Genomic DNA, 238,155 nt, shown 5'->3' with positions numbered 1-238,155 from the left:
GGGCGCGGGGACTTGCGGGGAGGCACGCGCTCATGCACGCACACACACTCTACTGTATATGTGCGGTATGATGTGACCGAGGGGACGATGATCCACGCAACTTTGTCATCTCAAACAAGAAACATGATCAACATAATAACAATCATCTCCACCAACACTGTTTTTTTACAGATAAATACGCACAAAATCCCAAAGATCCCAGGAGCTAATCCATTAAAAAAAACATTTTCCTTCCTAAAGTATCAGTTTGGAGTGGCTCCACAGCAGGCCGCTCCCTCTCCCCTCTAATGAAGTCCCCAGAAGCGGTCATAGTGGAGTTGCCTTGGTAATTATTAGCCATTAATTGGGTTCAGGACCTTGTGCGTCTATGGGAAATGGGAAATCTGACCGCTAATCCAAGACGTTTCTTTGGGGCCTTTTGGAGTGTTGTTAACATGCTGTCAGAGACAGACGGGCGCTGCGCCACAGCTACTGATAGCAGGAATATGAAGAGGTTAGAGGGCAGCGACTGTACAGATACAGACACACTGCAGGAGGCCTGCACTGGAGCGGTGGTTTTAACTGGCACTACACACCTGGAGAGCTGAATAAAATAATTTTAAAAATGCTACAGGCCCTGTATAAGTATGTGGGGTGGTGGTCGATCAGACAGATTGGTGGGTTTTGAAATTAGTCGATGAATTTTACAATTTGCAACAATGCACGCAAAATACAGATAAAGGTAAACCTGATTTCGACCAAAATATTTTGGCCATACATTTTTGGTAAATGTTATGCATAAGGCCTATTTTTTCAACTATTTAGCTCCTAAAGCCTATTAACAACATAAACAATTATCACATATGATTGTTTAATTGTGCGTCCGTTCAGAAATGCCTGAAACATGCATTCAGCTGTCAGTTCAGTTGAAACACTGCTGCATAATTGCCTGCTATCGACCCGACAAAACCAAACACAAACCAATACATGCATTTAATCACTGTCGTTGTTTTCTTCGAATATTAGAAAAATCCATATTTTATGATTTTGCCTGATTTATTTTTAATGACGACTGTTTGCAAAAAAAAAAATAGAAATCAGAGGCCTGGCCAATGGCATCAGTGAAACAAATGATATCAGTGAATATGTTTTATTACAGTCTCATGTAACGAATATATTTTAACACATCGTCATCAGGTTTAATTTAAAAGAAAGCTCATCATTATTCAACAAACAGTATACAATCAAAGTAAAAACGTTTGACCACAACTGACGATCAATTTGGAAAATTGTAAACAAGGAATATGCAAAGTCGGACTGAATCTAACTAGGATTTAGGTGTTCCTCCAAAAAAAAACAGCAAAGGATCCCGACCGCCTCCCGTCCCACCATCATTAATGTTGTTGCTTTTAATTAATCGCTCGTTAATGTCGCCATCCATTTCCCGCAGATCAGAGGAGCGAGGAGCCGACAACCCCGCCAAACAAATGCACATTAAAATATCGCCGGGAGGCTCGAGTGAAAATTACCCCGATGTAGAAATGACCTTAATATGATGTAATCAATCAAGCTGTCTGCGGGGACACTGGGAATCACAATGTTAATCTTTTAGTTTGGAGCGGCGGGGGAAAATAGTCTGTCATATTTTACAACTCAGCCAAAGAGCACACAGTTTATGCAAGTCCAGTGACACGTAGGGAGACAGTCTACTGCAACAATGCAGGCTTTCTACTACTGGAGAAAATGTAGCCTAACTACATAGGATGGTCCACACATTTTGTTGTTCCGGCCAAAAGGCCTTTGGGCCTATGGTGTTGTTGTTTTGTTTTGTATTTCTAATATGCCACTTCAGTGACACCATTTTGTAATAACGAAAACAAATGGTGCATTTGGGTAGGCTATTTATTTAAATATAAGATCACACGCCATTAGTGAAATTATGGAAATTGATTCTACAATTTGGAAAGTAATTCTCCAACTACAAACTTCCAAGAATATTGCTAACACAATCATTCCTCACTGAGATTGGCTACGAGTCCTGATGGACCATGATTCACTTTGGAGTCATCAAAAATAAAGAAATGAATAAAACCATGGATATTTTGGGAAAATAGATCCCAATCCCTGTCTCGTTTTTTTATTACTTAAAATGCATTTTAGTCAATAAAAAAAATTGAGGTTAAATGTAATGTAAAGCAAGCCTGAATGAGGTTTCAAGAGTCATTTGTTAAATTTTAGGTGAAATGGAACAATTAGGAAAAAAAAGACCAGACAGTGTGACAGGCTATTTGATGAATCTGTGATTATCACAGAAAGAAAGGCTGCTGTGGACGGTGATCCCCCTTTCTGAACTTGGTGAGAGTCATTATGCAGAATGAACCAGTACGTGCGGAAGTATTAGCACCAAGAACACACACGCAACTTGGCATGCAACAAGAGGCTAATGTGGGCAGCATGAAGTGTTGAGGCTGGTGCATGTTATCATTAACCACTGTGGACAGATAGAACAGGCCGAGCCCACAAGTGTCCATTTCACACCAGCCTGGCATGGCAGCAGGTTAGGACTCCAGAGAGCCGTCTGCCACCCCTCAGCAGCCCTTTGAAGCTCACCAGCTTCTGGGATCTCTGGTTCTCATCTTTGAAGCAAAGCCCCTTGAAGGTTTCCAACCTCAGACTTGTGTTCTCACCTCCAGTAAAGATCTGATCTGGAATATTGTTCTTATCACGCCAGCTTCACTGACCCCTTTTTCACTGCTACTGGGCTTTGATAACACAGTGAGGCTCGGGGAAATACGCAGTTACAAGGTGCAATGGACAAATGGAGGTGTCTGTTACTATATCATCAATAGTAATATGCATAATTAAAACAGGGCCAGATGTATTAATTATGATGAGGATGACGGCTGAACTATGTCACTGATTAAAATATAGAATATCACTTAAACACCATTTAAAAACTGTATAATTGAAAGTCACAAGTAAAAATAAAAAATAAAAAAACAAGCACAAGCACCATATGTAAAGCTGAAAGACATCAGTAAGCCAAATGACTAAAAATGATTCACAGCTTTAAATCCAATGAGAATGAAATACAATTATTTTCAGGAATATGGAGAATGTAGTAAGATTCCCAGACATCTCCTGATCCCAGTCTCCATATGACCACTTAAAACAGCCCTGATATATTATAGTACTGTACATGGGGCGTGACATCACTACAGCCAGCTACAGTGGGGCCCCACAACACAACACACACATACTCACAGTGGAGAAAATGCTTAGCAGGAGGGATATGAAAGGCTCAGTTTTGCAGAGCATTTTCTCCGCCCAGCCATGAAGCAAAATCATGTCCAGTGTGGACGCACTGGACAGGATTGTCGTGTAATGACAATGTTTGAATAGACAGTAAATTGACGAGAAACATTCCCGAGTGCATCCCTCTCAAATAGTCAGGTAAAGAAGCTGGCCAGTGTAGTGGAGTTATCATCTCTCACCCAAATCCACAAGTCTTGTTGACATTCTCCAGCTAAATGGATCGGCGTCTCAGTAATATGTTTTCCTCTGCCAAGGTACGCAGACCCACAGTCCAAGGGGCAATCAACCTGTTACACATCCACACACTTCTTCATGTGTACGCACACACTGAAACCACTCCGGTGCTGAGCTACTGAGTGCTGTGGTGTATTGTAATCTGAAGCAAACATTTTCAAGTTAGCCTTTTTTCCCCACAGGAGCGGATGACTTCCCAGCATGAGGAAAAAATAACTTAGGCCGAGCTGCACACTTACACTATAAGCCTGACATCACATAGGAAACAAACCATAAAACACCAAACACTCTACAACCCAACAAAGACCAATAAAGGTTTCAATGACTGAAGCACAAACACTGCAAGTAGCAAACAAACCCATTTCCATAGAGATTATTTTCTCACTCTCTCCTGACTCCTGTAGCCCACCAGTGACCACCTACATTATGTATTAGTTTGTTTTGTTGCACAGTGTATATGTGGTGGTGGTGGTGTGTCTGTGGCAACAAAGCAAGTGTGTGTTTCTGGACTGACAGGATGATTAATAGGAGATCCAGCCATGGGTGGGGTGGGTTGACAGCGGTGGTGAAGGTGGGGGCTGGGTGGGACTTCAGCAACACATCAAAAACAACAGCACTTCCTGGGGTTTGCCGCCACTTCCTCTGCAGGAACACCTCTCTCCCTGAAATCTTCTCCGACCGAGCACATGACCCTGGGGAGAAGGGTTAATTGAAGACACACATTTACAGAAACAGGGGGGATGTAGTGTATACCGGTTTTAATTATTTAAGTTTATTTTAAGTTTAATAATATTCTCTTCAATAGGCACAAACATATATAATATTGTGCACTGTAAAGAGCAATACGATAGGGACAAGCTATAAGTGTATTGAAGGAGACCCCTGTTAACTGCATATTATTCTTATTAACGTTTATAACTTTTAACAATTTATAGCCCACAACTAACTCTCTTCAAGGGCAAAACAGCATGGCATACAATTTGCGACACAATTTACGAGACTAATAATTTTATTTTAATAAAAAATGACACTGCCGAACAGCGTGTTTTTATATTCTAGGTACTCCTGACAGTAGAATAAGCCACTATAAACCTACAATAAGGCACAGTCAAAAAAAATATATATATACCGTGAAACTGCCAAAATCCTAAAATATACCATAATACTAATGTTTAGTCACACTGCCCAGCACTAGGTGCATTAACTGTGTAATTAGTCTTCTTACTTGCATGGAGAGTTTAGGAAGAAAAGGGCAGGGGGAAGAAACCCATGCAGAGGAATTCCACTGTGCATCAGAGCTGCGTGTTGTTTGTTGAAGGGGCACAGCAAGTGCCGAAATGGCAGATACCTTCACGCAGAACCTGGATAAATATTGACTCTGGATCTGTCTTTACTTATGACGGCTCATGCAGGAGTTGTAAGTGTTCTTGGCCAAAAACAGTGAGGGGGAGGGACAGGTGATATAGTGGCGGTGAAAGGAGGAGGCAGGGGATGGAAGTGACTTTTTGGACTCTGCTATTTAAATGGTAAAGAGAGCTAGAGAGCAAAGAATAGTCAAAATCAAGCTAAGCTAAAGGAGGTTTCTTCAAATTGAAGCAGACATAGTTTCCCTCTCGTGTTAAAGGGATAAAGGAATGAAGCATTACTCCAGTAGGCAAATTATCGTCGTTATAAGAGAAGATTTAGATTAATGACATTAGAATGGCAAAGGCGAGACCTGAGTACAGTGCAACAGAACAGTAAGCTGGTCTCCACAGACGGAGGCAAGCTTTGAAAGACTGCCCTCCTGTGTCAGATGCACAAACACATGTTGCACAGTAGACTTGTGCTCAGCCTCTCTGTCTGTCTTTTCACTTATTGAAAGTGGCCTCTTTTAAAAGACATTGCTTTTGTGACAGCAGACAGAGGCCAGTCAGAAAACAGAATACACCATCACCGAGGTTACTGGATCTGGATGTCAAATCAATTTTATTTATATAGCGCCAACGCACAACAGTGGTTTTCTCATGACGCTTTTCATATGGAGAAAATCTGGACCACACTCTTTAACAGTGGTGGAAGAAGTACTCAGAAATGACTTAAGTAAAAGTAGCAATATCACAATTAAAATACCATTACTATACTATACTCATTCAGGCATTCAAAGTTTTACTTTAGTAAAAGTGCAAAAGTATTATCATCAAATTACAAGATTATAAGTATTGATACATTAAAGTGTTCATCACTTCAGCTCATTGAATTACTTTATAAAGTTTGAGAATTTACTCCAGGTTTCAATAAAGTCTCATCCTCTTCTATAATAATAGATCATACTTTATTTGTTGATTATATTTAATATCACTCATCTGAATCTGCAAAGTAACTAAATGAATCAAATAAATGTATGAAACAGTGTATGTCTTCCATGTACCCCCAACTGTATAATTGTATGTGCTGTGTTTTTCATGTGCCACAAATGCCTGCCTTCCAGAAGAGCCTGTACTGTGAAAAAGAATTTCCCTAAGGGGACAAATAATGAACTCCCGAAACTAACTAACGAAACGCAGTGAAGTTAAAAGTACATCGCTTGAGTTAATATACTCAGTTACTTTCCACCACTGGTTTTTAAGACGCATCTTGAAGTTAAACACTGGTATATGAAAGGAGAACTTTGCCTTAATTTGTGTACAGTATATGTATTTATACAAAGCCTTCATGTGTCAAGGAAGAATTTCTTTGTATTTACTGTAAGCACCTAAAAGCATTTACATCACACAAACCCCCCATTTCATATGAACATGCATGTTTGTGTGCATTCCTAATCACGAGAGAGAAAGGGAGAAACAAACGCTGGAGTTTAACAGGTTGTCATCCTCCACTCCTGCTCTTTTCCGAAGGGAGTCGGCTGCCAAATCCCTGAGCATGCTTAACAATTCCATTACCGCCGTGCAGAACACCCACACTACTCTTTTGAAGCCAGAGCATTTTAGAGGAGAAGAGTTTATTGACTTCAAATTGTTACCACTTGGGCCTTCTCCTCTCATTTCTGAAAAATACCCACAATAAACCTGCATGTCAAAGTGCAGTGTGTGTAGCTCCGAGGTGCATTTTAAGTGTTGTTTGTCCAGACGGGGAGCGCAGAGTGACAGTTGCTCAGCGGGATGTCGGCGTGCAAATGTTAGCCCGCACACTAATGCTGATTGCTCATCATTGAAAGGATTTTATTCGCCAGTGTGGTTTCTGTTAACATCCAATGGCCTGTTTTACAACAGAGTGCATCTGTGGACCAAATGTGTCACATAGTAAGATGGGAAAGATTCAGTCTTTCTGGTTGTGCTAATAAAATGTGACAGACGATTGGATTTGGGATCGGCCCCGTCCTCGCTTGCCATTTTCATGAGCCCATATATGTCACACAATGATATTTGCCATATGGTAAAACTGGACAACTTGCCACTCTGTTTTGGGGATTTTTTTCCCCCCACTGTCATAAGTCACACATATGCTGAAAGTAATGTTTTGTTGTGACCCATGCAGTGTAACCTTTGAAGCTGTCAGTTGGAACAAGGCTACTGTGGGACACTTATAGCCTGTCAGCTGCAAAAGAATGTATGTGGAAGACTGGGCTTACAGACACCTGTAGGCCTGGGGTCATGGTGGCACCTCTCAACTTCCCTAGTCCTGTAGAGGGGTCTATGTGTTTGCTTCTGTAACTCTAAACTGCATGGAATTACCTGCATATAAGTAAACAAATCAGAATCTCTCTACAATAACATTTTATGATTTTATTTTTAAATGTAATGTTCACTGTTACCATCTGGACTCCATTCCCATATGAGCTTTTACTTAACCAAGGGTTATTGCAATGTAAAACAGAGTTTTATCATTCTATCACATGCTCCACTGTGTTCACACCATCAGTCACCACACCACTGTGTTGTGATTTCAAAGAGCGATTTGCAATAACTGGTTGCTAGCGTCGTCCTAATGTGTGATGTCATCTAACAGTTCAGCTACAGTCAACTTTCAAGTGCCAGCGCGGAGGAAATGAAGTGACCATGGTTAACACCAGCTGACGTCTTTGCGGTACTAAAAAATAAATGGATTTCTGGTTGCCTGCAGTGAACAACAACTCCTGATTGTCCAAAATCTGGCTGCTCTTTTAATGTTGTGTAGTGATTTTACAAGCAAACCCAAAACTCAATAATAGTGAATTTTCTTCATCATACTGCGTCTCGGTAAACAAACTACTGTGTACAAATAAAAAAATATAATAATAAAAAACAATTTTGTGAGTTTGTCTGAGGCAGTGTTTGTGGGATGGAAGAGAAGGGGTTGAGTTTGTTTGCAGAATGTTCTAAGTTTATTTTGAAAAGAACGATTGCCTGAGGGGGTGGAACGGTGGTGCACCATCGCCTCACAGCAAGAGGGTTCCTCGTTCAAATCCGGGCTGGGGGTTCTCTGGCTTGCTCCCACAGTCCAAAGATATGTATGTGTTAGATCAATTACCCGTGGGTGTGAATGGTTGTCGGTCTCTATGTGCCCTGTGATAGACAGGCGTCCTGTCCAGGGTGTACCCTGCCTCATGCCCGATGTCAGCAGGGATCGGCTCCAACCCCCGGACCCACACGCGGTTGAAGACAATGGATGATAACCTGAGGTTTATCATTCAATATCCTTGTGAGTATAATTGTTCAAACATCTTTTTCCCTCAGTTTAGAAGCCCAAATGGAAAATACTCAATGAAATGCAGGAAAACCAAAGAAATTGAAAAGAACGCACCATACCCGCCCAAAAAATGTTGGCATAGTAAGTTTCTGCTTACCAGTGATATGTTGAATCTCAATGTTTCTGTACCACTGCAAACGTTTGTCATTCCCTACATATCACATACCAATGCTTTATTAGGAGCCCTTGGCGTCACTCTTTGATGCACTGGATGATCACGTTCCATGGTCGCAGTTTTAAACACAACGTTGTGAATCCAAACAACAACTATTTGGTTAAGTTTAGACATCAATACTACATGGTTAATCAGGAAAAAATCATATTTTGTACATTTGTTACATAACTTAAGTTTCACATTCACTTAGAACACGAATGGGGCATGAACTGCTTCACCTGGGTGAAAGTCTGGTGTGTTTGTGTGTGTGTGTGTGTGTGTGTGTGTGTGACTCAACAATCCACCCTGACCTCCTTTCTACATAGAAGGTTTGTTGCTCATATACTACGACTTCCAGATCGTGTACGTGTATTATTGACGCCGGCGGATTTACATTGGAGTCAGTTGAATGCCAGTGCATCTCATACAAACACTAAAGGGTGTTGAATACGTTTCATATTAACATATCTGTGGTTTGCAGAACTTTTTTTTGGTGACCGGACTGATAATGCAATTTACTCTATGTTGCTCACACACACACACACACACACACACACACACACACACACACACACACACACACACACACACACACACACACACACACACACACACACACACACACACACACACACACACACACACACACACACACACACACACACACACACAACACATCTTGAGAGATGGGCGCCTATGCTGCTGTATCAGTCATCATTCACATTGGAAAATACCATGGAGGTGCTTGTGGACAGGCAGACTCTGTTTTGCCCCACATTCACAATCGGCTGCTGTCGGCTCCCAGCAGTTCAGTCCTGCTCTGCCTTGCCTGGCTGCCTGCCTGCACTGGGAAACTCAGGACCTTCATCTAAACTATACAAACTGAAAAGCCGCAATCAGAGAAAAGGAGGAAAATCACACTTGTCTTTGTTCCATTATGCACTGCGCATTAGATCAAGACAGGAGAGATGTTGGGAAGGAAGCAGGAGAGGCTTGTGATATAAGAATAAAGATGTGTGTGTGTGTGTGTGTATGGAGGAGGGTGTGGAGTGGGGGTTCTCTGCCACTGGGTGAGCCTATCCAGAGGATCTGTTCTGCTTCAAGAGAAGGAGAAAGAGGTCTGATAGGAACAGAGTGTGCCACACACTTGTACTGAGACACTGAGACACACACACACCCACACAAACACACACACACACACACACACACACACACACACACATTTATTCTTATATCACAAGCCTCTCCTGCTGACACAAGTCAGGACTTTGTCAGCCTTACCTACCTCCGAGTGTATGAGCACCCCTGGTCCAAAATCAGAGCTCCAATAACAAACTCTACTGGCTCTTCTGATTGGTCGTGACGAATGCTCTCTACTCACTGGACCCGGGTAATGTCCGCCACAAGGGGTTTGACGGACTGTCGACTTTATTTCATGCGATTCTGTGACTAGGTGAGATTATGTGTATACATTAAGGCAATCTTTTTCATGTCAATTTAGGTGCACATAGGGATATAAAGCAGCGGTACAATGAAGAGATTATACCGAAGTATAAAAAAGTGAAAAGAATAAAGCTTTCAGAAAATAAGGTCCATCTTTTTGTTCAAGTTGTTCTGTTTTGCCTTGGCTTTAATTAAAATGTACTTTGTCTTTTATCATAAAGGGGGCAGGGGTGAGTGGTAGACTTGCCCTTTATTCTGTCCTCACCCTTTTTCAGGGAGGGAAGCCAGTAGGTGCCAAACAGCAAAGCCTGCTGGATCATTATTTAAGTGCCAAAACGACGGGAGAGGAAAAGGCAGCAGAAAGCCGGTCATTAAAATTCCTACCACCTTGTTGACTGCATCTCCCCAACCGGCTTTCATTTCCCTCTCAGGACTTAGACACAAAGAATTGAAGATGAAGTGTGGCTTGGCTAAAGACAAGAGAGAAAAAACATAAAATTGGACATGGAAGGGATGTCCTGGAAAACGGCTTTAGACACTGAAATGTATCTAAGAGTAAAACACTCCTGATCTGACTTCAGATCTGAAGAAGTTTGTGAGCCCTATTTAGACAATCCATGGCGCATGGTCTAAAGTGCATGGTGCAAGTGCATTAAGGTGTGTCTAAATCTACTTTCGCTAGTTAAGCGGTGCATATACTGTGCGCAATGTAAAGCACAAGGGGCAAAGGGGTTGTATTTACTCCCTTCATTGGTCATGGCAGTGTTTTGGGCGTAACACACCAATCAGTGTTATCTCCCTTTCCCTTTAAAAGACAGGTGTGCCTGCAGCAGGTGCATTGTGATTTAAACAGAGGGTTTGGGAAATTGGAGAAGCCGATTCATGACCAATCCACAGGGCCGCGGATACAACAGCAGTCTGTGAATCACTAATCTTACTATGACTAATGCGCCCTGTAAATAGGAGGAAAACACTGCGCCTTTGACTTGAGACCAGGTTTTTGTTGGTCATTGGTGCAATTACTTTCTGCTACCTCAAGATAGCAATGCGCCTGACCACACCTCATTTTAAAACCAACATACCCATGGGTTCACAGGTGGGCACAAGTACATTTGCTACTTATACTTGTACAAAACATGGGCGCTGGGAGTGAAACTAACAATGACAGTTGCACTCTGCTTTGCGCCGGGTGCAAGATCGAGCCTTGTGAGACAGACAATGTTACATCCTCATTGAGTTTCTCTATTCACAAAAGAAGACAGAACCAGTTGGGAAAAGGGTAGCTTGTTATCTAATTTGCACCCCTAAGTCTCTGCCATAGATACAGGACAGGTAACAGCCAGAAAAAAGGCAGAGCATCTCAGACAGAGATGTCAGCTCCCTTTACCGTTTCCTGTTTCGGAGGAGGACCACACAGGGAGCTGAGGGCAGATAGCTGGTGTGTATTAACGAACTGGTTTCCGCAGAGGGGGATTTGTGCAGTGGACCTTGAAGGATCTCGGGGATCTAGTGGTGGCCCTTGGTATTGGAGACAGTGTCTGAGCCATAAGCTACTGAGAAGAAAGGCCTTATGCCTCCATGGTTCACTAAAGACCGGATTTACAGTACACACGGGCAACTGTGTCGTGACATTTAATTTCCAAAAGTATACACAACTCTACTACCTAATTAGCACTCATTTGACGAACTGAAGGTCAAAACATGTAGAAAAGTCAAAGATGTTTTTGAGTGACATATAAGAGTTAATTCAATGATACTGACTTTATTCCAAAGTGTACTTGGGGGCTGAAATTGAAATATTTAAGTGCTGAAAAAGGTTATATGTAAAACATTTAATCTGCACATCAGTATCATTCTGCAGCATTGTATTTTCGATCATTATTTAAAATGAAATGTAGAAAAATCACTGTTTAACAATATGTCAGACAACTGAAGACTTTTCAAATATCCTTGGCTATAGTTTTGCAAATAATATAAGACTGATTTTGGCCTATCACAGGCACCTCTCTATTTATCGGCATTGGCGTTGATGTTATCTGATATAAAAACCTTTTTCACAGAATATATAATGCAGAAAACGATGCTTGGGAGACAAGTACTGATGTTTATTTAGCTTTTTATTTAATTTTTATTCATTCTTTATTTTTTCAGTGTTAATTTTATGAAATAGTTAACAATGTAGTTGTACATATAATGTACAATAATGTAAAGTCAGTCATTTGTTTAAGAAAGCAGCCTTCGTTTGCATAGTTATATTGATGCAGATTTGGGGCACAATCCACATAGAAAAGGTACATTTTCATTCCAGCTCAAAAAATTACTATATCAATCGCCATTTTAAAACCGATATTGGTCTCAAAAATGCCAATTCGGTCAGGCTGTATTAGTATTTAGTATTTTGATGTCCCAAGCTTGCTTTTACTTTTTTAATTTTTTACACAAATTAAACAAAAATGAAAACATTTTCACATTCTCAAAGTAAAATTTAAAAAATGAAAATACTGCAAAAAGGAATCGAGTACTGATGGATAAACTTGCAATACATAGAATACTGGGCCCAGGTACTCATGCGTGTGTGTGCGTGTGTGTGCGTGTGCGTGTGCGTGTGCGTGTGTGTGTGTGTGTGTGTGTGTGTGTGTGTGTGTGTGTGTGTGTGTGTGTGTGTGTGTTGTGTAGACCCCCCTCTGGTCTAATTTACCTGCTGACAGACAGGCCAATGGCTGTTGGTGGGGATGTGCTGATGGGCAACCAGTCCCTCAGTCCTCCCCCGTTGCCACCAATCCCGTCCAATCAGCCGTTCCTTCCTCCCCTCTCACTGCAGCCTTCCTCTGTGCCCTGTGATGCACTGCGGTAGGTCAGGTAGGTAGAGACAGTGAGCAAAAAGAGAGAAGAGAGAGGCACACGGGGTGAAAGGGGAGACTTTTATTATCACCATTGTTTCAAGCTCACTGATTCCCCCCCATCTCTGACTGCTCAAATGTCCTGTCCTTTCAACACACCTGAGCTCACCCGTACTCTCCTCATCCCTCCGTCCCCACCACTACCCTCCTCTTTCTCTCCTGAATCTCAGTCCTGCAAAGCTCTCCTTACACCCCACACAACTCCTCCACTCCCCATTTGCTCCTCTCCTGTTTCTACCGTTCCTCTCAATGGGCTCACACTGCGTTTGGAGAGAGGGGGAGAAAAAGAGGGGGAGAGAGGTAGAAAGAGAGGCAGAGAAAGAGAAGGAGGGAGAGAGGCAAGCCTCTGGCTGTAAGGGAGAGTGCACCTGGATGGGCAGGCTTCCTGGACACGCTGTGAGGGGCTATTGTCCTGCATGTCAGCAGCCCCTCTCTTTTAATGGGGCCCGTATATCATCGTTCTGATTATGGCAGATGACTGGAACTCAGGGGAGGAGGGGAGGAGATGGTAGATCTTGGAGAAAGTGTGTGAGAGAGAGAAAGACATAGACAAGAGTGTATTACAGAAGGAGGTGAAGATGAAGGCGAGGTTTGGGGACAGAGGCTTAAAAACGCGGGGACCCCCAAATCCCCCATCGACTGAAATCCTAGCACTTAACCCCAGCTATGGCATTGTGTGCTGCCGTGGGTTTTTTTTTCCTCTCTTATTTTGCAGCAGTCATTCTTTTTAATGGACTCAATCTACCCCTCCCTCTCTCTATTCACCCAGTGGATTCTTTAGCTGAGAAAGTTTTTTTTTTTTTTTTTGGTTTATGACTTGTTTTCTTTTCAGAGGTAGGAGGAAGGGAGGTGAAGGCCAGTCACCTGTCCTCTCTGGCCCTGAACACCCTCTAAGACCAGAAACAGATTTCACAAAGAAAAGAACCGTGGAGACTGCTACAGTGAACCACCCCTTTACATACACTTTTATATTTTTTTGCAACCATGTAAACATAAGGCAGTGACAGGTAGAAGGAGTTCTACACATTAAACTTATAAAGTACGGCTTGATGAAAAAGATAGATAGATAGATAACATGCTTACCAAAATACATTTATCTTGCAATTATCGACCTATTAGTTTCCAAATTTACTTTGAAAACCAATCATTTACCTACAGGGATTTGCATACATGTATCAGGAAACATCTAGAACAGGAGTTGCTAGTTGTTCTACAGTCTAATGAGGAAATTACTTTGGCCGCAGTAGCACTGAGATTTCAGAATAGCTTGCGTGAAAATTTTAACGGGCAGGCTTTATATCAATTTTCATTAACTTGATTTTGTTGCTACTCAAATAAAAATAAATAACAATAGAGAAGAAAGATAAGATGATGAGAATAGATATGACAACATTTTCTTATGTGTTGTAAATGAAACAGCATAGTTGTACACTGACAGTACCTTTTACTGCAGAAATTCCCTGATTACCAATATTCAATTCAAATTCAAATTCAAATTCAAATTCAAAAAACTTTATTTGTCCCCGGGGGGCAATTCAGGGCAGCTGATATAGTGAATTATTGAGCTGAAAACAAACATTTTCTATGTGGATTGTGCATCAATTTCGCACCGAGGACAATGCAAAGGTACTACTGTATTGAACATTATTATATTATTTCATCACTAGTTTCTCACGATGCTCTGGTTTGATCTTTGTATATTCTTCTTGCAGTCTCTTTCACAGTTTGGTAACTGTAGTGGGTTTGTTAGCCATTACTTTGTTACTAAGGATTTTCCAGAGACTAGTCTAGTCTATGGGGACTGACTTCTTGAGACACTTTGGGTTCAGTCGTTCCCAGTCCGTTGGTGAACATGTTTCTCATCAGACCCAAATAAATTGAACTTTAGTAATGTCATGTCATGGGTTGGGGGACCTTTTCTGCAGCAGGAGTTAAATTGACTGTTACTAAACATCATGTTCAGTCAATCTAAATAAAGAATACAATTTCTAGATCACCCCAAGCATCATTACTTTTATATGTTCTGTAAAAAGGTTTTCATATGGGAAAACAAATATGCCAATACCGGTAGATACCGATATGAATAGGATTGGCCAGACCGAATCAGTAGGGCTCTAGTATATGGCCTCTGTAATGATATGATAACTCTGTAAATTACAACTAATCCATTAACAGCCTGCCATGCAACTATTCTTATTAAGTCTTTAAATAAAGAATCCTGAAAATATATATATTCCATGTATATAACGCATTTTGTATAACTTAGCGATTTAAATAACTTGCACACTATTTTGTGTTGCACTGCCTTACTTGTGGAAGATCTGATCTAACTGCAGATCAAAGACTGGAGTGTTCATGTTTTTGGGTGACTGAGAAGAGAGCAAGTCATTCAAGGGGACAAATAGCAGCTAATTGAGTAGGTGTTGTAAGAGCTTGTCTGGATACCTTTCAAATGAGCAAAGGGTCATTTCCACCCTAATTAGCTACCTATGTTGGATTCTGTACAACGTGTGTGTGTGTGTGTGTGTGTGTGTGTGTGTGTGTGTGTGTGTGTGTGTGTGTGTGTGTGTGTGTGTGTGTGTGTGTTGTGTAGTCCACATTATATTTGGTATTTAGTGGACCATAATTATCAATACTGAATGACAGTGAAAGAATAAGGTAGGTGTTCAAGGACACTGATTGGACATGTGGCTATTGATAGGCATGAGTGCAGGGGGGTGTTAAGTCGATATATATTTGGAAACATAATGTGTGTCTAATACAGAGGGGTAGGCTAATTTAAGCCATTCCTAAACTCTTCCACATCAATGCTGACAGCTTCATCTTTGTCGTTACTCGGTTGCTGCATTTGCTTTTTTCCGGTATGAAAACAACTTATTTACTAAGTTTCTTCACATTTATTGAATCATTACAACTTGTTTTTTGTGTCTAAATGTGTTCCTGGGCATCTGTGCTCATTTCCCAGAGCTGATTAGGTGACAGCGGCCATACATCACACTGTGACCTGTGGTGCTGAATCTGGAACAAATATTTACACAATTACACCTCACAGACTAAAGCAACAACCCCCTTGCTTTCATCATTTCAGGGACAAAAGGGGACATATTTTGCTCATTTTCAGGTACATACTTGTATTTTGGGTTTCTACTTGAAAATGTTTACATGCTGAATGTTTTTTCTCGCACAGTCTGTCTGAATAAACCTGTATTAACCCTCTGCGCCTGTCTCTTTAAGCCCCCTTCCTGAAAAAGCCCAGTTGGGAATGACTGTAATGGAACTGTAGCAGCACTTTCTACCTAAATATAGTATAGTTGTGACATCACAACCATACAGAAGTCCTGACGGCTCGTTAAAAGCACAGCTTCTGAATGCAGTCTGTATGCATTTATCTGTGGATTGATACTTTCACAGTATTTAAATAACACCAAGACCTGCTTTATCATTTTAAATAAAACATGGTATCTCACTTTTTTATAATGTGGGATATTTAAAAAATCTATGAAGTTCTTGCATCATAGTACTAAACGATTATAATGCCAAACTTCTATTTAATAATTACTTTAGATTCTATGAAAAGTTTTGTTCAAGGTGAAGTTGCAGACAGTATGACATTACAGAAGGTATGTTTTGCGTTTGAGGCTCATTACTTTTCTGCATAGATGGAATTTCTGAGCATTTCTGTAAATTCGGAATACTGAAAACCGATGAACAACTATAGCAGATCATACATTCCTTTTTATTTTCCCAAGAAAAAAACATGAGCTGGTGGATTTACAGAGTGTGAGTGCATGTCAGAGTACTTCCTATTTGGATGGAGGCAGCCATGTAGAGGGCAGAAGGAAACCTATAATCCCTCTATGGTGCTTGAATAGAGTCATTCTGAAAACAGTGAGTCAGTGTCTACTCGCCGCTTGGTGCGTCAGATGAGAAGCAGTTAATGTGTCAGTAATTGGACAAGCAGTATATTTTGGGGAAAAGCCCTTTATAAAAATATCCACCCACATACTCAGAGAGTGTGTGTGGTTCACAGGCAGCGCTCTTTACAGCCTGAAAAATAAACAAACAAACAAATAGAAAAGAGATGGAGCGAGGGTGAAGAAATACGGCAGAAAGAGCAGCTGTATTCTTCTGGTGTGTCTGGCTGGCAGCTCTCGAGGGATTGGCGGGATTAAGTGAGAGCTACGGATGACATCACTGGTAAGGACGGCCACTTTACTCGTAAAGTGCCCCTCGGTTGGTTTGTGCATCTACAGGCCGGGTGCCAGAGCCTGGGTGTGGGCGAGGAGGGTGAGGGGGATCATTAGTGAGGTTTTATTGGAGCACTGGGGAGGAACCGCTGGTACATGGGTGCAGACGCACAGGAAAACAGGATTCAGACGGGCTGTGTAGTGCAGCTTTTTTGATTGTTCCCAGACCCTCACTGCAGTGTGTGTGTGTGTGTGTGTGTGGGTGTGTGTGTGTGTATGAGAGAGAGAGACAGAGAGAGAAAGGAGTGATACACATTTGAGTCACGTTTGAGTCTAATACATTCAAGCAAGCGTGTGCGTGTGTGTGGGTGTTTGTGCGTGTGTGTGTGCTTGTGTGTGTGTATGTCTGTGTGTGTGTGTGTGTGTGTGTGTGTGTGTGTGTGTGTGTGTGTGTGTGCGTGTGTGTGTGTGTGTGTGTGTTTGCAAGGATGTGTTTGCATGTTTGTATAATTGTCTTTTTTATATATGCTCCTGCATGTCCATGCACATGCCCTCCCTTGTGATGGAAACCAGAGATATCCTATAGCCGTGAGGGCCCGATTTGCTAGTGGGCTGTCCAATGACGTTTGCTCTGAGTTGTCATAAAATGCACACGGTAAAAGCCAAGTCCTTTTCCTTTTCAGAGCCACACTGCCCCCCTTTGCACTCCTCCTCATTCGCCCTCTTTCTCCTTATGAACGAATAAAAGACGACAGCAAGGATATCCAGTGCTGGCTGATACAAATCCCACTCAGTCACCTCCAGATGGGATGGCTGCCTTTTACATTGAGAGCACAACAGTAGCCCGTCCTGACTCATTGTTTCACTCCATATAAAATGAAATCAACCACATCTTCTGGGGGTGGCAAAATGCTGGCTACCTTTTCCAGTTACGCTGGTAACATATCCCTTTTCAGTGCCACTGTGTCTTCTGTGGATATTTGTCGTACTGAAACTGCCCATAATGACACATGTGGTGTTCAGTACATGAAACGGGGCTAACAGACAGTGGTTTGACACACTCTTGAAGATTTTCTCCCTCCGTGTGTCTCGTCACTGAAAGACTAGAGGAAAGGCTGGGGGAAGTGTATCCTCTCCATAGTGCCACAGCTAGGAAATGAACCATTTATTGTGACCGCTGCTGTCGAGCCGTCTGACCTCTCAGGGCTGGAAGGCCCACTGTGGTCTCATAAAAATTGCCAGTCATAAAACAGCCGAGGGGGTAGGTCAGTCTTGAGCTATTAGCTGGTGATACTGGATGAGATTTCAGTAGGTGTCAGGGTGTAAGATTGGACGAGCAGAGGAAGTAGGCTTGTATCTGAGAAATGATATGTTGATCACAGAGAAAACATCAGATCACGCAGAGATGAATTAAAGTTATGAACTTGATCATAATAGTGCCTCTGTCAGACTTTTAGTTACAATATTAGTGGGGCAGCCTATTTAACAGGTAATATGTCAACTGTCCAAAAAAAACACAGTTGGCATTAAAACTAACCCTAATAGTACCATTAGTTCACTTACTCAAAGTTTGCATTCAAACGCTACCCGCCCACAGTCTCAAAGCACTAAATGCACTTGTTATCAATTGGGGGAAAGGCATTATTACCTATTAGCTGTTTTAATGGTGCAAACAGGGGCGCACAGAGTAAATACTGAGGTTTACAACTTCCCGTACTCGAGAACAGCATATGTTTGATTGTGGCTGCTAATGTTAAACTAATTAGGGGGGTCCGGGCTGAAATACTGTGAAGAACATTCATGTTCACTCATCTGTAACTAAACACTGGTTAACTGTGCGCAAAGTGGGAGCATCCATGCTTAATAATGGCCTAAAAACACATAATAATAGATTTTGTATTTGTATTTTACAGAAAAACACAATCAATCAGCTATTAGAGAGGAAGTAGGATGGGGTTTTCTGAGAAAATTGTTTTCTGTATTGTGGGTAAATGTGTTAAATAGAGGCTTATCTAAAGGAACACACCTGTTCAGCCAGTATTTTCCCTTTGGAGAAAAAGAAATAACATTACATTTATAAAACCAACAGTTCTCACCTGTTTTTTTTTTATTAGCTCTTCTGCACAGCAACACAAAACTGCTGTGGATAATATATGTTTAAGCACATTTCAGTTGTTTTACGAATTAATTCTTTTTCACTATTTGGAGAAAAATACAAAATAATTTGTCCCAGAAGACTAGGATATTTAAGGAGATTAAAATAGGAAGTTAATTTTAGTTTAAACATAAAGGTCTTCTAAAAAAAAAACATATATACAGTTTGGTGCAGTGGCATGTTAAAATAGGTCATCATGAAAAAAATATATGTCAATTCAAATTATTGTTGCTGTATGACTTTAATAATAATTATAATTATAATTATATATTTTATATATATATATATATTGGTTTTATTGGTTTTGTCTCTGTCAGGGATGTAAGGTTTACTGTGCATGGATAAAAATATTGATAAACAGTTTAGGTCCCTATAGGGCTTTTTTTTTTTACTGTAGATCATGTATTTTTGCTCATAAAAGGCCTGCCCAGAATAATGTTTCCATAAACAGATACAGTGTTCTAACACAAACAAGTGGTCTTACTTAGATCTCAAGTTATCAAAATATGGAAACATTCTTTTCTAACATGGCAGTGCTCTTAGGTCAGGTTGGAAAACTGGCGTTATCTTAAAAAGTTGTAGGGAGCCAATTCTTTAACTGTACTGGAGTTTCTCAAGGAGAGTGCATGCTGATGAAAAAGACAGGGCGGCGATGTCAGATACTATAAGAGTAGTGATGGTCATCAAATAAAATGAACTTTTATTTTGCTCTTTGTCAATGACATACTCCCCATAGATCTATTTAAAGGCACTCCACTGGAAACTCAGGACTTTACTGGAACTGACAGTGTGTCTATATAGTGTACAGTGTTACCCCAGCGCCCTGGAGGAGTGACAGAGAAACAGTGCTGGCATTTATTCATGGACTACTTTCCTCAAACAAGGAAAGAAAATAAGAAAAAAAGGACTCAACACCATTTCCAAGGCACTCCACTCAGCAGAAAAACTGCTTTGGTAGTATATCAGCTGACCCCTATCAAACACTCGTAAGCACACATAGACATCCAATTCATTCTTGACCCCCCACCATCCTCTTAATCCCGTAAATGTTTTTACAACTTGGTCTGTCACTGGGAGTGCTGGACACTGAGGTGTTTACATTAGGTAAGCCATGCTAGCTAGCGGCACTGAACGCTGCGTGGTCGTCTATCAAAATGAAAGTGCTCTCATAAACATACTAATTAGGCTGTGCTTTATTGTTGTTTAGTCCACAGATCGTTAAGTGAGTGTAAACCAACATATTAACCTCTGATTAGGTTGGCTGCGCTAATACTGTGTCATCACTGCGCCACATTTATCATAGCATTGAACATAACATTTGTCATAGGGTCGGTCACCTGTAGCAGTAATGAAGTGCTCATTAATCATGTTAATATCCCAAATTACAGTTTGGATGTATTATGGTGGAATAGCAGCTTTAAATATAGGATTTTTTTAAAACCTTGAGATAAAGCTAGTAACATTGTAAAGATGTTTATATGCATGTATGAGTATAGATGGTGCATGAATCCAGTAGTGACTGCCTTTCATACTGCAGGTCAGCGGCCCTCCAGGACTGGAATCGGGTAACCCTGTACTAAACAGTAAAAACTGTTGGATGCACTCATCTTACTGTCGGGCAGGCACCTCAACTTGCTTTATAATAAGAGGGAAAATCTCACTTTCCACAATATGGCCTTTAATGTGTTTATTTTTGCAGAGCACTAATTGTGTGAATTCTGGTCTAAATGATCCAAGAACTAGTGGGAACTGGAACAGCAGGAAAGAGGAAGAAAGAAAAAAAAAGGATGATGCACTGGGAACTTTAGGTAGATACTTGACAATAATAAATTAATGGGCCTTAAAAGTTCCCTGTGTAACTTTCAGAAAACTCTTCTTTCTGTGACACTGCAGCAAACATCTTGTTGATCGTGCTTGCATTCTCGCATGCTCATATCACTTTGAGCAAGTACCGGTCAATACAGTGAGACTGAACATAATTGACTGGCATCATGTTGGTATGATACTGTTAAATTAATTACAATCCTATTTAGAATGATAGTAGTTTGCTGTTTATAAATCACTCCATCGCCAGCACCACAAAGCAACCAATGGCAGATTCATGCCCCACAGCCAAGCGACAGCCCAGCTTAGGTTTCAGTGAGCTAACATTAGCAAGCAAGCTGACGTTGGCAAGCTATCTGTAACTTGCTACAATGCATCGAACAGGACAGCCGCCAACCTTAGGTCCATCTCTGGGCTGCCACTGCAGAATGTATAACAGAAGAACAGTATGTATGAACTGTTTTTTTTTTTTGTCGATGTTAGCGGACTCCACTTAGCTATCAATCTGGCTGTTGGTGAGCTGAAAAGACGCAAGGGACTTGGTTGCGCGCTAAATGTAACATCCTTTGGAGTTTCCTAGAAAATCCATTCTGAAACCTTTACGTAGAAGTTAGACCAGAGGCTGTAGATGTCACAACAACCCATTCAGGGCGGCACGGTGGAGTGGTGGTTAGCACTGTCGCCTCACATCAAGAGGGTTGCTGGTTCGAATCTGGGCCCTTCTGTGTGGAGTTTGCATGTTCTCCCGTGTCTGCGTAGGTTCTCTCCGGGTTCTCCGGCTTCCTCCCACAGTCCACAGACATGCACGTACGTGAATGGCCCGTAGTAATGTGAATGTGAGTGTGAATGGTTGTTTGTCTCTATGTGCCCTGCGATAGACTGGCGTCCTGTCCAGGGTGTACCCCGTCTCACGCCCAAAGTCAGCTGGGATTGGCTCCAGCCCCCGCGAACCCGATAGGGAATGAATGAATGAATGAACAACCCATTCACCCATTGACAATAAAAAAAATAGATTACATGCATGTAAAATGTTACAAACAAGACCTTTAAATCTGGAGTTAACGGAATGAGACGGTACACGAGATGGACAGGAAGCTGGTGGTACTGTAAGACTCCAGATGACACCTTTAAAACAGGAGGTAAGACAAGTCCTGAAGAGTTAACATATTTAGTTTTATAGTGAACTACTAAACTTGTAATGTATTATAGGCGAGATCATTTCTCTCTCTTAATGCTGTTCCACTTAAGAAGGCAAAAAAATAAATAATAAAATAAAATAAAGAAATTCTATTTTACCTTTGAAGACACTGAATGTGTTTACGTGTAACACTACAAGACACAGAAGGTAATGCATTTAAATGTAATCCTCATAACAAATGAATGACGAAGGATACATGATGGATAGATTATGAGTGGATAGATTTTTGGAAATACAGTATCTTCCTGACTTGGGAATTATTCTTGGGGAAAAATATGCTGTTTGGGACATTGCCCTGACATAAAAGGCTGTGCGAACGGAGAGGTCTGGATCTGATATAACACACAAAGACTTTTAAAAGTTTGATTTTAACTGCAAACAATGAAACTGAGTGAGAGCTTAAGTGCAGTGCTACCATGCCTGGTCTTCTGCATTTAGGTGACTTTAATCTGGCAACCATCTCTTTTTTAGAAAAAAAATCTATTTTCTCCTTAATGTGCACACAATTTATGCAGATAATATGGAATAAAGTCGACCCGCTGGCTAATGACATTTTATTGATATGAGGAGAGCGGCCTGCTGTTTGCCATTAAGATAGAGGAAACTTGAAATCTTCCATTTGCAAATATTTAGGAGTAAGTTGTGTTGGCTGCCTTTCTGTCAATTTCTGGGAACATTAACAAGCTCACATGTCGCATACATTTTCATTATCTGTTGTTCCCAATGCCTAAAGCCAATTGTGAACAACTTTGTCTACATCACATACAGTAAAAGAAAACTTCCCATCTGGATTTTTGACCCAAAAAATGTCAAGCTGTTTGTTTGAATGAAAGAAATGTATACGCATTTATTTAATCCATAATTCAAAAGTATAAAAGGACAACACTGAATTATGTTGTGCAGGATGTGGTATTCAGTAGTGGAGGAAGTATCCAGATCCTTTAGGGCTACTTAAAGAGATACTTACCCATTTCAAAACGCCAAACACCATTCATCTGAACACAATGTGTACATTGCCATGACACACACATGGATTTAAATGGGTACTAATATCACACAAGTAGAAGTCCTTCATTGAAAATATTGCTCATGTAAAAGGAAAATGTCCCCCTGTGACTGTTATTGCAAGTAATGATTATTTTCATTCATATTCTGGTTATTTTCTCCACTATTTGAGTGATTGTTCGCTCTGTGAATAAATAAATATATAACAACAGTTTTGTTCACCCAACAGTAGCTACAAACCTCAAAGTAGTTTGAAGAAAAAAACATCACATGCAAGTGAGACGTTTTAACTATGAAATGTTTCTGTATAAAAAATGATATCAACAGTTATAAAAAAAAAAGTTTCTTCGTCCCAATTATAGTCAAACTTTTCATGTTTTCTGTGCGAAAATCTTAACTAAATTAAAGTAACTAGTATCTAAAACTGTCAGAAAAATGTAGTGTAGTGAAAAGGACAATATTTCACTCTGAAAACAGGAAGAGTAGGAGTAAAAAGTGGCATGAAAAGAAAATAGTTAAAAACCCCTGTCCACCCATGGCTACACGTTATTCTATATTATCTGCAACGCAGTGTGATATGGCTGATTAGTGCCCCTGTTGCAACCACAACAATGTGCATTTGTTATTGGGAGTCATTTTGACCTAATTTGCATTATTTTTTCATATTGAAGGAATGCCCCGACTAACCTAGGTTATGAACTTCAATCAGAAAAGCCAGGCCGCAGCATTATGGAAAATTTAGGCAGGATTTTTTGTAAATTCAAATGCTTTGCACAGCCCATTTCACTTGTCAAAATAGTGTATAATGAATTACTGTTAGTAGCAAATATATTAATTATGTCGTACCTAAATGGAGCACACTGTCTGTCTGCTTTGTTTAAACTTCCTCCTTTCAGTGTTGCTAAGCCCTTTGGCTACAGGACAGTGAGGTCATTGTTTCTAATTTTTCACTCACACATATCTTATGAAAATGTTCACATTTGTACCTTTGCTTACTTTGTCTTTGGGTTTAAATGCTGATGTCAGAGCTTGAGAATGCAGTGTTGTCTGCTATGCAGCAATGAAACACCAACAACACAAACATACAGAGCATACTGTATACATTTGGTCTTTTGTTTTCCACCCTGACTCAGGCTGCAAGCATGACTTCTCAGACTTGGATTCCAGATTCTGAATTGACCCCAAGATCATGTTGACTATGTAAGTGGAAGGCTTTACTACTGCAAACTGTATTTTACTTTGTGCATGCTTGCTTGATGAATTAAACCAAAAGTTGTAAAATGGCTGTCTAGTTATAATTTATGAGCTGAGGTGCCAGAGCACAGAGAGGGTGCTGATCCAACAGGGGGGCAGGTTAAGAGAAAAAAAGTCACAGAACGGAACAAACACAGTGCCTTAAGCTGACTTAACACCTCGATGCAAACACTAAATAAGACAGCCCTGATGTGTACACCTGGTTTATATGCAGAGTATTGTTGCTTCTAATGTGATAATACAGTATAGAGTACAAATCAAGTTGCAACCCTGGGGCTCTGTACCAAAAACTGCAGATCCCCATGTCAAAATTCCCCACTTTACAGTTGAAATAAACATATTCATAGTCTGATAAAGAAAACTAAAAAAAACTGTTTTAAATTATATTTAGGCTTAAAGTTGTGCATCCTTAAGGGCTTTGAGTGACAGGTGGGTGCCATCACAGGTGGCTAGCTCAGCAGCCAGGCCTAATTCAGCCCGCCTTAGCTCTGTCCACGCTCCACCACTTTGCCTAGGAATGAGGCGTGGTAAAGCACTGCCAAGATGGCGACGGCCACAGCCACATAGAGCTTTAAAACCTATGGGTGGTGAGAGTGAAACAGAGACAATGTCCATGTTTTATAAAGATGCATCATGAACTGCTAAAATGTTCACCTGCCCCACTCCCACCTTCAGCAAAACCTTAACTAAACGTCTACGTGATTTCACATTCTCTTCTAGCCCCCTCTGTTGGTCATGTCTGCTAGCAGGTGTCAGTTTGCTAGCATTGCTGCTAACATTGTAAACAATAAGGCTGATTATTTTTTATTTTTTTTCTATTCAAATCTGATCTGGCTGCTCAATACCAAGATTCGACTATTCATTCATTTGTTCAAATACACAGTATGGCAATCAGAAAACCTATTGGCATGAGTTTCAGTGATGATTACAACACCATTAACACAGTCAAATGCGGCACGCCAGTTTCATAATGAACTGAAAATATTTTCACACTTCTCGACGGATGGCAAGCCGCGTAGTCTGTCTGGGAGGTTCAACTCAGCTGGACAGCTTCAGTGCGGCTCAATCCCTCCAACAGTGTTCTGTTGATATGTGCTCCCTATTGATGAGTAATAAATGTGCCCACATATTCTTCCCGTACATTTACCCATGTTTTTAAACGGCCGTGGACGTCTACGTCAACTCAAGCAGAGTATCCTCAGTACCTATTGGCAACCTACCAGACCCATCTTGAAACACAGAGACCATCTTGTTTACCATGCTTTATGGGTGTGACTTTTTTTGTCGCATCATCACCATTTATATCTATAGACCACCTGTGGGAAACCGTGTTGTTCAGCATACTCACCCTGCTGGAATATAATAATATAATGTAGCTTATGCACACTGACTGAAAAAAAAGCTACATTTACAAGAAGAGTCAGTGATTGATAACGGAAAAGAGATATAATTTAGTGTATCTAATTATAAATTGTAAATGGTGCAAGAGAATCCTGCACAATAGTTGTTAGTTTTAATGTTCAGGGTTCTGGCACAAACTAAACCCTGTTGCTGTCCATTTCTCTGTGTCATCCACAATGGCCTAAATTGTTTTTAATGTCTGCTTGACAGGTTTAAGGATCAGAACTTAAATTAAAGAGGATTTTTTTTTCTATGATTATGTGCACATACTGCACAAATGTTGGATACAATCACATTTCAATCATGTTCTCATTTATGCGGGTCATCATCAAGTTTACATCTTCCTTCATCTAAACAATGCAATCCAAAAATCTATAGGGAGATTATGCTAAATCCAGAGGACCGTTTGGTGATTACAGTAACGACTTGAAATAGCACATAATGACAGACGTAGTGGAACAACATGCAGCAGGAAAAAAGCTTGAGGGCAGAAATCTTTCCGGGGAGTATCATTGCTGACATCACACCACTAATGCTTTTTTATGGACATCTTTATTATCCGTCATTTGCATTAATTTACAGAGCTCATCTGGAAATAATCCAGGTGGGTGCATGGCCTTCATTTTCATCTTCGACAGAAAATGAAGACATTTTTATCAGATTAAAGGGTGTGTGCAGGCAGGCGTTCATGCTTATGGGAGTAAATGCATGCATAGGTATATAAACTGTTGCTCTGTAAATCTGTGTGTGTGTGTGTGTGTGTGTGTGTGTGTGTGTGTGTGTGTGTGTGTGTGTGTGTGTGTGTGTGTGTGTGTGTGTGTGTGTGTGTGCGTGTGCATAAGGAGGGAAACTCTGGGGCTGAGTGGATCTTGCGTGAGTGTCTATAATTGGCGGCAGAGGGAGAATCTGTGAGCGGACATCTGCAGTTGATTTTTGGTGATAATAAATCAGGTTTCTTTCTCCGCTGGTGTGCTTCCACACAGCTCTCACTCGCTCTCGTCTGTGTTTCTCTATGTATTACACACGCTCTCTCTCTTCCTCTTCTCCTTCTCATTTCCTCAAGCCTTTGGAAACCCAAGGACTAGCTGCACAGAGTTCCTGCAGAACTTTGGACTCAGCCTCACTTTTTGGGTGGCCACACAAGTTGAGTTGTGAAAGCTCTTTCCTGGCCAAAGCTGTAGTGCGAGAAAAGGGAAGGAGTGTAAAAAGGAGAGACCTGCTCTGTGATTATCAGTGAGTGGAGGTGGATGGAGACAACAAGGTGTGAACAGGCCGCACCTGAGGGGAGCAGAGTCTGGCAAAAACCTGTAACTGCTTGTGTGGAGACCGATTTTTGCTGACTGCACCTATCTCTACCATTATACATGACTGAGTTAATAGTAAAGGTTTGCCACTGAGCCATTTCTTTCCACATCAATTTCCTGTCTAGCCACAGCCTCGACACCAGATTATGGGCTGAATTACTGCTGTTTTGATTATCCTTCTTCTTGTTACATTAAACATGATCTGGAGTCAGACTGAGTGAAAAAAATAAGAGAAAATCCTTTTGGAGTGCAGTTGGTGAAGGTTTCTTTCAATACGTATTCCACTGACGATTACAGAATTTCTGCTCTGAAACATAATTAGTATGCCATAAAATTACAGAGGGTATATACTGTAAACAATGTTGGATGACAGTGTTTTTCATTTAATAAAGTCACTAAATGAAACAATTCAAGGTTATGTTTACTTAAAATCTTCAACTGCATTTTGTGCAGATGTGGGAACAAGGGAAAAGGGAACATCATGTTTGCTTTGGGGAAGTGCCCTATCCTAAAAATTGCCACTGACTGAATCAATATGGAATACAATGCCTCATTTAAAGCATACATAAATTTAAGTTATATCATTTACTTTTATTACACATGATGGCAAGAAAGAAGTGTGCAATACGTTAGGCTGACTAGCCTTCTCTTTCTCACTTTCTCAACATGCAATGATCATCAACCAAACAAACTCACAATGTATACCTCAATATTGGTTACAGAACAAAACCTCTGTTTATTTATTTTTTTTAATAATTGCTGTAGGAATGAGGGACTGGAGAACGAAATTAGATGTGTCTGTACGTGTGTTTGCATGCGTACAGTTTTGTGTGAATGTCAAAGCAGTTCTGAACTTAGGGGGTCAGGACAGACATGGATTGTCATCATTTCTTTTGATAAATGTCCTTGATAGTTCACGGAAACAACACAGAATCCCTGCAGCACACTAAGACTGGAAGTTTCCTTGGATCATATCCAAGGCAGCAGTTGTACACATGCAACTTCATTCCTCAGGGTTACCAAGGATAGACAGGTGAAATGATCAGGCTTTAAACCTGGCTGACCTCTGACTAGCAAGACAAAAAGTCAGTGGTTGGATCAACAGATGCCGGATGGAATTCAACTTCCCACCCTATCCGTCCAAACTCCAGATACAAAGGGAAGAGCATTTCTTAGAAATTGATATATTTACAGCTAAAACAAAATGGGGCAGGAATACTAGCCCTATACTCTATTAAGCGAATACTGTGTTTTAGAACAAAAAGAGAGCAATTGCTACGATTGTCTATACTATAATATTATTATACTACAACTATTTAATCTCTGATAAACACTCACAATAATAACAGCAAACAATATTTAGTTTTTCTCATAAGAACAGATACTAATCTCATTATAGCAATATAATAAAGTTGTTATCCTGGGATAACATAAACATTTAAAAATTGTATTGTATTGTATTGAATTGATTTCTTTCTTTATGATTTTAACAATAATGTACAATTAGAGATACATGCACAATCAGACCCGAGTTGATCTTAAGGAAGATCACTACATAAATAAACACTAATTAACAGAAGGTAGAGTCCCCGTTCAGAATCTGTGAAATGTGTCTATAATTGATGCCCTCAACCGGGAGTCTATCTGTAGAGGGTTTTTTTTTTTGTTTTTTTATTTTGCATCCAATCATCTTTTTTACACAACCAAAAAGCAGCATCCTTCCCTCAGGCAAATGTAAACAGCAGGCCTCAGCCTGTCAACGCTGTTGTGTTTTTAGACATCTGTTTCTACCACAACTTTGCACTGATCGTCAGTATCATGTGGCTGTAGTATAGAGTTACATCCGCACTCCCAAATACATGTCTATTACCACATTTGGATCTAATTCTAAGGATTGTTTAGTGGTCGCGGTGGTGAAAGACCTATCCTCTTATGAAATTTGTAAGAGATGGTTAGCATCCGAGCATGCATGCATGCGGTGCAGTGTTAGAGAATTAGTCCTGAGTGGTCTGAACAATAAAAGGATATAAACTTGAACTGACAAGAACACACAGAACAGAATGTATCTTCACATATGATATATTGCAGTTGAAAATTGTTGTGTGACAATACAGTTCAGTCCTGAAAAAAATTACAAGAATTTATTATGGTTTTAAGTAGAGGATATTATATTTAATATCTAAATTTCCGTAAATTCCGTTCTCAATCCACTTTAAAGTCCAATCCAGGTAAAGTGTGAACGCATGCTTTAGGACGGCTATTTATGACTGTGTCATTTAGCAATAAAGGGCAACATTTCAGTAGTTTAGTATACACAGAGATGACATAATCTTAATATGTAACTCTATATGAAAACTACAAACAGAAAACGCCTTCCTTTTTTCACAATTACTGGAGATGGTACTCATTAACATACCGTACATACAGTACATCAAACTCAGCAGCTGTATCACAAACCTCGTCCCCCTACCTTGGCTTTTTGAATCTCACATATAAGAGAAATATATGACCTGGTCCGGTGTACCATTAAAGTATATGGAGCATTACCCATACTGCACATAGGGGCCATGCCACAGTTTTATTGCAGGTTTACTGCTCGCTGGTGGAATAACAGCAGCTTGTTTCCTTAGGTGGAAGACTGGAAAAGAGAAAGGAGTGGAGCATGTGTATGTGTGCCTATTAGGACCAGGTGTACTGGTTAACAGAAGACCCTGGTAGCTAAAAGAAGCAGTCTAAAAGGCTGTCCACACCATGAACTATAACTATAATGATAACTATAACGATAACAATGTAAACGTCCACACTGATGACCAAAAATGCTCCATAAACGGTGGCGTCAAGCACGCGCTGCATGCTCCCGCAGAAACAACAGATACAACACTTAAAGCACTTGACTTAACTTTCATTTGTTATAATTCCTACTAATGAGATATATGGATAATATAAATAAGAAAACAGTTATAAAAGAGTCTCTGCTGTGCTGCCAAGCCCTACAATCTATATGCAAAAAGCTGCTGTATTTCAGTACCACGGAGAGAGAGTGAGAGAGAGAGAGAGAGAGAGAGAGAGAGAGAGAGAGAGAGAGAGAGAGAGAGAGAGAGAGAGAGAAAGAGAGAGAGAGAGAGAGAGAGAGAGAGAGAGAGAGAGAGAGAGAGAGAGAACTTAAGTTGATCCATCATTAGTCTGACTAACTGGATGGAGACTGTTGGGATGAAGCCTGCCATTGGCCGCCTATTTCAGCAGGCATTTTCCTCCCATCTTGCTATACTCAGCTATCTATCTATCTTGCATGGGCACCATTGCTGCATCCTGGGCTTAGTGCCGCTCAACGAATGTTGACTTGTAAAGCCAGACTTCTCTCTGGCGCTGACACAACGCTGTAGAGATCATACATAACAGACATCAGACATACACCGTGAGGCATACTACTTTGTTGAGGCAGATGCTTGCATAGAATATTCAAAATTAACTCCACAAGATTCTAGTTTGAATGACAAATAATTGAGAAAATTGGAATTAATATGGACAAATGTATTCTCTTTGTGTGAAACTGTTCCTTTAATACAAGAATAATTACTAGGTGATAAACTCTACTGTGTAGATGATAAATTCACTAAGACTAGGAAGGGAAGTTATTTTCATCCACTCTGTCAAGAATTAGCAACTTTTCAGAAGATTGCAACAACTGATAGTCAAGTAAGCTTGGTATTTTCAAGCTGTTCTTGTTTTTGAGAATTTCTGAGGCTTATATAGAATGCATTGGTGGATGTGTAATTAATATCAACCAGTTACCACAATAATGGAAAAGGCCAGACAGACAGATTCTAAGGTGACGCAGACATGTGAAAATGGACCCTGTGTATTGCCCAAGAGTGAATTTCACTGGTCATACAGAAAGCAATCACATTAATCTCTCTAATGGCAATAGATCTCAAATGACCTGAGTGACTTGAAAAACAATACCTGTTAAAAGACTTTTTATAACTATACAATGCAGGACGTGTAGCTTTAATCGCACAATTGAAGCTGATAATCTATATAGAACTAAATCAATACTGGGGGGGAAGTGTAAGGGATCAATTCCCTGAGGGGGAGGTTTGCCATTGAACACGACACCAAGGGACGAGCGTGCCTAATCCATGTTTGAACTTTAAGTGAGCGTGGGCCTCTCTCTTCTTAACATGACCACTCCATTCCAACCTACCCCTCATAAGCTGGCTAGAAGACATGGTTACTCAATGAACAAGAGTCAGTGCCCATGTGTGAGATGGTGACTGGACCAATCTCTGTTCAATATCCAATCATTCACCCAAATATCAACCAGCTCCCTGAGAAAAGCAAATTTCCCTTGCGCTCCCATAGTTCCAGGTGTTTTGGTCATTAGGGCCTCTGGCTATTAGAAGTGCTGTGGTGCTTGCTTAATGGCTATAAGACCAGCCGTCGTGCTCGGATCACACCTCCACAGCTGTAAAGCGCGGCAGGGAGGGGTGGCAGCCGGGGAGGCATGCGCATGGGGGGACCAGGCCAAAACACCCGCTTTGTTCTCTGGGGGCTCCGGTTACCCCTGCTCTCCCCACAGCCTGCGTGACATTCAATACTGCAACTGTAAATTTTACATTAAGCGTGTGAAATCACAGATGCACATGTCACAGCAGTGTCATAAAGTGAATTTACTTAGCTCGAATTCAGCACGCACCTCAAGTCTTTAAGTCTCTGTAGGGGGTGGTTGGGGGTGGGGATGGTTGACAAAATTACAGCAATTAATTCTTAAAAAATGGCTCCCAAAAAGTGCACTACATGTTGATGTGTTCAGCATACACACCTGGTCCTGTTCACCTTATTAACAATAGCCTTCCATCAATATATTTTCTTTGGTACTGCATATTAAATAATCATTTATATTAGGCTTGGCTTCCAACTTATTAAAAGTTTAATAGTCTGTGACTATGAATAATAACTATGGATGAAAACTAAGAGAGTGAGAATGACCTTTGCAGTGCACACAAATAGCACGGTAGTAGTGCAATGTGTATACGCACAAATAAACACATGAGAAGTACAATTCAGGAACAGGATATGAGACTGGAACATGCAACAGACTCTCAAGTTTATGTGCTATGGTAAAAATGTATCACTGGCAAATCCAAAAGTTACAGCACTTTATTTCAGTCTTATAGTATTTTAAACATTCACAGAGAACCAAGCTGCAAATCTGTGTGCTTACTGGTGACAGGGCACCGAGTCCACCTGTTCGCTCTCAGATCATCCCTCCACTAAAAATACAAAGAGAGGAATCCAGACAAGTCTCAGTCGTAAACAGCAACCAAGGGAGACCCATGCATAATGTGCCTTCATACTTGCGTTAAGCAGCCATGACTGTGCAAGTGCCAGAACTATGCTTTGATTATGTCACCCATTACAGAATTTGGTCTCTATTCTTCCACTTTTTAAATTTTGATTAATAAAGTATAGGGATGGTCGATATAATGGCATTGTCAAAATGATATAAAAATGTTTATTGGATTTAATTTTCTATATAGTTTACATTGCAATGTTAAAAACAGCAGCCAAACTGTGTTATGGTTATCTTTACGTCGTTCGATGCTTTGCGCTCTGATCTGAACAGGAGTAGACAAAAATAGGCTTTATGTGGATATTTCATAGAGACATATATATTTACTGAATACCAGAAAACATGCTATATTGTATCATTATCAAGATAGAATATGACATATATTGGGATAGAAGACTCTGGCAAAACCGCCCAGTACTAATGCAGTAATGACTCAGCAGCATTAAACACGTGGTCTACATTTTGTGTGACTAGAGACTTGAGATTTTTTATTTAATTAAAAACTCATGAGGGTCAATCCCATGCAAGTATCCCACTTCCTATGCATAAAATGCTGAATATGACTAATTCATGCATTCCCTTAAGCCCCACAGTTCATTTGGCAATGGCTCAATAAATTCTGCAGAGCAACCCATGCTGCCTACCCTGTAAGAGTATTCCCCTGCTCAAAGGGCGAGGGGGAGGCAACATTAAGACTGGTGGCTTGTAAAGTGAGCTGGGAAGTTTAATTGATCTAAAAGAATTTAATGTGGCGTAGTGAATTGCGGCAGACAGCATGGATTTATATCGCAACCCTGCAGGAACGAACATAATATTGCCGGGGTTTTACAGCAGAAGGGGGATTTTTTTAATTGTGGCCACAAAAATGATTTACTTTCTGTTGAGTAAAACTGCAGTTCAATAATAATAATAGCCCTGAATGCCCATTTTAATTCCCTATCTTGCATAAAAAGTTGGGGAAAGTGTAAGACAATGTATTTTACTTCAGACCTAAATAAGTTTTTTTTAGAACGATAGATTTGGAGTATTATTAAAGTCATCCCATTCGTAGAAGCCTATTTTTTTGGCACTGACCCATTTCACACATCACAAAGTGATATTCACGCCTGAGCTGTGTCATTTCAAACTAAGCTCTCGCTCTCTCAAGTGTTAAGTCCATCCTGCATGGACATCTATGAAAGCACAGAGAACTCTGCAATGTGTTAGAGATTTTGAATGTAAAACCAAGATTACCACATAGCCACAGGGAAAGGGATTCAGCACAATCCCCACAGGATGTGTAGTGGCCAAATCAAACAAGAGCGCAGATATTTACCAATATGTTCTGGAAACTGTGGACACAACAAATGACACATGGATGTTAGATAATTTATTTTTTTTCCTGACCTTAAATATACAGTATGTCCTATAATGCCGTAAGTGCCATAAAGAGTAATGAATACATACAGTTGCTGTACTCACGGAGCTGTACATATGCTCAAAACTTAGAACATCAGGAGGATAGGTGAGCAATGTTTTAAAATGAGCTTTACTTTTAAATAGTGATAGTCTTAAGTAACTATTTCATTAAAGACCCCTCTAAATAAAATCAAGATTTAAATCTTGTAAACATGCCAATATATCAGTTGTGCTTATTGTATATGCTACAAGACAAATCATGTGCAAACTAAGCAACGCCATTTTTGCCTTGGAACTGCAGAGTACAAATGAAAGCCTAAATTCTGAATTAATACCACCAGAATTCCATACGTCTCATACCTAAAGAACCAATCCTGTCAACTTGCAGGGTGGGGCTTTCCATATAAATAACCCATTGCTATGTCAAACAAGGGGTATCAAATGGGAAGCCAGGTGCAGCTACGTATTGGTATTTTGCAAGTGAATTTTCACTATTTTCAAAACATACATTACATAATACATAATAACAAAGTGACAATGTGAACACATTAACATCGTAGCTTCATAACCACCGACGCTGTCACCCACTGCCAGTTACAAGCCAACAACAAACAAATATGAGACGATAACTACACTTACCATGCATTCAATTACCATTCATTTCCGTCTGCTAGAAGCTGTTTTTGGTGCACAACAGATTTCTCATCTAAATCAAACATCTATGGCTGAATTTCTCCGATGTGTCCTTTAACAGAGAAAATTGTCCAGAAACTATTCAAACCGCGAGCCAGAACGACCACAGAGCAGATCATCCTGTCTGAACAGCCCAATGGTAAATTTGGTTGCCGAAAGGAAGCAAGACAACAATTTCTGGGACTTCCAGCTCCTGTCTACCTGGTGTAGGCTCAAATATGTACAGCTGAGTCTGTCCAATGTGTCCTCTAACAGATGAAAATAGACAAGACGCTGAGACTACTGCTGTAGACAGCAATCCTGCCGCAGAGCGCTTCATCAATTATATGGCTTAGTGTATGGTGTAGCGTATGGCGTAGTGTACGGCATAGTGTTCGGCATTATGTACAGCATAATCCACACTGTAGTTTTGCTGGCTGCCTGGTATCTAAAAACCCTGATTTTGTGGCAGGATGTCCCATGTCATACCCCTGGGTGTAATTTATTGTAGGGATGATGATGATATGTCCCTATGATTTGAATTGCATATGTGTTTAAATCAAATATAATTGAAAAACTAATTAGATATGCAAAACAATGCAGGTAGTATTCACAATTTTTGTTGAGTCAAGCCGTACCATGCAGTGGAAAAGCAGAATTAGTGATCGATAGTCATCTAAGTAAAATGGAAGAAGTCTCCATCTGTCTGTCTGTCCTTCGATTTACAACCAATAATCCACTCAGCTTCAGGTGAATTGATGAGGACCCAAAGAATCACAGTGTCAAGTATAAGCTCTTGAGATTTACGGGACACATAGTAGTGCAGTGTATGTACACACTGTGTCTCTTTGCTGTATCTCTTTGCCCTCAGTAGATGGTGTTTTTTCTCATTATTTTGTATAGTTATGCTCAACAAAAGCATGCCAAAAGACAAGACATTGGTTTGTTGATTTGCATTGGACTTTTTTAGATGTGAATCTACAGGCTACATGGAAACATCATGTTATGCAATAAGATGGGTTGTTGTCCTATTTTGAATAATTCTAATTCATTTTGACTACTTATGTATAGTTTGGACTGTGCACCTTTTTTTTTTACATTGCTAGTCATTAGTCCAAACTCCCAATTGGTTGGTAAAGTCATTTTAATGCAACTTTGTATTGGCTGCTTTTGGCAGTTTTTCAAGCAACTTAATCATATAGGACAGACAAGAAATGGGGTGAGAGAGAGCGGGGGTGACATGCAGCAAAGGGCCGCAGGTCGGAGGACCTTCAGCCTCTTTACATGGGGCGACTGCTCTAACCACTGTGCCACTGGCCACCCCGACTGGACCTATTCTGAGAGCAAAAATGAATAGGACTGAGAAGTGGCTGATGTGTGAACTTTTAACATGTAACTAAGCATAATCTAATGTTTGACTAATACTCTTTTATCACACTTGACTTTGCTTAGCCATCCTATCTGGGGAAAAACAGATAGACCACAGCTCAGCAAAACTTATTTACATTACAGTAGGGAACACCGGATGAGGACGATTGAGTCAGGGAAAATGTATGATGTATCGTAAAGAATGTGATTCTTCTCCAAGGAAAAAAATGTTCCACTGTGACTTCCTGTTGGAATGATTTTCAGACAGACACAAGCTCAAGGGAGGAAACCAAGCGCTCGTTAAATCTACCAGACCTGGCTCAGACCACACCTAGACCTGGCCATCCATCAGACTGACTGGACAGAATTTACAGTGTGACCTGATCGGTCATCATTTATTACTTTTACTGGTCCTAAGTGGAGGCAATCACCGGCTGGTGTTTGTGTAAGAGGAGACCTCCACCTGCGAGGGTCTCCCATTAACACAACCCTAACTTGGGGGGAGATATGTCATCTGTCGGCATTTGCTTGGACTGGGCCCTGAGTCTGCCCTGACAGAATTTTGTGGAGGATTTTTCCTCCCTAAATGAGCTGCTATGTACCTTTAATCCAAACAATGATTGACCAGTCTGGGTGTGTAATACCGTCTCTAAACAGTTCCTTGGAATCATGACTTTTCTCATGTTGAAACTGCTTTTTAACCAGTCGTCTGGAACACTATTTAAGAGAAAGATGTGCAACTGAATTACCACATCTTAGCATTTAAACAGCATGCAGCGAATAATGTGCATGAACTGAAGAACAGAAGATCAACCATGTGTGCAAGACACTACCTCCCTTCAAAGTTCTTGCTAAAGTCTTAACCTTTTCATTAGTTAAAGATCTAAGCGTGAGGTTGAACTGAAAGACCAAAGACTGGATGATAGTGTAACTACTGGAGCCAATAACGCAGCTCCCCTGAAGCTACTGTCACCTCAGGGGGACATAGGTAGCCTGTAGCTTTGAAGTGCCACTGATATTGGCTTCTGGTCAAACGCATAACATGTCCTTTGGATGCTCCATTGAACCTGATCAGTCAGGCAGCAAATAAATGTACAACCAAAGAGAGGGACAAGGAGGGAAGCAACCGTGAAATAACAAAACAGGGTGAGACACACAATGAAAAAAGTTCACAGAAGGTCATGACCTTCTGGGTACTTCCTTAAAGTTCATGTTAAAGGAATACTTCAACCTCAAAATGAGCTTTTGTATTTCAATTACTCACCCTTTGTTATGTTGAAAACATGTGAAGTGAAGTATTCCTTAAAGTATTCCTTTAAAAACAGATCATGTTTAAGTCAGGGAGTGGGGGAATGTTCCAAATAGGGGTAGGAAAGAAAGAGCAAACACAGAGAGTGAGACCCAGTGCCAGGGCATCTGATAAAAATGTGTTTGGCCATGCACCACATCCTTGTTTTGGATGCTCATCAATTAGCCAAATTTGATCAAATGCCACAGGTGAAGTGTTCCAGCGTGTGCACCCTGACACTCGACTTCACAACATGGAGATAATTCTGCATAATGGGCCTCAGTGGGATGTATGAGGGGCTCAGGGGGGGCTAACAATTTGGCGAGAGAAAGTGAGTACTAAAAAAAGAGAATAATAGACCACCTGTCCACCTGATGCTCACCTTCACTTCCCGGTCTAGTCCAAGCCCCCGCCACAGCAACTTTCTGGTTGATCTAATAAGGAAGTGCCAAAAATTGCAGTTCGTCGAATGTCCACTAGGGGCAATTTGCATAATAGAGCAATTTCTGATTGACCCCATGTTAAACAGGGCATTTTCACAGCATTTTTAAGGCCTGAAACAAAACAACATTCTAATCTGTATGTTTAGATCATAACTCAACTCTATGGCAACACTGAGGGGGGTGAATTTTTTTGGTAACAGGCTAGTTTTTATTTTATTGGAGGTTAAAGTTTATGAATAATTAGGGGTGCAGCCTCTTGAGTGACAGCTAACCGCTGGCCCTACCTTCTCCTCGGAGGCTAGTTGTCAGGATTAGCGTGCTAACTCCGTCATCTTGACCTGGACTGCTGTCATTTGTGTGGTGGTGTTACCATAAGTTACAACATACACATTCTCTCATTCACTTTACTCCCCAGGTTTTGATAAGTTTGGGATTTCCAAAAAAACATTTTTATGTTACTCAGTGTATGCACAGAGTATGCACACAGAGTTGTAGCTGTAGCTAACATCTAATTTCATAAGCTAACATTAACCAAACGCATAAAACAGAAATCAGAACAGGGAAATGTGACATTGAATTGGTATTCCTTATGATTGTATGGGAAGGAAATTCCTTTGACTATGTGGTGTCCTGGGCAGGTGTAAAACCACTAAAAGGAAGAAAAGCATCTCTTCCTGGCTCAGGCATAAAAGAAAGCATAACCAGAAGGAACCTTAACTGTCCCAGTGAAGGTGTGGGAACCCAAACCACAACCTGACATAACATATCTGACAAATAAATAGCATGCCCTACCTCAACTCTCATCTAATTAAAGGTATGGTTTACCATCTACGGCTTATTAGTGTTTCCTTAGCAAACTATAAAAACTAATTACACCATTTTGTTGCCTTGGTTTACTTGCACCTCCCTTTCTTTCCATGTTCTTGGACAGATTATTTTTAGCTCTGACTGGTGAGAGTTAAACGCTCACAGCCAAAGCTAGAACCTGTTTTCTCCCTGGGTCAGCATTTAACATCCTGCAGAGTATTGCTTTGAGTTTAAAGACACCACGGCTGCTTTGACATAAAACTAGATGAAGCATATTTGTAATAAAATAATACCTTTGTGGCAGTGTCTATTACATTTAGAAAAAATAATCAACTGCATGTTTTGATAGTGGTATGACGATACGTTTCAAAACAGATGATGTATTATATTTAAATTAATTCACCACAGAAGCCACCGCAAATTCATCGCCATCCCAATACTCTCAAAACACTACTCTGAAACAACAGTCTTTTGTAGTGAGTACTTCTAATAAACTTGCTCCCCCTAGTGCCAGGGGCTCTAACTTCATGCAGAGCTGTTCTAAATGTGCATGCATTGCGGTTCTTGCACTTTGCTTCTTTGTCACAAGGTCAGCATCTAACACTACACTGATTAACATATAGATTTGAGGCAAAGCTCTCCACTTTTTTATTTCACTTGGTCATTTGGCAGGCCTTCCTTCTTCCTAAATATGAACTTAAGATCATTACGAGCATTCAGTCATTGCTATGCACTGCCAAATGTATTTAAATACTGTGATACTTTGGCCAAACATAAAGTCAAGGACACCATGTGAGTGATCAGAGGCAACAGGCTTGTACTCAGTTTCACTGCCACAGGTCATACTTATGCTGTGTGTGAGTATCAGGGTGTCCAGACACTAAAACAAGCTTGAATGCCTTTAGTGCTGTCCTCAGGGCAACGAGAGCGCTCTGACCTTCCCGAAAGCTTTGCAGACAGTGCTGCTGAATACTTTGAGGGCATGTTTATTGAAGTTCAGTTCTGCTTGGGTAGGAATGGACACAACACAATGATAGAAAATAAGACCAAAGGTCATCGTAAAATGGAGTTAAAGATGAAATATGAATGATTGCGAGGAATTTTCTTTCAGGTGGTTATTATTAGAAATAATGTGTTTTAGCATTATTTGTGTATGCACCTCTGCCTTGAAAAATGCATGCATTTCTCATGCAATGTTCACAGATGAGCAAGCCTACCTGTGTGAGCGCTGAAAAGCGGGTTTCAAAACACATTAAGATTAGTGAAACATCATCACTAAAAAACACAGGCAAGCAAAACTGTCACAGTCCTTTTGTCTAGAAAAGCATGTGCAGGTAGTCTGAAATCCATTATCAAACATTCACCAGCATCCATTAAAACATCTTGTTTACTTGTTTGTTTACTTGTCTCTGTAGAAGCCCACTGGTTGTCACCACCTCGTATACATTCCACCCATTCAGTAGTGTTTCAATATTCACAATGATGTAAAACATGCACATCTAATATATTATTTAGTTATACTGCCCCGTAATAAAACACATTTTTGATTCTCTCTGGTGTGATCCCGACATTGTATTTCCATTATTTTCTCTTTAAACATTAACCATGGCTTTGTTGCGAATGCATTCCATCTTCTTCTTCTGCTTAAAGATTCAAATGGCCTGCTGGTCAGGACAGGCAGGCCATAATGTTTAAACAGAGCTGACAGAGGAAGCAGAAGAAGGAAGGTTTTTCCTAAAATCTGCTGAAAATTCACTTTTTCCAGGTCTCTCTCTCTCCCATTACAGTACAGTGCTATGACTGCAGTTTAAAGCTCAATAGGTGCTGAGTAGGGACTTCTTCCCCTCTCATGCTGATAATAACCACACACACACACACACACACAGACAGAGAGAGAGAGTACCGTATATTCATAATAATATATATGTTAATGTATAAATAACATAAATAACATTGAGAATTTCTAATTTCAATGAGGTTAAAGAAAAAACATAAACTACTGTATCTAGTATAAGGTAGATAATTACTGAACAATAAGCCTGGTTCCTAAACAGCCATTTTGACTGTGCTGCCTTTTATTGACCACTAAGATATATTATAAAAAAACAGGGCTCTTTATGTTTCTATTTCTATTCTAGAATTAATTCATTACAAAACTGGATATTACATATTTCTAAAACGCTAATATTAGTGGAGTAATACATTTCCTTGAGAGCCTAACCATTTAAAGCCACATACTGTACTTGATCTAATGCAGAAAATAATAGAAGTTCTACGGATGTGGCTTCTTGAATGAGTTATATATTTCTGAAGTACATTTTATAAGCTTAACAGTAGTGAAACATGTTGAATACTCACAACTTGAAATAGATAGAAATATACTATTGATACTGTATGAGTACAGTGATTTCAGGACATGTTTATCTGATAAGACCGTATGCAACAGTAAATTCAGAAATGCATTACCAAAAATATAGCATAAATTTTAATTGTTTTTTCTTCTAAATCACTTGACTGAGGTAGACCTTGAAAGTGTCAAGACCACCCTGCAGGTTGAGGAAAAGAGCCTTGTTATCCTACAAGTTCCCATTGGGTTTCAGTGATTACAGAAGCCATGGGTCTCCTCCAGACATGCTGGATGTCCCTTCTTGCTTCTAGTCGGCAAGAAGAGGGCAAGCTGCTCAAAGCCTTTCTCACATGGTGTTCTGACTGAATCTGAATCAGACTCTGATTAGATCAAATTGCAGAGAGAAATCTTGTACCCCTGTGTGCTGACCTCTGTATAATCTTAGTGCCAGTACCTAAATTGGGCTTTTGGAGGCAGGGAAGCCTGCGTCTGTGATTATACATTGACATATAGGATATTGAAGTTGATGGGGTTTGGTATCTGCCAGACAGGAAAAGAGGAGCTCAGACTTAAGGTGTCAGAGCTCGGTACCTGCTGGGTAGTCAACAATTTAATCCCAGCTTGCCACAAAGAAGAGTATGCAGGGATAAGATGCATGCACAAAGAAACTCAAAATAATAATCTTTCTCTAGGCCCCGACCTTTGCTCAATGACAAAGCAGTGGACACGGATTCCCGATTATGACATACATGCATCTTAAGGGGACAGACAAACTCATTTTACTAGTAGTACTGAGCAATAGGGGCAGCTGTCTGACTGCCTGGTTAACATTACAAATGAGAGATATGTGTCTCTGTCGCATCATTTATCTGTCAGGCACACTTTGACACAGCTCAGGCACAGAGACGACCAAACTGAGTTTAATGACCAGAAATGTTAATGTCTATCAGATAGGATGGAAAGAAAGGTGGCATGGGGGGAAAGGGGGCAGAGATGTATAAGTGAATCTGTCCTCATTATAAGTGCAGCTCATTACTAGCGAAAGGAGACAGGAGGGTAATGAATGACACAAAAAGACGTCCTCTATATGCCAGGATGAAGGAGCGTCTCCTTGGGACAGAGAGCGGAGGAGTGTGTGCACTTGTGTGTCTGTCTAGCACATATTGCTGGGTCATCAATTGTATTTGAATCACAGTATACTTTAAAACTGCAATCACAAAGCAGCTGTATTCTCAAATTATCCAGTGTTTGGTGTCATATGTATGCCTCATGGAAGGGGGTAAAGGTGGGGAAATGAGTATGTCCTGTCTCCATGTGTGCATATTTGCATAATGCGCATGTATATGAGAACGTGTGTGCATGTAGAGGCAAAAGAAAGAGAGCCATAGGGAGTAACTGAAAAATAGAGACAGGAGTGAAGGAAAAAAGATGATGATCATTAGCTTTTGATGGATCTAATGACCGGGTGGATTTATGTAAAAGCGGACCTGGAAAATGGGAAAGAGGCGAGAGGAAGGAGAAAATCATTTAGAACGAGGGGGGGGTATATCAATGGCATGCTCAGGGGCTAACGACAACAAGCTGAAAGGCATCATGACCAAAGATATAGATCAATAACTCCTCCATTATGTTATGAAGAACAGGGAGATGAGAAGAGGAGGGGTGGCAATGGAGGAATCATTTGCGTGATAAATACACAGGGGAGAAGAGCGTGTATGTGAAGCGGGGTACTGACAGGGTCACATAAACAAGTAGCAGCATCTCTCCCCAGAGGAACAGCAGTGATGATGAGGAGAGGAGGCGTCGCTGGAGTCTAGAGGGGTGAACGGAAGGACGCGCTCCGGCAGCATCTCTCTTTTGGCAGGTAAAAATAAAAGTCAACAGGAAAGGGCTGGCGTGCGGGTGCTGCCGTGATAGCTGCCATCAGTTACGGGTAAATTGAACTGTCAACCCCTTGGTGTCATTTCCATGGCTGGATGAGAGGGAGAGGCAGAGTCAGAGAGAATTATGGGGGTATTCACTAGGTGATCACAGTGTGCAACGGGAATGTTCCGGCAAATTAACTCCCGACCGAGAGGGGGAATGATGTTAGGACTGTCGGAGAGATATAAGGATGGGAGGATAAACTGGCAGAGGGGAGGAGCGAAAATGTGTGCCAGTATGTTTTCAAAAAGGTATCTACCCTGTTTCCTTTTGCCTAGTTATGGTGTTGACACATTTTGTCAGTGGATGCATTTAGTTAATGCTAGCACCCTCCATGCAGCTAATATACATAGCCATTGTTTATATTCTACCAGTATGAATGCCAAAGCCAGGCTTGCTGTGTTTACAGAAAGTGGTGTAGCTCCAAAGTTGATTGCCTGTGATTCGAGATATACACTTTGTGCAAACATTAAATCAGTTTCAGTTAAAGCTGGCCTTAAGCTATCACTTTTGACACTCACATGTGCACATCTATTATAAATTAACCTTCATGTGCACATACACACAGGAATCCACACATAGGTGCAAAAACACACATTCAAAAGTTACTTGCACAGGCAGGCTACACAAAAATGTGGACTTACTTCTGCCTTCTTGTTCTGCACGAGTGTAAATATGCACCAGTGTTACTTTGTGCACACAGCTCTTCTGACTTTTTACCCCCACCTCTGTACCCTCACACTTAATTATTTATAAAGATTCCTATTATTGAATTAACTATTTATTGATTTATAATTTAAAAGATTTATAGTGGGCTCCGAGAACTGTAGGGTAGAGAGTATTTCCCATATAAGAAGACGACATCTATGGACATTTTTTGTCTTTTAATGTTAAGCCTGTGCCTGTGTGCCTCTTGGCATTCAGAAACAGGAACAAATACACTCAGAGACAGTGAGGCACATACGGAGAAAGACAGCTACTGAGAAATTGAACAGGAAGGACAATCTGGCTTAATAATGGTCCTGGTTAGATGTTGTTGAGCTATGCTCTGTCTTCCTCTCGAGCAGGTCACACGCTGGCAGACCAGACAGAGCTTCAACAATGAAAATGTATTGCCTTTCTCCATCTCATAATGATTTATGCCTTGAAACTCTTGGTTGCAAAGTTTCTCCTCTATAAGGCTTCATCTCTGACAAACTACAGAGCAAAGGGTACGATGCATGTGCTTTGTGACCAGCCCACTGGCATTTGGCAAATTTCATCTAAAGATCAGGGGAAAATGATAATAAAGGCTTATTAAATGTCAGTTGTCACACTGAATCTAAATCGCTAAGATAAAGGTTCAACTCATATCTGCAGTTATAACAAAGCGAGTGTATCACTGGTATTACATCATCATTTGCCATGAGGATACTGTGAACTTGGATTTCATAAATGAGGGGGTGTTTCAGTCCATGTTTTCACCACTTGTGTTTTGAATTTGTGAGGTCAAATTTAAACAATTGCCAGGTGAAAACAACCTGTTTTTAGGTATACAAAACTGAACAGAAGCACAGAAATAACAAAAATCAGTTTTATAGTAGCAACGTATGTAGCAAGTAATTAATTTGTTCTCTTGTTTAGGGAGGGGTGGGAGAACCTCCTTAACCAGACAAGGGGCAGATTTATCATAATTCAAGGGCTCAATCAACAGACAAGGCAAGGTCTGTGGAGGAAGGATGCTTGGGTCTAGGAGTGGTGGGTTAGGGTATGAGGGACGGTGCAGAGAGAAAGAAAGGTGTTGGGAGTGAAAAGCAGAGCGTGCTTTTATGCAGCGCCCGGTGAGTGACAAGGAAGCCATTAATGGAGTAGCACTGGCCAAAGGGATTAAGTCCATACATGCATGGCTATTATTCAAGCTAATTAAAGGCTCTTTTTTCTGGGAGGCCAGGTTTACCACTACAACAAAGCCAGCAGAGAAAGAAGCAGGAAACAGCTCAGGCGATTTTGCTTAGCTGGCAAATCTTTAGCATACGTTGATTCAGGGCGGACAATGATTTGAACAATTTGGGGAACCTTGTCTGTGCCATGGTGGAAATCTAATAAATGACTAGCAGTTTTAAAGGCCCACTCCAGATAATTGATTGTTTTCTCTTTCATTCAATTCATTCTCATACAATATGTTCAGTTTTTCTTACCTCCCTCCATAAAAGGGTAGGTAATCAACTGAAACACCTCTCTTGCTTTGCTGGAAGGTTTAAACTAAAATAAAAAAATAAGTTACAGATTTAGCACAACACGGCATGTGATCATAATGTCTGCTGAATGTGAACATATTAAACATATTACAGAAAAAAATAGCACTATGGTTGATGACAGTATACTACATGGTGGTCCTTTAAATTTCAATATATTCTATAGTATAGTCCATGAAGATATTGCCAGAAGCAGACAATACCTAAAATATTTACAGTTTTTTAAATGCAGGAAATCAACCTAAACCGGCATTTTTATTATGGCCTGGCCAATCAGTCATCCGGGAAGATATATCTGATTGGATGTCAGACAATGAGTAACAAGAAACTATATTACAGAAATGCCAAAAATGTGTTTGAGGTAGCCTCAATACAGGGTTGCCACCACATAGTTTGCATACCTGAGAGCACTGACAAGTTCATTTTTCAACCATAAAATGTCCAAACAGAAGGACAGTTGGCTTTTACCTGGCCAAGAGAGCAGCGTAAACAACAAAACAACAATAAACAGAAACAATACAGCCACACACTACAAATCTGTGGGCACAATATTGAGTAAAAATGCAATTGAATACAACAGCTGTAATGCAGAACTAGGTATTAATTTAAAACAAAAACTTTAATTTTCTTTTTTCATTGAAGAGGCAGTCCATTGACGTCATAAAGAGTACTACTATGTGAAAACAGTTTAATGTCTTCTGTGGATCTGGAGGAGCTTCGTCAAGTTTGTTGTCATTTCTTGTTGCACTGCCACTGCCTCTGTCTGTGTCAGGGTTTTACACACTCACAGTCAGCGACAGTGAGAGCAAGTGTGACTGAAGTGTGAAGTAATTGAGAATTATTATGAAAAAAGTGGTAATGTTGTGAAGCAGAAAGTTGTTACATAGCAGAAGCACCTAACACCACAACAAGTGCAAGTTATACATTTTTTTCACAAAGTACCACTTTACTGTAGTTGGATAATGAGAAAACAAGCCAGCATATATTTTGGCAGGGGACAATAGGAGGTAGTAATGCTCCGACTGGTTGCAATTCACCATTAAAAAGAAGAAGAAGCTTGTCATTTCCGGCTGTTTGAGACAACACTCCCCTGATGAAATGTACACACTGTGCAAGTTAGTACATAGTGTACACAGTGTACTAACGGAAGTATCCAGATTGAGACACAATAAGGATACCTCAGGATACTGTTTCTATTTTTATCATTCTTTTTTTTTTTTAAATGTCAAATCTCCTAACTTTATAGGAGTGCAATTCTAAGTGGTGTGCTGTTAACGAGGCTACGTTTTTACAAAGAAAAAGTTTAAATATCTGTTTGAAATGGTAGGTATTCGGTCATTTTATTAACAAAATGTTGTGAATGTAATGTATTGTTTTCTTCTTATAACATTACAATCAGTACCATATACCATATTTGGTTTTGAAAGTAATCTTTCTGTCATTCAACACTAGCAACAATGAGCCCTGAATTAACAAGTCTTAACAAGTCACTTGAGCACCCCTATAGACTCGGCCTGTCAATCTGAGGCTGTAACCACTGAATGGACTGTGAGACACAGCCTGCTAGCCGACTCACCAACAGTGGTGGTACAACAGTAGGATCGGGAGAGGTTCTGTCCCCAGTGACTGTAAGTGGCTGCCAAGTATCTTTGCTGGGGTTATTTCACCCTAACAGCTCCTTGGAGACCGCCGAGGGCCTGCTGGCCTCTGAACAAGCAGAAGCTTTACCAGTGCAGACAGCTCCGGGGACAGAGAGATGTGGGAGAATGGGAGTGAGCGAGCGGGGCACATCACTTTAGTGGTTTTACACCTACGCACATGCCACAGCGGATCAGTCAGTCGGGATTGCACCTGACACTTGACATGCAGCCAACAAAGCAGACACGCGTGGAGGGAGGAGAGAGAAGGAGAAGGGCAAAGAGAGAGGGAGTAGATGTTAGGGGGCAGTGAATGACAGACAACAAGCTGATAGGAAGAGGCGGGTGTAATGGGTTGTGAAGTGGAAGACCTCGGGAGACAACGAGAGAGACCATCTGCCTGTCAGCACAGCAGAGACTCTCATCTTCACCCCCCCCCCGTCTTTTACTGTCTCATTTAATCATTCAGACACACACACACACACACACACACACACACACACACACACACACACACACACACACACACACACACACACACACACACACACACACACACACACACACACACACACACACACACACACACACACACACACACACACACACACACACACACACCACTCAGGTCAAGAGAGGTAAATCAACAAGAGAATCCACACTCATCTCCTTAACTAGCAGACACGTGTTGGAAATTTCAGCTTCCAGTCACTAAATTGCAACACCAGTGCATACAGTAATGCAAGATGAATGGCAGAAGGAATTGGAAAAAATTCTGGTAGAATACGGATCTGACTAGTTTTAAGTACATTATAAGATGAGACACTTTATCCATAGAATGATAAACTTGCTGAGGTTATCTGGAAACAGATTCTAGCATCACATTTTGGGTATAGCTGGTCAGTCCTAACTAATTTCCTCTTAGCATACAGTATGACTTTTTTCATTATTCCTTGAACTAATTTCTCAGAAATATTAATTTATGTGCACCATTGCATCCCATCATGCACTATGGGGTACAGGCCATTTCTGTACATAGCTGCTACAAAGGTTATATTTATTCTAGGGCTCGGCTGGATAATATATCATCTTTTAATAGAGTCGATATTGCGGAGGGAAAAAAATCACATAGATGTAGTGATACACAATTACGTTGTCTAAATTGAAAAACAAGCGCATTAATTCAAACTTCTCAAAAAATGTTATCAGAAGTACCTGAGGGAATGTTATTTGAAAATTGCTGTTTTGGTTTTATAATCAAATCGACGTTGTGATGCATTATTGTGATAAATTGAGATAAAGCCTGCCTGTCATATCCCATGGGGATTGGGCTGGATATGACAATACATATCGTCAAAGAATATGAAAATATCTATCTTATACATTTTTCTATTTCGTTTATATCGCAATGTCGAAAAACTTTAGTCAAATAATGTTATGGTAAAATTCCGATGATTTGGATGACGTCTTACGTTCTAATCGTTGCACCTATGTTGTTATTAAAATGAGAAAATACTTGTTTAATTCACACAAGAATATGCAACAATACAGTTTACCAGTTCAACCTTTTAAATGATCACTATATGTAATCCATACAAATGTTTACATTTTTAAAAACTAGATCCAGAGTTCAATTAATGGTTCTCTGTAATTAACTCAGATTAGTAGTATTATATATGTACGATAATTGAGACTGAGCTTTTATCAAAAACATATTCCATGCGCCAAATACCATTGTATTACTATGTATTGCTATGTTCTTATTATGCTGCACCGTGATATAATATATTTAAGTATAAAAAAGTGGCAAGCAAACAGGTAAAGACCCAGATAGTACTTAAAATATTATATATCAAATTCAATTTTACAACCATTACTACCTGAAGTCATATCATAACACACATTTTGATGAAGCATCATCAATAAGTCTTTCTTAATGACAAACAAATAAAATATCAGAACAGTCTTACTAGGATACCATTTCTTGTGTTGGTGTGAGAACAGTTGTGGTTTATTGCTGAGCCAGACACCCACATACAGAGGGGAGACGTGCAATAGTTTCCTCATCTGCCCTGTTCAACCATCCATCCATCCATCCATCCATCCATGGCTTCTTCTAAGAGGTCTGTTTTTGCTGCCTAATTACATCTCTCTACCTTCTGTTTGGTCTCTTCATCTGTCTATCTGTTGACTCTCTTTCTCTGGCCGTGATAAAAAACAGTAACACGTGAGGGGAACCAAACGGCTTCTTAATTTTCCCTGACAGCCTCCTTTAAACACACGGGCCCAAATCCACACTCTAATTGAAAGCACATTCCTATTCCAAACAAATTAAGCACAATTAAGGCCCCTGAGTTATGAGTATCTATCACTGTGCGATGTTTTTGTAAAAATCACTGCGCTCTAGATCAAAGTCTCTCGACCCCTCAGCTTAATTGCCTCATTAAGAGCTCCCTTCTTTGTGCTACGGGCTTCATAAATACAGGGTCTGCTCGTTTCATTTGGGAATTACACTAAAAGACGCCCCTTAAACTAATCGCTTCCACGTTTTCAATAAAAGTTCATCTGTTTTTAGGTAGAGAACAGAATGAGATTTTCTTCCATTTATAGAGCATAATTTGCAAGGCCCTTTTCGCTCAGAGTGTGATATATAATTTCATTGTGTCTGTGACAAGGCACAAACCTGTAACCATGTTAAGCTACTTTATAACACGTGTTAAAAAGGCTTCCATAACATTTCATAAGTATGGTTAAACTAAAAGAAACTGCAAGAGCTCATAACCCTGAATACATTTTCTTTAGGGTCTTAGGTGTGGCATTTGACACATCATAGCAGGTGACAGGAAGAAGGTGTCACCACCAGGAACCAGCAAATCACATGACAGGAAGATGATTGTGTGCAGCTGAAACAGTTCCCCACTCCCATAACCTCCCTCCTTTTCCTCATCATCACAAAATGCCATCCGAGCATGGCTGGCTTTTAATTTAATCTTATAAATGAGGTGCGCACTCCTAGACAACATGCTGTTCCAATTTGAAATGGCTGCTTTATTGGGGGACAGCGACACAGGGGAGAGAGAGGGGGAAAGCGGGAGAGAGCAGGGGAGATAGAGTGAGAGAGGAGGGGGGTTGTAAAGAAAAAAAAAAGAAAGCCAGGGGAAAGACGGTGGTATGGAACATTTGTTAGTAATCCAATTCCACATACCATATGGCTTCATTACCATTATGCGGGAGAGAAGACTTCAGTCAGTCTGAAAATAAAGACCTACTTAGCCCCATCCAAACTGACCCCAAATGAGACATGTTTGTCTCCGTGTGACAGTGTTAGTGTTATTGCCCTGCTCTTGCATTCTTTGTGGTCGGTTTAGATTGAGCCTGCAGCTGTGCATGGTTTCAATGCGTGTGTATGTGTGCACGCACGTGGCCGCCTATGTCTGGGTGTGTGTAAGATAGGGATCGGGCGGTTTCTCAGTGACTGATTATTACGGAAGAGAGTCCTTAGTCATTACTGCAGAGAAAAAGGGAGAGGGAGAGAGAAGAGAAGGCCCATAAGCCAGCTCCATTCAGATGTGAAGATGACTGATAATGCAGGAGCAGCAGGACCCCTCGCTGGGTTCATTGGCCCCTAAGTGCTCCTTTGCTGAATGTGTCCCTTATCTTGCCCTGACAGCAGTAATAGAATATGCATAGCTCTATTAGCATACAAGGTAATGGCACCCTTGAGGGAGGGCACTGACATAAAACTTTAAGTAGAAATCAAAACATTGGTGAAGGCAGAAGCTGAATAAAAAAGGGTTATTGTCACCCAGTGCAAACACGGCCCGAGGCCTCGACTGTGGCTGCGTGCAAGGTATGCTCCCTCTGCACTTCCAGGCACATCTGTCTGTACACACACACACACACTCGCTCACAAACGGATACACAGAAAACTTAATAAGCTTGGTACACCCATACATACAAATATGTGTAATTTTATCATACACAAAAAACACATTACATATTATGAACGTAGACATGCATAAACGCACGCTGAATCATCCTCCTCAGGGGATCAAAGTTAATAAAATCGGGTGCAAAAAATGTCACCGTACCATCTCACCTCAAAGTCGTCAAATAAAGGGGAATAACAGTGAATTTAAGGGGAAAGAAAGCCATTCTCATGAACATTCACACAATATAATAGACCTGAGAAACCTCAAAATGTCTGTGCCAAAATGAGTCGTAATAAATAAAAAAGCCCTCAAAGAAGTCTGTAGAGAAATTTGGCTGACACAAGAGGCTGACAAGAGGTCAGGTGGGGAGGTGATGGGTAAGGGATGGTGATGAGAGGAATGCACACATCACACATTATCTTTCCACTGAACCCAACGCTGCAACTATGAGATTTTGAATCAGAGCAGGTCAGACAAACAACACAAGGCTGTCTGTAGAACGAACATTCAGCATACGAAAGCAATTTACTACTCCTCACACGTCACCCAAAAAATTATACAGAGAGAGGCCACGTCCAGTGAGAAGTCTAATTTAGTCTGGTGGGGCAGACCAGGAGAGTGTTAGCTTTTCCACATATTAACTTTTATTAAAGATATTAACCTTGAGGAAGAGGCCAAGGAAGCGGTGTCAGTGGAGGTTAAGAATTAACGCCACCAGGGCAAGCAGTTAAAGAAGTATAATACTGCTCACGCACAGCACAACCTCTTCCTTTTCTTTTCTCTTGGTTCAGCTTTGGTAAGTGTGCAAAACAAAATCAACACTAATAAGGCAATAATATCAGTAATTGCATCCTCAATTGTAATTATGGTGATTATGCAGTCCTCTTTGATATCCAGTTCTGCTCCACTGTCGATACGAGCCACATGTGAACATGGGACAATTATGCTAATCATTCCACATCCAAGCATGTAATTCTAAAGTGAAATAAAGTTCACCACCTTGAGTAGGAAAGCCCAGTGAAGAATGCCCCCCTATGTTGAAACTTGGACCATTAAGAAATAAAAATGAACGTATGGTCAGTCATCAGTGTAGGTCTTTGAAGGGGGAAATTCAAGTGACTTCCCGGTTATTGACTGTTTTATGTTAATTATCATAAGCTAGACATCAACTACAAAGCAATGCTGACACATTCCAAAATACTTAATATTATAAGACTGGCACATAATTAGACTTGGTCCAGCTTTTATGGGCCATTCTGGCCCCTGCTAATGGCTCTGTGCTCGGACTCAAACAGACCAATAAAGCATAGTCTAGCGTTGTAGACTGGGCATTATTAAAAAGAGGCAGACACTATTAAGGGCCATCAAATCCATCTCAAACTGGGCAGCAGGATTTCTTTGCTGAGAGACCGGTAAAACAAAAAGACAGCCTTTTCTAATCTGTGGTTTATTTAATATGTTTATGGTATGGGTGGCCAGTTTAATGAGCAGTCTTCTGGGCTACATCTCTTCAGGAATATAATAGAGATCCATTCCAGCATGATCCATGAGGCAAATACAGCACAACAACTATGTGAGGTCAAAAATATTTTGTCTCATGGAAACCCCACAGCATTCATATCTGCGTTGAATGTTCACTGAAAGTGGATTTCTTCGTTCTTAAGGATTTCAACATTCAGTTCAGGCTGTGGGGTCACACTGGTAGGTTGGGCCCGCTGGTTGGTCGCTTTAGTTAAAGATGGATGTTAGTAGAGCAAATACTCTTCTGACTTTCCCTCTGGTCTATACAGATGGTTTGGCAGGGTGACAAGACAAACTGGGCCTGGCATCAAACCCTAACCTCTATTTCATGGTGGCTTAGCACTTTCTCACTCACAAGATTACACTTGCTGTGTTACGAGGGTCTAGAGCTTCAGACTGATTTACCAATCCAATGACCAAACCATTTTGCCAGATTTATTTGTTGAAGGCTTGTGAAAGGGGAGCCAATAAGATGGGATCATAGACCCCAACGCTCAAGTCAATCCACAACTTTCTTTATTCAATGCAACTGCAATTCATTTTGAAGGTGTGGCGTTTATGTCATGAACGGTCTGTTGATTTGATCCACAACTGCTACGAGTGTGAGCTTCAATTGACAGGGACTGTAAGCAGTGTAATTTGATATATGTTGTACAAATGACTGCTTAGAATATGAGCTTCTCTCTGCATGGCCCTTTCTACAGGTTCTAAAAGCCCCTAACACATAAAGTGCACAGTACACACTACACATGCAGAAAATACATATCTTTTTACGAAATGGGACCAGAGCCTAGGATTTCCCTGGATTTCTCTGCGGGCCTCTTTCTCCACCACATATACACATGTATGAGCGGGCGCACAAACCACATGCACACACACAGACACACACATAGACAGATTCAATCAGCAGAGGGACAGGCCGAGGAATGAGGTGACTCATACTGGTCTATTAACTGTAGTGGGAGAAATGTTTTGGTGCTTCAGGTTTACACTCACCACAAACCGACAGTGGCGGTTAATAATGAGACTAATAGGCATAACTAGCATTTTAAACACCATACCTGACGGCATGAGAATGATAACTTCTCTACGCCTGTCTACTGAGTTGTAATTTCTATAAACAGATATCTGCATATGTAGATATGCCGAAGTCTTGTCCTTCTGACACGTAGACAATAGGACAAGACTTTTTATCGCAAGTTCTGGCATAGTGACCAAAAAGTGGAATTACAACTTATGTCTCCATAATGTGATACCCTCTGGCCAAAAAAGACTTTCCCCATTGGCTTACAAGGGAAAAGAGACATCTGTAAATCAGTTGATACATACCAAATTACTTTTTTCACTATCAGAATTTGATCCATTCGATCTGATATTTGGGAAGTCTTGATGAGACACATGATTAACTCATTTAATCCCCATTCAAGTTAGCGGAACCACAAAACCGGACATTGCTGAATCGGCCGGCAGAAGTCTCTAGTGCACCTGCTCTATTGGCCCAACAGTGCGGAAGAAAGGCCGGTCATCCAGGCATTTTTAGACGTGGCAGTTGAACTTCTTTGAACTTTTTGGCCTCATGCACCACTGACCAACTTTCATAGGAATGAACGGGGTATCCAGTTCTCTTTATACATCCATGATGAGGTCCAGCACAATTCCTTATATTGATATGTGAGCCACTGAAGGATTACGCCTGAATGCCATCTTGGCTGCAGTTGAATGATATCATTACTACTCAGTGGTCAATGGATGTGTCTTTGTGTCATCACAATGTATGTTTTAGCCAGACTAGTTCTTCCCAGATCAAATGTCCCTTTTTGGAGCAGCAGCTTGCATTTAGTTACACGAAAAATAAAAATAGTAATAATTTCAGTAGAAAGAGAGACAGTAAAAGAAAAGTAAAAGACAGACAGTTTAAAAAAAACAACAGAAAGGAAATGAAACAACAGAAAATTGGAGAAACACGAGCACTGACCTTCAAATCAGCTTAGTTAAGCATTTCCCAACGCATTCTGTACATCCTCCACAAGTCTGAGTGTTTCAAAATCTTAGTATGTAAAGGACACAAAATATTGTGCAAGTTTTCATGAGTAGGGATGAGCATAAGCGTTTAACGACTGTGTTTCGTATCATGCATTTTATAAACTGGCATAACATTTAGTGAGACACAGTTAGAGACTTAGGACAGAATTATTTTGTACTGCTTTTTATCTTTGTGCGTGTCAGTGAGACATAAAGAGATCAACATTTTACTGACATTTCTGAACAATAATTTGTTAGCTAAAATCTTCATCAGATCAGATCTTTCCCTAAGATGTATTTTTCAAATAGGCTATATATTTTCCATTTAAACAACAATGTATGCATATTTTAAATGTTGTAGTACTGATTGCTAACAAATTACAAAAGAAAAAAGAGATATGAGAGGTGGCTAGCCATATTTCTATATGGCAATTATATCAACGGGGTATGCGAAAGTCACTAGTTGCTTGGCAAATACAATGCCTACACTACATACTATGATAAAACAAGGGAGGTACCAACCATCGATGCCCCTTTAACTTTGTGCCTCTCACATTCTACCTCTTTTCTGATTTATTCATCAAAACCACCAGGTGTCCAAAGGGGATTCTACCCAAGCACAGCTATGGCTCATTTAACCATGAGATTGAGTGGAGTATGCATACACACAGAAGGTACTATTTTGATTACTTATTACTTAACCTGTAATGCATTCTGCCCCCTTTTTTGTCTGCATGTCCTGCTCCCCCCCACTGCTCTCCTCCATCCCCCTCTAAATAAATGGAAAAATATTCACTGCCCTGGGCTACTGCTGAACTTCTCACTCTCTGCATCCAATTTGAAGCGGAGCTGCTGTGATGTCACCGGAGCGTCCAAACAGAGAGAAAGAGGAAAGGGGAGGATGCCGGGAGGGAGGGAACAAGAGAGAAGAGCTGGCAACCTTCAGACCTCCAAGGTCACACTTCTTAACCCCACTGCTAAAAATCCAATAACACTTTATGAATGTTTTAGTTAGAAGTCATTAATGCAGCTGAGCATCTGTTTCGAAAAGAATACAAATGAGGTGCTGTCTTGCTCTCCACTTTCCCAGCTTCCATCTCACACACACATAAATATACACACACATACACACTATGCCTCTGGGCACAACATCCTGATGTTCAGGGAAAAGGTGGCCCCTAGGACCTGGACTCCACAGTGCTAAGCCAGAACCATCTCTTTGGATTTGACTGGCCGCATATTTAAAATCACTAGTCAGGTTAAACATCTGGCCCTCTGAATTCAAAACTATGCAGCAACTCTGTTACAAACCAACGTGCTGTCTCGCATTACCCTTTACTGAAGTTGCAGTTCAAGAACAAAGGGTCTGCTATGTATTGACTGTTTAACAGCAAATATTAAAATGACACAGGCTCAAATTTTGCCATTATACCGTTACATATACCAAGTGTGAGCCAGGTAGCAGAGAGTAGAAGAAACTTAGCCTGAATGTCAAGGTCAGCTGAAATATTCTTTGGTGAAATCATCCCAGAGGTTTTAGTGGCACAGGCTTCCAGCAGAGGTCTGAGTGCTGCAGACCTCAGAGTGGATTAAGTGGGAGACCTATATTTCCAGATAGAACAGTCTCTCAAGCATGACTTAATACCAAACACTCCCCGACACACTCTGCAAGCTACATGCTCAATCCATTTGGTAAAAATAAATTCAATACAGCACTATAAGAAAGCCCACATTTAAAGGATGGTGCTGGTGTTTGTGTGCATGTGTGCATGTGTGCATGTGTGTGTGTGTGTGTGTGTGTGTGTGTGTGTGTGTGTGTGTGTGTGTGTGTGTGTGTGTGTGTGTGTGTGTGTGTGTATTTTGCACGTGAGTCTATCTGCAGCACAAAAGTGAGTAAGAAGGCTCGGCAGTTTAAATAAGCCAACAGGGTTGTGTACCCTCCTATTTACCCGTATGGGAGCTTGTGGTCACAGGAGAAAAGGCCATGGGGAAGAAGGGAATAGAGGTGTCGCAGTGGCCATGATGATGATGGAGTGTCTACAAATATGACTCCAAACAGGGTCATTTTGATTTGGCGGCAATACGCAAAGGTTGGCCCGTTAACTCCTGACCTTTTGAGTGTGACCTGTGGGGGAGGGGTCTATCCGAAAGGGAGAGAGAAAGAGAGAGAGAGTGCGAGAGAGAGAGAGAAGGGCTGTGCAGTGTCAGGCCCATTATGACCCGCTAAAAACTCGGGCCGCTCTCCAGCGAGGAGCCATCCATCATCTGGGCCTCTCTAATCAGCATGTTTGTCACTGTAACTAAACAGTGGGCTGAGCCACATCGCCACGCTATTGGCCCTGACAGGGAGAAATAAATCTGCTGCCGGCCAATGGGCTGCAGGCAGCCGAGCGTGACAGGAAAGGTGACAGACTCTTGAGGTCTCAACTAGTGCGAGATTAAGGGGAACTAGCCCAGACTCTTGGGCGGAGGAAACATTTGAACAGTTTTACTGGTCTTTAGGCAGCAGTCAGGACCGGAGCTGCAGTGGCGTGGGTGTTGAAAGTGAGAATGCCTTTGTCCCTCTCTTACACAAGACAGGTCCATTTGTTCAGTTAGGAGGAACTCTGGTTCTCTTTGTAAAAGGTAACAGATAGGTGTTCTGTTTGCTTTCCCAATGACTTCTCAGGAGTGGAAATCTTTCTGGTGGAGGTCAAACAGGATTAATCCTGGCACGTTGATCAGGGGAAAATGCTTCTCTGAAAAAACAAGGTGGAAAACAGTGAAATGTTTATGATATTACCACTAATTTATAATCATGACATCTTTACCTTCAGAATGTTTTAGACTACTGTACATCTTCGGAAAATAAATACTGATCATATATATTCTACAGCTATTAGGGTGGGGTTTTTCTCAGAATCCCATCCCTGTTTAACTGAAACAAAGGGCCCTTTGGTCATATCTCTTTTAGAACTAGATTGCAAAGGCAATCCAGTCTGTTCAGCCAGCGTACTGTTGTTTTGTTAGGATTTGTCTGGCCCCTTGCTTACATCTCAGCAGGCGGGCTGTACACAGAAGCTGAAAAAGCTGCAGTTATTTGACCACTTGGAGCAGGGATCTTTTTTCCACTCGAAACAGCTAACAGCCCGAAAAAGGGGGAAAAAATTTCCCTGACGATGCAATGCCGTTTACTACCAGCAACTTGAAAAAAATAATTCTGGGAAATCTCAGGAAATCACAACTGGCACTGTTATTTTGAAGGTTTGATGGCTTACATCATAACATTGTACTTCTTGCTTTCTCTGGACTTCAGCTAACTTGGCTGGTGGCTGTGCTGTACTGTACTCCATGGGTCCTGGATTTCTCCCAAGCACACATTTTACTTGCAGCCTTCTGCTTACCGGCTGAGAACACTAATGCACATCAGTCCTTTCACAGTCTGTCACATCCTTCTAGTCTGCAGCATTTCTACTCCAAAAATACTGCATGGAGAAGGCAAACAATTTCTGAAACATAAATGCTTGACAATAGGGAACTAAAGGTATAGCTGCACTGCTTACGTGCTGTGAATACAAGCCTAGTATGTGTAATTTTAAAGGTTGGATTTAAAGAAAATGTAAATCCCAAGAACTGAGCCCTAGTCCAAAGTCTTAATGGCTTCAGACAAATACAATTATACACAACTGAACACTGACATTGTCTACTGCTCCTAAAAAATACAGTATATGAGCAGAGGATTTATGTTTAAAGGGGAAAAAGGGACAAATGACTGATTTTTACCCAATTTTATCCTCTTTGATATTATAAGTTTTTTTAATCACCATAGACTTAAATAAGAAGCTTCAAATGGCTTTAATTCTTTGTAAAAGCAGCACTGACATACTAGTGTAGTGGTAGATTCTGGCTAAACTTGATAAATGTAGGAATTTCTTTCCAGTATTGTATTGTTGCGCTAAGGTGTCTATGAACACTCCTAGGGAAAAATCCATGGATAACATGCTTCTTTATGCACGCTTTATAAGACATACATTCTCTTATCAGGTACACAGTGACTGATTCTCAGAGTGAAAAAAATATCTTCAAGCTCCAAACTGTAATCGTCTAGTGGCAGTTTAATCATTTAATAAGAAGTGTGTTCTTTTTTTTTAACAGCACTGGTAGTAACCCTGGATCATATTTCACACTCCATGGGTTACAGTGGTGGCAGTGGCGGTTGCAGAAAGGGGGAGAACATGCATATACTCATTTCTGCAAAGTAAAATGACACTATATCAAATCAAGCATTTCCATATGTGGACTGTTGCTGCTGTTGTGGGTCTGGCAGCATAGGGGCAGGGCAACAGACCAAAGGATGGGCTGTGCTCTTGAGCTTAGTGAGAGAAGGGGGCATTCTGTGACCTCTGGCGCCTCCTACTGAGGAAAAATAGAAACTGCCTCTCATCCCATATTGAGCTGTCCTTAAACTAGTGTGTGTCATAGAGAAGGCAACAATCCATATCTGGTCCTGTAGTCTATGGGCTCAGGACTTATGGAATATTGACTAATACTGGAACACTGTATCATAAAACGTCATCAGCCACAAAAAAATTACTTTTTGTCCAAATCCCCCTGCCCTGTAGCGCAGCTGTAGCCATTGTTAATCAGGCAGTTATACTAAGCTTCTGCAGACAAAAAAATGAAGGGGGACATGGGTGCATGGGTAAGAAAGACAGACTTACTTTGAAAAGTTAATAACTCCTACTTTACCATTAGACATGGGAATTCAGGCTATAAATCTCAAGGGCACTCTAGACTTGTCTGGAGGCCAGCAAAGATAATTGGGCGGTGTTCTGCAGTGTTGGCCTTTCTACTATAAGAGGATGTGTTTTGTGTATCAGGCAGCCACATGTTGTCAACCGTTGCAGATTTGCAGCAAAGGTCAGCACGACCCTCTTGACTCGCAACACAAGTTGTCTGCATGTGGCAGAAAAAAAACACATCCAGGAGAACATCTGTGTAGCCCTGAATTCTCCAAGATTGCTGATTTTTTTTCTTTTTCGTGGTAATAGAGACATTACCGTTTCCTCCTCCCATCTAAAAGAAATTAAATTAGCCACTTTGCCGCAGTGTGGGTCAGTGGCTTAGGTAGTGGCCTTTTACTGGAAGCTCCCCTTTGCCAAGCTTGTCTTTACAGACATAAATTAGGCCAGGAGTGCTTGGCTAAAACATGTCAGGGGGTAAACGAAGATTGAGTGATGAGGTCGAACAGGGGAGACCGAGGACCAGGAGGACTGGCAGAATGGAGAAAGTCTTGTCCTTCACCCCTCTCTCACTGATCTCCCCCCCTCACACCCACCCACCCAAAATAAAGGAGGAGGAGACCTCCAGCTCCCCAGTACATGAGTTGGCACAAGTTAGAGCTCAGGAAGTCCAGGAGACGCCTCTGCCTTCCCTGAGAGTGAAACCTAAAACCAGTGACATAGCCAATGCATGTCATATTCTTTCAGTCAAGAATGGTTTATTTTTCAAGGAATTTCAAACTAAAACCTGTTCTTCATAATTATCCTGATTTGTTTGAAAAACCAAGGCGGATAGGTCTGGCCCAATTGCCAACAAGAGACCTCTGTTATGTTTGGTAGCTAAAAAAAAAGAGATATGCTTTTCAGCTACACAGAATTTTTCACATTTCCAAAACAATGACAACATTTCTTCTGCTGCAGTGAAAGCAGTACATATCTTATCGGCAGTTGTCTTCACTGAGTTATGTTCAAAAATAGGGAATATTGGGGCATTAACATGCGTGCTGCAAAGCCAGCCAGAGTCACATACATTCAGTCTGAGGGCCTACGGGTGCTTGGAGCTACACCAGGTGCTGTTCTCCATCTAAATAACCCAAGTCATTGAAAAAGGCCAGGGAGAGTCTGATCCAACTGCTCCCTGCTTTTGGCGGCATTTCACTACAGGACTCAAGGAGACATTTTTATGTAAAGGAACAACACGAGTTACTGGATATTCTCCCAGAGCTGTGCTGAAACAGATTGTAGGAAACATATTTAAACTTGTGCACCTGAAAGGTTTAAATTGTCTATAAAATCTGATTCTTCTCATTTTCAATAACAAATACAAGTATATTTGACTGCCAATGTACTGCTGCTTTGTCAAACTACAAATATTTACTTCCTATGGTGTAAACGGAATATTTAAGTGCAATAATGTCAAAATGTAATTCCTCTAAATGGCTTGCCTTGACATTATGGATGGAAGGACAGTCTTTATTCCATGACAGAAACTTTGCATGCTTTTTGAGTTTCAGATTTTATCAGCCATAAACTAACCACAGATTGGCCAGGTGTAATTACAGTGCATACCTATTATAAGACAGGAAATAATCTTACACTTTTAAGCCAATCATAAAATTCTGCACATTTTTATGTTATTCAGTGTCTGGCTCAGGTTCACAGATCAGGGACAGTGCACTGTGTCTGTTTCTTGATTCTAATTAAATAATTGTTTTGACATTTCAACCATCACAAGTTTGGGAAGGAAAATGTAACTCGTCCAGAAGGGAAAATCACACAAGGCATGAGACAATCTCCAGTTTTATCATTTTCTAAACGACATATTGTTAAATAAAAACAAATGTGAATATTAATACTATTACCCATCTGTCTCTTGTGAAATTAAGATGCTGTGAAGCTGCTCAGTGCTTCAACATCTTCAGAAATTAATTAAATGATTTAATAAATGATATTAACCGGATTAAACTAGAGCTCTGTTTACAATTTGCTTATGTAGACTAACTCTTCAATGAGGGGTGACTAATAATCTTAAGAGATAACAATAATGGATAAAGATGAGAAAATATGAGTAATGTTATTTTAAAAAAATTCATGACACGCAACATACGGCTTTGCATGGACCAGGACCATAACCAACTAAATTATATTTCTACCTGTGCTGCATCTTAAGCCACTGTGTTGACAGGACACCACAAGCTTATTATCATTTAAAAAAATGAAAGAATGTAAATTAACATTGATGTAAAAATCGTTAAAAGGTCAAGTGTAATGACAATCCTAGCCAATCATTGTTTATAGTCAGTGAAAATTTACGCCTGTGCCTTTAAAAGTTCTCGTTCCACTATTAACACCAAGTTGGTGAGGCTTGGCATGGGATGGGGGGGGGGGGGGGGGGGCTGCAGTGGCTCCGCTCTTCTGTTTAAAAAACCCTGAGGTATTAGGGTGGACTAATCTTTAAAAGGTTAATTTATTCATAGAGATTTTGACAGAGATGTATGGCCAAACCAACATCTCAGGCACCTCTTCCCAGAGGGAGACGACTTGTGCAAAGAACAGAGAGGGAGAAAGGGAGAGGACAGAGGAGGGGGTGGGGGAGTTAGGCAGAAAGATGGAGTGCAGAAGAGAGACAGAGTGGGAAGTCAACATGCTATAAACACAAACACATAATTACTTTATAGGGGCAGACAATGACTCTGGCCTTTAACCTAGTACACTTAAGTCTCCAGTGCTCAGTGTAATCTATACTCTGCACATAATGTTTAAATAATAAAAACAGCCCACATATGTTTGGATTGTGTGATAATTTTGGTTATTCGCAGATTGTTTTTTGTTTTTTTTGTCATTGTCTCTATTGGCAGTTTGTATATACAGAACAAGACACAAGGATTTAGGTGGAGCTATACCCAACTCAAAATTTTCCAATGATTATGATGATTATTTGTGTGCGGAGGGGTTGTGGGTGGATGGCCAACATTAACAAGTCAAACAAGGCAAGGTTCAGGCTTTTAGACTAATAAATGATTTTTCCTCACTTTTCTACAAGCAAGGAGAACCATTCACATCCCTATTCGACTATTCGACTGCGCACAACACTAACTAAACTGACTTATTAAAAGAAGACATGCTTTTCACTGTGGTTTTCCTGCTGTCCTAGCATGAACAGATATCAAGGCCTTAAAGGCCGGAATATTTCAGGAAAATGTTAATTGATTTATCAATCTCCATACTACAATTGGTCAGTATTAAGTTAAGGTTCCTGGTTCAAGCTGGAGCCAGATACCTGTGAAAACAACCCGGACTCCCTAAATTACAGTAGACATTTCTCCCTGATGTCAAAGGAGGCCAGGACACACCTATAATTATTTGTGTTCCATTAATACAAAGCAAACAAAAGTTGTTATTTGAAAATTAGCCCCTCTCTGGACTTTTTGTAATTTTGGTGAAAGCCAACTGCACAAACTCACCATTGCAACAAATGCAATGGGAAAATTATATGACATGGTTCTGAAAAACACATATGTGAATGGGCTTCTTGCAATTATTCACTCATAAGGTGCTTTTCCATTGGGGTAAAATGTGGCCGTTCGGGTAGTTTCAGGCAACGCCCTCTTAAATAACTGTTCACTCGCCGTGTTTCCATTACAAAAAAAGGCCCAAGGGGGATTTACGAGACTCCGGAGGTGACGTACCACTCTGAATGGGATTCAATTGCTGGTGATCAGCTGATCGGAGCAACGCACCCTTCTTTCTCCAAGTGAGGAATACAGAATAGTTAGAGTTTGATTTAAGGTGGCCCGTATGATTCACAACGTCAACATATGTATAAGTCACATGAAAGAAAACACTCCACCTTAAAAATTCTGGGAGCTGTAAAAGTGTGTGTTGACAGACAGGCTGTCACCCCGCTTGCAGTACGGTGTGTGTGTGTGTGTGTGTGTGTGTGTGTGTGTGTGTGTGTGTGTGTGTGTGTGTGTGTGTGTGTGTGTGTGTGTGTGTGTGTGTGTGTGTGTGTGTGTGTGTGTGTGTGTGTGTGTGTGTGTGCATGCGTGTGTGAAAATGGGAGAAAGAGAGGGGGGGGGGGGACATGCAGCAAAGGGCCGCAGGTCAGAATCCAACCAGGCCGCTACAGCACTCATTTAACAAGCCGGTGCAAAGATGCCCGTGGACAGATCATTTTCTGCGCTACGTTTTACTACACCGCTGGATAAAAGTGTCTACTTCGGCGTGTTGTTGTGGCGTCTATACTACCACACGTCACATCCCGCATAGAGTTACATCCTATCATCAACCAGGCTTCTCTCAGGGGACTAAAACGGCCCTGCTCTGCGACAGGGCAAAACAAACGGCCTTTCAAAAAGCCGCTGGAGAGGCTCACATGCATATTAGGGGGGTTTCAGCGAGATAGACCCGGCTCATTCCAGGTATTCGACCCTAATGGAAACGCACCTATACACACCCTCTCTAATGACTATAGGGCATTTCAGAATGTTGCAGACTGGGAACCAAACCTCAAACATCATGATATTTGTGAAGACCTTTTCTCATAGATAACAGATACGTGTCACAAGTCAGACATGTTTTGGCTAAATTCTATCAAACTTTCTGTTTAACCTACAAATATAAATGATGGTGTAATGTTTTGAGTTAATTTAATGGTGTTAAACTAAAGTCTAACTTCTTATCTTTGTAACCATGTATCACGTAAAAGGCCTAATTAAGCTTTGTGTTTACACTTTAAGGACGCAAACACCGGTGAATTAGCCGTGTGCTCCTCTCGGACCTTGTCGGACACCCCGATCTCCTTGCCGTAAACACTGGGAGCTGTTTTCCAAATTCACATCAATGCTGTCAAAAGATCCGGGACCATACTTCAGTCCTTCATAATAAAATGACATGCTCCAAAATATACCGTAAAGTCTTAAAGTCATTTTTAACATTCAGACTGCTTTCTCTCATCAAAGTCACTTTCATTTACTAATTTGACATGTGAATGACCATGTACAAATATAAAATTTCACTTCACCCAGTTATTCAAGCCATTTACTCTGGTTAAATGACACGGTAGGGCTTGTTTACTAGTGGTGCCAACGGAGAGCGCTTCGGCTTTTGCCACCTGGAAGAACGTATATTATTGTTGTGACATCATGGTGAATTGTCTTATATAATCTGTCGACGCCTATACTGCCTGTTTACCTACATTTAGCTATTTAAGTGTGTCATTAAAAACTGTTGTCATTTGCCTGCCTTCTACAATTGTACACACAGTCAGCACCATGGCAGGGCCTACCAATGCTTGAAATACATTTTGCAATTGTTGGTAGTCAAATTGACATACTTGGCCATGTATGAGGGCATGAATCAATATTATGTTACGGTATTTAGGAAACATATTTTAGTGTACTGTTTAGATGTAAAATGAGGGCTAGGTTGTGGTTCTTGCTTTTGGCTCAATTTAGTCACAAACTCTAATTTTACAGCTGCGCAGTACACTAAAATATATTTCTGAAAACACTTGCGCAATGGGATCTAGCAGATGCCTTTAGCAGCAGACAAAGGGGGCTCTGGGAACAGACAGAGAGCACAAGATGGAGGTAAAGCTACACGACTTTTTAAAGATTGTCTGTCTCATTGTGCTGTTAAGATATAGTGACAGTTAATAAGTAACATGTCATGGCCTAATGTGTTTTGTATGCCAGGTAAAAGTGGGGTGTGTGTTAAGAAAAGACCAGACTTGTAAAACTTTGAGATTCAGATTTAATTGTGTATTGTTCAGTGAAAAATAATAAAGGACACAGTCAGCTGTCACTAACATATTTTAAAGCAATAATAATAATAATAATAATGGTTAAATATCCAAGCCTCTTAATGTAGTAACACTTCGTCAGGCATAATGAGAGTTTATGACCTTTGGAAAATGATAAACAAATGCCCATAGGAGTCAGCTTTTAAAGTAGACAGGAGCAGACTGCAGGAATGAAACTCCATGCATATAAACCCTTCAGTTTAAGTTAAATGATGCTGAAAGCATAACATAGAGATTTCGGACTGTCAGTCTTTTACGGTGAGGGGTTTTCTCTAAAACATTTAGGGACTATGAAAATAAACAGCAAATTCTAAACAATCAGGGCTTTTGGATGACTGTGCCAACGAAAACCTAAACATAGGAGGGGCTGATGTGGCATTTCATACAAAAGGCCAGCACTGTGGATCGGCAAGACAGGGAATGAAGTGATGCCTTGTAAGACTCCATTTACAACATCTGTGGGGGTTTCAGTTAAATTTAGAGTGCTCATAATATCTGATTTCAAATGCATTTCTGCTGATGTATGTTGTTATATTTTCATCACAACATTTTGCAACATTTAAATATTTCATTTTAGTAGCAAAGTCACTTAGAAAATTTCAGCCAGGATACCCAGTTAAATAAAACCTAAAGAAAGGTAATCAGATATCTCTGAAAAAATACCTCATCAGAACAACACCTGATGTATTTCTGCAAGTCACTCACCATTTATTGAGACATAATTTATACTGTGAGGTTTTCCGCATCACAGCACATGGTCTCTCAAGTTCTCAACTTGAATTATCGTGTGTGGTGAACTGCTGAATTGTTCAAACTGCCTTAAATATTCAACATTTTAAATGGTTAACATGACCACTTTCTTTCACATTTTCCATGCCTGACATTTTTAATTTGACCTTCTTAGTTTGATAATACTTTGTGAAACTACCTAAATACTGAAACTGACATGTGTTGGGTTTGTAACACAGTCAGCAAGGGAACTGGGCAAACCACAGACGGACAGGATATGAACATTTTTACAGTGGACAATCAATTCTGCTGAATGACAGCTATGATGTTGGGGCCAGTTTAGGTCATCAGACAGACTCTGTCGTGGCTCTAGTCCACAGGAACAGTATAACAGGTATCTTGTACACAGTGTTCCCATCCACAAAAGCACTAGCACACCAAGCACAAATCTCCAAGTCCAATCTCCAATCTAAGTGCTGTAACAAGCATGCCAACCCAACATGTCGCGATACTACAATACAGTGATACTACTACAACACTAATCATTAAGTAGGGCTGCCCCCGACCAAGGATTTCCTTTGTAATTTTTTATATTTAGAGCGATTAGTCGACTAAACAACATATATATATATATATACCCCCACCCCCCATCCCCCAATTATAGCCTCAGTGAGTGAATAACACAAATCAAAATAATAACCCTTATTTTACAAGTGCGCACAGCCGCAAATCTGCTGTCTGTTAATGACACAAGCAAATTATTTCAGATTCTAATTCTGAATTTGTCGGAACATGGGCAGGTAGCTAGGCTTACGTTGCATGTTTAATTTGGTAGGTCATGTCCGTCGTGGACGAGTGAAAGTTTTCCTTGCAAAGTTTGCAAGTGACCTTCTTGAGCGTCATCATTGTTCTTTTCAAAGTGATCCCATATATAGATGTCTTTACGGACATGATTGGCTATTAATTGTTAACTGTCTAACCGCGATGTAGAAGGGACCTGGACCTGCCTTGTTAAAAAAAAAAACATTGACAGTGAGTGAGTGTCACAACCTCCTGTATCTGGCCCTTCAAAGGTCAGCCGCCAGTCACATAGATTCTCACTTAATTTTGACAAGACACGGCTCCAATTTTTTTTTTTTTCCTGCGACCAATGGACTAATTAAATTTTGGTCAGCAAATTATTTTTTAGTCAACCAGTGCTTGGTCGACTATTTGGGGGCAGCCCTACCATTAAGACATATTGGCCAATCAAGAGAAGAAGAAGATGTCGGCCATTGAGAAGCCTGAAAAAAAATATTACCCAAAGGCTATCTGGCTGCAATGGTGCACTGATGGCTCCATATTTCATTTGGACACCTCTTTTCCTTAATATAGTATAAGTCCTATAGCAAGATAAGAAAAAGCACTATTTAGTCCATGTGCAGCCGCTATTGTATGAACTGCTGCCTCATTTGAGACACCTCACAAAGGAGATAACTGTAGATAACTCTGACGTTACGAGCCAAAAACTCAGTTTTCTCAGATTAGTTTTTCAGTGACCTTAAACACCATTTGCAGGTGGGCAAAAGCCCAAAACTAGGGATACCGATATTATCGGCCGATATTGAGTTAAAAATGTAATATCGGGAATTATCGGTATCGGGTTTTTACAACCGATGTTAGTTCTGTAGGCGTCAGCATTTCCGAGTGTACCTGAATGCAACACGGGACGTTTACATGCGCGTGCTTGATGACGTATAACAACAACAACACGCTTCACTCGTAGGTTGCTAACCGTGTCTAACAAGCTTCAGCTCGCCCGGTGCATGAGATGTCCGTGGTTTGAAAGTATTTCCAAGTGTCACCTACTAACAGTATATGTGCGCTTTGCAATGACTGCAAGGCGTTGGTTATGAGAGGAGGAAACAAGGCGTCTTCCTTTAATACATCACATTTGATCACCCACCTCAAGAAGAATCATGCGGAGTTATGCGCTACATCTGTGCAGCAATGTGATGAAAAGAAGCAACAGCCGACAGCGAGAAACAAACTTTTTCTATAGTTCAAGATGCCAGATTCACCAAACGTGTGGAGTTCCTCGAGCCCCGTTATGTCTGTATAACGCCCAGTCGCAAGTATTTCTCAGACCAGTGTTTACCCGAATTGTACAGCATTGTTTACTGTCACATCGAGAAGGTAATTTCTGGTGCTGTATCCGTTAGATCCAATACAGGTTAGCATGTTGAGCTTGAATGCTAATTTATTGATTGTATTATTTGCCAAGTTACGGCCGGTTACTCAGTCTGGAAAAAGAGGACTATGTTTGTTTACTACTCTGGACTGAAGCTATGCATCTTCCTTGTTGTGATGTTGTCTGTAGTGTTGTTTGAGGCAAAATATTCTCTCTAAAAACACAAAAAAATAAATGAATGGCACTTTTTTCAATAACTTATTTTTTACAGACTGTGTTTACATTTGAAAAGCCGTGTTGCATTTATGTATGCATCCAGTGGGGCATCACAATAGAATTAGGCATAATGTGTTAATTCCATAATAGGTGATATGTGATGAATTTTGGTGTAAAAAGGCTGCATATATCGGTATCGGGTGATATCGGTATCGGAAATAAGGATTGGACAATATCGGAATATCGGATATCGGCAGAAAAGCCAATATCGAGCATCCCTACCCAAAACAGTTATGAGGTTCATTTTTTTGTGCGTATGCACTGAAACCAACTTCTTTGACCCCTATGGGCAAAGTACCCAGGAGGTTATAAAAATAAGTTTGTCTCCAAATGTTGTTGCTGTTTATGTGTCCTTGAGCAAGGCACTTTACACCCAATTGATCCAGTGGAGTTGTTCTCTTAATGTGTTTGTGTCCATGCCACCATGGCTCGGACAAATCACCGTTCTGTGAGGAGCTATTGGCAGCAGTGTGTGTGTGACAACACAGAGGCGACTGTTCGTCCAAAACAACAATGGCAGCTCCTTAAGAAGTTAGCATAGACGATGCACAAACTTTCTCCCGATTGGCTTCAGGAAAAGTTTGACAAGACTGATGGTTCATCCAATAACCTGCCAAGTATTGTTGAAGGTGCTTGTTCTTTTCCAAATAGTTTCCAATGATGGCTTCTCAGATGGTTCTGTGTAAAAAACCATCTGGTCAGGGACAACAGCAGAACAAGACAGACAGTGGTTGTCATGGTAAAGTCGTTTAAAGTGCCTAATGACATGGATCTGTTGTACTGTGACACACTGTCATGACCGGCCAGTTCAGACTTTGGCACTGACCTGCAGGAAGAGGAGGAGGTGGGAACATGACCCTAACTTCTCTTTCACCTTTCCTCCCTCCTTCGCCCAGACATTTTGGGCCACGGTGCTCTCTCACCCTCCCTGTCTCCCCAGTACCCTTGCTCTGGGCGCATCTAATTGAAAGCGATCTTGGGGCTGAGAGAGTTCCGTTTCTTCTCTAATCCCTCCACTGGGGGAGTCTCACATGGTCTCAATTACCCCCACCCCACCCCAGAACACTGGGTCCCCTCTCTCTGCTCTCTCTCTATCCGTCTCACCGGCCTGCTCCTCTGCCAATGCACCGGCCCGGGCCCTTTTTCAGCAGTTTATGTTATTAAGCACACACTGCCGAGTTCCTGTCCTTCACAGGGGCCTGGAGATGTTATCTTCCCTGCCGCTGTATACAGTTACCTCCAAAATATTCCATAAATTAGATTGGGATTGGCAATTCTGAATATAGAGGTGGAGGCTGAGGTGGTCAGGGATTGGCTGGGGATGGGAGGGTGTGGGGGTGGCGTTGGGGGTGAGGATAAGGAAAGCTTGGTGTAAGTAAGTAATAGCATGGGAGGATCTCCTTGTGTTTACACTGGATGGAGAACCACTGGTAGGTATGTCACTGGCAAAGTGAAGGTGAACAGAGGAGAAGTGGAGGGTGCTTAAGGGCTTGGGGAGGAGAGGAGACCCAAATCCAGTTCCTATTTGGATAGAGATTCCTTTGGAGGTGGAGTTGAATATCTAGTCTCAAAAGAGTTAGACTGGGCATTTATTGAGCTGGGGGAAGGGATGGGGGGGTTGTGTGCAGTGATACACATGCATCCCCCTCCTGTAATTAAACAAGGCTGTATTTGGACAAGTGACTTTTCAAGCCATGAACAGCTCTGTCAATCCCCAGAGCATGGAGAGAGGTCCTGAGCCACGACATCCATGGCCAATTAGATTAGGAGGAACCTGTGAGGTCTACAAACAATGGGCTCTCAGAGGATCTGCAATAACACAAACATGGCCCCTGACACACAGCTCCGGTACTTCAAAAGAAACCATTACCGGTCTTAGCTGAAGCAGTTAGAGACACATATTAACAATCACAAATTCATTACACTGACCTCGTTACGCCAAAAGTTCAAGGCTGTTTTTGACTTCAGAAATCATTTGCAGTGCAAGAGCTTGTCTTATAGACAGGAGTTGAATTCATAAATGTTAGTTGGTTATTAACCATTAAACTGCATTCACATTTATGTAAAAACATCTGTCATTCAATCACTATCCACTTCATGACCTTCATTTAACACAAATGATACACGGTCACAGCAACCTGAGCTAATGCTAAAAGAAAAAAAAACACAGAGAAACATCACTAAGTAATAATCTGAGCTACTCGGAGCTGAGAAGAAGTATTGTAGGTTTGAGAGAGAGGTGGAGACAAACATTGACAAATAAGAAATGAAATAGGGACTTGTTTGGTCCTTGTTCAAGTACGTGTGCAGGCATTCCGTAAAGAAGGTATGAGCAAGCTTTAGAATGAAGAGGGAAATGGGGGCACTGGGTCTGGGTCAAGGGTTCAGTCTTAACCTTGGGGGCTGACTGATCTAAATTGTGTTACCGGCTTGACTCCATGCATGGCTATTGTGGCACACTGTCCCTTAAATTAGAGTAGACTAGACTTCCTAGGGATGCAGCAGCAGTTTACAGCATTTCAAGATAGAGCCCCTAATGATGTGAGAAGGGTGTGGAATCAATTGAAAATGAACTCCTACCAACTTGCTAATTACCACAGTGCACATTGTGTAAGAGCTCTGAGAGGGAATTGTAAAACTTTATTGGACTGGGAGAAGAATGGAAACACAACGCTGAACAACAGAAGTGAATCAGCAGCTCCAGCCTGCTCATCAGTTTTATGAAGGAAAACACCACAATTGGCAAGTTTTCCAATAATTTAAGCAGCCACCATTAAGCAAACACAGTAGCTCTGGTAACAGTTATCCACTGAGGTTAGTGAGATAATAAAAGAAAAGCCTGAAGATGCAAAGAGGCTATGGAAAAAGGTTTGGGAGTTTTGTACGGATTCTTTTTACCAATGAAAAGTCCAAATGTAAATCTAAGCATGCTGTATACAATGTGTACACTGCATAATATCATACCTACCTACCTCATGTATGTAAAGCAACCTGTTACATTAATCTTCCCATATTTATTCCATTGTGTGTGGAGATTCTGAAATCTCCTTTGCTGTTTGGATTTTTTTCCCCCTTTGTTGAAACTACTATCAACATCTTTACTGTAGTTGCAGAGGAATAATACAATACTTCTTCAACTTGATCTTGTTCCAGTCACTTGGGATTTAAAACAGAAATGCTTAAAATGATAACGATTAATCCTGAAATATTTAATACATTTAAGGAGACTTGATGTGGTATGCTGTCAAGTTAAGTAAAGTGTTTCATGTTAGCTCAAAAATGGTGTCCTTGATGCAGTTATGGTTGGCATGTTCTGTAAGTGTCTTTGAGCCATGAGCTGCTGGCAAGAAGACGCATGTTAACATCTACACATGCAAGTGTATATAGGTAGATAACTGCAGGTAAGTAAGGTGTGAATTTATTTAAACATCTGCTGAAGAAATATATATATATACCTGTATCTACAGTATATATTCAGCAGCAAATCACATGTTCAGATGTACTTTAAATGTGTCATGCCAACCTTTGTTCTCTTCCCTTAAACACCTATGTGAATCATCCAACAGCCTTTTTGTTAGGGACAATCTGTTCTTGATTTGAGTTTCCTGATTCATATAAAATGCACAATGTTGAACGAGGGTGTTGCATTGGAGTCAAAAAGGAGCCCCTGAGCCCCTGATGATAGGGCACCAACTCCTGATGTGGAGCTGCAGAGGCTGGCTGTGTTTGTCTGTCCTCCACTCTGGAACATGTGGTTTCAGTTACAGAATGTTTTACTGCTCAACAATGTTTCTGCCTTGGAGCTCGGCACACTGCATAAAGACTACTTTGTCCCCTGATGCCCACACGGGAAGAGTCTGCCTCATTGTACACACACGCACAACGGGTGATGATGACATCAGCAAGGCCACTGAGCCCATGTCGATAAAGGTACTATTTTCTCCCTAGACAGTAACACTTTACCAGTGCATTGCCCCACTGTACTTAAAGTAAAAAACAATATTTTCAATACTTCCCATCTCCACATATAAGTTTAATTTTCCACTTGCCTCTATGTCTGCTATCCACTGCAGCACCAGTGCATGCTACAATAGAGCATGGCACTCAAATCTGTGGCTCATGACGGACGGATCATTAAATAAAAGCAAAAACAGACATGCCACCATGCCATGTGCCGCTGCTGAAACTAATAAAGATCAGACATACTGAGTAGCGCGTTTAATAAAAATAACAATGAAAAAAGAAAAGGGGGAACTACATATGGACACATGAAAGCAAATAAAACTTCAATATTGAACAGTGGATTACTGAATTGTAACAGGTCTCATAAGCCAATAATTCAGTTTGGAAAAGTATACAAAGTCAAGGAGGTGACAAGTGAACACATTTAATGTCACTAACATAACATCACACCTGCAGCTCTTTTCAATCACAGTGGTCCTTTACAACAAGAAAATGTGATCGTGATCTCATGGCCCTATTTGAAAGAGGTGATTAGCACACCCAGGAGAACGAAGTGAAAGGCTATGGGCAAGTTGGATGATGTCTGGCATGAAGTCACTGCGGTTGTCACTTGGCACACTTAAAACCATGTTCTTCAGAACCAAAGTGGTGCTAAACGCTGGTCATATGCATTGACAGAGCTGGTTCAGCGAGGCCACTTAACAGCTTCTGCCCTGTGCTATATTTAAATTAAATTTCCCAGCAGCAAACCCACCCTGGCCAGTAAGCCAATAATTCTGGGGTGGCATCGAGAAGCTCGAAATAAATTAAACTGCTTTTTTCTTCACTTTATTGAACTTAGATGTCACCTTTCACTTTATTAAAAACTGTTATTACACCAGGAACTGATAGATTAATTCAAATATACGAGCGAATTTTGAAAATGCGGTTGTAAATAGTGCAGCCTATGCAAGATGAAACCACTGCATCTGATACACTGCACGTTGGTTCAGCTATGTTTGAACTTGACAGGTCAATGCATAGGCCAAATATCTACGCTCACAGTTCATCACAGTATCCATCTCACTCCCCAAGCATTTTTGCCCACACCCTGAGGCCAACAACATGTGTAGCATTTGGTAGCCTTCTAACCCTGGACATGGTAACAGATGAGTGCAGGCCTAAGCTGAGTCAGAGAGAGCCATCCAGGAATTTTACAGAGAGCCAAAAACATCTCATCACAGCACAGGAAAGGCTGAAAGGTTACATTTGTTCGACATTACTGCTTGTTGGGTTCAGTGCGTGGACTGGAAACCTCACACCTGCTGGTGTCCGAAGCTCAGACAGACACGGTCTGTTTCATGTCAAACTAAATCTGTTCAACAACAATGCATATTTTTCTGTTTCTGTAGAATAACGCTTTTCTCTGAAATATCCATTCCATTTACATATTTACAGCATCCCACGCCCAGTGTCCATACACACTGCATTTGATTGGGGTAAGTCAAAAATTAATGTGATAAAAAAGCCCTATGTTGCCATTTCCGTGATCCAACAATCTAGATATGAAAGTATAACAGTAAAAAGAATATGGGAAATGTTACAGCATGTCATCAGTACAACCACTGCCAGAGATTATGATATCACATCTGATTTTAGCTAAAAAGAAGTAACTTGAGCTGTAGCGTTCAGAAAATCTAATCATCAGGGGTATTTTAACACGATGCTACCATATATGAATCCATAGTTTAAAAGAGCCATTTGGTTAAAGAATAAATACCCTCCATCATCCAGCTGCTACAACAGACCTACTCTAACATACCATGTTTGTTTTATTGTATGTATTTTAGCTTTATCTCATAGGGTTTTTTTTAAATGTTAAGTAATCCTTATTACGTAAAGGTATTTCTTCATTAATGACATGCTTGTCATCAATCCATTTAAATTCAGTATATATTATCATGGCTATTGTCATATTAAGTAATATGCAGTGATTTTACAATATACAATATCAATGATTAATCAATTTGTTACGTGCCATTGTGGTCCAATCTCGGCTTAGTCTTAAACGTAGTGCCCATTTATGAAGTAACTCTTATTTGGACAATGGAAAGTAATCTGTCGCCATCTTGTGGCAAAAGAAAACAGTTTTCATACACGCTGTTCAACTTACCATTAAACCCCTGCCATTTTTCAGTGAAGGGACTCATTTCAGGGGCCAAGGTGTCATCATTGATTTTCGTCATCTTGTGGAAAGAAACATGCAAATATTTACTGGGGAATGTTCTATGTAGAATAAATTATATACAATGTAACCTCTGTGAAATGTCAACAACACATGAATCAAAGTTTTACCTGTCTTGTAAAGCTCCTCTGGCAACCACTCAGCAGAGAGAAGTGTACCTTCATGAAATTCCACTCAATGTTACCTGGAAATGCAAAAAAAACAACTGATGACCTTCATTGTGAAGCTCATGTTTATCACAGTTTTATGAGAAACAGACATGTCACTCAAGTCATTTTGGTCCAAGCCTTATGTAAGTCCTGACTCATTTTTTCTTGGGCAAGTCAAGTCAAGTTACAGGTTATGTCAAGTCACGCCGAGTCCTTAGTCAAGGCAAGTCAAGTCACTTATGTGCAGTATCCGGTCTTATAAAGATAAAAATACAAGGTATAAGTTCTTGTCTAATAATATTATTGGCCAATTCAACTAACCAGATTAAAATGAACATATGAAATTGATTTGAATTTTTACTACAATTATTGATATTCCATTAAATAAATGTAATTCAACAAAAACAAATAAGTTTATAAAAGCATATTTATTTATAAATATATATACCCTCCTCAACCAAAAGGACATCCCCACATTAACATGTTTAAACAGTGAAATACTGAGAAGACTACAAAGTAATCAAACAAAAAACTTCTGCTGTATTTCATATTTAAACTGAAGACATACATGAACACAGACAAATCACTGAGTCATCATGTCTCAAGTTAAGTTACAAGTCTTTAACTCTCAAGTCCAAGTCAAGTCTTACTTGTTTTAATTTCTATCAAGTTGCAAGTCATTAAAACAGGAACTTGAGCCACTTCAAGTCTGAGTCACCAAGTCTCAAGTCCACATCTCTGATTAAAATAATACACTTTCTGTGATCAATGTTTGGCATTCCCTCTAATTAAAAAAAAAGAAGCATAATCTGACTGTGCGACTGTAGGTCAGAGCTTAATCATCTAACTAATATAACCTGTCTTTCTGGTAAAGTTTATAACTACAAATACATTATTTCAGAGTTAAAATCCTTTATATTACACATTTGCAGCACTCTCTCTTCCCCCTAAATACCAAAGAGTTACTTGTTCTAACAACAGTTGAGGTGGCTCTTTATAGCTTTGCTGAACAATGGATTGATAATGTTACTGACACAGACAACAGAGATGAAAGTCAAGTCATCTGAAAACATCTAAGGAAAAATGAAAGATAACGTTTCTTATTTAAGTGGCATGACTTATTTTCCTTTGTTGCTAATGATAATTAACATGCAAATGAGCCCCGGGAGCAAAATAGGGGCACCATGGTTCGTGGTTAATAATTACTCTGCAACACCATGGTTATAAATGAGATCTTTTCAGGTACAAGACAGGACAGTAATTGGGGTTGTGACTAAAGAACCTGTAACATGGAAAATTTGTATTGGAAAGTGGAAATTGTTTTGATACTGAGAAAATAAGTCTGAAAGGAACTGGTGAAAAACAAATGACCTTATGATGGATTTGTTATAGGTTGTTTTAAAGGACACAGAAAGCAGGCTGCATTCATTTTCCTTTTTCTGAAAAGCTCACTGCAATGCTCACTCAGGATGTGGAGGCTGTTTGTCCTACTAGAAAACCTTGGAGCAAAGACTAACTTTTTGACCAAACGTCTTTACCGCATTTAAACAGTTTGGCTGCTCTGCATGAACTACTACAATATTCCCACAATATACATGGATATGTCCACCTGTCACACACTGTCAAAATACGATTATGAAGATGTTAAGCAGGGCAATTAGAAAGGAGCATGTATCCCAAGTGCCCATTTGAATTATAATGTTTGTTTTACCTACGGAATAAAATACGTTTTGGGTCCTCATCTTGTCTGAATGCTGCAGCGGGGGCACAGTGTTTCTGCAATGCAAAGGTAAATGGATATGGCTTAACGTATTTAATCAGACTTGTTGGGACAAAGTGAAAAGAAGGAAATCCAACTCTAATAGCGTTTGTGTTAAACCGGACAAATTGTTGATGTTGGATTTAAGAAATACAAGTTACAAAAATGTTTTTAATTTGAATGAATGTCCTTTAATGAACTGCTCTATCTATGTCTAGTGTTTTTAAGGGAACTGCTGAGATGTGACTTAATTATTGTTTCTACTTTGTTGGCATTGTGCATGACTCTGGAAGATGTATGGAAATAAATGTTTATATTGAATCTTTTCAATAAATAAGTATTGTGCAATTTTAAAAAGATACCACCTCAAAGTTGAAATAAGTGAATTTTTTAAAAACTAAAAAAAGCATTCTGTTCAGTCTCATGAACGATAACAGCTAAAATAGTTATATTGTTAACATGCAAGGTTCTACAATGACATATAGTTAACATTAAGGCGATAATGACCGAGCATTACTGGACTAACGTTAAATAAACAAACCTACCGGAGGGCAGGTCAACTTCTCCGCGATAGTTTAGGAGAGGAAGACAGGTGTGTTACAAAAGTTACAAAAACAGAGCTGGCGATTCACACCAATGTAGGTAGCAATCCAAGATGGCGACCGGTTTCTTCCTCGCTAACTCGCTACCCTCAGAACAGAAGAGCTGTCCCTGGAACAGCGACATGCTCTAAAGCAATTCTGATATAGTGGACCTCGTCTTTTACTTCCGCAAACACTTACACAAAAAGTAAAACAAACAAAAGACAAATGCATACAATTGAATGAACCACACATGTTCAGGTTAGTAGGCCTAGTTCTCTTAACACCATGTGAGTGATGATATTGCCTTGTAATGAATGGAGTATTGTATTAAATATTTTCTACTGTACATCCATTATTAAAGTATGTTAGGCCTATTCCAGTTAACCTGTTAATTCAAACTTTGTATTTGCTTTAGGATAGCTACTTCCGTATTATAAAATATTTTAAATACGGCCTATAATTCCCATGTAGCCTTATACAGTAGACATTATTATATATTGTAGAAAAAAATGAAGGAATATTCACAGGAATACACAAGGAAAATATTCTTCTCTGGGCAGTAATGGACAAAATTAAACAAGTGTCTCTTAGCATAGAGCTGTATATTTGTCTGATTTGTATTTCACATGTCATGTTTTTTGCTCTTTGCCTTCTGTTTTTCAATATACTGTGCTTTCTTGTTATTCACCCAGCTTGCAAATGTTTTTGCACATTTCCGCTGAACTTCTAAGGACATAAAATGATGGATAATTTCAAATGATGCTGTAGAAATGATGTCAAATTTGAGCAGTAGTTTGGAACCAACACGAAAATACCATTTTGATCTGGTCTGAATAAGAAAACATAGAAAACACTGTATCAGCCACTGCATTCTTTATTTGATGACGTGAAACAATCAGCAATGACACAAACCAACCAAACATCTTAGTTCCTGGTCATCACCTGGAGAAAAAAGAAACAAAGAAGAATATTTGAATATAATCCACTAGAGGGCACTAGAGCACCTGTGCTGCTTAATCACTAATTTCAACTCTTCTATACTGAAGAGTGACTCAAATTCAAATTGAGATCATCATTACTGTATTTCATAATGTGTAATTTCTGGAATATAGATATAAATATGGCATAAATAAAAAATGCAACATTAGGGTTCTGCTCTTTTTAAATAAATAAATTGCCCAGGTTTTGTCTAATATCAAGAGCCACGTAATAAGCACAAGAAAGGCCTGGCCATCAGTAGTTTAAGGGTCTTTCTGCTTTTCTTATTTGTCTGTAATGCCAGTAAACAGTGAGTGGCTCAAAGCTAAGAAATAAATAAAACATTATCAAGTGCATCATGAGATCTTTTGGACAAATATTTTACTATTCAATGCTTATTCACTCACGTTGTTGATCCAGGAGATGTAGGCGCTGACCCTAGTGAAGACGGAGGGCTTCTTGGGGTAGTTGCAGCCCATGCTAGAGCCAAAGCTCACCACACCGTGGACGTCCCAGGTGCCATCAGGGTTCTGACAGTTCAGGGGACCGCCGGAGTCTCCCTGAATGGGAACAGAAACAATAGGATATCGGGCAAAAAACTTTCACAGAACACAGCATATGCTTTTATAAAATGAAAAGTAAAGATATGGTTGAGTGTTTTCGAATCAGGCTCACATTGCAGCTAGCCAGCTGTCCGTCTCCTCCAGCGCAGACCATGTTGCTGGTGACCAGGCTGCCCCACCAGTCAGACCTTGTGCAGGTGGACTGGCCGACCACAGGAAGAAGGGCCTGCTGCAGGATGTCAGCAATAGGACCTCCAGCTTTAGGAAAGAACGGGGCATTTAGATGCAGGGCTGCAGTCAAGACCACCTTATTCAAGACTGAAGTGGGTGAAAGTTTCTTAAAGATCAGAACGTTTCGTAAGGATTAACAGATTATATACCCTATCTATTTGTCTGAGCTTGTATCAAATATTCATGTAATCAGCATAGACAACTTTGACTTCTTCCAGGTTAATAAGTAAGACATGTAATTCTTAAAGGTCCCATTGGGCTCACTTTTAGGTTCATACTTGTATTTTGTGTCTCTACTAGAAGATGTTTACATAATTAAATGTTCAAAGGAGAAGGTGGAATAGAGTGTCTTGTTCACACAACTTTGACAGGAAGATGTTTATAACATTAAATATATGAGGGGGACATTAATGTTGCCGGTGTACCGTATGTTGACAGTTTCCTTTTTTCTTTTATTTTTTAGTTGTTAGGACTTACTCCAGAGACGACCCCAGCCGGTGACGTAGCAGGGAGCATCGTGAGGCAGAATTTCACCAGAGTTGGGAAGGCAGGCGGCCTCAACGGTGTCAGTGAAAAGGACAGGAGTTGACAGTTTGATCAGGGCGATGTCGTTACTAGAGCATAAATACAAAACGAACGTTAATGAGCATTAATAACATGGGCAGAGCACTTATAACAAAATAGTCGGAGCAGCATAATATACAGTCTACAAGATGGAAGGGAAATGACTGAGCCCACCGGATTCTGTAAGAGTCCCAGTTCTCGTGGACGACAATCTTGGCGGGGCTGATGGCGATGGAACCAGGCTCATTGTTAGTCCTCAGATTGTGTTTTCCCAGATAGACTCTGTAGGTGCGACTGCTGCTTGGCCACAAAAAAACAGCAACAGTGGTCAGAGTTGCTTTCATCTGGGATGTATTCAAGAACAGCAAAGTTACTTATAACAGGTACCAATACAATTACCAATATAATAAAATACTTTATTATCATTATTTCCCATCACTACTGTTGCTGCCAATATACAGGGTTCATGTAGCTCTGAGTGTGATTAAGTTAATGCGTTTAAAGTGTTTAAATTAATACGGCCTGTGTTCACAAAAGTGAACTCATTAATATTCTGATTCCTATTAAAAAAAAAGCTTTTTCTCAAATTATTTCATAGAACAAAAATAATAATACTAACAATCAGTTACCACAGCTCATCAAGGCCTTTTTCTTGTGCCCAAGGACTATATTTAGTATAAGGAAAAGTGCCACAATATTTGTTTTGATTGGTCTAAAGCCTTGAAATCTGGTACAAACATACTTTGGGAAAGTATCCAAAAAGTAAAATGTTAAATGTTTTCCATATGACACTGTTTTTACACTGCATATATGTGCATGTCTTTGACCTGATTGTGCTCCTTTCACATCATATTCTTATTATACTATATGTTGTCTTTGGGCATAACGGACTACAGTTTTTTTCCTAAAGTATAATGGAGTATATGGAGAGAACAGTACCCAAAAACTTAATATAGAAAAATAATTTGATTGATTTTTTAAATTTCTTCAGATATCTGCTCAGAGCCCAGAGAACACCCTCAAAGGAAATTCATGGTTTCAGCTGCAGGCAAAGACTAAACTGAATTGCCCTATCACCCTGCTGGCCTGGATCTCGTTGTCCACTGTGCTTCATATACCTACTTGACTTCAGATTGCTTTAATTTTTTTTCAAGCCACACCTGATGCAGTGAGCAGCAGTGAGGACCCACTGGTTGGAGATCAGGGTGCCACCACAAGTGTGGTAGTAGTTGCTGCCACTTTTGTACTGCAGAGACACCTAAACAACCACAGCACACAAATGTTGTTTGACTTGAGGAAATGGACAGAAGACAGAATTTAAAGGAGAAGTCTTAAAGGAGCATACCTGCCAGGGCCAGCTGTTCTCACGGACATCATCTCCACCAACCACCTTGGTCAAGGTGGGAGGGAAGGTGGGCATGCCACACCCATAGGCTAAGAAACAGCACAGATTATAGTGAATATGACAGTGTCTTAACACCAGCAGCAATTTAACTGCTGTGTTTGCAGAGGGATAAAATGTGAATCTCTCAATACTTCATATCAGATGTATAGGCCACTTCATATAAAAAGAATGCAGGGTTGTGTGTGGCAACATATTTAATTGTTTGGTCAGAATAGTATCAGAGCTTACCACCAGCGACAAACAAAGCCAAGATTACGAACTTCATTGTGACTGTCTTCAGTAGAGGTTCAGGGGGACGTGCTCCTCCTTATATAATGCTTGAACAGACCTGTTTAATGACCTGAAATGTGTTGCTTAACATTTGCCTCCGAGTAGCCAGGTCAAGTTGGTGGGAAAAATAAATCAACCTTGGAGATAAGTAACCACAAATATCCCAAAATACACCTTATCTCCCTAACTCAACGTCTGCGTGTGAACCTCACAGATGTCTTACTGTGACCCGAGCTGGCCAGATCATTTAACTTTAAATAACAGGTGATGTTCGCACACTATGGCTATAAACTTATTTTTAAAAGTACTGTCTATCTCAATTTTACGGAAAAAAAATAAAATGTGTGGTCCTATTTTATATGTGAATATACACAAGGTATGAAATTAAAATTCATGTTGCCAGGCTTTTACTACAGAAATTAGTGGACAACAATGTATCTTACTGTATGTTTGTATATGGACATACACCATCAAATGCTGATATTTATAGTCAAATCACAGAACTGCTGCAATATTTTTGCTGTGATATAAAAGTTATTGGATCAGTGCCGTTTAATATATTATTATACACTATGTTTAAGAGCAGATATTGCAATCCAACCTTATAAACAGACTTGATTTTGTGTAGATATTTGCACAGCCACAAGAAACATTTAGTTATTTCATGAGTAATGGAGACTTCAGGTGCTGGAGGAAGCACTCTGTTTCTTTGGAAGGAAATTGGAAGGAAAGGAAATTATAGAGTAGAGAGGCTACATTTGATATGGATTATGGCTCTTTGCGTCAACTTCAGCGCTTCATCATCAAAGCTAAATAACACTTTTTTCCACTGACTTGTTCAACAAACAAGTCCAAATGTATACATAAACTCAGGACACTTTGGCCTTGGCCAAGTAATCCCCGTCATTTCTGGCCGTTTTGAAGTCCACTTAGCTCCACCTCAATATTAAGATTTCTCAAAGGGAAAAAAGGTTGCATAACACGATGAAAGGTATAAATATGTCAGATGTTTCAGTGCAAACTGTAGAGATACAGACAGGATGAAGGTTGTCATTTTTGCTCTCTTTGTTGCTGGTGGTAAGGAACGCGCGCGCACACACACACACACACACACACACACACACACACACACACACACACACACACACACACACACACACACACACACACACACACACACACACACACACACACACACACACACACACACACACACACACACACACACACACACACACACACACACACACACACACACACACACACACACACACACACACACACACACACACACACACACACACACACACACACACACACACACACACACACACACACACACACACACACACACACTCCAACGTAGGTAATTCAGCTTTCTCTACAAACAAATAACCAGTTGTGTCTCTGTCTGTCCCTTCAGCCTATGGGTGTGGCCTGCCTACCTTCCCCCCTGTGGTGAGCAGGGTGGTTGGAGGAGAGGATGTCAAGCCTCACAGCTGGCCCTGGCAGGTAAAATGTTAAAAAAATATACATCAATGTGTATGAAAATGACATATTATAGACTGCAGACTAAATGAGAGTGAAGTAAATAGTAAACTGATAAAGATATGCACTACAGCATATGACAAGGAGACAAAATCTCTCACAATTTTAAGCAACGTATTTCGAAAGAGGCAAGGTTTAGCATATTTCAAACACAGAGGAAATTCAAAGTTACATAGGTGCAGGAATACATTAGAACAATGTTTAAAATACAACAGAGAAGAAAATAGAATAAATGTAGATAAATAAAATGAGAAAAGACAGACAAAAAAGAGACCAGAAATACAGTCATAGGGTGGTTTCCGGTGCAGTAAGTTGCCCCCAAAAAGTGCAGTACAGAAAATAATCAAAGGTACAGAAAAAGTCAGGGTGTATTTAATATTGGAAAGAGAGACAACTTAATGTGTGCCTGTAAACAGTAGGTCTTTGAGAGCAGATTGACAAAAAAATACCGTGTTCACGTGTATGTTTTCAGATTTCCCTGCAGTACAACAGGCAGGGCGAGTGGAGACACACCTGTGGAGGTACTCTGATCTCTAACCAGTGGGTCCTCACTGCTGCTCACTGCATCAGGTACGAAACAGTGGAGCCCATGACAGTTCATGACAATGACTTATCATAACTCATTGCAGCACTGACACAATATTAGCAACCAGTGACATGCAGTTAGGAAATCTTAAATGTGCCAACTGTAAGGTGATTTAATTAGTCTCCAATAGATGTTTACTTAATTGAGTCATTATCTTCACCCACTAGCACATTCCTCCACTTTTTTCACTTGTAGGACTTTTAGTTTTTACTTTTTAAGCTTATTACAGAAAAGCATAAAGACATGTAATATCTTAGCTAATAAATCACTGCTTCATATTCTTCTCTCTGTCAAATTTCAGTAAAGGCAGGGATTACAGAGTGGCCATGGGAAAGCACAACCTGATACAGACAGAGGAGGGTGTTGTGTTCATGGGCACCGCTAACATTGTTGTGCATGAGAAGTGGAACCCCTTGTTCATCCGGTAAAAAAAAGAAAAAAAACTTGAACTGAGAATCAAAGAGATCATTTCAGTAAATATTACAGTTGCAGATGTAATGATGAATCTAAATGTGCGTTTCCTCTCCAGTAATGACATTGCTCTGATCAAGCTGGAGTCCCCCGTCACCTTCTCTGACAGCATCATGGCTGCTTGTCTCCCTGCTGCTGGCTTCATCCTCCCCCATGACGAGCCCTGCTACGTCACTGGATGGGGTCGCCTCTATAGTGAGTGCCCTGCCTCTCTTTGAGACAAAATCTGTTTAATTTAATTGATCACCTAAAACTCAAATATTTTCCATGTATTTTTGATTATAATGCAGGTCTAGGTGCTATGTAAATATTGTGAAAGTATTAAAATGCTTAATCTACAGAGAAATGCACACAGCCCATATTCAGAAACTATGCTTTTAAACAAACCATCAGGACCTCAGTACCATTGTGATGTCACAACTGTACTACATATAGGTAGAAAGTGCCGCTACACTGTTGCTACAGTCATTCTCCGGGTGCATTGACGGTGCAGAGACCCAGAAACGCTGACCAATCAGAGCAGGCTTTTTCGGGAGGGGGACTTAAAGAGGTAATCGCTAAAACGGAGCGCTTCAGACATAGGGTGAATACAGGTGGTGTCCAATAGTCCAGTGTGCATTATATCTCAAAAAAGACAAAACTAGCTGGTAAGAATAATTTCCTGCGGTTTTAATATGTGAGTGCGTGTGTGTAACATGATAACATTAAACACATTAATAAATTAATGCTTTCTTGCTTTACAGGTTGGATGAGAAATATTTTTTTGACTAATCCTTCCTAAACAGAATTTTTTCCCTCAAACCTGCGGTCTGATGACATTTGTCTCGTTAAGGTTGTTTTTCTCACTAGTCTTTTACCTGAGCTGAAGTTGAGCTAGTGTACATCTCTCCTCCTGACAGCTGGAGGTCCCATTGCTGACATCCTGCAGCAGGCCCTCCTGCCCGTGGTGGACCACGCCACCTGCAAGAAGCCTGACTGGTGGGGTTTCCAGGTGAAGGATACCATGGTCTGTGCAGGTGGTGATGGAGTGGTGTCTGGTTGCAACGTGAGTCTAAAATGACACAAAAAGACGAATCGCACTGTCGCACCAATGCTTTTGGACACTGGACATTAATTTTTCCTCATATGTTCTTTTGTTTTATTTGTTTGTTTTTTTGTGTTCTGTACTTAATGTATTGTACTGTTTTATACTATTTTCATCTCCTGTGATATTAAACTAAATATCTTTTGGTCTTGGACTGTGTTGATCAGACAAAACAATTTGAATAGGTCAATTTAGGCTTGATGGTGTCATGAAATTGTGACTTTTCTGACAAATTATAGACCAAAGATCAAACAATTAATGAAGAGAGTAAATATCTACGGATTGATCAGTAATTACAATAACTGTTACACAAATAAACAGTAACTGCTCTGTTACTTTACACTTTAGTCTTTTGACTTTAACACTTCCTCTGATACTGTATGAGATTCCCTAAAAAATCTGAAAAATCTCTTTTATCTTATTTCGTGAATAACATTCAGTATTTCTGAGGAAGTGTGTTAGTTAAAAGGTCTAAAGACAAATGTATCAGTAATGTTTGATGTGAACACTAAGTGCAGTCACTAAGTGTCTTTCAGCAGTTATTTTTAAATGTGGAATTTACACACTGATCATGTTTTCCCTCACATGACTCAGGGTGACTCTGGCGGCCCTCTGAATTGCCAGAAGTCTGATGGAGCCTGGGAGGTTCATGGCATCGTGAGCTTTGGCTCCGGGCTGAGCTGTAATTACGCCAAGAAGCCCACTGTTTTCACCCAAGTCAGCTCCTATATCGACTGGATCAGCTCTGTAAGCTCTCGAACCTCTCACTACATCAATATTTGGGCTATTTTGTTTAAGTTTTAAGGATTAAAATAGTAAAGAAATGACTGCAGCATTAAATCTAACATGTCTCTATTATCTCTTCCACAGAAAATGGTGGCCTATTGAGAGGACAGGCTTTTGAGATCATAGCCATAATGTGCACATATAAAATAAAGTGAAACTATAAATGAAATAAAATGTCAAGATTGTGTTCTTTTATGTTTTGTACCACACATTGTCTGTTTCAGTTTCCCCGAAACATGAAAGCAATAAAACATAACTTAATCGTAATCAGCCAGAATATAACTTTTATTTTGACGAATATATAATTTATTAAGTTTGATGAATAATACTTAGCAGAACAGGAGCCAATGTTCCCCATGGGGAGTAGTGATGGGAAAATCCTGTCACCAACCACATGCTGTGTTTTCAGTCTCCACCATTTGTTTGACTTCTGTATGCGTCAGCCAGGTTTCCCAGGACAGTCTATACACTGCAGAAGTTGCTAACATGCAGTATAAATACAAGCCTGCTCTTGACACAAAGTTTAGGCACGGACTACATACTCTACGGTCATGAGGAGACTGGTGATCCTTGCTTTTGTGGTAGCTAGCGGTAAGACTTCAATTTTCTCACAGAAATTACTAAAAACTAATTTCCTGTAGTATCATCCAGATGAATAGTCCCTTATTAGTTATATCTAAAATTGTATCTGAAAATAAAATATTAATTGTTCAAGCATCACTGAACTTGTTTATTCGTGCCTCATTAATAATTAATCAGAAACTCAAAAAATGTTTAGTGTGGTGCAAAAATCACAGTATACATTATTAACCTTTTCCCAGCCTATGGATGTGGGCTCCCGAGTTTCCCTCCTGTGCTGAGCAGGGTGGTGGCAGGAGAGGACGCCAGGCCTCACAGCTGGCCCTGGCAGGTAAGCTCTGGTCTAAATGTGTAAAACATGTTCACTCTGACAATCACACAACAATGGCCAATTGCCAACCTTCTACCCCATACGTCCTTGCTCGGATCACACCCATCTTTGAACTCTCCTTCATTTTGATCTAAACTTCACATTTAACATTTTGGGGCTGTATCTTGCACATACAGACAGGCATATAAACACCTAGCAAAATACTCAAAACTGCCTCTGTGGTAATTCTCGCTACAAGGTGTCTCCAGGACTGGATTTTATTATGCTGACACACGCACACACACAAGCACACGCACACCCACACCCACACGCACACGCACACGCACACACACACACACACAAACAAGATGAATACAATACCAGCAACTCTGTTGTGGATGGTAATCATCAGTAATGTGGATATAATGAATGGCAAGTAATAGAACAGGCTGGTAAGTTTAGAAAAGGACATCACTTACTGTAATGCAGTTCTTTACACCAGGAAAGACAACACTCAAAATCTTAGACAATATCTAGTCTTATATTAATATAATATCTTTATATAGCCTAGCCCTATGTTGGAGTGAAATTGTAATGTGTAGTAATACACACTGTGCTCTCTCCGCTCTGCTCAGATCTCACTCCAGTCAGACAGCAGTGGGCGCTGGAGGCACGTCTGTGGAGGCACCCTCATCTCTGCTGACTGGGTCCTCACTGCTGCACACTGCATCAGGTATGTTTAACTCCACCCGAGGGAAAGGTTGTCAATATAATCACAGTAACAATACAGCATGTTCTTTTTGAAAGGCTCATAATATAAAAGGAAATACTCATCTACCCAACAGGAAATGCTTTGTTTTGCTTTTTGTGTGACTGTTACGAGCTGTGGGTTTTGGGAGTGAACAGAAGCACACAGTAGTTCTTCTCCAATAAGTAGCAATGGCTACCATGCCTGAACAGAGAAAGAAAAGAGTGGTGTGTACAGTAAAGAAGTTCAAGAAGTGTTTCTCTACAGTAAAGACAGCTTATAATCAGAAAAAATCCTAAAAAAAAAAGTAGGAGATATCAAAGGTTACAACTTAAAAAAACAGCTTGGTCTCCTAGGCAACCCTGCAATACCTCAACAGGACTACGAAGCGTTTGCAATCCTACTATCAGCTTGATCACAGTTTTGTAAACACAGGCTGAAAAGTCAATACTACTGTCTAAACCCTGTGTCATCTGCCATGCCGCAGTGACCGCTACAACTACAGAGTGGAGCTGGGTAAACACAGCCTGAAGGCGAGCGAGGAGGGCTCGATAGCTCGGAGGGCAGCCACAATCATCACTCACGACGACTACAACACCCTGCTCAGCCGGTAACAGCTGCTCACACAGCTCAGCATCCCCTCACAAGTCCAAGTGAAGAACATAGTCAGCGGGGCACCATGTGTGCAGAGTATCAGTTAACTGGTATTCTATGAAATGAGGAAGTTGATGCAGCAAAACATACCTTTCTATATGTTTTCTATATCTATATATCATATCTTTTGCAGCAATGACATTGCCTTGATCAAGCTGTCATCCCCCGTCACCTTCTCTGACACAATCATGCCCGCCTGCATCCCAGACCGGGGCGTCGTCCTGCCACACGGTGCTCCCTGCTATGTCACCGGCTGGGGTCGACTCTCCAGTGAGTGACTCCACCTCTGCCGAATGGATCACTGTGAATCTGCATTACAAATTTCCACCTGAGACTTAATATATGCCTGCTCAGGCAGGTCTATGCCCCCTGTCAGTCAATTTAGGCCAAATATTGAAGTCAAACCAAGAATATTTCATAAGCGCCATCCATCAGCTTAGGCTAAATCACACATATGGTAGGGATTCACGTCTTAGTGCAGCTTCCAGTTTTCTACGATCATCTTTTAACATTAATGGTACATCAAAAAGAGAAAAGAAAGTTTTTCGTAAGAGACAAAAATGCACAAGAGCTGGGGTACAACAATGAATTCATAGTTCTACAAAGCAGTTGGGATGAAATTATCCATGTAAACACACACAAAACTGATTTTTATTAGGTCTAATTTTACATTTAACTGATTTGATTTTTCTATGCTTATTTCCTTTGGTACAGATGTAGTCTGATAGAAAGCATGGTTTGCAGGCCTCAAACATGTGCCGACACGTATAACGGTCTTGTGAGCGTTTGGTATTTAAGTAGATTTTGAGAGCATAAACACTCTGGTACCATTTGACTGTGTTTAAGCTCAGAAGTTGAAACAGAGGGGAGATTTTGTTAGAACTAAAAGCTATCTGTGTAGTTGTGGTATCCACAATTATAAATCGGTAGTGGGTATAATCCAGTATAATCAAGGTAGCACTGTTGCAGCTGAATGGCTCAAGAGGCATCCCATTTACAGCTTTTGGGATACCATTAGTTTTGGTATTAAATGCAATCCTGTAACTCTCTAGCCTGGGTGCCATCTGTAACAGCAAAAATGATCTCCCTCCAGCACTTCACCTGTTCCCCGAGTGAATCTCCCTCAAAGAAAAATCTTGTTTCTTACTCAATTTAAGCCTGTTTCTTCACTACAGCCAGCGGTCCTCCAGCTGACATCCTGCAGCAGGCTCTCCTGCCAGTGGTTGGCCACGATACCTGCTCACAGCCCGACTGGTGGAGTGTCCTGGCAACAGACAAGATGGTCTGTGCCGGAGGTGACGGCATCACTGCTGGCTGCAATGTGAGTTCATACCGTAGATGAAAGGGTCATTATCAAGATGCAACAGTAATTTAAATCAGTGATTAATTCATTAATTAAAGCAATGAGTCTTGTCATCTGTAAAATTTCCATCTAGTACAGCATAAAAGTCGAAAAGGAAATGACTTTCACTTTGAAATGGTGTAAAAATTCTGCATGATAGTCTTAGTTTCTTTACATAAGCCGCTACCCAACAATGTGTGTGCTGACCTGCAGGGAGACTCTGGTGGCCCCCTGAATTGCAGGAACCCTGATGGCTCCTGGGACGTCCACGGCGTGGTGAGCTTTGGTTCTGGTCAGGGCTGTAACGTCCTTCAGAAGCCCACTGTCTTTACACAAGTCAGCTCCTACATCAACTGGATCAACACAGTGAGGAACATTTTCATTTTATTACCTTGCCAGCATAAACAATGAAACTTGTAGCCGACAAAAGCCTCCGCTTTCAAAAGCAGGAAGTGTATTTTAATTGTGTTTTCTATTGTTTACTCTGCAGGCCATGACCAGCTACTGAAGAAGCTGTTCAAGTGCTTGTGTCAGCAATAAGAACAACAACTATGATTTATAATGTGTTGTCTTGTTTTGTTTTACAACTGCAAAGTAAAAGAAAATACGGTTTATCAGTGCAAACACATCAAGGTCACATATTATTTTTATATTATATATATATTACAGCAGGTTGAGGTGCTATTTAAGTACTGTGAAAGTATCAAAATGCTCAATGTATATATACAGATATATATATATATATATATATATATATATATACACACACACACACACACACACACACACAGACATATATATAAATATACACATACATACACATATATATAGATATATATATATATATATATCTATATATACAGATATACACATACATATATGTAGAAAGTGCTGCTATAGTGCTCTTAGAGGTATTCCCGGCTACAATGAAAGGAAAGGAAAGGCTCCAGGAGCAAAGATGTGGAGGACCTTGAAGAAACACTGAACAGTCTGGGCTTTTTTCAGGTGGTGGGACTTCGAAACAGACCTTTAAAGTGTTCCAGACAGAGGGTGAACACAGGTATATTCTGACTTAATAATGCCTTTTTGAATATTTTAGTAAGTAAATATATTATAGTAGAAACCCCAAATAAAAGTATGAACCTAAAAATTAGGATAAAAATGGGACCTTTAATGTAAAACTAACTTACTGTCAATATCCTGGACCCTTAAAAACAAAAATCCCTCTTAAAACTTGGCCACACCATGACTATTTAGCACCTAGATGTTTCTGTCACCTTCAGCTTTCAATACAGTAACTAAATGTTAACTAAGCATTGGTGAACACTAACAAATTTAGAATATATTGGTGTTAAAATGTTATTGTGATTACGGCATACAAGTCAACAGGGAACTATACACACAATTGTTCAGCAATTACAGGAAATATACACATTAAACACAGGGTCAATTCACAAATACTTCCTTTAATTTCCCATAAAAAACTCATGAGATAAATTTGTTTTTACTCTTCAGAAATACTAAATGTCCACAAACAAATAAGAATTATCATAGAAAAGCACATTTTCACAGTACATATAAAAGAAATATAGATTTAAGTAATAAAAAAGCAATCTTAAACGAACAAACAGCATGTGCTTCAGACACTCATCGAAGTAAAACAGTGACTGCTAAATTAAAACGCTCATTTCATCAACGAAAAAACATTTTGACTACATAGCAATAAAATCAACCATGTAGTTAACTGGTCCTTTGAAAATGAGGTACTCTGTCTGCAACACAGAACACGCAAAAAAATAAAAAATTAACACACGGTGTGACAGGATTACACTTTGAAAACAAGTCAGAGATACTGTACGTTGACATTACCTGAAGTGACTCATGTTAATCTGGCAATATATAATATGGCCAGCCGACAATGATTGAGTAGCTTTTTTTGCTTTAACTACATGGAGTTTTACTCAAACAAAGTGTAGTACTGGGCGATGATGTCACTAATGAAAAGTGCCTTTTGTCCGACAAAACAAAAGAGGAAAAAATCGTAGTTGTGCAACTTCATGAAAGTTGTAATGTTTAACCGACATGTAAATCCGGCCGTTTGACTTCAGCCGTTCACATCAAAACAAGGCTAACCTAAAGAAGACAGTTATTGATAAAATAATACATGATGGTGGAACTCAACACAGCTCTCTGAACAGCTACCTTTCTTCTCTGTTCTGCTTATTCTCTGCATACTTCTAAATGAAAACATGGCTGCAAGTCAAGCTGTGGTTGGAGGAATGATGATGAGCAAGCGATTGAGCAATAGCTGCTGTTGTTGTTGTTGTTGTGGCGCAGCTGCACAGTCAAAGAGTCTTTCTGTTGGTCATCTCGAGTACCAGCGAAACAAGAACAGAGAGAAGCAGAGACTACACTGCTGCCTTCACAACTCGACAGTGTTCACCATGGCTACAGGGAAAAGGCTTTCAACTATTCACCATCTCCTTCCATTATGCTTTCGCACACTCCCTTCTCTACCTGCTGTTTGCAAGAGTAACAGCAACACTGCATTCAAAGAGCAACATTAGACCTCAGGTTCAGTCATACAATGTCTTTTGAAATGTTTAAGGAAGAGCAGCTGTGTTGTTATGAAAATAAAGGCACTCATTGTACTTCAGTGTGTATAACTGGAGGGCAGTTAGCATTAGCACTCCTTACAGACTCCATGAGATGAGACCGCCAACTTCCTAGAAAAAGTTTCTTCCTAGGAAGTAATTTATTTTAAACAGTAACCTAATGGTGACCATTGGTGCTGCATAAGTAAGTGTAAATATACATTCCAGCCAAAAATCCATCACAGAGCCCCCCTCCCGTGATCCAACTAGTTTCCACAAGTAGACTGTGTGGTTGAGATGTGTGTGGACAACGTATTGCATGCCTAGCACAAAGCAGCAGATAGTAAATAAAGGATAGCAACTGAAGCCCAAACTATTTTTCTAAGGATTTGGTGGAATTTATAGTTTTATTGATCAGTTAGCTAGAAACTCGACTTTAATGGCATGTTAATCTTTTTCTGTAGTTTGGTAGCTGTTTGCTAGCTATTCAGCCATGACAAATTGATACACTGATGGTAAATCAGAGATATGTTTATGTAAGTTTGTTTTAGCGTATTTGTGCCCATAACAGGTCAAACCTTCTTAAAGGAGCAGTGTGTAGGATTTAGTGGCATCTAGCGGTGAGATTGCAGATTACATCCAACTGAGTACCCCTCCTCTCCCTTATCAAGCCTCTTAAAGGGCCTATGGTGGCCTTCACTTAAACATAAAACACGAAAGGCCCACTCTCAAGCCAGTGTTTGGTTTGTCCTTTCTGGGCTACTGTAAAAAACATGGCGGTTCTACATGGGTGAGGACCCGCTTGCTGTTTAGATATGAAGGGCTCATTCTAAGCTAACAAAAACACAACTGTTTTCAGTTTTAGGTGATTAAACACTAATGATACATAATTATGAAAAGTAAATTCCATTACTGGCAATAGACCCCCCTAAATCAAAATACAGCTGAACAGCTGAAGTTCCACTCCATTTTCTAACGAGCCTCCAGTCCATTCCACCAGACCATGTACTAACCAGGGTTTGTCTTTCTAAGGACAAACTTGGGTTTTCTATATGAGTGCCTTCCAACTAAGATAAAATCAAGTTATATTTTGTCAGCATTCAACTACAATTTCCATTAGTACCTGTTGCCGAGAGGCATGGGAGCTGTAGCTGATAAATGCTAACAAAGCTTTGTTTTATCTTGGACAAAAATAGACGATTTTTAATGGTGCTGTCCAGTACATACCCCATCTTAGGTCTAGCCCACATGTACATGGGTATACTTTAAAAGGTTGCCCTTTGGCCTTACATCTACACGTAAACCACAGTTTAGGTCACTGAAAACTATGAAGCAAGAATTTTCGATACAGATACTGATACCAGTTCTGAACAAAAAACTTTTTTTGATACCAATTTTATAAAATCCAAACCAAACATAGTGTTTTTCCTGTATAACTCTACAAGGTGTAACAGACAGCCAATCACCAGCAATATTAGATCTTGCTACAAGCATGCTGCATACTTACTGGCTCATTGAAGCTGATGATATGTTCTCCTTTGTAGCCATAGGTTACCATGGAGGCAAGTTGGTTGGTGCCTTAAAGTATCAAAGTTCGGTACCCAGGCCTACTGAAAACAGATATTTTGGAACTTGCCAACAATATGCTATAAAAACACAACACCGTGTTTCAGCAAAGAGCTAGATAAAGAAAATCCTCTAAAGCAAAATCTAACACAACAAAAGCCAATATAGAAAAATGGGAAGAGTCTCCATCACTGTATAAACTCTTTCCAGCACCAGTCTGCATTTATCAAAATTGCCTCTCATTTTCTGCAAAGTACTAGGACCAGGAGGGGTAATATTGTTGACAATTAGGGAGAGTTTCTGTGAAGCATACAGCATCATGTCCAGCTGAGCCCCTACAGTGCTCAGTCACTCACCATGGAGCCTACATTTAGTAGCAAGTATCATGCAGTAGTAACCAAAGACTCCCAGGGTAAAACACTGCCCCCACACAAAATGAGTCCCCTGCACACATCTATGTAAGTGTGCACACAAACTCTCACTATAACTGCTCACTTATGTCCTATGATCCCTTTCCCTTCACATCTACAGGGCCCAGCGGAGGTTGGTTACATAAAGTTAATGCATAACAGAAAACAACTTTGGCATTGAGGAAAACTGCATATAGTGTGTGCTTTCAGTCTAATGTGCTATGGTTTGACAGAATAGGTCACAGTGAGGAAGAATCTAGCAACTATCTGTCCGTATCTGTTTTAGAGATCCAACAATTAAAAAAGAAATAAAGTTTTCCCTCTTCTGTGCTTTGGAGAGAAGTGACATGAATGATGATGATTAGATAAGATCATGTATTTTCCTTTTTAAAAAGTGCCACTGGGAGTGTTCTGCAAGAAGAGCAATCTTCAAGTCTTGGCTTAAAAAAGGCAGATCCAGATCCACAAAAGGTGATCATGGTGGATTCCAGGAATTTCAGTAGATTGTTTTAAATACGACCAGCTTGATCTTAAATCGGAGGCCCTTTATCCTCATACTGTGGCGGAGGGGTAAGTGGTTCTATACTGAATCCAGCTGCTGGCTGAGAGTTATCAATGTTTTTCATGTGCAGCTTCTCTGATTTAATCCTGCGGATCTTGATAGGGAGGAGCTTGCGGTTATTTTTTCCAGCTCTGCGATTTGATGTGGAAGCAGCTGCAGCAGCAGTAGTTGGAGCATTGAAAGTAGGAGCAGGCTGAGATCTGGCAGTTGTGACTTCTGACCCCTCATATTCATACTGTACACCATCGACTTGGACAAGGTCATCATAGGAAGGTAGCTGGGAGTTGCTTGGGCGAGGGTCACTCTGACGGACAGGGTATTGGTCACTGCCTACTGCCTCCTCATAGCTGGGTACAGCGTAACGCTGGGCTTGTTCCTCAGCACTGCAGACATTTATAGAAACATTAAAATAAGTCAATGGCACACAATCATTATGGGTAATCTCTACTGGAGCTAATAAGAGGGGAACAATATATAATTAATGTATTATTATTCTCAAATGTGTATTGCCTGGTTAACCACAAATCACTTCCTGTGAATACTGTCAAGTATGTGCTAGCTTGTGCGAAATATTCAAGACTTGACAGCCTGCCACCCAACTTGGGCTGCAGCTAATGATTATTTTGATGACGGATTCATCTGGTGATTATTTTAAAGATTATTCAATTAATACAGCCAATAGCATAGACCTGACGAGCTATGTTGTTAGTTAATTTAAAAAAAATGGAAACATAGATGTTAATTTAAATGGATAATGTGAATGTGTTGCTGCTTTAATTAAAAAGCCTGAGTCTCAGAACTTCAAAGAGGCATATGACCTCAGTCATCTGACAAATATAAAACCAGACATAGTTTTCGGTTTCATTGATTTTCCATCTAATTGCAGATTTTGATAATGTTCTGAAAATAATGTGAAGTAATTGTATCCAACAGTGATCATCATGACAGGAGGGAGACTGTGTAATCTGTCAAAACCAATATACCAGCATTTTTTTTCTCACATGCACAAGATTGGCAGCTTACATGGTCAAATCAAGTTCTGTTTACACACATAACAACAAGAACCAGTCATCTTTGAAAATGAAGCTATGCATTCCGCATCTTGTTTAGCTAAAAAAGCTATTACTGGACTCACGTTTCTCTTTCCTCCTGCTCCCTAGTTGTCGCTCCTCCATGGTTCTGGGCCTGCTGCAGTCTCTGCTGCTCCCGCTGTTTGTTCCTCAATCCCAGACACAAGGACAGCACCAGCATGAATACCCCAGACCCCACCAAGACAAAGGCCACTGAAGACGCTTTATGTTTCCTGCCACTAGTATCATCACCATCTCCTCCTGAACTGCTGCTGCTGTTGTTGTTACCAGCCGTGTCTGCAGGTACCACGCTCCACACAATCATCACAATGCCGAGGGCAACAAGCCCAACGCCCAGAGCACACAGTGCATATTGGGAACCTGAGTTTCCACTGTTTTCACTGCTGTTGTTATGATGGTTGTTGTTGTTGTTATTGTTGATGATGTTGTTGTTGTTGTTGTTGTTGCCAGTGCCTCCTCTAAGGGTGCTTGGTGGTCCATCCCCACTGGAACGCATCTTGGCTGTCTCTAAACTTCAGTCAGACAAGCTCCAGTGAGGTCAAAAACTGTAGAGAGAAAGTCATGTGAGGTCAGAGACGAACTGGAAAACACACCACACAATAGAAAAGAAAAGAAAAACATTCTTGAAGGCCTGTCTGCAAAACAACACTAGGCCATTACCTATAGTATGCCTCTCCCCAGTCAGAGCTATCTTGTTAAGAAATGAAGAAACCTAACATATCGCTGCTGCTCAGAGATTTGTTGTTAAAAGAGAACCAACATGTGATATGCGTGGGGAACCAGGCAGGCAAAAAAAGTGTCAAAGCAGCGTTTGGAGTAGCCTAAGTTATTAATAACTTACAGAAACATTGTGTGGAAAAGTCCACCGTCTCTCTCTCTCTCTCTCTCTCTCACACACAAACGCATGCACACAAGCACGCAGCCGGGCTGCAGTCCATCGCTGTCCTTCCCCCATCTTACAGTCGTGCTACTATAATGTATAAAGTTGGCAGTCTGTGGGTCTGGACGGCTTCGAGCGGTTGATCAACGGTGCAGATCAGCTCTAAGCGTAACACTAGACGCCCACGGCTCTTTTGCTTCCAGAGTGCTAACGTTCTGTGTGAATTCACACCTGGGATGGGATCACGCTGCCTTTGCTTGGTTTGTGGGAATAACCAAAAAGATGTCATTCAGGCGTTAATAAAGACTTCTATTTTATTCTTTGTTCATTGTGGTGCTGTTGCATAATTTCTGTGTGAAAAGCCCAAAAGTCACCTAATTGTTAACACATTATAAAGGGTTGATAAGGACAGCTATGGCCACTGTCAAATATATAACAATAGCTTGGCTATGTTACCTTCTCTTCCCATCTTTTAAATCTATGCTTAAATCTATTGTATTGATCATTATGTGCCATGTTTTCATGTAAATAATTATTAGATTACCATGCATTTAACTGCATGTGCTAAAATAATTTTCTGAAATGCAATCAGCGTGATTCAGTCAGAATTGTTGCACACTGCATACCTAGAACATACCAGTGATCACAAGGCCACCCTGCAGTGTCACTATGAGGACTGCTGTGAAGTGTAACTAAACTCAGTTAAAAGTCCAAGGAATGAACTATCTATATATAACCCCTGTGACCATTCAATAATACACCCACCTACCATGTCAGTGTGCACTCTGCAAACAGGCCCAGGCCTGCCGGGAGTGAGGGGGGGGGGTGGTGTTAAGTAGGTAAACCCCAGCTCCAATTTAGGAATACCCTCTCGCTAAAGAATGCAAGGCGTGACACTGAATTGTTCTTGTTATCGTGGCTGCTAGACATACCGACCCTCACGAGCCTGCGAGAGGAACATTTACGCGAAGATGTCACATATCATGGACTTGTGTGGGGCGTGTTATACAGCCCAACTTAAAGGTTGTATTTCACCACCACAGTTTTTTTTTTCACAGCAAATAAGTAATACATTCATACTCGTAAAACATTTCCACAAAGTCCATTACAACATGTAGTTAATGTGTGGGTGATCGCGAGAAGTTGTATTTTACCACACTCGGCAACCTACTCCTGAAGTGTTTACTTCTGAAGTGATTGTTCCCTCTTAGTTTATCAAACGGCACGACTCGCGTTGAATGTTACGCCTAATATACACCAGACGATGACATTCGGGCGTAAGACTCGACGCATTTTGAGCATTACATCCTTAAAGTAAACGTAATTCATGTACCGTTGTTTCGCTAACGCACACCGCGCAGTGTCCGTTAACACATTGGGCGGGTTTCTTACGTTGACCACAGCAGGATACGTAACGCAGCGAGACAAAAAAAGAAACTTTCCAGAACCTTCAAAAAACTTCTACAGCTATTGTGTAACTTTTGGAGTAACGTTTCAGCGCTACACAGTAACAATGCGGGGAAGGAGCGTGGCGGCTTGAAACTACTCACCTTTGCATCGTTTTGACTCTTAAGCAGGCTGACTCTTCGCCCTCTTTTTGTGCTCGGAGCTGGAGGGAGGTGTGGCGTTTATTCTCTAGAGCTCTGCCGACGCGGACAGAAGCGTATGTGGCATAATTTGGTGACTAATTTAGGGGTCAGGAAGAAATTCCCTTTCTGAAACGGATGGGCCCAGACAGTCAGAGAGGGAGGGGAAGCGGCGGGAGGAGGGAGGGAGGGGGCTCACACGGCTGCACTTCCAGTTTCATTAACCCGTTCACTCCCGGGCTTGGTGAGAGATGGAGAGAAAGTATTCGGGGGAAATATGTTTGGTATTTTACCTCTGCATATTTGGCTATAGTCCAGTGTGTATTCAGGCCTCAGCTGCTGTGGACGGAGACATAAGCTCATAATAAAGGGAACCTATTATACTCCTCTTAGGGTACATACGTGTAGTTTGTGTTTCTACTAGAACATAGAAGAAGAAGAAGATTGCCTTTATTTATCCCGCTACGGGGAAATTGACTTTTTTCACTCTTATTATTAATCATGTTACACACACAGGCCCGAAATACACACATGCACAGACAGGACCTATATACATGCAATTAAGGAGAGATGTTAGAGCGAGCAGTTGGGGGGTTCAGTGCCTTGCTCAAAAGCAGCTCGTGCCCAGGAGATGAACTGGCACCTCTCCAGCCAGTCCACGCTCCATACATGGTCCACACAGGGACTTAGACCAGCGACCCTACGGTTCCCAGCCAAGGCACCTATGGACTGAGCTGCTGCCACACAGATTTTTATAGGTTCATGCTTTAATGTTCAAAAAACACTTTATTTTCTCATTTTTTCTTTTATTCTTTTATATTCTCTCTCTATTTTCTGCAACACCCACTATCTGCCCCCCGCCCCGCCCCCATCATAACAAGATATGACAGAAACTAAGGAAAAGCATAATAGGACCCCTTTAACCTTTAATAAGCCTACGACAGTTGAGTTGAGTTTTTTTTAATTGTGCTGCAGTCTAAACTGATGGTCATACAATTTTATGACAGTTAAAATGAAGAAGAAAATGTCTTAAATTATCCAAGACTTCCCTGTAAAGAAAGATGTCATTTGGCACTAATTGCATACACATTAGAGATAGTAGGCTATTCACTTCAGTACATTTCCAATTAAATAATTCTAATAAAGTGTAGCCTACCCCCGAGATGCTTTAGTCAGCTGAACATGCAAAAATATAGCGCATTGTCTGCAGGGAGCTGACAAGTCAACCTATGAAGAAATGTTTAATAATAAATTACTAATAAGATTAGGTTTAGGGCATTATGATGGGTAGCTTATCCTGCAATAATACATCTAAATTTAATAGTTGATTTATATTTTGTATTAATATTAAAAATCTGCAAAGCTTAGCTGTGAAATAAACCATCTGTGGTGAGGCAATACATGTAATGGGGAATTATTTTCTTATGAACAGAAGAATGTAATTAACTAAATGGAAATCCCAGAGTGGAATATTTTTGCTGTTAAAGTGACTTGAACAAATATGTGATATGTGTTTATTTTGTGACAACTTTACGAACAGACTCATTAATAATCCTTTTGTTTAGGTTTTATTCTGACTGATACGCCCGCATTAATAAATAATAATAATAATTACTAAAAAGGAAATCAACTGTTATACACCAATTCTTCTCAACGTGAGGTCTGAGGGCCAGCAGGAGTCATTGAAAGGGTTCAAAGAGATCTCGAGAAGACACAGGGTGGCGATCACTTGGAGAATGTAATATAACAGTACATTTGTGTCTACTTGATTTGTTTTTGTTTTCAAGACAGTGAGATGATTCAGCTCTAAGTTGAGTCTCGCCACAAAATGATGAAAGCTTTCGATGTCAATGAAATGTGACGTTCTGTCTTACACCATCGATAACAATTAGGACCAAACACCACTGACTCAACGAGTACTTAATACTTCCTTCCTCATGCAGTAACTTACAAATCAATGAGTTTCATGTCAGGCTTACGTGACCGGATATTTACTTCCTCTTTGTAAATTTACAACCCCGTGAATGGCACTCGTTTCGAGGCCTTTGGACAGAACCAGCCCTGAGAACCAACCGGCTGACATTCAGATGACACATTTATACAGTACAGACGTCTCTGTGTTTGTATTAAAATCTAGTTGAAACATGATGAAAGAGTGTTACTCAAGACACTGAAAATGGGCTCCACTTGGCCTCCTCCTGTATTGACCTGCTAGAATGAGGACTGGGCTATTTCATAATAATGAGAAAACCAGTCCTGACCCTGGCCAATCACTGTATTGTTCATTTTGAGTGAGACAACTCTGTTATTGTGGGCTCTGGGGAGGTTTTCTTCCTCCTGAGCTTATGTCTGGTTCCTCTACATACACACAAACACACACACACACACACACACACACACACACACACACACACACACACACACACACACACACACACACACACACACACACACACACACACACACACACACACACACACACACACACACACACACACACACACACACACACACACACACACACACACACACACACACACACACACACACACACACACACACACACACACACACACACACACACAAGGCTTGATTAAATCTAGAAGCCCTATCATTTTCAGACTGTAATCAAATTGAGTGACATGTCAGCAGCTACAAAGGTAAAATGTTACAATAATAGATAAGCTTGAATTTACGTGGCCTCAGAGCCTAAAATGTGGCAACTTCTCTGGCTGAGAATATATACGTGAATATATATATGATTATGGAATTAATACTCCAGTGTACCTTTCCCTTCAAATAAAAACCATACATAACTCAATAGAATAACCATTGTAACCAATTTGCAAGGTCCTTCACATGCACTGACGTGTAACTATTGATCCTGGTTTTTACAGCTGTTACCTGAGCATGTAATTACATTTCTCCAGTGAATGTAAGAAGCTCAGTTCATTTCTCAGGTGGAACTTCGCCAGACACACCTTCCCTCGTCATACCTCTGCTATCTCAGAGTACAAAGGGGTATCATATAATGAGTTGTCAGATTTTTTACCAACCGTGGGCAGATTGCCGTAAAGGTTTTAACTGAGGTAGCCAGACAGTAGCCGTATCAGTAGCGTGCTGCTGTGTCATCCGTAGCTTGCACAGTGATCGAGTCACTGCGAGTAAGAAGGGGAAGTTCCACCACGTTGTATTGCATGGAGGTCTAAACAGTCTTGTGTTAACATGCCCAACAGGAAGCACAGAAAGGAGAGATTACTGGAGTGACTCACCAATATACTGTCGAGAAATCAGTCAAGTGTACAGAGTTACAGATAACACACAGAGGTAACCGCTGAGTTTAGCATGGACCCCTCATTTGTATCAGAGGCAGTGAACCACACACACTTACTCATGCAAATGAACTGACAGTAGTTTCTGTCATAAGTACTCTTTGATTCTTCTGAACAGTGAATTTATACAGTCTCACGCCTTGCTGTTGTCCTTTATTCATACATTTCCAGCGTTTCTATTTTTTTAATTTTCGGGTTACTGATGGATGCTTTCCTATTTCTCACGCCCCTCAAAGTTTCTCTCATTCATACACCACCACAACCGTGTATATAGTATACTCTACTGAGCCTACGTGTGACATACTGACTGTGTGAGGTTTGTGGGTTGGGAGGCACTCCAGACACACAAATGTAGATTCTCCTTCTAGCTCTCGTTTGGCTTCCATCACGTTCTAAGAAAAATACCTGTCTCTCAAGCTCCTTGATATGTGATTTTCTTTACGTGCTAGTTCCAAACTTTGCTGTTTGGTTCTGGACATGCAGCTTTCCTTAGGTTTACTGGAGTTTTTTGTGATGATAAGAAGGTTGTTGTGATCTCTTAAGGCCCAGACACACCAAAACGACATTAGTGGCGATGATGGCTGACTGCTGTGTGTGTTGCCTCACATCGCCCGTGTCACATCCAAAACACACAGCAAAGACTACAGCCAACTGCGTGAGAGGAAATTACTCTTTATACCTGCAGGTGGCAGTAGTCTTATTCGTCATTCAAAAGGGAACTCCCAGATGGACAAGATGGATTCAAGACGCTAGTTAGCCAATTAGCATGTTGAAAACACAACCATGTTGAAAGAACTTGATATTTACCGTTTAAGTGTCAACAATAACACAAACAATTACAAACAGTGTCAACTTAAGACCTCAATGGCTATTTAAAAAAAACATTTTACCTAATAGAACTAATTTGATTTGGATCTCACGCCCTCTTGACTTAAGTCATTTGGTTACTTCCCTCCCTTCCTCTTTGTAACACAGATTCAACATGCTGAATTGTCCAAAACGTTGCTGACGAGGGTCGACAAGTGCCAACATTGAGGGACGCACCGCAAAAAGTCAGCCTGGTGTGCCTCTGCCTTCATCTCTTTCACATTACATGTGTGATTATTATTTATGCTAAAGATGGGCGCAACAGGAATATCAGATTATAGATGTTATCTTTATTTCATTAGAAGGAGCTCTTTCATTTTGATAGATATATGTATCCTCCCACAGCAGTCATCTTTTGTTGGCATTGTTCAAATATCTTTCCATGTTTACGGCACAGTATAAAACATCAGAAGAGGGTGCTACATTTGTTCAGACACAACTGTGTAAATGTGCAAGATGAAAAATGACTTATGCCAAACATAAACTCTAGAATTTAAATTTCAATTCAAGTCTTTTTTTTTGTCCACTGTCCCCAGCTACATTGACAAGGCATCACAAACAGCAGAATATAATGAAACAAGAACAATTTACACTGATATGAAACTTTTTTTCATTTTGTCATCAAGTACCCTGTATTATACAGTATTTTTTTTAAATCTCATTAGCTTAAGAGAAACAGTCAGTAGCAACAAACTGCCAAGTCACATCCCGATTCACAAAGAACCATCTATACACAAAAATAGAAAAAGTAATCAATTAGCTTAAGTCTCTTCTGGGAAAGGGGAATTACTGCCTTTAAAAACATCAAATCACCACCTGCCCTCAATGGGTCATACATTTTTTTAATAAACCAGGAAACTTGTAAAAAAGAACCCTGTCCCGTTTAAAAAGTGCAATCAGTCCTGTATATTCTCATCTTTAGAAAAAATAACCATCCCATGTTCAGGTGCACATGACGAATGTCCATAACGTTTCATCACACTCTGATGATCTCAGACGTTAGTGACCTCGATGCTGGTGTAACCGTGGATCGGGCTTCCCTCTGTTCTGGGCGGAGTCTGGTCTCGAACCTCCCGAGGCAGGGAGCCATAGCTGCTATGGCAACTTAAGTCTCGCCCATTGCGAGCTTTGGGGCTGAACCCTGTTGGAGGCTGAAACAGACACAAACATTCATTTTAATTAAAAATACACTCAAACAAGGCCCTGTTTTCTTGGTGCTACTGATGGTAAAATATATCACGGAAAATACTGTCTGCGTTGTGCTATTAAAAGGTCACATACTGTAAAAAGTAATATTTCCTTTCCGAAAGCCTAATTGTAGGTTTTTGTGTCTAGTATTTTTTATTCAGCCTATATCAAAACCTAGACTGAAACTGAAAGAAACAACTGCAACAATTAAGTTTCAAGAAGAGTCATTTTTCCCTCCACCTTTACAGCCCTCCTCCTCAGCGAGCCTTCGTCATCAGTGTGTCGGCCGGTGGAACTGGGCGGTCTGCCCAGAGAGTTCTGGCGAAGGAGGGTTGGCGGGGTTCCCAGGCCTAGATGCTCATAGTCCTGCTTGGCATCCGTCCTGCAAGGGAACATGGAAAGGAGCGAAGTGTTGTGGACAGCTGCAAATCACATTTAAAAGGCACTACAATACACCTTTGTGCAACATTTGCAGACAAATACAGCATGTGTTATCAGTGTGTTCCCTTCAGGTTAATATAACCTATTTACATATAAACAGTGGATACAGAAAGTGGATCTATTAATGGGATTCTTTATGAAGTATCCTCTCACCTGGCTGGGACAATCAGGGTTTTCATCTCCTCAACAAGGTGTCGGCGAACCATGTGCTTGTTGCTAGGGATCCCCAGTGCTGTTGCCATGGCGTCAATATTAAAAGTGGGGTCAAGCACCATGACCGCACCATGAACTCCACTGCTAAGAAGACTTTCAGCAAACTCCTGGACAGGGGGATGGAAAGAAGTACAAAGAGTGACTACTTTTCATTTACAAGATCAAATCTAACATTCACTAATACTGTGCCCATTACTGGCTTAAATAAAAGCCACTCATATGTAACAGTCTCACATAAATGAGGCCAAATTAGCTCCAAGACAGAGCAAATATTGATTAATTTGTTGATGTAAGTATGAAGTCACACTCCCTGAGGAAATTAACAGGAAGTCAGTCCGGACGGCTTTATCTCTACACACCCTGAATGCGGTCATGCCTTATAATGGAAACATGTTGTCCTATGCCAAGACAGTAGGCCATGTTGACTGGGGATATTCATATTGCAGCATCACCATAGAGGCTGTAATCTGAAAGGCTTTGTAATTAACTAGTAGCAGCTTAGAAATACAATAACAAAGGCCTTCTGTCACCCTGTGGAAATAGGGAGCGCTGAGTAAATACAAGAGCTTTGATTACTCTCAATACCGTGTGATGATGTTCTTAGAAGTCTTATAATACATTAGTAGCTCTTAGGTAGTAATATTTAATTAAAATGTTTTGCTTTTCTGCAATGACTGTAGCTTCTTTTTTTGTTTCAGGATGTGAGTTTTAAAAAAGGAAATAGTTTACATGTGAGTTAGACCTGTTGTGTGTTCAGTCTTAAAGGTGCATTGTCTCTGTCCCCACCTTCAGGTCAATGTCTTTGATCCATTTCATGACTCGATGAGAGGTCCATACCAACGGATCCACATTCTGGTGCTCACACTGTATCCGGCGAGCCTGCAGTGCCTGGAAACCATTTTAACAAACCCAAATTTTACTCATCTGTTTTTACCTGACGCTACAGCATACCCAGGTATGTTCACTGGCAACCTCTTCTTGTGAATGTGGCGCAGGATCTCACTCACCTCCTTGTCAAAATTGAGTAAGTGCAGCAGTTCGATGCCCAGCAGCAAGCTGACCTGGTGGAACTTCTTGGTGATGTTGAGGTGACGTTCAAGGTCGCGCCGCGTCAGCGAGTTTAGCAGCCTCCCATCTACCAAGTGGTTGTGAAAGGCTTGGGAGTACTGAGGCAGGCCCACGTCACTTAACCAGGCCTTGGCCACCCAGTGGTGGTCCATATCTGCAGCCTTGGACAGCCTGCAGACAAGTTGTTAATGGGTCACTCTTTGTGTATCTAGTCCTGAAGATATACCAGGGGTTTTATGGTCTGTTGGTTGAAGGGATGGGTATCGGGAACCGGTTCCAGTTGAGAGCCGGTAACAAAATTGGAATCTAAACCAGAATCGTAAACCTTCAAGCTTATCAATTCCTTTTATCAATGTAAGCATGTTTTTTATGACTGCTGCTGAAGGAGTCATGGCGGGAATGAAGAAACGCTCTACAACGTGGCGTTATAATAATATTATCACCGTGCATTTTTCATTGAAAAACCCGAAATACTAAATAGAAATGAATGCTGTACAACTATTCTAATATTTCATCGATACTGTGTTTAGACTCAGATAATAAAATAGTTGTGTTGATGCTGAGAACTGATCAGGAATCAATAAGGGAATGGACAAAGAATCGGATCAATAAGCAGAATTAATAATGGAATTGGTATCAATAAAACTTTATCAATTTCCATCCCTAGTTGGTTGGTTTTCCATTTTGGTCCAGACTTAAAAATCTCAACAGTTAATGGATGACATGAACCTTTGTACAGACATTCATGGTTCCCTGAGGGTTAATACTACTGACTTTGCTCGAACATCACAATCAGACTGGCGTTTGGGGTTTTAAGTGAAAATGTTGCGACATTTATATTGATCACTGTCAAATTTGGCCCGGATGTTCATGTTACTTTCAGGATGGATTATAAAAGCTTTTGTTGCAAAACTTTCACCAACAATATCATCAGATTAAACTTTCAACAGACAGACAGAAAAGTTAATCAGCGTCAATTTTGATAATCTAATATTAGTTTTTAGTGTGTGATTTGGGTGAGTTGAATCTTTGACATAGTTAATATTGTTGTTCATAAAGGCAGGGTAAACTCTGGAGTCGAGACAGCTCACCATCTAATTGTTGGGCTAACACATTTGCATGTGGAGGAGTTTGCATTTTCAAGTGACCTGGCCTGCATGTTATTAATCTGAACGTTAAATGAGTAAAGTGAGAGTTATAAGGAAATCTGATCCCTGCTACATTTAGCAAATGTTGTTACCGTAAATCACCAGCAGATGGCCCTCTTACACTACCACAAAATGTACAATTTTTTAGAATAATTCTCTGTTTCCCTTCCTCACCCTCTACCGTTCTCAGCATCTCTGTAATCCTCAATGGCCAGGCGGAGTTTCCGGCGATGCATTAAACTGCTTACACCTAAACCCAGCTCCAGGTCTTCATCTGTTAGTCCAAGTAAAACCTGCAAAATGTGATACAGTTTACAGCAGCCAAAGCCACAAAGTATCCTATAAGCAAATGCCAGGTGGATTCAAATATGACAGGTTGTTATTGTATACATTTGAGCACATTCATTTATGTAAAATGCAAAATGACTCCACCTGCATCATTCCAGCGGTTTAATCCTACCTTTCCACTCTTGACATTATCTGAGCAGGTGCGGATGTACATAGGCATTGCCATGACAACCTCCAGCCAGGCCTGCACAGTGCCTGCCCTCCACTGGGACATTGGCGTCGTCCTGGCGAGCTCCACTTGCTGGAGGCGGTCCAGCTGGTCCTCCGACCCGTCTGACAGGCTGAGGCTGTGGCGGTTGGGGCTGGAGAGGCTGTCCGAGTCTGGGGGGGTTGAGCGGAGGGATGATGCAGTTGAGGGTGTGAGTGAAGGCAGAGGTGGTAGTGGGTATAGTGAGCAATGAAAAAACAACACGTTAATTCCAACATACTGCAACAAATCAGTTTAACATAAAATCAACTCAGTGGTTGAGGAGAACTACATGTTTCTCCAAAACAAACACGTTTAAAAGCCTAAGCTCTTGGCTGCCTGACAACAAGCCACGATGTTGCCAGCCGTGCTGTGAACAAAGTTGTAGCTTTTATAAACAAGCTGCTCATCACTTAAGAAGTCCTTTAAACAGGCAGCTGTTTGAGCAGTTGAATTAACATGACTCATCTGTCTAAATTAGCCTGCAGCAGATCCGTAAAAACAAAACAGCCTTTGTCAAATTGTGTTATATTTTGAGGCATTCTGAATCCTGCCTTATGTAAGTACAATTTAATATGGACTAAATTGTGCCTTGAAATTGTAATGTGTCCTTTTAAAGCTCCTTAAGGTATTCTCTATAATCTGGTATTGCTTGCCTGTTATGTTACTAAGTTGGGCCAAATGATAACTGTTTACCTATAAGATTTCAATATAAAGTCAAGAAACGCAGCTCACTTTGTTTCACTGAGAACCATTTCTCTGTCTTTACCAGCAGGTGGCAACCTAGTATCGGTTTTGGGTTCAGCAGTTTGCGTATCATTGTGTATTGCATTTAATACTAAATATTTTATCATCATTCTGATTGCTCACACCGCATGTGTAGAGCGCTCATCTGCTTGAGGTTTGAGTTGTTTAAAGAGAAATCCCAAAGTAGGAACAGCAACACTTTATGTTTTTTGTTTGATATCACAAACGACATACATCAGATTCACCTGTGTCGTCGTCCTTTCTGAGCAAATACTGGACTACTGTCATCCACCTGAGAGTGCAGTCATGCAGGACAGCCTCAGAATCTTTACCGCCAAAACATCCGCTTTGTTTCAACGGTTATTACAGTGGTAAAATAAAAATGTGAAATTGCTCTCTATGTGAATCATGCGGATTGAAAAGTTGCCTGAGGCCTTTAACCTTAAAAAAGACTTAAAAAGAGAACTCAGCAGGACCTTTGTCTCTTTGTGTTTCGTTGTTGCCAGCAAAGAGAGCAAATAGAAGCCATACTTTGTCGCAGTCTTCCCTGCAGAACCACTGTGTGTTTATTCAATAAGAGATCCACCATTAAATGATTGTAGATGTGGACTGGACTTGAGTAATTCATCGCAAGACGGATGCCTGAGAGCAATGCGTAAACTGAAGTTACACTTCTAAGTGTCCTTCTGAGAGCAGTTCTATTAAGCTCAATAAATCTGCACTTTTGTCCAGATACAAGGTCTGCTTTTCACTCTGGAGAGTTCTTACAAAGGCACATCACATAAAGAACAGCAGAACTGACATCCAGTGGAAGGCCAAACCGTTGGAGACTGGGCTCTCTGTGACCTGAGAGTTTGGTCCTCCTGTTGGGCTGACCCTCTTATGCTTTTTTAAAAACAAAAAGGTGTGAGGTGGAAAGGGTTAGAAGGGCACCCTACAGCGATGTGGCCACACTACGGTGAAGAGTTTTTGACTTTTATCGGAGGCCATTAGGAAGCCAACACTGCGATGGATCGTTAGGCTTATTGTGCGGAGAGAACAGGAGTGTGTGGAGTTCATGTAAGACACAGGTGACTGTTTTGTTTAAGAAATCAATCCTTAAACATGCCTTTCAATAGCCGGTGTAATGGATGTTATCGCTACAATACAGCAGTGTTTCTGATGTAATGTCACACCCAAGATGAGAAATCGAGGAGGTAGTGTTGTGTACGAAGATGTGCGTGACACATTTGTTAGAAATTGGAGATTTTCCAGAGTTTGCGACAAAAAATGTTTTACAATTGAATGGTTCTGATTGACATTTAAAGGGGAAAACCACCTAAATTAAGAATTCCCGTATTTTTTCATCCATTCAATCGATATTTGTGAACTATTCTCTCTCTGTCTCTCTCTCTTAAAGCCAGAAACCAGAGAAGTAAGTCTCAAACTTGTGATGTCATTCAGTCTTGAGCTGCTCCACAGTCAATAAGATGGGAGACTTACTTTTTGTTAGTTTTCTTTTTTCATACCCAAATGAGCTTTATTCTATTCTAGTGTTGTCATTTGTGAAAGAGAACATTACTCTGGGTGCGTCTATGGCAATTTTGAGTTTGAGCACTTTCGTTTTTGGATTTGGGAGAATTGTTCCTGTTTACTAAGATTTTTGGAGTGTCTTAGATCATAGGAATAAACAATAAATAATGTACAAAGATAAATGTTTACACCCGAGGTGGCGTTCAAGGTTAAGATTGATACCTGCTGTTTGCTGTAGCCTCATATATAAATCACAGACATGGAAGTGGTATGAAAAGCAAATAAGTGCATTTCCCAAAATGTAACACTATTCCTCTAAAAATCTATCTCTGTGTTTAAACTAATATTAATATGTCTTAAAAAGTTTGAGGAAGAGACATCCAATCATGAGGAAGCTGTTAGAGTAACACTTGCTGTTGCCCCTGAAAGTATATAATATACGGCATCGCTCGACTGTTTTCAGATGATTTGCATCAGAATAAGAACTTGAAGAAGTGCTAAATTCCAAGGTCATTCTGTGATGTTGTTTGAGAGTTCAGCCTGTTCTCATTCCTAGTCCGACAAATACTGCCGTTTTGCCATGGCCCTCAGTGTTCGATACCGACACACAAGGCACTCTTGCTTTGGACGGGTTGTCAACTGTAAACCTATTCAGGGCTCAATTGCTCCAGAAGTAAAAGCGACAATGTCTGCGTAGAAAGAGAATGGGGTGGTGGATGGGTCAAACACACGTAGGACTTTCATCCATGCGACCGTTGTACGTGTCCTGTGTCTCACATTACGTTACGTTACAAATGCACTAATTTTAACCCCACCCATGATCTTTTCCTAACCATACCAACCAAGTTGTTTCGTTGGCTAGACCTAACCACGTAGTTTTGTTTGAATTCACAGTGTTAACCATGTGTGCCCCGTCCTTAAAACAGCGACAATAGTGGAGCATCACAATTTGGTGCACAGGGCTATCTGATGCGTTAACAAATGACACCAAGGGATCATGACAAAACAGCCGTATGAGACCAATGGGGATGAGAACAGATTGGAGAGTTAGAAGGCATCTGCAAACACAGTTTGCAACCCAGCACAGCTCATTTTTAAAGCAATTGGAACTTGTGTACCTTGGTCATACTGAGTCTGATTGATTGCTTCTTGGGTCACTTCACTGTGTTGAGAGTCCGGTGGAGGTCAGGCAAGAGGGGGTCGGTGTTAGAGGTCAGGGGTCAAATCAAAGCAGGACATTATTCACACCATGTGCTGACACAGAAGTTCTGTTCCAACAATTTGACATGGCTTCCTGTCCCCTCCTCTGTTTTCTGATTATTGAGTTCAATATTGAAGAGGAATATATGAGTTTCAGGGTCAATAAGGACTTAGAGTTGGGAAAGAGAGGAAAGGAGGCCATTTAGAAGCTATTTGGATGCAGTCCTTTCACAGATGGACTTACAGGGCTCAGAGAGGCCAACACACATGTTAAAAATGGCAGCCCCCCCCCCCCCCCCCCATCATAAAGGGGACGAGTCAGGATTAGAGCCATACCAAGACAAATGAACACGTAAACACACAAACACCAACACAGGGAAAGAGAGGACAGCCACATGGAAGTTCAACGTTATTCATTTTATTTTAAAATAATCTTATTTTTTCTCATTAAGTTGTTTTGAGCGTAATTTTGTTGCCATGCCTTTAAAAGATCGCTAAACATCTCAGGACCTCACAATAGAAGTCTTCCACTGAGGTCTACATATTTCACTTTAAATAAAAACTCTTTAATAATAATATTAATTTTATTTCTGTAATGTTATCTCATTTACAAAAAGTAAAATATTTGTGGAAAAAGAAAAACAATACAGAGAGCGTGGCTCCAACCATAAAAATCATACAATATTTTTCCTTTGATATGTGTTTTCCCCATCAGCAGAGGTTGGTTAAATGAAAAAATAAAAATAGCCTAGATTTTCATACATTTCATTTAATGCTTAATGAAATAAACTGGTTGGGCTGTTGTTCTTATACATACAATTTAATACATGATGACTTATCCATGAATTACCTTAGTGATTCACCTCTAAATCCAATAGCCCAAATGTGGGTTGAGCTAATCCCCTTGCTGCGTACATGAACGCTCTTTTGACAAGCACTTCGGTTAAATACAGCTCGAATGTAATCTGTGACTCTATAATGCTTCAGATGAGACTGACAAATAACCAGTGTTAGTTTAAAATCAGGGAGAGAAAAGATTTCCTGGGGGTGGCAGTGCAGACTCCGGCTCAATCCAATGAAAGGATGAAAATAATCCAACGTCTGTAGTCATTCTTTTGCTTGAAGAATTGCTATTAACCTTTGGCACCAAGTTAATTGCTTTTTTTTTCAACAATTGCCTGGACCCTGCATCAGAATTCGGGGGTCATGGGAGAAGGTATACATTTGCTTCAGTATGATAAGCTGATTTTTAACCTCCTGGGGTCGCACTCATTATTGTTAGAACAGTTCATTTAATGTCAGATCCGCGCTCAGGACTCTAAATTGAAGTTCTGACTTTCTGGTGAAATTACCTAATTCCTGAGGTTTGGGGAAGCCTTGACCACCGGTCTAATATCTATAATGTTGGTATAATTGATGTTAATGCTCTCACTTATTCGATGACAATAGCTTTCATTCATTTCATTTTCTCAGAATAATTCCACTCCCACCAGCCTTTTTTTAAGTATTAATAAAATGATAGCTACAAGCTACTGTATGATCATACAGGATGAAAATGGTACAAAGCCCCAAAAATAAGTGGAATACTATAATTACTGAATGTAGTACTGGGGTAATATTTCAAATGTAATTTTGCAGCTTTGCAGATGCAGACTAAAACATCCCATGTTTAATTTGTGTTGTTAAGCTCTTGGGTGTTTTACTGATAACCTAATAACTTAATTTGAAATGGAGGACATCATGAATAAACATCATGAAATCTGTAACTGACCTCTCTCTTTCTTAAAAAAACAAACAAAAAAAACACCTTCTCAACAACATACCCAGAGAAAGACATTTCTGTTTCGTAGGGTTTTGTTCAACATGCATTTGGGGACTGGGACTATGTGCATGCATGTCAAACATGTACCTCAGGCGTGTACCTTCTATCTTAACAGATAGAAAACACATTTCTCACATTTCCTGTTTGGCTTCATGTTGCTGTGGAACAAACTGTTCTGCATAGAAAGTTTATTCCTCGCTTAGCAGTGTCTTTGAAGTTTCGTTTGAGCGAACATCAAGGAGTGCACAGTTTTCTTGGCGGTTGAGGGGTGTGTCGTACAATCGAATTAGAGGCGGATTTGAGGAGTCTGCATGTTGCCGACAGGAAACTGTTCTCATCATGGCAGTGTGGAAGGAGGGGGATAGACCAAGCAGGACAATAAACAGGGAGGATTTCAAGTTAAAAGGTAGTGGGGGGAGGGGGGGGGGGGGTTACATGTCAAAAAGAACAAAAGGCATTCAGGACAAGGAGACATTTACACACACAAAGTGTACATCAACTGTTGTTATTTACAAGTACAGCAGTCCTTCAAGTTTCCAGTTGAGTGAAAACAGAAAGTCAAAATGTAAAGAACAATTCAAAGATCCAATAACACAGCTGTTTTGGAGGGCAGATACAAGAGAACATATCCACGTGGTGGCTGTATCACACTGTCCACTCTATTTACAGGACTGTACATACATACAGGTGCAATTTGCCCGTTAAGGTTTAAACTTCAGCGAAGCAAGACGCGCCTCCGGCTTCAGACATGGCCTCTGACCATGGAGGACACACGCATGCACAAACTCTCGCACACACACGCAAGTGTGCATGCGTGCGAGACTGCCCAGGCACGCATATTATTATATCTGACACGCTGACATCAAACACATACCCATCCTCTCACACAGAACTTAATGCTGTCTTCTGCTAATTGCCACAAACACTCTCCGGGTGGTTTGCTCGGACATGTTTGGTTTACCAGTCTGCATCTTCCTCTATGTAATAATCAGGCGTTGAAGTACCATCAAACAAACCAGGGTCAAGGGACTTGCGCTGCTTTCCCCGGGCGAAGACACGCGACAGAGAACCCAGCCCCATCTTCTCTTTCTTCTTCTTACGCTTCGCCTCCTCCAGATCTTCTAGGGACTGAAGGAAGAAAGGGAAAGCAGAGGGAAGGAGAAGATGAAGAGATGGACAGAAGGAACAGAGAGAAACAAGAGCGGAGAAGTCAGTGAAGTGGTGCAGAGTGGGCGATAAAGACCAGGAAAAGATAAAGATCACAAAAGGGAAGTGTCACTTGACATGCTGCCAGACATGCACTTACTTAACAACCAACACTGGTTTACACATGAATTCAAGTCACAGCTGCAGAGTGAGTACACGAAGAACTGCGCGGGGCAAACATGAATTCAGCCAGAACGATGGCGGAAGGAAACGACAGCGGCCAGGGAGCAGAACACTGTCTGCAGTTACTACAAAGGAGGTGGGCAGCTCTTACATTGCAGAGGGAGTGAGTCCGATGGCGTGGTGAGTTGATGTCGCTTGGAGTGGATGACCGGTCTCCCTCCACCGCCGAGGCGTCGGAGATGATGGAGGGCTGACGCGAGTGGCACGGGCTCACACGCACGGCAGCCACTAAACGGGGCGAGAGGGAAAACAGATAAGACTTGCTTTCTTTTGGGGTGTGTTTGGGAACCAAAGTAGTGAACAGGGAAAATCAGATGTTCTCAACAATGCCACAACATCCTTAAATGAGAATATATTCAAAAAGCCCTCGACCAAAATCATTTGCAATCATCTGCAGTTGCTAAGCAACAGTGGAAACAGCTTCACAGGTTGAGTGAGTGTGCGTGTGTACCAGTGTGACTGATACATACAGTACAACAAATCGCATAGCAATTTAGGGGTCCGTGACTGTTCACACGTTTTCCCTGTTTTTATGTCTTTGTCTGCTTCTTCTTCCAGATGTCCCCAATTAGTTAGCGACCAGCTTAAACCTGTGGCTGCCCTTTAAAACAAGCTGGAGGAGGACTGACATTGACTCCTTATCTGTTGGAAGCAAGGCTAATTTGTGTAGAACTTTCTTTTTAGGATGGGAGGTGTTGGTAGTCCAAGTCTTGATGAATCTCTCAAGCTGACAGCTTCTGTGTGCTTGAGGACACTTACTGTAACTATCCAGGTGGGGATTTTAAGAGGGGAGATTATTTAACTATAATTTTACTTTATTTAAATTTACAGCAATTGTTTGTCAGTTCACACAATGCACACGTTACATGTTATCGTGAGTTCAAATGTATCTTTTACTGGGTGTGGAGTGGTTAGCTTAGTTGCCTTGAGGCAGCGGCTGCGGGTTCGACTCCAACCTGTGACCCTTTGCTGCATGCCCACCCCCCCCCCCCCCCCCTCTCACCCCTTTTCCTGTCTCACCTATATTGTAAAGGCTTGAAAAACTACCAAAAAATAATTAAAAAAAAGATGTATCTTTTGCAAACCCCTCTTTTAGTTAAGCAGGGTCAACCATGGTACGCCACCCCTGGAGCAATTTTTGCAGATTTAGTGGCTTATTCAAGGGCATCACGGTAGTGCTCAAGCCAAATCCCCAGGGACTGAGCTACTGCCATCCGATGTTTCCTCTAGACTATAGCTATTTCTGAGTCAAAATATTTTTTTTTGTGCTGAAAAGCATTGCAAAACCGTTATTACCTTTCATTTTATATAAGGATGAGCTGAAATTGGCTAGCTGCAGTGCTGCAATGCAACACAAGCAAAGAAACGGCACAGTTATTTTTTGCAGCCACGAGAAGTATCAAAAGTCAAAGTGGCTGAGCTTCGCAAGGGAAGGCTGCCTGTTAACTATGCTTTGAATTTCAAATGGGAGTCAATGACTATTGATGTTTTGGCTTGCAGTTCAGCTCAAAATGTCTGCCTATAGGAGTCAGTTACAGTAAATGGTGAACCTACAGTTGCACATGTTCTGAGGGGCCCTGAAAAGTAGAAATAAGGGGCTTAAAAAAAAGTCAGGTGTAAAAAGCAAAATATAGACAACAAATAAAAAACAAGTTTCCCTTAGAATCTGGGTCCATTTCCTGCAACATCTCAGACAATTCCATCATTACATTGAACTGACAGTATATGGGTATAAAGACAGATACTTTATACCCAACTGACCCTTAGCTGCCATCGTTCTCATATACAAAGACAACATTTGTGTGCGGCAAAGACAAATGGAAGCTGTAAAGCCAAAAATATGTTCACTGTAACTGCTACATAAAGCGCATGAAATGTAGCGACCGGAGCATCATCAGTGGCCAGACGTGGTTGTACTGAGCAGATGGCAGGAGTGAATGTGTGTGAAGCAGGTTCACATGAACATGCAGGGGCAGCGAATATGTGCTCATGTCGTCCCTACCTTGTCTGTCAGTGGGATGCCCCGTGTGGACGTAGAGTGTCTGCTGACTCTGTCTGATGGCAGCAGTGAGGGGAAGGTCAGCCTGCATCACCCACTCCTGGTTGTTGCCGTTGACAACCGCTTCCGTGGGCATGGCCAGAGAGTGACGCTTGGGCACGTCCTTGGTCAGGGTGGCGAGAGACTGTTTGGCCTTGAGAAAGTGGACAGAGAGACCCAATCAATCACAAAGCAACAATCCTGGGAAGAACTGTTTCTGGGTGGGTTGGTGTTTTTCTTCACTGCTCTCATTGTTTTCATTTATGTGTCATTGGTGTGTGCACACATGGACATGTTGAGTTATGTATCCAGAATCCTACTACCAAGTCTCTGAGTGCATGCGGACAAGTGAGTTCTCCCCTGGGCTCCTCATGTGGTTGTTGTCTCATGAAAAATGCAGCTGTATTCATGTTTGTCTTTTGTTGTGTGAAATCTCTTGTTACTGCTCCAGAGAGTGCAGAAAAGGAACAGAAAAACAAAAAGAGCAGAATATTTGGAGGTGGATTTTGCTTTTCGCTTCCTTCTAAAGGAAGGAATTTAGCGGTTGTATAAATGGGGTGTATAAATATATTTTAAAAAATGAATATAAATAATGGTGCTTTTCTAGCAGTTTAATTAATACATTTGCTTTGCAAAGCCTCGTCACAAAGCACCATTCACCATCTTTTAGCAGGAACCACATTAAGCTGCTGGAGCCTCAGGAGATGTGTTTGTGTAAGTGCATCATGTGTCTGAATTTTTTTTTGTTATTTTGTGACTATCTTTTTCTGATTAGCCTTGACATGTCTGTGTTTCTCAAATGCTTGAAACCTTGTTATTGTGCAAATCTTATCATCATGCCAGGCGACGGCAGGCTGCAAATCAACACCGGCACAATCAGCTTTGTTGCAATCATTGCTACCTACCAGCGGTCAAATGATTATCAATCATAGTCTTTGACATGCAAAACAGATTACAATCACAAACCTTTGGAGTAATGATTAGTTGTCAGAATATTTTCCCCCAAGCATTTCTTCACTCAATTGAAAACACATTCAGATAAATCACTGTGTCACTCCGTGGGATCACTGATGTTAGGATCACCGGGATGAGTCAGGGTCAGAGGGTTAGTTAAAAAACGTGCAGCTTAGAGGGGTTGGAGACTTTCCATAAAAACAATTAAGTGACAAGTAGGAGAGATTTTCAGGGAGCGGGGGGATCAAGAAAGGACACATTTTAAAGCTAGGGGCCCATCTTACCGCAACGACCCTAGGAGAGTAGTCCCTGTCTGCAATCCGCTCAAACACCCGGTACTCCATTCTCTGATTCACACAGTTACTCATCTGGGGGGTTGGAGACATGATGGATGGCTATACTGCACATTCAAAGGCTTTCTGTGGTTGATTATATGCAGTATAGCCAAAATAGTGCATAGTGATAGACAGACGTACTGTACACCCATGAAACTTACAATTTGTACTTTCTTATGCATCTGTACTGCTAGTGTTTGTCGGAAAAATCTTCACACATGTGATGCTTATGTGCCTGAGCCTTGATAACTCTACTTTGGCTCGGTTTAGTATGCATTTACTCCCCTCCCTTTTCCTTTTCTTTGTTATGGTTCTTTTATTGGTGACCGTATTTGTTTCTCTATTCATACAGAACATTGAGAAGATCATATTTACAATGGCAAAGAAAGAGATAACATGTTCTAAAAAAAAAGCATTACATAGGTTCTGTCTCTTCGGCTGCCTTTCTGCCGATCCTTCTGTCGACCCCCCCCTCTGTCTGTCTGTCTCACCATGGCCAGTTCTGCCTCCAGCTCCTTGATGCGGTTCTCCTTGAGGTCGAGCTGGGAGCGCAGCATCCCCGTGTGCTCTGTGGCTTCCTTGGTCTGCCGCCGCAGGTCCCACTTCTCTCTCTCCAGCAGGTCCTTCTCCTTGGCCAGTGCCTTCACCGCATCCTCGCTCTCCTAGTGCACACAGAGATCCTGATGGATTGTTTCACATATCAAGCATATCGACTGAACAAGTGAGATCTGCTAAATAATGGCACTGAATCAAATTCAAGAAGACAAGAAGGTTCTAAATTTCTAGTTGCACTACTTCCCATGTTGTCTAGATTCTGGAGTGATTGTTTTGCGTGATATAACATCAAGGCTTAAACAGTCCTTTTGCTTGACTGACAGGTGCCACATCCTTCTTAAATCTGCTGTATATGTAACTTCACAGGTACAACTTATTTTGTTGTGTAAGCTTGAAAATAAAAATTTAAAAGAAATATAATACAACAGCAATACACAAACCTGAACATCTAATCTCAATACCAAGAGTGGCATAAAGTTCATGTAAACATCCTCACAGTGTGGCACAGTAGCATGTGAAGAGAATGTATCTATTTGGCCATTAGTACACTACACATAGCCATAAAATCCTCCTCTCCCCGGTGTGCACACCTTTAGTTTTAAAAACGTATTCTGAGTCACGACACAAGTGCTAATGTGCATCCAACCAACACAGCTACACAAGAAGAGACTATTTTATGGATCTTTTTGTACATGCACTTGTGTGCAACTGTTTATAGTCAGTACACGGGTGCCATACTTTTCTGTGCTGCTCATAGTTGCGTATGAAGTCGCGGAGCTGCTCCTCCCGGCTCTCCAGTGTGGCATAAAGCTGCTGCATCTGGTTCACCAGGTCTGCTTTCTCCGCCTTCAGACGCTTACGGTCTGACTTCATGGCTGCAAGGAAGTATGAGAGAGAGAGACAGAGAGAAAGAAGGGGAGGGGGTATTGTTAGTTATTACACGGCTATGCCAAATACTCGATTCTGATCAATTACTGAATTCTGCGGCCTGTTATTTCTGAATAGCAAACCACTGCTACTATGAATAACTATGGTAGCAGTTCCCCACTGCGGAGGCCATTTTTAAATAAATATAATCATGATGATCAAATCAAAACTTTGTCTCAAATTATAGTAACACAAATACACTTTATAGAGCACATTCCCTATATAATGTAAAGTTCAAAGTGCTTTACATTAAAAACATAAAAAGGAGAGGACAACCTCTAAGAGCATTAAACATGCATATATTAATAGGCATCATTGATTTCTCTAGTAAGTAGCTGTGTAATAAGCGGGGTAATGTAGAGCAAGTGGGTCATTATTGAAAATGAAACCCCTTCAACATGATTCAAGACCCCTCTGTGTCCCTGTCTGTACATTATCCCTTACTTAGCATCATAGACCAAGATTTGGTTGTGTTTGTTGGTGTCTGTGTGTGTGCGTGTGTGTGTGTGTGTGTGTGTGTGTTTGCTGGTGTCTGTGTGTGTGTGTTTGTGTGTGGGTTTTTTTTCCGAACATACAATAGTTGTGTATGTTGTGACTGAGAGAAATAAATGTTATGTAGGTCAATAAGTAAATAAACAACAATAAATGCTGCTTTCAGGGGTTATCAAGGAGTTATTCAGTCTTTACTTTGGTTTGTGTAGAAAAAAAAAAATCACACATACCATACGATTGTATTCACTGCAGAAATGTAAAAAAATCCTTAAAGGGGTAATGTATAAAAGACCTTGTATTGCCTACTACAGTATTTCGTATTTTTAAATTGTGTTCTCATGAATAATAAATAAGTTATTAGGCACTTTCAGATATGAAGCCTTTCAACTATAAACATTAAATACACCTGCTGGTCTAACGTAGTGTGGCTGCGTGTTGATAAAGGGGTGAATCACAAATGAACCTTGTTGTCAATCTCCTCTCTGCTGCTGGGTTCTTTAGAGGCTGGGTCTTTATTCATCTATCTCTCTGCCACACACTCTAATCCTCTGGCACCTCACCCACACATCGTGATAAAGAATATGGTTTAGTGTAGTTATTCACAGAAGCTATAATTTCCTCAAAGACAACGTATCCTTTTTCTTTCCTCTGCCTTTCCTCCCTCCGCTTGATTTTCTCTCCCTCGTCATGCAAGGCTGTTTCCCAGACATCTGCTTCAAGCCGAGTTCCCCTCCAGCTATCTTTCCAAACGGACATTATGCCTTATTTAAATTTTATGTATTCTTACTGTGTCTGTCCACCTTTGTCTTCTTCACTTTGACATCTATTTCCTTACAACACAGAAGCTGTGACTGCTGGATATTTTTTTTAAAAACGCACGGTTTGCGTTTCCCCCTTGATGCTTGTAATGCGTTCACCTTTCTTTCTCTTCCCTCTTTTTCCCCCCTCTGAGCCAGCTGCATGTCATTAATTAACTTATATCACAGCCCGGTTAATTGTGTGACATTCATGAGTTGTCGTCTGGGGAGCATGCTCAAACGAGTGGAATGGAAAGTGCAGAATCACAAGGACAGATTCACCCTCTCTTTTCCTCTTCTTCATTTTTCTACCCCCGCCACACTTTTGTATCTCTCCCTTTCACCGGTTCTTCAGAGGTGGAATTCCTGAGCAAAAAAACGATGCTCAAGCCAAACTAGCCGGTGAATGAAGACAAGAAACATCTCTCATTGGCCAAGAGAAACAGGAAACCTCCCAGCACCTGCCTCAGGAAGTGAAATCAAAGCAGCCTTTGAGATGAGCCAAAAACACTGCTGCTGCCTCACATCCTGCACCTGTGAGCGTTTGGCAATGTCAACCCTCCTGGTGTCGGATACAAGCGCTTACTGTGACTCAGTAAAAGGGCCCATTCAAATTCGCAAAACATGTTAGCACCCGTTTATAACCTATGTATGAGCACTTTTAATAAACAAAGACTGTCCTGGGGCTCATTGTTACCTTACACCACAGAATACAGGTGAGATGGGGAAGCACGACAATGTCTCCTCCTGCTGACAGTCATATTAATGACTAACATAACTCGGTGGCTCGGTCCAAGCCTCGAAGAATTATTACCAGATGTAACAAGAGGAAACCACCTGGGAACGATACATAGCTGAAGCTAATGTGCGTGTAGCTGGAGGAGGAGGAAGACATGGAGAGGAAGCTATTAGAGAGGCTTCAATTTAATAGGCTTTTCATGGAGGAGTGATATCCGTGCAGACACCTAGCTTCTCTCTCTTGCCATGCATTTCAGGAATACAGTTTGCGTATTTGGTTAGTTTTTCAATCACATCTAGTTTTCCTCTATGTCTACAATGTGCATCAATGTTTATCTTTGTGCAAAACTGTGTGTGCCTGAATGCAAATCTAGATACTAAAAACAGAGCAGATTAGGATTCATGCAAAAACAAACATCCACATCAAAGGTCCAAGCCACTTTTCCCACTGCTCAGTGTTAAAAACCAAAGCACCTGCCTGGATCACGCTCTCCTGACATTCTCTAAAATCTATATAAGGTTTTTTTTTTTAGCTCACCACACAAAAGCTATTCTGCTGCCAAAGCCCTTGTGCTTTTTTCATGTGATCTGCATCTACTACTGCAGTGGGCTAAAAGCCATTGTCTACTGGGCTCTTCTATGTGACTTTGCTACCATAGGACCAGCTCATTAGTCATTACACTGGACTCCTCAAGGAGTTCACACTGGCTGTATAAAAAAACAATAGTTTGACATTTGGGGAAATACGCTTCTGAGAGTTAGATGAGAAGATGTATACCACTCTCATGAATGATAAATTGGAAGCTACAACCAAATGCTGGTAAATTCAGCTTAACATAGAAATAGGGAACACTGGAGTCTATGAAAACGTGGCAACTTCACGGAAGACTATGATCAGTCCCAAAAAAATCATACCCGACCCTACACAAATCCTTTCTTTCAAAGCCTGAGCCTAAACCAGGGCAGCAGTTTTGGGCCTGAGCCAATTTCTATAGCCCATACATTATTCATGACATTACACGAAATAAGGTCTGCACTAATAAAAGCTCAGGTTTGTGTGTGTCTGTGTGTGTGTCTGTGTGTGTCAAATAGAGCGAAACATACAAATATTGCACATAAAGTAGATATAGATACAAATAAATGACTGGATGTATGGTGGTCAGGATAACAAAGGATAGGCAACAAGGGACGATGGCGATATGGTTACTAGTTGAGCAGATATACCCTTTTTTTTAAAATAAGTAATTTTTGTGATTTTTTTTTAATGTAAATTTTGTTGTTTGTTTGCTTTGTTTTCACATCCCACTCACTGCATTTCACTGGTTAAATAACAGCCCTCATTATCTGGTGTGCCCGATCTATTATGGCACAAATATAACAAGATCCCAGCCATGATTGCAGCTGAATAACATTTCCTGTATTTCTGTTTTCAACTCGCTCTATCAATCAAGAAAATGGGTAAATAAAGGACAAGAGAGTATGCCAACAACATAGGGGGATTTGAGGAATTAATGTCTGTGACATATGCAATTTTTTTACGCATTTCATTGGCAAAGATTGCTATCCAAGTTCAGTTCGCCTGTAACAACAGACAACAGGGCCACAAAGATAGACCCACTTATCAACACCCCCTCGGAAAATGAGGTTCTTCACCTTAATGAATGAAACCACTCCACTCCACACTGACGCTACTCCATGTAACTTCAGTTCTAAAGAGAAGGGACAGGCTTTTAGTTGGCTCTTAACATAATTATTTGGGGGAGAGAACAAAAGAGACATCGGCTCAATGGAGGGAGTCCATTGTTCACGGTTTGGGATTTTAAATCTGCCAGCTGAATAATAAAGTAGGAGCCTCGGAGCTGCACAGCACTCACCTCCTCACTTCCTCGTTTCCTCAGTAAAAACACACTCATTGGTTGTAAGAGGTTGACATCTGCATTGGTGCTATTTAATAGTCCTTAATCTAGATGATGATATTCAAACATGTTAATTAACGCTATTAATGTTTTATCATGAATCTACAAACCTCAGCAATAATGTATTACTTTTGTTGATGCACAGCCTAGAAGCTAGCCAATACAAATAGATCACATATTGCACACTAATATGTGATCTGGGTCTAGCTATTTAAGCAGCAGAACGGAAACATCAGGGAATCAAAGGGAGGATCATTTTTTGATCCCATTACATCACCTCATTACTCACCTCTCTGTTTTCACTGGATCATTTATTGGCACTGTAATCTTTAAAAAGGCTGAGCCGAATTGCGTGCACGTGTGTAACACCACTGTAACAGGCAAGTGCAAAGAGTGGGTCACCTGCCACATAGTTTCTGATACAATGTCTCTCTGTCTAACTGAGGCGCACTTGATCACCACTAGGAGGCCACTGTGATCCAAACTCTCACTCGTGACCATCCAGTTTGAACAGATTGAGGTGAAACAGCAAAACCATCCTCATTACCTGTTTTCATGAAAGCTGCTGCCAGTGTTGAGTAAATATCACAAGAGATTTGTGAAAACAAATTAGCTGAGAATGATTTTCTTCTGGTTTACAAAATTCAATTGGCGTCCTTTTTTTATTCATTTTTTTAAATAGAGAAAAAGCCTTAATTTGCTTACAAATGAAAGACACTATTAAAACCGCAACAAATGTTTTTTTACTAATGTAATCAGGTTAAGTAGCATGATGAGATTTGGCTGCCCTGGGTGTGTGTGTGTTGGTATTTAAACACCTAGTGAGGGAAGAGACCTTGTAGTCAAGGAGAGAGCTGCATTCAGAGTACGGTGTAGCATGAAATGACACGAAACAGAGTGGGCTGTGCTTTGATGATACATACTAGAGCTGTCTGCTGCTTTCATTTGAGCTCTGGATTGACTAGAAGTCCCAGTGTGGTAGTTTGCCAAAGCGGAAATAGCTAATTAAAAACAGCAGAAAGGGCCAGCCATACTTTGAAAATTCATTACACACGACTTTGCTGATAAAAGTCTAAATAAGAGTTGAGTAAACCTACAACTCCTTTTCAGAACAGTGCAATTGCATTAGACAAACTACGGTGTATTCTCACAGTTCCTTCACCTTGTAGGCTTTGGAGATCGTATAAAAAGGTCAGGAGGATGAAATCACTCCAAGCAGCAGCTCCTCTGTCCGACTGAATGCCCACAGGCATCATAACAAACCTGCTATTGAGATAGGTTGGCAATTACCCACGATTACAATTATAGTGTTCACAGACTAATGTCTGGCACACAGTGGGAGTGAGATCAGGCCTTAACATTGAAATGGTGTGGGCATCACACCAGACAAAGGCAGAAGGGGAGACAAAGGGAAGAGAGAAGAGAGAAAATGAAGAATAACAGACTGACAAGTAGTGTTCCTCTCTGCGTTTACATTTTCTATTCATAGGCACCAGAAAATCTACATGTAATTTACCTGCAAACCCTCTGAACCTAGGCTGGAGTGGCGATGGTTTCTGTGAACCATTCCCAAAGTAAACAGGTATCATCTCAGGAAGCAGGTCCGTAAGGGAGGGGATGATGCATTTCATTCAAGCTACTTCTTCAGTCCAGCTTTTCGCTTTTTCATCCAAAGCAGAACCACAGGAAAATAGATAAATGAAAACTAAAGTACACAAAGCTACTCTGTTCACAATAAATGTTGGTAGCACTTCAATAAAAACCCCTAGGGCTCTTAAATTCTCCAAACATCGCTCTCATTCTTCTTTGAGAAAAACACTTTGCCAGAGCATCTGGTGGGATGTTCACAATATGTCAGCCTTGTGAAAACCAGAGAAAGTCAAACAGAGTCAACATCCAATCAATTGGCAGCACACTGGAATTGCTGTTGTTAATGAGGTATTCTCAAGAACATTTGGCCTTATTCAAAACCCAACTATTTCCAACTGCAACTGAGTCTGAAAAGCCTTCAACCACAAAAAGTCACCAGACAAAGAATGCTGAGGGTTTCAGGAACATTAGAAATATATATCCGCTTCTGTGGGAGTGATCAAGTGATCTGGGACCTAACACCTAACGATTCAACCCTGTACATGCTTTGAAACTATAATCATGATAACTAAAGGCCAAGTCCTTGCTGTAATTCCCATTCGCTCGATAACTAATAATTGCAAATCACCTTTTGGCCAGATGTGGACGACCTTTTGCAGCTGATCTTCAAAAACAGAAACATTTTGAAACCTTCTCAAACTTCTATCTACATCTGGCCCACAGTGCATTACAATGTTTTTAGCATTCTTACCTACTGTACGAAAAATAAGGATTTTTCTGCTTCCTCATATTCACCCTAAAATTTTAATTAATTGCATATATATATCACTTTTCATAAAACATTTAGCCATTACCTCACTAACCTTTTCCTATTTTGTTAATTCCCTGTCGGGGCTGGCCTGCCTGTGAATGCTCATCAACATTAAAACATACACAGAATATGCTGTCAATTATAACCAGTACTGTTCAGTACAGTACCATGGCTAACATGAATGCAACTGGTGGAAGAAGCTGACGCAAACAAGAAAATTAGATCGCAGATTTGTGTCCACTTTCTGCTTAGAAACAACTGTAAATATTGCTGGAGACAAAACTCACTAGCTGCAACCCACCACATGCAACCAAAGAGCAAAAAGCCAGCTTGTACTATAGCTGGCTGTTCATAGCGGTCTTAAAAATAGCATCCTCTGAGTCTGTGTGACAACTGTGGACTCACAAAAGAGCTGGGAACCAGCTCTTGCTATATGGGCCAGGCCATGTGGAAAATAACAATGAAAAACATAAATTATTCAGAAATCTTGCTGCTTTCACCACTGAATGCAAATATATTTTATTTTTCATTGGGCCACTCTCTGGCCAAAAATCCTACTGAACATCAATTCCTGCTTTATTGCTCGTACAAAATTGCTTTAAGAGCAAAACCAATTAAAACATAGCTGAGACGCTTCAATTTGCCTCTCTGAACCTACTCCAACAGAACCAAACTTGAATATGACAACAGTCAATTTCCTGTTGTCCTCTCACATACCACATCTTAATTGCAAATCAGATCCACCCTGCTTAACGTCTCTGGACCGAATAAGCCGACCAAAGTCCCCTTGTATATAGCTTTCATTAGCCACTGATTGCTGTTGGTGCCTGCTGAGCTCTGAAGGCTTTGGTCTTCATTAACAGACCTGAGTCATACAGTCTCTATATGAGCCTGTGTGCAGTCTGTTCAGGAAGCCAAACATCCCACTGATGAAGAGATAAGTATTTATTTGATGTGTGGCTTTATTCTACTCTGTCCCAGTCTGTTTTGTTTTTTGTTCAGTTCTTCCAAAAAGCGTAGGCTGCAAGTGTCAAGTGAAATGTCGCAGCGACTGAATCCCCTGACAGCATACTGTGTGTTTGTCTGATACCAAATGGTGGGTTTGTGCACTGCTTCATTCCATGGGCGATTATTCTTTGAAAAGAATGATTCACTGCCACGCTGATGACATCTTTGCTTGATGCCCTGCAATCCACTGTGCACTGCCTAGCAGAACTTGTTCATTACTTTACCCTGTGCAAAGTCTCTGTGAAGGCAATATTTAAGTATATTACACATTAACTCATGCAAAAAAAAGATACAGAGCAGTGGTCAGAATGGAAATTTGTACTAAACATTAACTTTATTTTTATTCTTATGATTATATTATTATTATTATTATTATTATTATTATTATTTTATTATTATTATTATTATTATTATTGTCATTATTCACTGGGTGATTTTATACTATTATGTCATGCATTCTATGCATTCCACTTTCATGTTATTTTCTTGAAGCACTTTTTAAAAACTTAGGGTTGTGCCCGACAGAACAGACCCAGAGTGAGGTTACACCCTAGGGAAGACATTCTGAGGAAGCTGAAATGTACTTATTTTTGAGGGGTTAGAGATGTGCTCACATCTTTCACCCGGTGCCATAACGCAGTATCGCCAAAAATAAAAAAGTAATCACGACACTAAAATATTTGGCAACTGAAAAAATGCAACAGTGATGACTTTTGTCTGTCGCAACCTTCACAGCCGCTGCTGTATGATGCCGCTGGTGTGCACCGTATGGAACTTTGGCTTTGTGCTGCAGAATGTATTATTTCATGGACACTATTAATAGGAAGACTAAATGGGAAGTCTATCACATATTAATCCTTTTCTTATTTATTGTGTGTGGAGTTTGCATGTTCTCTGCATGGGTTCTCTCCGGGTTCTCCGGCTTCCTCCCACATCCCAAAGACATGCATGTGTGAGGTTCATTGATTACTCCAAATTGGCCGTGGGTGTAAATGTAAGTGTGAATTGTTGTATGTCTCTGTTTGTCTCTCTGTGCCCTGTGATAGACGATGGCATGTACCCCACCTCACGCCCGATTTCAGCTGCGATCAGCTCCAGCCCCCCCAAGACCCCATTTAGGGTTGTAGATGAATGAATGAGTGAAATGAACATCGTCCTTTAGCCTACCATGTATGGTAGTGTGATAGAAGACATATATTAGGTTGTTTTATTCTTGTTTTAAAAACGGTCACCCGATTTGCATTTACTGATAATAATAACCTATTTATTGATACATTCACAGTCTATTTTTGTCAGCTGTCTTTCCTGCATTTAGCAGCTATAACTGTGTTGCTTTTCAACTGGTTTGTGTGTTTAACCTTTTTGTATTTGTTTAATTAATTATAGCTGGCTCTTTGCTCTGCAGTCGCTCTGTTTTCCATGTCTGTGATTGGTCACATGCTGCAAACCCCGCCCCTTTCGTGTGAACATGCTCATGTCAAGACTGGAAAAGCCTGGCTTGATAACTACTGTCGTTCAACAGCCATATAGAATAGAATAGAATAGAAATACTTTATTGATCCCAAGCTGGGAAATAGCAGTAAGTATATAATAGAGACTAAAGTCTATGATCAGGCCTATAGATTTCATTGCTCATTTATGCCCATTATCATTAATGGAGCGTTTTTGGTTTTGTTACATCCAGCAATCCCGTGTTTTCATATAATGCGTCACACCTAGCAATGGGGTCTGCCATACCTCCTCTCTCAAATAAAACTTTCTGTCCTTCCTGTGATTCAGGAATAGTCTCAGCTGTTTCACAGCATCCAGGTCCAAGTCAAGGCCTAATTTCTTCTAACTGTGAAATCCAGTGTTGAACTGAACGCGTTCATTGAATGAGCGTTCATTGAAAGATAGTTCATGAAATCATTCATATTTTGGGGGAAAGTGAACTGAACGTATTGTATTCTGCCTGATGAACATTACTGTAAACGCTCTCTCAGTTTAACAGATTTCTTCTGTAGCCTTTATGTAAAGTGGAAAGCCCAGCTTTCATTAAATCAATTTCAAGTTCAACCATAAGATTTCAGTGTTCCTTTTTATTATGTACTGAAATGGAAAATTATGAAAATTAAAAAACATTTGCACCTTAAGGAATTACTTTTCTTTTCTTTTTTTTATAATTCCTCATTAAAAAAAGAACCATTCAAGCAGAAAGTTTTTCCTCATGGTTTTGAGAATATACTGTAGGTGTGACATCTGCAGCTGCTCATGTGTGGACTGAATGGACAGCAGCAAAGTGTTAAAGCAACAATGGGGGAATGCTGTCCCCTCATTTCTAATGTAAATCCTGGTTGGACAAGGATTCAAAATGATATATGAAGATGAAATCCGATGCATAGTTTTAGTGTTGAAACTGATAAAATAATTGCTGCCTGTTGTTTTATATTGTGTTCTACACTGTGGCAATAATGTTGAAAAAGAATAGCTTGCAGCAACATATTTAAAAAAAAAAAGAACTAGGAACTAGTTCATTTTTTGGAACCGTGCACTTAGTTCATCATTTTGAATTTTGAATTATGAACTGAACTAGTTAATTATAAAATCTGTGAACGTCAAACTATTTCATGTAGAAAATTAACGTTCCCAACACTGGTGAAATCTGACTCAAAAAAGTTAACCCAAAAAACTGTAATAAACATCAATTTAAAAGGTTTGGATAAAGCTAATACATGCATATGTTTTTGTTTCTTTTTAAAAACTACATCTTCCTTCATCTTTAAATTCAGATACCAGCATACAGTGGGGACAGAGCAGAGCTTCTGTAACATGGTTGGTGCAGAGCGGGAACAGAGCGACATGTTTTGCCTGCAGCATGAATCAGCTTTTTTGAAAAGTCAAAGCCTCTGTGTCCTTTCTCACCCCAAGATACCATTCTATCTCTCGAGCGGAAAACATGCTACTAGACCATAATGCAGCTAATGGGCAGCATTAACCACACTGTTATAGACACTCATGGCAACATTATGGTAACAAGTAAAAATGCACTGGTGTAAGGCTAGATGGAGCAAACGCAGCAGGTTTTCTCTGAGTGGCTACAAAGCAGCTCGCGGCAAAATTAAACCGTAGAATGGGCCTCATGCAGCAAGTGATATATATATGAAGAAGTTTCCCATTATTATTATTATTATTATTATTATTATTATTATTATTATTATTATTATTATTATTATTATATCTTATTCTTATTGTTGTTAACGATTTGTGCTTATTTTGTTATTACCCATTGATTTCTGGGATTTACCAGTGTTTTCTCATTTTTGCACTTCTCTTGGCTAACACCAGATTTAGGAAAATATACAAGATAAGAAACACACAAATGTGATGATGAATGATGTTTGTTCAACACAAGGAAACATATGATTTAATTTTGAGGAACATAAAAAACGCATGAATATCATATAATAAAATTAAAATGTAGTTTATTTAATTTAATCGCGTTTAGGGGGCAACTCCTATACTATTAAAAACCTTCCATCACACAGAAGACCTGGGTAAGAGCATATTTGGATGTTACTTATTGTGTGGAGTTGGGTTCTCTTATTTTTTCTCTTAACATAAAAATGAGAGAAAATATCAGAGAACATTTAGAGAATGTTGCTGCAGGATGTCCAATTTCTTTGAGCAGGAATTGAGAATAGCTTCACTGTGTTTTGCATGCTTCCAATTTGTTGTGTTCATTAATTAGGGCTTTCTGTATTTACACATTTGTTCAAATGTACAGTTGATGGATAGCAGTTGTCCTTTCTAACTGTAGCAAAAGACTACTGTATGTGTTTTACTGTTTATGCTTTATTGTTTGTTAATAAGCTTTTTCACACAATGTTGTAAAACATGTTTAATTCTGTTTTGATGATGTCCTGGACAATTTTGCCTTTTTCTGACAGTTGAAAGTAAACATGAACAACAAACGCAAAGAGAGAGAGATGTATGAAATGCAGCAAAGGTCCCTATGAACCCCATGGCATGTCTTAGACCACTGGGGCATCTTTATGTTTAGGAAAAAATATTTGCAAACCTCTGAACTGAACTGTTAATAGGAACCACTAATAATTTTGATCTCTTATCCCTTGCAGTATCATTTCCCATATCTTACACTAATAATGATGTTAATGTTTTAAATAACACACACACACAGCTTCTTGTTCACTGGAGAGGTCCTTACCTTGCAGAGCCTCCTTGGCTCGGTCCAGCTCCTGCTCCTTCTGGGCCAGCTGCACACGGAGCTCGGTTGCGGAGAGCACATCGGCCGAGCAGCTTCCCTGGGTCTCCTCCAGGTCCTTACTCAACATGTCCTTCATCTGCCGCAGCAGGTGCACCTCCTCCTGGAGTTGGGCCACCTCCTCACGCAGCAAGACTACAACACACAGAAACAAAATGGAGCTTTAAAAAGCTGACATCAAAACATGGCCCAATATATTCTCTGGAAAAATGTTTGTGATTTTTATTTCGCAACACTGTAGATGGTGAGCTGGTTATGTCTGAAATGCAAAATCGATTTAACATCACTATAGGAGGTCATGGTTTCATTTGTAATTGAGATAACTGCAGCGCTAAAGTACTGTGGGTAATAAGATTCACAAAGGTGGGTGGGGTCCAGTAGATGAGAAGAGACAAGACATTAATATTATAATGAATCTTTGCTGCTGCTTGTTGAACCTGCTCAGTGTTGGCAGGAATTATGAGAAAAGGAGAGAAATCCATTTAGCATTTAGTGACTAAGCACCTCCCTGCCGTTGTCACAAAGACACAAACAATAAAATGCAGAGAGAAGTAGATTTTTCCTTACAATTTGACTCACTGGAAAAGTTTCAAAGAACCAGCAGTAGATACTTCACTCACTTAATTTTGTTAATGTACTAAACAAGCCAAAATAGACAAATATCACACTACAAGTTATTACACCAAACCTATAAAACAAAATATATAATCTAATAAATATGCTCTAGGGTGGGTAGGGTGAGGAAAACTGCTCAGCCCCATCTCGCACGGCTCCACAATCAAGTGTGTCTCATGAATCACACTTCATACTCCCTCATCCCAGCTCCAATATTACCGTCTGAAAAAATAAAATCAATCAGGGATGAATGGGACAACTGGGAATAGGAGACAGAAAATGCCAAAATACTCAGAGAGCAACAGAAGAATTCATGACAGAATACAGATTTTCAGTTAAACTTTTTAGTAAAGGTTGGATGATTATAATTATTTTTGTGTGAAAATATATAGTAAAGATCAACACACAGTATCAGTGCATCAATTCAGTTGCTGTGCAGTCTGCAGAGCATCAGTGGAAATAATCCTTTCATCCTATTTAACACTGTGTGGTTTCTTTCACCATAATCAGTGAGATTAAGAAATCTGTAAATTATCATTTAAAAAATATTAAGCAACATTTTTCACCAAACAATTTCTGGCTATTATAGTCCAGTATTCTCCACTCATAATTAGCAATAATTGAGCCTCTTTCGTAAGGTTTTGTTATTTCATATCTCAGAGAGGACAGTACTCTAAAAATGTTTTTGTATAGTGCAACTAGAGCTCTGTGCATATGATAATAAAGGTTTTGAATTTTATTTTTTTAAGTGCAGACTGGAGTGTACAGTGGGCTATCCTTTACTAAAGTTGAACCTCTAGTGTCACAAATCTCTACAAAGTAAAGCTAAAATTATACTGTCTGCATCTGCTAGTGGGCAAGGGTCGGCTAGGGTCGGCTAGGGACTGCGTGACTTAAATGTTGTCATCAGAGGGTGAACACTTGGTTCTGTGTGGACATCTGTGTAGCGCCAATTTGTTGTGAGTCAGTGGTGTCTCCAGCTGTCTGTGTACTCATCAGTTTTGGACTATAATCAAGCCTCAACCCTGAACTGTAATTCAAAAAGCTGACAAATGGAAAGACGAAAGGAAATTTTGGTCACAAGCATTGCAATTCCTCACAGTTAGGATTTCTGATTTGTGCACTTTTTAAAATATATGTAAGTCAGTTAACAGGATGGTTGTTGGTCCTTGAAGCACACATGGATTTTTTTTACATGAAATTAAGGCATTCGTTGGTCAAAATGTAAATACGAATATAATGCTCCCCATGACAATATCACAAGCGAGGACTTAAAATATTGCATGTGAAGTGAACATGATACGCTTCACACAGGCAGTATCTCTATTTGTCTGTGTATTCCGTAAATGTGTCACCTTTATTGACACATTTATTGTTATTGTATGTTGTGGACTGTCTGCTGTGTGAATGACACATGTATCTTTGATAATTTGGTTCGGCCATGACACCAACAGTTCATTTCACACTCCTCTAATAGCATATCTGGTGTCATACTCCTGTCTTCCCATCAAGCGCCCACAGTTGTGATTGATATGCTACATGAGGACAGCAAAGACGGTTCAACACTACAACAAACATCGACAAAAAACTATAATGGAGGATATGTGGTGTATGCAGCCTTGCTCTGATGCATTTTTTAGCACCACATGGATCACTTTAGCTCTCACCTTTCCTCCCCTCAAACTAAAATGAACCTTTTAGACCAGTTCACTGCTTGCACAACATTCACCTGCTTCCCAGGGCTTTTGAGTCCCTTAATTTGTATTCACTGACTAAATGTAAGTGTCCGAGGATAAGGGCTGCTAAAATAACGAAAATGGAATGTAAAAGGGCTTATTAGAAGAAGGGTCGAGAGAAAAACGTTGGAGTGTCATTGCACCGAGGTATACTTAATGGACCCGATAATAGAACCACATTTTATGGAGCAACTCAAGCAGCAACACCCTTATTGGCAAACCAAAAAGCTTGCCCATTCTGGAAACTACCTACTTGAAGATACAGTTCATTGGTGTTTAAAAATCCTATTATAGTCACAGACTCGATTTGATAAGTTGTTCATTAGGTTTGCATGTATTGATTGCGCAAATGGAGCAAAACGGAGTCATAAATAAAGGACACTGATATTATGGGTTTTATCTTTGATAGCCAGCCAATAAATAAGGTTTATATGACACACACTCATTTATAGAATTGAGTTGCTTCTTTGATAACTGGGGCCTCACATGTTTAAAGAAAATGCTGATAAAGTCACAAGTACAAATATATGAATGCAAAATATAGAGACACTGATTTAAAATCTCCCACAATTTCCAGCTGTGAGACTGATCACTGTAGAAGGAAAGGTAATGAACCAAACATAATTATAATTAAAATCGACATCACTGCTACAACAAAGAGAGGAAACTTCACTTGTTGCTGCAAACTGCTAAATTGTCATTTTATACTTCCTGCTGTTTATCACAGTTGGACATTGAAAAACTGCAAATAAATACAATTTTAACAAGGTAACAGACAGGGAACACGTCTTTTAGCAGTCTAGTGATAGCTCTTTGTTAATCATTCATTGTCCCAACTAAACAAAAGAAATATATAATTTGGTTATGATGCAACATACAGTAGAGCTTACATCCATATAATATAACACTCTCAGTTACTTGAACTGCTAAAAGCCTTTGTATACTCCACTGCATGTGAATAAAACGGGCGGATTACATTAGACCAACTGGCCCAATTTTTAAATCTGAAACATGGGGCGGATACAAATAATTTTTTACTTTTGTCTACATTAGGCGATAGGGCATTTGTGCTGCAATCTTCAGAATGGGTTCCCGAATGAGAAAATTCACATTGCATTAACCCCTCTGAGATTGGACATGTCTGGGCAGATCTCTGCACTCTGTGTGTTCCGAGTGTCCTTCTAGTTTTAAAATGGTATCTTTGCTTTAAATTTGTGTTTTATCGTCTTATGGCATTATATAAAGTACTTCGGATTACCTTTGTGTATTAAAAGTGGTATCAATTTCAATAATTTACATGCCTTTCTGAACTTCACACCTGTCTAATCTGTCACAGCAGGCCAAAGAGACTGCATTCACCCTCCACAGGAGAGCATAAGAGCAGCACTCAAATTGTAACTGCATAGCTTTCAAACACCTGAAAGCATTTTCAATCCTACCGCACTTAGTTTTGAGATGTCAGTTCTCAAGTCAGTGCTAGACTGAGGTGTTACCATGGAAGTGTTATAGCACAACAACAACAACTACCATGAAAAACATAACACGTACTATTTGAACATGAATTCCTACTTTTAAAGTGCATACTGTATGCATGATGTACAGAATATGTTGCAGAAAAATATACCATCTCTCACCCCTTCTCAAAATATTCACAGGGACAGAGATTCTTCATAATGAACAGAATGCTATGGAAAATATGGAGATTTTGGATTTTACATCCTCAAACTGATTTAAATGAAACACTCAGTGAGTCAGTTACATGTCATAACACTGAATAAGACAACCAGGCAGTCTTCAGCGAAAACTATCTGCAGGGATGATGATGTTAAATACGTGCACTTAACCAGTAAGGGGATCCTCAACATCTATAATCGGAAATGCAAGATGAAATGTCTAAGTATGTGACAGTAGTTATTAGCATCGTGTGTGAGGTTGAAAAAGGTGGTTATTGTCTTCTCCAGCGTTGTGGCGGCGAGCACAGTGCTGGGGCTCTCTAGATAAAACAGTCATGAGGTTGGGGGGGTGGGGGGGTGCGTTGGGGAGAGCAAAGACAGCTGCCTATTTTTCAATGTCTGCAACGTCTCTAGGTTGGCAAAAAGCATGCACTACAAGCTCTGCATTACAAATGACAGTACCGATAGGTGCAATGTGTCCTTCATGCAGCGTCTTTTAAAGTTTGTCATGGAAAGTGTGAGGTTCATAATTTGGCATGCTTATACGTATGCAAATTAACATAGTCTTGTTACTTGCTTCAGGTATTATATTTGCCTCCCATTTTTTTATGTTACACATTTCATTAGCTTTTTCTTTTAAAATATTATATATAAATACATATACGCAAATAAACAAACACATTCTTGCAGCCATCATGTGGTTTTCTTGAAGTTCATAAAATAATGTGCAACACATCTGATATAGAGAAGTCATTGTAAAATATCTCAAAGCCCTATGAAACGTAACGTATGAACAAAAAATGTGTTTTTATTGATTGAAAGGGTTTGGGAGACAGAACAACTTCATTATAAAACAATGAAAAAGAGCATGAGATATCATAGATATAATGTAAGTAAAAGAAAGAGCTGGTATTCATAGTCAACATGGACCTTGAGTTATTTCTTAGTGAAAGAAAAAACCCTGAGAGGAAAATAATAGGACTATGTTTCTCATTTTGTATTCATGAAATAATTTCAACACAGCACCGAGTCAAATGTTACGCATCTCAACCAAGGCTGCTGTTTTTAGGTGCACTCCCGCTCAACTGTCAACAACAACCTTCTAGCCTTAATTACTTCTTTTCCCAAAAAGAAAATATAGAGACACCAAATATAAAAAGATGTTTCTGTCAGCGTGTAGGACTGTGAGCACACAGTGTTTAAGTTTGCAGTGGTGTGACTCTGTTGCCATCACAACCTCTGTACTAGTAGGGATGAGAGGAAGCATCAGGGATGAATGTTTGCTTACTCTCTGCTGTTAGCTCAGCCTCCAACACCTCATGTTACCCACTAGCTGACAGAGGAAAGACATTTTCTGCTCCTGAATGACAGCTACAACAGAAATCTGAAAAATACAGTAGGGAAGTTTGATTTAACTTAAAGGGCGTATACAGTACAGTATTATATTTTGGAATATTTGACCATTATTTCCATCATTTATGATAATATTGTTGTCACCTAAGTAATTGCTAACATCTGGCAGCATGGTCTACTGCTAAAACACAGAAGTCAAACGATCAGACAGGCTAACAAGAACCGCTTATTGAACAGTCACACTGTGAGGACAAACTACTACGTGGCTCTATAGATGTTCACCAACTCATCACTAACTGTCATTTGGTGCTGAGCAGGTATTGTACAGTATGTTTTTACAGCTTTTTCCACTGAAAACAGCTGCCGGAAGACGACGGAATAAGAACAGTGAGACAAAAATAGTAACTAACTAACAGAGGGTGACAGTAGCTAAACAATTAGCTAAAACTCACTGTATAACTCCATTAAACCAAGGGGAGCTGCCGATTAGGTGAAAGCCAGGGGTTTCACTACAAGCTAGCAAATAGTCCATAAGAAAAGATAGAGAAATGATTAACAAGGGGAAAAGATACATCAATAAAGGTATTTCAGTATAAAGTAAAACTAGCGGTTGCATTTCTGTTCCTAAAATCCCGAAATACACAAAACAGTGAACATGGAGTTTCTTTAAATAGTATGGGCTTAATGTTTTTCTCCGTTCTTATGCAACAGTGAAATGCCACAGGGATTAAACTGAGGCTAATGACTACCGATCTTTGTCTCTGACCCGATTGGAAAAGAAATATGTGCATTCTTTGACCCTCCCTCCATCTGCCTCCATTCCTTTACAATTCTGTAAACAGGATCACCTCTAGTTATTATGATTCATTGAAATAGTAAATAAAATCTCCATCCCCGGCCCCAGATGTAAGTGACTGCTTAAATGTGTGCATTTGCATAATAGTGGCCATGCATCAGCTGACATGCAGTTGGTACCAGTGAATTATGAATCTGATCAGTGTCATTTCCTATTTGTATGATTTAAGCAAAATGGTGGAAACTGTCTTCCTAAATAATCCTGCAGCCTTTGTGCAACAGCTTTAGTGTGTTAGAAACCAGTCATAAAATTATTCCAAAAAACCAGCAGCCCTTCTTTGGGGACTCAACATATATCATCTCCTGTACTAAATGTTGAAAAACATTTTAGAAGGGAAAAAAAGCCTCCCCCCCAGAAATGACAAAGGTTTCTTCCTACTCTGTGTAAACACTTTTTAAACCCTGAATTTTTATGATTTAATCCGCTATACTTCTCGCTCCACAAAAACTATTCGGATATTGCAATTCTAATTCCATAGTAACAAACTATGGCTTCTCTCTGTCTCCATGTTACTCCCAGTGTCTCCTACAAACCGTCATACTGTTCTTCCCTCTTCCAGTTACTCCTCTCCCACTTTTATAAAAACAGCCGGACTCAGAAACCAAAGTTGCAAAAGGTCCAGCAATCTGTCAGAGAGTCCAGTGGCTACGAGGCAGCTGAAATTGGAATTGGCTGGAATGGGATTGGAGGTCGAAAATTGATAGGGAATGACAGTAAGTGTCTAGAGGGGGGAAATTTTTAGATTGGTTCTCCCTCTTCAGAGTGAGTGGGAGGGAAAGCCGGGGTAGGGGTTCAATTTTTGCCCGTTACTGGAGACAAAATCAATTAACAGACCTATTGTTCCCACAGAATTCTCATCCGGTGAGCTTGCAGTGTGAACATACAGCACAGGCCCGCAGTATAGAGCGGATGATGGCTGCTACTATATTATGGGTGCCCATACTGCATGCAGGCTTCTTTACAATGTAAAATAATAGGGCTGGCAAACTAACTTCAATTTTTATTCCACATAATAAAAATATGATTTAGATGCATTATCTGTACATACTGCTTCTATAACTGCAAAATGATATCCTATCATGATACATAATGGATTCCTTCAAACATACATCCGCACGAGGAACTTCATATTTAATGACAGGCCTATGCTGTGGAGAAGTGTAATACTAGCAAGGCTACAACATACTTTCTCCAGCAAAGATGAATGGGTCTGTTTATAGTAAAACCTTATCCATAGTCTGAATGCAGAGCATGTTGTACTGCAACTGTGCAGGACAAAAGAACGAGGTAGTTAGTTAGTTTATTATTTGTCCCCTTAGGGAAATTCTTTCTTTCTGACAGACAGGTATTTGTGGCACATGAAAAACGCAGCACATACATATTTCAGAAAAAAAAAACAGTTATACAGTTGGGGTGCATGGAAGACATACATTGTTTCATACATTTATCTGTTGAAACAGTCTGCGTTGCACCTCATGGTACTTTACCTTCTGCCAGAGAGAAGGAGTGAGATGTAGCAGTTGAGTGGGTGAGTAAAGTCCAGGGTTATTGCATGAGCAATGCATGTAATGGCCATATTATTTAGTTCCTGCAGATTTGGGGTGTTCAGGCAAATTATATTGGAGGCAGTAGTGGTTATCTGAGTGAGTCTATTGCGTTATTCTACAGAGAGTATATTGAAGAAACATGTGGAACAGTACAGTAGGATGGGTTGAACAATACTGACGTATAGTAGTAGGAGTAGGTGGGAGGCAACATGAAGTCCTTTTAGTTTGCACAGTGCTGACAGTCTCTGATTTCCTTTTTTGTGGCGTTCAAAGGTGAGGTTGTCAATTGTGAGTCCAAGGTATTTTAAATGGTAAACTGTCTCTATTGTTTCGTTGCTTTTTACTTGCCCGGCATTGCCGCACTAATTTGCAAATGTGTATTAGTCTGGAACCTCTCAGTTCATTTTCAATTTCCAGGGGGTGTTATCAATGGTGCAGATCGAAATTCCTCTGGATGCAATTAGATTGACCCACAACCAATCAGAGCCATAAAAGGATGAAGCGCTGGGCGAAACAAGTTAAGGCGGTGCTTGGTCCGTTTTGAAGCAGGAAAACAATGTCAGACTACCGACAAACCTGCGTGTACATGCTTATTTTGGTGGTTAAAAGGGTCACATCTCTCTTCTCTTCCAGTTGCCCCTACAGTCTTTGTGACAGAGCAAAGAGCAACTGAACCACCACTTTACTTGCTAAACTCCTATAAAATCTATGAGAATCAGCTGTGTTATTCAGTAAGAAGCTACATGCAAGAGAGCCTCCAGGCTATAATGTATCCCCTCCGACATGGTTCCATTTCCCTGTAATGATTATATCCCAGGAAGCACATGCATTTCATGGATTTATCCATAATCTACAATGTTAGAAAAATGACACAGAGAGGTTTTGAAAATACTATGCACTCAATGGCATTATGGATGCCTTTATAGAAATGCATTACATTTCAAGAGCATCAACTTTTAATCTGATGAATTATTCAATTTTCCCATTTGAACTCAGCAGAAATACTTAGAATAGTAAGATATTTTCATTCATGGGAAACATTCTCCTACACACATTCAGATAGATGTGTGTACACTGCCACACATTACTGAATGCATGATGGGGTCCTGATTAATGTTTGCCCTTTGCAGGCATGTATGCAGACAGCAGCCATACCTGACCTTTCATTCCTTGGGGAATCTGTTTGTGTCCTCAGGAAAAGAAAGAAACTGGACAAACTGCATTGCAAATGATGTTACAAACTTTTTGACTTTGGCTGTTACGCTGTCTGCAGATTTCCTCTCCCTAAAGTACCATGCCAGTTATTTAAAACAAAATATGCTTTACTTTCCATCATTTATTGATTTGATGTTTATTTTCATAGGGACAAGCATTGAGCATAAATCTCTGCTAAAAACACAATTGTTTAAATGTGCTTTTACTTAATAACTACTTGCTGTGGATGCCTTTTAATCAATTGTACTGGCTATGTATTGTTTGTTTTGTTCTTGTAATTATGCTTTTTAGGGTTGGTCCGATGATGTCATCGTCATTATTTTGGTGAAAGCAATGCAAAAATAGTGTAATAAGTAATGTATTACTCTGCACAGACTAATATTGTAAAGTCATTTATAACTTCAATATGAAAGCAACTAGATATATGAAAAGTATTGCCTTTTGAAAGTAACAGCACTGCTAAACTGCTAAGAGAGGGAGGAACAAATGAGTTTTTTTAAATCTGCAAAGACAAGGCTGCAAGGCAGCTAAGGTGAAATGTGTCGCTTTCACATGCAGGTCCTCGTGAAACTGAAAGTACATGTGCATACTTTCACATCAGATCCTGCATACGTCATTCAGGGCAGATCGCCAAATATATTTCATAGAGCCTTTTCATCATCATCAGATGAGATGCAGGAGTCATTTATTAAAGTCAGAATGTCTTTCTCTGACTTGTGTGCACGCATACACACACACACACACACACACACACACACACACACACACACACACACACACACACACACACACACACACACACACACACACACACACACACACACACACACACACACACACACACACACACACACACACACACACACACACACACACACACACACACACACACACACACACACACACACACACACACACACACACACACACACACACACACACACCCTTTATGGACCATGGACCATTGATAGCAAATTCATCAGTGGCTCATGACGGGAGTAACGCCTAAGCTCTGACTGATGAAGGCAGCCTGCAGTGTCTGCTCTGTCTGGGAGTGCTTTGCTCTGGATTAGCTAGTCAATTCTCATGAGCAGAACAATCTCCCTGTGTCGCCTGAGGAGATGACAGGGTCATGCCTGATGAAAAGGAAAAAAAATGAAAAAAACAGATCTTGCCTTTTGGCACTCCATCAGATTCTAATATTCTGTATCAACGGAGACAACGGAGCGATGAAGAGATATTGGTATTCAGGATAATGCATATGGAGACAGATTGCTATATATTGATGGCACACCAGTGTGAAGGGATGCCTCAAGTCCCCATGGTCTTTAGCCTCATATAAACTCATGATTGCTTTAAAGTTTCGAGGAGTCTATGATGTTGTCACTGAAGCTTTCAGTCAGTGAATGTATTTGATTATTAAGCCTGAAAAATATAAGAAAATGGCCCTATGTATTTCCATGACCAAACGGTGATCTCTTTTTATTGTTTATTTGGTCAGATATGGGGTCCAAAACTAAATATTCATATTCCAATCATTTAAAACAGAGAAAAGTTGCAAATCTGGAACGAACAAAGATTTGACTTGATGCTTTTCCTGTAAAAACTACAACCATAATTCCACAGAATTCGAAGCAGTCACCTTTAATTCACATCGACTGCATTTAAATGACGATGTCACTCACTGCATGACTTCCTCCCTTCTAGTCAGACAGTGTCGATCAAGTAGTCTACGCTTTAACATCACAGGATCTGACATCCACATGCTGGCAAGCCTATTTCATGCTTCAAGTCCTTGGAGTAATGGGGGCTGAATTCGTGCAAGAGTGGGGTTGGAACAGAGCTCGACAGTAAGAAACAACTGATCAGAGAAAAAGATAGGCAGTGAGGTCAGCCGCATTTCACTAGGATCTGCATCTGTTGGCTTAAAACCCTCCTGTGGGTCTTTGGATAGTATCAGCCACACTGGGAAGAACTTTGCTGTTCTCAGAATGGCTAAAACATGCAAACAGAGCTCACTTTACATATTTTTTCAGTTACAAAATAAAATAACAGATTTGCATTTTTTTTAACTCAAAAAGTCTTTCTTTGGTTGTCTGAGCATGACCATCTTTATTTTTGGTGTCCCTTTACAGAGTTACATAAGCAGCTCCTCTCTCATTTTCACAGTCTGTACTTGTCCCCAATTGACAGTAATCCGTCGAAACAATACATTTGTTATAAAGTCTTTCTCCCATCTATGACGTTCAAACCACAAACAGTGAGATTACTGTCGTTCTTAGGCTGCAGATGGACAGATAAACCGGACAGCATTTCAAATTTCTTCGTCATGGAGATTAGCAGCAGAGTTTCCATGAAACTGGAAGAGGTGCTGCTCAGCTCATGAGGGATGGACGGTACAATTGAAGATAAGGTAGCTGGTAGATACAATGATAGATGGATGAAGCCATTAAAATACAAATGCGGGAGACACCGCAAATAAACCAAAAATGATCTTTCTTGATCTTACTACTAGCTCCATGCGATTCATCATTCTCAGTATTCAGGCATTCAGGTGGCAAATAAATGCTTCGGGATACACACAGAGCCAATTTGAGGATATTGTTATCGCAGAAATGTTTGCCGATTTTGGGGGATAACTAACTAGGGTTACATTGCATCTGAGTTGCTGCACTAATGCATTGCTGCTTTAAGTTTGGTTTTATTAGCCTTCATACTCGCCTGAGTAGAAGCAGAATTGGAATTATAAAAAGAAAAAAAGAAATACAGTATATATCGATACATGATTGTACATCATAAAAATATAAAACTTTACACTTATCTATATACACACACGTGCACCCATTTATCAAAAAAGCCCTTTGTGGGAGCAGATCAGACGGACACTATATGCTAGTTGCTAGCTTTGTAGACAACTCTCTGTTAGCAGTGCATTAAGCCAGCTACCTATGTAAAAATACTGTTGTCATAGAAACAAAACCCATGGTATGTAGTATTTATATAGCACCTTAAACTGCTTTATTACAAAATTAACTAATTAATTAAGCTTTAAAAAAAAAACAGAACAAGCCCTAAAGCCCTCTTCAGCTTTGCTAAGGCTCTTCCTCCAGATAGAAACTACAGTTTGTGCTTTTATTCTGGACAGCATACACCAAACATGATGAGAATGTTAATTGGTTGTAATAGGCCAGGCAATAATTGCTGCTGGTTATGCTTGATGAGCTGTGCTGGTAAGGACATGTCATTCATTCAGCCATGATATGAAATTGCATCTATGTGAATACACAAGCGATAAACATTTAGCTTGTTTCGTAACATCTATTTTCACTGCTTTTTCCTTCTGGTTCCATTCTATTGTTACGCATTATTAACATTGTGCTATTATGTTTACCTCATTTTCCTCGGTTTGCTATTAAGCATATTGCGAACAAATAAACTGTTATTTTCATAGAATAGTCTTTCTGTGCATGAGTGGGAGTCAAGAAGATAACAGAGCAACAATTTTGGATGCAATAGGAACAATAAACAAGCTGTTTTGGAAACAGATCCCTGTGAGTATAACAAGGGCCTTATGCCAACCACTGCATGAAAAACATATTAAAATTCAACTGATTGGGTGAATGAACAGATTCACTGAGACGGGTAACTAAGAGGCGTTTGGATGTGTGTCCATACTTGTGTGACAAAGCAGGTGTTATGCATGTGTTTCCACGTGTTTGTGTGCATATAGTTGAGAAATGACCTTTGGTGCTGTAGGATAACAGCGCTGTTATTTATAGTCTGGGCCTAGTGGGAGGGCAGACAATGTGATATCATGGATACTTCATCAAACTATGGACATAGAGAGTCAGAGTACCCATGTGAGGTGGCTGGCTCCTACCACTGTGACTAAATCATATACTCCTTCAAATCAACAAAAAAAACACGTCAACATTCATGCTCTGTTGCCAAAAGTAAATACTGGCACACAAAAAGTCAAGCCAAGGTGACAATGATGATTTGCCAGACAAATTAGAATACATAGATGCTGAAACAATCCTCTTGAGATACTCAATAAGATTCTGGGACTGAAATATGTAGCTAATGGTTATGGAGTTACATGTGTTCCCAGTTTTCGAAATGAACAGGGCTTCTGCTGACAGCTTCTGTAAATAAGGCTGCAAGACTGAAAAGTCTGTCACTGCAAATGTGAGTTGCCTTTTCAGTGACTTACAGAGAGCAAGTTCTGTCATCCATCCATTCATATTTGATGAGCGGAGGAGGGACGGACAGTGTCTGAAAACAGCAGCCAGCAGTGGGATGAATCTGATTTATGAAAGTGACAAAGTAAGCAGATCAAATTAATCTGAGATTTTGGTTTAGAGTAAATGTGATTAGATTTTGAGGAGAGAGATATATGGAACATAATAAAGGCTCCAATAAGTCCATCCTCATTGAAATACAAAATTACTTCATGCTCTCAGAAAGTATTCACAAATCTGATCAGCATGCCTCGTGATAATTACCCTTGCTTTCCCATTATCCTTGACTTGATTCTGACAGAGAGCTGATTATCTTTAACTCATTCCAAATTGTCTTCTATGTCTGGCACTATGGTCAGAATGAAACCAGCTAGCACCCAAGGCAGTTGCTGACTATATTCACCCATCGCACTGTCAGTGAAATAAAGCGATTACACAGCTACGACCACAACTCTGCTCACACAAATATGTTGTCAAACTGCTGGAAATGCACTCAGTCACACATGTGCATCCATGTCTTTACATGTGCGTGCATTTGGATGTATATAAATGGAGGTTCACTCCTACAGTCCTGACCCAAACCTGGGTAATGTCAGGTCAGTCAGACAGAACAGTTAAAACCAACAATAGCTTCTGTTTTATAGCCTGCTTCACATAAGGTGTCATTACCTCTCTGACATCATATCACTAATCTGGAAACTCTGCTTACTCTCTGAGTGACAGCCATGAGACATAAAGGAGCAACGTAATCTGAAATGATTTGGGGTGTCGTTGCAGGCCTGGCAGAGCTGAGGAACTGATTTTTGATGTGAATTTAACACAGACAAGATGAAAACCAGAACATTTCTCCATTATTCTGCTTGGAAGACATCAACAGCAGGTGTGATTATACATAATCTGCTGCTACGGCTACATGCAATAATGGCTGCATGACTAATGTGCAATTTCATTTTGCAAAGACAGACTGCAAATTACTCAAGTGATAATCACAGAGTTGCTGTCACAGACATGTGAGATGGGGAGGTGAGTAACTGAGCACAATTGCAAACCATAACCACACCTGGGATAGTAAGAGTTAGGCAAAGACTGCCATCCATAGCCTCCAGGTGTTTGTTTTGCTTTGAAAGCACTAATTGTGTCAAACCACACCAAGTGCTTGAAAAACACAACAGTTTGACCAGTTTTACTCCTCATTTCTGTGTTGCCTCTGCGAAATGTAACAGGCAGAAAACAGGGTTTATCTGTCTCTAGTGAACTTTGACCTCTGAGTTCGGGCTATTTTAAGTCCAAGGTTGAAGGGCAGGTGAAGTACCAGTATAAAGATAAAATGCAGGTATTTGGAAGCAAAACAGCAGAGCAGTTGTTCTCACAAATGCAACACTTCTCAGTTGTTGTAATCTAATGCTTTCAAGTTAAAGTAGTCTGAAACCTGTCTGGCTGACACAGCAAAAATGTCTGTGGTCCTGTGTGAATGTAAAACCTGCTTTCAGGCTAAAAGCTGTAGCCGACAACCCAAGACCACAGTGTTTACAATAGAAACAGAACACAATGCCTTCTTTACATGACCATGAAAACTCAGTTGTTTGGCGACAAACTTGACTGTACAAAACTGTGATCTAGTCATTGATGGGTAGCAAAACTCCCTCACAACCCACAACACATATGTCCCAAAATAGATCAGAAAGTGTGACTCATGGCTGTAGTTTTCAATCTGTTGATTTTATAGGTAAAAGGTCAGATCCCCACATTAACAGCCATATATCAATACTACTACTACTACAATCTACCAACTCATTCTTTGCATATACAGTGGGGAAAGTCTCAGCTCAAACTAACATTAAAACCAAGATACTGCAGGAATATCTATTTGTTCAAATGAATGTTTGAGTCACTACTCAACGACTACTCTGATGACAGTGCAGGTTAAAGTCTTCCAACGGCTCAGCACAAATACATGTGACTGACTGGGTGATCCGCTGTCAGACATGACTCCCGCCAACACGTGAACATGTCACTCTTCAAGCTCATATAAGATCTATTAGCTCTCCTGATCTCTAGAAACCGCTAGAAAGACAATATTAAGCCACCTTTGTATCTTCACTGTTTGAAAGCATAGAACCGAAACCCACATGATAGTATCTGTCTAATAATGTAGCTGCACTTGTCTTTTCTACTCACTCACCAGAGTTTCCCTGCTCCACGTCGGACTTCATCCCCTCCTCCGAGGGAAGTTTTCCAGAGGATTCCAGGATTTGTCAGGTTGCTGGAGACTGTCAGGCTAGATATAGACAAACTCCAGAAATCCTCCTTTCTTAAGCAGTTCTTACTCAAACCACGTCCATTTTTATTTTTTCCCCACTAAAATCAGGCCCGGTTGACACCAGGAAATACATCCAGGAGCTACCGCTGTGTCTTTCCCTCTCTGAGTGTACCTGTTCAAGGCGACTCCCACGGCTTCAGTGATACAGTACTCTCAGCCCCTCCCCCTTAACTCAAATGGTTAACTAGGTAAGGAGGAGGAGCTCAGTGGAACTGTCACAATGTTTTTCCCACATTACGCAAACACACACACACACACGCACGCACGCACGCACGCACGCACGCACGCACGCACGCACGCACGCACGCACACACACACACACACACACACACACACACACACACACACACACACACACACACACACACACACACACACACACACACACACACACACACACACACACACACACACACACACACACACACACACACACACACACACACACACACACACACACACACACACAATGCAAGGATGAGGGGAGGAGCCCAGCCTAGGTGTGGGCTTCCAGGCAGGTGAGCGTCGATGTGTTTGTAGTCTAACACCGGCAGGCAGCACAGCAACAGGTCTGCCAGCTGTTGACTGGCCTGAGGCTCTCAGTAAGCTAATACCTTTAAAACAACACCTATGGTATCAGGGAAAGCCAGAGAACAATTTAAATGACCACTGCAGTAGGAAACACTTGAAAAACAAAACAACACTGTGACATTTGCTCTTGTTTTGTCTGAATTTATTATCAGTCAGTAAAAAAATTGAGATGATCCAATGCCTTTGTTTGTTTTCCTTCAAGGCCGTCATTTAACAATTTTGAGTAACTTGAACAAACTACCGTGAGAGAGTCATAAAGCGTCAAGTAAGTCAAAGCACCACAACAATGGATGGATTTAGAACTACAACCATAGGATACACACAAGATATTGTCATCATTCAGTGGATTAAAACACAGCTGTGTAATTACAGTGTAATAAACCAGATATGTTTACATTTCAATGTAGAAGTTATCCTTTAAAGCATTCAACATTTTAGTTTAATTACATCTTTTTAATTTCTCTGCTTGGCATGGAAAGTAAGCTAACAGACTTTTACTATTAGTGCAGACCCAGGTGCATTCAGTTTGTTCACACAATGCTGGTTTTATTCAACCACTCTTGCAGTGACATGTAGTCTGAGGTAGGCAGGTGGATGAGGGACTGATGATGTGCGAGTAGACATACAGAAGAAGCTCTGCTTTTAAACAAAGGTGGTGAGCCTATGCATTAATTAGGCTTTATTATTCTGCCTGCAAGGACAAAGATAAAGCTTCTTATAATTAGAATGAGGAGTCAGACCATAAATGTAATCCCTACAATAAAGTGCACATATAGAATTAGTCATCAAAAAAGACAAAAAAAGCACGATAAAAGATTCATCCCACACTGACTGAACTGTATCTTGAAGTTATTTCCCTTTCATGCTTTTAATAATTTAGAATAAAGCAACATTCTCTTCAGAGACTTTATGCACCAAATTTGAATATTATCAGTGAATATTATTATTTAAAAAAAAAAATCCAATTTTATCAGGTGATTAAGTCACATTCAAATGAATCCATTACTTCTTTTTTCTTTTTTTTAAAGTTACCACCTCACAGCATTATGTGAATTCTATATTTTTGTTCCATTACTGGCCCTGGTAGCATGCCTGCAGGATGTCAACAGCCCTTCCTATTCTCAGTACATTGACCACCTTGCCACCTGGTGCAAAGGCAGCTTCCTTGACCTTACTGTTAGTAGGACCAAGGAGCTGTGTCTGGTAGGTGGGATGGAACAAGGCAGCATAGGGCCCATCTTAAAACCTGTTATTAATTAAGGCGCACAAAGTGTACATATCTGGGTACAATCATTGACAAACTATAAAGAGAGGACTTTAATAATTTGCTTAAATTGGGCAAGTTTTAATTGTTCTTTCATGCCAGCTAAAACTGGGCATGTTGCATGCTGTTTGGAGACAAAGACATGTTATGGGAATATCCGAGACCGTGCCCTTTTGTAAACAAAGCGACGCATCGCGATGGCGTCAATCAATGCGTGTGAAGTGTTACGCCGTGATGACGTATAGGCAGGCAAGAACCATTCGCGTCGAGGCCCAGGTAGTGTGAGTACAAACGGTCCTGGGTCGCGGGGGAGAGGGAGGGGGGGACAAGTACCCTAAAGCACGGGGCACGGTACGGATGGACAGGGTGAGTGCGCTCTGTCTGGCTCAGACGCAAGGGACCTGGGGCTCACACTGGATGACCAGCTGTCCTTCGCTGACAACAACAAATGCTGTGATGCAGTTTCATGCTCCACAACATCAGCAGGATATGTACGTTTCTCGCCCCCAAGGCGATGCAGGTTTTGCTCTATAGGGTCATCTCATGTCTTGACTACTGCAACTCCCTCCCAGCTGTTGATGTACTAGCATGATTCTTGCACTTTTTGGGCAGCATATTCATAGTTGAATGCACTTATTGTATGTTGATTTGGATAAAAGCATCAGCTAAATGTATATGATGTAAAGGCAAGTGGAAAAATGTTTTGCGCAGTTGAGGAACTTAAAACAAAATTTGACACTTCCATACAGCTTTTCTAATGTGATACTTCAAAATGCACATAAAAATAGATGAATGACAACGCAGCTACGGAGAGTATTCACACCTATATCATCTCCTGATATGGGAGCTTCTCAGTTAGACACAGAAACAAGCTGACTCAGGTGGTTAACTTGACCAGCAAGATCACTGGAAACAAACAATTGCAACTCCAGAACCCATACAACCAGTCTATAACCCAAAAGGCAGCCCAGATAATGACTCCAGCCCCTTCACTCATCATTCATCATCGGCACTCAACGTCCCACTAGTTAGGAAAAATGGGTACAAGAAGTGATTTGTGCTCTCTGCTGTGGCCATCCTAAACAGAGACACAATAAGTTTAGAGCAGTGCAACTGTTGAGAATGTATTTGATGTATTCTAACTTTCCTTCATTGTCTGTTTCAAACTGTGTTGCCAGAATACCGTAGGCTAATTTCCATTTCATGTAATGTAATGGACAATAAAGTTTTTTTACATTCAATATGTGGGCCACACAGGATGTGTGCTGCTGCAAAAATAAAATCAGTCCACCAAAAAACCTTCTGATGGCCTGTGCTGAGTCCCAGTTTACACCTTTTCATTGTTTTCTACACATTTTTCACACTCATCAGAAAATAATCGACTCAGAGATGATATATATTACTTTCATTATTATGAATGTCTTATGCACCTGTGTGAAACCCCTTTGCACGACTCTTCAGTCAGTCAAGAATGATTGGATCAAATGTGAAGTTCTGAGAAGCTAGATCTTGTTTTGTAGATATTTCTAGCCATATTCTTAATTATTTTATATTATATCCATATTATATAAGTATAGATTTATATAATAACATATAGTAATATATAAGTTTATATTAAATTATACAATATTATTTATTTATATTTTTTATGTACAGTGTTCAGCATTTCTGAGTTAGAAACGGATGGAAACAAGACTCTAGGTTGAAACTAAGTATACAGCGGTTGAGGTCCTGCCAAAAAGAATGATATAGAAAAATTGGATGCAGTGCAATAACAAATAGTTTCTTATTATTCTTTTTGAGTTCAGGTTTTTATTTTTTATTGGTTCTTTAGTGATTAAAGGATGCAGTACAAAAGCTGCATCATAGTTTCAGTCTAAGTACTTACTGTAGGTCTTACATGGAAACAGCAGGTCATGGAACAGGAAGAAAATGAAGAAAATGTCTCTTTTTTACAGTATTTATAGAGTGCAGCAGGGTTTGTTATCTCTAGTAAATCCCCTTTGGAGAAAATAATACACTTTTTGCACATACTATCACAATTGTAAAGGATCAACAAACATAGAAGGCATATAGCTCAAAACTAAGGATGAACCTGTTCACATCGATAGCTATATTTTGTGCACACGTGTTTTTTGTTGCATATGTTAAATGTTTTGTGAGTGTAAGAATGAAGACGCAACTTCAGGTGGACCATTGAGAAAAACTGTAATCCATAGGTACCTCAGAAACCTTGATTGGGTTCTCTGCAGAGTTGATAATCATTATATCAATCCAATGTACTATTCCTCTCTTCCAGACAATAAAGCAACTCAAGAAAATAATCTCTTAATGTCTATTTTGTCCATGCATAATGGACAAAGTGAGGAAACTGAATATTGCATACTCAAACGGGTTTTTGTGGCCCATGCAGGCCTGCAGCTCAACTGATACGCAGCAGATTAAAAGCTAAAGGCATACAGGCTCAAGATGACTGTGAGGCTTTGTGTTGTGAATGTGTGTGCGTGAGTGAGTATATGATGATTTCACTTCATGATAACTCTCAGCAGAAAGCAAGCTGAGACCTACTGAGAGAGATTGTGTACTACACAATTGGAATATAGTCATTGCTTTTTGTTGGACCTTATTTTCCTAATACAGTCACAAGGTAACACGTACCAGTGAGAGTTAAGGCTGCAGTAGTTATATTGGCTATATAGCACATGATGTACCTCTCTGCGTAGTACCCGATGGCTTAAGATTACAAATACAAAGACGAGTGATGACTCAGCAATTTCCTCATTCTGGATAATAAAACTAAAGAATCAAAGAAAAATATAACTGTGCCATTGATCACGTGAAGCTGTGTGGTTGTCATTTAAAGAATCATGCTGGTCAAAATGTATGCTGGAGTACATGACAAATGATTGCAGGGTAGTTGCCTTTATGCTGTGAATGAAGGTCATTTTATGTCAAAGGGGTTTTACTGTCTAAAACAAGCAATGCAAGATACCACTATGATCATTGTGGGCTACCAGGGTCCACACTGTGCAAAAGTGAAAGAGCTTGCATATCTAACAAATACTGTAACTTACAAGCTATATACTTTAGGGCTGTCCTTCATTAAGGTCACAGTTGATTAACACAGGCAGTACGATTTTGTTGACTAATCGAGTTGACTTATTTGATGGATCTGTAAAATTGAGTTTCCCAATGAAGAATTATCCAAAAGCACCACTTTAAATCTCATGTTTACCAGAAGTGTACTCATAATTTATTGGAAATAAGTCTATCAACATGAAATAAACATAACAAATTAATAATAGACTAAAGAAACATTAGTTAACTCAGACCTATTAGTCGAGTTAATCGGCTAAGAGGGGTTGGCCCTAATGTTCATCGACCACATTGACAAAACTCTCTTTGCTTGTTCATTAGATTTCCGACTACAGAATATTTATTATGCTATTCTTGCGCCAAACCTGTTGGGATATGCTAGGTAGTATGTAAGGTAAGTAGGAAGTGGTCCAGCTGCGGCTCAGGCCCAGACACTTATGGAGATGAAGTGCTAATCAGCGGGTCTGTTGGGTTTCCTAATTAAAAGAATGTTGTTGGCACGTGTTGGCTATTTACACTGCGTAAAGAGAGCATCAAATCACACAACAGGGACCGGGGGACAACATAACATTATTAGATTTCTGTGACATACAAAGCTTGGAATGCATGATGATATTGTAAAAAGATTTTTAAAAAAATTAAAAAAAGGTTTGCGTGGGGCGGCCGGTGGCACAGTGGTAAGAGCACTCGCCCCATGTAAAGAGACTGAAGGTCTCCGACCTGTGGCCCTTTGCTGCATGTCTCCCTCTCTCTCTCTCACCCTATTTCCTGTATGTCCGTCCTTATTAAAGGCTTTAAAACTTCCAAAAAAAATATCTAGAAAAAAAAAAGATTTGCGTGTAAAAAGCAGTTTCGGTGAAAAATGCTGATGCTCATTTTGTATGATGCAGCCCTGAACACAAGCACACACACGTTTCTAAGTGATGAGCTGAGAGCCCGATCCCTTAAATGAAAATCAATGGAAGTAGACTAGACAATCTCTTTTTTCTCTGCAGTCAGTTTACACAATACCTCGAAGGACAGCAGCACCATCTCACACTGCCAAGAAGACGTCAACCTTTCATTGTTTATATGAGAAAGAGATGAGAGTAAAAAAGAGACAACATATAGATTAGAAATAATTCAGCTTGTCTCTTTGTGTGTGTGTGTGTGTGTGTGAGTGTGTATGTGTGCGTGTGTGCACGGATGGTCAACTTTTTATCACTGCAGCTCTTTTCTGTGGCTTGTGAACAATGTGGTGTCCATCTTTTTAATACCTGTCGTCAGCACCACCTAACTGCCCTTTGTTCCAACTTACAATGCACTTGTTAGTGGACACCCTCTCCTTACATACATTTTGCACTTTCCCGTTACAAAGATTTTTCTGAACACTGTTGCTTGCACAGCAAAACCTTGAAACAACCCCTGTACGAAGGTTCAGCCCACGAGTTGCAAAGTGTGAACTAGGAGAGAGAAAAAAATAGCCAGTGAACAGCAAAGATGACAGACTTTATTACCCCACAAAAAATGGGAAATGTCCTGGACATGTAGTCGCAATCGCAGTTCAAGGGTAAATCATGCCTGGATCACAGTCAACAGAAAACTATGGTAACTTTCTTTTTTGCCTGCATTTTCAAGCATGTTGCACTTCTAGCCACAAGCCAATATGTTAAGCAGTTTTCTGCTCTACAGTGGTGATCGAAATAAGAGAACAAAGTATAAATTTGTGATTTATTCTGAAATACTGTTCATTTTTATTGTCCAGAATTTATCTGCTGCGGCTATACCTCTGCTGTACTACTGTTTTTTTTAAATAACCAAGGCACTTCAACAAAACCCTATTTTGTGAAAAAAAGCAGTGAGCAAAATTAGAGCGCAGTAACCACTGTGTCACAAAAAAATTTCTCAGGACTATAGGATTCAAAAATGAAGAGGAAGTGTAGAGGCCCTTGCTTTGAATGATTGCAGCACGCCTGCGCCCACGGGACATCACTAGTTTCTCACACTGCTCTGGTTTGATCTTGGTCCATTCTTCTTGCAGACTCTTTCACAGTTCAGTAACTGTAGTGGGTTTCTTAGCCATTACTTTGTTGCAGAGGACTTTCCAGAAATTCTCTATGGGGTTAAGATCTGGACTCAACATGTTTTGCAGTGTGACAGGGGGCATTGTCTTGCATGAAAAGTGCAGGCTGATTGGAGACAATTGCAGTGAAGGTATTGCATGTTGCTGATGGAGGTTCACATAAACATTTGCATTCACCCTGCCGTGTAGCTGTACAAGAGGCCCAACTCCTGCTGCAGAAAACATCCCCCAAACCATGACACTTTCTCCTACAAATTTGACTGTATTTTTTACACACTTTGGGTTCAGTCTTTCCCCAGTCCTATGCCAAACAAAGTTTCCAACCAGACCCAAATTAATTGAACGTACTTTCATCACTAAAGTGCACTCTGGACCAGTTTTTCTCTGTCCACACAACATGCCCCTCAGCAAAGGCAAGTTTAGCCTTTTTATTCTTTCTGCTGATGAAAGGTTTGGTCACTGCAGAGTGGGCTTTCAGTCCAAAAAGCCTTAAACTACGAGACACTGTGTGCCGAGACAGATCCTTGCCCTGTTCAGCACTGAACTGGTGAGCAACTCCAGCTGCAGTGCTGAACCAATTCTCAATTGACAGTTTTCCCATAATCCTGTCCTTGTGTCCTCTAGTTAAAACTTTGCAGATGAAGATTGTATGCAAAATACATTGAATAACATAATCACAAAATTATAGATGTATCATTAAACATCCCAAAAGTATATAAAACAGTTAAACTGAGTTCCAACTACCCCATAAATGTTGTTCACCTCAGTGTCAATTAAAGAACAATCAAAAATGTTGAGGGCTAATCTACATAATGAGTTAATTTGCCTACTTTAAATGCATGAAACTGATAATAATTCCGTACTCGTGGTACAATTTAGGTAAGTAAGCACAATTTATGTAAGATTTTGTATGCATCTTCTACCTCTGGAGAAGATGTAATACAAATGAGGAAGACTAGTTTGAGTAACGCATGCACGCGTTTGAGGGCTTATCAGGTGTAAAAACACGACGGTGCAATTTACTATTTTGGAAAGTAGTCATATCATTCCATTCTCCATCGACAGTTGTCAGGGGAAGAGTGCAATTCATGTTTCAAGGCATTCTACCTGGAATGTGCACAATGCACATATCTGTGGCAGCGTGTTGACAATCAAGATCTCTTGACTTAACTTGTTGCCAGATGAGGTTGCATTAGGTTTCTGCAAAAGTAGACCCATTTTATTACACTTTTGTTCTATTTGTTTTTTTTCCAGAGCTCTCTGTGCAGGGACCCCTCTATGCCAAGGCGGTGTTCTCAATTAAATGGCTGAGGTGTGTTTGGAAAAATGGCAATCTGAACACTGTTTAGTTAAAAAAAAAAGTCAGCTCACTTTTGTTGTTGCATTTTGTAAGTTATGACAGGTCAGTTGGTACTTTACCTAAGTGGATAACTTCAGCAGCTAAACAAGGAATGTTGAGGTCCTGGATTTGTTGTGACCTTCATGAGAATGTCCCATACCCCCCAGCCCCCTCCCCCCAGCCCCACCCTTTACTATTTTACCTCAGGCAAAGCAAATGCACGCGGAGGGTGGGTCAACATTAAAATGTCAACTTGAAGTTTTTTGGTTGAAATTAGACCTAAGGGTGTGCAACCTTATATTGTTGATCTACTGCAAGTCATGTCTACTATGCATTCTGAATTTATACTCAGACATACTCCTCCAAACTTCATCTTCATTGGCCAAGTTACTTGCCTCTCTATTCTCTACCCCACCTCCTAAACTAGTTGTTCAGTAATCAGTCAAAAGGAAGCAGCAGCCACCAGGTGCCACTCAGCTCTTTTCCAGATCTGGCACTCTGACAGCCACCGTCCCTCTCCACCACTACCTTCGCTGCCAATTCACTGCTGCCAGGCACCAGCTCAGATTAGCTGTCTGTGGAGCTTTTTAACAGCCATTTGAGGGGCAGGAAAAAGGTATTACAACCAGTGACTGGTTGTACTAGTAGGCAGTTCACCTCCTATCAGACTCCTAGGTGGAATTCAAAAACAGAAAATACACCTCTATTAGTACCTTGGCGTAGTTGTGCCACACTTTCATGCATTTAAAAGCATAAAATGTGCAATCAAAGTATTTTTACAGTGACACTGGTATTGCTTTCACCTTGTGAGTCTGTGTGTGTGTGTGTGTGTGTGTGTGTGTGTGTGTGTGTGTGTGTGTGTGTGTGTGTGTGTGTGTGTGTGTGTGTGTGTGCGTGCGCGTGCACACAAGTCAGAGAAATACAGACACATTCTGACTTTAATAAATGACTCCTGAAGAGAAGATGAAAAGGCTCTATGAAATATATTTGGCGAGCTGCCCTGAATGACGTATGCAGGATCTGATGTGAAAGTGTACTTTCACTATCAGGAGGACCTGCATGTGAAAGCGATACATTTCGTGTGTGTGTGTGTGTGTGTGTGTGTGTGTGTGTGTGTTTGTGTGTGTGTGTGTGTGTGTCATATTTAAACTACCACAGAGGTGATTTTATTTATTTTGGAAGGTGCAAGATACGGTCACGATAGGTTATGTAAAGGTGTGTACAGTAGTTGACATCAAAATGATGGCCTAGTTCGTTTCTAGCTTGTGGCTACACGGACCTCTATTGCTATTTACTTCTTTGACATCCCTCGTGTACTTCAAAATACATTTGGTGTGACTTGGTGGTACTATCAGCAATGGATCGGAGGCTCGCTCAGCTATAACACGAAGGTCACTGAATGCACATTTGCTGTTTCTGGTCCATTTACTAGAGAAAAAGAAACATGTCGTCAACAACAACAATAACAATAAAAGACACTCTGAGAACTGGCAATTTGGCATTCAGCTTTGAAGTGGGAACATTTCTTAGCAACTGTCACTGCAATACAATGATTAAAGAAATATAGTGTGTGCTGGACTGAATAGTGCTTCAACCGATCCCATTCTTCTGCTTTTTTGGTAAGAACGTTGCTATAGTATATCAAAAAACGTGGTTGATTAATTGAACTGCACAGCTGCAGATCTAAATTTAGACCATAAAGTTAAATGTAACACTTTGAAAATGTATTTATATATACCTATGTGGTGCAACCTGCCTCTGAACGGATTCCAAGGGACTAAGAAGGTAGATGAACAGCAAAGGAGGAGGAAGAGAGGCTAATAGAAGTTTGTGTCTCTGGGAATTTGTCTGATGTTTTAGTGCAACCAAGTGTTGCACACGCCTTTTATGAACAAGTAATGTTTCTTTTCATGACTGCTCAAATTAAGTCTTAAATCTAGACCCCTTTAAATTTTCACTTATGACATTATGACCTTTGGTTTCCACTTGTCAGCAGTCTTCTTTGATGAAGCAGTTAGAGTGTGACAGAGGTGGCAGATAATCAGACTGCTGCCCTGCTCCCTTTGCCAGTTTCAACCTCTCAGTGGTCTTTAATGGAAAGGCCAGAGGACAGAGGCACGCAAGCACAAATTTATGAGCTTTCATGATATCGTGTGTGTAGAACCACAGTGTCTTGTCTATGATGACTATTCCCACTGTGATCTGAAGTCTTTATGACCTTTTCTCTTCTCCTCCTGTCATTGGTCATATGAGTAGTCCAGTTGGATTAAGTCAAAACTATGTAGCGTTCACAAAATAAACATGACCACCTCTAAATCTGATTTTTGAGATGATAATACAAATAATATCCAGTTACAGTCATTGTGTCCGAGCATTTCTAAAGCTTTATTTTTTAAGTGTAAAAATTACAGTAGAGGAGGCAATTTAAGTGCCACCCTCCAAATGGCTATCAAAAGGGCTTCAGTGGGGGGCAGGTGTTTTGGAAAGTGTCAGTGCATGAGAAAAATGGAAGTGCTCAGCAGAGACCACTCAACACATTCACCCACACCCACACATAAACCTTCCCGTTCTATTTGTTCTTTTGTTCAATTCGGTCTCTCTCTCTCCTCCCCCTTCGCAGTATGGTTTTCTCTCATTAATAAGAATACAATCGCAGGCACACTTTGTCCTTGGGCAATCTCTCCCCTCTTGCTCCTCCTCACGGTGCTCTTCACCTTTTTCCCCCCTATGATTTTCCTTTCTCCTTCTCTCTCTCTCTCCTTCGTCCACCCTGCTAGTGATAACATTTCCAGTTTATGTGCAGAAGCAGCACCTGTCTCCCTAATGATACAGCGCTCACTGCTTACGGTTGTTTCCCCTCTTCTTCCCTGTCTGTTACAGCAGCCCTGAGATGAATTTGCTGATAACAGAGCCCAGCCAGAAACTTGGTGGTAATAAACGTTGCCTTGGCCACTGAAGGGGTTGTTTGCGTCGCATATGTGTTTTTCTCAAGGCTGCACATTTACAGCACCCAGGAAATGACCACAGACTGAATGCAACAGCTGGTTCATGCTGAACAAGAGTATGTACATGTGCACATACAAACATGTTCATTTAAAAACATAACCTCATTAAGTGAAGTATCTGCTCACTTGAAATGACTCCTATTACTCCTATCCTAAAATTAAAAAAAATTAAAAAATGATCCGCTACACATTCTGAGGTTGGAAACTCACTACCCCAGGACGATTCAAGACGATGAGCTCAAACCCCTTTGTCTCTTTTGTGCCAGATTTTTTACTGCGTATTGATCTCTTTTGTGTATTTCTCTGCATCAAGGCCGCAGAGCAAATGATGGAAACCTCAATGATCTCTGAAGCTTAAGTAAAGGTTAAAGGGATAAATGAATTAACTAGCTGTCAGATATATGTAGTTAAGAGTACATTTACCTCTGAAATCTAGTGTATAAACTATCATAAAATTTAAATACTAAATACTAAGGTACAATACTGGGTAAAACCTGTTACCATATGTTCCCACAACACTCGTGAGTTCTCTTAGTATCATCACGACATCGACAGAGGCATACAGAGAACTGGGAGCTAAAGACACCCCTAAAAAGGACACTCTGATGAAGAAAAGGCCCCTCGGGGCTCCTTGGGGGACACTAGAGATCCATACTGGAGCTGGCAGCCTTACAGGATCCACAATCCCAGAGATGCATTTGTATTGATGCCATCGCTAGCTACTTTTATTCTCTCTACAAGACACCAACTCCTTGAAATAAGCGTCTGTCATGAAAGGGCTGGAACATGGAAACAGACTGCAGATAAAGGACTGTAACAGTTTTTCTGGAGAGTTGACGACGCCTACGTAAGACTAGTTTGACCACCCAGTTAGAAAGAGTCTGGAATGAATAAAGACTTAAAAGTTTAGAGGCTGCTTTTTGGGGGATGGTTAATGCTGAAGCAATTGACTGAACACTAACAGCAGAATTGTAAACACAGATGATAATGGAGCATGACAGTGTTCACTGTTTACAGAGCCGGAGTGTAGCATTATTTTGCAGGAGTGGAAGGTATAAATGCATTAAATGTAAAACCAATAACAATTTAGATTGTCCACGCGAGAACTATGAGAATGTCTCAACTAGCTACAAGCCATATAATACTGCAAATACACAATTACTGACTCAGCTCACTGAATTTAAACATTTTTTTCTGATGAATTTTCACCATTCAAATTCATAAAACTGAAAACAGCAGGTGCAACAGGCTTACTGGTACAGTATATAGGATTGTATTGTGGTTGTAGTAGAGCTGAGTTGTGACATTCTTGTTACAAACTGAATATATATATGTATGTGATATACGTAAAATTAAAACATTTTCAGCCATGATTATTATGTAATCACAGTATTATACTGTTGTGAGAGTTACTATTTCTGCAGATAAACATAAATAAACAGTTGTAGGTGATTGTTGTGTTCCTGGTTCAACACTAACATGCACACAAAGCGAATTAAGAAGCCACTTTTGTCTGATTAGTTGAAAATCTGTCTGTGACGAAGACTTGGTGGGTTCATTAGCAGCCTGACTCAACCTGGATTGCAGGCAGTCCTCGTTAGCGAGAATAATGTGTAATGGACACCCACTGTACCAACAACAGGTGCAAGGGAGAGGAGCTGATGTAGAGGTGATACTGTCTTGCTCACATGTATTGTCTATCTGGAGTGCCTACCAACCCACAAACTGTAAAATAAGACAACCCAGACAGTTTTTTGGGGGCTGTCTAGATCAGAAAATAAGAGATTCAACAAGCCATTCAGATTTGGCTCCCCTTCCTTTGTCACATGCGGACCCATTCGAATCTCTGAATTTGACATAGTGGCAAAACAGTGGAATTACAACTTCTGAGTCCATCACACGATGGCATTCAGCCCACAAATACTTTTTCCCACTGACATGCATAGGGAAAGAGACGTCTGTAAAGCAGTGGATACATTTTTATTAGCGTCTCAGCCCCTGCAAAATGACTAATTTCCCTAAAAGAATTTGATCCTTTCGGTCTGATAACGTTTGAAAGTCTAGAGGAGCCACACGATTAAATAATTTAGTCCCCATTCAAGATAGCGATAGAGTCAAACTGTCATCTGGGTATTTTTAAACGCAGGCAGTTGCTTAAGGTAGTTGAACTTTATTGGCTTCATGCGCCACTGAGAAATTTACATAGGAATGAACTGGGCTGGGCCTCAAACACTATATCCAGTTCACTTTATACATCCATGATCTCCACTCACAGCTTAAGAACTGCCTCTGCATATTTTTCTCGCACGCAAATCGGAGCACACTGGGCTTTTTGGGAGGGGGGCTTAAAGAGAAAGGCACTAAAACTGAGCCTGGTATACAGGTGTTTTTTTAACATTAAAAGATGTAAACATATCAAGTATAAACCTGAAAAATGAGTCCCCATTAAGTCAACCAGCTCTGGTTGAACAAAACTGTTCAGGTCCTACCTTTGTCCAGGGAAGCGTCCGGGGAGTTGAAGTCCATTAGACTGCTGATTTCAGTCTTGTAGCAGAGGTCAGTGGCTGGTGGCTTCTGCCTCGGGTGGGAAGAGGGATCTAAAAAGAAAAACACACTCGGTTACAGACATCATATGAAGGAATTTAGAAAAATAACAAAGATTGAGAGTGGAAATTTTTTGTTCTTTGGAATGAGATTTGCCTTTTGGCATGTGTAAGAAGATCATGTAAAATCATATAATGATTTCAAATTACTACAAAGAGAACATTTTTACTGTGAGCCTAATTTGTGTTTCTACAGTATGTGTACATAATATTTATTTATAGCATGTAGAAGTGAAGTTGGAGTTGTAAAATCTGTTTCTAACAATCATTTAGAATTACTAAGGCGACAGCAATAGCAAAATGATAAAGAGAGAGCCTGTGCGCACCCTAACTTCATGATAATGCATGATATATTAAAGTCCTCCTCAGTGTGTTTTCCTCTATGCACAGAATGAACAAGGAAACAAAATGATTAATGCAGCACACCACACATCCCTCTCAATTCTCACATAATGAACTTTTACTCCTCACTCCCTACACGTACCAAGTCCACAGTACCTTGCCATTCATCACCACAGCGACTGTCTCTGGAGAGTGCGCAAATACCCACGTTGTAGCAAAAGCATGCGAGCTTAAACACATGCAGGCACACAAACACAGTCGCTACTTTGAGAGACTGCTGCATATAAACATTAGCATTTTTATGACAAAAGTGTGATTTGATTTCTGGTGAGGTTCAGTGGTTTCTAATATAGTTTTGGCCAGCCTCACCAGTGCCATGTAGTGAATGCATATTGAATGCATCGCTCCGGGTAAACTCACATATAACTTTGTCACTTCAACATGTGCAGTCTACTTCTGCTGTCCTCCCATCCCAGCTCACGGATACTTTTATTCCAAAGTAAAATTCACAAAAGGTCACCATTGCCTCTTTTTTGAAGGAAAGTAATCTTTAGCTGGCAAAAAACTAAAACATTTTAAAGGATTCGAGATTCTGCCGTGCTCACTCACATTCACAGTTAAATTCACAGTCCAGACTAAACTACATCTCTTCCACTTCACTCTTCAACCTCTGCTCTTTTCTGGCCTCTTCCTCCTCCTCCTCCTCCTCCTCCTCCTCCTCATCTTCTCTCTATTTTTTCTGCCATCAGTCCACCACCCACCTACTAAGACGCTGTTACTGGTTGAATTATTTACAGTAATTGAGCACAGATGTGTCTGACTGAAGAGCTCGAGGTCTAGGGGTGGTGCTGTCATTATGGCGAGATTAGTCATTACGCTTGTAGAAATGGACTTTATAGGGCTACAAATAACAGCCTGGCAGTCTGTCACCACCTATAGTGATTGGTGAGAGAGCACAAGGGTTGTTTTTTAAAACCTTGCAAATCTTCAAGAGAAGGTGCAAACTTAGACAACAGGAACACAATTGTCAGTTTTTTGAATAATGTTAAAATTCACAGTGCATACTTATCTGCTACCTTCAAGCTGCTGCTGCCCAGTAGCTGCATTAAATATTTCATCTTTGCTACATCATGCTCTTGACAGGCCCTCACCAACATTTAGAAACTTACGAAAGAAAAAGGGTATGAGTTGGGTGGAATAAATGCAAAGGAATAAGTAAGCCTTGATGGTTGCTGGATATGGATGGAGAGCAAGATGATATGGCGTGATTAAACATTTTGTTCGGCTGACACCAAAATATGAGACTCTTAGAATGGGGTGTAGGCTGCTAGCTGCCTCTAGTTCACCTCTTGTCACCCTTGAGGAAGGCACCAGAGTTCCCGACTATGACAGCCCCATCTCTCCACAACAATAATGCGTGTCTAAACTGTAGGTTCAGTGTATGCAGATGGTAGCTAAAAAAAAGTGTATTTCTCCAAGAGGAATTAATTAAGTAATTAATTTTTCTAATGACAGCAAAGACTTGACGTAGTAAGCTTTTATATTGTATCTTTATATTACTGCTTTGATGTGTCTTGTGTAATGCTGCTGTTACACTGAAATTTTCCAGCTGGGATCAATAAAGTATTTCTATTATATTCTATTCTATTCTATTATTAATGTATGCATTGTCTCTAAAAGTCTACATTCACTTTAATTTAATTTTAGATTACATTTAAACTTTGGGATTTTCATAATTTCTTGCTTGCTTTCACAGTTTATTTTCTACATTTTGTATTTATTTAAGCTAAAATGCTCAGGCACACAACAAAAAACATGTGACCTATTACACTTAAAATAACTGAAACCTGCAGCGCAACACATTTTCTCCTCAGCATCAGTTGATGGACTGAAACAATAACCTATTTTTGTGAGATGTCATTGGCCAAAATTAAAAAGTTTCGTCATGTAACAGCAATCATGCATTCAAGTGCTTATTGTGAGAAAGATTTCTCATCAATGCACAAAAAAAAAAAAACAATGAACACATGCAAAAACAATGAACACATGCATAGTCACAATTATGGAGGGATGGATGTTTTTCTATGCTGCACTATTTTGTGTTTTATTCCTGCAAATTACTCAAATAGAGAAATCCTTATCAATTGCTCGGATGCAAATCATTTTTGCTGATTTTTGTTCGCTGGTAGACCAATTCGATATTTTTGGATGTAAGGAGAGGGAATGGTCAGACTGCTGTTATTGTTTCAGCTTCTGGAGCTTGTAGTGGTGTGCATTTGGACAAGTGCACTGCACTACATCGAGTTATCAAGCAGGTAATTGTAATGTTTTCTGGGTCGCTGTCCATGCTTCAGAATCAATGTCCTTTCAACACACTGAACGCTTGGGTCTGGTATGGTCAAATGGCTTCATATTGATCTTTTAGTCTTTATCTCAGCTCACTAAAGTCAAAGAAACAGTGAAAGAGCAGATAGACAGAGATTGAAGACTAGATGGAATATCAGGGGATGAGTCGTAGAAACAGTTAAAAACATATTCTCTTCTTGCTCTGGCTCTCTGCATTTGCTACCTGCTGCACTGCACCTGAAGCTTTCTATAGAACGTTATTTCCCGCTCGTTGTATAAATCATGTTTGTGATGATCTATTAAGGATTTGAGATAAGAGCATAATTTCCCTCCTGTTTTCTCTCTTCTTTCCTCATTTCCTCACATGCCAGCAGGAATATTATCTGACAAAGACACACGCTCACCCATCATCTCACAGCAAGTATTGATGTCTGCCACAGATTCAGTTTGGCATACAACTAGAGAATCAGTATGTTTGCAGAACATATAAAAATGCATTCATTACACATGGTAATTAAAACAAGAGATACAGCAGGTTGAAATGGAAAGATTGTCCATCTTTTTTACTCAGTTCGTTAAAAATCCTGAGAATTGAATTGCAGTAATTAACATGGAATCTTAGCTGTCTGAAGCCTCTCTTTTAAGATGGAAAGAAAACAGACGGCTTCACGTCACTTTTATCAGCCCTCACTGTTTCCTCACATGAAGTTGTATTTGGTTTTCGTCTGTGTGGAATTTTTTATACACACTGAAGCAGCGATAGCATGGGTCATAGGCCTAATGATCTTGTGAAATATATAGCATTCATGAGAATACAATGAACTGCACTGCAGCAGAAACCGTTTTTTAAAGACACTGATGAGAATTTATCACACTTTACGACTTGGTTCCATTTTCATCATCATCAAACTTCCTCAATTCACTTTATCAATACTAAGTGGTTTAACCAGCCGAGCACACAACTGAGGGAACAGGTAATTCTGCAGTGATGAAATAAATAATGATCTGGCCCAGAGAAGAAAACAACAGTTGGCTTTGTAATGATGCAAATCATTGTATATCCAACAAACAGGGACTACTTTCACTAAAAGAAATTTGTTAGACAGATTTGAATCAGCATGTCCCCTTAGTAAATACTAAGGATGGACATTTTAAGTAATTTCCATACGTAACATTAACTTGCCAACTTAGAGAAGTTGATTACCCATACAGCGAACATACTTTACATAAGGCTTCTAGTTCAATGGTGGGGTAGCCCATTACAATATAACTTTACATTACGCATGAGCTTGGTGGCTGCATGAGCCACTTGGCATAGTAATGCAATAAACTGTCCAAAAACTGACATCCAAATCTCGTACTTGAGTACTCATGCCCAGCCCTAAAATACTATATACAGGAATGGAGTTGGAGTGGAGTGTCACTATTCTGAACAAATTTTAACAGTTTTACTCATACCGAGGCCTTTAGTCTGCAGGTATGTCTGAAGTGCATACAGAGGGCCGCAGGTCGGTGTTGAACCAAGGCCGCTGCTATACGGACTTTTAGCTCCTGTATATAGGACGGTTATGTTAGCCAATATTAGCTTACTGCAGAAGGCATACATGGAGGTAGAGGCGGAATGCGAAGAAAATGAAGAAACGGATGAGATGGTAACAATTTGTCATGAAGATTATTACTATTATTATTATTATTATTATTATTAACAGACTGCAGTACAGAAATGCGGTAATAGGTTTGAGGTCATTTAGGAAGTGTCTTGTTTATTTTCACTTTGTGCACTTTCTTCCTGGGTAACACACCGTTTTTCTCTGACCATGAAAACTGTTAAACAACAGAAGTGTGTCTTCAGTGACCTCGACTACCTGACTGTGGATTCCTATGGGAGTTTGATGCTAACCTTTACAGTGTTGCAGTAAATCTTACATAAAGGACTCAGCCTTTGTCAACAAGAGCCCCCTGTTGTTCGTCTTCTCGGCGAGGATGAAACACAAAATCCTTGTCAGTGAGGGATAAATCACCCAAATAAACTATTCCCTCAAAACAGAGGGAGCTCACCGAGTCTGAGCAAGATTTGGTTCAAACGACAGACTTCATTTTGCATGAGAAATAAGACACTTGCTTTTGTGGATCCAAATATTAGGCAGTCGACCAAAAGGTAATCTGTGAAGCCAAGCTGGATATTCAGACACACTAGGCTTCTAAACTCTTAGTTTGATTTTTATTGTTGTTACTGTGAATGTCACTGAAAATAGGTCTCATTATGCACAATATTCTTAACAGTGCCTTTATTCGTCTTCTATTCTTTTCTATCTGCAAAGGCCCATTGGTCTGTTGCTACAGGATGAACTGACAGCAGTTTACATATCCCAGTGTATTTATCTGTAATTGGCCCATGAACAATGTAATGATCAGTGGTGTAGCTATTATATCATCGCCAGGTAGCTGTTGTGGTTCTCAGATGATGGTACAAACACATGCAAAACATCCTTCTATTCTTTTTTTTCTCTGAAAAGCTCTGACACCTCATCTGGATAACTTTTCTCTTGATTAATAACTCTGCCCAGGCCTGCCGGTGGGCTTGGGTGACTTTTTGTCTTTGTGAGTTATTGGCAGGCAGGTGGAGACAGAGTGAAGATAATGGTATATGAAACTAGAATCTAGCGGTACCAACCATGTCAAACTGGCTTGTGGGAAAGAGAAAGCTAGATAATGCTCCAGAGATACAGAAAACTGTCATGGGCATTTCCTTCTTGACCTCAAGATATCTGAATGAAAATGGGTTCTATGGGTACCCAAATATCTCCCCATTACAGACACACCTGTTTTATGCTTATCCCATGCAGTTTGGGCAGTAACCATACAGTTTTTCTCATGCAGTATAAATGGGTTTTTTCCACCTATTCTAAAATGGAGTATTTGAACATTTCTGCATCAGGGGTCCCTAAACTGTCTTGGAATTGCAAATTGTGACTGGAAAGCTGAGATTCTTGTAGATTCAATGAGCTAAACAGTATTCATGTGTGATGATGTTAGTCCCCATAGTAGCCGTTCCATTGTAATGAGACATTTTTTGAAACTTGAATTCACTGTCTAGAGTAAGCTGTGGTGACCTCTAGGATTATCACACTTGTGAAACTTTACAACCACAACCTAGAGATTCAGAGGATGGATGGCTTCCCTAGGTATAAAGACAATAAGGGGGCAGTTTCAAGGGCCAAAGTGATCGCCAATTTGTCGCTGTGAAAAATGCAATTCTGACAGAAATCTCAAATGTCAATTTTACTTGCTTAATCACAAATCAAAGGATGGTGCTCAAGGTCTGGTTGTCTTTATATGGTCTTTTGGACGGATTAAGGCAATTTTTATTGATTGTCGAGTGGTAAAAAAAATTGTGCAACATATTTGTAACAATTGGTATCAGCCCAAAAACTGCTGCAACAGCTTATGAGACAGAAGTGAGCATTGACATAATAAACACACTTTATTTTAAATAATTAATTCATTTTATTTCTGATTCATGACTAAAAAAACCTTGACAGTGCTGAGCCGTATGCCCTCTTTAATCTTCAGGTTCCCAGCTTTCACAATAATAAAAATCTTTATGTATATAGGATATTTTAAAACATAAATGCAGCTCAAAGTGCTTTACAAAAATACAAAAACAAATCGATAACGGTTATTAAAACAGAAAACACAAAAAGTGGAACAAAAAACAGAAAACACAAAAAGCGGAAAAAACAATACAATAGCAATAAAATGAAAATACATCATAATAGTGGTAATTAAACAAGTTAATATAATGAAAACAATTTTGAGATACAAAAGCCCCAAAACAACTCTGAGAAATATCAATGTTAAAAAAAATAGAATTTAAGCAATGTCATAAAAATATGTCCTGAGCCGTTTCAGGTTGGCTGTCTGATTTGGGGTGGTATTTTGTTCCAAATGGTCGGTGCAGAAGGCTGCTTCTACATACTTTTTATACATACTTTTTGGTACATTGAGAAACGCAGCACCAGATGATCTAAGGGGACGGTTAGAAACATACTTAAATAAGCAGCCAGAGAGGTATGAGTGCTAAACCATCATGTACACCACCTCTATGTGGCATCTGATGTTGACCTGTTATCTCCCACTAAACAACCCCTGACCCCCATCCCTACCTCTGTAGAAAAGGGGAGCGGAACAGTAAGGGGTAAGTAGTAGTAGTAATAATAACAGACTTCCATCTTCTGGAGACCTTGATATTTTTCCATAGAAGGAAGAGGACCTCTATGTTGTATCAATTAGTAGAATGACTGAATAACACCACCAATTTACATCTAATTTCACTGGACAGTACTCCACGCAGAGATTATTTTGGAGGTTATTGTAGAGGTAATTCAAGCAGTTACAGCTGTAATGAGCTGAACTCTGTATGATTTTGATATCAAAACCATTGTAATGCTCTTCTGATTGAATGTTCCAACAGTCCTAAAGGGAAGATTGCGATGATTTATTATTCTTAATGGTTGGATAGTTCTCTTGCTCTCCCTCTCAGTTTGTTTCTCACGTTCCTGTCACCACCCATCTCCCCTGAGTCCTCTCTTTTTCCTTAGCTGACTGACTCCACCACTCCAACGTCACCTCTCCCTTTCCCTCCACATCTTCTATCCTTTCTCTGTCGCCTTTTAATGGGGTTCCCCATGCTCTTCATTCTTCTGAGCCGGCCATATTTTATCTGCTGGCACAGTATAGGAAAAGACGATGGCTGGAACAAAAGAAGGCCCTAATGAGTTGCGGAGGTGATTAAGGAAAGAATAGGTGGTGTTGCTGGAACCTTCACCAAGCCGCCCATGTTTCTCGACTCAGTCTGCAATCTGCAGATAGGCACTGCCTCTCTTTTCTTACATCTGCCACCCGCCTTTAATTGCACTGACATTCTCTGGTCCCGAGGCTGCTGGACTTGTGATAAAGCTTGGGTATTCATGCATTAATCACCACCAGCCAGGACAGGCCTGGCCCCTGCATCACCTGCCTCAAGACCCCAATTCCAGCTGTCCTATAAATACCCTGCAGATAAATGGAAATAATGGACCAGGGGTGTGATTGTGGGGAGCTAGCACTTAACGCTTAGCCACCCACGTTAACCATCGGCAATCTCAAGATAGTTCCTTGTCAATTCATATTGTAATGAAAGGCTGCTGAATGTACTAGGTAGGCCATTCGAAAGAAGTGTGTAAGCTGGGGATGTTAATGGTAGGTGTAAGGAGGACTTGGGAGAAAATGAGCGGTAGCCTGAGAGGCTAAACCAAGGAGAAGCGGACTTTTGTTCATGGGTGAATGTCATTTTCACAGTGGCCATCAAGGGAATAAACACACCGCCACTGTATGTAGAGTGAAAGATGGTCCATTTGCTGTGCTCCATGACAGACCAGAGACAGGTGCCTGAAAGCACTACAGCTTTGAAATGGCCTGAGAAGGACCACTTCAGCACCACATTTATCCATGTAATCAAAGCACTTTGGGAGATGGAGAACTGTGTGACAGCTCCTATCAGGACACTGAATGGTGATGAAACTTGTGTCCTCTGATAGTATGCTGCATTTATATCTCCTTCGATAGGCTTTAAATAATATGTGAATTGTTTCACCTCCAGTTTATTCTCATCCTTAGTGACAATCTTCAACAGCCTGCTGTAGCCGAGAGGGTGTTAAATATTATGTATGCAGGGATAATGAATGATTATAAGTGGCTATGTAAATGACATGTAACTTTAACTGTTAGAAGCGTTTACAGCTGTTGTTATTTGACCTGCCAATCTTCATATGTGAGGATCCATTGTGTAAATTAGAATGCACATTGTCAACTTCATAGATCAAACAAAAATTACAGTATAGTTGGAACTTTTGAAGTCAGTAGTAAGCTAGTAGAGCTGCCCCTTCTCACAGAAGCAGCTACCACTTTTAGCAGCTTCACACCAAAAAAGCTAAAATGATCTACACCTGAACTGAGGCTGAACTGAGACTGTTGGAATGGATGTGTCCCCAGAGAAGCTAGCTTTTTTGTTTCCATGCAGCCAGGTCTCCCTCATCGCAGCTATCGGTGCCATTTAGCCCCCCTTTATGAGTTTTTTTTAAAAACTTTGTATTCAATTTCAGGTCTTGGCACAGGATATCTGCTTTGAGCAATTGAGCTCATATTTTTAAGGAGGCATTTGCACATAATTTCCAGTTATTGGTCTAGTTTTGAGCTTATTCCCTCTCATGCCCATGTGAGCCGTGACATAAGACAACAAATAATAATAAACTGGCACAACTCAATACTGGTCCACTCCTTTGGGGTTCGAATCCCAATAAAACGGGCCATTTTCTGACATTATTAGCAAAATGCTCCCTGGGACTTGGCATTACACCATGTTACTTTAAGCAACCATGTTATAATAGAAAACTGAGAAACTGTGGTTACTTTATAAACTAATTTGAAATGTGCCTTGAGAATGAATATGAAGATATTTGAATAATTATCCCAATGCAATTACCATATTAAAAAAAAACTAGAAGATAAAATTGAAAATAAATCCTCTTTAGCGCCCCTGAATCTGTTCAGAATTAATTTAATAAATACCATCTATACCAAATGTGTTATTATGAGCAGCTTTTAACAGCAATTATGACTCAAAGGCAGTGTAAAATTATTCAGATGTAGTATTCTCCAAAGGACCTTGGGAGGCTGTTGTTTTTCTTTAATATCCCCTTGCCTTGGCAAAGCACGGCTGTGATATGTGCATTGTTTGCATCTTGTTATGTTTTATAATATGATAATCTGCAAGTATTTCATAACATTTCATCTGAAAAGCCACTTAACTAAACAAGGGTTTCGGGTGAAAATTCAATATTCTACTTTTGTCACTTTAATGGGTTTTTCTAATTGTATTTTGTATTGGGAGGCCAGTCTCAGATGAAAGATTCAGTGAAAAAGAAAAAAGTAATTATTTATTACTTACTGACTTATTGTGTGCTCAAGTCCTTTATCAAATCTTCATTCAATAGGAGGTGTTTGTCAAGATTAAAAAGATGTCACGGATGTCCACTGGGGAAAGATGTCAGCCCCTAACATCACAGGACCATCGTCCTTGATGAACTTTGTATTTGTTGATTTGATAACAGCATAATCATCTTGTCCATAGTGCTGACACTCAAGGTGTGAGTTACTCCAAAGGAGATTGATTTCTGTCTGAAAAACACCCTATTCTCACCATTTTTTGTTATATTAATTTTGCTGTTGACACAATGCAGTGAAAAAGAAAAAAGTAATTATTTAGTACTTATTGACTTATCGTGTGCTCAAGTCCTTAATCAAATCTTCATTCAATAGGAGGTGTTTGTCAAGATTAAAAAGATGTCACTGATGTCCACTGGGGAAAGATGTCAGCCCCTAACATCACAGGACCATCGTCCTTGATGGACTTTGTCTTTGTTGATTTGATAACAGCATAATCATCTTGTCCATAGTGCTGACACTCAAGGTGTGAGTTACTCCAAACGAGATTGATTTCTGTCTGAAAAACACCCTATTCTCACCATTTTTTGTTATATTAATTTTGCTGTTGACACAATGCAGTGAAAATTAACATATGTGTCACGGTTTGTTCAACAGCTACATGAGCTACACAACTAAAAAGGGACAAAACAGGTATAAAAAAAAAAAACAGCCCTCAAAATAAAGTAAAAATAATGGTGCATAGGTTTGTCCTTCTACTGAATAAGGTAGAATGGGTGCAGATCCATAGTGCAATCTTTTTGTTTTAGTTTGTTTGCTCTGGTCCGAATTGAGTTGATGAGTTTGTCTGGAGCGGGAGTTAGAAAGTAAACACAGGGTTAACGTCCTGTGTTCTTGACTTGTGCATATTTCTGTGATATTTCTGCTATGCAATTCTCCAACTACCTTCTGCTACTACTACGAAAGCTGCTACACTTTGCATGCTCTGCTGCATCCCAGAATGCAAAGTACACCTGGCTACATATGGATGTAAAGATAAACTGAACTCAGCGTTCTATACAATTCATGATAACTTGGTTACGATTTCCAACATTTTTTAAACAAAATGAAGACAAATTACTACAAGTAAGTTTTTTTTTAAATAACATTATTATTTCTGAGATAGGGTAGAATCTAATCAAAATGGTGCATATTTCCTTTTTCTTTGTAAAAGTGAAACTGAAAAATATATTTTGTTTTAAATAACAAAAGCAATATTTTAATTTGGACGATCAAACTAAGGCTTGGTCTGTGTTCTTAGCTTGAAATTTGAATGCTATTTTTAAGGAATGTCAATATCTACATTTCAGACAGAAGCTGAGATCTCTGCACATTCACAATGTACCCTGCTGTCAAACCTTCACAAGGACAGAGGTGGATATTTTTTATAGTCAACTATGGAAAACGGCCTCATAACTTCTGCCATGAAAACACCAATGAACCTCGTAATCTCTTTGGCTCTTGCACCCTTTTTGGCGAGTGAGGGTTGCAAATCTGCTTGTCTGCACAGTTTGGCATTTTAGTGACTTTTTTTGCTCAGGCAGTGGTAACCAGAGCCATAATCATGTTTTGGCTACAGGCATTAAGATGAATAATAATAATTATATGAAAAGTGAAATTTTGTTGTGAAATTAATGCTGAAATACAGAAGCTAATTATTATAATAGAGCTGCATCAGCTATCCAATAATAGATATTTGAATCCACATGAAAACTTCTAAGATATTCTGCTTTAGAAATATGTAGCCGAGAAAATGTTTTGTTTTCATCCACCTTGGTTACTGATTGTTGTTTGTTTTTTTAGTTTGAAGTAAATCATCCATGACTGATGACTCCAACAATATTCATGGTTCATTGTAAAGGATAAAAACACATTCCCAGATAACCTCAACAAAGTGTCAACCTAGTAAATAGAAGTTAAAGGCTGGGCTTTTTCAAGTGTGAGAACAATTCACAAAGCTCAACATGTTCTAAGCAAAGCTAACAACAATGTAATAGGTCTTCATGTGCAAAACTATTAAAAAGAAAAATACTGAATATGATTGCAACTGTCATCTGTCATTTGTGCATATTCAAAAATGTCAGGTTATCCCATACAGCTGAAGTGTGTCAATGTCAGTGAATCCATGATGAGTAGAAAGAAGATCTGACCTCATGCAATACTGAGGCCTAACAACAGAAGATGGATACATAAGGAGGATCTCCTTGAACTGTTTGGGGAGCTATTTATAGTTATTTTTGCTGCGTCAGCACTCAGGCAAAGACGTTCAAATCTAATTTAAGAACATAACATTTATCTTATACGAGCATCCGTCCTTGAATCAGCCCAGCTTGTCATTATCAATGCCACCAGGTAGCAAAATGTGATCCTATGTCAGCCTCTCTCCTTCAATATGATGAAGAGTGTCACATGTGGAGAAGGGCAGGAGGGAATCTGCTCTTAGGCTTAGTGTGCCAGCAAATGGAAAGGGACAGACAGAAGGGAGGGTGCAAGAGAATGACATTAAATGAGAGCAGATATGTCAAGTGAGAGCGTGAGAAAGAGGAATGGGAAGACGGAAAGCATGACACACAGGGTGTAATGAGGAAGGTTAAGAGGGAGAGATGACGGGAAATAAAGACAATTTCCATTTTCCATTTCCATCTCTCAATCAAGGAACAATATATTTAGAGTGGGGGGGGGGGGGGTAGAAAGAGCTCAGCTGCTGAAATAGAGAAAAAACAGTTAAAGAAAGGAAAGATCACAAAGGAAGAGAAGAAAAAAAAAAAACTTTCAGCCAAATATGCTGCAGGGGTGTCTGTACATTTACTTCTGACATTTATCTTAAATGCAGAGAAAAACAGACCTTTTTTGGAATAAGGTAATATAAGTAACAGGCCTATAGTTATAGAAAATATAAGTAGGAACCCTCCCAAACACTTAGTCTATGTTTACCTGCTGTTTACTGAAATGTATCAGCACAACACATGCTCAACACTTTTTCTCTGTTGTTCCGAGTTTCTTTGTTTTATCAGAACTACTCTGTCATCTATTAATAATTTCAAACTGATAATCATACTGTTTATTGTGTCCGTATTACACTATCATCAGTGAAACTCAATACTTCCTGCAGTTTCACATCAAAAGACTCAGCAGCTCAAATAGCATGATCCTTCCTCTTTTCTAATGGCTTTTGCCGCAAAGGTGTGTAGGACCTTGTTACATTGGTTTCATTGACGGTAACTTTATACTACATGAAACGAGTACCAGAACAGCTGAATGGAATTAATTAGTGAATGCCAAGGGTAATCTTGTTAGAAATTACACAATAGACAGTATTCTTGTGTATATGTGCAAGCTTATAAAAGGAAATATGTGTACTTTAATAGCAAAATAAAATACTCATTATGCTACTGAATAGATCTCCACTCAGATATTGTACACACACACACAAGCTTCACATTGTGACAAAAAACACCCACTCCTACTGATCCCAGGCAGTAACAACTCTGCTATCCCTCTCTGATGAGAGGCTATCAGCTGAGGCTCTTCTCCGTTCCACTGTCTCCCAGCACGCTGAAACCCACTAACACCTGACAAATGCTCATCTCGGTTTCCTCGCATTCTCTTTCATCTGCTGACTGAAGAGGATTTCTCTCACTCACTCCTGCTCTCCAAAGGATCCCCGCTCTCGTCTTCCTCTCGCTATCCTCCTCTCTCATCCATTTTTCTCGCTCTTACTCTCGGTTTGTCTCTATCTGTTTGCTCTCTTTTCAGTCCTCCGCACACCGGCATATTTGTGAGATACCATAATGGGAAAAAATGGAGCAGATTCAACCATGGAGGCTTGCAGAAGGCCATTTTCCTATTTATTTATTTATTTTGCCTTCCTCTGCCTCTCTGTTTCAGGCGGTTTATCTCCAACATTTTACACTCCCTCTTTGAGGCGAACATCAAAAGGCACAATAGCAACACAATATGTGAACAAGACAAGTACAGAAAAGCAGGCACATTGATGTGCTCTCTTATGACGTTCATAGTCATTTGCAGATGGATGGCACTTTGTGGAAAATGTGAACTAATGCAGAGCTTGTGGACACTGGAGAATCTTCTACGGCTCTTGACACTGCTGCTACTGACGACCACATCTGTGCTTCTGCTTGTGCTTCACCAGCATGCCACATAGTGCCCATTAGTGGGTTGAATCTTTGAAATCACTGTACCGTTTGCAGAAAACAAACTTTTACATAAGAGGAAATGTAAATGGAAGCAAAGTAGGTCCAAACTTTGTTTAGAGGAATTGATAAGTGACATCAAACAACAGCAAATTCATTCTTTTCAACAACAGTTCGATTTCAAAACCTCTTGTCCATACTTTACCCTAAATTGCATTATGCTGTGAATCCTCTAATCCAAATGACTAAAATCAAAAGGTATGACAACCAACTAAATAGCAAAGACATCATGGTGATGTTGACATATGTCCTCGTTGCTCAGAGCACTCAGCTTACAGTATATTTGGACTGGACAATAGGTGAAGGACACCAGGAGAGGGCGATGAAAACCGGGGAACTCCCAGGAAAACTGGGCTGGCAATGCCCTCTTCTGATGTGGCTGAGTCTTTGGCAAGAGGACGTGATGCCATATTGAAGACATTAAAATGCCTGCTGTGTAATTTCTCCCAAAGTGGGGAGTCCAGACTCTTCCAGGAAAAGCATGCAGTTGACATTAAGTTGGTATCGTCCAATCGGGACTTATAAACTGGGCTAAACATTGTGTTTGTTTGAATGATGGCTCAACATTTATGCACATTTGGGCACGTTACACTTCTGCTCATTCAAATCATCAATCATTTGTTTCTTGCTACTTTAAGTCAAAAGAGATTATTGTGGTTCTAATGTTTTTTGGATTTCCGATTTGTTTCATAATGTTTGAACAGTGCATAAAGATTAAAGGTCACAGGTCAGAGGTCAAAGAGCAGTGTCGCTGAAGTTCCTAGGTGTTTAGGGCAAGGCGATCATTTCATATCATGGAATTGTGGTTACTCAAGATCGTCAGTCACGTGGCCCAGCATCTCAAGAAGTTTTGAACATCTGTTTCGAATGTTATCCCTCCATTAAATGGTTACAATCAGTGGTCATCAGTCTCATAGATATGGGTTAGAGGTCTGTCGCTGTCATATTGGTCAGTAGCCCTTGCCGCCTTTCTTTTTTAATTCTCTAGGACTCCATTGTGAATTCAAGCAAAAGTAACTTTTGGCTACTTGCTTAGGTTTAGGCAACAAAACATGGTTTAGGTTAAAATACTAACATTGATGGTGTCCAGCTTACCAATAAAATAGATGATAGTGGCCTACTGAGCTAGGAAGTAGTGCAGAGACATACCCCCTCATATCTATGGTTGTGATTGCCAACTGATCATGGCCATTCAGTCAGCTAACAAAATTCGAAGTGTGGGGCTTTGAAATCATTTAACCTTTAAGCTTTCTGCAAGAAATACAGATAAAATCATCATTTAGATAACAGTGTGAACATTGAATTTAAAATCTTAAGACATTACAAAAACATCTAGTCCAACAACAGCCCCCTGTCAAAAGTCTGTCTGTGCATCATCTTATCTTTCTTATTACAATCCAAATCACATTCATAACGCTCTTATGGAGCGCAGAGCCAGGATTTGGTGAGTGGAGATGCGGGGTGTCAGACCCAATGAAATTCACTCGTCACTCGTGCTTATTAAGAGGGCTCAGCTCAACTGTCTCTAAATGCACACTAGTGTGCAGGTGTTATAGATTACATTGATATCATCTTAGTTCTGACAGTAAGTTAGTTAAAATCACCTTAATATTGGTGTAGGAAAAACAAATTGTTGATCATGTTTATTCATTCAAATTGATAATAGTTATCTGTACATGGCCCTGCAAAGGCATCAAACAGAAAAAGACTTGGCTCAGAATGAGAAATGATGAAGAGGGATTTGGGGTAATTCATTCTTGCTGTGAGTGATGCATTTTATCGAAACACAGAACAGCAGTATGCAATCATGAATTGGATTTTTCTTCACAATTAAGGCTGCTGAAAACACAACAGGAATCTGTCCATTCGGGGATTATTGTACCTGAGTGTGTGCTGCTGGTTCTGGCACGTGTGTAGTGTGATAGATGTGCCACAGAGTTGCCCGGAAGCAGCTACAAGAAATAACAAGGAAACGGATGAAAAGGAGGGAGATATAAAGCAAAGCCAGAGGGAAGTATGTAAGGTAAGAAGTGTATGTATTTATGTTATGTCACTGTATATTTTAAGGCGTTATTTTAAAGTATTTATTCTATTGCACCTGTTCGCATGCTAGTCTGTATCTGAAAAGCTAAATACGACAGAAAGGTTGTAGCAATGTAAAGACGAAAACAAACCATTTGTCTATACAAAATCCATAGTGAAACCATTTCATAATCTACAAACACAGCAGCAAGGCATGATTACAGCACAAGTCAGCTTAAAAGGATTAATTGGACTTGGCTGAATTGTTGATTGTAACAAATGACATTTTAAGAGTGATGGTCATTAAACTGTAAAGTGCATTTGAAACTTTTTGTTACATGTACCTGGGTTCATTTTTGTCTCGCAATTCTTTTCCGCAACGAATCAAATCAACCTGTAAGTTATACAATCAAATTCCAGCATTGTACGGCAATGCTTCACATTGCAGAGCACTGAAATGGTCTGAATCAAATTAGTTGGAATTGGCAGCTGCTTAAAAATTTATCTTGGGAAAATAGACAGATTCTGTTTTTAAGATGTACATCAAATTGGTCGGGAGCACACTCCTCCTCCAGAGATAGTAAAATCAAGTGCAGATACATGAATCAAACAGGTTACCAAAGTTCCACGAAGCGCACAGAGCATGACGGAGCCCAGTGCTGCGCTACTTATTCATTCCTCGAACTGCAAAACAAATTTGCCAGTAAAGCATCACTTATCCCCACTTCAACGCCAACCAACTGTCAGACATAAACTTTGGTGGGCTCTGAGGCATGCAACACATCTAGCAAAATCTTTTCACAACTCAGCACTTTAGTCATCAACTGGGGAAAATTCTGCATTATGAATACCAAATGATGATCGTGGTATTCCCACAGAGCTCTGGAGGACATGAGATATGGATGGTGGAACACACTATTCGGGTTTCTATCTCAGTTTTTTCAGACTGTGTATGTGTTAAAAGTGGTTTATACAGCATGTTGTTATAATTTCTTGGTGTGAAGGTAAACTGAACAGTACGTCAAAAACTAGATGCTCACAGGGGCCAGCTTTATATGCATAACATCCATTTTTGCATGTATTGAACTGGTTGATTTATAAGTAATAAAATCTCTCCATTTGTGAAGTCTTAATAGTTTCGTATATTTAAAAAAATACCGGCTGATGTTGAAAATGTTTGCTTTGTTTTCTTATCTTATCATATTTATTGATGTACAAATGTAAGAAGCAGCAGACCTTCAGATCATAATTATGTATATCCCACCACTAATTCAGTATTTCTGACAGGTTACAGGTACATAAAAATGCACAAACACACTCCTACATATCACTTGACTGTAATGAAATGATTTAAATTAGGTGAAAATAAACAAACATCTCATACAGTAACATTGCTTTTTGACCTTGCTCAGCTGTGAGATTATATGCAGTGAGATGAAATATTCAGAAATATGGAAAATATTGCCCTCAGGCCCACACGGTGGCAGCTGAGACAAGAGTGGGTCGAGGGGTTCAGATCCCAGACAGGTTCGGGAAATATTGGTGTGGAAAGTGAACAAGTTCCTTCTCCATCAACAGGTGTTGTGTTCAACAAGACACTTAACCCGTTGCTGCTACAGTGGAGTGGTTCAACAGCCAATAGCAGATAGCTGAGGAAACACTTGACAACTCCCAGATGCTTGTAGAGGTGTAAGTGGGAAGCAGGATGACACTAGGTAGGAACACAAGCTTATCAGCTTCATTTCATTTTTAGAATTTGTTATTCATTTAATCATTTTGTTTTAATTTGATTAGTTTTTTCATTTATTTATATTGAAATACATTTTTATAAATACTTATTCTAATGATGAATCAGTAATGTATGTCATTAATTGTCATAATTGGTATCGAACCATGCTCAAGAGGTTGATTAACGAAAAGATTTCCGCAGACACACCTTAAGGTTGTCTATTTGTTTAGACTTCAAGAATATGTCACGTTTTGATTACAATTTTGATTTTAACATGTTTTTTTAAGCACTGCCGTTGTTTAGACTATCAAGTCTTGGTTCATAAAATTCAACAGACCATTGGTTTAACAATTACACCGTCCTCTACATTTTCAGATTTTTCTCCAAAAAGGCATGTTATATCAAGTGTGGTGTGTGTTTTTTGGTGAATTGTACTACACTAGGGCCATATGGTTAAATCATTGAATAGATAATATACAATAATAAACCAATCTTGATTTCTTTGTTTGAACTCGAAAGCTCCTTTTGATCAACACACACACACACACACACACACACACACACACACACACACACACACACACACACACACACACACACACACACACACACACACACACACACACACACACACACACACACACACACACACACACACACACACACACACACACACACACACACACACACACACACACACACACACACACACACTCCAATAGCTTAAAGGTTTGCCAATAACCACATAGCATCTCTAGATGCTCATGTAATGGCTATTATGTTCTATAAAGCCTAACTCTTCATCACTCCACCAAAGCACCACGCAGCAGCACTCAGGTGTGCCTTAGAGCTTTATCGATTGGCTAATGGGGGAAGGAGGGAATTGGGGGTGGGGAGGGGGAGGTGACTCAGCAGGGGGCCGTGGGTAGTGGGACGGGCAACAGTCAGCACCAATCAGTATCTGTGCTTCAGCAGCGTTCTCATGCATGATGGATCAATTCACACACAGTGTGCTTACCAGCACTGTAGACACATTGTTTGTATATATCTTTATTATGTCTAGTTCTCTTTCACAGCATTTCATTAAATATTATTACATTACATTTAATTTAGCTGACGCTTTTGTCCATAGCATCTTCCAATAAGTGCATTCAACAATTAACGTGTGTGTTGTAGATTTTCTACCTTCCGAATGTTGAGGGGGAGCGTCCACCATTGGGAGCCAGGATATGCTCATATGATCAAAGGCATTTAAGCTAACTTTTGTTATTCTAAATTTTGACATTTAGATTTTTAATTGGCTGAAAAAAAAGGTTATTTATATCCTTGATCATTCATAATCGGTATTGGTTCTGAAAAAAACACATCAGTCTATCATTGTTTCTCACTATTCCTCATTTCAGACATAATTTTCAGTCGAAACACATACAGGGAGTTCATCTACATTCGTTGCCACATTACTCATTTGTGTATGTGCGAAAGCACAAGAGCTCAATAGGTTGTCGCCTTAAGTTAAATTCTCCCATCTTGGAAAGTCAGTTAGGAAGAAAAAAAAGAAACTTCAGTAACTTTTTTAGCTTTCTGGAAACATGCGAGGGTGTCTGGGTCACTGCAGGTCCGTGGCTAACAAGCTCCTAAGAGACATATTGGTTGGGGGTTGGCACTGGAGCGGTCACATTAGTCAATGTGCCATGAGAAAACGGAGTGGAAAACTCAGTGCTGTAAAACCTTTCTTTCTAGCAAGACGAATGTACAAGACCAGGCATTAACCCTAAACTCTGGAACATCCACCATCCCTATATAATCCTTAAACATTGCTACGCTTATATCTTCAGCATTGACAAAATATTGACATCCAGAGAGGAAATATATACATTTATACAGTAGCCTATAATGCATGCAACCCTCCTGACTTATCTTTGTAGGAGCTGATAGTGGCTGTAGGCTTTTGTTGAATATAACCCAACCACAGAAGGACAGAAATATCTTGCTTCTTATCGACATGTCTGGATTTAAAAGGCGATCAGTGACTCATGTCATAATACACAAAGCAGATCTTCTTGTTCAGACAACATTCAGAGGTGTCATCGCCATAACCAGTTTAAAAGGCACATTTAGCTAACAGTCTGAATAACTAAAAGGGTTTAATCCCAGTGAAAACACTTGCCATTTACTGCCACTACAGTCAGGAGCTATGCGATTAGCTCAAATCCCTTTCTGTGAATAATCCCTCCACTCTAGTATCCATCACACCTGTGGATGTCAATTTGGACCTTTTTTTCTCAGACCGATAGCTGAACCTCATTAACTGATCATGAAAGGTTAACTGTTAATAAATAATAAGGCAACTGAGTCCAATCTCAGCTGTTCGGGAGAGTGACTCCAACATACTTTCCGTGTTCAACTGACTGGCACAATGTTGTGCGCAATGTTGTGTGCATTGTCCTGGACACACACTTTCCTGGAATCACTTGCCCATATAAATATTTTTTGTTTATCTTTTGTATAATAAGTCAACATTGTTATTGTTGGTTTATGATTACACAGTAATTATTAACATCCCTAATCGATATTGTTCCTTATCAGCATTCAGTTCATGTTGTTGTCCAAATTATTGTTTGAAGCAAATCCTAATTAAAGTCTCAAAATTAGTCATCAAAGTTTTTTTGTTTTTTTTGTATTTTTTTGTATTGAGGGATGTAATCAACCAAAGAAATATTTGTACGAATGAAATTTAATGTTATGTTACGTCCAAGTTACTATCTATCCAAGAGTGAGTTAAAACAGTGGTGATTGATCACATGATCCACTAATGAAAGCACCTGCCTTTTTGAAGAGTATATCAATATCTGGGTCTGTGGTGACATTCCCGGCCATGTTAGTGACACTGCTGACAGCGGTTGGTTTGCCGGCGAACTTGTCACTAAAGGTTATATTGTGTTCACTCAGAAATCGGGAACTTACAAATTGAGTCAGGCTTGTAGTAATGGCAGAAGTATAATAGGAACATGTGTATGTATGGAATTAAGAGGGTAATATACAGGGGACAGACTGGAAGTAGAGAGCTGAATGTGTTTTACTAAAGTTCACAAGAGAGCTAAAAAAAAAGTATTAAAAATAGTCAACGTAAAAAGTGTCAAAAGTGACCGTGAACGTGACAAGATGGAGGGCTTTAAAAGAACAGGCTCACCTGCAATTACATCTTACTGCCAAAGATGCCGCTAGAAACAAGATATCTCAATTCTTATGGAGTACAATTTTAACCAATCATTTGGCTGATAGAGAAGAAAATCTGCATATTATCCCTAGATTAACTTAATCAGCCTCAGTGCACTGAGAGCACTGTACCTGCCAGTGTTGTGTGTTCACCAAAGCATTGTGTCCTGACGACTGTGTCTTTTTTTAATGCTTTGCAATGGGAGTGCCATCTACAGCAGCGATGAAGGGGAAATTAATACTGCTGGACCATATCCAGTGTTTCCCATGCATAGACCAATGTCACAGAATCAACACCGAGCACCACACATATCGGTCCGTTTATTCATCTCTGAATAGCACTCTTTGTCCCTGTCATTCTACTTCGCAAAAACAGAGAGTGAGAGAGAGAGAGAGAGAGAGAGAGAGAGAGAGAGACGCACACCTCACTGCAGCCTGCGTGTGTGCTTGCTGACAGTCTGCGGTGTGTGTGTGCGCACAGTTTTGCCCTCTAACTTCTGGTTGGTGCTGAAATCTGAGCTATTGGATGAAACAATGCATCTTTTGACAGTTAAAAAATCGATTCAAATGTATGATAATTCAAATTGGTTGCGATGAAAAACTAATAGGATGGCGCTATCTACTTTTGACCTGTTTGTTGACGTTCTCATTCAGTCATACAGGCTGGCAGCGGTGCAGAGGAAGTTAAAACGTTGCCCATTTAGGGAGTGCCTCAGTAACATAGCTCATTTAGGGAATGCCTCAGTAAGATACGGAGGCTAGTCTGTGTGTGTGCAGGTGAAGAGAGACGGCGGATGAACTCAGAGCAGACAGCTGTAGCTAGTTTTTGGAACAGAGAACAAACTAGCAGTTAAGTTGTTACGTTGTAGTAAATGTTTCATATTTCCTGAGCTGGTTTGTTTCTGTAAACAGCGCCTCTGCTAAAGGAATGGTATTCATCTTGTACGGAAATATGAATAACCTGCGTTCTCTGTGCTTATGTAAATTTGTTGATGACTGGAACATGGAACTTCCATGGGTACAGCATAAAGCAGAAGAAGGTGTTTCCTGTGGAAAGTGTGCAGTACATGTTGGTTTTACGCGGTCAGGTGTGAATAGTAAGGAGTGTTTGCATGTAAAAGACATCGCTTGGTAAAATGTGTAATTAAATTATACTCATTATTACCCTAGTGTCAACCCCTGCTTTAAAGAATTAAGATTGAGCTGAATAATTTCAAATGCTTCTTGTAACTTTAAAAAAGCAAATTAGTGCAAAACATTACATTACCATTGCATTGAACATCAAGTTGATAGCTTTATATTTGACTTTACTGTAATTTATACAATTCTAACACGTGCAGGACCAAAGAGAAACTGCAAAAGATTACAATGACTTGTGTTCTTCTGCACTGACATTGAGTCATACTAGACATGCCAAACAACTTATTGTAGGCCCATACTGTAAGAGAGCTTCTTTGGCAGATTATATGTGAAATCCCTATGGATACAATGATTGAATAGCTTGAAAGTGCAGTATTGTGCTTGATGGCATTCATGGGGCTTTGTGTGCCTGCAATTGTAGTATGACAGTTAAATTGCCATACCTAATACAGTAAAATTGTCATCATTCACACCATCTGGGAGTCAGGGAAAAGGAAGGAAGGGAAGTAAGCAGGCGGTTCATTCTGCAATCTAATCCAGAACAATCAAGCTTGGAAAATTTAAAAGGGCAGATATAACTGTGGAAAATTAGATAACAATTAGATATGCTACGATACATTTTCACCACTAAATGAATATTCTTATCCTTGTGTATATTACATTGTGAGAATTGTAGTAGCCTTATGAGGGATAATTAGGCTCCCTGCTGCCCCACTAATGTAATAAATATAACAAAGCTTCATTCCTATAATAAATACATGTCTCCCAAGACGTGTGTTACAAACGGAGAAGTCATTAACAATGAGAGATGTATTTTACAAGAGACAAAGACGTGAAATTCATGATTACTGACTGGAAGCAAAGAAATGAGATTGTTAGCTGACTGGCATGTCATCACAACATCACAAACAAGCATCAGATGTAAATAATGCCACCCATGCAGAATATTCTGGTGGGCTTGAACATCAGTTCATGTTCACCGCATTTGTGCAAGCATATATATAGCCATCACACAAACCAAATGATGGGTTTTCTTCCACACATAACTCCAAGCTAAACCACCATTCACTTACAAGAATTCCTGTCAGGTTTCCCACCAATAAAAATCCTCACAAAAGGGGCCCTAATAATTTTCTTCTGTAGGCCCTTTCAGTGTTTCTTATAATTTTTTCATATTCCACACTTTTGCCTTTTGACGTTTTCAGTTAGCCGCTTTGAGGTGTGTAGCAGAAGCCTCTGCCAGCAGGCGCGATGATGTAAGCTGTCCCTTTAATGTGTTGCTATGCAAGGAAGTGGAGAAAGTTTCTAAGTGCTGCAGTTACTGGGCGTTGACATTTCTGTCCGCCTGCCACCAGCAAGAAAAGCTGTTTTGAGTAAACACTGCCAACAACAGCAGGAGATATACACTAAGAGGTTGATGCTCTTTGAACCTTGACACTGCCAGGTTTTTGACCCTGCCAAGTAACTCTATTTCCCTCATGCTATTTTAGGCTCATAGCTGTCTCACCAATAACCATTGGTGACTTCAGATCATATCTGTTTCACTCTGCATCTCCTGCAACTGATGAAATATAAGCTAACATTCGCTAACACTGTAACACCAGTGAAAAGTGACAATGATTGGTTCATGTTGCATTGCTCTGATTGGGTTGTAGGTCTATCCACTTGCATCCAGAGGCATTTTGGTCTGCGCATCTTGGAAATCGAAAATGAACTGAGAGTTTCCGGACTAATATGCATTTGCAAATTAGTCTGGCGATGCAAGGCTAGGAAAGTTTACCTTTGCCTAGTAATCTCAGGAATATGAAAAGAAAACCTCCAAATAACAACAACAAAAACATCTGTGCATGCATTTAAACAGAAAATGTCTGCAGAGTGAGAGGTAGGACATAAGGGAGCTGACTGAGTGGACTTGATAATGTCCTATATTCAAAATAGCCCAGTGGAGCAGCCGATCCTGTAGTCTGGTCACAGGTCACCTACAGTTGCCTCTAAGCTAAATTAAGGGGGTCTCTCTCAGTTAAAAACAGCTTCTTGTAATGGATACTAAACTTCAGCATTGCCACTGGGGTCAGTCTCATTTACTGAGACTATATGGTGGAGAGTGTGTTTTTATAGTATAGAGTTGTGTTGAGTACAGTGTGCTGAAGCAGTCTATGTTGAGATGCTGAGAGGGACATGTTTGATCAAGGTTACGCAACAGGCACACCTTCCTCTCGGCGCTCTCGAGCTCTGTGGTCCTCATTTAGTAGCAAAAGTCTGTTTCTACATGCACTACACCTGTGTCCTAGTTGGTGGTGCTAAATATGTCCAGTGAAGAAGCCCACAGTATCTAACGCAGAGCCAGTTTGCCTCAAGAGCCACAAGAGACCCCCCCCACACTTCTCCCTACAGTCCAACTCCCCTCTCCGCCCTTCATGTATTCGGCCTTGAACTCTACATCCCATTCCTGTTTTTACATGTATTCTCAATCTGAAAATGGCTTTTTATGGAAACACAATTTACTAAAACTATACACCACACACTCACTGTATACATAAAACACTACTACAGCAAATCTGTCTCTCTGGTTGCATTTTGGGTTGTATAGTTTAGTTTGTGCCCTCCAGCATAGTAAAAGAGGACAGAAATAGTGAAAACTGCCGTGTGTCTCTTTGAAAACAAGCTAAGGGTTTGACCTGACATCATTAATCCCTCTGCAGTAGGTTTGCAGGCCCTGAGGCGTGCCTGTCCGCAGACTCTGTCTTTTCAGGTCTGCCGTCCTCTCAGTTACGGTGTCACTTTGTTTCTCTCCCCCCTCCCTCTCTTTCACTGTGTCTCTGGCTGTCTCTCCAGCTCTCTTGCTTTAGATCTCCCGCGTGAATCGCTCTCTGTCACTCCAGGCTCCCCCTTCACTTCAAGTATACTCATCCAACAAGTCAACATTTTGTGTCAGTCAAGGATTCCTTGTCTGTTTTTCTGTCAGTTTTACTTGCCAGTGGAGAAGTTGTCATTTGCTGTCCTCTTAACTTTCCTTGCATGTTCTGCTTCGGCAGAGAAGGAGCAGTCATTGACAGAGTTCAATTTCCATTGACATCCATGTTTATTTATAGTATTTACATAAGGTTGCGGAGAGTCTAGGGTATGAAGGTGAGGTAAGCTTGTTTTATCTCTACTGTCTCTTTCTGTTTTGAAGGGCTGCACTGCAGTAAAGTGTTTAAGGGATGTCATTTTCTGAACTTACCAGACTTCCTTATCATTTACCTTTACCCACTTAGTCAATGATTATTATCTAAAATGTAATTGCGTAAATATTTTGTGAAACCACAGTGCAAAGGCAAAGTACTATAAAATCAATAACAAGTTATGCACGGATATGGGCCTGAAAGGATGGAGGTAATTATATTATTAAGTAAACCATAACCTATAATAGATTATCAATTTGTAGGGACAGAAAACAAACTTTGAAGCAATTTTTTATTGTTTAAATTGTTTCATGGCTACTGCACTTTGCCTTTAGTATCGTAACAAGATCGATGTTGAGGTAAATGGTCACAAATATTGTGATATTTGATTTTCACCATATTGCCCAGGTATATTCTCAATAACATGCTGTGGTCCTTGTCCTATTGGTTGAACTGCTTCATTTCATCCCATTATTGATTGTTGATTGGTTAGATCTAGATACACTCCTCTGTATACTCTCTAAAGTCATTTGAGACATTTAGAGCTTTAAATTAATTATCTGGAACTCATACTACAAACTTTTACCCTGAAAATGAATAGCCTCCATTTGCCAAATTGTTAAATGGAGCAATGCTAATGCTCAATCCCTTAGAGGCAAGACAGCAGCTTTTACTTTTGAGTTGTGGATTAATGAAGGGCTTTGATACCAGTTCAGTATGTGATCTAGAGTAGACATAGCTCAGATTCCCCTTTTCATCAGCTCATCATCTTTGCACAAAAAGAAATACCCTGCCAGAGCTATTGTGCTTCCTTCCTGCTTTGCTTTGAGGAAAGTTTTCATCCCTGGAGATGATAATACATTTTATTATCCCAAGATAGTTCTGGTATACCACAAGGTATTTTGTAATTCATATTTTCTTTTTACGTATTTAACTGTTTTTGTTTACCCACTAATAATATGAACACCTAAAAAATAATCAAATACAATAGCTCTGCCGTAAATTCCAATTTAAGCGTTTTGCACAGGGGTCATGTTCATAACTTGTGTATCATTGCATTATGTTGTATGGTGATTTTTGACAGAGCGTAACAAAACTACATGAAAAACCCTCAAAAAGGTTGTAGATGAACAATTCTCTGACAAAATGTAAACCAAACCTGAGCATTACGAGCTACACAGAGACAAGAGTCATCGAAGACTTCTTGTATCTGACTGTATTTGCAGCAATAATAATAATGGTGGTAATGACAAAGAAACAAGTTCAAACCATAAATTATCTACAATAAAAAACATTTAAAAACTGAGGTGTTCAAGCTGCAGTGCATTATGGACTACTGCCAGGGGACATTTCGCTATCCCTATTTCAGTGGTTGTCACACATAAATAAGTTGCTTGCTAAATTGCTAAAATGTTGACACTGGATGCTTTTCATTTATTGAAATAATATAATCTCATATAAAGCTGCAACTAGCGATGATGCTCATTATAAATCAGATGATTTTTTATTTCATTTAAATCATTTGGTCTGCTGAAGTCCTTCAAATTGTCCATGAATCCAAAAATATGAAGTTAACTGTAATGTCAAACAAAGAAAAACAGCTAATGCTGCTACTTTTACTTATAAATACTGTCTGCCTGACTAATTTTTGTAATGATCATCTAATCGTTTCAGTCCTGACCACATGTGTATGTAAGCCAGAATATGTGCATCACTAGCTGTTAAAGCGCAAATACCTTTGGTGATGTATTACACCTTCAAATAACTTCCATTTCTTTTTTTGTCTCCCCATCTGACTTCCATCTTCAGTTCTACTTATAAATCTTCTCCTTCCTCTGACTCTGTTTCAATTGATCTTCCCCTGTCCCTCCTGTCCACCCATCTCTTATTACTGCTATGTCCTTACTCTCTAAACAAGAATAGTCTGTTCTCATCCGGCCTGTGCATGTTCGTGTTAGACAGGTTCCCATACAAATTAGAGAATGATAGCTTCTCCTCCCCTCTTCTCACCTATTTGCCCCACAGCTATGCAAAAACTGCAATTAGCTCAAATCAAATGAAGAAAGCCAAATGAAAAATCTCTGCAGACTACTGCCACAGTTCCACCGCCAAAGGATGACAGCATGCATAACAACATTTAAATCACTAATCTACAGTGACACAATCCTGTGCCAGCTAATTATTCCCCCACAAACTCTGTCAATAACACAATCACATCTTGTAGGGTGTGATATACAGTAAGTGTCCCAGCATTGAATTCATAAGTGAAATTTGTGGAAGATGTATGGTCAAAACAGACTTTGTATCTCCTTAGCCTAGCCATCTTATCGTTGAGACAAGTGTATGACAGATTACTCCTTTTGTGCTGATTTAAAGACTTAAAATGAAAGCCTGACTGAGTTTGTGGAAAGTCAATCTGATGCCTTGTGTGTAGATTCTAATTATATTGGTGCCAGCTGACACCTTTTCAGAAAAAAGGGAGAGACAGAGGGTGTCTGGGGACAGATGATTTGATGAATGACGCTCTACACACAGTATATCAGCTTTAAAGCTGGTATATCATAGGAGCAAATAAGGGCCTCTCATCTTTTAAGCCTCAAGATCTGACATCACAGGCCAGAAGACTCCAGCAATAAGATCTGAGAAGGCAACAATGAATGTGGATTGTAGAATGGTTACAAAAGGTCATCCATCCTAAATTGGGGCCAAGCAGTTTCAAGAAAGACTCATTACAGCAAAAAGACCTCAGATCATTCTCTTTACCAAATACAACTGTAAGGCTCTGACAGCAGTACATTTAAACCAGAAAGACTGCAGTTTTTACTGGTACTGAGTATCGACAAGTAAAACAGAAAACTCTAAGGCATTTGGTTCTGTCATAAGAACAAGGACATAAGTTTGAAGATTGTTCACATAAATACAAGTTTAAGAGTCTCCAGCCACACTAGCAGCTCTGTTGGGTGTGCTTTGAGCTGAATGCTAGCGTCTGCATGCTAATATGGTCACAATGGCTAAGCTAAAAAGCTGATGTTCAGAAGGTATAATGTAATGATATAAGGTCAACATATTTATGTGGTATGTTAGCATGTCGCTTACATTTGCTAATTAGCATTAAACACTATGTGGGTATAGGTGACATGATGGGATGAAGCAGACAATAAAACTATACGTTTAAGTTACCATAATGGCAGACACATTTCACACACTCTGCTCAAAAACCCTAGATTTACTGCTGAAATGAATGTTCCAGCCAAGCATCAGCAGGTAACCAGTCTGTGAGTTCAGTGCCCAGCTCTGTTGTGACAGCATGCCATTTAAGTCAATCACTTATCAGAGTGTGACTTAAGGCTAAAGCTCTAAGGTGAAATCAAGCTGGCTAAGCCAAGCGAGTGTGCCATTTTCTGGATAAGGGGCAAAGAGGGGTAAGGTCAAAGCTCCATGGATGGCCTATAAAAAATCCTGTCATCTCCTCAGCAGCCACAAATTGCAGACTTGGGGGTGATGTGCAAGTTTTGCGAAGCAGAGTGAAACTCGCAGAGTAAGAGAAAAAGACTAGCTCAACTGATAAGCCATGGCATGACTCCAAATTGTAGTAAATTCTGCTGCAACATGCTTGAGGAGGATGTCACAGGGTCATGTCAGATACAGCAAAGCTCAACTAATTGTCTAGGAGAACATACTACACAAAAGCATATGTCTGAGATGAAAGGGAGAAGAAGAAAAATGCATCAGTCCACCCACACCAACTAACCTTTAAACAAATCAGAGAGAAAAAGGCAGCTAAAAACAAGCGGTAGAGTGAGGAGAAAGTGCACAAACAGGAATTTTAATTAAGAGAATGCAGAAAGTACAAGAACATGAGCAAAAAAAATCAACACCTGAGGTTGACATTTGGAGAGAAGGAACAAAGAATGAAAACCACATCTCTATCAAACAGCAATCCTTAAAGGAAACAAGAGAGAGTCCTCTCTCTCTTCCCTTAAGGAGAGAAGGAAACTGGGATGGAGAGGAAGAGGACACTTAAAATATCCCTCTGTGTTTAGCAATTGACAGCTAGCTGAGACAAATATTCCGGAAAGATATAAATATTAACACTCGAGTTTTAAAAGTTACCTGACTAAGTCAAAGTGTCTGCAAAGGGTGGAATACTTGAGAAACACACTGAAGGGTTTTAATAAAAGAAGCAAACATCAAAACACCACAATGGAAGAAAATTCTATAGTGACTGATGGCAAAGCAGTTCAATAACAGTACATTTCCATCATCATTTAAAACTCTCCTCCCTGCATTGAGGTTACACTGACTTGCAAAGCCTTGGGATCCAACATTATTTCCCTAATTTGAGAGAACATTGTTTCATTGGTTTGTTGGTATTAATTTCACATTATACAACTGTATGCTTCAGGGCAAACATAGTTTATATTTCCTCAGTAATCCAGGAACAAAAAATCTATTTACTAGAACCCAAAACTTGATGTGACTACATGTTTGATTTACTGTTTATTAGCAATTTGAGATCACATTCGGGTAATCATACAGTAGCGTGTAGCATTACTGTGTGTGTTTGTATTTCATTTCCAAATTACTTAGGAAGCAAATATGTTCAACAAATTGCTTTTGGCAATTTCATCAAAGATTGTCACTCTGGATTACACCTTCAAGACTGACAGACAGAGAGGAAAGACACTTTCAGTCCTATATTATTTTCAGGTTAACAGTATTAGCGCCACAGTTTACTTTAGACTTCCTTTGCTTGCTGCCATTTGTTTGTTGAGGATTACTGTGCAGACAGGGGTCACAGACATTATCAGATGCATGTAGTGCAACCAACCAATTCTGAAGAGGCTATCTGACACAAACTTCCTATTTAATGGGCTTCTTGTAAAATTGAATGCTTTTTGATTCACTGCCACCACTGTGGCGGAGCAATTTAACACATTAATGATCAATACCAGCTTAGGCAAGCCAAGCATAAAAGATACATGGGTCTGATTTGTCTGCTGAGTCTGAGCAGTGAGAATTACATGCGACAACTTCAGGAGTCTGGAGAGTGTACAGTATCATCCGTTATGCACTGTACATCAATATCAAAAGTGTATAGTCCCAAGGGTTACACATGGTATAGTGTATATGACAGGTTTATTTTTTTTAGCTTAATGCACTACACCTGCGACAAATGCAGCCTCAAGGCTCCCTCTGCTCCAAATAGTAGAGTTTGTATTGTCGGGGCAAGTTGAAAGAATAAAAGCGGAGCAATGGTTTATATATTATATATTGGCACTCACACAATAATTAAACAAACAACGCGCTCCCAGTCGAAATGGTGATCAATACCGCTTGGAGGCCAAAAACTGGGATTAAAGTGAAACTACTCTTCAACAGGGTGAATGTGGGAAGAAAAAAACTGCAGGTTGGCTATGGAAGAAGAATTGTTAAAAGTCAAATGTAATATAGAACACAAACAATAAACGCTATGACTTCCTTCTTACTCAGAGGAATAGCCAACCTCAGACAATTCTTTTGCTTTGTTATGTCTTATGAATAATGTCAACTACAATCACTCTCATGAATCTATGTGAAAATGGGTCAAACTGATAAATCTTACATCATGCATCATCATCAAACAGTGAATGGCAGCTTAAGCTAATATATATTTACCACATGTCCATGTCACATTAAGATGCATGGCTTTCCTCTCTCATGTGCACCTTACAGCTGTTACTATGAACAGCCATTTATTTCAATAAGGCAGCCAGCATGTCTCGTGGTGGGGTAGATAATGTTTGGAGAGAAGACGCAGCTGCAGTCCAAATCAGAGCCATTGATTTGGCCCTCAGCTTTACGGGACAGTTAGGCTCCCACAGGAAACAGCACAAGGGCATTCGCAGGACCCAGCTGGCCCCATGGCCCCCTGCATTAATAATCATTTCAATTAGAAAGAAAGTGTCCAGATGCTCATTTGGTTAAATAATGTCTCTTCCCTCCTGGTTTGTGACCCAAAGTTTAAGTTGACTGATAGGCACTTGGATTTTCAGATGCTGCATATTTTGAAGATGCCATTTGGGGTGGTGGTCTAACAGGCTATTATGTTCTGTAAGATTATTTCTTGTTTTTTGTCCATTTGGGCTCCACGTGTATTAAACCAGCACCTCCATCTACCAGATTGCTTGAAGATGAATAATCCAATTACCAATGAGTTTGTGATTGTGGAAGGGCACATCGTAACAAAGGGCTCTATCTTATACCTGGCCAAAAGCAGACTGACTTGGTTGTCATTTTCATGCCCAGCGATCACGTTGTGTTTGTAGCAAATATACTTAGGCGCGTTGGACTTAAAATGACGTGTGATCAAGGTTCACAAAATGCGCTTTTTACACACACACAGAGGGACACGCATCTTAAACAGTTAAATAGGTTACCTGTGTATTTGCTCATATGCAGTCAAATGGAGTTTGGGGGAAAGGATCGGGAGAGTGGATTGGGAGACAGCGGAGCTGAATGCTTTCGGTGAGTGGCAAGCTTTATTCTTCCCCATCTCCTGACATCATTATATGGCTGTCGGCATTGTGCATCCTTTCTGGTGATGCCAGAAGACTCACTAATGGCTACTTCATCCATGCATGCTTCACCTCATGGAGATTGGTGGATTTCTGCTGCTCCTGTAAATGGTCTGCTTGTGCGTTTCACTTTGCAATTGGGCATGTCCATTTCCTTGGTAGAAAAGCACTCACTTTTTTAATTTGCAGGTGCAAGGGAATAGGAGGTGACACTCTAATTGGTTTGATTCATGTTACACCAAAAACACACCTATGATAAAATTAACTAAATACAACTCTTTTGCCCCTTGCGTCCGGATTATGTGCCTTTAAACTACCAAAGGTGGAGTTGGACATGCCCTAAATCCAGTTGTACCGTGCACTGTAAGTCATGTGCTATGGATCGTTTAAATAGGGCTGAAAAATTCCTTCAACTTTAACCCTCACTTATCTGATCTTAACTATAAACTGACTCCGCCTTTATGACAAGCACATGCAGATGTTAGAGAATATGATATTAGATTTTTTTTATGACTGTCCCTGCAGAGGGTAAGGTCTCCTTCTAACTTCAGTCACCTTTTTGAAGTAGGATTCCTCTTGTGTGTTGAAGCTTTTTCATTATCCAGCAGAGATGCTGACAGCGTACTTTTCATTTTACATACATCTTTCTCTGTCTTCTTCTCACAGCAAATCACATCAAAAGTCCTTCACAGCCAAACAACTCTTTTCATGCTTCAGAAGACCAGATGAAAAAACTTTGATATTGCGAAGCACTACCAAGTACTGTACCTGAACAACAGCAGGATTACTGATCTGTCTGTAGCAGTGTTACGGGCCGATTTTCTCATTACTTTCCATGCATATCTCAGCTTAACATATGTGCTGCTAGTACAGAGGGAAGGCCAGAGATAATTGTGTACATGACAAAGTGTAATCTTCAATCATCTGCTCACTACTGTGCTCCGTACTGATACTTCCTCCATACAGCATCCCCATGTTCTTCAGCTTTAGCTCTTAGTATCCTCCACATAAAAAGGACATTAATACACCATGATCCATCTGTACGGTTATCACTCAAGAGAAAAATCTTTGACTATATTCAACCTGAAACTCACAAGCCAGTTTGAGGCTATTACTGTTGCTACACACACACACACACACACACACACACACACACACACACACACACACACACACACACACACACACACACACACACACACACACACACACACACACACACACACACACACACACACACACACACACACACACACACACACACACACACACACACACACACACACACACACACATATATATGTATACAGTACATACACATGTTTATATAAACATATACACACATACACTGCCTCTTTGCAGGGCGTAGCATAAACATTGTTACAGTAACAATAAAACATGAATACAACAGCCATTCATCAAAGTCAGTGAGCACAACAATACTCAGTTAAAAAGCAATATAAACCAGCTATAATGCATAAACTAGGTTTAATGGAAAAATATTAGTAGTAATGACATTGACCAAGTGTGCTATTTTATCGATCCTTTAAAATAGTAGTCATAGTAATCAACTCGTACAATTTTAGGTTCTTCTGAACATCATTCCAGGAAGAAGGGGCAGCATATTTAAAAGCTGTTTAGCTTAGTTCTGTTCTAACTTTGGGGTCCACCATCTGCAGAGTATTATGAGAGCGCAGGCTTACTGATTTTGTTTTTTATACATGTATGTACACAGATAAGAAGGAACCAATCCAAGGTTACAATGGTGTACAAGATGTCCAGAGCCAGTTCTAAAAGGTAAAGCACAATACAGTATCCAACTACTTTCGGCACTGCTCAGGTGCATTCATGAAGAGCAGATCACCATAATCCGGTAAAGGTAAAAACATTGCAAAAATCAAACTTTTCAGGACTTTTTCTAAAAACTTAATGTAGGTTTCAGTTTGAACACAGGGTTTCAATAACAATAATAATACCTAAATACTTTTTGCAATTTGAAAACAACAAGAGTTCAGCTCAAAGCAATTTCAGTCAAAAACAACTGGACTGGTTGTTTGTCTAGGAAGACGTTTCACCTCTCATCCAAGAGGCTTCATCAGTTCATGTACGCATCTGACCAGGCTGGGACTGGTCCAACTAACTGGTGTGGAGATCCAGGTATTTAACCTCTCACAAGGCCGATGATGTCACTGACACCCTTTGTGCTCCAAGTGCCCACGCCCATCGTTAGAGTGACAGTCGTTGGTGGGCAGTTGGTTTCGACTTCGTTAGTGCTCTATTGAGTCTGAACGACAGTCGTTGGGGTCACCCGGGCCATGTGTGAACAGTTGTCCTTTGAGGTTAGATTGTTGAATCTCCTGGGAAGGGATGAAAGGGCGGCATTGTAAATTGGAGATAAGTGGTGTCTCAGACCCCCTCCTCTGTTTAGCGATGGTTTCTCCACTTTTACATAGATGGCTCTTTTACTCCTCTTTCAAACCATCTGTCCTCTCTGTCCAAGATTTGAACATTGCTGTCATCAAAGGAGTGGGCTTTCTCTTTCCTGAGAATGCCGCCCTTTCATCCCTTCCCAGGAGATTCAACAATCTAACCTCAAAGGACAACTGTTCACACATGGCCCGGGTGACCCCAATGACTGTCGTTCAGACTCAATAGAGCACTAACGAAGTCGAAACCAACTGCCCACCAACGACTGTCACTCTAACGATGGGCGTGGGCACTTGGAGCACAAAGGGTGTCAGTGACATCATCGGCCTTGTGAGAGGTTAAATACCTGGATCTCCACACCAGTTAGTTGGACCAGTCCCAGCCTGGTCAGATGCGTACATGAACTGATGAAGCCTCTTGGATGAGAGGTTAAACGTCTTCCTAGACAAACAACCAGTCCAGTTGTTTTTGACTGAAATTGCTTTGAGGATAACGATGACCTGGACGAATGAGAACATTCACAGGCGAACAAGAGTTCAGATTTGTCTGCATTTAACTGTCATGATGGCATCATGACAGCCCTCCTCTACCCTCTTTTTTCTGTTTGTTTCACCCTTTTTGTTTTCCGGCATGTGTCTTCCTTCTCTCTGTGCGTGTCTGTGAGCTGTGGGCATGGCTATCTAGCCTGGAAGGCTGCACCAGGTGAAATCCATCTCCACTAATCATCTTCTCTCCAGTATAAGAAGACTGGCCTGAGACTCATGCGTTGCCAGATCGTTTAATCAGAGAGAGCGATAGTGTGCTGCGTATCTGGCGTCCTTGTTGTCCCTGTGTCTTACTAAATTATATGGAAAAAATATATCCAAATATGGATACATGGCAGACGGAAGGGGAAGACCCAACAAACTGTCACTAGACATTTTGTTTTCTAGTTGACAAGTTATTTGAGAACCAACCTTGATAGTCATGTCAGTAAAATATCTTCGAGACAAGGCTTTGCAGTGCAGACGCAAAACCTTGGGCAATTAAAGATGTGATAGAGTTCCTAATTTGCTTCACCTCTTCCGAGTTGGGTGTATGTGCTTCCATAAATAAGCTTTTAGTCAGAGGAATTAACTTGTGACAGTGAGACAGATGTGTCAAATAACCAGGAAATAAACACTTCGCCTCTCTATCTCATTAATTGTCTGTGTCTTTTGAAACTTTGAGATATAAACAGTTTGCTGGGACATTCATTGTGCTCTCAGCAGAAACACATACAAATATTAGCTGTCTATATTACGAGAATATCATCCATTGTTTGGTGAGTGCCGATCACTCTGTACCGAGGCCTTCTGAAGTAGTGTTAATTCATGCAGAGCCCAGAGCCACGAGACAGCGTTGCGCTGCTAGTCTTGTGACGTTAGTAAGCACTGTTATGTGAAACGCCACAGACGAGGCATCTGGATCGATTTTTCCCCCACCCTAATATATAGCCAAGCCTGATTTAAAGCCCACAATATTGATATGAATTCATAAAAATGGAGCAACATGTTTTGTTGCACTCTGCAGCTTGTGTCTGCATGTCCAAACCAGTTCAGATGCTCCCTTTGTTATTGCACTTTGGTTAATATGATTTTTTTTTCTGTACCAATGAATGTGCAGCTAAATTTCTCCAATCTGATCCCAGCATTAGACCTTTCTTTTCTGATGTCTGCTGCCCTCTCAATGTGAGCTCTGATTAAGAGATTCATTACACTTGGGCCCTAATATGCACAGTACTTCCCTCAAGTGCAATTTGCGGCTACTTTTAAACACTGAAATGATGGATAGATAAATGGATAGATAAAAAACAAAACACTTGTTCAGTGGAAGGATAGATGCAGCCAGAAATAGATTTGTATATCTTTGATGTGTGGCATTAATTCTTTTCCCCATTAAAAACATGAAAACTGCACTTCAGGCAAAGTTTATGTCGGTCTCTGTATTTTCACTCCAAGACCAAAGAGTGATGAAAGGCCTGTTTTCATTAGCGGCAGCTGATTCTCTGGTGGTCTATCAGATGATGTTTGTTATCATGTTGAAGACAGACAGGCAGCTGGAGGATCAGATAGGCCATCTGTCAACTGAGATGCAGATTGTCTAAGTTTGCTTCTCTGACTGATTTACCAGTCATCAAGTCTCAGCCTGACAACAAAAGATCATAAAAAGGGTATTTTCCCCCATAAAATCAATGTGTCAATAGTTTTGAAAGTTAAACAGCACAATGAGAGCTCTACTATGGGCTATGCTGAAGCGTATACATACAGTTTATTGCTGATATAAGGAATTTCAATGGTAACTTGAATTAAACCTGGTCTGTTCCTTTTGCAACTTCTGATCAGACTGCAGTATCTGAGGGTTCATGTATGTACAGTCACCATTCTTACTCTGAAAAGTAGTCTGCCAATTCACTCATGCAAGATGTCATCACAGTTCAAAATTTTAAAAAAGTGATCAACTTGACTCCATGCTTCTGGTGCATTGAAAAAAACTCCCCTCAACTCATGAGGGGCTCACATTACAATTTACGGTTTGTCTGAAAACACTATCAAGTACAAGGAGCGGTTTCCATTCTGCTTTACATAGAAACTGTAAAAAAGCCTATTCAGATATATTTGGCTTCATTACCATCTCACCACCTCTCATCCTTCATGTGTAGCAGCAATTCATGTCAAGCATCTTTTGACAGCTTGTGCATAAAATACAAGCACTTGGCTGTGTGCTAAGTGTTATGAAAAACAACCTCTTTGCAGTATCTAACATATTTTAGTGGATGTTTCCACAGGGACCCGAAAAGAGTCGAGACCGACAGCCCCATTGGCGCATCTCTAGTGAATGGTAGCATTAATGCTTGGCTGGCGGATTGGCAGCTGGGTATTGATGGTCCATTTCAGTCTGTGACTGGGGAGTTAGGGTGAGAGGACAAGGATGTGTGTGTGGGCCAAACACGCCCTTTTTATAATAGGGCTTGCCCCTGTGCCAGGGGAAGCTGGTTTGCATAAACTTGTGGGTGATTACTTTAAACAAATGACTGCCTCATTACTAGACCCCCAGAGTGTCTCATGCATATATACAAACAGATACACACACTCTCACTGCCCTATGTTTTGACACACACACACACACACACACACACACACACACACACGGACAAACACACGGACACACACGGACACACACACACACACACACACACACACACACACACACACACAGTTAGACATTTACACGGACATAAGCATTTGGTTGGCTGTGTACACAGAAAAGGGCAGAGCACAAAGGCTATACTCAGGAGGGTACAAGCTCCATCCAATAGACTAATTAGCATCTCCCAATTACACCAGCCAACACTATGTGGTGCTCCAGTTAGCTCTGGATGATACTACACAATACAACAGAATGTGTCAGTGCGAACGGCCATGTCCAAACATCTGAGCCGCTCCCCCAAAAGCCAAGCTAATGACTGCAATTAGCATCGTCAGATTCCAAGCTCTGGCCTCAGCTGGTGTAAAGTTGGAAAGACATTTCGTGTTTTTTGCCACATAGCTCAATATATGGAAATTAGGGATAAATGATTTAGCTTGTTTATGCAACAGCATAATGAGAGCTGCTAGATTGATATCTTAGGTCCTTAATTACTTGGCCTGATTTGCCCCGTACCATCTACCTCATACTGCCTCAGCGTTGTAATCACAGTGCTCAGAGATCCACTAAAAGGCAAAACAATGCAAAGACAAATAAGGTTAAAACTAGCAACTATTTTCATTTTTGACTGATCAGCATTTTTGACCATTTTTACATTTGATAGAAAAACAACGAATTGATTCCTCGTGAAGATAATGGATGGAATAATAAACAATGAGAACAAAAAATCATTGGTTGCAGCCTTATTACTGTCCGACAGGAAGTTCAAAGTCCAAAGATCTTCTATTAATGATAATATGAAACTCTTTACAATAGAGTGGCAGAGACCATCAATGGTTGAGCATTGTCCCTTGATCAATGACTTAAAGACTGAATCAATCATTCAAATTGCTGTTGAATTAAATAAAACATTTGACTCTTTACATGGAATGACCAGTTTAACATCACCTTCATCTTTGTAAATACGTAAGGGTTTGCACCATTGGCAAATAATGATGTCGTTTCTCTGTTTATATTAATGGCAGTAAAAATTTAAAATGCTTTTATATATGCTGTTTTAAGGGGCCGCCAAAATGATGCCGTGCACACAGCTGGCTTTTTCTTGGAATGAAAAGTACATTTCTGAACTGCTTTGTTGCCCTGCTGTGGCTAGTCTGATTTTTTTTTTTATCATATAAATGTGCTGGGTATTTCTGTACTCAGAGCACAGACATTAGCCATTAAAACTGTGGGTGGCTGTAAGCTTTCAAACATAAGCCTCTGGGAGGCCATATTAACTACTGGGAGGATACCGAGAAAACTCACAGCGAGCTCACTGACCATCCGAGAGTAACATCACTGATCTTACTTAGGAAGGAGGGCAGCCTTTGCCCACTGGGACGGTGGTCTCAGTGCAAACACTTCAGCATCTGCCACCTGACCATTAGCTAAATAATGCATGCCGCTTTGGCCTGTCACAACCAGCCTCATACTCATTACCGCTGCTGAGTGGTGTGAAAAGTCAAGTCAGCAAATGTGCCGGAGTAGGAGTAGACATGGCAATGCATGCAAACATGCACAAAACCACACAAACCCACATGCAAACTGTGGCTTCCCAGCAGCTTATGATGAAAGCTTGCAGACATCCATGGATTAAAGAAGGTTCTTGAGATTATGTGGAAAAGCTAAGTGTGGGTAGATTAAACTCACTACCAAGAATGTGACCCAAGTTTAGGACATGAGAAGTTCATCTGTCAATCTCTGCTGCAGAGACAGATTAAACAGCATGTGCATGACAATAAGAGAATGGATGGATGTTTGTGTGTGGAAGTATGCACGTTGAACAGCAGGACAGATTTGCAGTATATCCGCATCTCTGCAGGCCCAAAAGTCACAGTGACCCAGGGCTCTCTCTCCCTTCAGGAGCATTTCCCATCAGAAGCCTGTTACACCGCAAAGGCCATTTTACTCCCAGAATAGCAAATCTGGGGAAATGTAATCTTTGAAGACCCGGCTAAAATAGCCTGACAAAGCCATTTTCTGGCAGAGCAACATAGGGAAAGCTCAAACACCGGAGCTAAATTTTCAAATGATTTTTTTTTACTTTTACTTTATTGGTTCATGGTCTGACATTAATTTTATATTGGTTGACCTTAAGCACTGCTTGTTGAGTACATGTAAGTCTCTGGCAGAATTTTAAAGTCATGAGAGCAGTTGGTTTGTTGAGACAGTGCACTCACCCCTGTGAGTTATACTATCAGGTAGGATGGTCTGCTCTGACCACCCGTAGTCTCTATCATTGGTTCACCTTCATTTTAGGCGATTCTTGGTGTCTCATACTACTCGTGTTTTCTTCACGCAGTTTAAGTTACGGACAATACTGTTTGCACTTACAGGTAGCAGGTTACAGTGTAATTCTGGTCCAAAATCATCCCATGGTTTTTTTTCAGCACTTCTATAAATTAAATAAGTCATCAAGACACTTTTTTGCGTGTATGAACTATTAATTGAGAAATCCGGGAGAGTCGCTACCAGCCGGATGTGGTCAACACTGATTAGCTCGGGGCAGTACGGTGAAGGCATTAAAATGGCTTTTGGATTGCATTTGGTAATCCACTTGAATGGACTTCACTACGAGAGGAGCTGGTACTGAGGCCAGTAGGTAAGTCTTTCAAAACAGTCTTTTAATAAACTCTGGGTTCGCTAAATAAGTTGTTGGTGCTTTGTTTTATATGTAGGGATACTCATGCTACTGCAGTGGTTTGGTGTTAATTTTAGCAATATTAGTGGTTAAAAAAGCAGTTTTAATGCCTTCACCGTAATACCCCGATCTAATCAGTGTTAGCCACGTCCAGTTGTTAGCGACTATCCCTGATTTATCCGTTAACAGTTTATACATAAAATATTGTCTCAATGGCTTTTTTGATGTATGTAATTGCCGAAAAAGACCATGGGAAAATTATGCGCCAGAATTACACTTTAAGCTTTAATTATTCTCCCACTCAGATGCTTACACAGACCGCTGTAGACACCAAGGAGTTCTGTCACTTTCAGCTTTGACAATTTGTTCCACACCTGCGTGGCTACAAAACAAATAAACTGTTGTGTTAAAGGCCATATTATGGTGTTTGATCTAAACAGCAAATCCTCACATTTGAGAAGCTGGTGTGAGAAAATGTACTGAAGCACAACTGTATAACAAATCACTCAAAGTGTCCCTATCCCTCCGCCACTCTCTTTTTGCCCATTGCTTTTATCAACTCCCCCATGCTCTTGATAATTAACAATTGGATAAGGCCTAATCATGTGGACATGGGAATTGATTTGATTTAACCTTGGTTTAACTGGGAAAACCTCATGAGACACTTGCAGGGGAATCAAACATCAGACTGACAGAGAAGCAGTGGGAATTTGATAAGCGCCGTCAGCTGATCCCACAATCTGCCATCTGTACCCACACACATCCTACCTTCATGTGATGTGTACAAATGAGTAAACCATCAGTTCAGGACTTTTGAATTTGTGCAGCCTATTTGATGTGGTCATCATTTTGTATACTATTCAGTGACATGATTGTAATCAAATCTACAGTTTTCAGTCATTTTCCTCAAATGTTCACATTTCTAACAGAGAAAGACGTGATGCTGTTATGACTTTAGTCAGAATAAAGGGCCATTACACTGTACTATACAGGTACAGAGCACAAGCTGCAAATGTTGAGGGCTCTTCTATTAAGCAAGATGAAATAACATTGTCACACTTTAAAAAAAATGGATGGCCTTGTTCTGATCACACTCATTTCCATACTTGGCCTTTCTTTTTGATCTGGATTCACACCGGTACAGTTTTGTGACTGTATCTTGGATAGCTGAGACACTATTGACACACAAACACACACACACACACACAGACTCAGAAGGCTAAAAAACATATCAGTGTCACTGTTATGGCTGGTAACCACCAACAAGTAAACATCTTGCTCAGAAAGCAGTTTGAAAGGTTGCATAGACTTCGCAAGTGTTTTTCCTAATAGACTGTGCATACACACTGTCGTCATACACCAGGAGGAGCAATTGACAAAGGTCTTTTATTAAACCCAAACAACAGTTTCTGTACTTCATTGTTTTGGGGCAATGAACAACTGCAGAGCACCAGACAAAACAAACCCTTAACATGTCAAAAGTTCAGTACAGAAAAGCGAACGTGATGTCTCTGGAAGTTTAAGTTGATATTCCCTTTAACGCATCTTTTTATTTTTTTGCTCAGATATTCTTTTGACAAAGTTTTCTTTAGCCCATGCAGTTTTTGCACGGCTTGTTCATCGTCAAGTCCGTCCTAGAAATGTCAATGTGCCAAAAATGAGACCGCAAGATCACAGTTCATTTTTTGCTTGGTAATTCCTGAAGCCTGTAGCGACACTGAAAAGAAGGAATCAGTGTAAATTGAGTTGGGCAACGAAATTAGTCAAGATGACAACCTCTGAAGGCCTTGAGATGAAAGTGAATCTTAAGTGTCACAATTCAATTTGCAACCTAAATTGCATTGAGCCATACCTCTTAGTTTTGACTTGGATGGATGGATAAGGGACAGTTGTTTGACATTAAAGCGGTTGTGAATAAAGTGTAGACGATATAATTAGTCATCCCTAGCAAGCACATTTTCTGTATAGGTGTATTGTTTTCTCTAGCAAAAAAAAAAAAATCAAGATTCACAGTTTTGATTTAAGTACTTACTACCTCAGAATCTAAACCCACAATTCAAGATCAAGTTTGGCATCAAGCAGCAACCCAGCCAATTAGATAAACTGTATTTCCCCATTCATCTGAGCAAAGTAGTGGAGGATTAATGTAGCAGATCACCGTTATCTATTCTAATGACACCAGTTTCATTGGTTCATAACTGACTATCAGCATCAGGCCTGACCATCTGGCCTCATAATGTACTGTACAACAAGGTTTCATGTCCCAACATAATTCCTCTGCTTCTGTTTCATCAAAAAATGACTCACTTCACTGCTATGCCACATCTGGGGCACTGCAAATCATGTCACTTCAAATAGGAATATCTGTTTAAAATCTAGATGTAAGTGTATGATTTTTTTTGTTTAAAAGCAAAATCATCCTCATCATTTTCCGTATTTTAACGGCACATGTTTCTATTTATTTCTATAATATCACTTGTTTTATTCTAGGTTCAATTGCTGCCAACCTCTTGAGGGGAAAGTAATTACATTTGATACACTTTGAATAGACCTGCAGTGGCACCTGTGCTTGATTTGTTACTATAAAAAATAAGATTTCCCAGGCATCGCAATAATTCCTTTGTTCCATGGCACAGTGAACTAGTTTGGCCTTACTATTACCATTTCCATTGCACTTTTCCCCAGGAAAAACAAAACACATTGGCAGTATATCTGTTAGCCATTACCTCCACTGGTCCCCATTCTTCCAGGTTCAGGGCTGATGCATATCCAACGTGGCAGCCGGTCGCCAACACTGCGCCGGGATGAATAGTTTGTCATCCCTGCTTCCCTCTCTCCCACTCCACCCTGCTCTCTGTCTCTTGCCAGAGCTGTTTGCTCAGCTGTTCCCCTCACTGACTGCATTTATCCCAGATGAGCAGCACAGCTTACCCCGTTAATCTGTGTGTGAGTGCGTCTGTGCGCATGAGTGTGTGTGTATATGTGCGTCTCCATTCCAGGCATCCCTTTCATTGGCCCCCTGATGACCATCTGAAGACACACCCTGATCAAGGGGGGGGCGCACACACACACACACACACACACACACACACACACACACAAACCCACACGCAGGAGACAAACGTAGCACTCACGGGATGAGAATTGTGCTAAAGTGGAGGTCATTTGGAGCATATCTTATCTTGGAGATGTCACAGCACATAAAGGCCTAGTCAATGATGTTGACTCCACCATACCCCACATTCACATAAATTCAACAAGGCAATGATAGTCCCTAAACTGTGGTGAAAGCTGTGGTGTCTTTGTCTCTGTCTGTCCATCTGTCTGTCTTTTCTCTCTCCTTTTCTTCCTCCCCAATCGGTCAAGACAGATGGCCGTCCTCCATAGAGCTGGGTCTGTCCGGCCATCCTGCCCGTTATAGGGAAGGTTTTCGTTGTCACTGTACTTAACGAGGGAATTTTTGGGTCTATGTAAATAATAAATAAGTCATATAATGTGGTTTATACCTACTCTGTAAAGTGTCCTGAGATAACTTTAGTTATGATTAACACTGTAGATAAAATTGAATTGAATTTAAGTCATATGTGTATATCTGTGTTGGTTGACAGCCGCCTGAGATTGGTGCGATACTAGTGTCATAATTTATTTCCAAAACTGTCCCTTCTCCTACAACTAAGCCATTAAACAATTCAAGGCTTCATATCAAGCTCTTCAATTAATTGTTTGTTTACATGGTAATTGGGGGAGAAATAGGGCTGACTTACAAAAATGAGAGTTTTTAACCTGACTATAAGCAGTGTGACAAGATATATAGTAGAACAATGTTTGGAGATACAAAAGGGCAAATATATCAGCAGCAAGTAACCCTTATCAATTGGCTTCCAAAATGAGATTCTGGGTAGAGTGAAGTGATACTCATTTGAGTCAAGTGACTGCAAATTTCACTCAACTCACTCAAATGGAAATGTTTTTTCAGTGTCAGTGGAAATACTTTCACCTCAATTCCTGCCCACAAATCTACATCTGTTCATTCCCATTTGCATGTTTCAACTTACATTGCATTCACATGGAATCCTGTCACACTGTATACTGCAGCTGAGCAGCAGCATTTATTCAGAGTCTGCTGAAATTCGGAAGGAGAGGGAAGAAATAAAGTATCTTCATGAGAACATTTTAATTTAGATTTCATTTTTGAGTTGTATTTACTGTATGTGGGATCTGTTTGTACAACAAGCTAATTTGTTCTGTACTGTATATGCATTTTGGATCAAAATCTGCAAAGGGTACACTATTACACCGTGTGTGTGTGCATGTGTGCGTGTGTGTGTGTGTGTGTGTGTGTGTGTGTGTGTGTGTGTGTGTGTGAACTTGTGAAAGCAATACTAGTGTCGCTGTCATGGCTGGTTAAAAATGTAAAAGATTAAATGTAGCCATTCTGTAGTTAGTTCAGTCAAACTTAAATGCTTCTTGTGAGAAATGTGAACCCTGCATTGCACGTTCTACCATAACTTGCAACCATTACTAAATACATTCACTACTAACAGCAAAATACACCATTCAGAGTCTCTCGTGTCAATGCTGTGTAATGTACAAGAACTTTCTTGTGTGTCTGGTAAAAACACAGCACGTGCTTTCACACTCTGCCAATAAATTGTGTCTTCTGTGTCAATCCGCAGACTGAATGGTTGGCTGCTGGCTAACATGGTAGTAGCCAGACATGAGCAGCTGTTGTTGTGGTTGAACCAATCCCCAGCTACCTATTTATCTGACAGTGAGAGAGAGACACAGTGAGAGACAGAGAGAGAAAATTACAAGTACCGTCTGATTTGAGGCACAAGCTTTGCGAACGCTCACACAACTACTGTACAGGACAGAATTTATAGCCTACATATAGTATGTGTGTTGTTTAACTCAGGGTATACGCAAGACTTCATCCATCATCTTCAATTGCTTGTCCCTAATGGGGTCGCATGGGGCTGGAGCCAATCCCAGCTGACATTGGGTGTGAGGCGGTGTATACCCTGAGACGGTGTATATTGCAGGGCAATAGACTGGCGTCAGAGAGAAACAGAGAGAACCGTTCCTACGGGCAATAAAGAGTAATCAATTAACCTAACACATGCATGTCTTTGGACTGTGGGAGGAAGCCAGAGAACCCGGGGGAACAGCAGACACGGGGAGAACATACAACACTTGCTGTGAGGCCGCAGAACCACACCGCCGTGCCGCCGTATATGCAAGAATCCTGAAGTTAAATGGAATATATTTTAAGACCTATTTTAAAGACCCTTTTCATATTTTTGAAGGCCTGCTCGTCACTTCAAGTCCTAACATCAAACCCAAGAACCGCCCGCCAGCTTGACAAACTTTCTCATTTTACAGCTAAAAAGTACACAAAACTTTGTTTCTGAAAACACTGCAAGAAATCGGCAGAACAGTAACAGAATGTTGATTCATATTTGATCAGCGCTGCCTAGTTTCACAGTTTGATCAGAGTATTCATTGACACTGCGTCAGAGACTTTTTGGTTCAGAAAAGTTATTGTGACAGTTTCCAACTCTACCAGTGTCCAGTTTAACACTTGTCCTTTGCAGATGACATCAAATCCAGTACATTCCATAAAATAAACTACACAGAATCCCACTATGCACCCACGCAATGATTAAATTCACACAAACTTTAGCGTACAAGCATTTTGGACAAATGTAAATATTGAAAACGAGCTACACAATGCAATACTTGGCAAGGGCCTTAACTGTCCAATTGATTTATCAAGTTTTAATACTTTAAGACCCCAAGGAAACCCTGTAAATGTAAAGGAAAGTATACACATATCATCTTAGTGGGTCTACACACTCATGAGGCCTGCCAGTCTCTGTGTTTTCAAAAATGCCAATTATGACACCACGCAATCACACATCACCAACCACGTCTGTTCAGTACCTTTCTAGTGTCCTAATTCCTCCACCAGGCTCTAAAACCTTCCCTAAAGACAAGGTGAAATTTCTACCACCCACCTTCAACGAACTCGGTGCAAAGTGAAACAAATAACCCTTCTTACCCCTTTTGGAGGAAGCACTCTGTATGCCTTGACTGAGATTTATGTCACAGTTGACAGAAAAGAACAGTGGGCAGCTAGGAGCTTAAATGCTTGCTTTGTTTTTCTAGACGCTGGCTGTTTTTCGATCCATCATGTTTGTGAGGGATATAACTCCCCAGCCCACTCTTCCTGCTCAGTCACAAATGAGAAAGATGCTGCTGTGAGGTGTTAAGTTTTATTAATTGTAATTTTCCACCGTTAACTTAAAAATATACACAAAACAAAATGCATGGGAATCGTTTTCTGTAGGAGAGTGAAAATTGATGATGAAACTAAAGGAAATTAAACAGAAAAGAGGTCTCAGCACCTATATCAATCTCTTGAATAGTAGTCTCTGAGCCCTAAGGAAATTGGTTATTTATTAAACAATAGCTTTAAGACGTTTTCAAGAATGTGTGAATTACTTTCTTGTTATATATATATATATATGGATTTTTTTTTTGTTATACGTCTGTGTTTACCTTTCTAAATATGCACGTTCTATGTAATTGTACTAAGATAAAATCCAATAAGAAAATCCTTTATAAGTCCAAAAGCAGGGACATTTTCAGTGTTACAGCAGCAAAGAGGATAGTGCAAAGTAGAAAACAAATGTTATAAAGATATTAACAGTGACTTCATAAGTTATTTATTCCCCATACTGCCTATATACAGTATCCGTATACATGGTTTAAAATATAGTTTTCTACATATTATATAACTTTATATATTAGCCTTCCAAAGCAGTCCAAATGAATTAAAACCTATTTACAGACAACAGTGAACCTGCATGAAGAGACATTTCAACTATTAATTATACTTAACTCATAAAGGTATATTTATACTACTAGAGCGATGTAACAAATCAAATCCTCTTAATCAAAGCATAATCAAAAACAACTGCAGCAGAATCTACGTGGAGAGCTGTAAACCAGTGTTTTACAAACTTCTTTCAAATGCGGCACTCCTTTATAGTGATCCTTTTTCCCCTCACAGCACCCCACCACCACACACTGGTGTTTTGTCTCAACATGTCTCTCGAGCTCACTCTGGACCATTGCCGCATTTAATAGTTTTTCCCTGCAGACAGAGCATTCACAGTCGATCTCCTTGAAATTGTACCACATACTGTACAGTATCCCATCATTTTGTTGGTATTTTGAGTATAACAATGGAATTCCCACATAAGTGTGAAGTCTGGAGAGACAGTGAAAAGAAAAAAGGCTGTCAAATAGAAAGGCATTCATCATCTTAGCCATCTATGGTGAAAGAGAGAATAGAAAGAATATCAGCCTGTGCGACAAACTGAGAGGCACTTTTGGGATGTTGTGTGGGCTGCATGTGTGAGTCACAGAAGACATTGTTGTTTGGTTCATTGGAAACATCCTTTCATAAAATCTTTTGGGATGTTTGAAAAAAACTGTGCAACTGGAGTGAAAGTGATTGATCTGAGAGGTGCACTTTGTATCTTGCATCCTGAGAGCCTTATTGTGCATGTGGAAATTATAAATGCTGGGAGCAAAATTGTGTGCCACTGAGGCATTCTGGTGGATTTCTGGGTGTTTGTAAAATATGAGAGGAATAAATGTGAACGCCCCAAGATTTGACTCTAAATCAGTTCACTAGAGTTCCAATATCCACTGCTGCCGTTTTTTAAAACTTACAATCCACTCATCAATACAAGTAAACACTCACTTTGATCAAAGTTGACAATCATTCAGAATATTTACAGAGGAGTTTCTGTTCATTTTTAGAATGATACTCAGGCTTCTTGTCTGGATGAGTATGCAGAGTGCTCCATCTTCTTGAGAAAACTCACTGCTAATAATACTATATTGAGATGCAATGGCCAGCTCTCAATTTTAATGGTGACTGATGGAGGGTACAGATGCATTATTGCTTGCCGTTCATCAAGTTAACTTTGCACATTAAGAAGTTGAATGAGTTTCCAGGAGATTCTATCAGTGTTAATTATAGGATGAGCTAGGATTTAAAAGGGGTAAGATTTGGAGCGGGTTAACCCTTTATTCTGACCATACCCAGCATATAACTAGGCAAAATTCCAAGATTACCAGATATTCAAGCAATAATCAAAAGGTGAACAAAGAATGATCATGTAGGAGGGACAGACTATAACATATGGCCAAATAAAGCCTTAGCAAAGAGGGATTTCTCTTCATTCTCTTCCTGTGTCTGTGTATGTTTTAGGTCATCCATTTTTCCGTATTTCCCCTCACTTTTTCCTCTCTGTGCATCCCTGCCTTCAATCTCCTTCCTGGATGTTTGTCACTTTCTTTCTCAGCCCCTCTCTCAGCCCGCCATCTCCCCCATTTCTCTTTTCCAATTTCCTGTCTTCTCATTTCTCTCCCCCGTTAGCTGCACCGTAGAATTCAGTAAACCCAGAAAATCCTCTTCATCACACAGTGCAAATACCATCTGTATTGGATTCGCCCTCAGCCCCAATTAACGGCTAGATATATGCCCTGTAGCATCTGGGACAGCGTCGGACACTGTGGCCTGTGAGCTGCACAATTGAAACCGAAATGGCGCATCATGGGGCAAAATGTCAAGTACCTGGACAGTAGGGAAGGATCACATATGCTGCTAAATGCTATAGTTACACAGCTTGTGGACAATATGTGAATGTAGATGGTGTTCAGTCTCATCACACTGGTCTAGTCTAGTCAGAATTCGGTGCCTCAGTCATAATTATTATTAGTCAGTTGGTAATTGTTGGAACAGTGGAAAGAAGTTTAATTTGGTTTCTGTCTAGTTTGAATGAAGCATCTTTTATGATGAGCAAGGCAATTAAGCTAGTATAAGTTTGGTCCAAGAGAGACACCTCAATTAATGTGTATGGTTGCATTTTTCTGTAATAGGGGAAATAAGTTTAAGAATATATCTTTCCTAGACAGTTTGTTGTTGTCCGTTAATTCACATAGCGGACTCACCAGAATACATCTCCCAGTTGACAGGGTGGGATGGGGGGGTCGCCGTTGCCGCACACAAGCCCGGTTCCTAGGCTAAAGCTGAACAGTTTTAACATACTGCCCAACCCTAATTGTGTATTAAAACTGGGCTACATTTGGCTGAGAAGCTTATCAGACACCTGGGATAAATATAACCTTCATATCAGTGACTATGAATATCCTGAACATATTTCTTAGAAATAATTTACCCTACAGTAGAAATGAAGTTGATATTCTACTTATTCTACTTTTCTTTCAGTCAAGAAAGCAATATTACTTACACACAGAAGTCGTAGAGATGAGGTCATGGTCGATGTTGGGCTTACAAAACTCCTGTATGTGGTTACGTTACAGTGTTTTATTTATTCACAAGTGACAAATGATGATGAGTTCTTTATTACTGTCTAGTCTACACTGTAGTGGAAATAAGACGATTGCAACTGAGCTACAATGGCCCCAGTATTGTTTCCAACACACAGCTTTGCACACACCTGTTTGAGATATGACCTAAAGTTTACACTGAGCACACAGTGCAAGAGAGAGAGCTTTGATAAAGAAAATGTGATTAAAAACACTCGCCCGTGCTTTGTGTGTGGGCAGGTGTCTCAGAGTGTAATTAGCCAACTTGTAATGACTTGTGTATCTGTGGCAGCAGCAAGTGTGGTGGCAAGAAATGACTCAGAGCGCAAATGCATAAATGAACGACAAAGGAGCTTTGTTCCCTCGTCTAGAATTAAGTATATTAATAATTAAATTGAACAATAAATGAAGGTGGCCCGAGGGAGAGGGTAGGGGTGGGTGACAGAGAAGGGAGAAGAGAGAGGCTAAGGACAAAGAGGGCAGTCAGTATCATAAAAAACAATAACAACGCAGTGCTAAAAGAAATATGACTAAATAGGGACCTTAAAGCTACATCCAATAAAGAAACACACAAACAAGTTCAGATTAATTATTCTGTTCTGAGGCTGCATGGAGATATTACTGGCGTGCTATTCATCTGTGGCTTGGATATAAAAGGGGTTTAGAAAGTTCACTCTGAAACTAGGAAAAACATAAAACACATGGATGGCAAGTTAGAGGTGTGCACTTCAGAAAATACAAAGTGATTTGGGTGGTAAGTCACGGGGAGGGTGGTCTAATGAAGGTCCAGGAGGAAAAAGATGAAGAAAGCAAGAACAAGCTCCCACGACCCACAACCATGTCCTCAAAGAGTGCAGATGCTGAAACAGACCCCTAGGAACAGTGACCTTGGCATTATTTGCTCTAGCTAGGGCCTTCAAAGACACTAGGCGCAGGCAGTGCCACGGTTTTTACCTCAGTCTCCATGGAGACGGTGTACTTTTGACTGGGAACTTTCCAGGCTCGTTACCAGATGAGGTAGTGGGTTCTACCTCGCTGCCTCGCTCTATTTGCTTCCATTCCACTCTGGATTCGCACAAAATACGAGAGAGAAAAAGAGAGAGAGACAAACACAGAGAGAAAACAAGAGAGAGAGGGGAGCTAAAAGATCAAATAAAAAATAGTCTAAATAAAACGGCAAGTCACTAATGGACAGGCGGAAAGGACTGTAAATGAGAAGTTAGAAATGAGAACGTAGAAGGATCAAAACAGGGAGAAAGAAAGGTTCAGCGACAAGAGGATGTATAAGAGGAATGACTTAAGGGGATGTTTCTCAAATGTCCTCCATCTAGAGCTCTAGAACGACCAGCGCAGAGCTTACGGTCCGATTAGAGAAAAGGGGATGACAGCACTGGAATGGAATAGGACAGTGATCTAAGGGTCACATTTTCAAGGATCTATGATTGTTAACGTATTTCGATACTGGATGCAAAGCTCGGACTAGAATGTTTAAAATAAATCATGAAAAATGATACATGCTTTTGAGTTTGAGTGCTCAAAGAATCCGGCTCACAACATCTGCTAATGACCCTGCTCCTACGGCTCATATATTTCAGACTATCTAGAATCAACCACATCACAATAAAACAGAAACTGAAATGCACTCAAACTCTGCAAAGAACGCTGCACTGTTCTGATGTGTGGTCCATCAGTGAGGGGTGAGAGGCCTCGAGAACGAGAAGAAAGATGATAAAGGCAAGAGGACAGAGAGCTACTTGGCTACTGACAGACTAACCTCATGAAGTAAGTCAGACTAATGGCGCAGAAAATAGAAGAATCATGAGCCTCTTATCTCTCTACTAATCACGGTCAGAACAGCAAAACTAAAGGGAGATAACAGGAAGGAAAGAGATGAGTGAAAGAAAAGTGAGAGCCGAGAAGAGCTTGAGGGTTTCTATAATCTTCATCCTTCCCAATCACAACCAAGACCCCCTTCTTACTGTTATCAGTATTCCTAAATGCTTCGCATCATTAGCAAGCTAGCTTGTTTGCTTTGCTATCATTCTCCTGGGCGCCTCTCTATCTGCAATCTAGTCAGACAGCTCCATTTAGCGTGTCCAGCCTTACAGGGCCAACATTCCTTCCTTCCTCATGCCCACCAGTACTCTGGACTCCAGTTTGGTTTTGATCTATTTTTGGTCCTCCACTGCCTCTCCTCTCATCAGTTTTTCTCATCTCAGACTCGCTCACCGGCCACTGCAGAATCCTAATGAGCAGAGAAATCTCACAATTATTCTATCAGTGCCTTCAGCAAGTGTGCTGCCGCTCGCTCTTATCTGACATCTACGACACAAACTCTGTCACTGAGCTACCGAATAGGTGGAGCCATCAGGCACACCTACAGCAAGAGCCACAGTTGGGCTTTTTTTGCATGATCACAGGCTCTTCATTTTGTGGAGCTGTTAACATCTTAAAAGGGCTGGCGCAGGCTTGAGCTGGGGCGTGGGCATGAGCTTTGATAGTGTGATCATGTGGCTGTGATAACTGTGTTGCTGGATTGGAGGCAAACGCTTAGAAAGTGACTTTAATCCTCAAGCAACGCTCTGATCTGGGGCAGCAAGGCAAAGCCCTCACCAGCCTAGAAAGAGTGTTAAGCTTTGTGCCAAGAGTTTAGAGTCTACAAGGTCGTGCCAGTAGGATATACACATATATATATATATATATATATATATATATATTCCAGAGGAGTAATTCAACATAAATTGTTAGTAATGTACTTTATTTGTCCTAAAGCCAAATCCCTACAGTGCAACTGCTGCCCCAAAACAATGGCATCCAGTAAAGTAAGGTCAAAAAAAAAAAAAAAGATCTCTAGCAGCACTTAACTATACATGTAGTCGTAAAACCATCCTCCAGTGTAATAACATGACATGAGAGGAGCAGCAGGAGCAATAAACACTGAAGAACAACCCGAAAGGTTTATGTCTTGTCAAAGCTTCAAGAGAGGAAACTTGGACATCTTGGCTATGCTGTTTCCACTGCATGACCACCATTCAATTTTCTCTTTTATAGCTATAGGGCCATTTCTTATAACTACACCATATTTACCGTACTTCGACTGAATAGCTCCATATCAATCAATTGGCCAGCAGAGATCCAAGACTCAAAAACATTGACATTTAAAGTGGACCAGAGATGAGATGAGATTTACGGCATTTAATATATCATTGACATTGGCAGACATATAAACATTTTTTTTACAAACCATTTTCTTCGATACCTAGCCCTAAGTGATGAACAACTGAATTTACTCCAACACTCCGACAAAATATATCAAAACAATCAATGTGGAGCTGCCAAATTGAAAAGCTGTTTACTACTGTAACACTTCACTTTTGTGTGAGCAGAAAAATATGCTGGTGAAAAAACCAGACCAATAAAGATTTTAGTTAATAAGAGTCACAGGATGTGCCCTTTACTCTCAACAGGCCTTGTATTAAGTTAAAGAATGAGAGAACATAGTGGTTTAGCTTTATGTTCATAATTAGGAAACTAGGAAATTTCCTATTGCCCAAAAGAGAAGGTAACCTAAACTCTGAATTCTCCAGTAATACCTACTTTTAAAAATGGTTCTTCATAATAATCTTCACCTACAAAATGTACTTTGATCTGAATCTGGTCTTTGTCAACAATAAATAATAATATTGACAATGACACTGTGTGCAGCAGATGTACTGAAGAGCAAGAAATCTAAGAGGCAGGCAATCAATGCATCAATGATACCCTTTGGCATCATGGTGTGGGGCATAAGCATGAGAACAGTTCTCTGAAACCCTGAGCAGCAGAGCAATATATGAGCGCTAAGCCTGAAGTAGATCAATTTTGAGGAGGGAGACAGACACTGCACAGGCTTGCACGTCACTCCTGACAAAGATCGATCTTCTGTGAGGCAATAGACTTTATTCCTCCTTACAAGCCGTTTCATCCGCCTAGCCATCCATCCACTCAAGTAAGATATGCAAAGGGGAAAACATTGATTGCTGTACAAGCTGAAGAATTATAGGATATCTTAAGCAAGAGGGTTTTGGCAATCCATCAGTGGATTTTGAAAGATCCATATACAAAGTTTGTGTCACTGAATTGTCTGATTATGGATTGTCAAATGTAAGCCAAGATGTTGTTTGGTGATCTAAAGGATTTAAATTTTAATATAAGCAGCTTATTTCTTTGGATCCAGCTACATGAAGACATCAATCTCGGGGATATTCTTACAATAACAAGACGTGATGAGAGGGATCCAAACAAAGATATAGGCACATGCCCTCAACATGATGTTCTATGAACTTTATTAGAACAGTACTGGTTTCACTGTGATCATGAATTAAATGGTAGTTTTAAGAAAAGAACATCCCTCGTGCCATTAGGACTTCATGGTAGATAGCAACTCATGAACTGACTGTTCTAATCACCAACGGTCTGACAGCTATGAACAAATCAACTCCTTTCAGCTTCAATTGGAAAAGAGAAATATTTCTAAGATATCTCCATCCCAACCACTTGAGTTAGTACAGCGGAAGTGGCAATTGAAATGATGTTCACTGGGGCTTTTCCCTTAGCGTGTTTGGCTAAAACAAGATGAGATCGGCTTTTTCAGTCCCAATACCGATACCTGGGCTTTGGGTATCAGCTGATAATGAGTATCAATCGGATACCAGTGCTTAAGTAGTAAGTTGTATGCCTTGCTGTGTGGAAGTGACTGGGATTATTATTTTATTTTATGTGTGAGACGATATCAGACTTGATGTTAACATTGCTTTCTTAACAGTGTAAAACAAAATGTATAACAAATACATATAGATAAATTCACTGAACTGTTATTTGAACTGAATAGATCGAGCAGATTGGGTCGGATAGCTGGGTCCACCATCACGGATAACCGACCCAGCTATCCATTATTAATCCATTGTACACGTATGCAACAGAGTACTTACAATAGCGATAGAGTTGGTACAGTATTAGCGCAACAGCCCAGTATGTTATCATAGAATAAAGTTGTTGTTTTTTTCTATATCCATTACATTACAGTGGCATCAACTAAGGAACTGGCCTTGTAGATGATGACGGTGAAAGCATGAGTGTAGTGTGTAGTATTAAGGGATGGGTATTTAAGGCAAAAATACTACTTGATATTCACTGGGAACTATACATCCATTCTTCAAAGATCACCCTAGACGCACGGACAGTGCATATTTCTCTTGTTTGTACAATAGCATCTAGCCCATCTCACAGGGTTGTAGCAAATGCTATCGACCCAATCACAACGTTTGTTTACAATTACTTCTGGGTAGAAAACCCTAGTGTGTCATATATACAATTTAACGGCACTGAGCAAACAGGGGCAAGGAACAACTGGGTATACGACAGTACATAAGATGAGCCCAGCTGAAACCTCAGATAGGTCAGACCAATTTGTTTGACTGTATATCTTTAAGTGTTAGTTACAGCTGAAAATGACAGCAGAAATCCACAAGATTGCTGATTTCACATATCTGCAATATTTTCAACCGCCAGTTGTCTACCTAGAAGTGATTGTTCTTGTTAGCATGGCATCATGGTGATTCAGCCTCTATTGCCCTTGTGTCCATGTACAGTAAGTGGAGCCGGGAGAATGTATGCTCCACACGGAACTGTTGCCTCAAAGCCTCTCTAGGCCGCTCTGCCCAATATCGTTCCATACTCAACTCAGGTTTCACCCTGCTCCACTCAAATCCTTCACTGCTTGTTCCCCCCCAAAAACCCAAGCAAATGCTACACTCACTGACCCACAAGACGGTGATAAAAACAAGGGAAATTAGGCTACATTTTTTAAGACAAGGCCTTGTGTGTGTGTGTGTGTGTGTATGTGTATGTGTATGTGTGTGTGTGTGTGTGTGTGTGTGTGTGTGTGTGTGTGTGTGTGTGTGTGTGTGTGTGTGTGTGCGCGAAAGCAACAACAAGCCTCGCCAAAGGGCATCAATCGCCAGTTTTTAAAAAATCCTAATGAGATACTGACCATAACTCATCATGCTGTCGTCCTTTTATTCCCTATATCGATCATCTGGTACTCTACAAGGTAATAAATGGTGTTTTCTTCAGCCCTTCCTTTTATGCATTACTTTTTGTTTGAAATAGTTTTAAAATCATAATCACATGGATTTTTCATTGGCCTGGTGGATCAGGTGGATTTATTCACAATCTGCATTGTTGATAAGTTAAAGTGTTCCCCTAGAGATGGTTGAGTCAAAGATTCCTTTTGATATTCCTTGAAAGATGACAAGCCTTCCTTTACAGCTTACCTGTTTTAAATGAGGCTGCTAGTAAGGAGCATGTGTCCATTCCTGCAACCTACCAGCTGTCCAACCAAATACTTCTCTTGCAAGAGCAGTAAGGCCCTAAAGGTTGGGAGTAACTGACACAGGGGGAAGCGAGAATCTCGTTCTCCCTCCCTACTTCCTTTTGAACTCTGGCTGAACTCTCCTTGTTTGGATGGGAGATACGAGACAAAGCCTCTTCACTCGAGAGAGATGAGTGCCATGACTACTTCTAGACTGACAGAGAAGCTGGCAGTACCTGTCTCTTTGTTATGTCTCAGATAAGAACCAGCTTCTAAAATACAAATCGGACTTGCAACAATATTTTAGAGTTTTTCTCATGTTAAGAGGCATTTTGATGGCTTGATGTCTGAGGAAGTAATTCACCGTTTTTTAGATGTCTGTCTGCAACCAAAAGATGTAACATTAACAGGTCGGGTAAAGGAAAGAACATATCTGTACAACACAGAGATGTTACACAAATATTTTGTAAAGAGAAAAATTATCACTGTGAATAATACAATTTTTTACCATAAGCTAATTTGACCTAAGAAGAAAAAGTCAGACTGCACCATGCATTTAAAGAAATGTAACAATGTGGGGGTTAGTTTACAAATGTGTTGGCCAGAATGTTCAATTCGGAATGCCAGAAATCTCAGCAATATGTAAAGTGATCATTATTTAACTGGTGTTTATAATAAACCCTGCCATACACCCATAGTTTTTCCAGCATTACAGTCCAATTATACTGCTAAAATCTATAGTGCACATTTACAAGTTTGTAAAAAAGTGCATAGAAGGAAAATCTAGAAGACAAGAAAATAGCCCAAGTAATAAAGTCAAAATGACAAACATCTAAAATATATTATATTATTGATATACATTTTAAAAAATGAACACATTTCCATCTTTTGTATTCAGCCTGGCCCTGGACTTTCTGTGGGTGACTGATTTGGTAGTAGTGACTCTTTACTTCCCTCTCCCCCACCTATTGATCAGGCATTGGCCTATCTTCCTGCTGATAAAGATTCAATGGACCTTTACCATTGAACACTTTCTAATGAGGGGGACATCACATCCTCAGTTTAGAGGTCATGTGGTCCACAGTTAAGGGTCATGTGGGCTCACTGATGCATCGACCCTAAACAAACACCCTGGCTTGTTGAGTCTTGGGGCCATTCACATTGCAGTGCTTCGGTGCATCAGTTAAATTCAACTAACAATGCAGAGGAATTGCAGATTGCTTTCTACATTTCATCTGATCTCTTCTTACTTAGTGTTTAATGAATTTATTACATAATAAAAGCTGTACTACAGTAAGCTACAGAGTCTGTCATTGCAGTATTATACCGATCAATAAGATGAAAGACGATGACAGGACAGATCCTTAAGTGGGTTTAGGCAAATACAGTTCTCCGTCTGCCAACAAGGCCATTGAGATCCAGACTTTGTTTACTTTTTGTCAAGCTAGTAAATCAGTGTGAATGAACAAATCCTCATATATGAGAAACCCACAGGACAGACCTCATAAGGTTAAACATTTGAGTTAAATCCCCACTGAGGTGAAACCAGCTGTGAGAAATATCTAAATGCTTTAGTTTAGTGTAACAAAGCTATTTTGCTTCACCTTGCTAATGGAGGTCTGATGTAATGATGTAATATATACTCAATGCACACCTGTAAATTAATTGACTGTTAGCCACCTGTTTTTAGTGGTACTTTGTTTTTCTATAACTGAGCCTTAGCGTCATAGGGTTTTGAACAGCAAAGTAAAAATTCATCTCATCATTATCATTGTATCTTATAGCAACCTCTACAGTACACACAATAAAACCCAAAGGAGAGTTTACAACAGAATATATTAGGAGTGTCTAATTTATCTTGGAGTTTGAAGTAAATACAATTTCCGTAACATGACAGTTTTAAACATACCTATGCACAATCCCAATACTAATTCACAGCAAAATTATTGCTATTGATCTGCATCAAATGTAGGCTATTCAGCATTTCCAGATTTGCTTTGACAAGCATGTTTCTATAGCAATTTATTCTGATAACACTTGCACTACCTCCAGGCAACACTGTGCACTGTGTGGTCTGTTAGTCTGATGGAACAAACACTGCAGCTAACCTGAAACTGCAAAATGCACAAATGCATAAGCTGATAAAAGACGACTTGCAAGTAATTTTTCCTATTAGGCAATAGCAGCAGGAAGGCAAAATAAATGTTGGTTTATGACATGAAAAAACTAATGAGGTAGATGGTGAAGACTATCCCCATTCAGACATTGTGTACGTGTGAAAAAGCAACCGTAGGCAAAAAATGTTGTGCCTTGTTATAGAAGGGCAGGTCCTCTCTCTCTCATACACATACAGAGACATCGCTAATTGCTCTGCATACGTGTGTATCTGTCTGTTTACGTTCATTGACGTAAGTAATGTTTCCTCTCCTTAAGGGTTAGGGTTATGATGCCAGGGTTGTGATGACACACACATCTGCTCTCCGCCACCCTCACCCTTCCCACTCTCTGCCCAATCCAACGACTGTGCCAGTCCTCTTCATATGTCAACCCCATACTGGCACTGCCCTTCCTATCCACTGGAGGCTTTATCCAATTTGTCAGGGTTGGCATTCACATGGCTCAAGATGCCTCCCTCTCTCCTCCACCACACGTCCTGTCCCCATCACGCAGCTCTGAGACGGCCCCGTCTGTGCCAGTGGGCATTACGCTACCTGATGGTGGGTCCCACCTGCACCCACTGTGACATCCAGGCTTGCCCAATCTGCCTTTCCAACCCCGCAGGCACCAGCTGGCTGGACAGCCTGCATGCTGATAGATGGACAATTGTCGGCTAAACGATAAATCATATTCACAACAGCCAGGCCTGACTAACTGACTTGGACAAACACTATTGTGTCTGTGTATGCTGATTGATGATGTGATTATTAGAAGAGAAAATATGAGGTAAGATAAAAAAGGAAAAGATTAAAAGCAAGCAGTTTTATCTGTGCCTTTGTCAATATATTCCAGTCAATAGTTTGTCTCTTCCAAACCAAGGACACGTAGCATTAGGGGTGCACTCCTGGTAAAAGTAGAAAATGTCTTGTACTTAGTTTTGATTGATTATGTGGCAATTTTGAAAGGGCAATAAGCTAGGCAGCTGTTAGACAAGATAATGAAACAGTGAAGGCACTCTTTTCTTAGTCACGCCACGTCATGTTTCCACTACCTTTTCATCTAGTGTAACAAAAGCAATCACTAACTTTCCTTCAGCCTTTATTTCCAACAATTATCTCCTGTTACTTCAATTTAGCTAGCTAATGCAACTTTGGTAGCTTGCAATTTATCACACCCTGTGTTGCAGGGCAATAACAATGATGATGCAATGTGTCTGCACCCTTTGACCTCTGCCTCTCAGTCACTAGCGCAGCTGCACACTTGGTGAAAGCACAGTGGCCGGTTTCACAAAGGTGTTTTAGACTGGTCTTTATTGATAGACCAGTCTTACAACAATGTTGCTGCTAGATTAGTCTTGAAAATATAAGACTATATGAGCCTAAAAAGTCAGCCACCCTTCCCCAAGGCTAACTGTGGACTAAGAGCTGTGTTATTCAGATGAATTTAGATCTAGAGTCAATATTTGTGAAACCAGATCAGGTGTCCGATGTGATCACAGCGGGGGACAGTGTTACGCCAACAATACAATTCGTAATATAATTAATACTTAAATTTGGCCTCAAGTATAGACAAGAAAGTACTGCCAGAAAACTGCAATCGCCAAAGCTCTCTTGTAATCTCTTACTTAATAGTGACAGGACTTAAAGACAAAGCTATCCTAAAGCCAACATGACCAGTGCTTAAATTACATTACAGAAAAGGCATCAACAAAGGAAGGAAATTTGTGTTTGTATACCTCAATAGCGAACTTATCTAGACTCAACACCATTAACAAGATTTAAAGGCATCATTTCAAGCAGCATGTCAAGTACAAATTATGGGAGGTGAAGAGGAGTGTTTAATACTTAAATAGCTACGTTAGTGTCTGCTCTACACTCCCATTGATCCTTGTTTTTAAACAGTGGACGTCATCGGTTTAACCCAAGAACATAACATCCTGTGTTTTTTTCCAAGAACGTTGTAGCAATTTCAAGGCAATGTCTTTCAAAAACTTTAAAACACCATTACAGTTCCCTTGACTGGTCTTTCTGAGCTGGCGAAAACTGTTTGACACACAGGTTGAGGCTTAACAGAATGGAGTGGGATGTGTACAAGGATAAATCTGACCCAGGACCAGCGCATATATCTGAAAATGCTCCAAGGCAAGGTAATGCCACTGCAGAGCTATGCAGTAATTCAATTTGGCTATACCTACACCCAAAATACCCTTATCATCTTGAGTTGCAAACACCATGCACTCCCCCTCCCCAGAATCCAAAGTTAACACCCAATTGAAGTCAAGGAAGATGAACACAGCTCCGAATTAAAATGTCATTAATAAAGCAGTTTTAATTATTTCAATTTACCATACTGTATATCAACATTTTATGCTCAGTAATGACTCTTTGGATGTACAATAGTAATAAAATAATTATTAAGAACAATAAAATCAGGTCCTTTTTTAAATCCCAATACTACACATATTTTAGTGAGGACTGCATGGAAAAAAAAGAGTGAAAGGACGACGTCAAGAGTTACACCAGATCCAGACAACGCTGCAGCTCTTTGTAATGAAAAGACACATGTACACTACAGCATCAGCTTCACAGAAATGGAACAGAGGACAGACATAAGCAAAGCTCACATCATTTCAATCTACCACTTCCAGAAATGTGAGATGAACAGAGGAAATGTCACTTCATCATTGCTGCTGCCACAGCCGATCGTCTGACTGCACCTCACTGTGAATAATTGCTGACAAAATCTTACGGAGCCCCACAGAGGACCCCCTCCTCCTCTGTCCCTGTCACATCACATCATTCAAAAACCACTGGGGGGCTCTGTGCCTGACGAGCATACACTTTCCTCATGTCCTATCTCAGCCTATTAGGAGCCATTCTCTGGGGCAACAGAGCAGACCCATCAGCTACCACTGTACAGATTGCCCATCCAATGTAATTGCTGGATAGCTGCGCATAGATCCAGCTGCTCTAATTTCTCCTTAATTTTCCTGTATGATCACCGGATCACTGGCAATAATAAGGTTTTGAATGATTCTCGTCCACATTATCTGGAGGAGCAAGTTTGTTCCAATATATTTGAGCTGGGCCCTGTGGCAAACATAAAATGAAGGCCATCTAGAGACTAATGGGGGATCTTTGTGGATGCAGTATAAAAACAATGGTGCCCACCACCTACCATCACCCGCTAATGAAGCTTTCCATCAAATTAATGAGAGTTTTAATCATTGCTCAGAGTAGTCTATCCACATGATCCATCCATTATACTGGACTGTCACCTTCATGGAGCTACAGAATATTCCAGATCATCTCTGAAATGTCTATCTGATGGAAAAGGGACATTTTTGCAGTACAAAAACACTTTACCCCTCTTTCTAACCCTCTACTTTCACAGTTTTGCATGAAACAGCTCAGCCTTTGCACTTCATGGCATCTAAATATGTGCACTGTCACTGATTACCGACCACACTCGCTCACGCCATCTGCCGCTGTGCGTGATAGTGTTGTTAGCATCGGTTTTCAGGAAAGGCAAGCTGAAGGACAGAGGGCAACATTAATTTACATGTCCGAGAGCCACTCAAACTCATTAATGCATACTGTGACCAAAACATCAAATAATGCACTACAGACCTGACCTACCCAAATTCTACGAAGGGCATTAAAATGTCTATTCAAGTAGAGAATAAATAATATAGAGTGTGTGTGTATGTGTGTGTGTATATGTGTATGTGTGTGTGTGTGTGTGTGTGTGTGTGTGTGTGTGTGTGTGTGTGTGTGTGTGTGTGTGTGTGTGTGTGTGTGTGTGTGTGTGTGTGTGTGTGTGTGGTTGTGTGTGTGTGTATGTGTGTGTGTGTGTGTGTGTGTGTGTGTGTGTGTGTGTGTGTGTGTGTGTGTGTGGGTGTGTGGTAGTGGCAATGCAAGTTAATTGTTATCAGAGTTGTAATGTCAAACAAAGCTACTGCTAGTGTGTCAAGGCCTTTTGATAGATGATGACTGTCTGGGAAACACTTTCCTCCTCTGCACAATAACTTCTAACAAGGCCACAGAGAGGCGTGTGTGTGTGTGTGTGTGTGTGTGTGTGTGGCAACGCTGTGAATACACACTAAAAATATGGTGAACACACACATAAGAGGCAGTGCATGATGTATTTTAACTTTAAACTACATTGCAATTAATCTAACTGACAAGGCTCTCTCACTTACTTGATGACATGAATGGGTAAATGAATGACCTTTAAGCATATGGTTACAGACTAACATCACTCATCATTAGTATGCCATATAGGCAACTAATTACTACCTCCAACCACATGTTCAGGCTTCAGCCTTATTAATTATACTGACATGGGTCGTTCCATTTGAAATACAACCTACAGTGCGTGATGATTCCTTCTAAACTTAGGAATTCATTACGAAAGTCACTGCAGTCGACGCCAACAGAGGGGCTAAATGAAGTTTGCCAAAGGCAACTGTGACGTTCCCAATTTTTGTTGCACTTTTGAGGACTGCTTTGATGAGTAACCATCTGTTGGATCACTTTGTCAAGTAAATGTCCATAAAACGTGCCATTATCATGAAACCTGAGGAGGACTATCATTTTGCCTCACACAAGTCATTAAGTTTCTCACTGCCATAGACAGAGAGGGACTCAAAAACCATCTCCATCTAAAGAAAACACTAACGAGATTTGGTGCCATTGTCACAGCTTGATGTAATTCATTGCAGATTTTTATGACTGCATTACCCTGTTATATCTTCCCTGTCTTTTTTTGCTTCTTTGTTTTTCACTCACCCAGCTGGCATTCTAAACCAAATGCTTCTGTGAGTGACAGCAGCTGTATACCCATCCCTCTTCATCGAATCAATGAAAGGGAGTTTGAAAGGGTATTGAGGTAATAGCATGTTGCGAAATGTCAGGTTCTTCCAGACATCACCTGAGCAGACAAAAGACAGCAGAAAATGTAAAGCATGGAAAACCTGTAATCTATGTGAGAACATACTCCTGCATGACTCTACTGGGATTTTACAGCACCACAACTTAACAATAAAAGAAGTCAGTGGTGGAAATTCTTCAAGTGATGAAATCTTCAGTGCTTTGGCGTCTGGAAATGTGTTCAGAGATGTGAGCAAATTTATCTAAATAAAGCATATACAAGAAAATGCACAACTTGGTCTCCAAAAATGTTGCCCTGTGTTTTTTTGTATCAAGTATTTGAAGTAGTTGTATATCACTAATAAAGTATAAAGTGAAGGGAAGCGGCCGGTGGCACAGTGGTTAGTACAGTTGCCCCATGTAAAGAGGCTAAGGGTCATCGAGGCAGCGGCCGCGGGTTCCACACCGACCTGGGGCCCATTGCTGCATGCCCCCCTCCCCCCTCTCTCACCCTATTTCCTGTATGTCCTATATAATAAAGGCTTGAAATTTATTTTTTTTAAACCTTTTTAAAAAACGTTTAGAAGCTGGAAATCAATAAAATGTGACCGAAACACTCCGATTTATTGATTATCCAAATAGTTGGCGATTAATTTAAAAGTAGACAACTAATCATTTAATCGATTATTCTTTGCAGCTCTAAATATTTAATTCAAAAGTTATAAATACATTTCCAGGGCTATCAAGGTGCATTCATGAAAATAAGTGCAGTATAATGTATTGAACCAAGCACTGAAATTGCCGTCTTAACAAAAAAGCAGTGACATTTGAAGCAACTTGGGAAAATTTCATACCAAAGTCCCCTTTTTGCATACGTTAACCCGTCTGAAGAGGGGATAACATTTTGTGAAAGCCTGCTGACATTTTCAAATAGCTGAGATATAAAAGGGTCTATCCAGATTATGCAAATACTGCCATATTATGTCATTGAGGAGAGACAATCTGCAGTTTAATATATTTCATATTGACTTGTAAATTAAATGTAAAAACAGTTACGCAAATTGCTAAGTAGTGCTGGGATGAAATCCTCTATGTGTTAAGGAAACAACGTGTGGAACAAAATTGGTCGCTGTATGTGTACAGGAGCAGTTAGTACATAAATGTGATTGTTATAGCGGGAATTGTATAGTGGGAATGCTCATCGCGTGTTGGTGTATGCACTGCAGGAATACAAACGTCTCAATGTTATTGAAGCATTTAAGGGGCAAGCTGTATCTCTCTGACAATTGAATGTTAATGCTGTACGCAGAAAGACAGCAGCCCCATTGAGCATTGAGGATCTGAACACACGCATAAAAATTGTAACCACAGAGCAAAGTTATTTTACTGAAATGCCCGGTTACTTAAGGAGTCATACCAGGGAAGTCAATGTCAGTTTATACAGCATTTTTGTTTCACAGCAAGTAAATCAGAGGGACTTTGGACATTTCTGTAGCAGTTTTTTGAGCAGTCTGGTACTCACAAATACAGTGAGGAGGCAGAAATTGTGCTGCCCCTCTCCTGATGTCAGACACCACACAGCGGGTGGAGAAAAGCTAAGCCTCTAACTTTCAAAAACCTGTATTGATGAATGGCCGGCCCTCACGAATAGCGCACCGACCTGGAGACTGCAGGTGAGGCCAGTCTGAGGGAGGCATGAGATGTCCTACTTTAAGGTGCTTGTGAAATAGAGGTTTAACCAAATAATAACGCCAAATAATTCATGATGTGCATATGCTGCTCTAGAGAACTGGCACCTTTTCCATTTCAATTCAAGCCCAATAGTATTAAAGGCATGAGCAGTCTTGTCCAGTCTAGTTTGCTCTTCTCTTCAACTCTAATGAAGCTACTCTTTAGGCAAATAGTTCTCGATATTTTTAATCCTTTTTAATATCTAATGTCAATGGACAAGGAGGTGTTGCGTGAACAGAATAGCAGAACATCACCAGACTGTAGTCTCAGTAGCATTTTAACATGCACAACTTGTCTGCTCATTAATGATGTATAGAGACAGCAAATCCTCCATGCTAAATTATACAATAGGCTTTCAATTCTTGATCTTCTCGATAACCCCTCCTTGAAGATGAATATGTTTTTGTATTTTTAATTATCACAAGGATAAAATCTGTGTTCAAGTCAAATGGTTGCCCAGACATCATGTTAAACTTATAAAATGAGCTTCAGATATTAATGCATGCCCTTTGTGTTGAGGCAGCAATGTAGTCAATAATCTTGTGAATGCATGACCAACCAGGCTTAGCTCAAATATTCTCACTCTCAGCTACAAGAATGGATGAGTCATTAAATGCAATAGACCTGACCTTCTCTCATAACCTTTGAATGCTGAAAATAAACATTATCTTCCCTCAAGAGAGGTGGTAAGAAAATCCAAAAACTTGCACATTTCACACTCAGACCCAAAGTAAGGCCTTAAGAAGTCAGTGTCATTCAGCTTAGCATGGAGGAGTGTCAGTGCTAAGTAAACAAGGCTGCTAAACAATAGTAAAGTATATCAAGTAAGTCAATTTACACCGCCTGCTTCCACTTTTCTCTGCCAAAATAAAATAAAAGAGTATTGATCATAAGGTTTTACAACTTCTTAAGGCTGTCTAAAGCATTAGATGTAGTGCAATTTCCCAGCTATGGATCAAAAAAGTAAGTGTATCTATTCTATTCTATTCTAAACTAAGCAATGAGAGTCAAAATAAATAAAATGAACTATTATTATGAAAAAAGAAAGAAAGAAAGAAGAAAACATTTAACCATTTTGTTTCTGGTTTGAATCCAGCCAGGGACATATGTTCATACATTCTTCTATCCTCTCCCATTTGAATGTATATTGAGCAAGGCTTAAAAGCAGTGATTGAACTGCGGATCACGTCATGACAACTGAGCTGTCTCCATGACAACAGAGTAAATTTCATCTGCTGATAAACACTGTGAGATCAAGCAAAAAGCTTCTAAGTGGAGCTTGTAAAACTGCTGATGACTGTGTTTAAGATATGTCCAAGACTGACACCTCTTGGTAACATTCAGTGTAAAATAATTAAAATATGTACAATTTATTATAACAGTAGTTGTGAATAACATTTGTTTTAAAATGTCTTCTTTCTTAACCAAAACCAGTCAGAATTCTGCTCTACAGCAGCATGTGGTTCATTAAAGTCACAGTCCAAGCTCTATTACCTGCATCCTGGGGATGTCACCATCACTTATACTCCCGTTGACTTGCACAGCAAACACTAGGAGATTTGGTAGAATACAAAGATAAAACCAACCAGTTCGACGGGCAGAACAGCACAGATTTTTTTTTTCCATGTTGGTTGTGCCAGATTTAATCAAGGCAACCACAGTGAATCTAGCATACGTAACTGCGGTTTGATTATGCGAGTCACAGACAAACTGCAAACTGCAGATAGAAGAGTTTTTCCACCTGTATGCACCTCTATAAAATACGCTGAAAGAAGCATTTCATTCTAAATCTGGTGCGATATGAATACAGAGCTTTTTGTCCACTCCACCCCTTACTGACAACTTTATAAAAGTAAACTGAAGGACACCTCAAAATACCTCAAGTAGCTAAAAATGACATGAATGTATACAGTATATAATGAGCTCTATAATGGACACTTTCAATTTCCAGAGAGGAGCTGGACGTGATATTCTCTCCCATACACAAAGAGAAAATGGGAATTGGGGCCACAGGCAGAAGTTTTTATCCAGATTTATGGCTGCTCAGCATTTCTCTATATCGGCAGCCCCATAGCGACACAAAGCTAAATGTAGTCCATTTAAGTACAGGGGGACGCTCATGAACTACCACATGAGGATACTAGTGAGCTCAGAAGATATACAAGGAGTGAAATGTTTAAGGGAGCTAGAGAGAGAGAGAGAGAGAGAGAGAGAGAGAGAGAGAGAGAGAGAGAGAGAGAGAGAGAGAGAGAGAGAGAGAGAGAGAGAGAGAGAGAGAGAGATGTGGAAGCTGGATATTGTGTGTGTATATACTTTCACACATGCGCTGCAAACCTGAAATTATTTATCATTTACCCGGCGGAGCTGTGTGTGAGAATGCAAATGTCTAAATCAGTTGGCTTGGACATCAAACAGAGTTTAAAATGCCAGCTCCCAAGTACAAAGTCTGTTTAATCTCAGATTCAGCCAATGTTTGAATAGTAGGGATGGGCGTGAGTGATTGATGCCTTGAGTAGTCCTCGTTACAAATTAACTCGAGTAAACAACAGCATTCAAGTGCTTTTGTGTGTGTATGCACGTGCAGCACCTCTTGCCTTTGCGTTTGACACGAGACACAAACACCTTCGATTTTTGTTACTAGTGCTTTTCCTCATCATCTGAGAGAAGTTGTGTGACCTACATGACAAGGCCCAGATGATATGGAGAGAAGTGACATTTGGATGTCAATGAGCTAGAAGCTTGTTTCAGTGAGCCATGCATTCATCCTCAAAACCCACTGGAGTGGTTAAAGTCCAACAGGTAGCCATACAAAAAACTGAGCGTTCTGGCAAAGCAGCACCTGCTGAAACCTACCAACTTAATAACATTTTTGGAAGAAAACAATGTTTTGAAGTTGTGGTTGTGAATAAATTATTCCTTAAAGGGTAACTGTGACTGTTTTAATTTGAGAATAAGCAATAGGTGTTAGGTAGGCTGAATTGCTGTGCATAATTTTTCCTGCAGGAAGATGCATTGCCTTCTAAAAATAGATTTGGAAAAATGAGTACTCGATTGGCCCTTGACGAATTGATGCGATCCCTCGATCTTGGAATTAACTACTCGTGTCCATCCCTAGTGAATACAGCCATTCATTGAGCAGAGTATTTACGGCGAGTTCATGGACATGTTGATGACTTTTCACGTGACTTGTGTAAAACTGTAAGAATACAAACATCCAAAAATACAAAAAGGTCTAACTGGAGAGATAAGATAAGGGGACATTTGTTGGTAAGGACTGGTGGCAAAATCGTCACACAAAGTCCAGAAACGGTAAGAGGTTGTTTAGGAGCTGGCTACATGACTGCAGAGGATGCATATCTACAACGTGTGGTTAAAGAAAAAACACGGAAAATTCTGTAAAAAGTATAAAAAGTGAGAACATGTGCTACATGTGTAAATGAAAGGTGAACTCAGGACATTTGCACCTGATTCTCCTTAATGTTTGGAGTTCATATGAGAAAACAGCTTATGTTTTAACTTTGAGCATGTACCTCTCCATAGACCACCAAAGATAATACAGGAAGTACAATCATTTATGCCGTTTGCACTTGCTATGATGAATCTAACATTCAAATGCAAACCCACAGGCAGTAGAAATGCAATTAAGGTAAGATGGCCTACTAGAAAGTTTAGTGCTGCTGCGAGTGGTGAAGTGCGAGGCAGCACCCGAGCACAGCTTCCCTCAGGACTCCCACTCTGCTGGCTGTGCAATGAACCAGCAACCCTTAGTACACACCTTCCCAACACACCCACTGGTGATAAATGACCTAATCCCACTGTCCCCCGCCATTTCTATTATACACCGTGGCCTTTTAAAGAAAGAAAAAGAAAGTGTGTGGTGGGTGTGAAGCAAAAAAAACAAAACACTTATTGATAGGCATACAATGATAGTGGGATGATATACAGGCCAAACAAAAGGCAGGAATGGACAACTATGACCTCCAGTTTCACAAGAACGTGTGTCTTTTTTGATGTTGAAAAAAGGGGCACTCAATTATGCAGACAATTATGTCTGACAAAATTCATCTCAAGAGAGATCTACAGATAGGTGTCAGTTTTCTAATGTGCATAATTTCAGAAACTTTTCAAGAAGGGACCAGTTAAAGTGTTTTTCTGTAGTCTCTGTGATGTTAAAGGATGACTTCACCATCATCAGTTATCCGCTGGGCGTTGCCTTGATTTCATGAAGAAAATGTTTATGTTTCATGACTCCGTTGTAAATGGAGACTCCGTAAAGGGAGAAAATGAATTAAAGAAATAGGCACTAGTAAAACCAAATGGTAAATGGACTTGTACTTATATAGCGCCTTTCTAGTGTTCTGGCTACTCAAGGCACTTTTGAAAGTTCTTGTCACATTGCCCCATTCACAAATTTACACTGATGGCATCAAATAATTCAAACCACATTCGTACAACCGGGCGCAGCACAAGGAGCAGTTTGGGGATCAGTGTCTTGCCAATGAACACTTCAACATGCAGATCAGAGGAGCCCGGGATCAAATCCCAGATCCTCCAAAATGAGGACCATACCTCTGAGCTAGAGCCATATATCAAATATAAGTTTACATACTCTCACACAACTGGTTTATTCATTCTTTTGCGCAGTACTTTCGAAACCCATGTGTTGCTGCCGAACCGTAGTGTGTTTTAGTGGCGGAGATGCATACACAGTAAACAGTAAGCTTTTAGCTTGTGTTCGGGAAGTACTGAGCATACAAGACTTGGAAAAAGATGCTTTGATGTAGTTTTAATATTGTTTAACGTGAAACATTATGAAAGTGGGACATTATGAAGTTTCATGTCAGGATTATCCTGGCCAAAATAATTGCAATTCACAATATTATCCCGATAATCATCCAAATATGCATGACTGTATAAAAAATGGACGTAGCCTTAACATACACACTAGAATGTTTTTTTGAACCCTGCCTTAAATAGGTTTGTTTATGCTGTGAAAACTGCCTATTTAACATCAATAAGAAATTGCTCTATTGTGCAAACTGGCCACTGAGAGAACTGCAGTTTTTGGCACTTGCGTATTGGATCAACCAGGAGGTCGCTGTGGTGAAGTCTTGGCTTAAAACTATTCAAATACTTGATTGCATTACAGACAGGACACATATCTTTTAGTGAACATCCTTTGTAACACACAATGTTAAATAAGATAGTCATAAATCATAAGACTGACAAAAAATGTCAAAAGTGGAAACGACTAACTAACGATTAAACGATCAAGCTTACATTTGTTGCTGTTGTTGAAATACAAGCACAGTATATAAACTGTACATGCAACAAACACTTTCACTTTTTACTTCTTTCAATAGGCTACTGTACATCAAATGAGGATGGATGTTTGTTTGTTTTTTTGTTTTTATGCAATGTTGCTGTATGTTGTCCTGTTCTGTGCATGTACTGTCTGCTCTGGTGGGCTACTGCCTGTATGTCTAACACATCTTAATGTGCTGATGCATGTCTCGCTGTATGGGCTGTTGCTATTTACCTTTATGTGTACTTTATGTATACTTTATGTGTTTTATGCCTTGAACTACTGAATAATTCTACAGGATGTGTGGCTATGAATAATGTTTTATCAGAAAGAGTTGTTCTTATCTCAGTTAATGTGTTGTTTTTAAAAACCCTTCTTGTTATTTGCTTTTTACGGAGGATACTATTACGTCTGGCCAGGGACTGCAAATGGAAACTAGCTTTCTTGCTAAATATGGTATGTTTACAGAAATGTTTACTTATATGCGCCTCCCTGTCAATTAAAATATAAATATATAAATATATTTTCTGTAACATTAAATAAATTCTGCTTGATTTCAACTGTTCCTTATGAGCTGTGGCCAAATGAATGTTAGGATTAGAGAAACTTCTGTCCCCGGTAATATCACTCGTGAGGATATGCATGATAGTCACGATTATCCCGGTAATGGAAACTAACCACAATTAACTTATTGAGTGTTTTCTTATCACAATCCACAATATAAAACGATTATTTTCCCATTCCTGTGTGGAACCCTTATTCATCAATGCATCAAGACTTTTATCTAATTGTTGATTCCCGGTTTACCATGGAGACACGCATAAAGTTTACTTTATGAATTCATGGCAACACTCGTGTTATTGATATACAAATGGTCATTTTGTGGGTGAATTATTCCTTTACTATGGTATTTATATGAGTTTCGTGAATCTTCTCTAGAGATGAATGTGATTCCAACGCTGAACAACACACCTCAGGCTTCATTTCAGCTGAGCAGAGAAGCAGCTACAAGGGACAATGACATCAGTGCTGAAACCCTCCCACAGGAATGCTTGTCGTCACTCACACTGGCACTGCTATGGAAACAGCAGGAGTGTGAGTGAGCCTAGGGGTTAAAGGGGATACCGCAAGGCGCGCACACACACACACACACACACACACACACACACACACACACACACACACACACACACACACACACACACACACACACACACACACACACACACACACACACACACACACACACACACACACACACACACACACACACACACACACACACACACACACACACACACACACACACACACACACACACACACACACACACACACACACACACAGAATAAAAATAACTGAAAAACAAAGCGACAGGGGCAGTCCACTAAATACAATGCTGACATATGACCAAACTGTTCCTGACCAGCTGTGTAGGGCAGCCTGCGTTCACATATACCCCTTTTTAAAACATTAAAACAACACTCCAGAGGTCAACTGAGGACTAAATGACTCTGTCATTGTAAAGGGTCGGACAACAAATCTCTCCCTGTGAATGTGGGAGAGGAAATACAGCCGACCCTCTACTGAGCTTGATCCCGGAAGTATCTGAGAGATATGTGGTTTCACAGATGGAACGCAGCCTATCCTATCAGACAACTCACTGTACCAGCTGACTGCTATGGAAACCGCAAGAGTGTATGTGCACCAGAAGTTGAAAGGACATGACAGCATTGGCACACATACCCACGCATGCTAATGCTGTCATCTGTGCTTATGCATGTACACAAATGCAAAAACACTATCTGTTGACTATCTATAAGTCAAACTTGGTGTAAAAAATAAATAATAAAAAAGTTGGGAAATGGTTAACAGAGCAGCTGCAGCACACACACACACACAAACACACACACAGAGGACAGCATTCTACGGACTGGGCAGCCATTCAAACAGCTCTCGGTAACAGTAACCCACAGCAACCCTAAAACCAGCCCCCTTTTCCCTTCCTCCTCAAGAGACATAGATCCGTTGCCCAGTTAAGGGAGAACCAAATGAACTAGCAAACAGAGTGCCCAAGAGTGAAAAGAGGTTGTAACTTTACCCACTGCGTCCTTACTCAAGTGCAGCACTACCCCCCTCTTAAAGGTTCAGAAGGTTAATTATTCAACATGAGAGGGGATTTGTGGGGGAACTGAGAGTGGACACAAGCCAGCAGAAACCCCTCACCTCTTTTGTTAAACTTATCCACTCACTCGCTGAATTCCAAATATGCACTTCCCATGGATAGATGAATGGGCGAAAGCTTTTTTAACTCACTCTTGGACATCATCCATTTCATCCAAAAACCACACCTGCACACATGTCAAAATTATATACAGCTGCATCGGCGTGTACTCATCGTTCTCCACATGTTTGCAGCTTCTCAACACACAGACTCAATCAACTCTCTGAGTGGCTGTCCTACCGTTGTGGTTGTGCTGCAGGGTCTCAAGCATGCTGGCTGACTCGGATGCCCCCAGCTCGGCCAGTCTGCGGCTGGTGGCGCTCAGCTCTGACCGCAGGTTGGTCACCTCCTGGCTGGCGGACTGAATGGCCCCATCAATGCGTTGGGCCAATTGCTTGTTGTCATCCATCATTTTCAGGATTTTTGCCTGAGGGGGAGAGGGGAATCCAGAAAAGGTGTCATACTGACAAGTTGTACATCTCCTGTGAAGGAAGGTGTCCCCAAATAAATCCTTCCTCTTTCTTCTTTTCTGTCTGTTCTTGCTCCTTCTTTATAAGAAAGCCAAGTTAAATCCTCAAAGCAGTTTGTCCATTTCCTTAAAAAGAGGCATCCAGCTCAGGAGAAATGTGTATCTGCTGGGAGGACTGTACGATTTGGAGGTGTTGTATGTGTGAGTGTGTCAGCGTGTGAGCATGCTTGTGTGAGTGTGTCTAAGAGTTCGGTAACAGCAGGAGAGTGTGTGTGTGTGTGTGTGTGTGTGTATGTGTGTGTGTGTGTATGTGTGTGTATGTGCTTGCTTGAGAGCCAGCACTGCCCCTGTGAAATGCGCTCCCTGCAGCTGACTGTTGAAAGGACACAGAGCATTGAGAGATGACAAGCACCTTTTTAAATGGACTGTACCATTTGCAGAGAAAGTCAAGGGGGGGAGAATAGTGAGCTAGACCATATAAGCACATGGACGTGAGAAGTCCTCAGCACAGCTGTCTTCAGGAGATAATGCTGTAAGAGTTTGTGTGTTTGACTGAACTGACACACAAGACATTTCAGTAAGCCTTTGAAAACTGACTTCAGTGAAACACTGCAGCTTTTACTCTTTTTATGTCAGTGTATACTGCATGCACCTCCCTCCATGGACTCATGCACAAAGGGAAGGGAATCATTAGTTTGACAAAGAAGCAGTTGTGAGGAGAAAACAATAAGTTGTGCAAACAAAGCTTTCATTAAAGTATCACAGTGAGGTATTCCTTCTGCAAACCAATGCATTTTTAAAGCTCTGCTTTTTTAGGTCCATTATAAACACAATTATGTTTAAATGTAAGATTAGTCGATCTACAGAAAATCGCTAAGCAAAAAAACATCTGCTTGCTCCAGCCTCTCAAATGTGAGAAAGTGCTGCTTTCATGGGTTTTATATAATTGGAAATTAAATGTCTTTGGGTTTGGGATGGATAATTAAATCAAGCAATTTCTTCATTGTGTGCTGTTTGCTAAATTTTCTAAAATTATAGGAAAAAAATGGGGGAAAAAAATCAAAAGATGAATTGACAACGAACATTGTTGTTAGTTGCAGCCTAGAGAATAATGATCAAAACCATCCAAAGATGCCATATTAAGATTGTTCATTTTAATATAGATTTATGTCTAAGCATGTGGTTTTTTCCCTGTTCAATCTTGGAAAGGGGAGAAGGTTGCTCATCCATTTTTCCTAACCGGATTGTTCCAGTCAGGCTGGTGAATCAAACCCTTTTTCCAAACTTAGGACTGCCACACCTCAAAGAGTGTGATCAACAATGTAACACAAATTAATCTTTCAGTATATCCTATATCTAACCCTTTTGAAGTTATGCTTTGCATTTCTCCCCTTTGCAGCACCACAGGGAGCTATTGTTGAAAGCATCTGCAGCCAGGGTGTGAAAACTGTAGGTTTTTTTGTAGTGGAAGCATTGCAAGACAATGAAATTTCAACTGTCAAATATAACCTGGAAATCAAATAAGAGACAGGTGGATACTAGAAGCTTATAGGATAAAAAAAAAGGCTCATGCGGAATCCAAAGTAGCTCAATACTGAGACTGCAGAGCTAAGAGAAAAATGAACATGTTTGTCAGTAGGCATCAGATATGTACAGGGCTTAGAGGATTACACTGACATTTTTTCCTGTGACTTGTGAGTTAGTACTTTTGTACGTGAGTATGAAATATTGAACGAAGAAGCAATATTGAACCAAACTTACAACAATATTGGTTATTTTACATTAGATATTTCTGTATCAATGACAGCTGTGGGGCAGTTTGTGCATATTACATCAATGTCAATCCAATCTGATCCAGTCACACCCACACGGTCCTAACTAAAGAGAAGCTGAGTTAGCTGGCTAACATTTAATTTTACAGGTCCTCAAATGTCATGGTAAGAAAGTGATAATAATCAAGTCATGTATTTAAAATGTATTAGAAATTACTGCCAAATTACCATAGCATTTCCCCCCAAATGTATTGCAAATTACCCGAACATTCATTGTTTTTATTCAGCTTTTTTAGTATGAAAAAAAAAAAGCTTGTAATGTCTTATTATAATACATTTACATGAACATAATATGAGTAAGTGAATTAAGGAAGACATTTGTACAAGTGTTTTATTTTCAGGCCTGTCAGAAATGTTAAGTAATTAGTAGTTAAATTGACAGATATTTTTCTCAGGGCTTGGTGGAGACTAAAATCGTTATCCGGGGAGCTGGTACAGATCCATGATCTGGTCAAAGAACACTCATGCAGGGCAGGGGGCTTGAACACAGGACTTCTAGTTGATAATCTGGATACACAATTCTGCTACATCATTAATTCCAGAGGTAAAAAGTCTTATAAGAAGTTACACAAAAAATAAATCCCTTCTCATGCTCTCAGTATCCAATCTCAGAGCCCAGGAAAGACGTTTTGACAGCGTGGACTCTTAATTGTGGGTTTTAAAAATAAGCACTTATAATTAACTAATCTGTGTAGTTGTTTTAGAGCTCCAGGGCTGAGGAAACAGCCCCAGTTCCCACTCATCTCCCCCAACTCAATCCTGCATTTCTCAGTTATAATCTGACATTTGCCTGTCAAAGCATGCCCACTCATTAAGCAGTGCAGCAGTTTTGTTATTGTTTCCCAGAGTAATGAGAAGTTAGAACCAGCCCATTCTGCATGTGGTAAGCACAGATCGGCCACCACACCGCACAATGTAGCAAGTAACTGCTGTGTACTCCCAGAAAATGTTGTTGTTGGCTAAGGCACTCTATGTGTGTGTGTGTGTGTGTGTGTGTGTGTGTGTGTGTGTGTGTGTGTGTGTGTGTGTGCGTGTATGTGTGTGTGTGTGTGTGTGTGTGTGTGTGTTATGGCGTAATATTGAAGTCCACATTGTTGTCTCAAATAAAACCTAACTGACCGTCCGCTACAGTATGCGAGCACTGAGATGGGTAACAACACACACATACACTCCGCTTGTTCATCCATCTACCAAGACACAAGTCACCCCTCCCACTCCGTAAATGAACATCATGTTGTTATTTATAAACGACCCTGATGCTGCATATGATACATTAGTCACAGGGGAGGGCAGGCACAGACACACGCATACTTTACACTCACTCACACACACATATACACTAGGGGACTAATAATCCCAAAGTCACTTGATGTTCATTAATGAAATTTATCTCTTGTCAGGTGTCATAAAAGTCTATTGAACCCTTGTGGGTTATGAAGATTCGGTGGTAATCTAATTGTGCAAGTGGATTTGTTTTTATCTATCTATACACACTGTTCTGTCTTTTCTCAGGAGTATGTATCCTGTCAGTCAAACTGCATATTATACATGTTTGCCTATAGGGCTTTCCCCTAAACCTTTTATTTATTTATTTTTAAGCTGCGACATTGTACATAAGTGAAACACCACAAACTTAACTGTGGTGGAGGTAGAGAAGGGTAATGGAAACATGCAGCAGCGCAATGCCAGACAGCATGGTCAGCGCATTTTGAGTCTGTTGGCTGTTCTCATGCTCTCAGCGTCAGTGATTGACTCGAAGACATTGAAACATGGCTCTTATTACTAATGTAGGCTGATATAAGGTGTGTTTTTTCATATTTGTAGGTAAGGTGAAGAAAAGACATCAATGTTAAGTGTTAAAAATATCTCTAAGAGCCTCAAACTACATGTGACTTTCCTCATGAAGTTGAATGTACCCTGAAATATAAACTGTATGCACCATCTGTGTGCTATCCCACCCACATTCAGTTTTTCTTGGTCCATACTGTGGTTGAGATTTTCCTAGGTTGTTGTATTTGTTTTTATTAGGTCAAACTGCGAGAACCTGGGCCGGTATTGTGAAGAAGAAATTTTGGGAGCCAGACAATGGTGAGGAGCAGGACCAAATGTGATTTCAACTATAGCTAAGCATGAATAACTTGTGTACTTATCTTACCTCGTCTCCATGCCAACTAAAACAGACTGCTGTTGCCCTTGGTTATTTTGTCATAATTGGCTTTACTCCATACGCCATATGGAACAGTAGCTAAACAATGAACAGCATGCTTATAGAAATGTGTTCGGAGTAGTCTTAAGTAGTTGGTTCAGATTTAGTTCCAACAACTCAACATCCAAGAGCGGTTATTGGTTTATTGCGAAGTTTAAGTTCCAAGCATGTGAACATGTGAGTTGCAAACTTGATTCATGCCTGTGTGTACATCACATAATTGATGTCTCTCCCTTGGGGTCTTGAATGTGTCTGCTGGTCAGTGGAGTGAATCAGGACCCACTGGCTGACTGAGGATCAGTAATTAGTGGGTATGCTGGGGTTTCCTTCATTAGCATATGAATAGAGACAGTGGGGAGTGGGATCAGTGCTCTGCAACCATTCTTCATTTTGGCAGGGCCTTTTTCAGCCAAGTTACCGGGCTCGACTAATGTCATGCAAAAAAAGCTGCAACACTGTGATCCGTAGACAGTAGTTTTTAAGTCTCCCTGATTTATTTATTTTTTTACTTACTGAGGCAGAATTTTGTTGCTAAGCATTTACAGTTAAGACTCACAAGTATTCAATGGGACAGCATTTGATTTAGAAACAGAATTCTATACAGAAAATTCCCCAAAATTCTTTACAAAAATTATCACCCCCAGAACAATTGTAACCGTCTCTCTCTAAAAAAGCCTTAGATTGTCCACGTCAAACGCCTTCTCATTTGAAAAATACTCGAGGGGAGGGGTGGTGCCTGGGTAAAGCGCACAGGAGGCAATACATAACCCGATAGATATATACCCAAAGCAGTCACGTAGCCGGTTTAAAAATTGGTCATAAAGTGAGTCTCTTGACATTCCTTGATTTTTTCTGATGACAGAAGTTCCCATATCTCCTTGTCTCTTCAGTTATACATTTTTAGATGTTTTTATTCTTCCAGCCTCACACCAGTGACATCATTAAAATGTCATCTACCACACACTTGCTCTCTTGCGTTGTGAAACTAATAATATAACAAAATGCATCTTGTGCTACCTATTTCCCTCCAAAGCTATAAAGATTGCCAGTACAGTTCTTTTCATTCTAGAAATGTTGCCTTGAATTGGCTATAAAAAAAGTATAGGATTTAATGTTATAAATATCTAGTTTAAAGAAAACAGTGGGCTAAACTGGAAATTACACATACTTTGTACTAGGGAGGCAGAGGAGAGTTTAATGCCAGGTCCAACTGAATCTGACTGCATTCTCACATACAGCTCCTCCAGGTATTGTCTAGATAAGTTCAGGATTGCATGTGCAAAAGGGGCTGAGTCAATGTGTTATCTTACTACTACTTAATTAGGATTAGTAGTATAACTTAGAAGGTAATGTATTTGTCTTTTTTTTCAGTTCATCTGAGTAAATGATGAGCAAACTAGAACATTAAGGTGTAGTTAAGTGTACAAAAATGAAAGACTGCATTTTTGTACACCTATGTTAATATTTCAACTCTTGTGGACACATGCCATTCACGTCATTCACACCACCTGCCATGAATTTGTCTCTATTTGTATCTTTGCATATACTTTGTATGTAATCGAGCTGCTCAATTCATGCAGAATGGGGCCAGTGTGAACAAAACATTAGGTTTGGCACAGACCCATCCACCAAACGATAGGGATAGGATGTTATTCTGTTGTCTCATAAAATGACTAAAAGATTCAGACAGACAGCTATATGACAGCTACTGAGACATGTTATTTAGTTCTTTTCCCCAAAGATAATCTTCATCATTTAATTGCTACATAGTCCCAAAGGAAACCTTTACGTGAGGTGCATGCAGAATACACAGAAATACTAATCTGTATGTGTGTGTTGAATCACAAACTTGTGGGTCTGATAGTAAAGAATTGATTCAATGAGCATCATTCATATGAGAAGAAACCATCCAAAGTACAATCAAAATATGACACTACCAGATTTATTTTACCTCTAGGAAAGAAAATGTATTATATTCATAGTACTTTCTCTTTAAGGCAGTCAGGGTCGCTGCTGAGCAGATGATCTTAGTATGATGTAAAGATACCCACACTACAATCTGTATTTAGTTATTCAGACTATGCCTCTGCAATGCAGAACTCATGGGCTGCACCAAAATCACCTGCTCATTGATAGCATCTGGAAAGGCCAGCCAATGAGGTGGAAAAGGTGCTGTAATGCAGGGCTGTGCTCATGTGAAATCTTGGGTTGCTTGTTTTTTAATTTTTTTTAAGCCAAAAGGAAATGGTCTAATGTCCCCAGAGGAGTAAGGAAATGTTTTTTGTTTGTTTTTTTGTAGCTGAACGCTATCTTGATCTTTTATCAGGATCAGCTTATCTTAGTGGAGAATGGGGCTGAGCAAAAAAGTGTTTCTCTGCAGAGTCCTCACACACAGTACACACAAATAAACACACACGGTCGCAGTGGAGAAATAGAGGGGGGTATTGAGAAAAAGAGAGAGAGTAAGAGATACTGAGAGTAGATAGATGTTCCCATAATATATACCTGGTCTGTGTCATTCCCACTGTTGTGCAGAAAGTCTTACATCTTGTCACTTGTGAAAGGGAAAGGACAGAACATACCCTAAGGCTCCTTACACAAATAGAAAACTTACACTGGGGCAACATCAGGATCAGAATGATCCGCCACTATTGTGTTCTTCTTCGTATGAGTCACTATTATAACAAAACAGCCCTGTATTTCCGAGGACAAGTTCACCAAAGTTTTTTGTTATTCAGGGTCTCATCCAAGCACATCATAGAGACATGTATTTGCTCTTGCTGAGTTATGACTTTGTAGAAGCACTTGAATTAGTCTGGTAACGAAGGGAAGACCAATGTGAATCACACAAAGTTTCTGAAAAGCAGTTTTCTGTATCAGTCAAAGAGTCAGTATCTCAATAAAAGGATCATATCTGCAAAAAGGCGAGTTCTGAGCTCAGTCCA

At 40.2% G+C, this 238,155-nt stretch overlaps 5 protein-coding genes across 12 annotated transcripts; 2 read left to right on the top strand and 3 right to left on the bottom strand.

The window, feature by feature from the left end:
* Positions 1 to 77,346: 77,346 nt before the first annotated feature.
* On the bottom strand, positions 77,347 to 80,428 carry LOC310952062 (chymotrypsin-like elastase family member 2A; the record flags this gene model as incomplete). Its single annotated transcript, XM_083920549.1, has 8 exons — positions 77,347 to 77,364; positions 77,808 to 77,960; positions 78,076 to 78,221; positions 78,672 to 78,808; positions 78,933 to 79,058; positions 79,919 to 80,016; positions 80,104 to 80,192; positions 80,392 to 80,428. The coding sequence occupies 8 exons, from the start codon at positions 80,426 to 80,428 to the stop codon at positions 77,347 to 77,349; spliced, it is 804 nt and encodes a 267-aa protein (XP_083776675.1).
* A 1,045-nt stretch (positions 80,429 to 81,473) lies between these two features.
* Positions 81,474 to 85,010, top strand: LOC310952302 (chymotrypsin-C-like; the record flags this gene model as incomplete). The annotated part of the gene is made up of 8 exons (XM_083920875.1): positions 81,474 to 81,510; positions 81,857 to 81,945; positions 82,454 to 82,551; positions 82,869 to 82,991; positions 83,097 to 83,233; positions 83,938 to 84,083; positions 84,717 to 84,869; positions 84,993 to 85,010. The coding sequence occupies 8 exons, from the start codon at positions 81,474 to 81,476 to the stop codon at positions 85,008 to 85,010; spliced, it is 801 nt and encodes a 266-aa protein (XP_083777001.1).
* Positions 85,011 to 85,459: 449 nt separating this feature from the next.
* On the top strand, positions 85,460 to 89,049 carry LOC310952061 (chymotrypsin-like elastase family member 2A; the record flags this gene model as incomplete). Its single annotated transcript, XM_083920548.1, has 8 exons — positions 85,460 to 85,499; positions 85,730 to 85,818; positions 86,433 to 86,530; positions 87,033 to 87,155; positions 87,333 to 87,469; positions 88,375 to 88,520; positions 88,755 to 88,907; positions 89,032 to 89,049. 8 exons carry the CDS (start codon positions 85,460 to 85,462, stop codon positions 89,047 to 89,049), a joined length of 804 nt encoding a protein of 267 aa, XP_083776674.1.
* A 1,117-nt stretch (positions 89,050 to 90,166) lies between these two features.
* Positions 90,167 to 97,325, bottom strand: tmem51a (transmembrane protein 51a). Its single transcript, XM_083920619.1, has 3 exons — positions 97,195 to 97,325; positions 94,809 to 95,309; positions 90,167 to 94,056 (listed from the first exon to the last, which is right to left on the bottom strand). The coding sequence occupies exons 2-3, from the start codon at positions 95,258 to 95,260 to the stop codon at positions 93,642 to 93,644; spliced, it is 867 nt and encodes a 288-aa protein (XP_083776745.1). The 5' UTR covers positions 95,261 to 95,309; positions 97,195 to 97,325; the 3' UTR covers positions 90,167 to 93,641.
* Positions 97,326 to 101,699: 4,374 nt separating this feature from the next.
* kazna (kazrin, periplakin interacting protein a) lies at positions 101,700 to 231,540 on the bottom strand. Of its 8 annotated transcripts, none has more exons than XM_083920587.1 (16): positions 230,944 to 231,540; positions 158,517 to 158,624; positions 129,058 to 129,249; positions 117,313 to 117,449; positions 116,511 to 116,681; positions 115,969 to 116,052; positions 114,695 to 114,884; positions 112,784 to 112,920; positions 112,308 to 112,431; positions 105,948 to 106,156; positions 105,662 to 105,780; positions 104,279 to 104,510; positions 104,058 to 104,159; positions 103,212 to 103,378; positions 102,858 to 102,999; positions 101,700 to 102,580 (listed from the first exon to the last, which is right to left on the bottom strand). In XM_083920587.1, exons 1-16 carry the CDS (start codon positions 231,113 to 231,115, stop codon positions 102,422 to 102,424), a joined length of 2,445 nt encoding a protein of 814 aa, XP_083776713.1. In that variant the 5' UTR covers positions 231,116 to 231,540; the 3' UTR covers positions 101,700 to 102,421. The 8 variants fall into 8 exon arrangements, with proteins under 8 accessions (XP_083776713.1, XP_083776715.1, XP_083776714.1 ...); XM_083920589.1 differs by having other exon boundaries at positions 112,320 to 112,431; XM_083920588.1 differs by having other exon boundaries at positions 116,511 to 116,678.
* Positions 231,541 to 238,155: the final 6,615 nt, after the last annotated feature.

This window comes from Echiichthys vipera (genome assembly GCF_963691815.1).
Source record: "Echiichthys vipera genome assembly, chromosome: 9".
NCBI lineage: Eukaryota > Metazoa > Chordata > Actinopteri > Perciformes > Trachinidae > Echiichthys > Echiichthys vipera.
Note: the sequence above shows the minus strand (reverse complement) of the source record. Positions and strands in the feature narration are given on the sequence as shown.

Coding starts and splice junctions, on each gene's coding strand:
- tmem51a (XM_083920619.1), bottom strand. CDS start 95,260: ATGCGTTCCAGTGGGGATGGACCACCAAGCACCCTTAGAGGAGGCACT. Junction 94,057..94,808: donor GAGCAGGAGGAAAGAGAAAC/GTGAGTCCAGTA, acceptor AAATGTCTGCAG/TGCTGAGGAACAAGCCCAGC.
- kazna (XM_083920587.1), bottom strand. CDS start 231,115: ATGATGGATGACAACAAGCAATTGGCCCAACGCATTGATGGGGCCATT. Junction 158,625..230,943: donor CCTGCAGCACAACCACAACG/GTAGGACAGCCA, acceptor TTTTCTTTTTAG/ATCCCTCTTCCCACCCGAGG. Junction 129,250..158,516: donor GGACGCTTCCCTGGACAAAG/GTAGGACCTGAA, acceptor TGTGTGTTGTAG/TCTTGCTGCGTGAGGAGGTG.